Source organism: Coturnix japonica, chromosome 2 (assembly GCF_054131305.1).
Source record: "Coturnix japonica strain WE chromosome 2, WE-NBRP24, whole genome shotgun sequence".
Lineage (NCBI taxonomy): Eukaryota > Metazoa > Chordata > Aves > Galliformes > Phasianidae > Coturnix > Coturnix japonica.
The window spans coordinates 22,094,915-22,296,988 of record NC_140664.1 but is presented as its reverse complement, the minus strand read 5'-3'; the positions used below and the strand labels follow the sequence as shown (position 1 = coordinate 22,296,988).

The 202,074-nt window shown below is 39.2% G+C and overlaps 4 protein-coding genes and 1 long non-coding RNA gene across 17 annotated transcripts; 3 read left to right on the top strand and 2 right to left on the bottom strand.

Moving 5' to 3' along the window:
• Nucleotides 1-2,447: 2,447 nt before the first annotated feature.
• On the bottom strand, nt 2,448-8,955 carry C2H8orf88 (chromosome 2 C8orf88 homolog). 6 transcript variants are annotated; one of them, XM_015855957.3, is made up of 6 exons: nt 8,849-8,955; nt 7,841-7,933; nt 7,021-7,097; nt 4,516-4,597; nt 3,667-3,773; nt 2,448-2,719 (listed from the first exon to the last, which is right to left on the bottom strand). In XM_015855957.3, the coding sequence occupies exons 1-6, from the start codon at nt 8,937-8,939 to the stop codon at nt 2,681-2,683; spliced, it is 489 nt and encodes a 162-aa protein (XP_015711443.2). In that variant the 5' UTR covers nt 8,940-8,955; the 3' UTR covers nt 2,448-2,680. The 6 variants fall into 6 exon arrangements, with proteins under 6 accessions (XP_015711443.2, XP_015711446.1, XP_085393360.1 ...); XM_015855960.3 differs by lacking the exon at nt 8,849-8,955 and adding an exon at nt 8,566-8,828; XM_085537234.1 differs by lacking the exon at nt 8,849-8,955 and adding an exon at nt 8,566-8,828 and having other exon boundaries at nt 7,841-7,928.
• Nucleotides 8,956-20,813: 11,858 nt separating this feature from the next.
• PIP4P2 (phosphatidylinositol-4,5-bisphosphate 4-phosphatase 2) lies at nt 20,814-41,376 on the bottom strand. Of its 5 annotated transcripts, XM_085537232.1 has the most exons (8): nt 41,136-41,376; nt 35,151-35,299; nt 34,252-34,358; nt 32,712-32,835; nt 27,991-28,043; nt 24,611-24,639; nt 23,400-23,490; nt 20,814-22,394 (listed from the first exon to the last, which is right to left on the bottom strand). In XM_085537232.1, exons 1-7 carry the CDS (start codon nt 41,239-41,241, stop codon nt 23,429-23,431), a joined length of 630 nt encoding a protein of 209 aa, XP_085393358.1. In that variant the 5' UTR covers nt 41,242-41,376; the 3' UTR covers nt 20,814-22,394; nt 23,400-23,428. The 5 variants fall into 5 exon arrangements, with proteins under 5 accessions (XP_085393358.1, XP_015711437.1, XP_015711438.1 ...); XM_015855951.3 differs by lacking the exon at nt 24,611-24,639; XM_015855952.3 differs by lacking the exon at nt 24,611-24,639 and having other exon boundaries at nt 35,151-35,296.
• LOC146761729 (uncharacterized) lies at nt 40,439-49,404 on the top strand. The gene is made up of 3 exons (XR_014942489.1): nt 40,439-40,559; nt 42,660-42,781; nt 49,292-49,404. It is a non-coding gene; the product is annotated as an uncharacterized LOC146761729 (long non-coding RNA).
• Nucleotides 49,405-55,461: 6,057 nt separating this feature from the next.
• Nucleotides 55,462-64,261, top strand: OTUD6B (OTU deubiquitinase 6B). 2 transcript variants are annotated; one of them, XM_015855967.3, is made up of 7 exons: nt 55,462-55,608; nt 56,658-56,812; nt 58,877-58,972; nt 59,517-59,829; nt 60,547-60,605; nt 61,790-61,896; nt 62,149-64,261. In XM_015855967.3, the coding sequence occupies exons 1-7, from the start codon at nt 55,518-55,520 to the stop codon at nt 62,231-62,233; spliced, it is 906 nt and encodes a 301-aa protein (XP_015711453.2). In that variant the 5' UTR covers nt 55,462-55,517; the 3' UTR covers nt 62,234-64,261. The 2 variants fall into 2 exon arrangements, with proteins under 2 accessions (XP_015711453.2, XP_015711452.2); XM_015855966.3 differs by having other exon boundaries at nt 60,544-60,605.
• Nucleotides 64,262-66,104: 1,843 nt separating this feature from the next.
• SLC26A7 (solute carrier family 26 member 7) lies at nt 66,105-144,027 on the top strand. Of its 3 annotated transcripts, XM_085537228.1 has the most exons (21): nt 66,105-66,402; nt 84,646-84,721; nt 85,347-85,644; nt 96,695-96,805; nt 98,390-98,566; nt 102,236-102,396; nt 107,685-107,837; nt 108,968-109,050; nt 110,332-110,479; nt 112,398-112,511; nt 115,627-115,704; nt 116,569-116,664; nt 124,337-124,443; nt 127,017-127,083; nt 132,132-132,269; nt 134,002-134,050; nt 137,059-137,159; nt 138,449-138,503; nt 138,592-138,695; nt 138,825-138,936; nt 140,730-140,889. In XM_085537228.1, the coding sequence occupies exons 3-21, from the start codon at nt 85,455-85,457 to the stop codon at nt 140,756-140,758; spliced, it is 2,073 nt and encodes a 690-aa protein (XP_085393354.1). In that variant the 5' UTR covers nt 66,105-66,402; nt 84,646-84,721; nt 85,347-85,454; the 3' UTR covers nt 140,759-140,889. The 3 variants fall into 3 exon arrangements, with proteins under 3 accessions (XP_085393354.1, XP_085393353.1, XP_085393355.1); XM_085537227.1 differs by lacking the exons at nt 66,105-66,402; nt 84,646-84,721 and having other exon boundaries at nt 85,159-85,644; XM_085537229.1 differs by lacking the exons at nt 66,105-66,402; nt 84,646-84,721; nt 138,825-138,936 and having other exon boundaries at nt 85,159-85,644; nt 140,730-144,027.
• The last annotated feature ends 58,047 nt before the right edge of the window (nt 144,028-202,074 follow it).

Below are 202,074 nucleotides of genomic sequence, written 5' to 3'. Positions count from 1 at the left end.
GAGCAACTCCTAAAACTGGCTGTTCGCTGAGAAGTCATTAGAGAAACCACTGCTGGAGAATAAATAACCATAAACCTGGAAGCACAAATGCTTTCCTCCCTAATGAGACTTCCTGCTGTCCCTTTGGCATCTGAGGAGTACACGTCACCCAGCTGGGAAAGGAAATGACTAGAGTAACCTCACCCCTGACAAGCTCTACAAACCAAAATACCGCTATCTATCTTCACTCATGGAGCAGTTCCAAATTATAAACAGCTGCCAAAAATAACTTGAAAGTCACATTCAGTAGAGTATTCTCTTCCTGGTAGTGTTTTCTCAATTTTTATTTCACCTCAGCTGAAGTATCACCATGTATAAAAAGCAAGCAATCTTCCCTGCATTATGGTTCTGTAATCCAAAGGCTGTGGCTAAGACTAAGGCTGGAATTGTTAAAAGTGTCACATATAGGCACTTGTTGGGGATCAAAGCGTCTTAACTACTACAGTATCAGTCAAACTCTGAGGGTGAATTTAAACTTAACTTAAACAAAGGCACCTGTGAGGTAATCTAGGACACTCCAACTTGCCTCTAGCTCCCAGCTGAGGACCTATAGGTTGTATGTCACACATACCAGCCCCATGCAGCTGCTTCAACTATCCTATATTTCTCAAGTGACATCAGACATTAAACTCAGGTGTGCACAACAGATCCAGATTTCACCTCTAGATCTTTCAGTATCTCAGCACAATGAAATGTTTTAAATACTTTAATCCAAGGCTTTCCCATGCTGAATTATCATCAGCTGCAGCTTTTTTTTCCCTAGCTCCTTTATTGCTATTATTTAAGGAAAAAACACAATACATCTGTGCCTCCTTTAATGGCACAGATACTATTATGAACACAGAAATACGTGATCAAGCTACATATCTGCTTAAAGGGCATCCTAACATCCACATTACACTCTTGAGATGAGAGACAGTGAAAAACTTAAATCTCTCTTTAGCACAGTAGAAAACAAACCACTCATTTTCCCTTAGATCTAATTGACTTTTTTTACTCTGCCACAACATCCATCTGGTGTACTCTGTATTTTCTCGTCGCTACTGATCTAGCAATGAAAATAATGCACATGACACTGCTTCAAGCTGAACTGGTACTGAAAACTGACACTGTACAGTCAGGTTTATTATGTTTTTTTAGTTCTAAGAAATTATCTGCTTAAAGGTGCTGTTGCAGAGAAAGTCATTCTAATAGATGCCACCTATTCTCCTCATAGAAAATCACCACTTGTTTGCTAGTAAACAATCACTTGCATGAATCATAAAAAACGTTGTGTATCACTCAAGTTTTGAAATATGGAAATACAATGAAATTGTGTCCGACACATTATGGGGGAAAAAATTAACCAAACTCAAAAACTCCCAGATGTAGAACAAGCACATACACAAAGATTTTTTCAACATTGGTTACTGTGTGAGGTTTATGTGGCAAGATTTTAGTAGTACAGATGGCTTCTACGAGCAAACAGCTACCCCATGTCAGATAAGAGTCAGCTCCAGGTGGCTCTGAAAGGGATCTACTGATGGCCAAAGCTGAGCCATGCACAATAGCAGCTGGGAAATACGAGTGAGAAATGTGAGAAAAATAGGCCTGCAACCACTGTCATCAGTGCAGGAGGAGCTCCAGAGGCTGAGCAGGAGTTTCTTGAAGCCCAGAAGCTTTTGCCTATGGTGGAACTTCTGCAGCCCATGGTGCAACACAGAGCAGGTTTCCACATGCAGCCCACAGAGAACCCACAGCACAGCAGGGAGATGCAGTTTGAAGGAGGCTGCAGCCCACAGAGGGCCCCTGCAAGAGCAGGCTCCAGGGCCAGAGCTGCAGTCATGGAGCAGAGCCCATGGTGGAGCAGGAGGCCTGAGGGTGCTGCTGCCAGTGGGGCTTTGTGCTGGAACAGTCTGCTCCTGAACAATGGGCCCCATGGTACAGAGCCATATTTGAGCAGTACACGGAGAGCTGCAGCCTTTGGGAAACCACCCAAGAAGGATCTATTCAGAAAGGACAACAGCCGGTAGGCAGGATGCCACGCTGGAGCAGGGCAGTGTGACAAGGAAGGAACTGCAGTGACAAAGCATTATGGACTGACTGCAGCTCGCATTCCTCTGCGCTGCCCTGAGGAAGGTAGAAGAGAGTGGATGTAGGGGAGGGAAGGGTGTGCCTGCTTTTGTTTCTCACTTCTCTAGTCCGTTAGCAATAGGTAATAAATTAAATTAATCTCCCTGTGCTAAGTCTGCTTTGCCCACAGCAGTAATTTGGGAGTGATGTCTCTTGTCCCTTAACCCACCCCAATCTCACAGTATTCAAGAAAGGAACAAAGAACAGGCCTTAGTCAAGTACTGGTTTAAAGTTTATAGTCAAACAGCAATGCTATGTAACACAGCCTACTCAAAGAAAACAACAACCACCACCAGTCACACCAAACTAAAATGATTTATTTTCACTGCAATTGTACTACCATCTCAGGTACTACAAAGTAGTTTTGCCTTCTGAAGCATTCAGGAAATTACAGATAGAAATAGGTATTTCTACTGACTTCGTAAGCTCCTGTGTTCACGTGTAGGCACCCAAGTACCTTTAAAAATCTTGAATGTCTACATTATACATACTCCTTCACTGATGGATTTCTCATCTTCCAAGCTATCTTTCACTTCTTGCATATGTCAGCAAAAGGGTTGCTGTTTTCCTGTAAGACAAGCCCTCAAGTTACTTCAGTGACAAGAGATCGCTTAAACCAAGTTTCCACAGGTCTGCTTATAAGCCTTTCCTACCAACATGGAGCAAAGACTTTAAAAGCAGACACTATAATCAGTAACATAATCTTATATCTAAAAACAATATAATGCTGCACTTATGCCTTCCTGCATATACAGACTGCATTTTGCAGATGCATGGATGAGGAATAATGATAACACAAACTACATTAAGTTCATTAATACACTTTTTATAGTAAACACCTCTCCTATGAGGACAGGCTGAGGGAGCTGGGCTTGTTCAGCCTGGAGAAGAGAAGGTTGCGGGGTGACCTCATTGCAGCCTTTCAATACCTGAAGGGAACTTACACCCAGGAGGGGAGTAAACTCTTCAAAAGGGCTGACAATAGGAGGACTAGGGGAAATGGATCCAAGTTGAAGGAGGGAAGATTTAGGTTGGATGTTAGGGGGAAGTTCTTCACTAGGAGAGTGGTTAGGCCCTGGAACAGGCTGCCCAGGGAGGTTGTGGATGCCCCATCCTTGAAGGCATTCAAGGCCAGGTTGGACGGGGCCCTGGGCAACCTGATCTAGTAAATGTGTATGTTTGGTGGCCCTGCCAGGCAGGGGGGTTGGAGCTTCATGATCCTTGAGGTTCCTTCCAACCTGGTTCATTCTGTGATTCTGTGTGACACTGATGCACAAACACTGAAATCACAAACACTGTCCAAGCCAAACCCTTCAAGATTATTCTCTTTGATTTTGAATAGGCAAAGCAGGAATTACACTGCACTATGATTTCATGTAGACTCTACATTTGGAAAGCTTTCATTGCCTTAGCAGGCTAGTCTGAAGAAAAATGTTACTATCAAATGGCTAACATAAACCTCTGTGCTTTTTCCATTTTTTTTATAGCTTCCCTTGAAATTAAAAACACACTTACTGGCTTTTCAAGTACAATTGGATGATCAGGCAGAAACTCTGGCTTCTTTTGAGAGAGAGAAACGCTTGAAAGCTCCAAGAGGAAATCTCTGCTGTATTTGATCCTTTCTGTAAATACACACCATTAAGCTCAATGTTGATGTCTAATGCTCCCAAGCTGAGAATGCAGAGATCTGATGTGTCTTCTTATTAAAGAGGGACTTACTTAATTGTAGCAAGGGACATGGTTTAGTGGGGAAATATTGGTGGACTAGATGATCTTGGAGGTTTTTTCCAACCTCAGTAATTCAATGATTCTAGACAGATATTCAGCTTTTATATACAAATCAGTATTAAAAACCTTACTAATTTCAGTCTGATCTTGTGCACTTTTAGTAAATTACAGAGCAACTCACCTTAATTTTATCACATTGACTTAGTAAATACAGTAGACTATTCCAAGCTATTAAAGATTTGGTGTTTTTTTTTAATACAAAAGAATACAAAAAGTGAATCCAATTTTAATGCTATGGACTCCCTGTAATTTGTTCAACAAGGAAATGCCACTGATTGATCCTGGAACTAGTCTCTTAGTAACTCACACAAAAGTGGCAACTCTACAAGACAAATAAAACTTCTATCTCTTCAATCTACCACTGGAGGCTTCCCAGCTTATTTGTGACAAACATTTACACTTACATGGAATGTTATGTGAAAAACAGTAATGTTTCACTCTGCTCTGATGTGTTATAGGAAAGAAACAAAATCCTCAAATAACAATAATAATTAAAAAAAACCGATATGTAGCCCACACCCCTTCAAAATTCATTTGTCTTCTACCTAGAAAACACAAACCTGCTCACAGTGTTACCTTTTTTTGCATCCAGCTCCTGTTTGGGTTGAAGAGGCACTGTGTTTTGAGTTAAGATCTTCATTTCAGTCACTTCAGATAACTAAAATAGGGAGCAAAACTGTTAATAGGAATAGGGGTCAAGTAAAACGTCCAAGAGATTTCACTTTATTTTGTAAAACATTTGTTACTACTGGTTATGTATAATAAGGGAACAGTTCAACTACCTGTAGAGCAGTACAGGTAAGCATTAGAAGGAACATGCATATTTGAAACAGCAATCATTTAGTCAGGATTTCACAGTGCTACTGCTGGTTTTTAGAAACAACACAATTATCTCCTTCTCCTTTACCTAACCTAAACAATGCCAGAATCTGGAGAATAATATGAGGAGAACAAAAGACTTTCCTTAACATGGAATGAGAGACTTGGATTCCCACACTTTATGATTTAGTGGAGGGTTGTTAGGGTAGTATGGTCAGGTTGCAGTTGGTCTTGATGCTCTTTAAGGTCTTGTTCAACCTGAGCAATTCTATGATTCCATGATTCTATGAAATGTTTCATAAGCATCAAGACCCAAGATTTATACTGAGTTCCAACTGGCTAATAAAACACTGACATCAGTATTTTTGAAATTATGAAAGCAGTTCCCCCCCAAGATTTGTTTTGGTTCCTGAAAAGTTACACAGGGGTTTGGCCAAGGAATTTTAATCTTATTCTGAGGCAAATGGGGAAGGCAGGGGAGAACTGAGGAAGCAGGAAAGACTGGAGGTTTTGGAAAGCACTTCTTTTAAAACACGAGATAAAAGAACCCCCCCCAAAACCTTACTGAACATCATGTATACCACTACATCTTAAACTTCTCTCCATTGATTGTTCATTCTAAGATAGATCTACCAAGCCCCCTACAAACAGAAATATATATATATATATATATATAAAATTCTCTCACGTTCTCTCAAATAATTACATTTGTAAAAGCAGGAGAGATTTATTTTCTTGAAAGAGATAGCAGCCAGCACTTCATATTTTAACTGCACCACTAGCTTTCATGGGATGCTAAGCACGTTGCAGTGAGAGATAAGAATTATGAAATGGTAAAATACTTCCAGTGCTACCCTGCTCAGACTTCCACTTTCTGGGGCTGACAGTTACCTTGTCCTGATTTGTCTAAAATTTCCAGAAGGGGGGAAAAAAGATCTAGGGATTTAGGAGGATTAAATTAAGAGAGTCATGCGCTAATTCTAACTGCTTTCTGATGTCTGAACAGTCATGGCAAATCGTAGCTATTAAAAAGCTCCTCTCAAGTACAGCAAAGGAAGGTGTATTAGCACGTTTTCAAAGCCACCACAATTTACAGTGATGTGTGAGACTAGGAGAGTGGTTAGGCCCTGGAACAGGCTGCCCAGGGAGGTTGTGGATGCCCCGTCCTTGGAGGTGTTCAAGACCAGGTTGGACGGGGCCCTGGGCAACCTGATCTAGTAAATGTGTATGTTTGGTGGCCCTGACAGGCAGGGGGGTTGGAACTACATGATCCTTGAGGTCTCTTCCAACCCGGGTCATTCTGTGATTCTGTGAGACTCTGTGACCACAACATTTCTTCCTGCACCACTGGCATCACAGCACTATGCCAACTGCCTTCTAATCCAATTCACAGTTTGCATGGTTTTCAATTCAAAATCTAAATACTGGAGAATCACCACATGCAAAAACAGTCATTTACATGCTCGCATCTGAAATGTATTTAAGAGAACGGAATTAATATATAAAGAACAGTTCTAGAGCAGCACGTGTAGTTTTGAAACTCATTTTTACATTACACTTAAGCTATAAGTTAGAACTGACTGCTGGAGCCTTGACAAGCCTTTCCTTCTATATTATTTAGATGAGGAAGCAGACTCAGCACTCTCCAGATCTTTTCTTTCAAAAGTGTTTTGTATATCATGAAGGACTAAAAAGAATATTTCGCTTTAAATTATTCACTGTGCAAAATCCAGGAGAAGCTCTATCTGGACTCTCAGGCACTTATACTCCCTGAACATCATCCTGCCAGTAACAAAGGAAAAGGTAATTTCACAACTAGGACTTCTTGCCAGTAGCAGCTGTAGAGAAGGCTCGAGCTTCAGTACTACCTCGTGAACACCTGAACATTTTCCATTGGCTATGTGTCTCAACTAATGTTTTTAATCAGTTAATTTTTAATTTTTTTTAACAATCATTTAAATTTTAAATCGGGTTGTTCACATACAGCGTGGAACCAACCATAGTTTGGTTTTCTTCCTCTCTGCAAAATGGAAACACTGCTAATGTTGTCTTAACAAAATACCTCCATTATTATACATCCAATTGGAAACTCACACTTCTTTTTGACACTTCTAGTTAATAACACCCAGATTTAAGGACAGCGTTAGCTGGAAATACCACTTTTCATTGGGAAACACAAAGGTTCCACTAAACTTCATATCAAGGCATGCTGTAAAACATACCTTCATCAGGTTTGTCATCTCATATCTACTCAGTACTCACCCAGTCAACGTTACTCTGCAAACATACTTGAGCACTGTTAGGTAATTCAGTTTGAAAGTTGAAAGCAACTTCTGATGCTGGTGAAAATCAGAGAAAACATTAAAATAAAAGTACTGTAAATGTAATCTGCAGTTTTACTTTGTGGTGCTTATCTCCTGGGCACTGCTGAAATTCAACAGCAAAGAGATTATACGGGAATTTATTCGCACATAAACTCTAACTCACCATAGGACCAATTTTCCATTTCTTCCATGAATTTTAACACAATATGAAAAATTACGTAGTTTCTTTCTGCATTGGTGATGCTGGCACTGTTTCCCTGGCCAACGCAGATTTCCAACTTATGAACAGCTTCAGTAATGTAATAACCAGAATGCATAAACAGGTTGAAAAAACAAACAAACAATATGTACACCTGATATAAATGCTGCATTTGGTGGAATGGTTTGCTTTGTTTTTTCACTAACTTGTACAAAGGCTTGGTAACAACACAGTAAAACTGAACAGAAATCTGTTCAACAAATTATGCACTTTTAATGTTTTTAACAGAAGTAGTCAACTAACCCAAGAAGCCAAATTTAACAGAGAGTCCTGATCCTACAGGCCTGATTCCTACAGTTTGCCAGAATTACAGATACAAAACCAGAAAACCTGACATAGTTTAAATTTAGATTTCACCATAGAGACGATGTAGAAAGACCAGAGCACAGCTGAACATCTGTGTATTTTGAATAAATTAATTTTAAGACTCTAATAAACCTTACATACCCTTCTTATCTCCTTAAAAGAAACTATAGTTTTGGCTTAGCGAGCTACTCACCTTGCTTAGAAGACAAATGGGACACAGGCAGTGCGGGTTGGAGGGATTTGCCAACAAACTGCTGAGCTCCCTTCAGCATTTTGAAGTGCTGCTCTTTAAAAAAATAAGTAGCAGGATAAATAAGCAAATATATTCACAGGGAACTGTCAAGTCTATGGGTTGAAACTACAGATGCTAACAAAACTAGGAATTCCCCTGTGTTACAACCTTCTCAACTCAAGATATGAAAAGGCTGAAAAGGTATAGACAAAACCAGCAATGAAAACTCCTGCAGAATGAACTGAGGCTGCTGACTTGGTAGATAGATTTCATTTTATCCAGATTAGAAATGCTTACTTAAGGCTATATTCTGGATACTAAATAAGCACATGGAACAATGCAGGACTGACATCTGCTGCGTTAAAAGGTAGAAAAACACAAGCCTTCCCCTATATCCTGATCAAAAATGACATACAGGTAGTTTCTAGAATGAAGAAAACATTTTTAGAATGCATTCTCCTGTAGATCAAAACAAGATCACGCTTAGCAAGGACAAACATCCCATTCTCCTCCTCACCCCAAAGGTGCCCACAAAACCACAGTCACAAAGCAAACAAGAAAACTAAGAGAGGGCAGTCTGGGGAGAGATCAACTTTGGTGTTAAAATAGCTCAACTTTGTTCTTTTTAAGTATTGTAGGTACAACGATGAGGCTACATGAAATCTTCACATGACACACAGCCTAACCTTCTCCGTTCATCCAGTATTCTGTCTTTGCGATATCAAGAAAAGAACAAGTCCGGCCTTAGCAGCTGAGGGCACTGCGTTACCACAGGGCAGCCGTATAAGCCGAGGCTTTCTCCTCACACAGCCCACTGCACAGCCCGGCCCAGCTCCCCTTCTCTCCCCCATACCCCGCAGCTCACCACCTCCTCCCGGCCCCCTGTAGGACATCGGGATCCCGCTGCCCACCTCCAACCGCTTCCCTGATGGCCGCCCGAGCCCCGCCCGCCCTCAGCCGGGCCCTCACCACAGCCGTTGAACGGTCGGTGAGCGCCTGCCCGGTGGGACTGTGTCCCGAGGTACCTCGTAGAGATACCCGCCCTAAAAAGTGCAGCCATGTTTGTTTGGGGCCTTAAAGCAGAAATAAGGAGAAAGTGAGTGATTTTTGTACACACCCGTGAGGTCTCCCCAGGTACAGTTTTCTCAATGAAGGAGAAAACCAGGAAGGAACTGGAAAGCAGCCCTGCCACAACCACACCGTGTGTGGCACCAGGGAGCAGCCAGCAGCTGCTCACTCACATATGGCAGTGTCCTGCTTTGGAATCAAAACGTGTTTAGCTTACAGCATAGGATCAGCTCCACTAACTCCCAAAGAGGCAGATCAGAATTTGCTGATGTTAGTTTCTTAGATTCCAGGTCATCACCTGATATGTAAGTGCACGTAAATATTATATGTCTGCTGCTACTCCACATCAGTTCCTGACAGGAAAGTCGATGGGTCAACCAAGATAAAGCTGCAGTTTTATTATTAATTCACTCATTCTAGTGTTTTTGCAGGTTTAGATATGCTAAGGATGAATTAAACAGTAAAAGCCTTACTGGTATATTTCACAAAGTCTGTTGGTTGGGCTGCTGCTGTTAATACACAAAAGAAGGATAAGAAGGTAGGAGCAGAAATGGGGTATGAAGAGGAGAGAAATTCAGTGTGCCAGATAATTTGACAGCTTGTTGTGTTCGGTCCCGCTGGGAAGATGGAAATATTAGTGCTAGTAATGGCTGTTTTTTGAGGCGCTGATCATCCCAGCAGGAATAGTTATCACCTCACACACTGCCACCCTGACTTGGCAGTACCAATAGTAGCAGTGAGGCCAGCTTTCTAATATCCTGGCACAGGCAGAGGGAGCACTGGACCACAGCCATTTCACAGAGACCAGCAACCTGCTGGCTTAAGCCACCACTCACTTCGCTTACAGAGAATCCTGCTTCTGACTGCGTTAAGTGGAAATAAAAGTTGCTTTGTCCGCTTTATCAGCTGCTTCCCAGTTTCCCTGGTGCTAGTTCCACTCTTGCAGAAATTTCTGCTTCGTTGGATGTTATTTATGTTCTTGCATTATGTGTTGATAGGCCAGTGATCTCTCAAAAACCTGGTACAAATTATTTGAAGAACCAACCAATATATAATTCTTAGTTAAGGACTTCTCAGAGTTGCCCTTTTGATTTCAGGAAGCTCAGCTGTGTATCTGTTGAAGGAACCAGCACATGGAGGGCACATCTCAGGTGCAGAGCTGTATTTTGATAGAATCACATTGGATAATGTGGAAGCAGATGCCATGTAACAGTTGATCCTAGAGAAGCAAAACTGCTAGATTGCAGTTAATGGCTTAACAGCCTTTGTGTATGCAGGAAGATCTTGATATTTTCTTCTAGAATATGGATATCTCTCTTGTTTGCTAATTTTGTACTAACAAAAGCTTATGACATTTTCTATTTGTGGTCCTGCGAATCTTCAACTATGAATGAATGAATGGATTAAAATTCATCCACATCTGTTGTTTCCAGAACAAAGTTTTGTAGTCTTTTGTGGTCTAGTAGTAGAGAAATTATCAGAATATATTTAGATATAGATAGATTTTGTGTATTTTTATATATGCAGAGGAAAAGAGACATAAGCATTTCATAGTTCATAATATCCTGGAAGAGTTCTATTTGCTTTGGGAGAATGGAATTTTAGAAATTGTGGCTTAATTTAGTGAAAATATTGCACTTATTTTTTTTTCCCCCCTTAGGTTTGGGCCAGAATTTCATCTGTTATTTGTATAGATTCCCTTTGAGCTTTTCCTATCTGATATATCTATCACAGCTTAATTAGAAGACCTTTTTACTTACAGATCTTAGTATCATAGAATAGAATGGTTTGGGTTGGAAGGGACCTCAAGGATCATGAAGCTCCAACCCCCTTGCTGCAGGCAGGGCCACCAACCTTCACATCTAATACTAGACCAGGTTGCCCAGAGCCCCATCCAACCAGGCCTTGAACACCTCCAGGGATGGGGCATACACAACCTCTCTGCGCAGCCTGTTCCAGCACCTCACCACTCTCATAGTAAAGAACTTCCCCCTAACATTCAACCTAAATCTTCCCTCCTTCAACTTAAAACCATTTCCCTTTGTCCTGCTGTTATCTGCCCTTTCAAAGAGTTTACTCCCCTCCTGTTTATAGGCTCCCTTTAGGGACTGGAAGGCTACAAAGCCTTCTCCAGGCCCTGTTCCCTCAGCCTGTCTTCATAGGGAAAGTGGAGTTAGTCTCTGAATTTTAAAAGAAACTTCGAGAGAAATCTGCTTATGTTCCAATAGTATGTAAAATTTTGTGCTCCAGTATTTCACTGATGGAAATTAGTTTTAGTTCTTACACTGACTGAGATTGCAGTCATAGCTTTTAATACCAGGAATTCAAATAACATAACTAAGACAGTTACTTTAGATTGAGGCTGTATAACGTGATTCAACAATTGCCACCCAACCCTGCACTGATAAATTAACATACAGTAAAATGGAGACAAAAGAGTCAAGACCAAGAGAATTATATATATAAACATCTGGCTGTGATACAAGGAATCCCTTTTTCAGCAGTTGTGCAAAAGCTTAGTTAATGTAAAAATTACAGCCATCAGAACAGAGTGTTCATATTTCTCAGGACTGAGATTATCTACTTATGTTACAGCTGTGGGGAAAAATAGTTATTAAAATTGTTGACAGTTTTCTTTACAGGCCGAGTAGGAAATACAGTTCCAACATAATAAAACGGTTACGTGGGAAGAGTGGTCCTTGAGAGCAGCTCGGCAGAAAAGGACCTGGGGGCCCTGATGGACGAAAGACTCAACATGAGCCAGCAGTGCGCTCTGGCAGCCCGGAAAGCAAATGGGATCCTGGGCTCCATTAGGAGAGGGGTGGTCAGCAGGGATAGGGAGGTGATTGTCCCTCTCTACTCGGCTCTTGTGAGGCCCCATCTGGAGTACTGTGTCCAGGTGTGGAGACCTAAGTACAAGAAAGACATAGAGATTTTGGAAAGGGTCCAGAGGAGGGCCACGAAGAGGATCAGGGGGCTGGAGCACCTCCCCTATGAGGACAGGCTGAGGGAGTTGGGTTTGTTCAGCCTGGAGAAGAGAAGGCTGCGGGGTGACCCCATTGCAGCCTTTCAGTACCTGAAGGGAACTTACTCCCAGGAGGGGAGTAAACTCTTCGAAAGGGCCCTGGGCAACCTGATCTAGTAAAGGTGTATGTTTGGTGGCCCTGCCAGGCAGGGAGGTTGAAACTACATGATCCTTGAGGTCCCTTCCAACCCTGGTCATTCTGTGATTCTGTGTTCAGATGTGTGTATATACATATGAGGGTAAGGATGACATTAATGACAGTTCATCCACAGTCATACACCTTGGGAAATCACATTTGCTTTACCATCCTAAAAAATATTCTTGTAAAATGGCTAAATAGAAGTTACCAAGTATTGAAGGTAAAGAATCCTGACCTCATTTAGCTTTTCCCGCTTGTTAAGGTAGGGCTGGCTTATAAGCAATTAGAATAAAGTTTCTGACTTACTCAAATCTTCACATCAAAAGATGAATATTTCTATAGCTTTTAAGTGAATATCTATCTTAAATCACTCTGTTTTCTAGGTAGTGGTGTACATGTAATACACTGACAGTCTCTTAGTGTAACTTCAGCACGTGCTGATGTTTCATGTAAGATGTCATCTCTGGTGCTGTGTTCTTCTACGTGCATGTGTCTTAGGCTTTTAAAAGCACTGTACAGCAGAAGTGCTTTCCAGTCCTTTCTATCTGCACCTGTATTTATTTACACTCTAAGACAGGTAATGCATCGTGTCATACCCAGCAGATATGTTCTAATCTTGGAAAAGGACGGTGAGAACTACTGCAGCACCCTGCAGCTTCTTTCTAATTCACGCTTCCAGTTCCCTGTGGAAGCAGGGCAAGAAAGAAGTGGGGGATGAGCCTCAGCCTTGTCCTAAAATGGAATGTGGAGCACGTACCTACCAGTAACACAGATATAACCTGGCTGTCCTGTCTGCTGTCCAAGACAGCAAATGTAAAAACATCATTCTGTGCTTCACTGCCTGGAACTAAAAGCCCTTGCCAGGCAGACTATCTTGAGAGAACCAAGTTAGTACATTGGAGGGATCTGAGAAATAACAGCTAAGAGGAATAAAGTCTAACATTTTGCAGCCATTTTCTCTCTAGCAGAAACAGCAGTTTGATTGTCAGTGAAACAACTCCCTGCCAAGGCTGGGATGCCTTGCAACAGGAGATAATTGCCAGAAGTGGGAAGGCTCTGCAAATGTAGGGTACTTTGTAGAACTGGAGTGCAGTAAGGGAAAACTAATGCCTTGTGAGGCTTGGCATTCCCTGCTGGAGATTACCCAGCTAACAGAAGACAGCAACTGTACAGTTTATGCTCCAATACACTTAGCATTTACTTACTGCCAGTCACCTAATCTTGACACTTCATTGCAGCAATGGTCTGGTACACTTACTGCAGTGTTGAATGTATGCATATATATATATATATATATATATATATGTATATATATGAGCTATTCTGGACATAACAAGAATAAAAATTGTTCCATGGTAATATCTTTTGTTTCAGGGCTGCAGGCTCTTGTTCTTATCAGTGCACTGTAACTACTGTGACTTCTAGCCTGTCTCTTTCTCTGGCTCAGCAACGGGCAATGTCACACAATGCAGGGCTGTGCTGTCTGTGCGTGACTGAAGCATTGATTTTTCTGCATTCAGTGAAGCATAAGATAAGAGTTCTCCACACTTAACCTGCCCTGTCTTCTTAATGCTAAAAGCGTAGGAAAATCCAGTAGTTCATTTGACAGAGTCTGAATTTGATGAGGCAGCAGTATTCCTTCTCTAACTCACAATGGAGGACTATGAATTGGAAAGCTTTCACTTCCTCCTAAAATGAGATATATATGCCAAGCTTTCAATTTGCATTTCCAGTTACATTGAATTGTGGGAACTTTTGCTTTATCTCCAGACCCTTTCTAATCTTATTTGAAATGAAAAGGCTGCATGGTGTTTTTGGGTGGTTTAAAATGTTAAAATCACAATATATTTAATGGTTGCCTTTTCTGCATTTAACTTTAAAACAAAGAAGAAAGATTTATTCTCATTATTACCAGAACTATATTGTGGGATAATTAGGCCATTTCTGCCTTTGCAAAATAAATTAGGGGCTTGGTTTAGTTGGGAAATTCTGATGGTAGGTGGCCAGTTGGACTGTATGATCTTGGAGGTCTTTTCCAAGCTTGGTGATCCTGTGATGCTGTCTGTTTAGCTCAAAGGCCTTTTCACAAAAGCAGCCAACACTAAATGCCTACAGCTGAATGTAAAAGCAGAGAAAGTGATACAGGGATGCCTCCTCACAGAACTTTCCACTCAGCTTCCAGGGGAGCCTAGAAGATGAGCTGCTTAGCTCCTCAGGCTAACAAGTAGCTGCACTGTTCTAAAAGAAAAGCCTCTTTGTGATTAAAGCTTTAAGAAAGTGAATCTAGCTATCTTTCTCCTTGGCTCAGATGACCATAACAAAGTCTTGCAGATGACTCCAACTGGATTAAATTCCTCTTCTTCTTGACCTTCAGCCTTTTGTTCCTTCATCTCCAAGCAATCTGACAAACATCAACCGTACAGGCAAAATCACAGAAGGAAATCTGAACCGAGGAGACAGCCCTGAAGTTATTTTCTACCAGGCTTTCCCCCTGATATGCTTGCAGCACAGTCTCTCACACAGTGAACACTGCTGAAGTGTGGTGCAGTGACAGAAGCAAGTGGGAAGATGAACAAGTGGAACACTTGAAGCTGACATGGCTACTACAGCGAATGTATCCTTAACCTCACTAGAAAGAAAAGAATCACAGAATCACAGAATGACCCGGGTTGGAAGGGACCTCAAGGATCATGTAGTTCCAACCCCCCTGCCTGGCAGGGCCACCAAACATACACATTTACTAGATCAGGTTGCCCAGGGCCCCGTCCAACCTGGTCTTGAACACCTCCAAGGACGGGGCATCCACAACCTCCCTGGGCAGCCTGTTCCAGGGCCTAACCACTCTCCTAGTGAAGAACTTCCCCCTAACATCCAGCCTAAATGTTCCCTCTTTCAACTTAAAACCATTTCCCCATGTCCTGCTATTGTCAGCCCTTTCGAAGAGTGTCCTGCTATTGTCAGCCTTTTCAAAGAGAATCCTTGCTAATAAGAGAAACATGCATGATGTGAGCATCCAGCTTGCAGAAGTGTTAGGATTACAATTTCGTACTGCTAAGAGCTCAGCGATTTGAATTTCTGCAACACTGATCTGCATCTCCATGTTTTTGTTTTTGAAATGTGTGTGAAACACTCAAAGTCAACATATTCAGGTGGGGTGAGGATCTCGGTGATAGCACCAAAGTTTATTGGTTATTGCAATAACGGGCTCACACCCATTGTTGGTACGGGAGAAATTCTGCGCCGGTCAGCAAAATCCATCCCGTTATATACCCTAAACCCAACGCAGGTAATGCTGTCCTGGTGCTTGCTCATTGGTCGAGCGTCTCAGGCTTATAGTCTCCCTGATGCTGTAGCCCAGTATTGCAATAGTGGATAAACTTCACTGCTATCACCTACATCCTCACCTCACCCGAAAATTTTGAGCTTGAGCGTGTCTTACAAATTTGGTGCTGAAAACCAGGAGCCAGTGTCGCCTGTGGTGGACCTCCACCTCTGCAGGACAGGATGGTGCACCCTGCTATGATTTCTGTGGCCCAATGGGGTGGTGGTGGCGATTCATCATGGCGCCAACTGCAGACCCAAAGCTGTTTTCAAGAAGCAAGATCTGTGAACAGCTGTGCAAGAACAGGTAAGAACAGTCTTGTGTGATTAAGTATTGCCTTGGAGGTTGAAGTCAGGGACTCTTATGTTGTATGTGAGCATCTTGCCCAAGAATTGGGAGTGCGCGACGCTGCCGAAGAGCAGTTCCTGCAGTAGTACGAGCATAGGTTGCTGAGAGAAATGGGGAATAAAAGTTCCAAGGTGGGAGATGGAGAGAAGGCCCCTGAAGCAGTGATTGCTATAAGTCCTTTAGGAGATATGTTGAAAATTGGAAAAGAAACAGAGATAAAGATAAGCAGAAGATGATTAGCTATTGCATTCTTATGTGGCCTAAGGAGCCAATTGTAGGGGAATCAGTTTTTTGGCCAAAATGTGGATCTAAGGAAGACTGGATATGTCGGGTTCTGAGCATGAATGTGAATAGAAAAATGCCTTTTTCATCAGAAGAGTCTGAATATGCTGCTTGTTGGGTTCAGGGTGTACAGCAATTAATCACGGCTAGGCAGAATTCTATAGATACGGAAGAACAGAGAAATTCCAGATGGGATCCTTTAAACAGCCTCCCTCGTCTTGGAGCTGTCCCTACAGTGAAACAGAATATCCCCCCCCCCCCCTTACAATCTTGATCCTGAGCCAAGTCCTGTAATTGAAGGAAAGAAGCTGGAGACAGCTGACAAAGTGAAGGATGTTGACCTTGATCACCCCCCTAACAACCCACCTGAACAGAGCTCTGTGATTAGTGTTCAACCTAAGAAGGAAAAATTCTGCCAGCTTAGGAAAGAACTGGAGCAATGCAAAAGAGATATTCCCCTCAGGGAAGTTCCAGTGTTAACAGGAATAGGGTATGTGAACACCACACTTACTAGTGGAGAGGTGAGAAATTTTAAAAGGGAAATGAAACCTTTAATGGAGGATCCAATTGGATTAGCAGAACAGTTTGATTAATTTTGGGGGCCAAATTTTTACTCATGGGGTGAGATGATGTCTATCCTGAGTCTGCTGTTTAATGGGGAGGAAAGAGGAATGATTAGACAAGCTGCTATGCAGGAATGGGAGAAAATGCAGCCTCTGGGTGCAGAGGAGGTACCAGCTGAAGTGATATACCCATTAACAGACCCAGGATGGGATGGTAATAATGACGAAGAGAGGGCACATATGAGAGATCTGTGGGAAATAGTAATTTTAGAATGTGGATGTACTCCAGGTTGGATCCCCAGTATCAAGTTGCACAGGGAATACTGAGGGTCGATTTTGTCACTAAATCCTGGCCAGACATACAAAAGAGACTGCAGAAAATAGAAGGGTGGAATGAGCAGCCATTAGTGAATCTCTTGAGAGAGGCACAGAAGGTGTATGTTAGGAGGGAGGAAGAGAAGCAAAAAGAAAAGACAAAAATGGTGGTTGTTGCAGCAAATCAAGTGGTAAAACAGAAAACGGAGAATCAGCAGGAGAGGAATCAGCATTCAAAGGGCAGTTGGGATAAGAGGAATAAAAACAAAAATAGGGAAGTGAGGAGGTTGTTTCCTGTACCTCCAGAGCAGAAACCAGCAACAAGAAAATGCTTTTGCTGTGGAAAGGAAGGCCACCTTATAAGGAGGTGTCCTGAATTAGAAAAGGAAGAGCGATTAATTGCTGTTATGAATGAAGAATAGGGGTGTCAGGGACTTCCTGAAAGTTGGTCCCTCAAGGAGCCCTTGATAAATTTGAAAGTGGGACCTAATGAGGAAGAGATTGTATTTTTAGTGGATACAGGGGCAGCTAGGTCATCTTTAGCTTATAAAATATCGGGACTTGATTTAACTGGGAATACTTTACGAATAACTGGAGTTGAGGGGTCAGAAATGATAGTTCCCTTTTTTGATACTATAGAATTAAGATTGAAAGATAAAATAGTTATAGGGCAATTGCTATATGTGCCGGAAGCAGGGACCAATTTATTGGGGAGAGATTTAATAGCTAAATTAGGATTACAGTTGAAAACTTGTGAAATGGGAATAAAAGTGTCAATGAATGTGTTACCAGCTGCTGATGAAAAAGAAATAAATCCAAAGGTGTGGGCAGGGGAAGGAAACCAGGGTGGACTCGCAAATACTCCATTAAAAATAACTGTTCAAGAAGGGAGTGAATCTGAAACATCATCAATACCATATACCCTTAGAAGGGTGAATAGGTTTAAAGCCTGTAATATGGACATTGGTTTGTTAACCCCTTTAATTGGATACTGTAGAATATGGATGAGATGCTCAACCAATGAATGAGAGCCAGGAAAGCATTACTTGCATCGGGTTTAGGGGATATAATGGGATGGATTTTGCTGACCAGCGCGCATTTTCTCCCTTGCCAATAGGGGGCGTGCGCCTGTTATTGCAATAACGGGGGGGGGTGGAAGGGAGGAGCATGAAGAGTGAGAAAGTGCCAAAAGTAATAATAAAACCACCCATCCCCCAAAGCAGAAAAACAGGTTAATGGAAACCAAGCAAAATCATAGCTCATCATTCTGTTATTTGCGCTTTTTTCATGCAGAAATCACACTGAGTTCCTTGGTGACCTTCAGTATCTCTGGAAAAGATGGCTTATGAGCATTAGAATTCAGGCTTTATGGCTTGTGACATTATTAAAGGGGAAAATATTGTTTCAGTGTTAGAGCAATAATACAGGAAAGACCTTCACAGAGGAAAATAGTGTATACAGCAAGGAAGGCACCCCATCAGTCCTACCTTCTGGCATTTGATTCCAGATCCCTCTCCTGGTACATCCAAGTACATCTGTCCTATTCCTGAGAGATGTTCTGACTTCATGACTACATCAATACAGCCCTTTTACTTGTCCTTACTCTAAAGTTTTGGCTAAAATTCCCATCTAACCTAACACTCTGTTGCAATCTATGTCATGTCCTTTTGATACTTACCTCTTATTCTCTGGTTATTTTTTGCAGCCTTTTCTTTATTTAAATGTGTCCTTGTTAGCCTTCTCAGCCTGTTTTTGCAGGCCAAGCTTTGGACATCTCAAGTTACCCATTTCAGTTTTCATATGGAAGTAATCAGTCAGTACCTTACCTGAAATGCATCACCCAAAGCTGGACACAGACATTCAGTGAGGACTCTCCCAATACAGCAGAATAGCAAAGGCTGTTTCATCCTCTAGCCAACATCCCCATTCCACCAGCATATTAACTAGTACAGACGTTTTGGGATGCATTAGCATTTCTTCCTAGCTACAAGCTATGGAAGATAGCAATTGATTTTATTTCACTGCATTTTGCCCTCAGTTTAAGAATTTGACTTTGAATCCAGCCTTTCAGCTTGCTCTGAGTTTTTAAATAACCTTTTTTTTTTTAATCACTTAGACATGAAATACATTAAAAACACAAGTGGCAAACACAGCCCCCAGGTTTAACGATCTTTGAGTAATTTTACTGCTGTGTTTCACAAGCTTGCTTAGGAAAACATTTCAGAAGTGTTTTTGGAAACCTTGCTAACAATTAGAGGGCATGTTGCATTCTGTGCTTCATTTGTACCGTATCTTAATGGACATTTAGATTGAGCTAACGTGACAAGTCATTCTTGCTGCTGCTCACCTATTTATTTTTTGAGTCCACATTGTGAGTTACAGGGATTTTCTAACATTTGATTATAAGTTGCTGCCTTGGAAGACCAGGAAAAAAGCAAATATTGCTCATAATCTATTTTTCAACAGTAAACACAAATGGCTCCGAGGATATTTCATCACCTTCTCTAAGTACTTCACGACGAACTCCTTATCTGGCTGATTTGAAACCTATATCTCCTTTCAACACGTTGCTCATTGCAAAGATCTTCCGATAACCATGACCAGAGGACAGCATTTAAAATGAAACATATTGCCATCTATGAGGGATAAAGAATAAAGAAAAATATATATAAGACATTCATCAGTAGGTTCGTAATTAAAAAATAGAGTTAAAGTCTGAACGGTTTGTAGTCAGCAACACTCTGTCTACATAGATCTCTTCAGGGAGGAGATTTAGAAAGGGGAAAGATAAGGCCTGAAAGCACAGGAGTCCTCCATCCTGAGTTCAGACAGTTCCTTCCCCTACCCAATGCAGTGCATCAAGAAAAAGATCAGAAAAAGAAAGTGATCTAAAAAAAACTAATAAATAACACATCTTGAAATTCTAGTAGTCAGTAGGCACAGGACAGGTCTGTTTGTTTTATAATTTAAAGCTTTGTGAAAGGTTAACTTAAAGACTGGAATGTTGCCTGGCACAGAACGCAAAGACTCTGCAAATGAACCCACTTCACAAGTCACCAGATCTATGCCAGTTCTTCATATACTTCCTTCACATTCTGTATCAGCTTTCTCACATGTGTAAAATGCCATACTTTTTCTTAAGTTTTCATTACTTATTTCATTAGTCAGTCTTCACTTTTTTTCCTCTCTTAAGATACAAAAGCAGTGGATGATTTTCAGTGCAGCTCCAGCTGACTCTTTCAGGATGCTTAGTGCAGCCATTGTTTATATGCAAGACAACTAGGAAAAGTATTTGAAGGTTTAAGATGCACAGGACTACAACGATCACCTGCCATGAAGGGATATTAACAGCATTTAGGAAACATACCACATGATTGTATTCCTCTCAATCAGTCATTCACTCAAGAAGACACAATCCCAGCAGTGGTCCCATCCCATGTTTATTCTCTCTGCATTCTTCCAATAACGTCAGGAAAACAGCAATTTGTTCTTGTCTTTTTATGTTCCGGAATCTTCCATTCAGCAAAAGGGATTTTTGAGGGGAAATGGCCTCAAGTTGTGCCAGGGCAAGTTTAGGTTGGATATTAGGAAGAACTTCACAGAAAGGGTAGTTAGGTACTGGAACAGGCTCCCCAGGGAGGTGGTTGAATCGCCATCCCTGGATGTGTTTAAGAGCTGTTTGGATGTGGTACTGAGGGATATGATTTAGTGTAGGGTTTGGATTTGATGATCTCCAAGGTCTTTTCCAACCTGGGTAATTCTATGATTCTATGAAAAGGCAGAGCTCAGCTCAACTGTACAGCATCTATCACATTAATAAATTCCTCTTCCATTTCTGTATTCTTATTTGTATATAAGAGACAAAAAATATATTAAGTTTGAATAATAATCTTTATTTATTTATTAGTTTATTTGTAAAAGGTACATTGTAATCCTGAGCTACTGCTTTATACATTTAGCATCATACAAAGACAGATCATTTACAGTTTGATCATTTACATTTATTGTGCTCCAAAATCCTTATCTGAATATCATTTTGTCCTAGGAGGAACATAGATAATTTAAATTACGTGTATCCCTGAAACATCCACATTAACTTACCCATCCAACCCCATTACCTAAATCACTACAGTCTAAATCGCTCAGGACATTCCTTCTGAATTTAGCAAAAAATTTGTTTAAAACTATAAAGATGGGCAGTGCAAGAACTGGTCCCTCAATCCTTCGTGAATACATCACTAGGAAAAGCTTTCTGTTTCTGTATTCTATTATCACGTCAGTGCTCAATTGACTAGATGTACTCCGATGGAATGATCCAAGTTTACCCATTTTCTTACTACAGCAGTTAATATGAATGTACATGTGAATTTACAGTGTCTCCCTTTGCAACGACCAGTGCTCAACTTTCCCAAGCAGGAAAAATCTGACACGATCCAAAGAAAGTAGGAGGCAACCCATCACCACCTTACAGTCACCTACATGACAGTGAAGTATTTCTAAACAGGCCGTATGAAATGCTTCCCTTAGACCCTGTAAAGGAACTTGCACAAATAACCAGAGTTAAGTTCCATAATCCGAGCATGGCTTTTAGAATCTGCCAGGTAAAAACAAAACAAAAGAAGACCCGAATCCCAGGATCCATGAGAAGAAAGCATTTACCCTAACTGAAATCCAATCCTGACTAAGTGGAAATTTATTCAAACTATCAAAATAGCATCTCTTTACCTGAAAATCTCAAAGCATACAGTGTTTACAAATGTCTCTATCAACAGTGTCAGTCTTTTGAAGTACACTTGTAACTTTCGTTTCCCCAGTAAGGTCACTATGATCTTAGGCAAAAAGATACAGTAAGCAGTTCAAGCAAAATGCTTATTGCTTAGGTTTTAAAGCAAGCCACTTTGAACGTAACTGTAGTTAAAATGTTAAGTACAAATGTGAAGCTACTGTAGAAACACTTATAAACACTCTTGCTTTTGAATTCTTACTGATAATCTAGAAAAATGGCAAACGGGTTTTAACATAACGAAGGAAATGTAAAACTTAATACTGTCTGTTGAAATCAAATCCAACACCTATAAAGACAGAGTTATGAACATGTAAACACAGCTTTAGTATTCAGAGCTAGGGAATCTAGCAGCAAAACAAACTATTTGCATATTATGTAGTGCAATGAACGTTTGTTCTTAGAGACCTCCAGTCTTAGAACTACTTTGAACAGAATGGAATCCTTACAGGAAAGGTTTTAAAAGTGTCCAAGATGTAATATCCAGAATTAATAGATGAGCATCTGCTATAATCTAACAATTTCTCTATGCAAAACTGTGCTCTGGATAACTGACTTTTATAGCTCCCCAGTAGCAGGCTCGAATGAGGCAGATTAAACCTAAGAGATAAGCAATAGCCCAAGAAACATAGGTTGCATGAAATCGCCTGGCAAAATCTTGTGTTCCAACCTGAAAAAAAAAAAAGAGAAGTGTCAAACAAAGCAATATCTGCTCTTCAAGGCAGAATAAGCAGCTTCATTGAGTATTTCAGCACATTTTTCACTCTGATAAGGATCATCCAAATATTTTATTAGCTCAGTTGCACATAACCTTAAGATTGGAGCACAGTCATAACCTTAGGAAGTACATCAGGAGGTTTTCAGTCCAACTTTTTGACCAAAGATGAGAGCAAGTCCCTCAGTGTTTGAATTTAGTTGGGTTCCAAAAACCTCCAAGGATGTAGCCTGCTCAAGCTTCTCAGACATGCTTCATAATTAAACACGATCATCGTTTTCAAACTCAGTAAAAATTTAAGAAGATATAATCTCTTATTTCTGGTTGTCCCCACAGAAATGATTTGTGTTGCAACACAAGTTAAGGATACTGTGAGAATCACACAAACTCTATCACGTTTGTGAATGTGAGTTAAAACATTGGCAGTAGAAACCCCACCAGATAGTTTTCTGAGTAACACAACAGCAATGTGAGAAGTCTCAGTTAGTAAATAGCTTATTACTTGGTTTTACTGCATAGAAAGGTGTGCGTTCCTTTATCATTTGTACAAGTACCAACTCTTTTGAATCCCATTCCCCTCCACCACAGCGAGGATTACACTCCTGGCTATACAGCAATATGTATTTCTAGAAACCTGAAAGTATTGAGAGCCATAGCAAGAGCAACATGTCCCAGTAGTTCTAAATAAAGCCTTCCCCTCCCCCCCCACTGAAAGATAAAAGTCAAATATAACATCAGGAAAGGGAGAATCTCACAGTGCCAGAAGATCCTTTAGGAACATTTCATTTTACTAGCTAACTCAGATGATTGTGTCCATATTAATAGGAGGTGATAAAAATACACAAATGTAAGCAATTTTGCTCATATTCTGAGGGAGAAAAGAGCTGGTCAATGAAGGGGGCTCTTTGTACATGCACAGCCCCAAACACCATTCTAAGTACAAAACAGCACATCACTCACAGTTAATCCAACTCCAATGAAGATGCAAATCATTCCAATTGTAATATATGCACAGCAACGTCTCCGAGGCAATGCACTTCCAACAGAAGAGCTGTTAGAAAATAAATGGTGCTTTGAATTCAAAGAAGGAAATCACACAGAAAGCAGCAGGTCTGTCATAGTTAGGGGGAAAAATGGCAATACATACTATACATACACACCCACCTGAGTTTATAAAATTGAAGGGAAAGCCTACAGTAATGCTGTAGAGTGAAAGAGTCCATATCTGTTTAAAGGGGCACTATAGGTAGAAATAAGCACGCGCACACACACACACACACAGAGCAATAACCCAGCATCTCACAATGCTTGCAACAAAGAGAAGAGTAACACACTAGTAGCTTAGGTGTATCGATCCTATAATCACAATAGACCCAGATAAATATCTTCAGGAGCCTTTGGATTGCAAAAATCAAGCTTGCTTTAAAGCTTCAGTGTAGGCTGCAAGACACCCTTTAGACTCTTAATACATCAGTACATGTCTTTATTCACTACATCTAAGCAACTGAAAAGCAGTTCCGCTGCTCCTAAGCATCTTAACAGTAAAAGCAAGCATAACTTACGCAGTGGAATAGTTCACTCAGTATTGTCAGTTGGCAAAGCACTACCCCATTTCTTGAAGTTTAAAAGCAAAGAAAAACTGAAATTCTAGACATTTAAGTTAATATAACTAACTACAGAAACATATCAGTTTTGTGGTTTTTTTTTTGCTTTCCAATCTTCTTTCAGACCTCTAATGCAAGCCAAATTAGCTGCACAAATCACTGCTGGCAAGCAAAGCAAGTAAATCCCTTGGATGTTCTGTCACTCATCATCTAGACTACAAACTCCTAGACAGACAGCTTTGTCTGCCTGCTGCACTATGCAAACTACTAATGTGCTTCAGCAAAAAGGAACATAAAACGCTAATAAAACATTAGATTCTTCACTACAGGTTAGAATATTCTGGCTGGAAGCTCAGAATTATATGGCAAGTATATCTCAAGGTAAGAAATTCCAATCACACATAGCTACATTAAGGAGGAATGTTATTTGATTCTGTTGAACACAGAGAATTAAGAGCTCCCAAGTGGAAGATGTTATTTCATGACATCTTAGAGGTAGTTGTGAAGCATCCTGCAGCACACTACCATCATTAAAGTACTTCCTCTCACACTAAGAGATCAACATACCTTTGGAAACTCTTATGGCATGTTCAAAGCTAGAAGAGAAAGTAATTTTCATCTCATGATGGTTCCACATATTTGAGATAACCACACAACAGAATAAAGCACTCCTGAACCAAAGCAGTGCATCCATCATATGACTGACCGAATTTCTGGCTCCAGTTGCTTAGCCACGTAGCACGGTCTCATATGCTTTGCATGTGACTAAAATTCTTTATACATTCATCTTAGGAAGCCTTCAAATAGATTCCCTTAAGCAGCTTTACTCCAGCATTATTTCTTTACAAGGAATGTCTAAAAGGCTCTGTGTAGTCCTTGAGCTGGTATCCACAAACAGGGCTTCATCTTGCAAGGCAAGGGCTAAACATAGTGACCACCATTAACTAACTGACAAAGGTGAACACACACAAAACCAAAAAACATCCCTCCCAGAAGTCCTTAAATAAGTCTGCAGCCATTCTGAGTTGTCTCATCCCAAATCACTTGAGGAAAACAAAACAAACGTTGTGTAAATGGGGAAAGCATGAAGACAGACTCCAAATGCTGACACTCCAAAAGTAACATCAATGAGCACTAAGCTTGACCTTAGGTTTCTTCCTCTTGCAAAATTTCCCAGCTATATGCTAAGGATGTTAATACTAACATGGAGACAGATACCTTAAAATGAGCTCTAACTAGCTAACAAGCTGGTAAAAGTGTCATGTTTAAAGCACCTGAGACATGCATCATCTTTATTGCACCGCATATTTCACAAAGTTCATTTTGGACAAGAAATCTTTGCTTTGAAAGCCGCCTGACTTGCACCCTTGTTTTTGTAATCCTAATAGTGAAGATGCCATCTTTATTTTCCATCTGTATTTCTCTCAAGCTGTGTCTCCTCCAACCCATTTAGAAAGACTGGGGGAGATATCATCTTCTCAAGTGCTGTTTAGAAAAAAAAACTAGAAGTCTTCATTTAATTTTATCTGCCTTTTCCTTTCTACAGAAAGCAAAGCTGAAATAAAAGCATTAAGTTTCTGTGGTCACATAACAGCTCTGGGTATATTTAGCAATTGCAGTAGATCAGGTTTTACTTTTCTATTTCTCAGTTATATCGGTCACTGGGCCACTCAAATAGTAATCTGGACCCTCTACTCACCCTAAACCACACATACACCCCCTCATTTTAATAAAGAAAGCTGAAACCATATCCCCCAACCTATAATCTGCAAGGTTTGACAGTTTAATTCAGAGGTTATTAGAACTGGGGTCAAAATAACACTGTACAGTAGCAGAAGCAGCTGTCTCTATTGTGTGACTAATGAGGGTAAAGTCACTACAAAGCCATCCGGAAAGCAGTAAGTAGTCCAGCCTTTTTCTGAGTTACTACTAAGGAAGCAAAGGCACCTGCAGACCTTTAGGCACTGGTAGCAGATATAAGAGACACCAAAGCTAATTCAGCATCAGGTGCTAATAAAAGGAAACTGCAAGAGACAGAGGCTGTTAAAAGGAGTGGCACAGGAAAGAACACAGGGCCTGTCCTATGCCCCAAATAACAGGAATTATTACTATGATTTCAGATGTACTTTTAGCAGCTTTTTTTAAAAAGAAAAGTCAAAAAATCAGTATTTGTTTATTTCATTCCCACAACTTCAAGTTCTGCCTCACCTACATTGTGCCCTAAATGCATTCACTAGAAAGGCTTATACTGATGGAAGTGCAAAACTCCAGTCTGCTACATTGCAAACGCAGGAAAACACCAAGCAGCTCATTCAAAGTTCTCACATTTCACAATTGGAATCCTCAGAACAAGGGCAGAGAACAACTATTTGTTAAGAGTGTTTTGTATTGTGCAACTCAGTTGCTACTTAAGCTGTAACTTTCACAGATTACACTCCATTTCTATTACATACAGATAGCACGCTTTGCACTTTGAAGCCAAAGCACAGAGATCTTTGTCTACAGCATGTTTGTTAGAACACAAGCAACATGAATCTACAGAAGACAGAACAAAAGATAATATGATATAATTATAGGGCATAATTATTGCGCTGATGCTTTTGGGAAGTTTTCATTGTTGAATCCCAAGGGGGAAATAGCAAATCTTTCTGTACTTAAGGACAGTCAAGAAAGAAGGATGACTTGAGGTCAACTACTGAGGGTTAAGTGGTAAAAAATACCAAATATTAACTGCAAGGAGTTTAAAAACAAACAGCACAAAGCACCAACACTCCTATCAACAACCAGAAGGAAAAAGCTGAATGCAACTGCAGGCAGTAAAAGCAAACAAACAAACAAGCCACGCAAAGCAACAACTCATTAAGATCCTGATGTTATCTGACCTAAGTAAACCAGAACATATCCGCTATTCCATACACAACTATTTACAGTCCTGAGGACAGGACACACACCGCTAGACTGGCTTCTCGATCAAATACTCAGGCAAAAGGTTTCTGGCAATTTAGCCAATGGCTAAAGTACATTTATTCTAAGCCTTCTGGTTCCCAAAGGACCTGTTAGGTTTTCCCGTAACACGCAGTACAGCTGTGATTCTCTGTTCCCAGCAGTAAAAGCATATGCTCCTTTTGTAGCACTTGCCTACCCAAAGGAAGACAAGTTTGTTCTACCCATTTATTTACATGTTAAGTCTCTGAAGCAGTGTTTTTAAGTCAGATTTCACACCCTGTGATTGACATTCCATCCAAATCTGAAGTACGTTGGTCCTGTTACTTTTAAGTTATTCCAACAGAAATAAACCAATTCTCAGCTAAAAATAGACAAACAAATCTCAACCAAAAAACAAAATCACGTCAAACTTCTCATGGCTCTCACATCCTTATTTTTCCTCTGACAAGGAATATCTCCTCCTTACTGAAGTAACAGCCAATGAGTAGATAAGTTATCACTATTAAAGAAGCTAACGCACCAAAGACGCTTAACACAAATTAGTGGAGTTTATGAAATCAGCAAAACCTCTTTCAAATTAAGACAAGCTTACTTCCTTTCTTCTACTCACAATGAGACAATTCAAGTTCTACATTCAAACGTCACCTTGTTAACCGCACAAAGCAGTACAATTTCAATGGCATAAGAAACAGTCCTTGTTAATAGTCCTGTTAATTTTAGCAACCCATTTCTTTCTGTTGCTAGCAGCATAATTTTTGACTCTTGACAGCTTCACCTGAGCATTTTAGTATGTGAAGGTTGGATTTGCCAAAGTTGCTGTATTGTACACACAGAAGAAAACTCACATACACATAACATGCTCCTCAGCCTTGTTATTCAAAGGGAAATGGCAAAAATAGCCAGCACAGCAAACAGATTTTACTCCAGATAATGTTTGCAGCAGAAACAGGGAACTTCAACTTAAAAGTTAAGTTATACAGTCTTGCTTTCAGAGAACTTACATTTTTTTGCAGTGTGGGCATTTTGCTAGTGTGTTAAACCTCAGTTCCATCCACTGTAAAGAGAACAGAATAAATAAGGTTGAAAAACTGGCCTGAGAAAATGTTTGTTGTACTTCATGCTAAATGTCAATGTGAAAACATTTTGCTTCTCAGGCTTTCTTTGACTTGTTTCTTGCTTTCTTCCATAAATGGGATGATGCCCTTTTGTCAGTGGCAACACAGGATCAGGACTGCCATGTGAAAATTTCCCATGGCTTGTCCGAGTATTGCAAGACTTGCTTGACGTAATAGGGTTTCATCCACAGATGCAGTACAGGCAACATGATAATATTTGTTGTTTTCCCCCCCTCCCTCTTACTTCCAAGACTACAAACTTATCCTAATGAAAGCAAATTTTTTTTTTTTGGCATAATTATAGACAGATGCATTTTCCCATCTTTCCCCAACCCCAAACATCACTTGTGAAGAATGAGTTGAGCATTCAAAGAAACATTAATGAAAGAATAAAGCCATTTTCTGAAATACAAGTTTTACAGACATAAATTAGAGAATGTTACGTAACATCTTCAGGAGATTATATATAAAGTACAGTCACAAACCTCCACAAAGATTAAAATCTATCTGGGAAACATATTAGAAGTAACACCTGACACACCACCCGGGAAGGATCCACTCTTGTACTCCGTTATAAACAGCAAGTTTGTTGTTGTTTTGTTGGTCTTGGGTTTATTTTTTATGTTTGTTTTTTTAAACACAGCATTCTGTGGTAGCACAAAACAAACACTTCAAAGACATTTGCCTTGAAAAATGAGGGTTAGACCACAGCTGTTCATTCTGAAGGAGTTATACCATAATTGCAGCTCTTCTCTGCTGCCTTTCTCACCTGGAAGTAGCTTCCTTGTTAAACACATTCTTCTCTCTCAGTCTATGAGTCACACAGCAAATAACTAGCATGGGTAGAAGCTACAGTACAAGATCTTAATGCCTCCATTTTGAACCTCTTTATCTCTGTGAGAAATCAGAAGTCAGCCTACTGAACAAATCCTAACTGCTACACACAAACAAATCAATATCAAAGCCTCAACTTGCATGGAATACAGGACCTAGCTATATCATAGCACCATTTAAATGGTAAAAATTAATTTACAAACTTCTGTGCAAGCAAACAGAAGTGGCTTATAATGCTTAGGTAGTACTAGAAAGCTTTGTTGTAAGCAAGGATCCAATCTGTAATATTTACGATGTATTTATCCTAATTCCAACCTTCAGTTTTATTTACTTATAATGGAGATATAATCATCCACCAAAAACAAACAAACAAACAAAAAAAACCCAAACACTAAACTTTCTTTATTTGCTCTTCAGTTTTGAAGCATCCAAGTTACACAGTTGCTTCAGTGTATTTGTTTACAAGGACTCAGCCCAACTGATGTACCAGTTTGGTTGGTCCCCTGAAGTCTAATTTAAAAGCTACTGTCATACTTCCTTGACCTGAAGAAGACTTGTTTTGAGCCTTAATGCTATTTCCACATTCCTACCAGAGGAGTGAGTTCACTATTTGCATGCACACATGCCCAAAACTACTTTATCTCCATTGGTTGTACTGAGTAATTGTAGGATAAGGTTCATCTGTCAGTGCCAGAGACAGACACAGGCCTCTTTGGAGATGTTCTTTCAGCTTCTTACACCACAGCTCCAGAAACAGAAGCAAGTCTAAATCCAGGACTTACATTTTACATACCTGTAATTCAACATCTCTGCTTTTATCCCACAGTAGGCAACTCCATTTCTAAAGTTACTCATTAATGACCTTTCTATGGATTTATTAAAGATTCTTGATTAATTATTAACCATAGTCATTACTTGATACAAACTCAAATGCCTTTGAGTGTTGAGTTTGGATGGAAATAACAAAAACACTGATAATCTGTTTTCATTGAAAGTACCTGATGCTGTTTCACGTTCTTAATAAAATTTCAAGTTGTTTACATGGGAATTAGCCTTTCATAGATACTACAGGCTCTTCAACCTTGATGATCTCTGAAAGCAGGCCAGAGGGTAAAGGGATCCCATGACCCCTCCTGCCCACCACCATGTCACAGAATCATAAGGGTTGGAAGGAACCTCTGGAGATCACCGAGTCCAACCTCAACATGTTAAGCAGGATCCCTTCAGTAAGAGACAGAGGAAAGCATCCTGGTGAGTTCTGAATATCTCTGGAGTAGAAAGACTTCGCAACCTCCCCGTGCAGCCTGTTCCAGCACTTCACCATTCGCCTGGTAAAGAAATTCACCCCAATATCCAATCTAAATCTTCCCCCCCTCTACTTAAAACCATTTCCCCCAGTCCTACCATTATCTACCCTTGTTAAGAGTTGACTCCCCTCCTGTTTGTAGGCTCCCTTTAGTTACTGGAAGGCTGCAATGAGAACTCAGCCTGATCCAATAGACACAAACCAACAGCAGCACAGCCTCTGGCAGAGTGGTGCAGGAATGGCTTACTGCCAGCATGACTTTTAACTCAGCCAACAGCCCAAGTCCAGAATCTCTCAAACAAGGCCCAAAACAAGATTAGACTTCTCTAGCAGGCTGATTAAACTCTTGTTCTGCCCTCTCAATTTTACCACTTTTTCCATATTTGCCCAAATTTCAGATCCACCAGAAACAGTAGAAAACCTAATACAGAAATGGCTCCTAGTACCTTATCCATGGGGAAAAAGAAAATCTGTTGAACAAAATACAAGTACTGCAGTTCAACTACAGTAACAGCCAATGAGTTACTTTCCCAGCTGAGAAACTCAAGGGTGCTGCATAGCGTCAAGCGTGCTTCTAAGAAGTTAAAAGGATCACTTGACACACGTGGGTGGAACCACACCCCAAAATTATGCTTTCATATGGCAAAAATAAACTCTTTCAAAAGAAGTTGAAACTCTTAAGGATAATACAAAACATACAACTGACCATTTGACTTTTTCCACCCCAGGCGTTCTTGCTTTGCCTTTTCTTTGGTGGGGAGCCATCTAAGTGCCCAATGAAGCAAATAAGATACCTTACTGAGGTGTTACTAGATTTACATATTTGCTTCACAATGAGGAGGTACCAAAGTGCAGAAACACTGTCAGAATTAACTTGGCTTGCACCTATAGAAAAAAGAGGACTAGTGAATGCTGATGACAACACTCAAAGTTAGGCCAGCAATTTAGTAACAATTCTTATTTCATAACGTTGACTCTCCCTAACAATAATTAAATAAATAAATGATTGAATAACATAATAGAGATTTCTTTTATGTTAAGAAAACAAAACTTAGTAGCGTTAACTCTTTGACAGCATTACTTTCACCTGTAGGTTTTTAAATAGTAGTTCTAAACTACTTAACTGCACTACAAAAACGAAATCACAGCCCCGCATCAGACTGCAACATCCATGCAGGTATCTAAGTTTGTTAGCATACTACTATGCTAAAAACGTGACTAGAAGAAAAGGCATCCTTCAGTGAAATACTCCTAGTTTAAAATACATACTTGAAATGGCCTTTTCCTTCCACAGATCTGGTCATTCTCTGTTAGCAACATTATTTTATACTGCATAAGATCTTCATAGTAATTATGCTCACATTCAGACTTGCATTAAAAAATAAAACCGCTATCTCTAGTTACAGACTGCTGTTATTCATCAGGGTTTATAATAGTATTTAAAACATTTTTTCATACATGGGCAGAATCAACAAAAGGAATTTATCAGGAACCTAATGGTTTCTCATCTGTTCCATCACTTGCTAATTTACAATCAAATCCTTAATTCTCCTTTTAAAAGCAGAGGTTGGAAGAGATATCTTACTTCTTGCATTCTTTATCTACCGCTGTAGTTAAGACATTATTATACACTTAATTAACATAAATCAGGGAACAAGTTTATTCCACTGGAGATCCCATCACAAGCAAACGTTTCTCTCACTGCAGATAACAACCCACACAAACCACCATCTCCTGAGCTTCCTTTTTGCTTCCATGAAATGCAGTTGAGGATTCTCTGGCCCTTACATACCTTAGAGTCCTTTGTTTCAGGAGCATAATACTCCAGTGATGCTACAGGTCATTTGGCTTTATCACTGATCTTAGCTGGCTGCCATAATTAAGAAATCCAATAAACATTTTAGCACTGCTACATAACTTACAGCAGAAACTGTTCTCAAATCAAAATTCAAGTACACTAAACCCTTATTCATATAGAAGAAACCTTTTGCTGCCAAGGCATCTTTATTTAGTATCTTTTCATCGAGTGGGAGAAATTTTCAACATTGGATATAAACCAATCTCCAGATATTAATAATTGACAGATAACCTGATGGTAAAGTGCTACAGCATTCAGAGTCCCATGCAGCAACAACAGAAACTATTCACCTTAGCCATTGCAGAATGCACCCATCATTGCAAGTCTAAACAGAACAGATGTTTAACTTCCTTTTCCAGCTCTGTCTGCTCTCACACCGGAACAGTAACAGTGACTTTGGGCTTCATTCATGCATGCAGAGAAAGACCAATAAACATTTTATTAAAACACCTGTAGAAATAACCAAATACATCCATAGCAATATGAACACAGAAGCAGCTTTACTTCCTTCAAGATGACACAGAGCAAAGCAGAAGCCCTTAGAAATGGTTGCAATAGCCTGACCAATAGCACATGTTGGTGAGAAGGAGAATCTGGTGCTTTACTTACAAGGAAAGTATTTCCACAGTGCCCACACACCACTCTAGTTCCATCTGGTTGAACTGGCAAGGCAGGCTGAGCTGGCTGCTCTTCTGGGATCAGCATTACTGGACCAAGCGTAATGATGCGTCTACTGTATTAAGAACATTAGATGTATATGTAATTAAGCTCGCAAAAGAAAAGGGTGATGCACTGAAGCAATGAGTTCAATCAGTCACTACCAAAGCACTGCCCCTTCAAACTATGACCTTTGCAGGGGTTTTTTGGGGGTTTTAAAACAGGTGATTCACACAATTTTTGACTTTGGAAGTGCTGCCCCTCTCAATTTTGAAAACATCTGGCATGCAAGGCAGAACCCTGTAGAGATCAAAGACTTGCTATCATATGGTAGCAACACTCCTCAGGAAAAAGGAATCTTAATAACTGGGCTGAGCAAGCCTGTGAATTGGAATGTACACGTCTACGTGAAGCATGTTGAAAGGGTGTTTATTCTTTCATAATCTAATTCTTCTTTCCAAGTCAGATTCTGCTTCTTCCCATTACCAAAAAGCAAGTCAACATACGCAGCATTCTGTAGTAAAAATACTATTCAAATTGAGAGAGAATCAGATGAAACCACCCTAGCCTGACTAAACACCATCAATTTACCTTAAGCAAGAAGTCAGCATATGCTTTTACGTTCAGTGTATTTCCAATTTATTATACAATGTGTCCATCCAAAATGACAGTATCCAAATTAACTAACAAAAGGCTGAACAAGAATCAGACTTCCTAACATTAAAACAGAAAGGAAAGATGAAAGCATTATTTAACTTGTAACTCATGCCTTCACTTATGCAACCAATATTGCAGGCTGGATGGCCTCCCTGCAAACTGGAAGCCTTCCATTTAGGGCGTACTCAACTCCTTGCTTCAAATTACTCCAGTTTAGCTCATCTTCTAATAAGACAAGTACCCAGTCTGTCTAAGCAAAACTGCTGAGATATGCTTTCAGGAGGTAGTTTAGCAAGACTGCAGACCTTCTGATTAAGCCTGGTTACTAAACACATGATGTATTACAGTTGAAGTATTCCATGAACTCTACAAAAAGCTGCATGACTTCACTGAAATCTTCCCCAGTGCCATATCAGCTGGGAGGAAACAAAGCAAACTAACAAAAAATCAAGGTCAAAAACTATGATTCAAAACCAGAAGAGCCAACAGACTGGTAACTAGGGCACTCAGTGTGGTGGAGTCTGCACTCTAACATCTGCAGACCCAACTTTCATCTTAGTTTCTGCTTTATTAGGGCTGCAATACTTGAATTGAAACACTATGTGTGCACAGAAGAACGTTCATTGTGGCAGTCATATTTGTTTCCACTCTAAACAATGTGTAACTTAAAGTTGAAAGGTAAGAAATTGAAAACTCAGCAAACCAAAGAAGGCGGTACCAGACTGAGGCCAATCTACTGCTACCTCTGCTTCCTTTAGAACTTCCCACCCTCAATCAGGCAAAGTGAGCAACTCACACATTTAAGTTTCCAGTAGGTCATGGACGTTACTCTTACCAGTTTGGTCTTGGGCAGCCTATTTTCCGAGATGTATCCTTACAGATAAGCAGACAATTACACTGACATCTAACATACTTCTTCCCTGAAGGAGGGTTTTTGATTGGCTAAACAAAGGAAAAGAAAACACAGAACACACATCAGAAGTCATCACAACCAACTTTCTTCCTCATAGAAGCATGACAAAACAGTGCTGTATGACTGACAAGTTCTTAACAAAGAAATACAGAGTTCCTCTTATAGAAAGAAACTTGCAAGTCGGAAAAAAAAGTTTCCTCCCCCCTCAAAAAAAAAAAGAGGAAGTGAAAATTCTTCACAAGAACATTTTCAGTAACAAGAAATTCTGCAAACTAATGGGGAAAAAAATGCTTTTATATTTTAGTAATAAAGAACTCAAGTCTTCAGCTTAGTTTTGAGAATTTGTGCTTAATATATTGACTATATCCCACTCGTTAAGTCTCCTTGCCTGGTATGATGGCTTTATTCAGAAGCAAAAGAATCAAAGTCTGGCTCTCAGTCAGAAACAGAATATGCAGAACCATCAGCTTGCTTTAAAATGTATTGAAATCACCTTCCTTGAACCTGACAGGCAAGTTTCTGGGAGCCCTTTAATACAGACAGTCACAAGCCTCAGAAGCTGAACAGCACTGTGGCCTGCATTACTATCTATTAGATAACCCCACAGAGCTAACTAGACAGAACGGGAAGATTTGCATTGGATGCATAAGAACAGATTGATTGTGCCAGAAGCAAACCAGGTGCACCAGCAGCTTTGCAGCAACAGGCCCTCAATGGCGATGTCCATCAGCAGCTCACTCTGTAGGTGAGGACATAAATTCTATGTTCAACCTCCCACCACTTCCCCCCACGGAAAGAAAATGCTAAAACCCCATTTTTACCGTAGCTTCATTGCAAACTGTGCATTTAACAACATGCTGGTGTAGCTTGCCATCCAAATTGATTAGTGACTGGCACACACGGCAGTTTATGACAGGAACACCACTGGCATCTGGACTCGCAATGGCAGTATATGGAGGTGGGAGCTCTGCTGCAAGAGATCATGAAATCTCAGATGGAAAACCAAACACGGCATCCTAAAACAGTCAGCAACCATAGCCACCAACAGCCACAGCCTCAAAGAAAGAAAAGTAAAGGGGAAAAAATGTTGATGTTAACTACTGATATCCACATTAGATAAATCTAAGTTTACTTTGCATCCCCCCCCCCCCCCCAACCAACAATCTTCTGTGCAACATTATGTACATCAATCATAGTTCTACATAGAGCATATCAGCAACACAAAAACACCATAATTCATCCCAGAAAGGCAGGTCAGATGAAAGGCTCATCCATGCAACTCCATTTCATTTTCAAATCAGCCTTTTAGGAGTAAAGAAGGGGGCAAGGGAGAAACATGGATTAGCAGAATCCAAGGGTGGCTTCTGATGATAATCAGAAGAATAGACACAGCCTGGGTAGACAGAAGAGCTCATTCCAGGGTTGCCAACCACAAGAACAAGATGCCAGGGCCCCATCCAACCTGGCCTTGAAATGAATTAAACCTTCAGAGCATCTTCTTTGAAGAGTCCCAGATATTTCTGCCGACCACAAGCCAACACGAGGACACACAAGGTTTTCATTTATAGACCAGTACCAGCGAACATAACTGCCCTGTCCTCCTGTGGCAAGGCTAATTTCAGCACTGCCAGCCTCAAACACACAACAAAGAAAGGAGGAAACATTTCAGATCCTTCTCAGTTTAAGAATTCATGGAATGAAAACAATTCCACATAAACTCTCACAAGCTTATTACTGCAATTATTTGGCATGTATTACCAGTGGGTTTTATTTCATCATGTTCTTCAGGTAAGCAGATAAGGAATGGGCACATTTAAGTAGTTAACTTTTTCTGCTATTTTAAAATACTCTGTAGCCTTGAACATCAAGAAATTATATCATGATTATGCACAAATGGTCAACAAAGCCCTCAGAGAAGCAACAAGATATCAGCTTTCTTCCAGTTTACAAAGCATTATTATCTGCTGAGGTGGAGAGAAATATCTAGCTACTACCAAAAGCAACAAGCCCAAGCAGTACATTTAGGCCTGTGAGGATACGCAGATCATTTCTTCACTCGATTTTAATGTGAATGTTGTAAACCGGAGGGATTTAAGAGACCGTAAGATCCAAAATATCACAGAATCACAGAATGACCTGGGTTGGAAGGGACCTCAAGGCCCTGCCTAGCAGGGCCACCAAACATACACATTTACTAGATCAGGTTGCCCAGGGCCCCGTCCAACCTGGCCTTGAACACCTCCAAGGACGGGGCATCCACAACCTCCCTGGGCAGCCTGTTCCAGGGCCTAACCACTCTCCTAGTGAAGAACTTCCCCCTAACATCCAACCTAAATCTTCCCTCCTTCCACTTGGATCCATTTCCCCTAGTCCTGCTATTGTCAGCCCTTTCAAAGAGTCTACTCCCCTCCTGGGAGTAAGTTCCCTTCAGGTATTGAAAGGCTGCAATGAGGTCACCCCACAACCTTCTCTTCTCCAGGCTGAACAAACCCAACTCCCTCAGCCTGTCCTCATAGAGGAGGTGCCCCAGCCCCCTGATCATTTTCGTGATCCTCCTCTGGACCCTTTCCAAAATCTCCATATCTTTTTTGTACTGAGGGCTCCACACCTGGACACAGTACAACAGATGGGGCCTCACAAGCGCCGAGTAGAGAGGGACAATCACCTCCCTATCCCTGCTGACCACCCCTCTCCTGATGGAGCCCAGGATACCATCACAAAACTTCTAAGCTTCACCACTGCTTGGCTCTCTCATTCGGCTACTTGGTACCCAAACAATCCAGATCGATACCTGACTTAACTCACAGGCAGCAGAAGACCAGTGGATATCTTGAGAGCCTCTGAACAGACTTAAATTATTTCAGATGAGAGGCAAAATTCACTTATGTGCAGCAATGCTTCATAACTACAGAAAGAGAACCTCACACCTACAGCTTTGATGCTGTGGTTGCAGAAATCAACATCCTTAAGAAAAAAAAAAACAGTAGAACTTCCAGTTCTATGCTGATTTTTCTTCCCTGTTTCTGAGGACTGGTAGCACCCAGCTGAAAATGGTCAGGGATAGCTGTAGTTTGAAGTATCATCATACTGTGCTTTCAGTACAAGACTACCATACACAGCGGAAGAAATACAAATGACAAACAACAGCAGCAAAACACAGGAAAACAAATGGGAGCAAAACAAACACTCACCCACCCACAGCACACACAAAAAATCCCACACTTTGCCAACCACAAACAATCTCAAGCCCAGCAGATCACCACACTAGCAGAAAACAGTTTTGAAACGTGGACAACTTAAAGAGCAAGATCTTGGCTGCAAGAGTCCAAGCTAAGGTTGCTGCAGGGGGTTTCCTGGCTGTAAGCAGGCTGCTTAACTGCTTCTGCAGCCAGTAACTGATACACTCCCTGCTTACAAGAAAAAAAGAGCCACAGAACAGAATGCACACCCAGCATGCTAAAACCAAACTGCAGTTCAATTCCAGCTCTCAGGTTACTTCTGTAAAGCAACAACCAGATTGCAGATCTTCTTGGCTTGGCTCTTTCAATTTACAGTGAGACATAACTCCTATCAGCTTGGTACAGGGCAGCTGTATTAAAGGAAGGCAAACAAGGGCATTATGATTATTTCTGTTCACTAGTAAATACATATCCCCAAGCCTTTCAGCCTTCCACAATCCTGGAAGACTTTAAGACTGTGTCTTCTTTGTAAGAAACAACTCTAGATTTTGAAAGCTAATCAGGTAAGGTGTGCAAGTACACAGACAACCAATTTTCCAACATCACACTGGAGCTGCCTGGCTTCCAGGTAAGCTGCCTCTTCATTCCTGTGCTGCTGTCTCAGCAGATTTACAACAGCAGGCAATAATGGCTGCTTCTCAGAGTGGTGCTGCTACATTTGCTACAGAGCAGAAAGCCAGAAGTATCTTGGCACTGCAACATTTGTGTTTAAAGAAGAGCCTTCAGAACGGCTCCCATAAAAACAACTAGCAAGGCCCTCCAGAATTAAGTGTAAAGAGAAATAGAGGAAAGCTATAAAGGGAAATAAAAGAACCATCTCCAAGTTTGCTGCTCCATATCCCTTAATAAAAATGCTGGCCACTTCCAAAGCACATTAACATATGTACTTGATATGACCTTTTTGGTTTTTGTTGTTGGTTGTTGTTTCTTAACAGCTTGAATTTCAAGCTAATATCTTAAATAGCAGCTCATAAAGGTCCACGTGGTGGGCACCAATAGTTGGTAGACAAATTTCACACACACACACCCCAGAGGCTTCAGAATATATTTATACTGCATGTCAGTGATCTGCTACTGACATTTCAGTTAATAGTTTATCAGCTTTGCTAATAATAATAACCCAACGGTAATGAGGTCAACAGGGGAAGCAGTGCCCTGCCATGCAGCACATGACTAACCTACAGTGTATATCCCCAGCAACACTCACAGGAGGTGCAGCAGCAAAGAAAACACAACCTTAGAAAATTATTGTGCCTGTTCACTTCCTTCCTCAATATTCTAAAGTTCAGAAACCACAGGGAGATGCCTGCAGCTTGCCTTGGACAGAGAGAAATGAGTTTGTTGGGTATGGGGGGACATTTTGTAAACACAGGTTCTTTTTCCTAATCTGGGAAGGGAAAGGAAGAAAGTGAACGATGCAATGGACTGGTGGGCAAGCATGGAGAAAGCAGAATAACCCCTGTACAATAAGGAGCAGAGATGATGGTTCCAACCTTTGTGCATGTGAAGTTTCTTAACTGTGTCCTGAGCCCACATCTTAAAGACTCTCACTTGCTTCCCTCACAGGGAGCAAGGAATGCCAGGACCCAGTAGCACTCAGCTGCCCAGCAGCTTATGCTGAAAAGAGTCAGCTGGGGCTCAGCTTCAGCCCAACAAGGGAAGAGGAGGATAGTTCCAAACCACAGCCTCATTCTAAAGCTCAGAATTACATATGGGGCACAGCAATTATAAGTATGGGGATGAATCTGTAAGTGTAACACAGGTAGGGCTTCTCCTTCCTTCTTCTACCTCTCCAACCCCACCTTCAGGTAATGCCAAGCAAGGAAGCACAGCAGAAGGAGGGTTTACAAGTAAATTCTATTACCCCGAGAATGCCTCTTCCTTCTGTTTGTGCTAGAGAAAGAGATAAAGGCTGCCCGATAGCTTCAAAGGCCTTTTAGCTGCCACACGTGGGAGCAGCTTTCTCTAAGGACAGCTGAGACACACAGGTATGGAGCAAGGAAGCTGATCTAGGTGGCACCTTTGCAAAACTTTGTTTTGCAGACATTTTTTAGTTAACTTTTCTAAAGCAGTATATATGTACGTGAGGTGCTACTAGGTTCAGTTGCTCAGGGAGCCAATAAACAAGATACTCCACACTTCTTCATAGAGGTTCCTCTACATATCAAACGTATTTGATTCCACCCCACTTCTAAAAACAAGCAGCTTATCTCTGGTGCCACACCCTCCCACTGCTGCCAAACTGGTCAGCAGGCGCTACAGCAGCACACAGCTCCTGGGGCCCAGCTGGTGTCCATTCTAAGCAGGGACCAAACAGGAGTCCCTGACCTGATGCACTTTCCTTACCTGAGAAGTATGCAAAGACTTGCTGGCTTTTGGTTGTTTTTATGTGTGTTTCCAATAGAGCAGAATGTATTTCAAAGTAATAGATACAAAATAAGGACTCCACATAATAAAAACAGAGTAGAATTTAAAGCAAGGTGGATTTCTGGAATGCTCACACAGCAAAGCTTCAGGGCTGATGGCCATCCTATACAATTCAATTGCAAGAATACAGCCCATCTGTTTTTTGGTCTGCCAGTCAGTGCAAATGGGCACAACAGCAGCAAAAAGACCCTTTCATATCATGGCAAATAGACCCTGCTACCCACAGGTTGAAATACTATTCAGAGTACTCAGACATTCACTTCTAGCCTTCTTGTACATGCACGCTACATCTGCACAGTCCTATGGGAACCCCCAAGAGATGGGCAACGCAGCAGAGCCACTAAGAACCAACCTCCCATTTGAAAGGCTGCTGCTAGGAAAGCTGCGCTAATCTCATTTAGCCTTAAGTCTCAGCTTTTTTTTTTTTTCCCCTTTTTTTCCCCTCCCTCGATTTCTGCTGTGAACAACGTAACCGGATTAGAAAGAAGAAAACACCTACTAATGCACCTTTCTAAGCACTGCAAGTAAAAACGTTCACCCGGTGACTCGATATCGATCAACAAGGTAATTTCCGTAAGTCGGCAGAAGAAAGTTAACCCCATGTACCATTTTACAGCTCGGTGGCTGCGGTACGGGCCTCGCTTTAGGAACGCAGACAAGGCAGCCACGGCCTTGAGATGCTCCGGCAAGGGCAGCGCAGCAGCAGCCCCCTCCCCTTCTCTCCCTTCCCATCCCCTCCCACTCCCTCCAGGGATGGAGCAGGGATCCATGGAGCAGAGATCCGAGCGCTTCGGTTCTCCCTCCCGATGGATGCTGCGGATCCACGCAGCTCGCCTCACCGAATTTAGCTATTCGGCTCTAAGTATCTCCTGCTTAATCCCTCTCCTAATTAATGGCAGCGCTGATTTAAGCCCCGCAATTACCTCGCAGGTTCCAACCTGCGTACGAGTCACGCTGCAGACCGGCTCCGACCTGTTCTGCCTCTGCCAACCACTCTCCCCATTATTTCCGAGGCGGCCCATCGCTCACGGAGCCGATCACGGCCTGCCGGCTCCGCACCGCGCTGCTCCCCGACAAAGGCCTCGAGTCGGCTCCGCGGCTCGGTTCCCCCGGCCGCCTTCCCTCCCCGCCGGCCCTTACCTCGGGGGCTGCTGTCCGGCAGATAGGGCGGCGCGGTGGGGGTGACATTGCCGGAGCTGGGCGCGGAGAGCAGCGGGGAGCGCTCGTCGACCCCCTCGGCAGCCATGGCTGCGGCGGGAAGGGCCCTCCCCGCTGCCGGGCTGGCGGCGTAGAAGGCGGGAGGGGGGGGCGGACCGGGCCGAGCAGCGCCCGGGAAGGAGCGCAGAGGAAGGGGCTGGGATGAATGGGACGCGGCAAGGAGAGAGGGGCGGGGGCTGAGACGGCCGGGCCTGCCTCCGTCCGGCCCCTCGCGCGGGTTAATGAGGCGGGGCCCGCTGAGGTGCGAAAATGGTGGTAGGTTCCAAAGCTTCTTAAAACGTGAGGAGATAAATCTACGTGCTATAAAACCGGCTGCTCTGCTGAGAAGCATTTCCCTGTGTCACCCTGAGGGTATAAGGATTGGATTTCCATCCTCCCAAAAGCCCATTCTGGCACCATCTGGAAGACTCAGGCAGTGAAGAGGGAGTAGCTTTTCCTGATAGATTTTTCAGCCTATATTGAGACAGGACAGATGTTTGTCTCCCAGGCGTCGTGTTGATCTGCTGTCCAAAGGGCAGAGACTGCCAGGCTCTGATAACACAAGGAGATAAGCAATTACTTGGTACAAAATCAGGCTTTCGTTGTGGCCGCCAAGTGCCACCCCGTGTCCCAACCACGCGGGTACCCAAAACTAATGCACTTTATGAAGCGCATTACGTGGAAAAGCTTTTGGATGTTTTCATAAGAATTTGGTAACAAAACATAACTGAAAAAACTTCATCAGATGAGATTGTGGTCTGAGATTTCACCAGCTGGTCGTGTTTTTTGGTGTCATAATTGATAAGATTAAATAGTATTACATCATTTGAAAATTCTCCATGGAAGCAGCTTTACACACTAGAATTTAGGAACTGAAACTTATACAGAGACTGATGAAGTCAGGCAAATAATCACAACATAAAACAGAGACTGATGTATTTCTAGAAATTAAGTGCTTAATTTTTACCTTAATAAATAGAATACGGAAATAATGAGCTATGGTGATATTGCAATGGGAAAACAATGTTTTCAAAGCTGAATGGAAAAAAAGGTTTTGTTTTCTGGTAAATGTTTAAACACCGATCGTTCTTCTTTGTGACAAGATCTCCTTTTTAAATGTCATGGTTTCATGCAGGAATAAACTGAATCTGAGCTAGCTCTGATGTTAGCACGTAAGGAACAGCACACTACAAAGCAGCTGGTTGTTACACTGTCTGCATCGTGCAGGAAGGGCGGTCATGTCATGTTAACCTGATCTTATAAACATGGTTACTAACTTGGAAGATGCTTTTTTGGTACAAATTACGTTGAGCTTTCAGCTTTCAATCAGCTTACAAGGAACTCTTTATGAATCAAGTCAATATTTAAAGGCTCTTTTTGGTGAGGATTTTTAGAGATTTTTAGCATTTTGAGCCCCCAAATCTGTCGTCTTGGGCCCAACATAGATCTTTAATAAATGTACTTCAGGGTGTAACTTCAGTGCATTTTAAGCCCATGGACTTGCTGAAGAAGACTGAAAGCCCTAAAGCCACCCCCAGCTGCCCAGAGGGAGAGCTGTGTCGCGCCTCTGACTGACAGCTCACGCTCAGGTGAGAATTACTGTTATTAAGCATCTCGCCTTGCTGACCTGTTCTTTGAAATATAATTGCTGTCTAAATAACTACCTACTCTGCATTCAAAACAAAACAACCACAACAAAGTATTTCTCTAGCTCTTGTGCTTATCAAAGACCCTTCAACCTTTTAGTCACCTGAGCTGCTAAGCAGTCTGAATAGCAGAAATTAGATAATAGCTCTGGTTTTAATTATTTTAAGTCCGTGCAGCTAAGAATATGCAAGTGGAGTGTATGCAGATTTGCTAACAGCCCACAGTCTCCAAGAGAAGGTAGGTGGACCCGACTAGTAACAAGAGAAGGTACCAAATGCTGTACAGTCAAGCAATATGATATGGTTGGCTAGTAACAAGCATTCTGTGGATGTTGCTCTGTCTGTAACAAGAAGAATTCAAACACTGGATAAATGCTTAATTCTGTGTTTAATTACACCACTGTGCAACTTTTCTTCTATGAAAATCGTACCTTGTTTGATGAGTGGAGTGTGCTCCCCTGAGCAGCCTCATTCTTGGCTACCCAGAGGATGGGTCACCACTTAAGTTCAGTGCCAGAGCAACACAAGCATGAGCTCACAAGCATGTTTTTCTGCCCTGGGCCTCATTGCCCCTTGGCTCTTTTGACCTGCGCATTATGCTGCATCCATATCCATGTGTGCCTCAGGGCTGTAGTGTGTTCATGTTGCCAGTGAATCTTGAAGGTCCTCAGCAGTAAAGGCTGAATAATAGACTCTGTCTCCAAAAGATACTTAGTTTTGCAGGGGTTTATGGACTGTAACTACCATTTTGGAATAACTGCATATCTGGCAGCTAATAACAAAGGGAATTTATGCTGCCCGCCAGGTGACTATGTCTGTATTCAGGATTAATCTCAGTGAAGTATTTTAGATGTAAGATCTATAAGGTACATGCCTCCATAAGTACAGGTAAGCTGAAAAACGTACTGCTAGAGCTCTCACAGTTGTACAGGCAAATGAACCAATCTCTGAGAACAAACAAAATGTTTCTATATATATATTTAAGAAAGAAAATAGTGAACTTTTGTCTGTCTATTACTTCTATTTTCATCATAATGCTTAGAGACCACAAGCCAAAATCCGTTGTGACAGGAGCTGTTCAATGACCTCAGCTTAAATGGTCTTATTTAAAGGGAAAAAGAAGAAGAATTTATGTGTCATGCATATTTGCATATTTCACTGGTATTATAAGAAAAGGAATGCAGTGCTTCTTAAATCCACTCACAGGATCTGTTTGCTAGGCTGAAAGATGAGAAGGAAGACCTGGGATTGTTAGTTTCACACATGACCCATCTCTGTGCCCCTCCATGGTCTCAACTCAGTTTTCACAGATAATCAAATTAGGCAGAAACTAAAGTTGTTATTATACACCTTAACCTTTGTATGATAAAGCCGTACTTAAGGATGGCTGAAAACAATGACAAGCCTGTCCTGTGCTGGTTTTGAAGTAAGAAAGTCTGTATAGTACAGGAGTTAAATGTGAACCTCATATGCACAGAAGAATTGTATCTCTAGTCCCATCAACATGGCTGTGGGATAAATCACCCGCCCACTAGAAAACACAGACACAGAACATTATCTGGTGCAGTGATGACTCAAGAAGTTGGAGGCAGCTAATGGTGCAGAAAGTGGTTGTTGTTTTCAACCTGCTCCTTCACACCTACAAGTGCAGGACTAATGGCACACAGAGCAGCAGGAAGGCTCATACTGCAGTCAGAGCATTCTGCACGTCACTTCTGTTCCCAGAAATGATGGACAGCATTTAGCCACTGACTCTGAAAGCCTATTTTTGGTAACTTTTTATCCCATATGCTTTATTTCTGTCACTATAGACCACTCATGCAAATTTATGTGTGGAGGCTGCTGTTACAAAGCCACAATTTATTGTCCTGCATCATTTTACTACGGTAGATTGTGACAGACAGAAATTACAACAGTAAAGATGTCTTAATTTACACATAGGAGGCCTCTTCTTTTATTCCTAACTAGAACTGCAGTTTCTGTAGAGCTCATTATCTATTCCTGATTGCATACCTGTCATTTCTTTTTGTCTTGGCGCTATTTTAGCTAACCATATTTTTAGAAATGGAGGAATTTTCAGTCTCGATTCAGAAGTAGTTCACGTTGGAAAATATAATCTTGATTGGCAGGAAAATTGTTTATGTGATTAAAATTTTCTTCCAGCCCAGCTTCATTTCAGTACATTACTGTAACTGCTTAGCTCCTTCTTGGTCATCTTGAAGACAGAATCACAGAATTGTAGGGGTTGGAAGGGACCTCTAGAGATCATCGAGTCCAACCCCCCTGCCAAAGCAGGCTCCCTACACCACGTCACACAGGTAGGCGTCCAGGCGGGTCTTGAATATCTCCAGAGAAGGAGACTCCACCACCTCCCTGGGCAGCCTGTTCCAGTGCTCCGTCACCCTCACTGTAAAGAAGTTCTTCCGCACATTCGTGTGGAACTTCCTATGCTGTACTTTCATCCCATTACCCCTAGTCCTGTCCCCACGCACTACTGAAAAGAGACCAGCATTGCCACTATGGCCCCCACACCTCAGGTATTTATAAACCTGGATCAAGTCCCCTCTCAGCCTTCTTTTCTCAAGGCTAAACAGACCCAAAGACACTAGCTGCTTTCAAAGATCCGAATGTAATATATTCACTTCCCCCTAATCACAGTGCATATACTCAAGATTCCTTCCTTTATTATCTATCAAATGTTTCAACTCAGTCAACGCCAATAGATCCCTTCCTTCTGTTAGAAAACATTCAATTCATTTAGTAGCTTGTCAGATGTTACTCTACAGTTGCTTCTGGATAAACTTTTAATTCCCTTTTTCTACTTTCTTTTGTCTTCTTGAATGCATGGATATTACAGAGTGTGCTTTTTTATATACTTCTAGGTTTGAAGATTCGTCTACAGTTTAGTTTGCATATGATTTTCATTCTATCATTGATTTTTGGTTGAGTGGGTCTTGTGGGAGGGACAACAGAGAAGTAGATCACTTTTCTAGCCAGAAACTCCTCTTAGTCAATGGCTAGATGGGTGAAATACAATAAAAATCACTAAAGATCTAAAATGACTTCTGGTGTTTCAGTAGATGGCTCTAAGAAGCTCTAAGAAGAAATGGAGTTGCTGTTAATTTGTGGTGCTAGCTATAGATTAAGTATAAAGAGGTGAGCTTAGAATCACAGAATCACCAAGGTTGGAAAAGACCTAAAAGATCATCCAGCCCAACCGTTCACCTATTACCAACAGCTCCAAATTAGGTGAGCTTAAAAGTCAGGGTTATGATGACTTTAGATCATGAGGTATCCCATGACACATATCACAAGAATAACAGCATCTTCATGAAACTCCAGTTAATTATTCATCTGACTTGAATTTCCTCTGCCATTTCAGTCTCAAAGAGCTGCATTCTTCATTTTAAACCAGAACTTGGTTCACACAACATTTTAATTAAAGGCTTACTGCATATCAGGAGTGGATGGATTAACATAAATGAGTGTATGATTTGTCCAGGGCAAAAAAAGAAAAAAGAAAAAAAAAAAGTAACAAGGCCTGTTATTATGTGAGTATTGATATATATTCTAAGTACAGTCTCTCTGATGACTTAGTGCTTAACAGGTTCATGACAGCAGTTCAAGTTGTACTGCAAAGATTGCTGTGCGCACACATAGAATCATAGAATCCTTAGTGTTGGAAGGGACCTCTGAGGGCCATCTAGTCCAACTCCCCTGCAATGAACAATAACACCAGATCTACATCAGGTTGCCCAGAGCCTTATCCAGCCTCACCTTGAAAGTCTCAAGGGAGACTTTCATCACTTGCATCCAACTATATCCCTGGGCAACCTGTGCCTTACCAACCTCACTATATAAGATTTTTTTCCTTAGATCTAAGCTAAATCTACCCTCTCTGAGCTTGAAACCACCTCCCCTTATTCTGTTACCACAGACCCTGCTAAAGAGTCTGTCCCCTTCTTTCCTGTAGCTCTTCTTTAGATACTGAAAGGCTGCTATCAAGTCTCCTTGGAGCCTTTTTTTCTCCAGGCTGAGCAGCCCCAGCTATCTCAGCCTTTCCTCATAGGAAATGATGAAGATATTAAAGAGTATCAGCCCTAGCACCGACCCACCGACTTGTCATCAGTGTCCATCCAAATATGGAGCCACTGACCCCTACTCTCTGGACTTGATCATACATGGATTGTATGGATTGAAATGGCATGGTGCTGCCTTTCAAACTTAGTTGCAATTGTTAACATAATGCTCGTACATTAACATAATGCTCATATGTGATCAAGACTATTCATATTTAGCTGGCAGTCTTTGAATGTAAACATTTGAAATCAGGCCAGGGCAGTGAAAATGCTGGTGGCGGCCTTTCTTTGTTAGGGCTCCAGGTTCAGGGGGTTAGGAAACCTTCACATAACTTGATGTGTGTTTGCATGAAGTGGAAAGTGAGTTTTCTGTGAATACCCCAAAATTACACTGTTTGTACGTTTGCATCTAAATACTGGCTCTATCTATATAACTTCTCTAGTTGATTCTTTTCATAAGGAAATTATTTATTTATACAAATACAGAATCCTATTGTGTGTACCTCAGCATGTGATGCCAGGGTGGCACTAACTAGTCTAATCACACCCACCAATAAGAAGAAAGTTGTACTTAACTGCAAAACATAAAAGCAGTATGAAACCAGACAAATTAGAAGCCTGGAGGGACCCCAGCTGCTAGAAAGATGAATTTCCATCTCTAAGAATAATGAGTTATTTTTTTTATCTCTAACTAGATGTTATCAGTATAGGAAAAGTGAAAACATAGTTTATTAAGGGAAAAGATTTGAGAAGTGAGCGATTTACAAGGAGTTGTACCTGAACACTAGAGAAGCTGATAAAGGCTTGATGAGTTCAGTGCCATAGAATCATAGAATCACCAAGGTTGGAAAAGACCCTCAAGATCACCCAGTCCAACCATCCACCCATCACCAATAGTTCTCTTGAACAAAGCCAAGAGAGATGTGTCTTGAAGGAGCTGAGGTTTCCAGGGAATCGAAATCAGAATTGCTCAACATCTGAAGATAAGCAAGGGCATAGCCAAGGATAAAGGGATGTGTTAGGTAGAAGCATATCAGGAACATCAGTACATATATAGTTTTAGTACTTAGGAACCAGAGCAAAAACCATAAACGAAAAACACTTTCTTCATGTTCCAGAGGCACAATATTATATATTGATATACTGCCAGCACCTATGTATTACTGCCTAGCAGTGACCCATACAGTGGATGATACCTCTAGGCACACTGTAAATATGCAATTAGATCACAATTGAAGAAGTTTTTGCTGAGTAAATTCAATAATAGAGGATACTAATAAGAGAGTCAAGGACTATGCTGTAGATGCAGTGGTTGCTCAAGAATATCACTGCTAGAAGGTACAAAGAGCAAGAAAAACTTTCAAAATAGATTCACCAGAATGCTAATACTTTCACTTGTGATGTTTCAAACAAGCCAATAAAGCATGAATAAAGCAGTGTGCAATAGGCCATAAAAATTACTTCTAAAAATGGACAAATTTCAACTAGCAGATGCTAGAGGAGTCTGTAGTGAGTGATGACTAATGTGGGCAAGAAGCAATTTTGTTTAGAGTGGTCAATGAATATGTATGTAAAATTTAAGAGCTGACATCAGCTGTCACGGATAAAGTTGGTCTCTCATGTCTGAGAAGAAGCAGAGACCTCTGACTGTATGGATACTCACTTGACATGGAACAGTGTAAAGCATGCTGGTATTACCATGATCTTCAACATAAGGATAACATACAGATCTTTGATAGAAATCCCAGTATTATCCTTAGGAAGGTCAAAACAGAGGTGTGAGCTACTTATTCCTATCAACTGACCAGTGCTGAGATTGTTGGGAAAAGATACAACACATATAACAAGGAGAAAGAATGTGAAATGGTACAATTAGGATAACAACTGAATAGAAAAAAAATCCTTTCTACAAACAAGTTTCAAGATCCATACAATTGAAAACAGTGCAATAAAATGAGTGTAACTTCCATTGCAGCATCTTCAGAAGTAGTTTTCCTAATGGAGAGCTAATAGATACGGAGCCTTTGCATGTGGTTACTCAGCAGATAAAGCATGAAAAGATTCCCATAATCTCTTCATCTGGGGAAAAAAAAGAAAAAGAACAAGAAAAAGAAAGAAAAAGAAAGAAAAAAGAAAAAAAAAACCCACAAGAGAGTCATTCCAGTGTATCTCTGCAAAAGTTCTTTTGGTGTGCGACAGTGTTGGGACCCAATGGCCCAGTTTCCTTGTGATCTTGCCATCAGGTTACTCCCTTAAATTATAACATTTTCTTCTCTCCCTATGGAGCTGGAAGATGTTGCATTCTGCTCCTATTCGTTATGCATATAGTATTACAGCTATTAGAGAAAGTTTCAATTTCACTTTTTACCTGCAGGCAACTATCACAGTTCCAGCCAGCCTGCCTTCTTTCCATAATCCCTCCCAGATGACCTACCATATCCTTTGAGCTTTCTATTATGCTATCTATTATAGATCACAAAAAATGTTGCTTCTGTGTGAATTTTATAATATCTGTGTTCTCTGATACATCCTTGCAATATTAAAGTGCTATGGTATCATCTCCGAGCACGTTACTAGAACAGATGGCTAACCAAGAATGTAAACAACAGTGTGTCTGGAGATCACATTCTTGGAAGTTGAGGACCTCTGGAGTTCAAAGGCAGATGCTGATTCAGAGTTCAGCATTTCCAAGGAAGTGGAAAATGCAGTTCTGGGTCAGATTCAAGTCCTAAAAGCAACATACCTCAAAAATAAAATAAAAACAATTCCTCACCAGAACAACGACAACGAAGGAGTAATGGCAGTTTGTTTTTGTATGTATTGCTTTCTTTAGGTATGGAAAAGGATTTCTTTTTGTGAAATGCATAATAAGATGAATAGATGTAGGCATCAGCTTTGTTTACTTATTGATTTGGCTTTGAGGAAACTGCTGGATTTTCTTTTTTTCTTCCATAGGATTATACTGACAGACAGCAAAGGTACACAGAGTTTGACAGGTGCTTATTAATAGGTGCTATAAATGTAGAGACAAAACTTCACAAAGCAATTTGAGGGAAAGACTGAAAGATGGTTGACATTGTGCCAACATTAGTTTGAAACACTGGAAGTAGTACTTCCACTTTTGCAGCCCCACAGTCATTATACATACATACATACATATATATATATCCCTAAGATTCTTCTGACCTATTCTCCTTATTTACCAAGTGCTGTATCTTCCATATGCTCCACACCTTTTCAAATAATTAAACTGTCCTTATTGTTTAATCATATGTTGCTTTTTTCCATCTCATCAGTCTCCACAATTCAGTCATAACTCACTCCCTGTAGAGGCTGTTCCTTCTAACAGGCTGGAAGAGCAAACAAAAGTCTGTTGCCAAACTCATCAACTACTTAATCAGCTCTTTGTTTGTAAATGTTGAACATAGGGTGATAGTTTTCTTTGGAGTGAGCACAACAACGTCTCTGCATGTCAGTCAGTATTTGTGTATTTATGCAGCCTACTCTCCTTGGAATTGCACTGAAGAGTTTTGGAGTTCATCCATCTGCTTTGTAAATCTCTTTTAACTATTTCCTTGTCCCAGTACAGTTGTACACTTCAGGTCCTTATCCTGTTTTATCCCTTTGTCTTCCATGTACATGATTCCTTAATTCTTTGTTTGCTCATTCAGTTTATCTTTAACTTGCAGCCTCGCATCTTTGACAGAGTTATTTCCCTACTCCACCTACGAGATATAGGGATCAGAGATTCCCTGTCACCCTATCCTACTAACCTTAGTCCCACTGTTCATCCTATACTTTAAAATTTCCCTCTATCAAATGTGCCTTCTCCAGTTCCTCTCCCATTTTCTGTGCTAGCTTCCAGGCTTTCCATCCTCTTTGCACAGCTGCAATCCTGCTGTCCATCTACCTCCTCACTAGGCCAATGCTTCGTTCACAGAGTTTCCTTGTCTCTTCTCCTTGTCTGGGCCTCCATACTCCTTTTCTGACTTCTTTTATTCTTCCTTATGACACTTAAAGCTGGAAAGATGCATTTCTTCCCTGCTTCAGTACCTGGCACATGAGAGTATGAGAGGTAGGCTCCAGTACTTGGCCCCATAGAGGCTAACTGTAGCCAGGCCGTGCAGGTAGAGCTCACGTCTTGCCTGTGCTTCAGTTTTAGCTTCTCCAATCTGCAGGACACCTTTATGCTTTGCTAGAGCAGCATGAGAGGCTCTGACACAATCTGAGAATAAACATTTTCAGGCCAGCTTCCTACGAGCCACGTTCACAACAAAAAATGTTTCTGATAACATAGAATCATAGAATTACCCAGGTTGGAAAAGACCTTGAAGATCATCAAGTCTAACCGCAGCCTAACCAGTGCCCTAACTCTAAAAACCCTCCACTAAATCATATCCCCGAGTACCACATCCAAATGGCTCTTAAACACAACCAGGGATGGCGATTCAACCACCTCCCCGGGGGTGGTTGTAATTATAGCTAATTAAGAATCTGTTCTGGTAGTTACTTCATTCTTGGGCTCAAACATTTAAACTGAGCAAGCCAAACACTTACATAAGCATGCTATGTGCTCTTTTGTTGGTGAAGGTTCTACTTACAGATCTAAACACGTGAATTTCTTTATATATATCAGGTGACATTTGAAACTATTCACAGACCAGCAGCATTTAGGACTGTAACCTGGATGGTTTATTCTTGAGTCTCCTGTGTCCCCCTCATTACTGTTGATACATACAGCAGGGGTAGGTTCTCTGCTCAGCCTTCTCAGCTGTTTGACTGATGTGATTCATAGAATTTACAAGAAACCTGAGATTCTTTTTACACTTTCTAGTCCAACAGATAGAAAAGGTAAATAAATTTGTTTTTGTGAGCACCAAAATGTCAAACTCAGAAAGAATTTTGTTTAACCGATAATTGTGACTGATGATTGATAGGGTTAGTATTAGGTCTTGACACTTTGAATCACAGCGTCATTTAGGTCGGAAGAGACCTTCAAGATCATTGAGTTCAACCATCACGTAACACTATGAAGTTCACCATTAAGCCATGTACCTAAGTGCCATGTCCACACATCTCTTCAATATCTGCAGGGATGGCAATTCCACAACTTCCCTGGGCAGCCCATCCTACTGCCTAAGCACTCTTTCCATGAAGGAATTCTTCCTGATATCCCATGTAAACCTCTTACTGAAACCTCCTAAAGTTATAGAGGGTGATGAGGTCTCTCCTCAAACTCCTTTCCTCCAGATTTAACAATCCGAGTTTCCTCACATTCTACTCCTCATCTTTTATTTTCTAGTTCCTTCACCAGCTCTTCTTGTACATCCTTCCATGTGTTTCAACAATTTGGTGTCCCTCTGGTAGTGAGGGGCTCCAAACTGAACGCAGTATTTGAGGTGTGGTCTCAACAGTTCTGAGCACAGAGGGACGATCCCTTTCCTAATCCTGCTGCAACACTCCTATTCTTGCAGTTCATGATGCATTGGCCTTCTTGGCCACTTGGGCACACTGCTGGCTTATATTCAGCTGGCTGATGACCAGCACACTGTTATGACCCATGGCTGGAATTTTTAAGGTAGAAGGTTGACATATACAATCTGAACATCTTAATGTGCACATACGCCATGTTAGATTTTGGGAGCAAATAAGAATGTGTCTCATTCTGTGGAGGATTAAGTGCAATTTAATGCATGCTTAATTTACATAAAATAATTGCAAACCTTACTACAATCTGGTTTTATGGCACTGAAGGAAAATTTAACTATTTCTGATTCAGTATCTCAGATCTTGATTTACTGTTTACATACTGCATGAGTCAGAAAACTCAATAAAACCTCATTGAAACAATAAAGCCACTTTAAGAGTTCTGTGTATGGCTGCAACCAGTCTGTAATTTATTTTAATGCCCGATGAGCAAGGAACATCTTTGAGATAACAGAGGGAAATTAGATAATGTACCCAAAAGGAGTAATGCAGCTCCTTTGCTCAACCAGTTTTTTACACGACTTAGTTGGAGTAAGATTTGAAAGCTCTTTACTGCTGTCATGAAAACTGTCTGCTACACAGCATTAACTTACTGGTTTTGGCTCTGAAGAAACAACTGAGATTTTCCCAGTGCCAGAAATACCACACATCCCACTCTGATTTCTTCATAAAATACCAGTGAACAAAAGACCTTCCTAAATTTTACCATGCTTACTAAGGAATAGGAAATCACTGGGAGGAAGATACTCAAGAGGCTGCCAAAGTGTGACCCTGCAAATAGTTGTGCATGCTTTCCTTTTCAGAAAATAAATACGTAATAAAGAGAACATAACAGCTGATGAAGTCACTGTCCTAGTCAGATGTTATCCAAGGTAACCCTCAGTCACGGATTTCAGCAACTATCTTGTCAATACTGAGATACATTTCAAAACTGCCCCCTAATTCTGAAAATGTCTATTAAGACAATATGCTTAGTACAAATCATCTTATAACTACCAGCGGCTTGGATGGGAAAATTGAGTTTCTCTTTATGAAATAAAGTAGGTTTTTCTATTAGAAAGGGCCATTATGAAAATCCAGTCTGATTTCTTCTGAGAGAACTTAGGAAGCATTTCTTGCATGGAGCCCGTACTTTACAGTTGATCTAATCATATCTCTAAGGAAGCACCCACAAGTCCTGATTTAAAGACTTGTGTGACAGTGAACCTATCATACCCTAAAGTGCTCCACAATTAGCACAATTAGTTACCTCAGATTTTAGTTCTCTCCTTTTATTTTTATTTATTTATTTATTTTCATTTCAGCTTCTAGTCAATAGAATTTATTATGAGCTTATTGTTAAACTACTCTTTCTGCCCACAAATTGCAATTAGCCAAACTGAGCTTAGACACAGTAAGGCTTTATTTAAGCATTTGATTTATGTGTTAGAGAGGAAAAAGGCATAGATTTTTGTTTTGGAGGGTGGGGTGAAAATGCATGTACATAATCCTGATGTACATGGTCCTATAAACATCCTTGAGGAGCCAGGGATCCTGGAGCAAACAGGTAGGGAACATCAGGGCCCTTGGCACAGACAGGGAGAGCAGTGGCACATATACAGCCCTGGCAATCCCACAGAGACATCATGACTGCAGATCCCATGACGACAGTTTCCTCAAATTCAGAATTTAGTCCCTTTGAAACATGTTTTCTAGACAGATTGCAGACTTTGCCCTCTGCCCCCAAAGCTATAAGTATGCTTTGTGATCACAGAGAGCCTTACTTTCTCAGGTCTCAGCCTTCTGTTGTCTGGTTGTTTTTCTCTTGCTTAGCTACTGCAGCTGCTTTCCTTTGGCATGTTCTGAGGAGTCTTTCTCATAGCTTCTGATGTGTTTTTTCAATGATTCATTCACACTTTTGAATCTTCTATTTTCAACCTGTTCAGGTATTTTCAAGGTCTTTGTTGCTATCCCACATTACACTCCACAATAGTTGTCTGGTACCAACCACCAGTTCAAAGATCAGGTTATCACAACAGGTTGATAACCAACCTAACAGGTCAGGATTGAGGCCTTGAGAAGCTGGAATTAAGCCTGCTAGCCATGGCAATGATCTTAGTAATTCTCATTTATTCTGTTGCATGGCAGCAAAAGAATTTGTTCTCTCACAGAATCACAGATCACAGAATCACAGAATCACAGAATGTCCCGGGTTGGAAGGGACCTCAAGGATCATGTAGTTCCAACCCCCCTGCCTGGCAGGGCCACCAAACATACACATTTACTAGATCAGGTTGCCCAGGGCCCCGTCCAACCTGGCCTTGAACACCTCCAAGGACGGGGCATCCACAACCTCCTTGGGCAGCCTGTTCCAGGGCCTAACCACTCTCCTAGTGAAGAACTTTCCCCTAACATCCAACCTAAATCTTCCCTCTTTTAACTTAAAGCCATTTCCCCGTGTCCTGTTATTGTCAGCCCTTTCGAAGTGTTTACTCCCCTCCTGGGTGTAAGTTCCCTTCAGGTATTGAAAGGCTGCAATGAGGTCACCCCGCAACCTTCTCTTCTCCAGGCTGAACAAGCCCAACTCCCTCACCCTGTCCTCATAGGGGAGGTGCTCCAGCCCCTGATCATCTTCATGGCCCTCCTCTGGACCCTTTCCAAAATCTCTATGTCTTTTTTGTACTGAGGGCTCCACACCTATGCAAGAGTCTTGGATGAAAGACTCTCTCACGCTTAATGGAGGGTCTAATACCCTCCAATCCAACACTGACTTCAGTTCCTTTGAGGGGTGTTCAAATATGTGTGACCTGAGGATTACATTGGTATTCCACTGGAGCACATCTTAATGCAACAGCGTGCAGGCCGCTGTACTCTGCGGGTGAAAATGTACAGCTAATAGCGGCAGCTCTGCTGAAAAATACCATTTTGTGGCCGAGAGCTTGCTCTATCAAACAGCACTATTATCTGCTGTGCTCTATCTGCTGTAGTTCTCATGGACACAGATAGGAGGCATAACTCTCAGGCCCACAACCAGACGCGGGCAGAGGGCGGGGCCGGGCGGCGCTGCCGGAAGCACGCGGCTCCCGCCGGGGTCGGGCTGAGGGCGTCCGGTGGGCGCGGGCCTGCGGGAGCCCATGGAGGGCTCCGAGGACGAGGAGGCGGAGGCCGGCGGGCCGCTGCAGCAGCTCGTGAAGCGGCAGCGTAGGGAGAAGCGCGAGCTGCAAGGTGAGGCGGGCCGGGTTCGAGAGCAGGAGGGAACGGCCTGCCCGCTCGGGCGGCTTGTGGGGCGACCTGCAGCGAGAGAGGCCGAAGGGACTGCAGCGGTGGGGGCCTGGCGTTGTAAAGGGAGATGCTCTTTTCTGAGGCACTGCAGAAGCGTTTGCCGAAGGGACCCGGGTGCCCGCATGGCCGCGTCTCATCGCTCACGCCCGTCCGGCCGCGGTGACGGCGGTGACTGCAGTGTGCTATTGCAGCTCGGAAGGCCAATTGCATCCTGCGCTGCACCACAAGAGGGCTGGCCAGCAGGGATGGGGAGGGGATTGTCCCCCTCTGCTCTGCCCTTGTGGGGCCACATCTGGAGTACTGTGTCCAGGTCTGGAGATCCCAGCGCAGCAAGATGTGGAACTATTGGAGCAGGACCACAGGAGGGCCACTAAGATGATATAGGGCTGTTGCTCTTCTTCTGTGAGGAAAGGCTGAGGGAGCTGGGCTTGTTTACCTTGGAGAAAGCTCCAGAGAGATCTTGTAGCCTTCCAGTACTTGATGGGAGCTTATAAACAAGGGGGAGACTGACTTTTTATGCAGGTCGATACTGATAGAACAAAAAGTGCTTTTGAACTAAAAGAGGGGAGATTCAGATTGATTGTGAGGGGAAAGTTTGTCACTGAGAGGGTGGTGATGTTCTGCCACAGCTGCCCAAAGAAGCTGTGGGTGCCCCATCCCTGGACCACCAGGTTGGATGCGGCCCTGGGCACCCCGGTCTGCTGGGTGGCAGCCCTGCACACAACAGGGGAGCCTGCTTGAATTATTCCTTCTTGAGTACCCGTTCTTTTTTATATAAAAGTACCATAATACATTTCAGATGCCATGATTTCAACTGTTAAGAAATATATATGTAATTTAAAACGTGGAAAGTGTGATCTGCAACCTGATATCTGAACTGTTAAAGCATTCTGATATCTTGAGATATGTAATTTTTTTATTTATAGCTAGCAGTCCTTTAGGCCATGACTCTAGAGTTGCTGTAATGTTTTGTCACACTGCTTATTTAACAGCAAAAATTCAAGGCATGAAAAATGCTGTTCCCAAGAATGATAAAAAGAGGCGAAAACAGCTGGCTGAAGAAGTCGCCAAACTAGAGGCAGAACTTGAACAGAAGCACAAGGAGGAATTAAAGCAGCTGAAGGAAGCTATGCCTGAGCAGAATAAGGTATATTCCTTAACGTCAGCTGAAGTTGCATGCATGCAATTTGTGTTCAGACTTCTTTAACTTTTTAAAAGATTGACTAATGTGCAATAGTTTTTTAAAGCATTTCTCCTTTTCCTCGCAGTATTTCCTTGCAGTAGCTTCTGTAATCTTTGATGCTGATTGAGCAAACATTACTGGAAGAAGCACTTAGATGTGTTCTTACTGGTGAACAGTATTTGGTTTTGCTCTTAAGGCTGAGTTAATAGCTCAGTCTTATTAATAAATAACAAGGACTATAAAAGTACATATTATATTGTCATTCTGATTACCATAAGTAGTAGGCTACTTGAGTATTGGACTGGTGGACCTCAGTAGGCAATTGAAAAGTGTCTTTTGATTGGCCTTGCAATTCTGGCAACAGTGCAGGTGACATTCTTCTTTTGCAAATACATTTTCTGTAGTCATGAGAGTTCTGACTTTACTGGGATGTATTAAAAAGAGCGTGTCCAGCAGGTTGAAGGATGTGATCCTCCCCCTCTACTCTGCCCTGGTGAGGCCTCATCTGGAATATTGTGTCCAGTTCTGGGCTCCCCAGTACAAAAAAGACAGGGATCTCTTGGAAAGAGTCCAGCGGAGGGCCACTAAGATGGTGAAGGGCCTGGAGCATCTCCCCTATGAGGAGAGACTTAGGGTACTGGGTCTGTTTAGCCTTGAGAAAAGAAGGCTGAGAGGGGACTTGATCCAGGTTTATAAATACCTGAGGTGTGGGAGCCATAGTCGTGAGTCTGGTCTCTTTTCAGTAGTGCATGGGGATAAGACTAGGGGTAATGGGATGAAAGTACAGCATAGGAAATTCTGTATGAATGTGCGGAAGAACTTCCTTACAGTGAGGGTGACGGAGCACTGGAACAGGCTGCCCAGGGAGGTGGTGGAGTCTCCTTCTCTGGAGATATTCATGACCCGCCTGGATGCCTACCTAGTGTAGGGAGCCTGCTTTGGCAGGGGGGTTGGACTCGATGATCTCTAGAGGTCCCTTCCAACTCCTACAATTCTGTGATTCTGTGATTTAAGTGCTACTATTAGGCCATGTTGGCAGTGTACTTCAGTGTTTCCAGTGCATTGTTTGGTGGCAAACCACTTAATTTTTGACAGAGGCTTAGTATTATTCCGGTTTAACTGCAGGAAATACTGATGAGTAAACTACATACAAGCATTCAATTCAATAATTTATAAAAATTAACCTATGTTTTAGCAATCACTAAATAAAGTGACTGAAACTCCCATTGCAACCAATTCACATTCCACAGACTTAAATATCTAGTACTGAAACGAACCCTTAATTCTAGCATGCACTTGAGTTTAAATGCAGTTGGTACAAGCAGACCTGTTCATATACTTTCTTCTATCTAAATGGCAGTACAGCTCGCAGCTAAATTGGCACAACATTGGCACAACATGGTTATCTGTGACTGATGCTGTTCTCCTTGCTTATCTGTCTCCTTCAATGATTTCCTAACTCTGCATCTTTTTGCTATGTAATTCTTGTAAAACAAATAAAAACCTGTCCCTGCTGTGCCTTCTGGATCCAAATGTTTTCTGATTCTTAACTTAAGGAGGAAGTAAGACGTTCTGTCTTAGAAATGTCAGTTCTTTGTCTCTTCCCATTACTACTTAGTCTTTGTTAACAAGGGTGGAGCCTTCTGCTTTGACTAGCACAGAACTTGGTAACAGCTCTCTTGCTGCTTCAGCTTAACCTGTATCTGCAGGTAAGGTGAGGAAAACTCCCCTGCAGCCAGTGAGCTGTGTTCAAGCTTCAGTGTTGAAGCTTGTAAGAAAACATGTAGGGTTGTGCAATTCACAACCATTTTTATTTTGAGATCAAAGGAAGAAGGTAATCGGATGGGTTGGGATGTGAAATGCTGGACTGTGAGCTTTGAGAGGCTTTGTGCTATGCTGATCTTTGTGTAAAGACATTGTAAATATATACTGAGAGCACCTTGAAACAGCTTGAAGTTGTTTTAGGAGATGCTCATCTCAGTTATTTATACTAATAAGAACTTTTAACACTTCTTTTTCTCTTTTCAGATAGATTCTATAGCTGATGGGGTTGCAAATTTCGAGCTTGAGGGACGGGAGCAGCAGATTCAGCATCCTCGAATATCAAAAGCACAGAAGAGACGGGTATGATGTAACATCAGAACATTTTACAAATAATTAAGTTCCTTTCGTTTAAAATAAACTGTAGTAACTAGTAATGATTTTACAGGGGGCGTTACCTGGCTAATTCAGTATCGATTTTGCACCTACTGGGTGCCTTGAAAAATTGTGAAGTTGCTATGTAGACATATGTAAGCGTATTTAAAATAGCTGCACTTCTTTACATTCAGCTGGAAGTCTGAATAGATCAGGAGAGAGAAGACAGGGAAAAAAGAAAACAAATTATCAAAACCAAACCGTTTTGTAACAATTTCACTGCAAGCAGTAATAAAGAAATAAAGTAAAATAACACGGGGATATGTGGAAAGGATGAAAGTAATAGAACATCACAGATTCAACGAAAGAACCTTAATAATAAAGTTCTTGTAAATTCGTGAGTTTGGAGTTTCATAAACTTCAATGTACTGAGAAAACATTTCAATTAAAAGAGTTACAACTACTAAGTGAAGAGCTGTACAGACATATCCTGAAGTCTAATACTTGATACAATTTATGTTTACAATCAAAGGAAAAAAAAGCTGCCTTGGAGAAAGAAAGAGAAGAACGAATAGCTGAAGCTGAGATAGAAAATTTAACAGGAGCAAGGCATCTTGAAAGTCAGAAGCTTGCCTCCTTGTTGGCAGCAAGGCACTTGGAGATTAAACAGATTCCTTCAGATGGCCATTGCATGTACAGAGCTATTGAAGATCAGCTCAAAGATCACCACAATTCCTGGACTGTTGCAACTTTGAGAAATCAAACAGCGAAATATATTCAAAGTCACTTCGACGACTTCCTGCCGTTTCTTACAAACCCCAATACTGGAGACATGTATAGCAAAGGTAAGAGTTGTAGCATAAAAGACTTTAGAAAACATTATAGTTATTTCTGAGAATTCTTGCCGTCAGTTACAGCTGAGATGTGACTAACTTGTTATATATTTGTTCCTGAACTTCATTAGTTTATTGGTTCTTCTGTGTTCTAAGTGCTGTAGAAGTTAACAGCTGTTTGGCTAATCTGGAATTTAAAAAACAACAGCTGAACTACATGCAGTTACAAGATACTAAAACCTTATCAGACTCACATAAGAGTTAAGCATAATACCTGCTTTCATATTCTATTCTAGACTCTCACAACAAGAAGTTTTGAAACACATATGCAATTTCATGCTTTTTGTTACTAACAGTTCCTGGAATAAAAAGCTGAAAATGTAAACTTCTTTTTTCCCCCGCACCTTTCCTTATTCCTGTTTTCAGTCTTCATTTTTCTTTCCAAAACAAGTTACGCTTTTCCTTTTTTTTCTGTCCTCTGTTGCTTTTCTTTTTGTTTTACCTTCAGGGACTGTTTGGTGGCCCTGCCAGGCAGAGGGTTGGAACTTCATGATCCTTGAGTTCCCTTCCAACCCAGGTCATTCTGTGATTCTGTGACCGTATATATTTTCCTGTGTTTGGACTGTTTAGGTTCCAGTTGTTCACTGTACAACCATTATTTTTCCTCTATTGCTTGTTCTCAGAGGAGAGGACTACTAATAGTTGTCTTTTTTTCGTTCTCCACAGAAGAATTTGAAAAATACTGTGATGATATAGCAAATACGGCTGCATGGGGTGGCCAACTGGAAGTAAGTATTATATTCACTCAGTTCATAGTATCGAGGTATCTTCAAAAAAGGACTTCTTAGGTAGGAAACTGTGCCTGTAGGCACAGGGAAACAGATTCGTAATTTTCTTCTGTGGTTATAATTTTCCCCATGCCAGCATTTTTGTTGGTCTTCTGATGTTTGGTTTGACAATGTAACAGGTAAAGAATTCAGTAGCTTAAAATGTTGTTAGAAAGAATCACAGTAGGGTTAGGGGAAGACTAGGTCTTAAGGGGAAGAAAGCATTTTCTTGTGCAAGCTGGTGGTAAGTGTAGTGTGATCAGTTTTGGGCACCTCAGTACAGACAGAACATGGAGGTGCAGGAGCAGGTCCAAAGAAGGGCAACAAGGCTTGTGAAGGGCTTGGAGAATATGGTCTACGAGGAGAGACTGAAGGAACTGGGGCTGTTCAGTCTGGGGAAAAGGAAGCTGAGGGGAGACCTGATTGCTCTCTTCCAATACCTGAAAGGTGCTGACAACAAGAGCAAGGCTGGTCGCTTCTTATTGGTGACGGGTGACAGGACAAGGGGAAATGGCTTCAAGTTGTGTCAGGTTAACTTTAGGTTGGATATCAGGAAAAACTTCTTTACAGAAAGGATTGTAAGCACTGGAATAGGCTCCTTAGGGAGATGGTTGAGTCACCATCCCTGGATGTGTTTAAAAACAGTTTGCATGTGGTGCTCAGGGACATGATTTAGCGGAGGGTTGTTAGAGTTAGGGTAGGATGGTTAGGTTGTGGTTGGACTTGTTGATCTTAAGGTCTTTTTCAACCTAAGCAATTCAATGATTCTATAACAGCTGGACTAGATGATCTTGGAGGTCTTTTCCAACCTCAATGTTTCTATGATTCTATGGTAACAGAGCTAACTGTAATGAAGCTGTGTTGGATTTTTGTAATAAGCTTTGAGGTCTTAGTTTATGGCCTTTTTTTTTTTTTACTGCTTTCTGTAAGACTAGTTATTACTGTAGCTAGCACAGTGTTGTCTGTTTCTATTAAGACAATAAATAAGGCAATGTAGCTATTTTGCTTTTTAATAAAACTTAGTTTCTAACGAAGTCTGAAACATTATAATTAAACTCATGTTTGATAGAATGAAATAGCAAGCCTGTTTCCCACTTGGATTTAATTGTATTGCTGAATGGTGTGGGGTTTTTTTTGCCTTACAGCTAAGGGCTTTGTCACACATTCTGCAAACACCTATTGAGGTAGTGCAGATGGATTCCCCTTCTATTGTTGTTGGTGAAGAATATTCAGGCAAACCAATAATACTTGTGTAAGTATGTAATTTTATCCATTCTTAAAATTCTTACAAACATAATAAAACTTTATCATTCAGAGCTTATGTCAGTCTGTGTCTGTAAGTCACCAACATTAAAACCCGCCTTTATTAATACTCTGTTGCTGTTTTTTTAATGATCATTTATTTGTCTGTGCTAAAACATGAACTTATTCAGACTGTGCTGTTAGTGTTTGACATGCAGTATATTTTAGTTAAACTAAATATTTGTTTTCTAACTTTTTTCAGGTATATGAGACATGCTTATGGATTAGGAGAACATTACAATTCTGTAAAACTTCTAACAGATGCAACTACAGAAAATGGCAGCTAGTATTAAAAAATCCACATTGGTAACAGTGGCATCTTGATATGTTGGGCTCCAGACAATTCTTAGATGGACTAGAAAGTAAAACTACCTGGAATGGATAAAAATATGAAGATATATGAGGCTTTGCTGGGAATCATAAACACCTCGTGATTTGAAACAGAGCAACAAAAAATTCTGACCACCACAGTACTTGGGAACTTGTTGATATTAATCATTTTTGTGAAATCTCTAAAATGGTGACTGTGTAGGTCAGAACTCTTTTTCTGTCAGTTGGTTGGTTTGTTTTTCTTTTCATAGAACTTCATCTCATGCCACAGTGAAAACGCTCAGCAGCAAATGGTTAATCTGCAATATACTAAAGAATTAAGGTTACTAGAAAGGTTTCTGTTACATTATTTCTTGGACACATTCATGATCACGGAAGAGTTAAAGACTTCAAAATAATGGATTTGTTTAGATTGGTGGAGTATTCTTTGATGCATTTTAGTTCCATCAGAAACTGGCTTTAATACGATAGTAGGGATCCCCTTCATTTGGGCAGAGAAGAGCTTGACTGAAGAAGTCACAAAAAGTGTCTTAAACTTTTACAGACTTGATCAAGTTTTTTACCAGGATCTGAGGGCTTCACTTTTATTTTGCAGTAGGAATACTTGATGCTATTCCTAGTACTGAATCTCTTAGGTAGGGAATTGTTGGTGATGACTGCACACCGTAACATGGATGAGTCAGCTGTGCTGTTCATCTTTCATCTGTGTATTTGATGGTGCAGAAATCTTACAAGCAGTTCCTCAGTTTCCTTAGTTCAGGTAGTGAGACTTACCTGAACTCATCATGTATGGATCTGCTGATCTACGCGTGGCCTAAAATGCAGTATTTTATACAGTTTAAAACAGCTGGTTGCATACAAGTGCAAAAATCACCACCTTCTGTTTCATCAGTAACTTGAAGGGTGATATGCAAAATTTATATTTTCCTTATGCACAGGGAAGACTTGAAAGGTTTTTCTTTTTTTTTTAAATCATTTATCTTTTTACATTGGGAAGGTAGTTTTTTGTCCTGAGGTTGCTATAATTATGACTTCAAAACTGGCAGCAAACTGTTGCAATCAGTTGTTTTTTAACAATAGAAGCGTTGTTCTTTAAGCTGTAGCCAGTAACATCATAATTGTCTGCATTATTTTAGTGCTAGTAGATTGCTTTGAAGAAAAGCAGTTCTTGTCAGATCTAAACACAAATGCCCTCTATTGAAGGTTATGAGGTAACAGTGCACATATTGCAATCCTTTGGTGAATTTAGCAGGTGGATTGATGTTCCTAGGACTTAAGAATTGCAAAACTGCTCTTAATCAAATAGATCTACGTTCACTTGATGGATCAGGTTATGTCTGAATTAAAGCACTTTGAGAGAGAGAAAAGTACAAATAAAACAGCAGTCATAGCAGAGGTCTATGGGTGGCAGAGAGGTGCTGGTTGAACAACCTGAACGCATATTAAGAGTTGTTGAGAATGGTTTAGATAACCATGTATTATCAAGATCAAGAATTTGCTGCATCCTTATTTATCAGATACATATAGCAAATATCGCTCTGTTTACAGCAGCTCTTCTATTGCAGAATTTGATTTACTACTTTGCCTGTATGAAACCACGGTTTCAATTTCCAACAAAAAAAATCAGGTGTTATTATGAAAAAGACACCCCCTATTCATAACACCACTATCAATTTTGCTAAAAATATTAATAACGAATAGTGTTATCAATGCTGCTTAAAATCGGCATGATACAAAATGCATACGCTGCTTCTCATAGATACCTTGTGAAAGAAGTTCTTTGGTTTGTTGGGTTCCCGTTGTTGTTTTTATATTGACAGAGGAAAATGTCAGAATCCTGGAATGCCTGTACTAACAGTTTGTGCTGTTTATTATGTTTACAAATCTGTATAAAGAAAAAGAATGTTTTAATAGAGTGAGCAAAAGATCCTTGCTCGCGCTTTGTGGACTTTGCCAAAATGTAATAAATTGGTTTATATGTGGCAGTTTTTGTTGTGGTCGCTTCTAATTCTGTACGTGAATTTTACATAGTCAGGTATAGTAAGAACATAAGAGATAAATAACAAGTCCCTCAGAATGGAAAGGCACTGTGGCTTCAGAAACATGAAATCACCTTTCACCTGATTTTTACTACTTAGTTATCACCAGGAACACACAGGTCTCACAGTCTCGTGCGGGCTGGAAGGGACCTTAGAGAACATCGAGTCCAGTCCCCGGGATTCAAGCCTCGTGTGTAGCAGAGCAGTGCTTCTACCACTTGCGCCACAGGGGGGATTCAAACCCGGGCCTCCGGTGTTGCAAGCGGCACTTCTACCACTGCGCCACCGGAGGTCCCTTCCAAGTCAAATGAATCTATGATTTTGTGTATTGCTGTGCTGTGTAGAAGTGACATATTCAGGGCTGCAGCAGCCATCATACACAAGGCATGGATTCTAGGGGTAATGGGATGAAACTACAGCATAGGAAGTTCCGCACGAATGTGCGCAAGAACTTCTTTACAGTGAGGGTGACGGAGCACTGGAACAGGCTGCCCAGGGAGGTGGTGGAGTCTCCTTCTCTGGAGATATTCAAGACCTGTCTGGACGCCTACCTGTGTGACGTGGTGTAGGGAGCCTGCTTTGGCAGGGGGGTTGGACTTGATGATCTCTAGAGGTCCCTTCCAACCCCTACAATTCTGTGATTCTGTGATCCCAAATGCCCCAGAGCCACCTTGAAGGCTTTCGTGAGAGCGGGTGTGAGGATGTCCCACCTGCATCATCTGGTTAGTCCAAAAGGCAACATATCAGGTGGTATTTTTCTTGTAAGCCATGCAGTTGTTGTCTGTGCAACTTCTTATTTTTAGTTCTCAGACACAAGCTGCCCTTTATCTTCCAGCTGATCTCCTGTGATGCATTTATTGATGACAAGCAGCCTGTGTTGATTACTTAATCTATGTAAGCAGCTGAGCAGACTTAAAAATAGGACCTGAAATGTAAAAGGCATTTTCTCTGCTTTCTTTGGCTCTGGGAAGAGCACTAACCCACCAGTTCCTTTGTTTTGAGGAACTAATAAAAGCAGCAGATGGGTTATGATTAATCACAAGAGGCATATGGTATAGGTACTTTCAGATACAATTAAAATCTCAGCAACTGCCCCTGTATGTTATAAATAGGTGTATCATAAGAAGAACTGTTAATGGACCAAAGACTAGTAAAATCACAAATAAAACCAGGTAATCTCTGTGTTCCAAATTAAATACATTAGGTGTATTGACTGAAAAGCTGTAAAATTAGCCTAGAGGCAGCAAATGAAGCCAGAAGCGTGTTTTCCAGAAACAAAGCAATCACTGGTGGGTCATGTGCTTCCCCACAGGTTCTATTTTCCTGCTAAAATATGGTTCTAAAAAAGGGGAAAGAAACAGAGACAGGTGTTTGCCACAGTGACTGCTTTTACTGGCCCATAATTTCCTTAATAATATGAAAAATATTTATAGTCAGAAGTTGGAGAATGGAGTAAGAACATTTTAAACCCTACTTGCAGAATGGCACTGTTTGGAAAATGAAAAAGATCTTCAAGGAAAATTAAATACCTGTTATACTGAAAGTTTACTTTTTCTGCTTTAGTTGTGGCTATCACAGAACAAGTTTTGTTTGCTTTGTTTGTAAAAGAGAAGAAACTGGATGTCACGCTTCTGATAGTGCACTCCGTTCTTGCAGACTCTTATTTCTAAAGGAGTGATAACTTTCCCCTACATAACAGAGAGCCTCCCCCTCCAGTGCAAGGACATGTAACAAACACTGTGATAAAGGCATTTCTCTGCTTGGATGGCTTTTAGTTTCCATTGTCTTCAGTGACATAGCCTTGATGGCGTCAGTAGGAATAGTGCTGCAGTAGTTGTTGGGTGTTTTTTGTTTTGCTTTGTTATGGTTGTTTTTTAATTAAAAGGAGCCCTTAACAGGACAGTCCCTTCAGAAAACTGTCTTAGCTATTGATAATGGAAGCCTGCGGACCATTGCAGATCTAGGATGTTGTCATAAAGATGGACTAGCGTGTGTTGGGCACAGGCAGCTGAGAGGTGAGGAGGAGGAGAAGGACCAACCAGGAGAAGTTCCTTGGTCGCAGGCACTGCAGTCAGATTCCATCATTGGTAAGTTGATTGCATGCTTAGCTTCTCGAGGACTGCAGCACACCCATATGACCTATTTCTGTCCATCAGCATGTTGACGTTGGAATTCAAGGCATTAGAATTTTGATGATTGACAAGCAACATGAGCACCACCATTTTCCAGGATGCACTTTTTCCCCTACATTCTTAATGTAATATTTGAGAACTTCTCTAATTGTGCTTCCTACAGGCTTGACTAGATAATGTATTCAGTTATTAGCTCAGTTTCTGCCTAGACAAAAACACTTGAAAGTGCAGATAGCAAATGTGTGTTTAATAAAGACACGCTACAAAGATTAGCAAAACATGGCTGTATTTTTCAGACATAAAAAAATGTTTTTACAGGCAGGAGTTTAATAATTAAAAATGTATTGTTTAAACAAGGTCAAATGTAATTACTTCCAATGTCATTTTTCTCATGTAAACAATTCACAGTTGTTTTCCTGGCTTTTCCATATAACAGTTACATTTTTCCATTTACTTTGTGTGCCTTGACTCCCAGGAGAAACAAGCATATTGTAAATCACCATTCCTTTACAGAAGTTCCCTTGTTCACTTCATGCCTCCAGTACAAAATACAGGGCAAAATTAGGTCAACCTGAATGATCATTAGTTGCTACTGTTAGTCAGGAACATGTGATGACCCAACAGATTTTAGCAGGAAAACCTAAAATATGGATATGATTTTATCTAGTCAGCTACACTTTAATGCACTTTTAATGGGCTAAAAGCCTGTAATGGTTCATTTAAATTTAGAAACAAACAAGATTTAATTCCTTTTTATTTCCAATTACAGATGCTCTGAGAGAATAGTATCTATGGAGATGATTTGTCTGTACATACCTGTCTGGGTTTTAATTTTGTTTGCTTTCTAGAAAGTCATAATTTTCAGATGATGATGGATATGCTTTTTTAATTTGTTTGTTTTCAACATCCCACTTTATTTTTCCCCAAGCTCCCTGGGCTCTCCTCAGACGTCTCATTTTATTTTCTTAAAGGAAAGTATTTCAAGGCTTCTCTCCTCTTCCTCCTCGTGAATGTTGCCAAATACTTGAGCACTGATAGGAACCTCGTCCTCAAAAATCTGATCCTTTCAGAAGATAATCCTAAAATATAATAGTGACCAAAGAGGAAAGTACTATAAAGTACTATAAAGCGAGATCTACACTGGTGGGTCAAGTGCTTCTCCACAGGTTCTATTTTTCTGCTAAAATATGATTCTAAGAAGGGAAAGAAACCGAGACAAGCTCATGATTCATCTATATCCCGGTCTACTGTGGGATCATCACATATGAGCTGGATGTCACAGCAGACACCAAGTGGAATTTGAAGCAACAGTGCTTTCTCTCCATTAATAACACAAACAGCATTGTGGGCGACATTAGGAGTATAGCAAGCAGATCCTCTTCTGCTTGGCACTGGTGAGGCTGCAGCTGGAAGAGCAGTCCCAGTTTTGAGTTGATGGGCTCCAGAAGGTTCACCGTAGGGCCATGGAGTTGGCCTGTAAGATGAACACAGTGAGACTGAGGGAACTGAGTTTGCTGAGTACAGAGAAGAAGCTACAATCTAAAGAGGACAAACTTATTCATTCAGAATGATACTGATTGGCTGTTTCTAAGGCAGTGGGTTCCTATCATTCCCTTTTATTCCTTCTTTCAACAGAAAAAAAGTTTGCAACATCTAATATCAATAATTGAGCAGTTTGGCTGCTTCCATTTAAAAATTACATTAATTTTACACATTAAAAAGCAATTGAAGGAAGTAGGAGCATGAGGAACAGAACAGATGATCCACAAAATAAAAGCATAAATAATTAAGGGCAGAGGTTCTGTGCAGTATGCTAAGTTAGAGCTCCTCTTCCTTTGCAAAGATTTTAGGAGCTCAGAGTCCCCTAAAGCTTCTAATAAGTAGTTCACATATTTTAATCAGACAACCAATCCTCATTTGCTCTGCTAGATTAATCTTGTTGCTTGAGTGACAGCTTGCTGGAGAGTCAGTAATCACCAAAAGTAACCCATTGAAGATGCAAAGTAAGCTCAGAGTACCTGACATTAACTCATTAAAATGTCTTCTGCTTTAACTTATTTTTAGATGTACTTAAATTTTGGTATCTAGAACTGTTTCAGTGCATATAGCAGAGCAGTGGAATAGTATACTATCTTAGTATAGAAACACTTCTTGCTTCCAAATGAAACTTGATAGATTATTAATTAAAGCACCGTACAAATTAATTATGCATTGTCAAGAATGGAACTATCAGTAAACCTTGATGGAAGAGGCTTAAAAATTGTGGGAGCAACTGTAATTGTGATCCTGCATATAGTATCTTACAAACATTTGGTTTTGGAATACAGAAATTTAGGAATAGATAAGCCATAGCTATACATCTATGTTTCAATTCAGGAAACAGTAATTTGAAACAGATACCACTCATCTTCCCATGGGCATATAAGGAAATCTTCTACATTCTGTCTGTTTCTGCCTTCTTTTAAAGCAAAAGAGTAACACCCAAGCACAGCTCTGGAAACAATGCTGAGCACACAAGGTTAATGCACGTCATAACATTTTCTTCACTCAGTGGGTGTCCTCAAGGATACTTTACCAAATATTTGAAGGACTGTACACCAAGATAAGTGACATGTACTAATTCTCCTTTACTTTTTATCTCTAAAAAGTTGATAACCTGTTTAAAAAGAACAAAGAACAAAAAGCGAGGTGGAGTGGAGTAAGAATGTAGTTATTGAAAATGGGCAAAAAATTCTGTGTGTGAAAAATAAAGGGGAGGAAAGGATCCTGGCAACTTTCTAGGTCCAGACAGGGGAAACTTTCATTCTGTGTGTTTCTGATTGCAGTTGCCATATTCCTGTGGCCCAGCTGGTCAATGGGATGACACTTCTGAAGGATTCCTCAGTTTGTGTTGTTTTACTGCTTCTCTGGATTCCGTTTCCTGGGCCATAGTGAAGGAAGGGGTTAATTGGTGTTTTCTGCTTACTTACTGTCTTGAATTAATAGAGCCAACTGACAGACTGGAACAGCTTGGGAGATATTTCTGGCTTTTCAGGTTATTTCTGATGTTGGTGTGTTGTGCTCGATTGGACAAAATGGTCTGATGCGGATTTCTTTAGACAGGTCTTAAATTCAGTCCGTTCTTATCCCTAACCTTTCCTTTCTTTATTGAGCTCTCATACTTGGGTCTTTTCAGATAAATCACTTTACTGGAAAACTGTTAGGGATTATAGCACTGTCTTGTCGTCTCTTTTTAATGGGGCTGGGAACAGTTGAACTTGTTACCTAAGAAACCCCTCAGTCCTTACCTGAGTCTCCCAGAGCTCTCACCTGGGAGCATATCCCATGCAAAGAGGTGCACTTACCACGTCTGTGCAAATGGTGAGAATCTCACACTTCAGTTTCCACTTCAATTTCAGTTAGGTTTTTTTTTCCATCTGTATTCCCAAAGATCTCTGTATTACAGCAGCTCTCTCCAGTTTAGCTGCAGCTGTACATCTTATTAAAGCATCTCATTAATGAATGTTGCGTAAGGCAGGGCTGGACTGCAGTAATGTGCTTTGTCACACAGCATTAGCTGTCTCACTTAGATAATGCCTTGTCCTTCTGCAATTTGCCCCGAGTCTATTTATTTCATGGAGTTCCAGCCCCAACCATTATGGAGCACTTCTGGAAGATTTTGTTATGTGGTGCTGAATAAATCAGTGACTATTCAGAGCTAAACTATATCAATCATTATACATTCAACATGACTTGCATCTCTTTTGAAAGAACTTCCCTATCTTAGGGTAGATAACAACTCCTCCACACAGTCAGTGCTTAATGCTTCTGCTGCAGCTGCCAGTAAGGGCTCCCACCATGCAATGAACTTTTAAAAACCTGGGCTTCATCCATGAATATCTGGATTGAGACCAGGGAATGAATACCAATCAGTTTGTTTTTACAGCTCCCAATTATTACTCACTGAATATGTAATGAAAAGAGCAACTTGAAAGTGAAGGTGCTAAATTCCTTTGCCATCTCCTGCAACCATACAGTCCTCAAGATACACTTTTACACATATTTACTTTCTCCAGTGCTGATAATCCTAACTTTTCCCGAGATCCTCTTAAAGTCATAGAATTTAGGACTTGTGTGTTGGGTAATGAACTTTCAACTCTGTCTTAAATGATGTAATGCTGTTAATAACTGCTTTTGAAAGAGACTGAAGTGGATATTCCTCATCTCATATGAGAGTGACTTAAAGGATCACACAATGGAAAAATAAATGCAGTTTCATAGCCATAATTACTTTAGCTGACATGTTTAGCTGAGCAGCAATAAAACATATATCATCTTAATGTGTATCGTTGTTAATCTTGCCAATGATTTATAACATGCCAGGCAAAATTACCTCACCAGGTTGGACAGAATGAAGGCAGTGAAAAGCAGCTAAGCTTGGTACTTGTGCTAGACCCTGCTTAATATATGCATATTATCACCATATACTTAAGTTCTAAGAGACAAAATGAATTTCCTTATTTTTAGCTGTGATTGGTCCTGCTCTGAATATGTTCAAATAAAACAAATTTCATAATAGTAAAAACACAGTGTTTGGCTTTATTTTATTTCACGTAATCGTTTGAGTTGGAAGGAACCTTTAAAGGGTGTCTGGTCCAACTCTACTGCAATGAACAGGGGCATCTACAACTACATTAAATTGCTCAGAGCCCCTTCAGCCTGACCTTGAGCATCACCAGGGATGGAGTATCCACCACATCTCTGGACAGAAAGAGATTTGCAGAGATATATTGGAATTTGCTGATATTCACGTTCCCTAAGAATCTGGAGCAGTGTCTTAGCCTAAGATTTCCAACAGGACATGGCTGGCTTCTCAGTCACAGGCACACAGCCACTTAAGCGCACTAACACTTCTCTTCTGTATGCCAATGAATACAAGCAGATAAGTCACTTCAAAACAAAAGTCTGATTTGATATTTCCTGTTCCATCTCCTCTTAGTTTTTGTTCATCACTGAGTTGTAAAGGATGTGCTTTTACACAGACTTAATTTTTATGAGGAGTTGTGATTTATGGTTGCTCTTTCTGTGCTATCAGTTGAACACAGGTGCATCTTGGTGTTAGTTACACAGGCCACTGCTTTGCTATGGTAGATAAAGTCACAGGTTAAATGATTTGTCTGTAGTATGATGAATAGCATAACAGAAAATGCAGTCAGGTTAATTGTGTACGTCGGTTAGGAAACTGAGATGGAATTGTGTATACTCAGATCTTGTGAGGCCCATCTGGAGTACTGGGAGTATCTGCAGCACTGTGTCCAGGCCTGGAGCCCCCAGTACAAGGACATGTAGCTCTTAGAGCAGGTCCAGAGGAGGGCCACTAAGATGTTCAGAGGGCTGGAACACCTTTCCTATGAGGTTGAGGGAACTGGAATTGTTTAGCTTGGAGAAGAGAAGGCTATGGGGACACCTCATTGTGGCCTTCCAGTACTTGAAGGGAGCATATAAACAGGAAGGGAAAGGGCTGTTTACAAGGGCAGATAGTGATAGGAAAATGGGGGATGGTTTTAAACTGAGACAAGGGAGGTTTAGGTTAGAGATTAGGAGGAAGTTTTTCACACAGAGCATGGTGGAGCACTGGAACAGGTTGCCCAAGGAGGCTGTGGATGCCCCATCCCTGGAGGCATTCAAGGCCAGGCTGGATGTGGCTCTGGGCAGCCTGGTCTGGTGGTTGGTGACCCTGTACATAGCAGGGGGGTTGAAACTACATGATCATTGTGGTCCTTTTCAACCCAAGCCAGTCCATGATTCTATGATTCTATGAATTGTAAACCTGTAGGAAGCATTTTGTTGCATAGCACTGAGAAAAAGCACATCCTGTGCATAAGCCTGTGTTTCTTCTAAATTCTAAGAGGATTTAAAAGGAGTGGCACAAATTTCTGGATTTCAAGATCAATTGGAGGATTCTGGATTAATCAAAGAATCATAAATGTTGGAAAAGACCACTAAGATCACCTACTCCAACTGCCAATAAGTGGACTTAAATGCTTTTCATTGGAGGACTTTGGTTGGTTTCTTATACATCTGCCTAATCAAATGAGACCTTACAGTACATTCTATTCAATCGTTTATAAGCTTGCAAAGCATTTGAAGACATCAGATAATGAATACTTTGAGTCCCAAAGTGGGTGTTGGCAGGGAGTGCTGAAGATGGTCAGCACCTTAGAAAATCTATGTAGAGCCAGCTGAAGGTGACCTGTTTTATAGAAGGCATGTAAGTACATTAAAGTCCACAGCATGAGGATTTTTAGTGGTCTGTAGGGAAGCATAGACTTATAGGATATAGTACAGAAGCACTGGCTATGCTGAAGAACTGAAGTAGCCTTACCCTCCTCCTAATTTTACTCATGTACTTGGAGCAGTGCCAAAGTCTCAAGGGATGAGTTAAAAATGCCTCAGTATGGTCACTGAGGGCCCAAGGTGAAATGTCATTTTCGACCTTTAGACTATTGATTGGAGTAGATATTTTCCACAGACTCCCATCCAGCCAGGCCTGTCACACTGCCTTGCAATGATAGTTTAATTCCTGCTCCCTAAATTAAACAAAATCTAAGTTGCTTCTGTGGTCTCAGAAAACTTCTGTAGATTGCAGATACAAACTTATCAAATATGAAGAAGAGACACTATTTTTTTGAGGCAGAATTCCCACTTTAACTATAAAACTGTCTGAATTACAGTTGCCATCAGCAGCTGCATAATAAAATAAATGTTAAGAAGCTAATTGCAAATCACCCTGAACTAAGGCAGTGGTTACCTAGAAGCTTTGGACATGAAGTACAACCATTGGCTGCCACTACATTGCTGCTACTACAATATATTGTTCATTTAGATAGTTTAAAGAAGCAAATTCCTTAATATCTTGTAATACTCACTTCTGTTATAAGGTACTGAATTCTGAAGTGTATTAAAATATAACAGTTCTGAATATTTCCATTGTGTTGAGTATTACACAGAAGTTAGCATTGGTCTTTGTCCTAGTGATCTTTAAATGGCTTAAATGTCTTAAAGACAAAATCTGAGTTTAGATTTTGCTCTTGGAAACCTTTGTGCCTTGTAATCTGTTTTAAAAAGCTAACAGTATTTACAGAGTGTTTGAAAGAATAAGAATTCAGCAGCATCTATGGTAAAAATTAGTGGAAAGTGATTGCAAAATAATGATGCATTAAAAAAATCCTTTTTCATTTTTACTTTGAGAAGAAAATTAAAATAGTTGATCTTTGCTATGCTCCAGTCTGGCATGGTCTTTGCTGCTACTGCGGTGCAAAGAGAGGAAGGAATATGCTCAGTGTATCAATCAGATTGCTCTCTTTGGTATTCTTTACAATGATTGTTAATTAGTTTCCTAGCATAGTACCTAATTTGTGGTCAAAATAAGATGTACACCAGATGGAGAGAAAATTAATTCTGAAGTAGTAATCTATGCATATATATAATTATTCCTTGTAACTGTAATGGTGGTGGTTTTGGCTGTTGGAACTTTAGCAATGCATAGATCAAGTGGATGACATTTCTTAAGCATTACTCAGGGTTTTATTGGGTAAGCTGTAAACAACTGAAATATGATTGCTTTTTGATTGGCTTCTTCTTGTGATCCATGTACTTTAACGTGATATCCTGATTAATGGTTTTCTATTTACAGACTTTGGGTTCACTTGTTACTTGTAATATATTTTGCCATTTCCATTATAAATCCTGCTTTTCATACATTTATAAATTGCCTGTTAGATTTTGGTGCATAGATGTCTTGATAAAGAAGAAAATGAAGAAAGAAAGGGAAAAAAAATGAAGTAAATCGATCAGGTGTGAATTTTTTAAAGGTTTGGGGGTTTTATTTCTGCTTTTATTTACTCCCCCACTCCCCCCTGGGACTACTATATAGGACGTTTCTATCCCTTATAGTAAACACTGAAATAACATGAATTGTTTTATCTTCTGTACCTATACTCATTGTTTTAATTCCTGTGGGTCTTTTCATGTGGGAGAAAAAAAATATTCTCACTTTCTTTTTTGGTATAAATCAATTTATTTGTGTCATTTCTCCCTCCCTTAAATTACAACTATTTGTCATTTCACACCCTTTGGAAATAATCATGGTGGTACACTGATAGAGTCAATTCAATAATTTCAAGTACGTGACTTGTCAGTGGTGTCAGTAGGATTCTCCATGTGCCTGAACTCAGAGTTGTGCTTTTCAGTTTTCTTCAGCTGCTCCAAAGCTACTTTGAATTTACTTCACTAATGACTACTGTTGTTATAGATGTCTTAAAGCTTAAGAAGATCAGAGCCAGAATACCTTCATACCTGACTAGTCTTGGAGGTAACATCAGGCATGATGTAAAGATCAATTATTTCAAGAGTTTAAAGAGAACCTATGTCAGTTTTATATCTTGTGTGCACCTAATCTATATAGTTCACCCAATCTATATAGTGTCTTTCCTTCATGCAGGGCATAAGTCCAAATCCATTTGTGACAAGGAAAAAAAAAATTATTACTAACTTAACTTCTACACATGTGCTGTGCCAGAGTAAATGTCTGTGTGGACTGCTGCACCTATATGTATATATATATATATGTATATATATATATACATGTAGAATTCGTAGAACTTTAAAAATTCTCTATATTTTGGATTTAAAAAGAAATCCTGTCAGCTGCAGGCTTTGTTGTTGAATGTAGGTGCTGTAATTCATACTGTTTATCTCATTTTCATTGTCAGAAACAGCTTCATTCCAGCATCAGGTTTATAGGATCTTACATGACATTGATTTAAGCTGTTGTCTCTTTAAATAACACGCTTTAAAAACCACTGCACAAATGCAAATAAGGCAATATAAAGGTGGCAGATATTAATTATACATGCAAATAAAGTAAGTAATTGCTGGCAGAGAGGGCTCTCATTTATCAGACATTGGGGTCTGAGATGGCCTGAAACAGCAGGAGTTGAAAGAAAGGAAGAGCTGAAAATCACAGTTGTGGTCTAACAGCTGCCCAAATCTTTGGTCTATCAATACTGGTTCCCTTTACTTCACTTTTATTCTTTACTGACTGTGTAAATGAAAGGCTACAGAACATGCCACCGTTTTTCCTTGTCATCAACTTCTCTGTAACATTTGCTCCTTTAATGCAGAGGGCTCCTTCCCTTCAGCGTAACAGAAGATCATAACTTTGGCCCACAGAGACTAAAGTTTTAGCTGAAGACGACAAATTGATGCCACCTGACAAAGTTACCATATTGCTCATTGAAAATGTTTGAATATACACACCACGTATGGCAAAGCACTGAACTGAGTTATTCTCAGATACCAAGTTGTGCTATATATGCCCTCCCTGAGCCACTGTTCTGCCGAACTTCTTAGTTACGAACACTGTACATTGCTGTAGGGCAAGGAAAGACTTGCTGGAGGGAAATAAGTCCAAAGCTGGAAACTGAACAACTGACCTGTGGGAAGAAAAATCAGTAAATAATCAGTGAAAATCCCATCCCATCAGCACATTTGAGATCATGAGAGTGGCTTTAACAAGGTGGAGGGAAAATGTCTGTATGGAGTATGAGAGAAAGAGCATCCTCTTCCAGAAGAAGAAAATGAACTGCAAATCAAAATCAAGAAAGGATTTAAAAAATCAAAACTTCAAAAGTAGGAGGGGAAAGACAGAGGAAAGTGGTTTGTGTCGCTAAAGAAAATAAGGAACTAAACAGAAGCAACCACTGAGCACCTGAATCAGCAAACTATCCTGCCATATGCTCAAGTGCATTTTTTATTTAACAAAGCACTCCACAGTCAATTAAGCAATCACTGGGGTCTGCAGAAATCTTTCCATAACTGCTACAAGAATTAGTTTAGTCCCTCGGACGCCTTTTTCACTTCAGTAAGGATTAGGTTTTGTGTTCCCACTGTTTGTGGGATTACAGAAAATGAGGCTGAGAAGATGATTTAAAAGTTTTTTTATATATACATATATATATTTATTTTTTGATGCAAATACAGTAAAAAGCACAGTCTTCCTGATTACTTTGAAAAGTGCATTTGGAAAATGTATGTATAATCAGTTAGTGTATTTCTGTTTGGGTGCAAACTGTCTGTGCTCTCCTGCCATAACAAGAGAGGAACGACAACTTATTAGGAGCTGGGACTGGTACTGATTATTAGCAAAACCAACTGTAGTCCTGCAACAGTTGTGAAGCATGTGGTGGATTTCTCTTGCCCACTTCAAACATCTTAAAATCATGACTTAATTAAAATGCAGAAAATTTTGTCAGATAAAGATGAATTAACTGTCTCTTTTTAGTGGGCCATCGATGACCAAAGGTCCTTTTTCCCCACTCTTCCAAGTGAGGTTTAATATGTATGCCACATACGCACTAAGCATGCAACCAGTGGCAAATGATGATGAGGACCTGAAGCATCTCCCAGATATGAAAAGGCTGAGAGACCTGTGTGTGTTCAGCCTAGAAAAGAGAAGACTGAGAAGTGTTTGATCGATGTTTACAAAAATCTAAAAAGTGGGAGGCAATTGAATGAGGCTGGACTCTTTTCAGTAGTGTGTAATGATAGAACAAGGAGCAGCAGCCATTAAAAAATGGAAGTAGAAGTTCCACACAAATATGAGGAAGAACTTCTTTACAACGAGGGTGATGGAGCACTAGAACAGGATGCCCAGTGAGGCTGTGGAATCTCCTTCTCTGAAGATATTGAAGACCCATCTGGATGCCTACCTGTGTGACCTATTGTGGGGAACTGCTGTAACAGAGGGTTGGACTCAGTGATCTCCAGAGGTCCTTATGATTCTGTGATCCTTACCATCTGTTCTCCACTCTCTAATTGCTGCCATTTTCATATACCCAGGAGAAGCAATACGTATTATGTATGTGATGTTTGTTGTATTTTAAAGTTTGTTTATTTATTTTTAATTCCCGTCTCTGTCCTTTGCACCAAGAGTTTTGGCTCACCTCTTCTAGGACAGAGTCTAGAGTTATACCTACCTACTCAGGACACCATATTGCACCTAAGATTTAGCTGTAACAATTCAAGCCATAGATTACTGACTTGATTGCAAAATCATTCTGTCCTTTCTGGGAAAGAACTGTGTCTAATTTTAAATCATCTAATCTGAGAAACAGCAGAGACTTAAGAAAGCAGCAAAACAAGCATGTCTTCGTTCTCTAACTGAAACTATTCTATCATTTTATGACTCATAAATGCAGTCTTTGTATTCACATAATGAGTGAATAGAATTACATCTTACAGGTGAAGTGGAGGTACAAGGACAGTATGCATTGCTCAAGGTGATATACAATAGATTTTTCTGCTGTAAATATAGGGCACTGAAAACAGAAGCAAAAATGCTCAAATGATAGAGTCCAGGCCATGCAAGTTTTTCTCATATACTTGGTTGCATAAAAGGCACCCAGTGGCATAAAATGGGTAAGCAGCTGCATTTGGTTGTGTTCTTATCTCATTCTGTGTTTTGAAGGCAAATTTAAATTCTGGAATGAGGGAATATACACCTACATAGTGGAAGCTTCAAACAAAATATATAGAGTTGTCTGGATGTAGTCCGTGAATAAGTCATGGCTTGTTAAGGACCTGGCATGCAGAATCACTGTGTGCTGGGTGACTGCTCAGAGACTGCACTGGTTTTGTGCCCAGCACTTGGGAAGAAAGTGCCGGAGAGGTAGCAGCAAGGCTCCCAACTTCTCAGCAGTCAGCAGGTACACCTGGTGGCTTACTCTGACTTATTTCTTAACCATTAGCATTTGTAATTTGTTTTATAGCCGTAAACTCACCTATGGAGTAGTTTAAAGTACTTCATATCAAACCTAATGTGTGTAATTTACTAGGTCACAAGAAAGGCTGAGATGTTTTATTGAAGAAAGCAAGATATTCATAACAAGTCTTTGTTGTATGAATTTTCTGAGGTTGCTGTGCTCTTTAGTAGCTAAAATTTTTAGAAAAATAATATTCTTATGTATATATTTATATATATCTTTCCAGTTTGTATTTAGAATCAGTAAAACCTGATGTTACAGAATATTGTTAACACAGCAGTTTTCATCTTCTTTCTAACTTCTTGGCCCCTAGGATAGCATAGTACACAAAATGTACTATGTGTTTTCATATGTACCTGATGAACATTTTTAAGTCTAGTTAGCAAACAAGTTATGGAAGTGGAAGCATTCAAGTGTTTTTGGGCTCATGCTTGAAAATGAAACAGTTTTTTAAAACGTAATGTGAACTGTACATTTCTTCACGTGAAATGTTTTTGTAAAGTATGCAGATTACAAGATAGTAGCGTCATAAAATATGTTTTAAGACACTTTGAATTGCCGTGAGAAAACCAAGGATTGTATGAATGTGTTAATACTTTTAGATCTTTCTTTCTGGGGGGAATTGTTTTAGATGTTCCTTAGTTTCAGCAAATTCATCTGGTTGCCACTTTGGAATTCCACTGGCTTACTGTCTCAGAGGGCAGTAAGATATTAGCTGCTTAATTAATCTAAATTTTAATTGCTACCCTTTGTAGCCTTTCCTTTTTGAATGGCCATATTTTTGTCATTAGTTATAAAGTTTATTACAATTGTGATTTATGTAAGGACAACCTACCGCACCAGATTAATACATTGTTTTATATATAAACAGTTTCTTCAGTTAAGTGATTGAGTTTCTATTTCAGCTGGATAAAACTAATCCAAAGAATAAGATCCATGGACTGTAAAGCTGACAGTTTTTGTAACTAACTCTTAGAATGAATCATACCTCTGTAAAATATGTAGTAGTGCCATATTGTGTAATAAGGTGGATAGAAATGAGGCATTTAGAGGCTTTTACACAGGAAAAGGAGTGTGATACGATTATAATGGGGTGCAAAATAAGGGATTTCATATGCTGAAGCACTGGTGGTAAAGTATTGCTCATTGTTCAGTGAGCAGTAACTTATCTGTAACACTGTCAGAGCAAAAATTTACTTTTGGGATAATGTTCAATTTAATAGTCTATCCCTCTGTTATAAGACAATGTAGCACTCAGTACAGAGAGGTAAAGAGTGGTAAAACTTTCTGCATTGTTCATACTATTTAATTTAATGTGTCTTTTGGGGAAGACGTGGCAACCTTGAGGATTCAACAGAAAAGTGTATCCTTCTGCACTACTTTTTGAAGCAAAAGAGCAGTAATGTCACATTTCAGCATTCTTTTCCTCTTCTGTGAAATTCATTTTATTGATCTGTTTGTTCATGATCCTAATAGCAGTTAAGGTTTTCTGGGTTTTAACATGCCCACAGGCTCACAGTGGCTGTGGCACTGAGTGCGGCCCTTCTTAGTCACGCACTGCTGAGGATCCAAGACTGAAAGTGAAGTTTGTTCTGTTGTCCTTAAATAAACTCTTTGTGTCTGAAGGCTTGGAATCAACATGTGCGGTTGGTTGATATGAAAGTCAATGCCAAATGTGGTGGGAGTTTAAGCATTAGAAAACATCCATCCTTGGAGGTTTTCAAAACATTCCTTAACAAGGTCCTGAGCAACTTGATCTGATGTTGCAGTTATCCCATATATGAAGAAGTATTTTGATTAGCTGGCCTATGGAGGGCCTTCCTCCCCTAAATGAGTCTATGACACTAAGGATATCTGGAGATAAAATTCTTCAGGAATGCTTGTTTCATGATAGCTGTTCCCAGATAATTCTTTTCTAAATCATTGAACACAAATGTTTTGTAATTAATGAGAACCTTAGATTTACTCAGGTAGAAAGTAACTGGATGTACAAGTCCTTTGAAGGCTTGGGAACAGTGTGTCGTACCACATGAACAATTACATTTTAGGCCTATCTGCTGCTTATCTAACTGGCAAGGCTGCTGCACCCCAGGTTCCAGCAAGCTTTGTCACGGGAGGTTGGATTTGGTCTTCCCGATGCATCAGTGCCTTGATGTCCCAATGCCATGGGTAGGCCTGGACCCAGGACAAATCTCACTTCTGGATGGGTACTTCTTCAAGAAGCTTAACTGCTTAGCACCCAGTGATCTTAAGTGGAAGAAGATTTGTAGTGAGCAGAGGCTTTGAACCTCGTTCTTTGGAGATCAAGGCTAGAACTGAAGCCACTGAGCCTCTGCTCACAGCCAGCCAGAAAAGTTTGAAGTGAAAAGACGTTGCTTGAACTTGGGGATATTTGCATCCAAATCTGAAGTGTTCTCCATCTGTTGTGTGGCTTCACAGAACACAGAATTGTAGGGACTGGAAGGGACCTCTAGAGATCATCAAGTCCAAGCGCCCTGCAAAGCAGGCTTCCTAATCCAGGCTGCATTGGTAGGCATCCAGGTGGGTCTTGAATATCTCCAGTGAAGGAGACTTCACAACCTCCCTGGGCAGCCTGTTCCAGTGCTCCATCACCCATAATGGGAATACGTTCTTACATGTGTTTGTGCGGAACTTCCTATGCTTCAGTTTGTGGCCGTCTCCCTTTGTCCTGCCACCATGCACTGCTAAAAGTCATCTGGCCTTGTCAGGCTTAGAGGTTGGTTTGTGCAACCAGAGATCAGGAAATCTGGTTTATGCATTCTGTCTGAACATTTTGATAGGCAAAATAATAACAAAACTTTTGTGACTTAAGTGTTTTATCGATTTGATTTTTTATATATATATTTTTTTCTATTGTGTCCTACAGTGTCAAGGTTAGGGGTTACCACAAAATGCTTCTGTGTTTGATAGCACCGATACGATGCATATACATATTTGTGTATTTTGGCTATAAAGTCATGTTCTCAAATATGGGAGTTCACAAAACTCAATTCACAGCTTGTTCAGTGACCTTACCCTAGTTTAAAATAAAATAAAATAAAATAAAATATTAACCATTTTTTACTATTTTGAAGGATGGTTTACCTTCCAATGGCAGCTAAAAGCAATCTTAAGAAAGAAGGAAAAAATGAGATTTTCTTTATAGATGTTTTCCATAAGAGACAGGCACCGCTAAGTGTCTCATGTTCATTTTAGGTGTTCTAAAATAATTCATTATCACTTCACATTCATACTATTTTTTTTCTTCGTTAGCAGCTATAACAGAGCAGGAGTGGAATTTAAGAGAATGGTCACACTATAAAACTCTCTGCCTCTTCTGTGCTTGCATTTTTCATTTATTAGGCTCATTGAGAGCAGACTATACCTGAGCACTAGGAGCTCCTGTTTCAGTACTTGCTAATTTATCCCTGGTCTTCAATTTTTGGCAGGCAAATTCATTTTAAATGCAGCGGATAATACTTCTATTGCTGTGTTTTTACCATACTGCGTTATTAAGCTGTATGCTGAAAGTTACACAGCTCAAAACCCGTCACGTAGTGGAACAATTTGGTCTATCTAGTGCTCTCAAGCCTTGCAAAAATAGAAGAAAAATACCGAATGAAGACACTGGATGTCAGTGTTGCTTCACACAGCTTTGTAAAGCACGGTGTAATTAGAGAGTGCTGAAAATCCATTTCCAGGCAAGATCCTGAAGCTGAACCCAAGCCGTGTGGGTCGGGACCTGACTTCTATGCTGCCTGGAGGTTCACCTTTATCTTGTAATAACTCCGGATCCTCTCACTGTGGCAAGCCACAGTGTCTCCTAAGTGTGCTGCATGATGAAGGGATTAGGTTTTGGCTTAGTCTCTTGTGTGAAGGGCTAGGATCATTTTCAATCGATAACCACACTTAAGTATTCGAAATCAGGAGTATCCTTAAACTTAACTGCAAATGAAAGCATTTCTTCTGATTTTGAAAGATTCACTAGGAAGCTTTGGACTTTGGATCGCAGAACGGCCTGGGCTGGAAGGGACCTCAAGGATCATGTATCTCTAAGGTACAAAGAGCTTCATTTAACTTCTGAAGGACATATAAACATATTCATAGTTGAATTTTCCTTCTAGTTTGTGTGAAGACTAAAAACATTTCTTGAGCAAAAGTTAAGTGATTTCCTAGAAAGCTTGCTTCCATATGATGTGGGATGCCTGAATTTTTCTGTTTTTAGGCTAGATTTTTTTATTTTTTTTATATATTTTTTTTTCATCCTTTGAGGTCAGGGCCATAAAATCAAACCTCCTAACTTTATGTGTCAACCATGTATGTAAATATCCAATGAATGATGAAAATACAGTTTGCCCTTGCAGAATGTACCCCATTTCTCAGTGAAGCTATCTTAAACCAAGCATGAGAAGCCTACAAAATTTGTAGTGCAGCATCTTTTTTTCCTTTTATGTTATATCTGCATTCTAAATATCAGCTTATGTAGTTATCTTTTTAGCATTGTATGTATGTCCACTATTAGAATAGTGCTTTTATGTATCTTCCAGAAAAACAAGCATCTTGTCACTTGTTTTCAAGTGTTAGCTACTGAAGACCATCAATAAAGCTAATTGTAAGCAATCCAACCTTACAAATGTCTGCATGAACACACTGACTTAAATGCATAAAATGAAGGATTTCTTATGCTTATCCTTTAGTATTCCATGTTTTATGCACCTGTTTCAGGAAGGAGAGGCTCTCACAGCCCTGGTAGACATTGTAATGCAGTTTAAAGAATGACGTGTTTGTGTACTTTAGGGGCTTATTGATCACAGGTTTGTAGGCTAATGAAAGCCACCTGGTGTGAAAATGTTTGTTTGGTATGGTGCAGTATGTATTTCAGTTAGGGTATTGTGTCTTACAAAGGAACAGATGAATTTGTTGATGATTCCTTAAGGTTGCACTACTTAGTAGTAAAGAGCTTTTCTGTTTTGTGCACCTGTGCATCTGCCATCCCTTAAACAATTTGATTTCTGTGTCTGTGCTGTTGTAAATGATGTATTGCTTTGTGGTGTTGGTATGAACACTTAATTAATTTCAAAGTTACAGTGAGGAACAATGTTTTCCATGACTGGTGTTGATGCTGATCAACTTCAGATTTAATGATACCTCAATCTGTCTTTTACTCGTCGGAGCAATTGCTGGAGTAAAATCAAATTTCCACACAAATACCACACCAGCCTGGACATCCCAAGGTCTTTGCATGTGCAATTTTGTCTGTGTCCAACTAGCAGTGTTTATTTTCAAGCATTAGCGGTAAGCATTCACGCACACAGCCATAGAAAGAGAAACCATCCCTTGTTATTGGAGGTCTGTTGACAGAGCTAATCCTAGGAGTTCAGATATCAATCTGGGATTGACAAAACTGTCCAAATTTACTGACTCTGCAAATACCAGGTGGGAAAATCTTAATTACAGACTCTCAAACAGCTTCAGCATTTGCCACAAGAAACCCAGAAGTTGGGGGATTATATTCTTGTGTGTTTAATCCTGAATTATTGCTTTCATAATGTGATATTTTTCTGACTGTTTCATAATACTCATTCATAGCTCCTAGTGAACCAATATTTTTATTAAATTGGGACTAGTCCATCTTACATCAGTACTCACATTTTGTACATATATATATGTATGTGTAGAAATGTATTTACATGCATTTTTGTTTAGTAAATACCATTACAGTTAGAGATACTGAATGTTTAATCAAAAAACTTGATTGGCTGACAGAAGCTCTTGGCTCTGAAGCTAGGAGGAATCCTGCCTACTTCTGGTCATTTGAAAATATGCAAAGACCTATTATTACTATCTATTATCTAGTATCTGTACTGATTCAGTATAGGAGATGTAATAGCATTCAGAATAAGAAAAACTGAAGAGGAGCTTTTACGAGTTATTATAATATACATCATAAGAAACCATTTTGGTAATATTTGGGAGACTAAGTTATATTAAGCTCCAATTAAATCTGAAAAGTTAAGTGTGTAATTAAATATTTCCAAAATTGGAGCTTTGTTTCAGAATCATCAATGTCAGCAGTTAAAAAATTGACTCAGGCTTCAGAATATTGTAAGATTGAGTTAATAGACTAAAAATGAAATTTAAATATTTTTATTTGCTGTTTAAAATTTCTTGTAATGTTTTTTTCAATAATTTCAAGGACTGAAATAACTTTTATCTGAAATGAGAATTAAGATCTCATTTGAAATGAGTGTTTTGAGCAGAATATCAAAATCAGGAATGGATGATGCTTCAGCTTTGTTCATCTTAATCTAAACATTAAAATGTAAATTTATATGAGTACAAATAAAATACTTAACCTATTCTTTTTTTTTCTTGCTTACTGTATTTTCCAAAGGAATAGATGAATTTGTTGATGATTCCTTAAGGAATTTTTTCTTGCTTACTGTGTTTGGGAGGACACTTTCACACAGGTAATGGATTTTAATCTGAGGGGTTTTTTGGCATCTAGAGTTACAGACGCTCTGGCTCTCCTGTGCCCTTGTTCCCACATGGAGCAAAGCATTTAAGTGTGTTGACGCTTAGACTTCTGCACGCTAATCACTTTGTCTCTGTACACTCAGTGCAAGAGGTTATTTCTTGACTAAAAATTACTGGGTGAACTGAGCTCTGTTTTGCCCATAGAGGCAGCGGTGCTGATGGAGCTAAGCCCCATTCCTGACCTCAGCGCATCACTGGCTCTGCTGTGACCCTGAAGCTGCCCTGAGATGTCCCCAGGTCCGGCACCTCTCCCAGCACCACGCAGCCCCTGGCAAGCGCTCACCCCGCTGTGCCTCATGTTCCCACTGGACAGAGGCCAAAAGCACAGCACTGCCCAAATATAAAGCGGGAGGTGACGGGGGAGAGCCATGAACTGACAGGAGGGGAGATGAGCTGAAAATGTGAGCTTTGTTCTAAGTGCTTTACGTGGCTGTTTGTACAACTATTGCATTTAGTAAGTGTTTTTATTGAGCATAGTGAGAGCACAGCTGCAGAAAATGTGAGCGCTCCTGTGTTGTTTGGTGGTGTTTTTTTTCTGTAATTTTTTTTTTCCTGTAGTATTGGAACCACAAATTCTCAGAAGAAACCTGGAGAACAACCCAGATCGGGGAGGTTTCTCAGCCACCCGTTCTTCTGCACAAAGAACTTCTTTTGGGGGTTTTGGTGATGACGGGGGCAGAGAGGAGAAGGAGTGTGATGTGGGGGAAGATCCGGGCTGTTCGCTGTGAAGATATCAAGGAGTGGTGCGTGAGGCGGCTGCCCATCTTGGAGTGGGTGCCCATCTATGACTGGAAGGAAAATCTGGTTCCTGATGCGGTATCGGGGATGATGCTGGCCATCCAGCAGGTGACTCAAGGTACAGTTAAACTTCTGAGACTCATATCTTGAAATCTAATCCTGCTGGATTTGCCTGGTTTTCTTTTGCACCTTCCTCCTGTTCATATTATCTTAAAACCTTGTTTAAGGCATCTTATATTCTTATCTGTCAAAAGAAGATTTGATCTAAATAAAAATACAAAAAAAAAAAAAAAATCTTAACTCTTACGTATATACAAGTGCAGATGGAAATACATGGTGTTATTTGAATAGATTTCTGTGAGCCAAAACTTCCTCTATATTCCATCCCTTTGTCAATTTTTCACACTTAATACAAGAAATAAGGAAGCATTAACTCTATTCACACAGCATATGATTATATCCAAGTTTTTTTCAATTCCATGTCCACATTTTTCTATTTCATATGAAAAATAAAATGTATCTACATGGTAATTGCACTGTTATATATCTACATGTTGTCTGCATTTTAAGAAAATCTGCTCAGGAGTATTAATTGTGATTATAATATTAGCTGTGGAAGCCCAGTGCTCAGCAGGAAAAGATAACAGTATTCTGTACTAAAGGGCATTTCTGTCAGAGACATGAACCACGGAGAGAGTGTGTGCACACAGCTTGTGTATTTCTGCCTCTGTGTTGATTTAGTGCTGTATTACATTACCTATCACTTCTCTTGTCAAGCAGCAGTATAAAGTGAAGTGGAGCTAGATTCTGTTTTGGCTTCATAAACATAAAAATTAAAAATAAAATTTAAAAAAAAAAAAAAAAAAAAAAAAAAGGACAAACTCCTAGAAACAAAACTCTGCAGAATAACCTGCAGAAAACAAAAGTCCCAGCAGTCTGAGTCTCTGAGTGGTTTCAACTCTGAGTGGTTGCTACTGGGAAATAAATGTTTTGGTCTGTTTTCAACATGTCTTTTGAAGTGTCACTTCTTTAGGCAGTATTTTATACCTGTCTCAGATAATCCCAGCTGCTTATCTGCCTCACATACATTTCAATCCCTTCACTTATGTAAACTTTACATATATATGTTACTTCTTAAAAGTTCACCATACTGGCTATGCTTAACTATCATTTATGCTGTTAAATTATAAGCACTACTTTAACTGAACTGTGCTGCAGCTGAAAACAACTGGCTTGTGTAAGCATTTGTGCTTCCAAGGTAATTAGTAACATCTGCATTGGCATGATTGAACTTTAAGAACCTTAATGCTATAACACTGTAAAATATCCAATTTCACTAGTATGTGCCTTTACTATAATTGTAATTAAAACTTTAAAAACAGTTTGCTGAAATTCATAAAAAATAGCAATTCTATAAGGCTAGTAATTTTCAGTAGAACTTCCTTGTTTGAGTCTTGTACTAAAAAACAATTTAATGTGGCAGATATATTTGAGAAAGAAAAATCTGTATTACTTTTATGAAATCAAGAAATAATCTTTTTGAAAATGAGTGTATTGAAGCTCTTTCCTCTTACTGACCTTTTCCCTTACTTTCTCCTCACTGCTTCTTCAGGTTTCAGAAGGATTTTAGGTTATAGAAAAGGAGGAGAGCTAGATACCAGAATGCTTTATCATGTTTGTGGTGTAACTTAAGCACAACTTACTTCTCTAGAACTTGCTGCATTACTTCTTTTACTGGTGCTGTAAGCCTTACAATTACCATCATACAACATTTTCAGTGAGTGACATATATGGTAGTTCAGAATAGCTGTTCTTATGACTACTTTGGACAACATTTTGTAGAGCTACTGCCCATCATTCAGTGATTTTCATGGTCAGAAATCTTGGTATCTAAGTGTGACTTATGTCTTTAAACCCAGTAATTTAGCTTCACATCAGGTACTTGAAAATTAAATTACTTCAGCTCATATACTACTTAATTTAGGATTAAATATGTTCTATAGTGGCACACTAGAAACTAATCCTGTGCTGGAAACTGTGTCTTGTGGGGCAGAACCTTGGAACAGTGTATGAGAAAAGCATGCTACCTGAATATTTGGTTGTTGCTAGTTGTGCAGACCTTTAGAAGGTACAAGGTGTTATGAATACTCAGTCAAATTCTCTATCCAGTTAAAAATACAATCATTATCAAATAAATAGTCTCTGCAGAAAGTGGATCTTCTGAAACTGTCCTTATACCTCTACTGAAGTTTAATCAAAACACAACTAAATCACGTTCAACCATGTGGTCAGAATATACCGATCAACAACATCCCATGTAACCAACAGATCCAATTTCTAAGTATGGGAGGCAAGACAGAGGAAGGTAGAAAGATGGGAAGGAAAATACTAGGATTACCATGATGTACTGCTTGGCATTTCTGAAGAATGAGGGCTCACACCAACTCATGGCTGAAAACAAGCAGTCCTTCTCTTTGTGTTCCTGTTGTTGCCCACTAAAAATGCCAAGTTAATTAACGGAACACAGAATTCACTGCCAAACTCTTCTATTTACCTATTGAAACAATACTTCTACTGTCACTATGCATGTCCTTTAATGTTAAGAGTCTTTTTACTAATTCAACAGAAGAGAGAGGAAGAGGTATCCAATTTAATTATGTTTCTATAAATTATATAGACAGTGAAAATAGACTTTATGAATTTCAAAAAGTGATAATGGGAGCTTCAAATACTCTAATTGCTGAAAAGATTCAGTTGAAGTTTGCATTGTCTCAGACTGCAAAGCAGTCAACCTTAAGTCTAAACCAACAAAAGAAACTAGGCTTCATTAGTTCAAGAGCACAAAACTATAACTTAATAACACATTTCTAAACACCTCATTTTTCAAACATAGAATCATTATTCTTACTCTTAAGTACTTAAGGCTGAAAAATAACCTTAGAATCTATAATGAACATTGTCTCCCCATATTGATGCTTGTCACATACTTTAACAGGTAGTTAAGAAATCTGAGTTTTCATGTTTTAGTAATTACTGATTTGTCTGTGTTTCTGAAAAATGTATTTTTGATAGACTAGAGAAACAAGTCTGTAAATTAACAAATATATCCTCTATTTTCTTCTCAGACTAGCGCTTCATTTCCCTTTTAAAACTCATTAATACTCCATCAACATGAAGATGATTTTGAAATAGGAAGAGTTTTGTTTCTGATTTATTCATTGCTCCTCTCCAATACACACAAATGCAATTACTGTCTCCATGAAGATTATTTAGAAGTTCCTAATATGCTGTTTTATTTTTCCTTTCCAAAATGAAACTGTGTAAATATAACCAATATTCTTCCCTGTAGTTGTCAGGAAGCTGTTCTTGCATTACCTCAGAAGTCACTGGAGATCTAGTTGTAAGAGTTAGTGAAACTTAGGGTGTTTGATCTTTTGGGAGGCAGCAAACAATTGCCTTGACAGCACTTTGTATGTGTTTGCTTGGTTCTCTATTTTCTTCATTTATTAAACTGTTTTTATCTTGTCCTGAAAGCTTTCTCACTTTTGATTTTCTGATTCCTACCCCTGTACACCAGAGGAGCAAAGAGCAGGCTAGGGATATTTAGCTGCTGTCCAGAGCCAACCCAGCCCAGGTGTGATTCATATGAATCCAGGCATCTACTTTGTTGAGGTTAATTGATGTTACTGAGAAGATTATATTGATTAGATAGAGAAGCACAACAGGAGACTGGTTCAGGTGTTAAGCACAGACAACGTAGACTTCAGGTGATGTGTTTTCCTAGCCATTATAACTGTGGCATTGTGGGTAGTAAACTGTATAAAATAGTTTAAGATAGGTCTTATTTTTCTTTCCTTTATTTCCTTCATTAACCTGACACATTAACACCAGAATTTTGCTTGTGATTTTTTCACATAACCTGGATTTCATCTGCTTGGAGAAGAAGTGTAATTTGATCAAGCAGTACCTGAATTTTCCTGAGTTTTCTCACATGATAATGTTAAGATGCATTACGCTGTAGTCTTTTTCATGCAGCTAAATCTCATAAGCCCATCATCCTGCTTCCTGTAGCTTCCTGAACATGTACTGTAGCCCATACATATCAGTTCAGAATGTATCAGTTTAGCTCATTTTCACAGTCTGTGCCAACTTTTTATTGCACTAAGCAAGTAATTCATCTTTACTTTCAAGGCCTTTCATAGATGATCTTTGTTGGCATCATTTATTCATTACCAAGCTGTTGGTCTATCTCAGATTAATCAATTTTCCAATCCTTCATCTGGTCTTATGTTGTCGAGAAAATACCTTTGTGGCTTCTTTCAGTATTTGCATTATGCAATCACATACCCATCTCAGTTTGTGCCTTTGGATTGCTATTGTGTACTGTATCATATTGTATTTTTTATTGTTTCATATACTGTCTATGCAGGCTGTCATCTAGAAGCCATGTAGGTAATACTGCAACCCATCATTAAGCTTCTCTGACTGCTGTGGTCTGCAAAAATGTTGATCTGAGTTTGTCAGAAAAAGGCAATGCAAATTTACCCCTAGTCATGCAGCTGAGTTCATAGTTATATACATACTTGAATATGTATATTAGTTTATGTAACTTATTTAGGAATGCCAGTTCTCTATATAATTAGGGGACACAGATGTGTCTGAACTGTAAAGCAGTTAAAGTTTCCGATACACTTCATACAGAATTTGTATGTAGTGTTATACAGTAGCTGGCTTTCCTGTGACCCATCATAAGGAAGAAATGCTTTGGCTTAATTTGGATTTAGTGGGCTGTGTTTTTTTGGGGGGTGAGAGGGTGTGGAGGACCTTTGAGGAATGTTTCTTCTAAAAGTAAAATACATAAATGGCATCTGATGAAATCCGTAATGTTATTCCTGCCAACATTTTCATTCTCCATGTCCAATAATAACTCACTGAGGATTGGCGTGGTTTGTATTTTTTAATTAAAGTTAATTTAGTCTTGAGTTGGATTTATTGCTGAACGACTAATTCCTAAACACTGGTTGGAGACCTTGTTGTTTATATATATATATACAGCCTTCATGCATTTTAGAATTGTTGCCCAGTGTTTTGGAAGGTATGATGCCAATTTTTTTTTTCAGCTTTCCACAGAAGAACCTCAGCTGTATCTTCTCAAGGGTGACGGTTGCTGTTTTGTTTTGTTGTTGTTGTTTGATTTTTTGTTTGTCTGTTTGTTTTGTGGTCTTTTGTTTTGTTTTTGTGGAGGGTTTTTGTTGTTGTTTTTGTGTGCTTTTTTTCCCCAGGTTCAAACCATAAATGTAGATGTAAATACAATCTGAGCAGTCTAACTGGAGCTAATAATTTTATTAAGGAGCAGATCTGTCTTGCAAATATACATCTGGCATACAAATAGCATGTGTAGATGAATCTGAATAAGCATATTTGGCAACAGAACCAGAAAAGTTTCCCAGAGAATGCATTGGAGAATCCATGTAGTTTATAAATGATTTGTGTAAGAAAGTCTCCATCTGAGCTCTGTTATAGTTCTCCAATATAAAAAATAATGATGTAAGCTGATAATGGAATGTAATGTGTTAGTAAGTAAATGAGGGACAGTGTTTTATATTTATACAGCTTTCCAGCAAAAGATTAAGAAATTGATGTTGCTGTGCATGCAGTATTAATCATTTCTACTAAGACTCTTCAAATTACATGTGCTAATGTAGATCAGTCTGACAGAATGGTAGAAATGGAAATTTAGCTTCTGAATGACCTGTGAAACCTCTGGAGCCTACATAAAAGGTGGACCTGAGTTAGTGTGGCCAGATGATCTGTGCATATGTGCCATTCTGGTGCCTGAGAGGAGCCTGAGCACCATGGACAGAGACCGACAAAGCCAGGGAGTGTTGACTCCATGGAGAAAGTAATGACTCCACCTCTAAGCAGAGAGCTCAAGAAAACTGTTAGTGCTGAGGTCCTTGACCACTAGTTTTTCCAAATAGGCATCTTCTTTACAGATTTCATAACGTCTGATTCATCTCTGTTAAGGTTTGTCTCTTCAGTCATGATTGGGCTTTCTTTCTCCATAGTGCTGATGCATCTCAAAAGGCTATGTCCTAGTTTGGTTCTCAGTTTATACTTAGATGCAGAGCCTTCTCCCTGTGATAATGCTCTTTATAAATAAATAGAAAAAATACTGTTTAAGAATACTTATTTCATTTTATTTTGGAGATAGCCATGTTCTTCATGAATAATGGCAGACCAGTATGCAATATTTGTAGTATTCTCTATACAGTAATTTATAAAGTCTCTGTGACGTTCAGATATTGTGTCAAATTTATCCAAAATAAGTGTAAACCTTTAATCTCTGCTTATGTTAAAGCCCTTTTCTCTCTCTCTCTCTCTCTCTTTTTTTATTTTATTTTTTTTTTCCCCCTTTTCCCCCATTTCCTTCCCCCTTTTCTCCTCCCTTTTCTCTTTCTTTCTGTCTATTTTTGGGTATTTCAAAACTTTTTTGCATATAGAGGCATCAAAGTATCTTTAATAGAGAATTCATAACTTACACGGGTTACTTATTTCTACTACCATGATACTTGTATATCATATCTTTTGATCCAATTGAGACCTTTTTATCAGAAAGATACAAGTGTCCGTATCTGGAGATGTGCATAATAACATACTAGAACTGTGTTTTCTGAAATATACCTTCAATGAAATTTTCAGATGAGGAGAGCTCATTTGGGATACTGTATGATTAATACAACTAAGATGCTTAAATCCCAGTGGGTTGAAGGTCTATTGCTAGAGAATTCGCTGCATTGAAGCATCCCCTTAAAAAATGAATGGTCGCTAACTCAGTACTCTGTGGTCTCTGAAAGATTTGTGGTAGGCTTTGCAGAATCTGTCCTCACATTTTGCTTTTAAATTCTTCATTTTTCTCATGCTTTCAATGAAAGAAGAAATAAAGAATGACTTTTATCTCTTTGTCATTAAATAAGTCAAGCAGAAGTTACAATCCATTTGTGTAGCCACAGCAAATGATGCCAATAAAGAAACAGATCTTGCAAGCATAAGTTGTATTTATGCTCCATTGAGAGAACCAATACTGAGCTTCCAATTTTTTGGAGGAAAATATTATTTCTATTGGATCATTTTGGGCTGATGCATTTTAACAAGTCAGTGCCAAATAATCTTCCAGAACTGTAGGTTTGCATTAAGAAATGGTTATGAAATATAATATTTAAAATGTTTTATGTGATTTTTTTTTCTTAACTCAGTAAAAATTGCCTAAAGTGGAGTCATAAATTAAAAATTATGATATAAATTTGTCTGATTTGCTGGTTTTCCTAGGGGGTTTGATAGAATGCTCATTAAATGTGTGCTAATTCTACATTTCTCTCTCTCTCTTTTTTTTTTTTTTTTTTTTTTTTTTTTTTTAAGTGTAAGAGATAGTTCAAGATTGTATATTGCATTTTGGGTGGAAAATATGTACGAGTGTGGTTTTGGGTTCCTTAAACTTGAAGTTTAGCCATCTTAATAGAGTCACATTTAAGAAAAGTTTTCAGTTCCATAAGGTGTTTGAATGTATATGTGACAGAAAATCTATTAAATGTGAAGCTTTTCACTTTAATAGTAGATGATGAAAATTTTGAAAATCCACAGATAAACTGTAGACTTGCTACTTTTCCTGCTCCTTGATTAGTTTGGTTTGCAGACCTAATTTCCAAAAGACATAGTATAGTTTTCCTTTCATATGTTGATATTGTATCACAAGCCTTTTTTTTTTTTTTCTAGATGCAGATAATTGTTAACTCACTGGTCATATGTCAAATAATGTTGGTTTTTTTTTTAAATGGAAAATAGTTTTATTTGTTTTGAGACTGGATTTAGCAGTGTAGTTATCAGAAACTGTCAAATTAACAGAGAACTTTCTCCTGTGGTGGGATGTGAGCTTATTTCTATTTGCATCCATCTTGTTATTCTATGGTTAACTGCCTTTGATGGTTACCAGTAAAGGCACCACATCTCTTGCTTTCCAATATGGCAGATCATGATTGTTATTCTTCTGGTGCTAGGCAGACAGCATGACTTTCAATGAAAAAGCACCACACAAATGTTAAGAATTCTGTTAAAATAAAAAGATTCACAATATTAATGTGCTTTATTTGAACTTACTGTTCATTCTTTCTTTGCATATCTTCCCATTGGATTTGTATTCTGATGTGCAAACCTTCAGGTCACTGCCATCAAGGCTTCTCCATTTTACTAGTGAAGATTATGTGAGATCCTTGTTTATGATCTAAGTATTATTACTATTTGGAGTGAAAAAAGTTAAAAAGGTTCCATGTCTTTTGACTAGTTCTTGAGCATATGGAATGCATTGTAGCAAGTTTTAATATGAAAATTAATGAAGTGATCTGAAATATATGACTGCTTATATTTTGAAAATGTATTTGAAATTTTAGAACATTATATCTCTAATCAGAAAGCCTGAAGTCTTTATTAATTCTATTTTATAATGTTTCCTCTACTCTTACACACAAATGATGTGCTTCAGTAACAGCAAATAAAGCCAACAAGCAGAGCCAAGATTGAAATCAAAGCTGCAATTTTAGCTCTATCCTTATTGCAATGACCTCACCTTGAAGAGAATGAGCCACTACTTCTAGAAAATTCGTACAAAAATACTATGCTGGAAGAAAAATAGTGGCCAGATTTATATTCGGATTATCTTCCTGCAGACAAGCTGTATTTCCCAAAAGTTAGCCTGTGAGCAAAGCAGAATTCCTTTATGGATTCTGGTATTTGCTAGGCAGGGCAGCACATTTTGCAGTTTCCCAGAACATGGTGTTCGTGTTGTATGTCTCTCAGAATCATTTAGAGAGCCAAACGGAGATACTGGCAGTGTTTTTGTTTGTGATCAAGGACAGTGTGGCTTCTTGTGCTCTACCCACAACTTCTACAGTTTATGCTAGATCAGATGCATTCAGGATGTAGTTTTCAAATGTTTCTGTTTCAGACTGTTTTAGGAAACATAAAAATAAACACATTGGGGGGGAAAGAATTGACTTTTACTGCTAGATGGTGACAATATTTTGTGGTAGCTGAACCTTTGTTTTCCTTGTAAATACTGAGATTAAAAACCATGTCCTCTGTTCTTAAGCTTGTAAGAAATGGAAATATCAAATAGTAAAAGAGCTATGGTCCCACTTCTGGGAGTATTTTAGCTTAGCCAGCGGTATATTACTGTAACCAACAGTTTTATTTTGTACATCTTCAAAGCTAACCTTCTCCTGAATGTTTTTCTTAGAGTGAAAACCTGTTAAAAACAAACCATGTGGATTCATACAGAAAACTTCAAGGTCCAAAATAAACACAGTTTATTTGCAAAGTTAAAAATTATATGAATGTAATGTGACTTTGAAAAAAATTGCCAATATCTTAAATCATGTATTTCAAAGTTGTTACCACTTCCTATTGAAGAGGGAGTTCTTGTGCTTCCCTTATAATCTCTTGTGGAAGCCAAATGCTTAATAAATGTGAGGCAGAAAGCATATTAAAGAACTAGCAGAGGTGACTTCTCTAGGAATGATGCAACTGTTCCATAGTGTGTAATTTAGGAATTTTTGGATTTGAAAATGAAATGTTTTCCAATTGACTCAAACAGCATTTATTGACCTCTTCCCAATATGGCTGATAGATATGCAACTGGCTCAGCATTCCTTTGTGAATCTTGTAGATTTCTCTTATTTCTCACACAGAGATCACATTTCACTTCACTTATGTTGCTATAATAAAAATATGGCCTGAGTTATACAGGTTTTGCTTACTCTGTTCTTTTCTGGAGAGGAAAACAAATTAGTTTTGCATAATGCTCTTTTGCAAGAATACAATATTTCTGTGAGTACTGTGTAAATACTTACAAAGTTTTTGTTTGTTTTCATTTTTATTAGTAAAATATTAGCAATGGAAGAGGTATTCAGTGCTGAACAGGCCTTAAAAGTCTCAGTCTCTTTTTTCAACCTCTCTTATTTTTCCTATGCTCATTTTTGTTAGCACAGGGTCATACAATTCTCTTCTGTGCTGTCTTATTCTCCTTAGGCACACCCTTTTCTGTTGCTTTTGGGTCTTTTACATCTCTTGGTCAAGAACTGTAATTTCAGAGATCTACCTGGTTCATGGTAACAATGTGCTAAAGAAGAGAAAAAAGCAAAACTGATGAGTAGGTGTGTTAACTATAAGACAGAAGAGCAACAAGGTCAGTTTGCACTTGAATGAAGGCATCCAAATTTTGTGTTTTATAGTACTTCCTCCTCTCCCCTCCCCTTTCCTTTTCTTCTCATGATGTTTTACTGATGAGCTGCTGGGGCTGCTTCACAAATGCCTGGACAAGTCTGGGCTTTCAGCATTTTGTTGCTCCCCCCTCCATTGTTCTTTGTCACAGATTCAAATCCAAATTCAAGAAAGGTGCTCTTGAATTAAAGTGTTCTACACTGCCACTGAAAGCCTTTAAGCAAATATACTCTTTGACACCCTCCATGTTATTAAAATCTGGCTTAAAATACTATTAAAATACTTTCTACATTTCTGGACTCACAGCTTAAAATAGAGAAAAAAGCTGTTAACAACTGAAGGATTAAAAAAACCCCAGCCACCTATAGAGAATGAACTCTGGAATTCTTCTATTATTTTTTTTCTTCAAGAAACTAGAAAAAAGCAAACTGAAGGGTCTCCACCCAAACCAAAATTATAGGTTTTGAACTGTTTGTAAGAAATAACCATTTGTCTGCCTGCTCTGGCAGACTCAAAGCCTTGTTTGTTGGGGTGAGGTGGAATGGCACTGCCTCCTCCTGTGAGAGCTTTCTATTAAAGAAGGTTGAAATGGTTGATGGAGACAATCTGGAAATACAATAGCTGATGCCACAGATTCTATATGTGACCTGTTTGTTTCCACTCGTGACCAAGACTCAGCAGAAAGTGTGATGACTTTGATAGGCTGTAGATGGACAACCTTTATCAATTCTTTATGATCCTCTCAGTAAAGTAGTTGGCCTATCTCAAGATTTTTGAGAATGGAAGTGTTTTTTTTCCCCTGCCTTTATTAAAATCATGGGCATTCAAAAACTTGGAAGTAGAATCATTTTATTTTATCTTAATTCATGGAGGTAACCCCATTTAATTTTCCATAGGATTGGCCTTTGCTGCTCTCTCTTCAGTCCATCCTGTTTTTGGTTTATATGGATCTTTCTTCCCTGTCATTATATATTCCATATTTGGAATGGGACGTCATGTTGCAACAGGTGAGTGTTTTTTACCCTAAACATTTTCAAGTATATGAAACTGGAAAAAAAAGTTTTATCAATGGAAGGAATATTCTCTGAAGACTAAACAGACATTAAATGTTTTTGTGCTTCCTTTTACAACAATTTATTTTTTTTCCCCCCAGTTTAAGTACTTTAAAAGCCCATCAAGGATACACTGGATTTACTTCTGTCATTGTAGCTTTATATTGTACTTGCACTTCTTTTGTAAATGTCATTTGATAAGGCATTTTGGATTTTAACTACTAAAATTTTTTTTTCTTCCCAGATTTTTAACATTATTACTCTATGTTTTTATTACTCTATAATTTTTAAGATTTTAAAATCTTAATCAATTATAATCTGCTTCAAGATACCTGTAAATATCCTGAATTTTGCTTCAAAATGCAATTTTCAAAAATATTAGAAACCCAAGTAGTATATGTCACGTCATCGAAAAAAAGTGTGATCCTCCAAAAGTCCCTTCATGCCTCAACATGACAGGAAAATTAATATTTCCGTCATATGGAAAAGTTTAGTGCTTAAAAAATGGAAAATGTGACTAAATGAAGTGAGCAGGAAAGCCGTGAAAAGTGGTAGGTTAAACATGTGTAGGAAGATTAGAAGGCCAAAAAGAGGAATATGAAACATGCCACAGAGAGGAAGATCAATCAGATGTCTGAAAGTTCCCTAAATGCATCAAAATCAGGAGGTTAGGAGGGAAACTGGTGGGATAGCTCTCTGAGGAAAGCATAACCAGTGCATTCTGTGACAAGGCCACAAGATTTTTGAGTTACTGCTCTTATTTCACCAGGCTCTGGTTCCTGGTAACTGCAAACCTGAATTTCACCCTTATTTCTACAGATTACAGTAAAACTGTAAGATCACTGAAAGTTATGTGTAATCAGTGTCTGTATGAAAGGTGTTAGTGTGACTTTTGTACAGGAAAATCCCATCTCACTAAACTCTAAAGAAGTGCCAGAAAGCAACTGGTGGAAGGAAATATTTTGAATATAAGATATCAAAATGTTCAAACAGTTACTGATAAGGTTGCACAGCAAAGGTTATTAACAAAACTAAGTTGCCCTTGTGATAGAAGAAAGTTCTTTTATTAATGATTAGCTAGTTGTAGGAAGAATAAGACAGGACTCGGTGGTCATTTTTCAGTATAGAGGAGTCCCTTGTACGTGCCCTGAGATTTGTGCTGGGAAGTTTGCTAGATAGGGTAGAACTGTACTCACCATGTCTTGCTATAGTAGAAGTACAGATAGCTCAATGAAACTGGTGAGAGATCACTTCAGAAGTAAGTGTAGTCTAAAGGATATACCACGGTAGATGCTAAACTTCTAGAACCTGCTCCCAGAGGACATTGCAGAGGCAGAACAAGTTCAAACAGAGATTCAACAAATTCATGAATTCTAGTCCATAAACAAAATCTAAAAAACTTGCTAACATCCCTAGTGCAACTGCTACACTATGTTAGGAATTATGTAGGGAATGGCCTGCAGAAAGTGACCAGGCTTTTGTGCCTTGCCTGAGTAATGCCTCTGACTGTCCTTTTATATACTGAATCCTTCTTTACAGGAACTTTTGCCTTAACTTCCTTAATATCTGCCAATGCAGTTGAACGTCTTGTTCCTTCCGCTGGCAGTAATTTCACTGCAAACAACAATTCAGGAATCTTGGGCCTGTCAGAGTTTGAAATGCAGAGAATTGGAGTTGCTGCAGCAGTTTCATTTCTGGGAGGAATCATTCAGGTAGGTGGCGAACACATATTCTTGGTGTTGCTGGTGCTCAGCATTTGTGACAGCTATGGCATTTGTAATATATTTTTTTCACTTAGAAAAGCTGACCCTGGTCTGGCCTAGTATTCATAAATGATGAACTGTGTAAGAATCTGGTGTAAGAATCTGTTGCTCCTTGGTTGAGATGTAGTAATTGTCTCTGTACAAGCTCATAGAGTGTTGCAATATGAAATAAAACCACATTCAGTCAGTTCCAATATAATGTTCAGTCACTATTGGTGCTCCCTTTCCTTCTCCTTTGGAAACAAAACATGAATCAGCTCTCTGGTAAGCACTGACATATTCCTGAGGTTTTCTGTCGCTGTTGTCTTGAAGAGAAATACTATGCAGTATTCAGTAATCTTTAAATTCTCTTTTGAGTTCACAGACCCATTGTTAAAGCATAATAAATTAGTAAAACAGATGTCTTCAAATAATTTAGCAAAGCTTACACAAATGATCAGAGATCTTTTTAATTTTTTTTCTCTATACTATTCTGACCACAAACACTGAGTTCTTTTACCCAGTGCCGGTTGCTTAGGTCTTCAACGAAGGCTTCTACCTTCCCTTGTAAATATTTAAATGGAAGAAATGTTTTAGCTCTTGACATTGCAACACCTCCTGGTACCTATCCTGCTAAGAAAGATGGATCCCCATGCTTGGTGCTTTATGTCCACCCACCATATAAAGGATGAGGTATAGAACCCAGAACTGGCATGTCCAGTGTATTGGCACTGGGCTGTAACTGGGGCATGTACTGGGGCTAGTTGGTAGGAGGTATCAAGAAGTGTGTTCATTTCTGCTGTGCTGTTGCTGTTTTAATTCTTTTACTGCTTACTTAAATATGCCATATAAGAAGAAACCCAGAGGCGGCATACAGAGTAGACCTAGTTCTGATCACATCACACAGGTTACCAAGAAGCTGTGGGTTCTCCTTGGAGACCTTTAGAAGCCACCTGCCCATGGGCTTAGGCTCCCAATTTGGGTGTCCCTGATGAAACAGGGGTGGGCCAGATGGCCAAGAGGGCGCTGCCAGCCTCAGCCATCCTGGTGTTCTGGTGTTCTGTTTTTGTGCTTGGCTTCTGTATATGTCTGTTTGTGCCAGTGAGTGCATCACACCACTGCATCATGTGCAGAGCACTTGTAACAGAAAAAGGTCCTTTGAGCATTACATGCTTGGGAGTGCTGTGCTCGGAACCTGACAATCTCTTACATCATCTCTGCTCGTGTGTTAGAGGCCAAAATGCCTACAGCAGGAAGCTGGTGACTGCATTTGATCTAAGGTCAAAATCCAGTGCAGAAAATTGTTCTTAGCAGAATCCCATTAGGTGTGTAAATACGCTTCCATTTTCTCTTTCATTCTGAAAAGTACTGCCTTTTCATATGCCTTAAACTGTCCCAGATGACTTATCTCAGCCTCTGCCCTGTTCAAGCTGGAGTGCAACAAGAACTAGAAAATCCTCTGAATGGATCTTCAAAGTGTGTCTGGCAGGGAGCTGAGCCAAGTGCATGGGCTTCTCTCCGAGATCACTAAGGCTATGTTTATTACAGTCCTGCTAATAAAATTGGTGCTTGTGCTGCCACTAATGCTTCATGCAAGCAAAATGATCAGAGAATCAGCCTAGGACACAGAGAAAAGATCTTAATCCTTATTTCCTTATATCCCAGAGGATACTCAGAGATATTTGGGTGGAAGTCCAGATCAAGGTTGTGAATAAATTTTACCATCATCTTAGGTTCATTTTTGTCAGCTTGATTCCAGTCTTCTGGCTAGCAGTTGCTGCAATTACCAGATAAAGAGACTACAAATCTTTCTGTAATTGAGAACTGCGACAGTGACCTGCTTCTTCTCATCAGACTAAACTAGAAGTTAATGGATAGCTTGGAATAAGATATGGCATTATGGGGTGAGAATGTGGCGTATTTTGGGGAAACAGGTTTCCATTGAAGACATTCTGAATTGCAAAAATTAATCAAATTAATAGAATCACCAAAAGAAAAGGAAGAAAAAAAAGTAAGAAAAAGTAAGAAAAAAACAACCTGATGCTGTGACTGTTCCATAACTTGGGCATTTTCTTCTCATGGGATGAAGTGTCTCTCTCCAAAACAGCTGATTCCCTCTGAGAAAAAATAAGCTGAGACATGAATCCACTTGGCTAGAAAAGGAATTTGATACTGTTTTTCCAGTAGCCTGGCTAAGCACTCTAAGCACATTCCCTGTGGTTGACCTTATTTTCTTAGCCCAAGAACCAAATGATCTGAAAGAGTACCACCACATCTTATTCTGAGTAGAGCTCAAAGAAAAAACACCCAGCACCTTCCAGAACAGAGTTCTGAGGGTTTTAAAGTTTGTACTCCAAAAGTGAGTTCATGCAACAGGTAACACATTATCAGACTCAATTAATTTGGACAGAAATTTGGAGATTAGTCATTTCCAAAGAGCCTGTTATGTGATAAAATTTTTTTACTGTCCATAAAGTTAAATTGACTACACAATGAAAGTGGAATTTCAACAATAATAAACTGAGTTCGTTGTCATGGGAAGTAAGTATTGAAAGTGGATGAGAACTAAAAGGATTTGAATTAATGAACATAGAGGGGTTTGGTTTTCTGCGATTACTCATTTCTCTCTGGCTAACTCTCCATCCTCTTCTAGCTATCACGTTCAAATTATGGAACAGTAAAGATCACTGCAACAAAAAGTTCCGTTTGCATTATCTTTCTTCCAGTCCCACGTTCAGTTTTAATACTTTTCTAGAATTTCTTTTTTCATTTCAGGTTTGCTTTTTTGTTTGTTTGTTTGTTTGTTTGTTTTTCACAGTAATCCTGTCTTCCGCCACTTCTGTTGTTTACTTTTATTATAATTTTAAGAAGTTTGTTGAAACAGGATGCGTAACTGTACAAATATCTCTGATTTTCTGTAAACAAGGATGATGCCACATCTTCTGAAGAAAAATCAGTAGCTCCTTTTCTGAATACCTACAAAACTGGAAATCTCAACATATAAAGCTGTTGCAACTCAAAGTACTGGACTGACCATCCGTGTATTTGAATGTGTGTGGGGCCAGTGTGATATCAGGAAGCTTAGGATCTGCCCGAGCAGTGGAAAAGCTGTGGGATGAGGACACCAATGTTACAGTGGCTTGGGACAGAGTACATCTCTACAGAATTATGCAGAGTTCAGCTTAAGGTTCATATCTCTGTAGTTTCAGCACCTGATACATTTGGTAGCTTTGGTAATCATACTATGGACAAGCTAGTATCAACTAGGTAGACAGTCGAATATCAATGGAACAGGAATGAGTCTGAGCATCACTCTTACTGGAATGATCTTTAACAATGTTTGCTTTTTTCATATAGAATCATATATTTGACCAGGGTAGTAAGCAGTGTATGAAAACATTTTCTTCAACTCTGCTTTCATTACTAAGTTTAATGTTAGAGTCTGATAAAGCAGTGATGTGAATGAGATGGTGCAGGTGGTTCAGTGGTTCCACTGTAAGCTATATTCATCCTTCAAAAGACTTCTGCTTTCAAACTTCATTTACTTTATAGTTTACTAGAAGGAACCTATCTCACTGCACTGTCACCAGGATGCTGCACATTATCACCCTTGCTAATGCACATACCCTTGCTCTCCAGGTAGTGATGTTCACGCTGCAGCTGGGCCATGCCACCTTCTTGTTAACAGAACCAGTGATCAGTGCAATGACCACAGGAGCTGCGACACATGTTGTGACTTCACAAGTGAAATACCTGCTGGGACTGAAAATGCCATACATATCAGGACCACTAGGATTTTTTCAAGTGAGTCCAGTAAAAGAGACAAGTTATTTCATTAGCTAATGTTTTATTAAATTTAAATCTTAATTTTAATATATTTTTAGTATATATTTATGATGTATATTTGTGAAAGAACTGATGAAATACCAAAATCTTCATTTTGCTACTCCTTTTTTTGTAGAAACAGATTAGGAAAACTTGATGAAGAGGTAGAAAGGCTTATTTTAGAAGTATTCAGAAACCAAGTTTTCAGTATATGTGTATACAGCATCAGTAATTCTCTTCATTAGCCTTAGCAATGAAAGATTCACCATATACTAAATTATTTGTTAATTCTTTAAAAGCTTTTTCATAAATGCTTTTTAATATAGAATGCCAGCAGCCATTGTTGTTTTTTTATAATGTTTCCAAGGAGACTATACTTTACATATGGGCATATTAGCATCTTGTAGATTTGATAACATTAAGTACAACAGCCAGGAAATAATCAAAACACAGATTATGAGCAATAATAAAGAGCAGCAGTGATAGAAGGAAATATTTCCACATTGGTGTGATGATGATATCATAAATGAGGTAATTCAAATGCTTTGAAAGAAATCTATTCCCTTATCCCTTGTATATTTTAATGTATATGAAAAAATTTCTTTGCAAGTTCTTTGCCTTTCACTTCAGTTTTGAAATCAAACCACTCAGGGCATTTTCCAGATTAAAAAACTTGATATGTTTTTTGTAAGGTTTTCAATTTCTCTGTAGAATTGTGTAAAAACAAATGAATAAACAAAAACCCCTCAGTACAATTTAAAATAATAACAAATGAGAAAATCTCCACATTTAGAAGGAACAATTTTACCATGCATATGCTTTGGAACGTTTCTGGTGCCTGTTTAGACTTCTGGATTGCTTCAAGAAGCTCCAGTATTTCAGTCCCCAGCAGTGAATTTGTCAGTGTGTCTCTTGACATGTTCTTTACTCCAAATTCATGAAACCAGAGATTAGGTTTTTGCTTACTCTTTGTTTTCTTTCTTCAAACCACCTCCCACTCACATTGTTTTGTCTCAGACAGCCTTTGGGTTGAGAAAGCAAGAAAAAGGATGTTTAATAAAGTGTAACAGGAGGGTTGAAAGTAGAGCAAGCCATTGAAAAGTGTTCTTTTACAGCACGTGAGATCACAATTAAATATGTAAAAATGAGCTTTGTGTATGGGGAATGAATATATTACACCTGCATCAAGCCTCTGGGATTTTTGTGTTTACACATAGCTTATTTAGTTTATTACATTTCATTTTCCCTGTGTATGGTTACAATCCATACTGCAACTGAGCTGCATGTTGCAGAACCACTGGAGATTTTACAAATGGGAATGGCTGGATGAAGGTGAGAAAGAAAATGGCGAGGGAAGGCTGCATGTGAAATCAGGTTTTCACAAGGGATGAGAAAACTATCATTAAGTTTTACTTCATATCTGAAAACAGAAAGCCATATCTGTATTTGCTCTTCATCCTTCCACAAGTTTCTATGGAATACAGCACTACAAAGTGAACTCCTGCAATGTAAGGAGCCTGCTTGGCAAAATTGGGTCTTTTGTGGTTATGTTGCAAGTTGGTTGCAAAATCCTTGTGGTTGTGCTGCAAGTTGGCTGAGAAAGTCTTCATGTTCACAGTGTCCCACTACCAGTCTTTTTCCTTTCTTCTCTTATTTTCTTTTCTATTATTTCCATTCCCACTTCACAGTAGTTGCCTGCATGATTATTTTCCCATACAATGTGTTGTATTTCTTAAAAAAAATCAAATCAAATCAAATAAAAAAGAGACATATTTTGAACTGTAACAAGGTCGCCTACTCTCAAATAGAACCAGGCATTTTAACAAATGTGTTGCTTTTCTTTTTCTTATTTTATTTGCTTCAGTTTCCATACTCATTTTTAAAGCTAATCTTTTGGATCTATCAGAATGCACATTGCTTCCGGAGTGTAAACCATGACGGTGTGCATTATTACCATTTGAAATTATGTGAAAATTGGTTGGAATTCAAAGCAGTTAATTTCCCATGAGAACAGAGACATTTTGTGTGTACACATAAGTGAACAAAGTTAGAAAGTTGCTTTTTTTATACTTATTTTAAAATTTACATCATTACTCATATAACCGCATTGCTTCTATTAAAATTCTTTGCATGAGTGTAACAGTAAACATAAAGGCAAGAGACAATCAACTAAATATATATGAATATATATAAGTATATGTGTGTCATTAAAATGTGTGTCTGAATACGTAAAATACTGAATTCATAGTGATTTTTGTGATGAAAACATCTGCAAATATTTTTTCTGAATCAGATTACAATTGTAACTTGAGTTTTAGGTGCTTGTATTGTGGTGGTCATGCTTTTATGTTAGATGAGCACAGGAATCTAATGGACAGTATGAAATCTGAATGGAAGAGTGTAGATTGTTGGCTATAGTACACATTAACCACATGCAGGTTTTTCCTCTGAAGAAACAGTGAGTGGTCTGTGAAACGCTCTCCTTGCTTTGCTGATATCACCATGAAGTGTGTTTTTAGGGCTTCAGGGAATGATTACCAGGGAATAGTCAGCGGTAGCTCTGGAGTCTGATGTGGTAACTGATGTAATATTTATACATATTATTACCAGATTTGTTTCAGTTTCTCACAAACACTGATATTTCTGATATCTTTTTTAGAAATGCCATCCTTTGGGGGTACGGCTGTTTGTTGTTAGCACTGAAGTACTGATTTTTCATTTGCTGATGTATAGTACATATTGAAGGGTAGGGTTTAGAGAGAAACATCAAATAATACATCAGGCTGTTCAAGTAAAATGCTTGTGGCAGTCTGATAAAGGTATGATAAAACTTTTTATTAACTCAAGAGTGATGCATCCCAACAAAGGGGAGGTCAGGCAAAAATGCCAGAATGCTTGCATGGATGTACCAGAAGGTCCTGGCCACACTTAACACCAAAAGGAAGCATACAGAGGATAGAAGCAAGGACAGTTACCCTTGGCCAGGTACAGAGACATTGCATGAGCAGTCAGGGATCACATGGGAAAGGTTAAAGCCCAGATGGTATTGAATCTGGCTAGGGAAAGAGCGGCTGATACACAAATATATTGGTGACAAAAAGAAGACTAAGGGAAATGCGGTCCCTATGCTAAATGAAAAGGGAGACCTTGTTACTGTGGGCAGTGAAAAGGCCAAGCTACTGAATGCATTCATTGCCTCACTCTTTACCACTAACTCTGGCTTTCAGATATCCCATGTCCCTGAGGCCAGGTTGAATGACTGGAGCATGGAATATATAACCTCGGTAGAACAGAATTAGGTCAGGGATTATTTTAGAAAATTGGGCATTTGTAAGTCCATTGGCTCTCTTGGGAGATGAGATTGTGAGGCCACTGCATATAATTTTCACTTGATGAAGGCAAAGGGGAGAAGTGCCTGAAGGCTGAGGGAAAGCAAATAGACCCAGAGGCCCTTGTCAGCTGCAGCTGCCCTGGGATTCTGAGATGCTGTGAAAGTTCTGGAATCTTGGGCTAGATATTAAAAAAAAATAATAATAAAATAAATGGAATCTTCTTTTTTGTTCACTTGTCAGTAAAGATGTTCTAAAAGTTCGTGCATATTTCTTAGTGATCTTTCATTAAAATTGTATTTATTCACCCCGCATTAGATCTCACTTTGTCTAAGCAAATTAAATTAAATGCAAAATACATACATAGATAAAGCTGACAATACTCATTTGGAAAACAAAACCAAAAACCCACATCTCTTTGTCTTTGATGATTAAGAATCAATCTATTTTCTTACTGCTGTATCTTTGATATAGCTCAATCGTCCCTGTGTTTGTGGGTGCAGTTTACAATGCAGTTTTCTAGATTGCCTTCATTTGTCCTAACTAATCACAGTTTCTACTGGATACCAAGCCAAGGCATATTGAAAATGCATCCTTGGGAGATTATGGGTTTGCAGACTATTTGCAAGCCACATTAAGGTATAGTCCACATTGTCCGATGGCAGTGGGGAAATACATTATCAAAAATTGGTTTGATTACCATACTCATGACATAGGTACAGCATGTTATTTAGTAACTTTAGCAAGTTTTTTGGGAATAGGATAGATGTATGTGCTGGTTTATGCCATTCATCCTTAATCAAAAAACCATGGCCTATATTTCAATTGAGAGGGCTTCCCTTTATGAGAAGAATTACATTTCTTCTGTTTTTCTGTCACCATTTAGAGGTCCACCCTGGAATCTGGGATCATAGTTGTTGATAGGAAAAAAAATAACATTAACTTATATTTTATTTCAAACATCATTTGCCTGGTTTTATTATCCTCCATGTTGCGGTTTTGAGGGAAGTTACTTGTGAAGCAGCCTGAAACTACAGCCTAGATTTTAACTTTTGTTTTCTATACAGCTTACATTTTGGGCTACATAACAGCTCCTAAAATCTTAATGCAGAATTTAAGTGTTTAAGCCTACCTTACTTTTTCACCACCTTGCATCTTTATTAAGCGTGTGAATTACTTTCATTTTCATGCTTCTTTGTTCCTCTAAGTAGTGAACTTATTTTGCAGCTTTTAACTTAAAACTTTGTGCTAGAGACAGAAACAGAGCTGAGTAGACAGCATAAGTCATTTAAATAGCCAACAGTGCATACACACAAAGCATGTCAGGTAATTAGTGTGTGCAGCATCTGGACCTGATCAAAACATGCTTCATGAAGCACTGTTAGTGGAATCGCCATGAGCAGCCAACAGGGACATGGAATGTATCTTGCTCTGTACAAAATCTTTAGATGGACTCTCCTAAGTGCTGGAGGGAAGGTCCTGAAGAGAACAGTCATCTCTTGCTTTCCTTCACAGCCACTACTCCATCTTTCTTTCCTTTTTCTTTATTCCACTCTCTCTTCTCTTTCCTCTTCTTTCTGTTTTTTAATTCTTTCCTCAGACCTAACATTTGCTGTTAGAGTTGGTGGATGTCATGTGCTGTGGACACAGATAATGCATCTTTGTACATGTTTCAATGCTGTTATGCTATTCTCACTTAATTCACTGAAGTTAATGAAACTAGAAAAGGAAAGGAGATATATCAGATTTGCTGGGATTTTCTTGCTTCTACAATCAATAGGAATGTATAAATTATCGACGACACAGCTCTTGGATACTGATCCAACTCTCGCAGGTCATTCAGACATTTGAAGTGTAGAAAGTACCATTGCATGTGACCTGGAATTGCATATTCCATGATTTATGAATATAATCTGTTGTTCATCTCAATCACTGCAGATTTATGCCTACATATTTGAGAATATCAGATCGGTTCAACTAGAGGCTTTACTTCTCTCCTTGCTGAGCATTGTGGTGCTTGTTCTTGTTAAGGAATTGAATGAGAAATTTCAAAGAAACATTAAAATTGTTCTTCCTATCGATCTAATTTTGGTAAGTAGGAAGCCAAATATCAGACTTTTTGCTTTTAGAGTTTTCAACAGTTCAACTAATTCCCTGAAGTTTTCTGTTTTCTATAGTTGCTCACACCTGCCACTTATGAAATGAATAACTAACTTTCATGGCTGTATATTAAATGCAATAACAGGAAAGAGTTTGGCTAAATAATAAAGAAAGAAGTGACATATGTTCCCAATTTTTATAATATTTTTACTGCTTATTTGGATAATTACAAGTGCATGAAGTCTAGAATGTTAAACTATAAGAAGTTTAATGTAGAAAATGAAAAGTAACTGATATAACTCTGGGCAAGCATTGTGCTGAGTAGGTCTGACTTAGATACCTCATATTATTTATCTGCATCAAAGTTAGATACCTAAATTATTGCTTTCTGTAAGTTTTCCTTTCATATAGCATAGGCAAAATTGAAATTCTCTATTGTCTAGTAAAGCTCATTGTTAAGGATTAAACTATAGTAGAGTAGCCAGCTCTAGGGCAGAGGTTTCTGTTTTGCTCTAGACCAGTAGAAGAAAACTAATTTAAAAACAACAACAAAACCATAAAACAAACAAAGCAAAGCAAAACAAAACAACAACAACAAAATACAGGCTTAGTTCAAAGTGGATCATCACAATTACTTTGTTGTTGTTGTTCTTGTTGCTGGAAAAGCTGTTTACAAAAGAGCCCTTTCTCTTGCTCAGAGAGCATCAGCTGATTCACACACTCAGGTGCACCTCAGTTTTGAATTACTTTAAACTGCTGGTGTGAATGGCAGTGGTTTGAGGCTGCACAGGGGCAGCTTGATGATGACTGGCAAGAGGCTTTTCAGATTGATTTTATTAACACAGAGCATCTAAATTCCTCTGTCATAGTCTTTCCTCAGACATACTTTCTAAAACTGCAATTGTGTCCAGATCACTTCTTTTGCCTCACTTCCACATTTACTTATTTTACATTTACACATTTATTTATTTTAGTTATAATACTTCCCTGTCTTACTGGATTACTGTAAAGACACATGCATGAACACTGTCATATTCTCAGCTCTGGTAGTAACATGGACTATGTGAGAACCAGAAAGCAGTAGAAACATAATGTATTTTTTTCTGTATTGAACCCAATAGATAATTGCTACATCCATTGCCTGCTGCTATGCTGATATGGAATATGTCTACGGGCTAGATGTTGTGGGGCACATTCCTCAAGGGTAATATGATTTTTATTAGTTTGTGGCTTCTCAGTATGTTTAGATCTGTGAACATCTTGTGAGGAGGTTGGAGTACTTTCTTTGGAGTAAGAAATGGCAAAATCTATCATTTTCATTCCTGACCTTCTTGAATACTCTCTCACAATTCAGTCTCGCATTCACAAGGTGTATTGATATAGACATAAAAATGCAGACTTTTTTGTACATTTTCATAGCTATCTCATTACTTTATGCAGTAAAAAGTGGCTAATGTATACCTGATGATGGCTAATGGATGTATGACGTAGGCAGTCAACTGGATTACTGCTACTTGTGTTTTTTGTAACAGTGAACTACAGTGAGATAAGGCCTAAAGATTGCTACAATTAGTTCTTCTCTACTCATTTATATGATAATTTTAGAAAGTATGGCTTCTGAAGGAAAGGATTTAGCTATGTTTAATCTATGGAAGAACATTCTGACTATGGGTGATACGTTTTCCTCCATGAGTTTGAAAAGAAGGAAAGAGATATTCAGTATAATTAGCTGTGAAAACAATTAGATTAGGTGTTAGGGAGAATGTTCATACTCCAAGGGTTGGTAAGGAACAGCACAGCTGTTCTATAATCTCCCTCTTGGAGATCGTAGGGTTTCCCTAAGTTTCACAAGGCAAGCTCTGAGTGCATGTGTAGCAGCTGGCACTTATGTAAAATATGGGAAGTTGCTGAGAGAGAAAATCGTTAACTCTTTAGAGTATGCTGTTACAGGCTACGAGTTTCTGAGGCTGAAACAATGTCATATACTTCTTTTGATATGCATTATGGACAGTTAAATTGTACTGATACAGCTTGAATCAGAAGCTTATTTTCTGTCTAACCTCACATACCAAGGCTTTGTAGTGTTGAAAAACATAAGCAGAAAGTTGGATCCTTCCCACATATCTTTAGGTGCTTACCTGAAATATCTAACTGCCTCATCAGTGGAGGTCATTAGAAACCTCAGGTGTTCTGAGATCTGAGGTAACATAATTTGCTCTCTGGAGATCTGACATCTTTTTGTAGAGTAGAGATAGTTTGGTGTGATTTGATTCTTAACTGCAGGTTTTTATAGCATTAGTAAATCATCATTAGATGGAGTGAGTTTCCATACTGATGGAGGTGCTGAATACTAACGCTGTTCTGATTAATCTAAAATTTAATAAACGTCTTAAGTATTAAACAAAATTAACCATGCATGCAAAGACTGTTTCTCTTATATTGTCATGGGTCGAAGAAGTACTGAGGCTATCTTTATTTCTTACAGGCTGCCACCACCCAAACTGCCACCCATGAATATCCTACCTGAAGTAGTCACAGAAGCTTTTGGGGTAGCACTGGTTGGTTATGTAGCATCACTTGCTCTAGCCCAAAGCTCTGCTAAAAGGTTTAAGTATGCTGTGGATGATAACCAGGTAAAGTTCTTTCTCTTTACTTAAGGAGTCCAGAAGGTCAGTAAGCTTTGAAACTGATTTACCATTTTAGAGGAGTGTTATTGATGAAAGCCCAGTAAGGATAAATTCTGTATGACATCCTGAGGCCTTCCAGTGATTACTGTGGAACTCGAATCTAGTCCAAATTAACTCTGTAGAATATCCTATTCGGATGAACCACACTTTCTGAGGAAATGCATCCTTCAAGGATAATCTCATAATGCTGCTTTTCATGCAGACTGCAGCTAGTTTAGGTGTTAATCTGTTTTCCCAGTGTTTCAAGGTGAGACAGCTTCTATTCTGGCAGCTGAAATCTTTAAGCCCAGCTAAGATTTTAAACCAATGACTAATTAAAAGAAAGAAATAAATTAGGTACCTACAGCCGTAGGACTGTAACGTTATATCTGATGTTATAAAATAAGGATCATACAATGAAGAAGACTCATCTGAAATTAAGGTCTGTTATAATAAAAGGCGCAGGATGTTTTCAGAGAGCACTGCCAAATTTGCAGCCACAGGAGCTCTCTGCAGTGTGCTTACTAAAGTAGAAGTGGGATAATTTCTTCCTGCACTACCTCACTACTGGCCACGGTGAGTAGGCAACTCATGGAGTGGGGATCCATATAGTCAACCCTGATAAGAAACACTCCTAACTGGTAATTAATGCTGTGCGGTGAGAATTCTGCTCCCAACTTCCTGTTAAATGGTTTGGGATAGATGACATAATGTGTGAAGAGCAGTTGGTTTTGTAGCTGGAGACCGATCTGAACATCCCATCTAGACTGACTGGCCTTGCTACATCAGTGCGTATCTTTAGCAACTCCCGCTATCTCTGGAAAATAAGGCAGCAATATTCTTATCTACTCAGGTCTCTAAATTATTTCTTTTTAAATGTATGCATTATGCCCATATTTTCTGTGGTGCTGCAGAGCAGTGTTTTCTAGGGAGCAGAGTTTAGTATAAGTTATGCCTCATGGCTGGATATAACATCACATGTGTACCAAGCAGTTCTGACTTCAAGCACCAGGGTCTTTGATGAATTGCCATCAGGAGATGAATGTGCTCCTCCCAGTGTAGAGTAGGAGGCTAGTGCTGGGTATCCAAGCTGATCAACTCAGCTTTCAGATATGAGGGGGCCTCATCACAGAATCACAGAGTGGTAGGGGTTTGAAGGGACCTCCAGAGATCATCGAGACCAACCCCTCTGCCAAAGCAGGTTCCCTATACCAGGTCACACAGGTAGGCGTCCAGGCAGGTCTTGAATATCTCCAGAGAAGGAGACTCCACAGTCCCCCTGGGTATCCTGTTCCAGTGCTCCGTCACCCTCACCATAGAGAAGTTCTTGCGCACATTTGTGCAGAACTTCCTATGCATTCTTTCTTCATCTGTAATAGTTGTTTGTACATATCTGCATTTTGTATGAAAGAGAGCATGCAGATAATGTTGCTACCATACTTCACTTTCCCTAATGCATATGTGAAAAAAAAAATAATAAAATTGTTGACCATCTTCTTCCCGTAGAGTCATAAGCCAGAAAAAACCTGGTCAGTGTCCAGATTCTACTACTTGAGCCTCTGGCCTGTTATAAAGCAGATGAGGATCAAGGTGGAGATATTTTTACTGAATTCTGTGTTCAAAACTCAGCAATATCATTTATTCTGTGAAAAAAATAATATGTCTCCTTTTTTCGATGAATCTAGTTCAGCAGCTCTACCTTTCAAGTTACTTCTGAGTGGTGAGAAGATATGTTCATATGTTATGTTTTGCCCTAAAAATTAAGGCCATCCTCCATCAGGGCAAATATTTTCATTGAGGACTCCTTTGTTGTCAAGAAGCATTGAAATGATGGAGCAATAAGAAAAAAAATAAATAAATCTCATTCTCTTTAACAACTTTGCAGGAACTTTTGGCTCATGGCCTCAGCAACGTGATTCCTTCATTTTTCTTTTGCATACCAAGCGCGGCGGCAATGGGACGGACAGCACTATTATACAGTACGGGAGCCAGAACACAGGTAATGCAATAGAGTGCACTAAGTCAAAGGGCAGTGACCATGCTGCCTCACTGGAGCTTGCCCTGATTAATCCACTGCATTCCACCATTCCTATCAGTTTTAACCATCTGCATGGAATTACATGTTTGTCAGCAGTCTTAATAGAAAAACTAATGGCTCCACTTATGCATTTTTACCTTTTTAATTTGATACAGTCTTTGTAGTCTGGGATAGTATGGAGGTGAGGATGTTGTGTTTTCAGATTGCAGGAAACTATGGAGGAGCCCTTTCAGTTTTGTGCAAATTTGTCAGCACTGTAACAAAAGTGCCCTCTAATGGTATCTGGTGGATTTATTGGTATAGGCTGACCTAAAGTGTTGTGTGTGTGTGTTCGTTTGTTTCTTAAATAATAATTTCTGATCCTGTATGATTTTCAAAAGGAAATGAATGTAATTTTAATAGATGCTCCTAAAAGAAACAATGTCCTAACTTCTGTCCTATGTCTTGGTGTATTCCTTCTGACTCACACAATGCATTTATCCCACAAATATGGCATATAGTTTTTTTTCAGGATGGTTTGTTTTACTTTCTCTTTCTGTTTGGAATGAAACCCCAAAGTTCCCATGGCAGTACCTTGGGTAACAGGGAATTGTAACTGAAGAAAATGCTCACTGGGGTTCTGTATTGTTGTAACCTGTCCAATCTGTGCCTGGGAGCAAGAGAGGCAGCTAAATGCTATGAACTTGGTGTGATTTGGCACCATGTGGGTGAGCACTGAACACTGCCTCTCTGACATTATTCTGAAATTCAAGAGACCATCATGGCCATCCTGCCATATAAATGCTGTTTCCTCAAGAGTTTGCTGCCTTTGTCCTTTTATAACTCCCGCCCTTGCCTGTGTAAATGTCATTAATTATGAAAAGAAAGGTAATGAGATGTGACTGACAAGGCAAAGCACAGTCTGTAGGTGATGACTGTTCCTGTCTATATCCTGCAATTGTTTCTCTTGCAGACACCACAATACTAAGAAATGATACAGGGTTTTATTTCAAAACTATGCATGTTAATTACTTGCTAATTAGCCTACACACTTCTCTGAACTCTGTTAATTATAATGAATAATTTATCAAATAATCATCTTTAAAAGCATTCATATGCAAATAGTTTAGCTGCCATTTTGCTATTATCCACTTCAAATTTTTTGAGTTAGATTCAATGTTGTATCATGTGTCCTCACCATCACTGACATTCTCTTCTGTTACCTGTTCATATCTTTCCTTTCCAAATTAAAGTTTTACTGCATCATGGCTTTTCTGAGAAAGCTAATTAGCATGAAGGCGTATAGGGCATCTGAGCACTTTGATATGGAACATACAGACAAAGGCTCCATTAGAAAATTATTCAAAATATAAGATGGAAAAAGAAATCACCATGGCTTGAAGTCAAAGTGGGAAGTCTGTGGTAAAAACAGTGAATATCTGCTAGGTTTTATCCAGAAGTTTCATAGTACAGCAGAATCTGCATCCACAAATTAGAGTGTGGTTATGCATTAGCATTATGACAGTACTTCAAATTATAATATTTTCTCACCCGTCTTCTGTCTTCTTCTATGGCTTAGAAAGCAATATAACCACTCTTGCCCATTCTTTTGGAGCTGTCTAGGTAGAATGATCAACTAAAAATATCTATCATAGATGTTTGTCAGATCACATCAAAAAGAAAAGCAATGGCTTCCTTTGTATCCATAAAGAGACATGACAGAAATGTGCCCGGTCTGCTTTTCTCCAAAGACCAAACTTTGGATTCAGGGATGTAATTTATTCTTCAGTGATATTCTTTCTGAAAAAAGAACAGAAGTGAAGAACCATTTCATCGACTGAGAAATGTCCTTCCCATAGAATCAGCGCTTTGTTTTGTATGTTTTGAACAGGCAGAGAAAGGCAAAAGTTCCTTGTGACTCTACCAGCAGATTTTGTATCCCTTTTTCTGCAAACACCCCGTCTCTCTATTTTGAAGTGATTCTGGCTTTCATTTTCTACTCTTTTAACAATTTAGCTGTTTTTATTTTTAACAACTTGTCTCTTAAAATGAAACAATTATTTTAGTGGGGAAAAATTGTATCAATATAAAAATAAAGTGAGCATCTGTCTACTTACCATCAAAACCTTCTGTGAATCTGGACTGTATCTTAGCACTTATTCAAGTGTTCCTAGCTGGGATTTGTTGGGGAGTTGATGGTCAAGTTGATGAGGTGGTGATCAAGAAGTGTGGAGGTGTGGCATTGACCATCATGGTTTGCAGGCATGGTGTGGGGTGGGTTGATGGTTGGGCTGGATGATCATAGTGGTCTTTTCCAATCTTAATGATAGTATTGATTTACAATTTCTTTATTAGCAAGACCAGAAATGCCATATTTTGTGAACGGTCAGAGTGGAGTGGGAGACTACAATTTTAATTTTCTCTATCAGATTAATACAACGAGCACCGTGAAGTAACATATAATCTATAGACCACATGTTTGTCCAGATTCATGTTACTTTCATTAATTATCATTATATATATATATATAATATAATATTCTGCAATTTGCTGCTGCATTTTCTAAAGTAAAATACATAGCTTCTATAACACGCTCATCATTGGTGGTTTCTCACTGGACACAATATCTTCAAGTTCTGATCCCAGTGAAAGAAGTTAGAAAACTTTTCCAGTGCAAAACTCATGACACAGTTCTTCATATATAATTTTTGCTCAGTGCAATGCCAGATCTGTGCTGTGATGCAACACAGAGTGCAGTTTTGTAAACATGTTACAGGATGACTGTGTGTGCTGCAATAAGTCTAAAATGAGATGTTACACAACACACAGACCATTTAACAACTCTGTCAGTGGGGCTGTGGTTTCTGCCTGCTGACATCAGGGTCAAACACAGATACTGGCATCCTTACTGTATTTTCACTGTAGTTGGCTAAAGGTAATTACCTCAGATAAAAACCAAAATTACACAGTTAAGCAACCTATAAATACCTGGCATGTTCAACATCTTATTCTTTCCTTTGTCTACAATGTTTGGCTATAAAGCTTTTTACTTTTGTGTGTGATTGAGTGATTGGATTTTCATGTTTATTTGTTTTAGGTGGCTTGCCTTATCTCTTGTGCAATAGTTCTTGTGGTGATCTACACAGTTGGAGCAATGCTGTACTGGTTGCCCATGGTATGGTACCTATCTTTTTTTTTTTTTTTTTAAAGATCACTTCCAACGTTTTATAAAGACTGAATTTCTTTGTGGGAAAGATGGTACTATATCTGAAACGACCCTCTTTAATTTCAATGGAAGAGAGAATAGCAAGGGTAGAATTTGTTCCGAAATCGTAAAATATAGAGTTGACTGTATAATACATGTAGATTTTACATATATATAGCTCCATATATACACATAGCTATAAAATAAAACATTTATACTTACCTTTGGCGTGTAATATGTGAGAAATCTATGTCCAAATTGTTATGGATGCAAGTTGATGGAGCTGAATAGAAATTAATGAAGATCCACAATTTTACTCCAGTAATGTGTATGATGTATGATTTTGCTTTTCAAATAAATGAAACACATATGATTGAAGATAGCAATCTTAGCTTAATTAAAGTTCTTTTATCTCTGTCATAGAATGCACCCTTTACACTAAGACAGTAAAGCAGTATGGTCGGTTTCTTTCACCCCTTCCCACCTCCCTTTTGCAAGTCACTTTTTCCCCATCCTTCTGATGACTTCTTCATCCTTCTCCTCCTCTTCTGCAATCTGGAGAACAATGGAGAAACATGGATAATCTTGTGATGTCTTAAAGTTTCTGTCATTTTCTCATAGTCAGGAGCCTTCTAGAATGCCTTCAAGAATGAAAAAATGCTTTTGATACTATTATTGTTGCATCAGAAGGATGCTTGTTCTCTATACCATTTTTGAAACACTATCACCAGTTTTTCAATAACTTGCTTTTAATAATGATTACTGGGTTTGAGAAAGAACATTCATCTCCTCTACTAATTTCATAATGAACTTTTTCTTTTTTTCTTTTGCCAGTGTGTGCTAGCAAGCATTATTGTTGTGGGCTTGAAGGGGATGCTAATGCAGTTCCGTGACTTGAAAAAATATTGGAATGTGGATAAAATAGACTGGGTAAGTGAAACCTAATCTTAGGGGGTTTTCCTGAGTGCCATTAAAAATACTTGCTGGATAAACTATAATAGATGTGTGGCCCTAGAAGAGATAATTGCAAATCATTTTTATTATTATTTTTTGTGTATTATCAGCTTAATTTTTGTCTCATGATGGGAGCATCAGAAATATCAATTGTCTGCATAAGAAAAAGCAAAAAGAAATTTTGATAAAGATCACAGTTTAATGCTGAAGATGTATACACATACAGATCTGGGCAGATATGTATCAAATTTTGTATTCCTACTCTGGCCAGTTAGCATGCTTTCATTATTGTGTCATTATCTTTGTTCTCTGTGTATATGGAATGACTGTACAGGACAAACAAAACTGGAAACACTAAAGATGCAGAAAGATGTATGTCCTAGGATGATGTTAATAAACTCTTTGAGATTTTGCAAGCAGATACAAAAGTGTATTATTTTATTATATGAAAGATTCTGCAGTATGAGAGATGAAATAGAGCAGATAGAGAAGACAGAAAGAAACAGTGTGAAAAAACAATTTAATACAAGATCTCAGTAGTCTGACATGCATTTGCACAGAATTCCCAGCAAATATTAAAGATGAGTCATGTTTAGGAAGACATTTTGATTCTCTTCCATGGACATTTTGAATGCATTGGTCAGTTATCAGAACCCAAGCCTCTAACTGCTTTCTAGGTTATATAAACACATTAACATCCTGTAATGATTTTGTAAGTCCTGTTTATGCAATTTCAATTAACAAATACTCAGAAAGGTATCTTGGCCCTATTCCCCAGTTCTTTTGTGGGAGGTAAAGGATTCTGGAGATAATACCGGACTTTGTTGTACTCCAAAGTGACTTAGCATTCTCCCTCAGTAAAGGCCACTCCAGCTGATTAAAACATCTATTCTTTTATTTTATATTTTTGTTGAGTACTGAATTTCGCTCAACAGTGGAAAGCATAGTTGTGTGAACCTGCCCTGTTCAGGTTTGACTACCTGATTTTTCTCCCATTCCATGATAGAAGACTAGAGTTATGTGTTTCGTGTCATCCAGTAGAAAAGCTCTCACTTTCATGAAGTCTTACATTCCTCAAACAGTAAAATTCTGAATATATTTTCCTCTACTTGTGCTGTACTTCATTCTAACCCAGTGATAAAAACATTGGATGGTGTGGATCAAAAATTATTTTGGGGAAAGTGGGCCTCAGAAAATTGGTATGAGGGAGCTATAGCTCATCCAACTATGTAATGATTTCATAAGTGAAGATTTTCAGAAGAATATTCTGCTAGACTTGGTGCATTTTTATAGGTAGAGTAACCTGATTGATTTTTGCTCTTGTGATTTTGACAGAAAAGGATGAGTGAATAGTTATAATATCTCTGGCATCTGTTATGATTTTTAAGATAGGTTATAGGGAGGGAGAGCTTCCTGGGGTTTATCTTTTTGACTGAAAATGCTTGGAAAATGATTTATCTTCAATAATGTGCCATCGATCCTTAGCCTGACAGGATAAATCATTTTGCTTTAAACAGCATTAATCTAATGTAAAACTACGAACATTGATCTTACATTGCTGCCTAGGCTGAGGAACCCCACTATGTACAGTGATTTGAATAACTTCAGTGGTGTTGACTTTGGCCTGACAGACTCACCCCAGAACTGACAGCTTTTTGGAGACAAATCAGTTCCAATACCCAGGTTATCCAGAACACTTTGAAGAGAAAAACACTGACAAAACATTTGGAAATAATTAGCAGCTGTTCTGGAAATGATTCTCTATATGTATTATGTAACATAGTAGATAGGTTTGTTATGCTCATGTTTCTGGCAAATAGTGCATGGAAATGGATCATTACAGTTTTTGTTACTTTGTTCTTTCACACTTAAACTTCTTAATGAACATGAACAGGATGAGTAATACTTACTGTTTGATCAGTGATTTATACAACATAATTATTTGACATATAAAAGGTAGCTTGGAATCTCTCCATTCAGCCATGGATTGCATTTTCTTGCAGATTTAATGTTTAGAAGCAGCCAAGTTTGAAGGAGCAGGCTGATATAATATGTTAGCAGCTAAATATTACTCCACGTATTTCATTTTCCTTTCAATTTGGTTTGTTTCTTTTTATCAGCCCTCAAGAATATCCTGTTTTTACACCCCATCTCTCAAATTGCATTCAACTTCTTTCCAGCTAGAACTCCACGGTTCTTTCTCTAGAGTTCTTTCCTGTCACTCACAACTTTCACATGAAGGTCTCTTTTTTCAGTGAAGGTTTTCTGTCATTCACAGCATCTTCAAAGATGACTTCAATCATTTCAGATCTAAGCTTCCACTGATATTTATTGTAAAACAACTGTACGTATACATAACTGTTCACAATGCAGCACTTCTCCTCCCTCTGATGTCTTCGTATTTTGGATGTTTCCAAGGTGTTGTTCCCTGAATTATCCATGTTTTTGTACACTGATCTGTAAATGATTTTTCTTGAATTTTTCCTCTTTTTTGGTGGACTACCAATTTTTGGTGGACTACCAAAAAGTTTATCTGGACTTTTAAAATGTACCTCTCTTTTCATGTTATCATTTTGAGTTGATTTCCATATCCTTCCTGCAAGCCTAACTTCTTAAAGCTCCAGACCATGTCACTTTATTAGTGACCTTTTCTTGAAAACTTCACCACCTTCCTGGGCAACTTGTTCCAATGTCTAACCACTGTTTTGGAGAATAAATTTTACCCAGTATCCAAACTGAACCTCCCCTGGCTGAACCTGGGGACATTACCTCTCACCCTTTTGCTGCTACCTGGGAAAAGAGGCTGACCTCAGTCTCACCACAACATCCTTTCAGGTCATTGTAGGGAGTGATCAGGTCTCCCCTGAGCCTCCTCTTCAGACTAAGCAATCACAGCTCCTTCAGCCACTCCCCATAAGACCTGTGCTCCAGACCCCCACACAGCTTTGTTACCCTTTTCTGGACACACTCCAGGGTTTTGATGTCTTTCTTGTATTGAAGGACCCAAAACAGAACACAGTACTCAAGGTGCAATTTCACCAGTATTGAGTACAGGGGAATGATTACCTCCTTTGCTCCTGCTGGCAACCCTATTTCTGATACAAGCCAGGATGCTGTTGGCCTTCTTGGCCACTTGGGCACACTGCTAGCTCATGTTCTGCCAGCTACTAACACTCAAATCCCTTTCCTCCATGCAGCTTTCTAACTAGTCTGCCCCAAGCCTGCGGCAATGCATAAGCTTTTTTGAAACTGAAATATAGGACTCAGCTCTTGCTCTTGTTAAAGCTCATACTATCGTCCTCAGCCCAGCAGTGCAGCCTATCCAGGTCCCTCAAAACAGCCTTACTACCACCAGACAGATGGTTGCATCTGTTAGCTTAATGAGAATGCACTTGATGCCCTCATGCAGGCCACCAATAAAGATATTGAACAGGACAGTCCCCAGTACCATCCCCTGAGAAGCACAACTCACCAGCTGGTTTTAACTTCATTCACTGCTACTTTCTGGGCCCATCCATCCAGCCAGAAATTTTATACAGCAAAGAGTACAACTATTCAAGCCAGGAGTTGTCATCTTCTCCAGGATAATACTGGATATGTCATTGTCTGATAGCATCACTTTTCTCCATGAAAGCTCTATATGTTTCAACCTCCACTTTAAATTAACTATCACAGTTGTCTTCTATGCCATCTATAAATTTACTTAAAACACTTTCCTTATCTGTAATATGCAGAAAACTTAGACCATGTCCAGAAAGAAAAAAACCCAACAAGGTTTTCTAACAGCATGCTCACTGTATGAGTGACTTGGCCAGGAAATGACCAGAGCTGAGACAGCTAAGTTTTACTCTTGATTTGTAAAGGCAAAAAAAAAAAAAAAAAAAAAAAAAAATAGAGACAATTTATGGTAAAAATTATGCATTCCTTTTGTGATACCATGATGTGAGAGGTATTCATGGATGCATGAATTGAATATGTGTGCATATATATTGATTTGTAAGGGGCATAATGAATGATACTAACTCAACAATTTAAGGTAGTGACAAGATGGGGCTTACTTTTGACAATTGCCCTCCTGCATCTTTCCAGAGAGTTTTTTGAGACACAAAGCCACCATCAGTTTCGTCAAAATAGGTTGGAGTATGGGGATCAGGGAAGGTCCTTCATGGAATTTTGGAATTTTGGAGCCCACTGGTGTAATTTCATGTATTTTAGAATGTTTTAACATTTTATCCTCATGAGGGAGATAGCCTTTTAGGTTTGTTCATATATTCATTATGGTGGGACCCTCCTTCATGAGAGAGCTCAGAGGACGTTGCTGTATAAACAAATTTTTGAAGAGTAGAAAGCAAGCCAGCTCTTCTTTAATGAAAATTTTAGATGAATGTTTCTAACATGGCATAGTAGGAAGATTTTTGTTCCTCCTGCATTAGTGGACGTGCTACCCTGAGTTATATTACTTTTGCTGTAGCTAGTTTGAGTTGGGTGGGATGGGGTTTAAAAGTGCTTAATCCATTGAGAGTGTGATTGCCTTAAACACTTGTTTTAATTAACAATATTTATATCAGTCCATTTGTCTCCAGGGCAGTCAGTACAAACAAATACCCTCTCCAACTCTTGAGTATGGAATGCTTGTGAAAATTTTGCTAAAGCATGCTAAAGCTACTCTGCTATTAAGCATTTTCTATTGTATCACTGCAGTGGACTTCACTTGAGCACTTCAATACTGAATTTTGGTGCAGGGTACTCTGAGGAACATATGCATGCATCAGTAATTTTCTGCAGAAGGACTTTGGAGCATGGGTATGCTATACAGCCTCCTTGCAGTCTGTGCTTATTCCTAAACTCCAGCATCTCTGCCAAGGAAAATGCTGAATGAACAGGATTTTGACAGGATTCCCCTGGCTAAATCAGTGCTGGTGATTGTAGTGTTGGAGCAAGTCTTCACATCCTCACAGTACAAAGTACAGTAAAATGTTGGTCTGTGAAGCCATGTTAGGATATAATTCAACTCTTCCTAAACAAGGCACCAATGTAAGCAGCTAGGATTACTTTAATTCCCCTCCTTGATGAGCAAAAATCTATTGAGCATAGATACAGATCATTTAGACTGCTCACTCAGCTGTAGACATGCATCCTGTAGATAGCTAATGTTTAGTGAAATGAGTCATCCCTACATAGGCAATAGTCATTTAACTCTGTTGACAATAAGAAGTCCATTATCAGTTTTCAAAGTGGTACAGTAAAATTTACCGTCGCACTATTTTTGTATTAAATTGTTCAGTCATTGATTTAGAGAGTATTCTCCCGTTTCTCCTATTTATATTCTTTTTTCCCTCCAAGATCCTATTGCAGATTTCCCCCAATGATGGATTTGTACATCCTATGAATTTGAAAGGTCTAAGTAGAAACACACTGCATACAGAGTTTTAGAGAGCACTGCTACATGTATGCCGTGATAATATCTCCCAGTACTTCTGATGATTTCTGATATATGAAAGATTCAACATAAATCTGTATCTCTAGAATATTTTCAATTGATACAGTACAAGCATATTTTTAAGTTTGATTTTGTTTTGATTTTTGAGAATAACATGTACCTATAATATGCTATCCTCCAAGATTTGAGGAATGAAGTGGCTAAACTTCATCTGTTCTGAAGTATGTACTAACTAGATTGAAATAGGAAGTGTTCTATATGACTTCTTTTGTTGAACCTTATGATAACACATAAGGTTTTAAAAAAAAAAATGTCTAGAAGATCAACATTTGCTGCAAGTTTGATGACCTAAAAATACTCACTCTAGGCCAATATAAATCAGTGTAGTGTGACTGGCAAATGAGAATATGATTGTTTTGGCTCATATCATTTAAAATGGCAATCTCTGGTTACAGTTAAGTTGTACAATGCTAATGTCCATTAAGGGGGCTCTCATCTAGTTTTCTCAGCACTCAGCAGCACCTGAAAAATTCTGGCTTTGATTTTTCCTGTGTAGGCTTTCTATTTGGATTTCATCCTTCCTTTTTTTCTTAAGACACTAAGAACAATGTTGAAGGTCTTGTAGCTTAGATTTAATTAGATGTGATATCGAGAATAATGTGATGACAAGGCTCTGCAGTAGAAGCAGATTGCTTGGTGTCAGGCTTTGTCAAATGTTCATCCTAATCAGAACTCTTGATCCAAATGAATTTGAATTTCATAGTTCTTATGATAGCCCTTTTCTATTCAGAAAAGTTCCCTGTAACTGTGTAAATTGTAGAAATAATTTTTTGTTGATTAGTCAGAACTCAACATTTGTTACTCATGAAGGTATTCCTTGCAGATATTAAAACAATTTGTATAAGATCTCATTTTAAGATATTGCTGGAGACTGAGAACTGTTTCACTGAATGAGACACCTCTTTCCTCTGCACCTGGGTCATTGAAAAGTCTGCAAAACCTTTTGCAGCCATTAAGAATTTTGAAGATGAGAGAGGAAAAGGTTACTCAGCGAAGTCATGCAGCCCTCTGTGCATTGTAAAGTACAAACTAGTTAGTACAGTATGGCTTACGTTTTATAATTCATGAACATAACATAACAGTTCTTAAATCTGTTTGAGCAAAACTCCTGTGGTTAGGCTGAAAGCAGGCTGTTGTCTCTGGTTTTGCTAAGCTCAGTGAAAGATTCAGAAAGGATCATTTTAATAGCGATTATGCCATTGCAGTGCAATCTGTTGTTGTGCAAACGTTATCACAGGGTGCTGTAATGGTTGAAATGGACACCTGTGGAGAACAATGAATTCATAGAATTGAAAATACTTTCCATTCTTCTTTAACATTTTTTATTTGAAGATAAGGTGGTAGTCTTTGCCGAAGGATCCCTCAGGGAAGGAAATATGTACTGAATATCCCTGACATTAGGGCTATATAAGAAACCAAGTCAGTGATACTTTTCTCCTTTTAATGTAAAAATCTGGAATTTAAAGGAATCTAAAATTCCTTTCTGAAGTGAATTTGGTTCCTGGTATTCTTTGTATTTTTTTAAAAACTTAAATTTAAAATGAATCCAAAGTGTTGCTAATCAAACATTGAAAGATGGGGAAGCAGTCGGAAAACTTACCATTTTAATGTCAATGGATTCATTCTTCAATAATTTTTAATTGTTTTAGAGTTGGTTTAGTCAGCTGTATTCTGATAAATGCCACTTCTAATTAACTTCCTTGCAAATTATAATTCCCACTTAAGTAATTAGTGGGAGAAGAGCTCTCTCTGTGTGACCTTTAGAGTACTTCATTGTGTAAAAGGGAAGAAGGATTTTAGCTGTGTGCTGTAAAGAAAGTAGCAATAACTTGCAATGTGAATAATCAGTTATAGTTTCAACCAACCAACCAAGTTCATTCCAAATTAAGCTGCTAGTTCAACTACATGTACTATTTTAAGGACCTCCAGAATGATCTTCTGTGAGCACCAGGAAGATCAGGATCCTGTTGCATGTGTTCTGAAGCGGAGAGATGTTATTTTGATGATAACTCAGATACTCGCCAGTTCAAACACCTGAATGTTTACCTCTCAGAAACTATTGTGTTTGTGTTTTTTATTTCTAACTCATTAGATGTACATCGTTACAAAATGGAAGCTAATCATCTCTTTCTGTTTCCCTCCTTAAAGAGCATATGGGTTACTACCTACATGTTCACAATCTGCTTTGCTGCTAACGTGGGATTGTTGTATGGCGTTGTCTGCACAATAGTAATTGTGATTTTCCGCTTTCCCAGGTGAGGTGTAATTTACTGAAATGTTCTAGTACCACATAATTATGTCTTCTTTCTGGAACACTGCTTCACTGTTGGGATATTACCTACACTACACTAAATTTAACAGTAAAATCTCAGTTTTGAGTTGCACAGAATGGCCAAGGTTGGAAGAGATGTCTGGAGGCCATCTGGTCCAACTCTTGCCCAGGCAGGGCCACTTAGTAGTACAATATCTCATTCGGTTAGCAGGTGAAATTAGCATAAAGTCAATTGGGATAGCCAACAATACATTTTTCTTTCATTTCATATTCTTACTCGTGAAGAATATTTCTGGCAAGACTTAGTAACAAAGCTCCTTTATCAGCTCCTAGATACTGCACTGTGCAGGAGTTGCAAGCTGGTATTTGCCTTGCTAAAACACATTAATGAAAGATAATTGCATGACATTCTCTAATGCCTGACATGTGCTTTGTAGACACTAACTATGAATTAGAGAAGTCAGGATGAAGTATCTAGAGCTGAAACGAATTCAGATATTATTTTTTCATATATTCTTTTTTTTTTTTTTTTTTTTTTCCATATAATTTTTCATTTGCTAATTTTGATTAAGAGCAAAGGGGAAACACTGTTTGGGATTTATGGTCATTTCATACTACAGAATTAATCCATAGCTCACCAATCCTGTGAATGACTTGCTGCCTGCAGGCAGTTGTTTGCAAGAACAGTTAATTGCACAGGAATTAAATACAATATAGACAGCTCGATTAAATGCTTGTTAAAATTATGCAGAGCTCTGTTCTTACAGAATAATTTGCAGAATCAGCGTGAAAATAGCTCAAAATTGCAAATTATAGCAGATGATTTCTACTTGAAACAATCAGAACCTTTCTGGTAACCTCCTGGTTCTCAGAAAACTATTGGTAAATTCTTCTGGTAAAGGAAAAAGTAAGTTTCCATGCTATTTACACACTGTGTTTGGATGTCTGATGATCTGCAACAGAAAAGAGAGAGAGATTTGACACAAAAATTAGGATCCTCTGTTGTCAGAACAAAACCTCAGTCTGGACCTGCACTAGTTAGCTAAGTAACACTCTTTTCATTGCTTAGTGTGGTCTTCCATCAGGTTGTACAGGATTGTCCACGCAATCTAAGGGCAGCAAAAGAGCTAAGAACCTTAAAAATCATACTGCACAGGTGAGGTTATCATGAGAACATACAGTAGGTCAGCCAGTCATGGACAAACGTGTTCTCACTGATGACTGTTGCAAAAGAGTTAGAAGCTAAAGCATGAAAAAATAACGATGATTTATTGTGAAATCTCTGTTCAGACATCAGAGTATTGGACATGGTATGTTACATTATCAGGGTGCATTAAAAACAGCAGAGCTACAGTGAGATTTATGCAGACAGGAAAGAACAGCTGAGTTTTGCAAGCCTCATTTAGCCAACCCCAGTACCTGTGAATACTCCCTGTGCATTGCCTTGTCTAGTTCTGGGATTACTCCCATTGCCTAGCTTTAGGCACAGATCTCAGATGACAGATAGCTTTATAGACTTCTTGTTCTGCACCTTAATGCATTCTTGCAAAGGATGTATGGACATAGAAAGTCATATGCTGAATGGTCTGTTCAAAGCAACTTTCTGCTGATCACATAGAAAGCACATGGACACTGTTTTTCCTCCACTTTGGCAGCTAGAGTGCAGTGTTCTGCTTTATCATACAAACATGCATCAGTTTTAACTACAAATAAATTATTGTTAGTTAAAGAAAGAAAATGTTAATTAAATCTCTGAACTTTTAAAGTGGTAGTTTATGTATTATCTACCTTGATTTGAGACCAGCTCTCTGGCCAGATATAAAATGGTAATGAAAATTAAAATAAAATTTTATCATCTGCAGTTGAATAAAATAAAATTCTATTAAATTTTCAAAGTCATATGCTGTAATTCTGAAATTTGTCATTTACTCTTTTGACTGCACTATCATTATGATAAATAAATTTTATAAGTAGAAAAATATATATGCAGAAAATTACATATGGATTGCACTGTCATGGAATCATAGAATAGTTTCAGTTGGAAGGTATCTTAGAAATGATCTTGTTCCAACCATCCAGCCATGGGCAAGGACACCTCCCTCTAGACCAGGTTGTTCACAGGCCCATCCAGCCTGGCCTTGAACACCTCCAGGGAGGAAGCATCCACAGCCTCACTTAGCAACCTGTTCAGTGTCACAAAGCCCTCACAGTAAAGAATTTCTTCCTAGTATCTAGTCTAAACCTACCCTCTTCCAGTTTAAAGCCATTTCCCCTTGTCCTGTTGTTACCAGCCCTTATAAAATGTCCCTCCCTTGCTTTCCTGTGGGCCCCCTTCAAGTACTGGAAAGCTGCTGTAAGGTCCCCCCTGAGACTTCTCCAGGCTGAAGAGCCCCAGCTCTCTCAGCCTGTCCCATAGGGGAGGTGCTCCAGCCCTCTGATTATCAAATAATTGTCATACATTTAAACTTCTACATTATGGTTTTGGGGTATCTTGCTCTTTATGTTCAAGTCTACTAATGATTTGAGTCACGTATTTTCTGTATGTATTGATTACAGAGCAAAGACGTTGAATTTGAAAAATATGAAAGAAGTGGAATATAAATACAAAGCTGAAGATAATTGTGTAAGTTAAATTCCACCCTCTCCTCTCCTCTCCTCTCCTCTCCTCTCCTCTCCTCTCCTCTCCTCTCCTCTCCTCTCCTCTCCTCTCCTCTCCTCTCCTCTCCTCTCCTCTCCTCTCCTCTCCTCTCCTCTCCTCTCCTCTCCTCTCCTCTCCTCTCCTCTCCTCTCCTCTCCTCTCCTCTCCTCTCCTCTCCTCTCCTCTCCTCTCCTCTCCTCTCCTCTCCTCTCCTCTCCTCTCCTCTCCTCTCCTCTCCTCTCCTCTCTCTCCTCTCCTCTCCTCTCCTCTCCTCTCCTCTCCTCTCCTCTCCTCTCCTCTCCTCTCCTCTCCTCTCCTCTCCTCTCCTCTCCTCTCCTCTCCTCTCCTCTCCTCTCCTCTCCTCTCCTCTCCTCTCCTCTCCTCTCCTCTCCTCTCCTCTCCTCTCCTCTCCTCTCCTCTCCTCTCCTCTCCTCTCCTCTCCTCTCCTCTCCTCTCCTCTCCTCTCCTCTCTTCTCCTCTCCTCTCCTCTCCTCTCCTCTCCTCTCCTCCCCGTGCACCTCACTGCTCAGGCAAGCCTATTCTCATGTGATAAATGGATGGAAGCATTTCTCTTGAAGACTGTTGTTTGAATTTGCTTTGTACAACCTTGGACTTACCAGCCAGAAGTTCTAAATTCTTTTAGTCATTTTCATTACAATTACCATCCAAGCTGCTTGTTGTCAAGCCTGTGGTAAGAAGAGATGGGTAACAACCCACAGAGGTGACCTTCCTCCTCCAAAATGAAACTTTAGATCAGTAGCCAACAGCAGAGTGGAACCATGTGTTCTTCTAGCACAGCGTCCAATCACTGGGACATGCTGAACTCTCTATCATGGCAGGTTCTGTAGTGTCTGCCTTCCTTTCCTAATGACTGTGAAGGGTTAAATGTAATGTGTTCAGTGGTTATTACCTCATTATTAAGAATCTCTCTTCAATATATTCTTTTTCTGGCAAAAGTTTTCTCTCAGAGCTATCTTGGGCTTAACATCCAAGCTTCACTTGGGTGGTTTTACTGTTTTGGCATGCTGAACAGTGATGGAATGTGAGAGGGACATGAGAATGGAGAGTACTCTAAAACATTAATTCAAAACACTGTTATTGAGGCTGGCCCAATTGTCAATTATTATATCATTTTTCTTTCTTGTGGAAACTGTTAGAATAACTTTGTCAGAGATGGGCTACCAAAATTTGATTTGCCTGCTTTTATTTTGTATTTACTTTTGTATCAATTCACACAGTATTTGTATGAATCTCCATGCATCTTTTTACTTATTTATTTATTTATTTATTTAAGCTAACTACTCCGCAGCTTCTTAATCATTAAGATTAATGCCAGCCACCAATAATAACAAACTGATGTCTGCAGGCACTGGGGAAATAACATTTTGTTAAGAAAGCAAATTGCTCAAGAGCTTATTATACAAATAAAGGAAAATATTTTTAAGATTTATAAAAAAATGTTTTTAATTTAATTTATGGAGCCACTGGGTTGCAGTAGTCATTTAGGGTAATTTTTAATGTATGAATGTTAGAGTTATCCAAGTTTCTCTGGTAAATAACAGCTTAGACATAAGTAACAGTGCTTTTTAAACACAAAAATATGCAAGCTTAATGATCTACCCTGCCATTAAAGCCTTTGGATTTATAGGGATTATTTCATCAATAGGAGCAAAGGCACTTTAATGTGGAAAAGAATCAAGAGGGTGTTTAGATGCTTGTGTGAAACAAATTGCATCACAGGCATTCACTAAAATGAATTCTTACTCGAGCACAGAGAGAGCTTTGCAAAGTGTGAGGGGCAATTGTAAGCATCTTTCTGAGTGAGAGAGGGAAAAAGCCACCTATAATGACCATTTTCTTCCTTTCTGGGCAAGGACATGACAAAAAAGAAATGCATTTTTCTTAGAACTGTTCTTCTTAAGTCAAGAGCTAGAACTCAACCCAAGTCAAGAATAACTAAGCCAGATTTGGGTTTCCCATTCTAGACAAAAGGTTATACCTAAGTCTGCCCTCTGCTTGAATGTTTTTCAGTAGATATCCTTTCTCTTGCAAAGATATTTGATTCTATGATTCTATAGCTTCAGTCTTTCACATCTTTCACCTTTTTCATCACTAGAGGCTTTGATCTTTCCACATCTGTCTTTTTATTTTTCTTTTATTTTAATCTTCTACTTGGTCTACTTGATGGTGCCTAAGTTCTCACTTGTCTCCACACCAATCTCCATGTAGGATAGTTTTTAAGGGAATGCATGGGATTTCAGAGTATTTCTGCTTTCAGCCATGTATTGCTCTCTGTTTTGTCCCTCATTTAGAGCCTGGTTCATATAATTTTGACCATTTTAATTGCCAGTTAGGATTTACCACTTGACTGACTGAGGCATTTTGGTGTTGTGATGTTTACCATAATTAGATTCATAGGTTAATTGCACAAATCATTATATGTAGACTGGGCTTCACTGCCACAGTTTTGGATGTTTGGAATGTTTCAGTCTGTATGAAGGCTGCTGCGGTGGTGTCCAGGAGATTGCCTGGTTCCCAGAAGTCTGAATAATAGCTTGCAACAAAGAGATAGTTAGTGTGGTTTGTGGTAAAGATTTCCAGTCCTATTTTGCTTGAAGGTCTGTTGGGAAAATTATTTCTTCAGTGCAGTCCCATGCTTCTTTGAATGACTACAGAAGTGATCTCTGTGTCAAATGCATTTCTGTTTGAGTATGACCTAGTTAAGTAACTTTAAGCGTCTCTGACTTTTGTAAGGAAACTTTTGGAGCTTATATTCTCTTTCAAAATCTCTCTCTTTTTTTTTTTTTTTTACTTCAGATTACTCATTGTCACAAGTAGCTCATTTTTGGGATTTGACACCTGCATAAATAAGATTTATTTATTTATTTATTTATTTATTTATTTGTTGGTACTGAGAAATATTTCAGTAGTGAAAATAAACAGAATTACTGAATTTTTACTGAGAATTTTTACTGTTTTACTTTTAATGTTCAGTTGTGGATTCAAGGATCCTCTTGTTCCATCATCTTCTTGCAAAATGCTCTGAGCTTCCACAAATAATCTTGAGATCCCCTGCCTCCATGAAAGACATGCCTAAAAGGCAAATTAATTCTACTGTGTTTTTGCCAACTGGGCCATATTTGTACAGTTATTATGGCTGTTTAAAGATCTCTGGTTGTGTGCCAGTTGGCTAGAAAATGCTCCTGAAAATGCTGGTAAGTTTTACAGGCTGTACATGATCCTTCTTATTCCTCTTTTGCAGCATTAGATGCATAAAAACTTAATACAGTTATTTAATTGAATATAATCAAATAACATTGTAAGTGTATGTAGTATCTTTTACAAGATAAGATAATACACTTGGAAAAGCAGAAGACTGTAACAGCCAACATGCCTTTCTTCAGTCTGAAATACAAGCAGAAGACACCAAAGCAAGTGAGAGCTGCTGTACAATGAATTATGTCTGTCTCAAACAGTGATAGGGAACAAGTATTTGGTATCTATGATACAGAAATATGATTATTTCCCAAGGAACAGAGATTAGAATTAGGTCAATTCTGTCCACTTACAAAAGCTGCATGTCAATTGAGCTGGTGACGATAATACCCAATATAATATATTTGTATGAGGCCTGCTCTGAAAGTAATGCCTCCTCTTTTATTATGTTGGCCCACAGTGTCAGAGGCTGATGTTGGTGCTATGATAGTAGAGGCTTAAACTTCCCACCAGTATTCCATTACATTTTGTTGCAGTGTGACAGATGGCAGCAGAGGGGCAGTATGGCATCTGACATGGAAGTGCATATGAAGCAAAGTTGTGTCACTAAATTCCTCTATGCAGATAAACATGGCACCCATTGACATTCACTGATGCTTTCTCAACACTTATGGAGACCAAACAGTTAATGTTAGCACAATGACTGTGTGGGCAATGTTTTCCTAAGAATTACACTGTCATAGCATCTGTGAAATGATGGGTCACTTCTGCTGCTGCAGTTTTTTACAAGTACATCATGCAGGCTCTTGTTCATTACTGGTCCAAATGCATAGATAATTGTGGTGACTATATTGAAAAATAGATTTTGTTGTTTGTTTCTTTTATTTATTTATTTATTTACTTATAGCCAAGAATTTGATCTATTATATAGTATTGTTGTGCTCTTTGTTATAGATTACATGGAAATAAAGAGAAGGCATTACTTTCAGAGCAATCCACATATATACATATACATTCTTACTAGCTTTTGACCGCATTTTATAAATCCACCTCTTTGTGTGCTGCTGACTGTGTGTGCTAGATACGTTAACATGTGTCCCTCAGACTCAGTCTGCATCCACTGGGTACATGTGGGACCATCAAGAATTTACACTTGCTGAAGAGTTCAGTGAGGTGAGAGTGGCTCCAGGAAGATTTCCCAGACAGGAGCTTCAGCTATAAGATGTATCTGTTAATTGATTCTCAGCTCTAGCTCAGGGAGGTATGAGAACCAGGGTTGCAGGGCTGGTGGTTTTTCCCTCCAGTACTGAAGTCAGTACTGGCTTTTTTCATTTCTATGAATATCCCTGTTGTACTGTGATAGTCTTAAGGTGGCTGAGGTTAACACTGTGTTACCCAGACCAGACACAGTGTATAATCCCAAATTTAGTCTACTTTTACCAATACATATTTTTGCACAATTGAGGATGTTCCTAGTCTGTAACCCTCGTCTTGTCTGTGTCTAGAGATTATGGCAACCGAAACAGTGCTCCTCCTATTTGCCTGATGATAGTTCTTGGTATTGTGCTTTGTAATGAGTGTGATTTTGCTTTTGTGTTAACTTGAATTATGGATAATTGTAGATTACTTATTTCCTCCTTATGTCCAGTTGCATGGAAGCTGATCAAGGCGGCTATCTGTTAACATCCTCACAACACAAAGTTAATTCTGGGTTGATTTACAGGAATTGTCAGGATTTTTAAAGAAATCACTTTTATTTGTATAAATTTCCAAAACGAAGATAAATTTTGCAGCATTTTGTTTATTTCACTCCACAGGAATCATTAAAACAGGTGAAGATAGTTTCAGTCAGCAACCCATTAGTCTTTCTCAATGCCAGAAAGTTTCATGCAGACCTGATGAAGATAATCCAGAAGGATAGCACAAGCAGCCAGGCATGGGAAGATGTAAACAAGGTAGGATGTGCTAAATGCTTCAGTTATCATGGTGACAATGCTGAAGGTCATCATTACTGTCCCTGCATTTCGTAGAGAATGGCATCAGATACTGAAACAGATTATTTTAAAAAAGGTAATATTGCAAATGATTGATTTGGGATTAAATAAAGTTAATCTAATTTTAATCAGAGTAAATACAGTTATTTTTTTTTTTCTTATAATCACATGAAAATATTTTTTCTCTGTTATCTCTGTCCTGTAAAAGACATTAAAGGACTTACACCAAACTCTTCAGAATTAGTCAATCCTTACATAACTTGGCTAAGATAATGATGTGACTTCAAGAAAGTGATGAGTAACTAAAATTCTACTTGAATAAAATGCTTTTTATTAAAATTTATTTATTTATTTATTTATTTTTTAATGGAGATGAGTTCTACAGAGGTAGATGTTTCATTTCAGTTTCTACCTACAAATAATTCCAATACTAGTATATATATATATATAACTTGTGTTTTTTTTTTGAAAATGTCCCGGAAAAGATTGCATTTTTCAAGTTTATTTGCACTCAACTACTGCAAATTCCTACAATGTTCCCTAGAAGAGAAAAAAAATACATATCATTTTTTCTATCACTACGATGAAAGCATTTAAATACAATAAGCTAAAAGGCTAACTGTAGCCAAATTCATCCAGTTTGATGACTTGGACTGAGGAAATCACAGCCATTTCCTAAATGGTTTGTTAATAAAGAATTGAATAATCATAGAATCAATGAATGGCCTGGGTTGAAAAGGACCATAGTGGCCCACAACCTCTGCTGTTGCCTGCTGAAGAGCTGTGTTGCCCATACCTATTCTTCATTGTTCAAAAATTCAGCACTGAAATTTTGCTGCATTTCCCCTTGGTTCTGTTAGCTGAACTGATTAGTTTGATTAAAAAAACCCTCTAAATTGACAGGTGTTAATTAAGATTTGCATTGGATTAATTATTTTTTAATTTAATAAGATATAGTAAGCTAGTAAGTCAATTTATAAGTTCATTTATAAGTTACTATGGACGGAGATGTTATCCTTTGCTTATTCTAGAAGGTAATTGGCAGTGCAGCTACCTGAAGTACTGCGTATAGTGTTTGGTACCTTCGTGAAATGACTGTCTTTCTACATAACACAATGGAAGTGAAAAAAATGTGCTTTGAATTTTGTTTCTGTGCTGCATTTCTCTTTTAAACTTATATTGACAACACTGATGAGGAAATGATTACAAAAGCATTTATCTGGATAAAGGTAACTTGTTAATAAGTTTATGCGTCAGAATTGTTCACACAAAAATTTAAATGAGATTTTATCCAGTGGAAAGTGAGTCAGAAGATAATCTTGTAAAATTTCTATCATTGGTTTATCCTTTTAAGAGCATATTTCCCATCTTTCTATCACTCTTAAGCCCTCCTTCTCCACATAGGCTTTAAAGTGGATCCAGACATCATAGAGATTGAGTTGAGTTGTTTCGGGTAAAAAAAATGAATAAAAAAAAAGGGAGACACCTACTTGATATGGCTTTAGAAGAATAACAAAAGTCTTACTCAGCAAATATATCCAGAAGACTGTTGCATATGATATGACTTTGGAGAGAATGAGTTATACTTTATATAGAGAAACATAATTCTTTTGTGTAGCACTGATTTTCTTTGGTTACTCTGCATCGGATTTGTTTTCCTTGGTATTCTAATTGTTCATTGCTTTTATTTCAGTGTGAGCAGAACACTTTACTCTGCTCATTTTCCAATGGAAGTTGTCATGGTGAGTTTGTTATCTATACATTATGTTAAAATCAGGATGGATGTAAGTGTGCAAAATAGCTCCAGATTTTTCTATTTATTTCTAGGTGAATTCAAATAGTCTGGAAACTTATATTTTTTCAGATAGATCAAGCATTCAGTGATGCATGAGTGCTAACAATTGTTAAGCTCCATTAACCTTGACGTAATGGGTCCTGGTTTTATTCTGTTCTTGACTGACTTTTTAAGATTTCAAAAGCGAGGAACCAATGAAAATATATTTTCTATAGGAGTCTGCTTCTTTCACACGAACCACCATATACATACTGATATGGAATGGGAGAATCGCTAAGAACATCGCTACCTTCCTTGGTCTTCTGCCAAAGGCCTAATAAACTACTTTGTTGAGCTCTGCTCCTGAGTTGTTTTTTTTAGTTTGTGGTGAGACTTGAACATTAGTATGCAAAACAAAGATAGGACAGGATTAGAATCATGAGATGTCATTGTGGTCTTTGAAGGCACTGAAGAGAAAAACACAATAAATGTCAGCTGAACAATCGGTGACACTATGGCCACCAGTACAGTACAGAATTACACACTTTGCTTTCAATTAGGGATTATGCTGGATGATTCTACTCATCCCACAATTTATTGGGCTTAAATCAAACCAGAGCACGCACATTCCCCTGGGACAGCTGCAACAACCTTTTGCAGAAGATACTTTATACAGATGACTTCACTGTGGAGGGAATTCAAATGCTGTGTTTATTTAAAACACATACAAGCATTGAGACCTCAGTAGGGAATCTGATCTGGGGGCTGTTTTTTGACAGTTCACACTTATTAACTAGGCTCATGACATTTTTATGATATTGCAGTGTTTACTTTACTTGGGTGCGATAGAATGCTTTCTACAACACGCAGTAATGTAGTGATGATGGCTCTTGAGGACTGTGCAGTGCTGTACTGTAAAATAGTAAATAAGTGCACAGCATTGTATTTGTGAAAAGTCTATTGGAAGGTCTTGTCAGCATGAATTTCAATCTTCTTTTGGATAAGTTGGATAAGTTACAGAAATGACAGACAACACAAGACCTCATCTCTGGTTTCCATGAGAACAAATCGTTGTATCTTGTACTGAGCAGAGTAGGGTGACACTTCATGGGAACTTAAAAACTGGAGAGAAAAGAAGTAAAAGAAAAATCCATAGCAAAGGATAATAAAACAAGGGGCTTAAATTTTTAGGAATGAGTGGAAGGGAAGACATAATCCTTATTTGCACAGCAGTTTTTTTGGAAAGCATGGCAGCTTTCTCCAAATCTTTCTACCTCTAGGGAATACTGAATTGACATTGTCTATATCAGCACTGTGTTAAATAGCTTCTGCTGCCTTTTCCCAGTCGTTCAGAGAAGCAATAGGTTTCTACCTGCACACCCTCCACTGAAATGCAGGATGCCAGCTGGGTGGGAGAGTATTGTGAGATCAAGTCCAGTATTGCCAATGTTTGTGCATTTGTACATGTGTGAGCGTGGCTTGACCTTCACAAGGTTTGTCAGAGAAGAGATTTCTGAGTGTAATACTAGAAGTTTCTCATACTGTACCAGTCTAAAACCAGCTAAGTGCAGTTCATGTGTAAGGTGATCTCAGCCTCTATACTGGGATGCAACATTTCTAGGCTAAAGCAATCAGTATTGTTATCCTCTGTCCTTTCCTATTTATTTCCTTTTCTGTTTATTATTTTTCCTGCTATTCTGAAGTACGTTATGTACAATTACATTTAATTAAAATCTATTCTTGAATCATCAAACATTAACTTTTATCTAAGCAGTGTAACAACCAAAAAGGGAAAATCAACCCCAGGGCATTTTTTAAAGTAAAACTTTCAGAACCTGCAGATATAATTGTGTATGTGCTTTGTGAAGGAATGAGTAGCAGAGATAAAAGGTTCTTCTGTTTGGGAAACAAAGGAGGTGTGTAGGAAAAATGACAGCAAGCAACCCAGCAGATCCCATAAATCCCAGGTTTCCACTACAGTAATGGCAGGCTGCAGGTTTCCTTTGAAAATCCTTATTTTGTTTGCAGGGCATTTATTCATGTGTTTTGGACAGCACAGCTCTGGAGGTGTAAACCCAAAAAGCTCCGACTCTCAGACTCCTGTCAGAAAGGAATTAGCACCATTATAAATCTACTCACCAGGGAAATACTACACCTCTTTGTGGTTTTAAAGTCTTTTCCTCTGCTGTGTCAAAACCATGTCGATTAACCTATCTTTGCATTCAAACGAACTCTCCTTTTTTTGAATTTATGTTTTATGATAACTGATATTAAAGCTGCTATTTGTCCACAGAGCAGTGTAAATAAGATGTACGTTATTTTCTTATCTTCCTTTTATGAAAGCCAGGAATCATCTGTGTGGTAGTTCAGGACACACTTACTATAGTATATGTTTAGATTAAGCACGAGGTGGCCAGGGGTTGAAGAATGAATATAAGAGCTATACAAATCTTAACTTTTTTTTTTTCTAGTGTCAATATATAATAGTGCATATATGTGAAAAATAACCAGACAAAAAACAGGTAAAACGAAACACTCCACTTTACAGACTTTTCTTCCTTATAGGAGAATTTTAGTTAAAGCATCAGAAAGTGTTTAGGTGCTACAGAAATGAACGCAGAATCAGAATCTGCAAAAGATATTTGCTCTCTGAATCCCATGTGAACTTTCCCAAACAAGCCAGGCTCATTTAGATATTTAAATGTGAAGATGAACTTCTTTTTTTGTCGTTAAGAGACTGTTTCTATCTAATACATCTCGCTTATAATGTATTCTGCCTGTCATCACCTCATCCCAAATGATGGTACTTCATTTGTGCTTTTAAACAGTGCCGTTTGCTTAATGCATATCCCAATATGCAATTGACAAATTTCACTATGATATTTTGGGCTCATTTTGTTGAACTTTCATTATTCTTATTCACATTTCTTGACTTATCCCTTGTTATTAACATTTTCTCTTCCATCAAATGTGCAGGTGAGTCGCTGCAGCAATGTCAGGGTGAGCGATGTGTTTTGATATTGGACTGCAGTGGACTGAATTTCTTTGACTACACTGGAGTCTCCATGTTGCTTCAGGTATTAGTAATACCAGATGCATTCTGTACGTTGAAAATATATAAATACACACATAAATACACAGTTGTAAGGGACCTCAAGGATAATTGAGCTCCAGTCCTTCCTGCCACAGGCAGAGCTGCCAACCTCCACATTTAATACTGGACCAGGCAGCCCAGGGTGCCATCCAACCTGGCCAACACCTCCAGGGACGGGGCATGCACAGCCTCTCTGCTCAGCCTGTTCCAGCACCTCACCCCTCATAATAAAGATCTTCCCCCTGATATCCAACCTAAATCTCCCCTCCTTCAACTTAAAACCATTTTCCCCTGTCCTGCCATTTATCTACACTTGTAGGCAACCTTTGGTTACTAGAAGGCTGCAATGAGGTCATCCCACAGGTGGGACACAAATCCGACCTTGGCTATGGCATAAATGGAGGTGGCCGAATGACAAAACTGAGTTACCCATAGGAAGAACGCGCTCAACGTGTTACACTCCTTCCCTGAATATCATCACTGCTGCTGGAGTTAGAAGGATTTTTGGTGTGGAACAGGCTCCTGGGTCCTTTTAAAAATAGTTTATACTGATGTTGTTCTCACTGAATCAATAGGGACTGCTTTGGATGCTTCCTAATCTGTCAAAAAGAGGCCCTACTCTTCTTCTAGAGTTATTTTCATTTTTCATGCTTTCATGTAAGTTCTAGCTTACTGAATACCTAGTCTCTGAAACTGCACATTTTCAGAGAAAGAGTAAAGAACAAACTGCTGCAGAATGTGGCATGCTGGCTGTGGTACTTATTTGACAGAGTGTTGGAAATTGGACTAGATGACCTTTAAAAGGTCCCATCCAACTCTAAGGGTTCTATGAGTATATGAGTCTACGTGTTCCAAAGTTTCCTAGGTCTAATACTTGACTTTAGGGGCTGGTAGGTAATCTTACCGTGAAGAGATGGGGAAACTTGCAGAAAAAAAGGGCATACTGGAAAAAAAATCTTAGAAATGTTACTTTAAAGGGTACATTATTAATCAGATTCTTATCATATTGATTTTATTATAAGCAAAGATGTAGAGCACTTTGCGGACGGGGAGAAAATGATGCTTCCCTGCTCAGCATGGTTCGGTGGTGTTTGTATTATGGAGGGGCTCTCTCTGGTGGCTGTTGTCAGTATAGCCTGAGCAGCAGCACATCATACTCTGCCTATTTGAATATGTTCTTATTGTGTATGGTGTTGGTGCTTTAAACCCTTTTTCTTTCTTTCTTTCTTTCTTTTTTTTTTTCTTCTTAATTTCACATTTTTACACCTATAGATTTACATGGATTGTAAAAATAGACACATCGAAGTGTTGCTCGCATGCTGCAAAGGCAAGTATCAACTTACAGCAAAACTATTATTGTGACATTTATGTGTCCTTGCTACTTTATCAGTCCTCGTCTGTTTGTTTTGCTACAGCTTCCTTGATTAAAGCACTGCAGTATGGTGGAAATCTTGAATCTGAAAACTCCATCTTCTTTGAGTCTGTTTCCTCAGCAATCGATGCCAGTCAGATTCCCAGGGTGAGGCTTACAGCAGGGGTAGGGGAGGTCTTGGGTGCTCACTGAGCTTTGATAAAGCTTTCATGTGGGGAAATGTCACGTATTCAGTGAACCTGTTGTGCAGAAATATTGTATCTGTATTCTCTGCAGCCAGTCCTCAGTCTCTGGATTGCATTTACCACGTTTTTCCTGCTTGCACTTGCTTCCTGTCCTCTTCTCTCCTTTTGCAGTAACTTCTCCATCTTCTATGCTGGATCCACAGGTGTGTTGTTCTGTTCATTAATCTGGGTGCATGCTCCATTGGAAAGCGTAATGACATCTCAGAATAACCAATGCAGCCTTTGGTGAGGCAAATTATCTTCTACTCTGTCATACACTGCATATCAACACTCTGCTCCTCAGCCTACATTGCTTAAAGCAGCACATCTCTGTTAGCACAGTAAAATGGCCCTAGGTTGCACCTGTGCTAGGTAAGAGAGAAGTGAGATAAACTGAAGACGAGTACTGTGCTGACCAAAACACTTTTGGATCTTTGGCAGGTTTGTTTGGAGCTAACAACTTATGTCTGCCCTGCAGTGTAGAGTGCTCTGCTGGCTCACTAGTGGAAAGAGGAGAGAGGAAGCATATGTGGTGGAAGGGAGAGCTAGAGGGAAAATGAAGAAGAAAGTTTGTCTTGGAAACTGAGGCTTGAGGCCTGAAAGTGCATTTGCTCGTATATTTATTTGTTCAATAATAAGTCTTGCAGTCCTTGCTAAAAGACTACAAACCAGGGCATTTCTTATAATGGAGTCTTTTCTGTTGTAATGTTTAGTGCGAAATGTGGTAGGTGGACTGGATGATCTTAGAGGTCTTCTCCAACTTTGGTGATTCTACTGTTGTAATCCCAGTGCAATAACTGAGCGTGCATTATAAGCAGTGTGCTTTCCCATGGTTGTATTTATGATTCCAAACAAGAGTAAAGCTCCTCTTGGAACCCCATTCAAGGGACATTAAACTAATAATGGTCTGCAGTTTTTGTTTTCACTTTTTTCCCCTTTACCGTGATCTGGCACACGTTACTAATAAAATTAGAGTTGCCTTTAGACAAAAACAAAACAAAACAAAACAAAACAAAAACCACCAAAAACTAAAGGTCACTTTCCATTGATATATCCAGATAAGGTGATTTGGCTCTGTTGGTCTGGAGGATTAACTGGGAGAAGTATGTTCTCTTCAGTGCTTTACAACAGTTCTTTTTGTTGCTCTGCAAAATAATCTGCCTGATTAGGTGAATTAGAATGACTGTTGTGTTCTAAAAGGTCTGCATTCTTCATAGACACCAGGTAACCTTCCTAGCATTCCTGTGAGATAGCTGGTATTCCCGCTTTATGGGAGCCAGGCATGGAAAGAATAAGAGAAGTATTCAAAATAATAAGGAGCTCAAGTCCATTTTGCCATGACCTGAGAACATGCTTCTATCACCTCCTAAGCAAACCAGTGAAGTGGTGCAGTCTAAAAGGCTTGAATATAGTCTGAAATTCCAACTGTAATTAGTATAGGCATTAGCGTGCTGCTGTTTGAAATATGGTTTCTCAATGAGTTCCTCACTTTCACATCTGAAGATAAAAGAAGATGAGCCGAAGTAGAGTGGCAGGGTGATCTCACTAACAGCACCATGCTGTGACCAGGGTTAAGATCCTGAGGTAAGCAGGAACTTTGAGAAAAGAAGTGCCAGAACAGGGTACAAAAGAGCAGGAGGTGGAAATTTATGGAAAGTGCTTTGTCTGGGTTTCCATTTCTAACACCCCCACATCAGATTTTTAGTGGAAGAAAGCTAGAGGCAAGAGGACTTGGTGGTTCCATTGCATATCTGCTGCATTAAGGATGGTAAATTATGTACATCCAAGGTCAATGTCATGCCATGTTCATTTTTAAGTTGATAAGAGACATATTTATTGCTTTATGCCATTCATTCTCACCATAAATAACTTTTTTATAAGTCTTCTTAATGGTGGCAATTACATGGTATTCTAAGAAAACATTGTAATAATTTGTTTTCTGTTTCTCACAATTCAGAAATACAGCAAGTTCAGCGAACAGAGTGAAGTGTGATGCCAAGCCATCCAATGTGGACAGTTTAACCAGCTCATATGCAGAATGAACTACACCACGGTTTCTCCTTAACTTTTTTTGTTTTTTCCTCCAGGAGATATCATAGATGCTACTTTCTGTGCCATATGTTTAGTACACTCAGTAGTGACAGATCTGCCATTCAGAAGAAAAGATCTTTTGTTCCTATAGTTGATCTGCCGTGTTTTTTATAATATTCTTATACACTTTTATAGACAAGTTATTAGAAAGCAGATGTTGGATACTGACTGTGTTTAACAGATATATTCTTTTAGATATCTTCTATTGTAATTTTTAGTTGTAATACACATCCATAGTTTTGTGCATGGAATAATGAGACCATAGGATTTCTTAAAAGCAGTGTTATAATCGGTACATTATATTTGGGGAAGCCATATGCCAATGCATACTTTGTTTCTGATGGAGTTATTTACCCTTTTCGTTGTTCAAGACTGCCATTTACAGTAACAGCATCACAGCACAGATAACATATCCTTACATTTTTTGTACTTGGTTATTGTAGGATTTTTTTATGCCTTCCAAGGTCAGTGGAAGCACTATTTGTTCAAAGAAGGCATATGAATATTGGTTGGATTGTCTCCCTCTCTAGTAGATGTCAGGAGTTGTTATAATGGTTTGCTGTATTTTCAGTGCCACACATATTCTTTATCTTAGATTGAAGAGGAAAATCTGGTCATGTTTTTCCAAAACTTTTTGTTGTTTTCAGCACTGAGTAGTCTGCATTTCCAGCTTGAGCTGTAATTGGTCAGTGCTGGAATTTGATCGTGTAAGAAGTAAGTTTTGTTCGTTGTCCAAGTGTCCAAAGTGTTAAATGGATGTTTTGAGACAGGCATTAGATCAAGGACCTTCCTGTAGCACAGGATTGTTTAAGAATGTGTTTAATCAGTGTGAGACTATAATTCAAATTGTTTTTATGCTGTGATTACTGCTTGACTGTCTCTCGGGGTAGAATCAGGAATGAAATACATTTCTTACCTTTTAACTCTGAATTTGCTTATATTCCAACTCTGGCTTTTGGGATACTCATGATATTCCTGTAATATATTTTATTTTATACAATTAACTTATTTTTCATATTATTTTTGAGACTATAGATTGTCAATTAGCTTCTCTTTCTGGCAAGTGTCCACAACAATCGTATCTCAGCAGTACAGAGCATCACGGCATGTATGATGGCAGGTAGAAGATGGGCAGCAAAGGAAGCTGCACAATTGCTTCTAAAATATTAGTACTGAGTTTGAGCATTTTCAGACCAGAGCTGCTTGACAGAGCAACTGTTACTAGGTGAGGGATCATAATCTATTTTTTTACCAGTAATCTAGGAAGGCAAATTACTTCAGTGTTGATTTAGTTTCCCCCCCCACCCCCCCTTTTTTTTCCCCCTCAAATATCCCTCTCAGTTGTTAACATTTACAAAACTCCATGGCTGACTGTCACTCATCTTCAGCTGACTGCCAGGAAATCACTGATCTCTTTGCTTGTAGGCTGTGAGATACTGAGTGTCTCATCCATGTGACTTTCTGCAAATCTCTGCTGATAATATGTTTGCTCCACCAACTGACCAACAGCTGCCTGATTCTTTGTGAAGATTCAAGGAAGCACATAAAACATTTTAGTTTTGGAGTTTAGTATTAATTTCAGCCTGATAAGGAGTTTAGTAACAACTTCAATGCTTTTCTGTATAGACTGTCCACTGACTTCCCTCAAGCTCATTAAGAAGTATTAGACTGTAGATAGGTAGGAGTGTACCCCAAATCTCTAATTAGCTACACCATGTATGGCATCGATTTATGCCAGGGGAGGTTCAGGCTGGATGTTATGAAATACTTATTTTCCAAAAGAGTGATGAGGCAGTGGAATGGACTGCCCAGGGAGGTGGTGGAGTCACCAACCCTGGAGGTGTTCAAGGAACGTTTGGACGTTGTGTTGAGGGACATGGTCTAGGGAGAACTATTGATGATTGGTGGATGGTTGGACTGGATGATCTTGGAGGTCTTTTCCAATCTTGGTGTGTTTATGATTCTATCATTCTGTGTTTGTTCTGAGTCAGGAGGGGAAGTGAGCCAAACACATTCTGCAGCAAAGGGATTGCACAGAGCAGTTAGCATTAAATGCCCTAGTATTGCTCTAAAAACTGAGATAAAATACAGCCACTAAGAATAAGGGAGTGTTGTTATTCTGCTCTCTTGATACAGATATTCGTTTTTGTATATTCTAGATTTATTTACCTGGATAATCATAGGGACAATTCAGAGGAATGCAGAGTTTTTTAAATTGTGCTTGTATGCCTAAGGCTGAGCAGCATTACAAGATCCTGGTCCTGAGAAGTGCTGAGCTCCCTGGCTTCCTTCTGGTTTTGAAGGTTTGAGAGGCTTGAGGAAGTATCTCCTCTCCTAACGTGCTGATCTGCATGGTTTCAATTAACAAAGCCAACAAGGGCTCTGGGCACTAAGAAATTCTGAAAGTCTAGCTGTTCATTCTGCTTCCTGTATGTGTACTCCATGCTCACATTTTGTATTCCTTAAATCAAAACGTACAAATCATCTACATTATGAAAATCCATGTTTCAGTGTTGCACGTTTTGGTATATATTGCACTTTATAGGAAAACATTAAGATGTTATTTTCAAGAGATGCTCAATACCTTCACTGATTTCATTTGCTTGACGTGTTTAGGAATTTTCAGCTATTTTTAGAAATTAATCCTAAGTAAGTGTTAGATATTACATTATGCAAATGAAGAGTTTTCCCTCAAATTTAAGATGTATTAATTGCAATATGTTAAAATAGGGATCTGATCATATGCTTCCTGCAGAATTTGTGTTTCACACATTCCAAAACAAAGCAATCAATGAGGAAAAAAAACTGAGTGCAAACTGATGTAAAGAAATGAACATAGTGACAATTACAAATTAGGCATAAAATATGTAATAAGGAAAAGACTGTTAACATTATATTTATGCAAATTAAATGTTTCTAATTCTCATCATATGTCTTTCTTTTTAAAGGTTATTTGCCCTGATTCTATGATTCAAGTGTCACAAGGTCTGATTTTAGCTGCTTTGACATAATTTATTTGACAGCTCTGTGTGCCATAAATATATAATGTAACGAGGAAAGGTATCTGCACTGTTGAATGAAAACATTAATGCGTCAATACTGTGTGTGAATACTGTTTGACATTTACTGGTTACAATAATAAAATACACAGTATGCCTTGAAAATATGGCACTCCTATTTTTGGAAGAGATTTTCTTTGTCTACAGAAAGTAGCATCTCATAAATAAATGAATGAGTGCACTTCCAGAGTGGATTCTAAATGGTGCTTTCATCATGAAGATGGATTTTCAGTAAAGATCACATAATCTCCATGTTTCCATATGTTTTACAATGCATTTGATTATTATTTTGATTTTTTTTTTCATGTTTCAGCATTGAATATTAGCATACACAGCAATAAATTTCTGTGGAAACAAACTGCAGTAATTCACATGTGGAAGGAGGAAACCATCCTCATTACTACAATACTTAACAGCTTTTTTTTTTTTTTTTTTTTTAACTACACATTTTACTAACTGGTCTGTAATGAGATACCTTGCTTTCTTGAGACTTGCGCATTGGATCTTACGAATGAGATAAATTACATTATATTCAGAAGTTTGGCTTCCTCACATTTCTTATTATAGCATCTAGCAGTGACTCTTACCTCCATGAGGGGTACAGAAATCTCAGAGCAATATTCCCAATACTTCCTCTTTGTATATACTGCAATTTGAACATCTTTTGCATTTACAGACTGATGGTATATAAAAGTCGGTGGCCTTCCCCAGTGCTGGGGAAATTATAGGTAAATTCTTTCACATCCCTGATGACTGTGATAGCATTAATGAGAAAGAAATTGACATTCTCTTGTAACTTTGGCCTTGAAAGCAGCAGCTTAATTTTTCATGTCTGGAAATTTATAAAAGTATTTGCCTCTGCCAACATTAATGCACCATCCACATTTTTGACTTTACACTGGTGTGCAAAGCATAAATGACTTCCAATGTCACAAATTCATAGAGGCTATTTTCTAGACCTACACTACTTGATGACACCCACAAAATCGTGAAGAAACCACTCTGGAGTGAGACGTCTGAGAAGAACTGAGGGAGTGAATCATACTGCTGCACGGGTGGTTGTAAATGTCTGTGTTATCCCTCTGACAGACTCGGCGATTGTAAACGCTTTGTATCCCCACTGTGCTTTAAAAATGCAACCAGAACTTAAGAATCCCATAAAACTCCACAGTGCTGAATTAAACTGCACCCTTTACATTCACCCAAATCCCACTGTCTCCCAGTAACTATGTAGTCTTATATTCTGTGTGAGAAGGAGTTACTAGTAGTCGAGAGATTTTGGAGATCACTGTTTTTGCACATTTTTTGCTTTGTTGAGTAAATCAAAGACTATATAAACAAAACCATGAACAAATTAAGATGATGCCCACAGATCCTGTGATATGGTTAAAAATGTTTGTTGCTCATCAGTTCAGGACAAAAGGTCTCTGTTAGTCCGCAAAGTGCCAGGAGAGTCACAGAATGACTCCTAACAGCTCACATTTAGTTACAGATTTGGACAGCTTGTAGCTTCTGAGGAGACCGAACCAGCAAACTGGTTGAAAGAGCCAAAGGTTTTAGAAACATGAGGAGACAGGAAAGAACATGTTCCATCAAAGAGGTGCTTTTTGTGTGTGTGTGTATGTCATCTGGTAACCTTATTTTATAATCTCAGAGAATCATCTTTAAATCAAACCCATGACTTCTAGGGACTTGACTTGATTTCTCAAACATTCAAAGCCTGAACAGGCTATAGTAATTATAGCAACAGTTCATCTGTGGTAGACTAAGGATGGAGATAGTGTTGGGAAATGGGAAGCAGTATTACCTAAGCAGCAGCCATATGGATTCATGCTGGCAAACATCACACACCTCCTCTTGATATCACATGTCCTCTTGCTGATTTGGTCCTCCACAAGTACAGGCCTTCATGCAGACTTGCTCCTCAAGCCAACCCATCAGTAAACTGCTGGGCATCCTGTGTCATCCCTGTGGTAAAGGAAGAAGTACAATGTTTACTAATCCCATACTTTTGAGGAGGACTGTCTGCATACATCACATATCAGATGCCAAACATCATGCTTGCCTTAGGGCCCATCTCAACTGGATCATCAGTAGTCAGTACAGTAATTAGCTGTAATGTCTTTAGCTTTTTTTTCCATTCTGCTTCTGCGAACCTACTGATTCTACATCTCTATTACTAAAGGCCTCTTCTAATATATTTTGAAATGACATAATGACATTTCCTATCCAACAAAATTTGGCAGTCACAGTCCTGTACTCAATATATACTCCAGTGTAGTACTGAAGTACAAACTAATAATTTCAAACATGATTTCCATTTTCTTTCAGGTTCCTTCTTCAACTGTCTGCAACTCATTTTAAATTTTAGAATTTCACTCTGTTTTAGCTTGGTCCCTATAGCCAAATTCTTAATTTAGAGAACCTCCATAAGAGAAGACATGTTTTGATAGAATGAGAGCAATCCTAACTGATAAGAGAAAAAAATAAAGCTCTTTTTTTGATCTTGAAACATTTCCGGATTTCTAACAGGTTTTGGAATATTACATTTGCAATCTGCATTTTCATTTTATTTTCAGCAGTAAATCTGTGTTTAAATCTTCCAATCGTATTTCATGTTCATTGCTGGCCTGATTCTGTTGTTGCCTCCACTTCACATATCTCCAGTATGCCTAATGTCTTCAATTCCTAACCCCACGAAATGGAGATGATGGTGACTGTAAGGGACCCACGACACACTGCAGACCAGGAGATTGCAGTCTTTGCTTGTTCTCCTTTCTTTTGTCCTCTCTCCTACAGTCTCCTCTGCAGCTTGAGTAGCCCAAATGCTTTTGGGTGCAACAGTAGCTGCAGCACAACTGCAACAGTGCAGATGCAAAGCCAGAGACCAGGCTGAGATGCAGCTGGACTGTGGGATTGTGCAGGTCTTGGGACTAGGAGGAGGCAGTGGAGTGTGGGAAGAGACCAGATGGGAGAAGAAATATCAAAGGAATGGGAGCGTGTGATATTGTGCATAAGTGAAAAGACTGACAAGCATGTTGGGCAGCTGGGATGTCAGGCTGTATAGAGATACTGGGTGAGGGAGAGGTAGATGATAAAAATTTGAACCATTTGCTATTGTCAGACTCTTGGTCAGCAGGAAAGTTAATTTTCTGCAGAGAAGCCACTTGCCTCACAGAGGAATAGTTTCCTCACACTGCCATAGATCCTGCTAATGTAGTTTTTAAAACCTTTTAATTTCTTTGCAGTAATAAAAGAAGTTGGTGTGGTGTGTTATTGTGGTTTGTTTTTTGTGTTTGTTTTTTTTTTTTCTAGAGTAAGATTTCATAGAGTAAGACTAATTGCAGCTTTTAAAGGTGTTTCACCCATCACAGCATTAAGTACATATACAAGGATACTCACATCTGCCTCCTTCCAACCTCACAAGAGTACACCTTTTCAGACAGACAGGTGGTCCATAAGGAGGAACAGGTGTATCCTGAGCATTACCACCTCTGTATTGTGGACAGTCATTGCAAACACCATGCTCAAAGCACTTCAATCATTTCTCCATCAGTGTTGCTATTCAGGTACTTCATCAGGAACCAGCAGGGGTAATAGCAGGCACAGTTCATGGCATGTTTCCAAGAAAACTTTGGATAGAATTAGGAGTGTGCTGACTAAAGGAGAGAAAGGTAAAGGAGAAATATTTTCAGTAATGTGATTAATTCACAGCTAGGATAAGAGACCTAGACAGTCAGTCAGGGTCAGTCAGCAGTTAGCCACAAGCAATGTTGACAGTGTTTAGTGTGGACCTGTCACCCTGTGCCTTGGTTTGTGCTACCGAGCATGGAGCGCAACAACAGAGTGCTGCAGAGAGATGCCTTCAGCCCACCTGTGCAGATGCAGTCATGGTGCAGAGGACAGCATAACTAATTTAACACAGAGGAAACACAATGTATCTGGAGGCCTTTCAGCCTTACTGATAAGGGTAAAGACATCCATGTAGTTTGGATAACTGCCAAACCTACATTCTTCCTGATCCTCAGCTAATAAAGGTAACATCCTGCCCACCTGGGCTGTGTGTATGTAAGTGTGAGAGCTTAAACTAGGAGCTGACAGAACAGGAAAATCTGCCCCAAAACTACTGTACCCAGGTCTGGGCTTCCCAGTATTAGAGATATGGGTGTGTTCAAGGGAGTCTGTTGAATTCCATGAGTACATAAGAGGAGAGTCAGATGGAGTCGGGGCTGTTCAGTGTAAAGAAAACAAGGCTCAGGGGGATCGCATCCATGTATATATATATGCCTGATGTGTGGAGCAGAGAAGTAGGTGCCAGGTTCTTCTCAATGCTGCCCAGACACATAATAAGCTCAGGTGAAGTTCCTGGGTTCTGATCTTTGAAGTGGGGATTCAATGTTAAACATAAAAAATATCCTGGGAAGAGAGATTGGTGTCCCAGAACCTCCCATTCATATAACTTCTCCAGGCAATAAAACAGTCTTTCCTCCTTGTCCAAACTTCTCAAGTTACAAACAAGTCAAGTTTTCTGCCATAGCTTTAGTAGAAAGTATCCTCACCAAATATCAGACAGGGTATTCACCTGAAGGAAAAAGGTAAATTTGAATCATATAATCTCAAGAGGGAGCTAGTTTCTGGATTTCTCATGCCATTTGGTAACAACTAGGCTACTGTACTGAAGGAGCTGCCCTAGATTATGTCTGAAAATAAAACCACTTCTGTGTTTTGTTAGCTCTGCTGCCAAAATTGTGGAAACCATGAAAGACAGAGGGGGAACAACTTTAAACCTGTGTCAGGCATTAAAGATGTTCCTTGTTGCCTGGCTTGGGAAGCAGAGGGATAACTGGTGACACCAGAGCTGCCGGTTGGGCACCATGTGAAGCCATAGTATCCTAGTGCTGCTGTGCCCATCAAGGCCAGGAGCATCTGCCAAAACATTTACCAGGGACTGGAGATGCTGCTTCTCCCTGAGTAAGTATCAAAAAGGATATTCCAATGTAAATATTATTTCCTTTAGCAAGCACCAGCAAAAAAGAAGCGATGTTTGATTGTGTGCAGTGTAAAGTATGTCTGTACCAGTTGTTTCTTCCCCATGAAAAGGAGAGGATAAGTTTTGATGGTAGTCAAGCTCATGTTTTTTATTTTCTACAATTTCGCAGCAATGTAAATTCAAGATAGGCCCTTACCGCTATATTAACACAGATTTTTATGTGTCAATTAACAAATAAATTCATTATGAAAACTCATTTAGGAAAGGGATGACACCAGACAGAGCCTTGAGGAAGCTGAGCAGTGCCGGGATGCAACATCTGCTCCATCAAATTGCTCTCAGACACTGCTGTTCCTCGCCTGTTCACTGCTGCTCGGCAGCATCTCAAGCAGCCCTGTACCTCCCCAGGACATACAAGTTCGGACACAGACCCACAAAGGCCAAACATCTTCTTTTATTCTCCCAGGCTAAAGGATGTTGTCAAGAAACAACACAACACTTTGACATGGAGAAAAAACAATCTGAACAAACTACATGCCATGTTGATTTGCCAAGTGAGGTTTACTTTCATTGATTTATTTACTGTTAATCTGACATCCATCTCAAGTACTGAATCTACCTTTGCAGCTCCAATATTTGCTACATTATGAACCTCACTTTGCAACTTAGCTAATGCAAAAATGCCTCCCATTACTAGCGGTGGTGCTTCGCATGACATAACAGAAACCGACTCAGAAAGTAGCATATGCTGTTATCACCCATAATAGATCAGCCACATCTCAAAGACTGGAAGCCAAAATTGCCATTTGGCATGTCTGGAAATTCAAATATGCCGTCTGTCCCAAGTTGAAAATTAATGGAATTTTGTCTACTTTATATAGTTATATATCAAAGGCATTGCTTTCACTGTTGCCATAAATGATTTTTCATTTAGTATTTGTATTATAGTAACTCTCCATGGGTATTTAATGTTGTTGCTGAGCTCATCAGGCTGCAATTTGTAAAACAAATGCCCTTCTGCCTTTATGCAGCTTGTTTCCTCCACATCTAAATTCAGTGTTTCCAGAACACAGAACCGTGAGGTTGCAAGAACACCTTTCTGTCCCAAAGCAGGACACAATAATCCACCATCAACATTTATTTGCTAATAAAGTGTCAAGAAATGCCGACATATTAAATGCCCATATGCATATCTCAGTCTATATATTTGTATATGTACAAATATATATTTGTGTATTACAAAAAAAAAAATCCTCCATGTGGGCTGGTGTTGTTTAACTTTGGTTTTAAGGACTTACAATTCAGAAAAGGGCAATTACAGAGGAGGAACCTTATCTGCACACTTTCTGAAGAGAAATCTCCCAGAGAGCAGCCAGATTTCCATGCATACGCATGGCAGGATATCCTGCCATCCTGCCATATCCTTTCACAAATAGCTCATTTCCACACCTGTAGCTGTGGCACTTCTTCAGCCAGCATGAAAACTCCTTTTGAGGGTATGTTGTTTTGTTGTTTTTTTGCCCAGTGAGATTCATGGCCATTTTGTCAGTCTGCCTGTGCCACTCACGTGGTTTGATGAAAGCATCTTTTCGACAGCTACAGTTTCTAAAAGGGACAAATTATGCGTCCAGTCCTGCAAGCCTGCCTGCAATGAACGCCTTTAGAAATCAGTGGAGCTTTCACATGGCAGATGGCTCCCCAGGATTGAGCTCTACATAATTTTGCGATATTTTAGATGGGGATATTTTAGTGGCTTTTTCCCTATGCATGACAGCATGAGTTGCTGGCTGCTCGAAAATGTCATCAGACCCTTTCTCATTCCACAGTGAAACCTTTGGATTATTATTATTTTTCTTTTTTCTATTGAAAAAGAAAAAAAAAATGTTTGCTTTTTGTATTGTACAGGACGTTCCTATCTGATGAAAAACAGTCCTAGAGAAAAACTGTGACAGTAAAAGGGTGGAAGGACAAAATAATCACACTATATTTCAAAACAGTCCAAAAGATAAATGAAAGAATAGTTGTTTTTTTAAAAATAATATTAAAAAAATAGCTCCACTATTGAAAATATTTCTGTCCCTTAAAATGTTTGTGGACTCTCTTATGTATTTGATTTCATTTATGTTGTCATCTGAGTTCTTTTGAAATGCAGTAAAGGCAAGAACTCATTAGGTTGAGTCCTTTTGCACTGTCTCAAAACGGACAGTTGCTCAATAGTGAATCCAGTGGTCACTGCAGAATGAACTGCAGCCAACTTACCTCCTGTAAAAACACAGGAAGGTTAAAAATATCAGTGCAAACTTGGTTCCAGAGAGAATTAATTCATTTTCCCTGGCCAGGTCTAGGTTTGCATGCAACGAGTGCAGCAAGTTAACTTGAACCAGTTTTTGTGACAGTGTAGATCATTATCCTCAAAGCTGGTCACACTAAGGGGTTAACAAGACATATTCCCACCAGCTATCCTAGTGCTTGAAATGTCCTTGCATGCCCAACAGATGTTTAAGTTCAAGAGACCAGTTAGTGAGAAAAGCAAAGGCTGTCTGGCTCCTTGGGCAATCTATCAAATGACATGTGAGCCCTATTCAGACAGTTTACATTTCCCAGCATGTCATTTCCATTGCATCCGTATCTATGACTTACAGGCTCTGACTACTAAGTTGCCAACAATTTCCTGAATGTAGGTATAATTCTAAGCATCTATATCCATGTTATAGACGAATGTAAGTAGTCTTACTACATTTCAGTCCTCCCTAGACTTAGTAGTCTGTAATGTCATTAACAACAAACAGAACTACACACATCCCAAGTATTTTCTTCATTCTCATCTTGTGAATAATTACAATTATTCCTTTCCATTCTTTCTACTTGTTTTCATTAGGCATTCATTCTTTAACCCTTCTGTGCTGAATACTATGATGAGTATACAACAATTAATGCAACTTCCTCATTTCCTTCTTTATACCACTGCACAATCAATATCATCAGCTGATCCCTGGAGACAGGAACTGACAGTTTACTTTCCTTGCCACTCCTGGCTGAACAGTCATCTGGCTTTCCAGAACATAAGACACTGTAAATTACAGAAAAATTGCGTCTTTACTTAAAAATGTGGTCATAACAGCAATTTTAACAGCAGGTATCTTTGATTACAGCCCTTCATTGTTTGTATAATAAACACTTCAGGATTTGAATGCAGGCTATGGATGATTTTGTTGTTCGTTGTTGTTCAGTATGGTTTTTAACCACTGAACAAACAATACTCTGAGCCAAACTCTGCATTAGAAAAGTCTGAAGGTTTGGGGGAGCATTCAGAATCCCACCTCAGGCTTCATGGGAATCTCACATGCTGCCTAGCCTGAGTCTGGAAGTACAAACGAGTAAAAGCATCCTCCATGGTTGCATCTGTTGAAGATCCTTAATGCTAGAAGTCCTTTGGTGTAACTTACATCAAAATCCAGCCACAGAAAAGTGAAAACAGGGTAAATTCGTTATCAGACGTAAAATATTTTTTGAATTGCGAGAATTTTATAAAAATGATTTTGTGAGGCTACCTCTGGAATAATGGCAGTGAGGCTTGTCTTCAGGCCAGCAATTGAGAGGAGCCAGACCTTGCAATGACAGAAACAGCAGAGCATTCCCAAGAATCAATCTTTATCAACATGACAGAGATCAGATCTTTGGTTATCAAAAAACATCACTGAAGAACTGCTGGATTCATGCAATGACCCCTCCCCTGAAATTTTGTTGAGCCTGAGATATTCCCTGCCATGGCGAGGAGGTGAATTCTGATAGTACCCAGCAGCATAATAAAACAGAGATGGTTACAGAGGGGTTAAGTATGTCAGAAGAAATTAATCCTTACATTTTAATCTAGTTTCACACACTTGCAGGATGGATTTTGGGGGAAAAGCTGCTGTTTTTTCACAATAAGAACAAACACACAAAGAAAACCTTTCTCCACTAGTGAAATTGGTTCAGCAAATAACAGAAACATGCACATAAAATGGCTTTTGCTTACCATTAACAGAACATGTATTTGGATTTATTTTTTTTTTTAGATTTTCTGAGGTTTTTTTTTGGTTGGTTGGTTGCTTGTGTTTTTTGTTTGTTTATTTTGCTGGTTTTTGTTGCATCATTAATTAAAAGGCTCAACATGATTGAATTCTTTTAATAAATCTTACATGTTAATTGCAAAGTAATTTTCACTACAGAAAACATTTTGATAGCAAATTGTCAATTCCGTCTGTTGTAAATGAGAAAGAAACCCTTCCACATTGGTGAAGAATAACAATGATGCAAATGAAATTACAATGTCCTGGGGAAAAATGAGTTTAATTTATGGGAGGTAAGAACCACACTGCCTTTTCTGCTGAAATTCTGAGCTGCATCTGATATTTTGGATGTTTACAGGATCCAAATTTTAATTTATAGAATCATAGTATGGCCTGGGTTGAAAAGAACCATAATGATCATCTAGTTTCAACCCCTCTGCTATGTGCAGAGTTGCCAACCAGTAGACCAGATAGAATCATAAGAATTCGGAATTCAGAAGACAGAGCTGTAATGACCAGAATTTCTATGTTGTTTTGTTTTCAAGTTTTTTTTGCATTCCAGGATATGCCAACAAAGGTGGGCTTGTGAAGGGCTGGCGCCTCCCAGTACTTTAATGCTGATTCCTGAACATTAACTGAAGTGGGAAGATTGTGTTTCTTCATTTATTTTTCACATTTCAACCATGGTAAACAAGAAACCTAGCCAACTTAAATGCATATTTAAAGCACACTCAATATTTAAAAATAATTTTTCATAATCAATTTCTACGCTTAAATACTTCTAATATCTGAAGAATGGGTATTTACAGACACTATTCTTCATTGGTACCAAGTCTGAAGTACATGCAGCTGTGCTTGGAAACATTTCAAGAATAAATGAAAAATAAAAATACTCTCAATCTAAGAACAGCAACAAAGCAACCCGATTCCTTCAACCATTTACAGCAATGTTTTTAACAATAATGTTGAGTACACAGTTTATGCATTATATGCATTATTGTAGAATTGCAATTAGTATCACTGAGCTCATTAAATGAAGAGTATTAAGGAGATACTCGCTAAAAACTGCTTGCATTTTATTTGTGTTTGAAAACATTTGTAAAAAGCAGAATTGAAATTGAATAATGGACTGTATGCGAATGTCACCACCTGACCAGGCTCATGTTTTGCTGCTTGAAACCAATTTTATAGAAGAGCTCACAGTTTCATTATTCTCAAGATACTAAATATGTTTTTGAAAAAATGTATTTGAAAAAAGAAAGTCAAGATTTATTTTATTTTATCCTTATTTCTCCTATTCAAATCCTTTGTTAATTAAATTATATGTAACGCGTGTTTTGATATAACATAACATCCAAACACAGTATCTAGCATAATAACTGGATATACAGAATTTTTACAATCTTAAGTTGAAGATTTTTTATCTTTTCAGAATTATGATATTGAGATCAGAGTGAAAAAGAATGTTGTTGAAATAAGTTACTTTAATAAGCATGTTAACACTCTCTGGAATTTTTATTTTCTGGGAAATGTTGGAATTTTGGCTCACCATTTCAATTAATTCAGAGAAGGGAAAAAAACCAAAAACAAACAAACAAACAAAAAAACAGAAAATATTGCTCAAAATGGAGCAGAACTGCATAATAAATTGAGAAGTTGTGTTCCAAACAGTATGAAAAGGGAGGATGGAAAACCATGGTCTGTGAGGTCGTACTTCTATGCATGAGGACTGATATTACTTATAATATTAACAAATCTGCATATATTAAGTGAAAACAAGGATTTTGACATGACAGTTAAAATAGTTAGGGATTCATCCTCTGTACTGCTTTATCTTGCAGTATATACTTATCATTTTTATGAGGACACATAATTTACACCTAATCTTTACTTGACCCAATCCACTAAAGCTGAAGTGCTATCATCAATTCAAGTCAGTTTATACAAGGACTCTTTTCACCAACAATGTGCTGCTCCAACACAATAATTTAACAAAGGCCCAACATAAAAGATTTAGTAGTGTTTGTTTGTTGTTTTTATTTTATTTTTTTTAAGATAGTTATATATATATATATATAATTTCATACATTTATATAGTTTTATCTACTTCACTCTCCTTTGCATACCTTCATAGAATAATAATAGAATGGCTTGGGTCGGCAGTGACCTAAAGATCATTCAGTTCCAACTCCCCTGCCATGGGCATGGCTGCCACCCACTGGATTAGGCTGTCCAGGGCCCCATACAACCTGGCCATGAATGCCTCCAGGGATGTGGAATACACAACTTCTCTAGGCACCATATTCCAGCACCTCATCACTCAGAGTAAAAAATTCCTTCATAACATCTAACACAAATCTACCCTGTTTCAGTTTAAAGCCATTCCCCCTCATCCTATCACTAAATGACCATGTAAAATTTGTTTCCCCTCCTGCCTATGTGCTCCCTTCAAGTACTGGAAGGCCACAATGAGGTCTCCCCAGAGCTTTCTAATCGCCAAGCTAAAAAAGCCCAGTTCCCTCAGCCTTTCATTATAGGAGAGATATATCTTCGTGGTCCTCCTCAGGACCTCCTCCAACATCTCTTCTGTATCTTCAGAAGTATTTCTTCTGTACTTTGGTCCCCAGGCTTGGACACAATGCTTCAGATAGAGCCTCACAAGGGTGGATGAGCCCAGACAGCTCCTGGGCCAGAATTCTTTACCCCTTATGACCCACATGGACCCAATCAGCAGGCCATCAGGACAGTGCTGAGTAAACCACTCCATGGTCAAATAAGCTAAAATTCCTGTGGTGGCACCAGCTCTTCAGCCAAGTACTTATCAGATGTGTTTTCACAGTCCTCTCAGTATTCCTCACTGCCACTGAAGGGACAGAAGAAGACACCACTTGTACTCCCTCTCTGTTCACTAACCACTCCCATGCCCTGAGGTCCATTTTGATAGTCCTCAGTCTTCTCTCTGTGACTTCATGGCTGCTGGCTGGAACCATCAGTAGGTGATAATAATCAGAGGAGTGAACCAGACTACTGATTCTCTTGATAACGACCCTGATCCAGGCCCCAGGGAGGCAGCTTACTTTCCTATGGTTAAGGTCAGGCCAACCTATCGAGCTCTCCATTCTTCTCAGAAGGGAGATGCCTATGACAATTGCCCTTCTGCCACGATGCTGAACAGATCTTCCACCCACTCACAACTCATGCATGTGGCATTCCTACCACTGTGCGGGGGCAGCAACAGGCTCAAGCACTCCCTGCAGCAAGGGACCAAAACAGTCACATTTCTGGGCAAGCACTTGGTCTGGGTAACTGCACTCTTTTGGGCAAGATTTTTCTGCCTAGTGGAGACCATGGTTACATTTATTGTCTGGGAGGCAGCAAACAGGGGAGCCAGTTCTTCAAATGAGGAGGGCTGTTCTGCTCTCCCTGTTCAACCTGCCTGCACCAGCTGCAGCGCATACTGCTGTGTCATGCTATTACTGATGTACAACCTTCCATTTGCCCACTCTGCAGTGCTCTGGGGAGCTGTGCTCCTTGGGGCTGCCTTTATAATGGCATGGTGTAAAACCGCTGCTCCTGGCCCTGCCCTGTAACAGAATTGCTGCCACACCAAAATCAGCGGTACCCAACAGCTCTTTGCTAACTAGAATTCAATTGCCCTGTGTTAGTGATTCCTTGCTTCATTGCAGAATGTGACCATGCCAGAGCCATTCACTAAATAGATAGGGATAGTAACCTTCTTTGTATCAATATTATTTGAGTTCTAACTACAATGGACATCGTATAAAACAACAGAGGAATCAAAGAAGGAATTAAAAATAAAACTAAAAATGGTTTCTAGGCTTTTATTTGTGGTCAGTCACCACTGTGCTACCTCTCATTTCTTTTGAGATTTGTAGCCATGAGCAGACCTGTGGCCATCTGTTTTTAATCTGCTCTTCAGGATGATAGTCTGTGGATCAATGAACTCTAGCCATAGTCCATAAAGAAACTGCAAATCTTTTTGGGATAATTTCCAGAGGACAATAATATTCACAAGAGACTTCTTTTGCCTTTCTTATCTCAAACTACAGTTTTTCATAAAAGAATGGTATCATAGCTGCCTGTTCCAACAATTGCTTCTATCATGATGCATTATTGCCAGCGAGCTAAACAATTGAAGTCATAAATCTCTGGGCTTTTAGCTATGCTTCCACTGCCCATAGAAGATCCTGTGAGGCAGCAGCAAGCTACAGAGAGTCAAGCGACTAAATGGATGAAATGGGACAGACAGGCTTCCTCTAAGACATTGACTGGATTTTCTTGCAAGAAGACCATAGCATAAAAGAAAGTTACTTGGCAAGTTTGAAAGTATAGAGTGTGTGTTTGTCTCAGCTAATGCCCAGCAGACACTGAACTTACTGATATGAGTTGTTTCACTGACTGTATACTACCCTGAGGAAAAACACGTAAGCAGGAAATAAAAACTGCTTGCTTTCCTACTGCCCACTGACTTGGCCTTTGTTGAGAGGAAAACAGGGAGCACTACTGCACATTCCCCCTACATTCTCCTACATGCACACTGCTGTGCAGGACTTGCAGCCAGTCTTGACCTGCCAATCTTCAATCTGCCAAAGCCAAAAGATGCTGTGTGATTTAGCATCAAGAAGCCACTGCAGTGCTGCTGGTTCTCCCCTGACAAAAAAGCTGGGCCAGTAAGCTGAGCTGAAAGAGATGCAGGCCCAGCAGTCACACGCAGCATCTCCTCCAGTACAGCTGGACAGCACAGATATCTGCAGGGCTGGCTAGAAGCCCTTGGCCCTTAAGGATGCTCATTATTACACACACACTGCTGTACCTTGAACAGGGGCATGAAAGCACAACAAGGCAGCCTACAGAACTGTTCCAAATAAACAAAAATATACAGCACTCTTAGGCATTAACTCTCCCATTAGGCTTTGTTATTTCTTTCAGAAATCTGTTGGAAATGAAACCAGCACAAACTCAAGAACAGCTTCTGATGGAGCCCTGCTATCCAAAGTGCACCACTACTGAGAAATGTGTATACTCATCTTTTCAAATTATTGTTATATACTCCATGTCAGCTGCTGCATCCTCGGGCCTCTTGAGAAAAACTTAACCTGACCATTCTTTCAGATTCTTGTAACACTCTGTGTAGAGATTCTGCATTTTAATAGGAACAGTTGAAATCTCCCCTTAGAAACATAAATGCAATTCCCACTGAAATCAATTAGGGCTGTCTTGAAGTCTAACAGAGTACCATAAGCTTTATTTCCGTTTATATCTTGGATGCACTTAGAGATATATTATGTGAACTGTCTAATGGAATGATGAATGATGAACCACCCAGAGAGGTGGTTGAGGCACTGTCCCTGGAGGTGTTCAAGAAACATTGAGATGTTGCACTAAGGAACATGGTTTAGTGAGTAAATATTTTTGGTAGGTGGATGGTTGGACTGGATGAGGTTGGAGGTCTTTTCCTGGTGATTCTATGATTTTGTGAACCACCCCTATTTCACTATCAGGACATTTTAAGTTTAGATATTTGATCCACGGATTTTCACTTGATGTAAATTTACAGAATGGTAACATCTCTATACATCTCCATTTGTATAAATTACTTCAATTTCATGGCACTAATCCTCTGATTTTGTGAACCTTACATGGACTCTCTGCCAGAAAGGAAAGAACTATGGGGAAAAATCACATTTTAATTGAGAGAACTCTTACATAAAATATTTCTACTCTTACATAAAATACTACAGAGAGCATTTTATAGCAAAGCATATTTTCAATGAAATCAGAGAAGTTACTGCTTTTAGCTAGGAAATATTTGCCAGGGAAATTACTACAATGACAAAAATTCAAACTGTTGAAATTTCCATCTATGTCATCTTAGTTTTTGTCATTAATGTTCACACTGCGCAGGATTTCACCTGTGCAAGTGGTGGCATTTCAATGGCCAGTAGAATACTTATTTAGAGCATGTAAGAAAAGAATGGAATGGAAATTTCTTCCAAGATTCTCTTTCAAGAGCATCTAGAAATACTGATAAGCCTGACATTGAAATGAAAGTGACTTTTTATTTCCAAGGGATATTTATTTTCTACTAGAAATAGTAAGGATTCTTAGCTTAACACCAAAATGATGCCAAATTAATTGCAAAATATCTTGTCTGAAGCAATTTCTTGGTTTTCTTGGTTTTAATAATACTAATTTTGGACTGAAGTATAATTAGATTGGAGTGGAAAACACATATTTAAGGTATCTGGTTGGGAGATAGAAGCACCGATCAGAATCTGTCTGATTCTATCACTGATAACAGTGTTGATAACATCTATCTATCTCTGATAATAGTAGTATGAGGAGTCATATAAGTAGGAGGAAGTACTTCAAGCTATGAGCAGGAGAAAACATCTTTGTGTTCTTTTTTGTTTCTACCACAGAGTAAGTGTGGTGAGTTTGTAAAGCTTCAGCTTTACAAAAGAAATTGCCTTCCCAACTACACTCTTAATAAAATTGTCATAAATTTTAATTAAGAGATGCTTTGAATGAAACAGAATATTTTCATAGAATAATAGTTTCCTGCTGTCTGACAATTGAAATAAGATTTATCTTCAAAGCAGAAGATATTGATTGTGCACTATCACAATAAATGTATTATTTCTTTTATGAGGTGATTGATGATGCTGAAATGATTTTGTTTGATGGATGTCAGTGCACAGGAGAGACGGTGGTTTCATGCGATGTTACCAAATAGATTTCTGAATAGTTCAAATCATAATTGCCCCTTCTGGGGATCAGAAACATAGGGAAATTTTAGAAAATAATTTATGATTCTTTCACAGAATGGATTTTACATTGGAAATGCCATATAAATCAGATAACTTTTAATCAATGATTTTCTAACTACTTAATTACAATAATTTATGTTTTTATGTAAATGTTTCCTAGGAATAAAATAATTTGGCTAATAAATCACAATAAAGAATATGTTTGTCTTCAGAGTTTCATCCAACATTCATGCAGAGTTTCTATGAATGCAGAATGCACCTGCTGCTGCTATCCATGTGTGTGTTTTGGGGGTAAAGCTTCATTTGTCCATGAGTTTTGTGGTGCTGTTTCTGGTGTCCTTCTCCCAGGGCTGTGAGAACCTCATTTATGTCTCAGAAATGGCTAGGAAGTATGGGACAGAGTCTTAGTTTGATCCATTTCCTCTTTATAATCATCCACCACTAATTCATCCTTTCTCAGCATATGCAGAAAGTATTTGAAAGTATATTCCTTTAAAGAGGTGAATGAAGAAACTCATTTTTCCTATGGTGACCATTTCATGCTGAAAGCTGTAAGTGAAAAAACAAGAAGAATCCTAACATCAGTTTCACTTCATTTTTCAGTTTCTGTCTTATTCCTGAGGACTTGGTGTATCTTCACAAACCGCTGAATCCTGATTGGTTAGTTTTACTTAGGCCTATCTAATTTGAACAAAAATATGCAATCATATTGGGTAATAAATTCAGTAGTTTTGTCTTTATTTTTACTTCTCTAATTAATTTGTTGAGGTTTTAACAGCTGTGGAAAACATTTTTGTTTCCTGCATACTGTTATGTATTATGGAGGGTTGATAACCTTACAGAAACAAAATGAGAAATAATGGTAATATATAGGAGTTTTCAGACATTTATTTGATTGATTCCAAATTCTTTGAGTTTTCAAAGAAAGCTAGGTGTAGATATGAATATGAATAAAGTGTTCTTAAAAGACTGCAAACAATCTTGTGTAACATACAGAGCATAGCAGGTCATGGCATGGTCAACCAGATGTAGATCAGTGTTGTGGGTGCTCAGAAACACCATCCTGCTAAAGAAGTTAGTGCTTATGTGCCCCAGTGGGTGACCGGGGAGGTTCTAGAGGCAGATCATTTATGGCAAGAACCTAATGAAAGACAGTCCCCCATCATAAGAGTCTTAAAAACAACCTAAGGTTTCTTAGTGATTAAACACTGAGAGTAGAGATGGAGTCTTGGGCCTACCAGGGGTGACTCTTGACAAACTATTGCATCCCTCCTGCTCCTGATGCAAGGTCAGAAGGAAGGGACAGGGACAGGAATAGGGTGGTATGTCTGGTATTTCTACTTCCACCAAGCACCCTCTTGTATACATCTTGCTCTCCAAGTCTGTGCGGCACTGCTGTGTAATTGAACTGAATGGGTACAAAACTGTCTTGTCACCTGTACTATAGTAGAGTATATAGATGTACTGAAATTGGACCACAAAGTGAGGAGATGATAGTATATGAGGGAAGATGAATACAAGACTTCATTTCTGCTTTTAAACCCATCTCTGTTTCCTTGTTCCATGAGAAGGAGCAATCTTGGCTTTTCAGGGCCTCATGGCAATGCAAATTTCACCTCCTCCTTGCTCACACAACAGCAGCAGGGATGTCACCAGCCTTTGCTAGGGGCTCAGCCTACCCCTGAAATCTCCTACCCAGCAAACCCAGCTCCTTTCATCCACGGGGGAAAGGTAGAGCCGAGCCCCAGTGACTACGGAGACTCTCACTGGTCCCACCGCATCCTGTACTGCCGGGGGCCTGGCAGCCAGGCGGGCTCTGCGTGGGGCCACAACACTTCCTGGACCCCCGTCACGCTTGGCGCCTGCCCCCAGGGCTGCCGCCGCTGCTCCCCAGCCGCTGTACGCTGCAGGCACAGCTTGTTCCTCATTTGAATAAAACCATCATCAAAACCATTCGGTTGAGTCAGCTATTAAACCACTTAATTCCAAAATTCATACCATGGGTGATTTAGAAAGGACAATTAAAAAGCCAGGGAATGGTCTCTATGGCTTTTTTATTGTGAACTTCATCAGCTTGGAGTGCCGCTTGCCATCAGCTTTGCTAATAAAAGTCTTGATACACAAATTGAAATAGTGTTTTATAGGTGCCTGCTTTGCTTCCCCTCCTCTAGCCCAGTCTGTCAGAAAACACTTTCTTGGTTATAAATCATGCTTTTATTTTTTTTCTGACTGCAGATTTAGGACCAGATTACAAGCGGCCATGACAGAGCCAACAGGAAAGGAGTGATGATGCAGCTGCCCAATGGGATTCACGGGGCTCTTTACAGTGGGGTGTGAGGCTGCCTGAGCCATGTTGGGAGCTCACCATCAAAGTCATGGAATGACAGAGCTGGGGAATAAACCAGTTTTGTCACTGCACTGCTGCAATACCACCACTGAACATAAATCCTCCTTAAGATGGGAGCAAGGCTCACCCTTGCCAGTCAACAGCATAGATGGTGGGACCTACGTCTACAATTAAGTTGGGCAAAACCTTGATTTAGTATCTATTAATTCCAGATTAATTAAACTGAGAAGTGTGTGACTAAAACTATACAAAGCTCAGCACAGAATTAATCTGAAATTAGTTTTGTTCTCATGCCGTTCCCCTGGTTACATCACGTTTGTATCATGCTATGGTCTTCTTCCATAAGGAGCCTGCATGAACCTTGCATCTTGTATACTCTGGTATTTGGTTGAGTAGTGGGCCCAGATTGCTCCGTTTGTGCTCCCATCTGTACTTGGAGGCCAGACTGCCCTTGGAAGAGAGCTCCTTGAGAGGTCCTTGTGTTTGGCCTCAACCACTGAGATCATGCCATGTAGGGCACAACAACAGGTTGCCATCCCAGATAACCATAAGCCCATGCTCTACATTGGATAGCATTAGCAGAGGTGTGCTTCCTTGCAATTTCTACTCAAGTCTGGTTTTCCACTTCTCTCCCTTTTCCGTTTCCTGTTGGTGCAAAGTCCCAAGTTCCTAACCTCTTACACACAAGCACATTTCCCCCCCTCACTGGGAGGTGCTGCACAATGAAATCCATGTAGCAAGAGCTCAGTTGCTGTGTGCTGGAGCAGCACAGATGCTAGCCAGTTTTCTCACCCACACCCCTCTCCGTGGGATTTCTCAGCACACTTGCTTCCCAGCTCCTGCACTCAACATGTGGTGCAAAGTGTAGGGGAATATCCGGGTCTGAGGCCCCATAGAGTACATGAGGACTCCTCCTGCCTTGTATTAATATTACTGACAGTGAGATCTGTGGCATTTTGATTGCTTTGGAGCTCCAGTCCTGAAACGCCTTTCCCTCTGCTTGCTCATATGAGCCTCCTTTCAGCTTTTTGTCTTCACTTGAAAGAGAAGGCAGAAAAAAAAAATCTTTTGATGTTTTTGAGAACATTGCAAGATATTCTCAAGAAAACACCATTTCATTTGCTCAGGCTCTTGTTCATACAGGCTTTCATGACTTCCAGGATTGACTATTTTAATTTGTTCCTGGTGGTGTTCCAGATTGTTTGCTAAACTGGCTGCAGATGGTTGTGAATGCTGCTGCTGCCAGAATTGTTACTGGGACTTGATCTGCAGATCGTATTTCTCCAGTCTCACGTTCCCTCTACCCCAGTGCCTGTTAAGCAGCATATGGCTTTAAAATTCCTTTACTGACTTATAAAGCTTGCAGTGGCCCTGATTCTTTTTTACTTTCCTGACCTTGTAACTCCTTAGACTTTGGTTTGTGCTCACAGCTTGTCTGATGTAATGTCCACTGGCAGTTCAGAGCCAGAATTCAGAATCCAGCATTGAGCATGGCTTGGGGTTTTGCTCCTTGTCATGCTTTTCTGCAGTGAAGTGAAAGGAGTAGAAATTTTCTGTTTGAATTGCCTAATATTTAAACGATTATCCCAAGCTTTACACTAAGCTTTTCTACGTATAAGTATGCACAGTCACAGGTACTCACAAAGTCAACATACAGACCATACACTACTCCCTTAAACTTAAAAAATGCAAACAAAGATGATTTGATCCCTGGCTGACATATAAGAGAAGAGGTCTAATAAATCCTGGAGAGCCAGTTCCCAACTACTTTGTGCAAAGTGATCATTCCTTGCAGGTTCATGGCATGAAAAATCAAGGACTGCTTTTTGTTTGTGTGCCCTCCAAACATTGAGTGCTGAAAGCTTAGGAGTGTCACTCATAGTTAATTCTGAGTAATTGCTTTCTATCAGCCCTATGCTGTCTGAACTGAAATGCAGGTATTTGAAAATATGACCTTGCTTGGGTATGCTTAATCCCATAGCATTTGTTTCCCCTGTAGTCCTGCTGCTCGTTGCCATCTCTGCTGGATACAGAACCAAAGGCCACAGGAGAGAACTGGATTCTCTCTGGAAAGGGGTGTACTTGTAGAACTTCTGTTGACAATTGTGCTGAATAAATGCACTGTGGGTGAAATTTTCTATTTGTTGAAATCTGTGGGAAATCTGTGGGTAGCTTTGTAACAATTGATAATTTAAAGCGTGAGGTTTAGAAGCAACTTAGGTACCTAAGATTAGAAAGTGCATGGAAAGCATCCTTGTCATCGGTGACTCAGGCCAAGATTGTTCTGGGGGGCACAGAGATGTGATTGGGAGTGTCACTGTTTTAGGACCTCTGTCTCATCCAGCAATAAGCTGCCCTCCAAGCTGAAGCACTTATTTCTGTGACAATACACGAACGTATCTGTGATCTGCATAGCTCTGACTTTGCAGATCTCTTTTTCTTCACAGTCTCCTCAGTACAATTCTCTTGATGATCTCCTAAACATTTTGCACTTATTCCTTTTATTCCATCTTTCTATAAACTTTCTTCTGTTCTATTTTCTGGTCAGCCCTTTCCTGTGGAAAGGCATTTTACTGCTCATGGTTCTTCTTGAGTTACCATCATTATGGAGCTTATTATTGAGTTACTATCATTATTATTAATAATAATATATATTATTATACATACAAACACCTGTTTTTATATATTTATATTATGAAACCATGACTCTTGTAGAATTTCATTAATAAATAAATTATTAAAAAAAATGAACAGGAAAACAAGTGAAAGAAGAAAAAGGAAAAAAAAAATCTGAAATCTTATCTCCACTGCCCTTTTACTTGACTGTATTCTGGCTGTCTTGCTTTTGTATTGTTCTGTCAAAGAGATGGAGAAGAGAGGGAAGAATGAATGGACATACCAACACTTCTTCATAAAAATCCTTCTCTCAAGAGAATTGTCTATATTACATAAAAATAAGTCAAAGTTTGGATTACTTTTTGAAGCATAAAATATATTAAGTTTATGCCTGTATGGTAAATGTGCCAAGAGAAAATTGCAGTACTTTATAAAAAATTAGAATGCCCTATCAGAGTTTATGAAATATATGGAAGGGAGCTGAAGCCATAAGGCAAGGAACTTAAGATACGGGACAAGAAAATTCATTAAAGTTCATGACAATTTACTGCTGTGATGATGAGGCCAAGTGACTTATACAGTCCCCAAGGATAAAAGCAGGTCAGCTTGGAGAAACTTTTCAGCTTGGAGTTACTTTTCCTCAGAGTGTACACAGCTATAAGTAATGTAAGTATATGCGTCATACATTTACAACAGCTTTTTAAACAAAATGTTTCTCAAATGGAAAAAGGGAAAGGAAAATGACGTAAAAGATTAGATAAAATGATTTGATAGTTAGACAAGTTGCTTTGCATTCACAAAGTTGAATCTCAGTATGCTTGAGTGAAAAAACAAATGGATGTAGAAGTAATCTTTAATCCAATAGATAGGGCCACAACAAGTGTTACAGTTGGAAGTTCCGGCTGGATGAAGTAAGCAAGAAACAAGAAGTATACTCTGAGCAGAAAGGGGAAAAAAAACAACAATAGACCCCAGTGATATTGCCTAAACAATTCTGAATGGTTTTCTGGAAGACTTGCTTTTACTCAACATCAGTTTTACTTTAGTCACACATGTTACTAGACTCTCTCAGTATGTGAAGCTTGGACAAGATGCAGTACTCTGTGATGTGCAGGAGAACGCATTAAAAGAGGCTGTGGTCCATCCTGACCATAAATTTCAGCAATTTGGGAGATGGTTTGCTGTGTCCTGCCAGGTTTCTTCACACTTTCTTCACACATAAAGGTGGAACAACAACAACCCTGAAGGATTATTTTTATTTGCCTTTAAAAGGACAAAAGCAGTGAATGCCAGTATTTGTTTTACAGAACTAGTTAAAACACATTTCAGCAAATCTTTTCAATTGTCTTAATGGAAGTTAAATACCTTATCACTTCCAAATAAAAATGTCTAATTTTCGTGTCTTGACTTCTACTAAAATGTTGTCCCTATGAGCTTCTCTGGGGAATTGTGGCTTGGATGCAGTGTTTCCATTTTTCCAGTGTGGTTTAGGATCTCCAACTGAACTAGGTCTTTAATGATGTTTCAGCTTCAGGAATGTCTATGGTGTATAACAGAAAACTTCAGCAGCTGGGGCAAGTGTTATCTGAACTCTCATGAGGCACTGCTATGACTTCTGTGGCTGTGAAGCAAAGCTTAACTGATCTGACCTGAAATGCTTTAACTAAACAAAACATCTCCCTTGGAGTCAGTGTTGAGCAGTAAAGACTCAGAAACCTCTAGGAATATTAATATTTCCTCAAAGTAAAGTTCAGTTTTGCAGAAAATGCATTTTCTATGAGAAAGCATTCATGGAAATTTCCTGGCTAGTTTTATTTAAGAACAAGAGAAACAGCTCTTAATTGAAAGGGGGAGCATGCCAAATATTAACACCCCTAGGGACAGCAAAACTGATTAAATATGTTTCTAGGGCTCTGTTTTTGATCCAAGGGAAACTACATCAACGACATACATGTTGTTTTAAGCTTTTTTCTCATTTTTATGAAAAAGTGTCTGAGTAAAACAGCATGTTCTTTATACTGGGGTTCCATTCCCTCAGGTTACTCTGATCGTGCTCACAGCTGCTCTCTTCTCTGTGCAAGCAGACGTGCCAGCAACATGAAGGCTAGGAGAAGCAATGGGGAAGAAAACACTGCAGTGTTCCTTGTGTACACCTGACTAAATGCCAGGTCATGGTGATCTCGACAGCTGAGTTCCCTTGCACGGGCATGATGATGGTTACCTTTGACTCCCCATGTGGCTCTTACTTTTTACTGTTTTACAGTGCTGGCTGTGGCTCTGAAAGTATGAAGGCTTGTCAAGGCCACTATTGTCCTCACTGATGTGTGCCTTCTGGAAGCCACAGCTGAACCAAACTGCCCAGCTGGGTGGTCATAGTGGGTGATGTAGGATGTGTAGGTAGTGGCAAAGTCTTGCTGCTACTGATAGAAGTGGAAAATGCAGATTTTCATTGGAAGTCTTATTTTGGCCCCTATTCAGTCGCTCAAAGAAAGCTCAGCTACTTAAATATCTCTGGATCTAGATGCAGGGCGAACAGAAATTGTTTTCTTGCAGTGATGTAAATCAGATATAACTTCTTTTTTATGGTGTAAGTAAGCTTCAATGCAAAGATGCTTTTTCCTCTTAACTGCACACAGATTTGAATTATGTGAGGCAGTTTGCAGGATTCGCACATGGTTCAGAAAAGTATAGACTTAATGAATGCAAGACATGAGATTTCAAGGAGACATTGAACTCTGCATGTTGAGCCAATGCTAGTGCCTCTTATATTCCTGGTTTAATAAATTTCACCTCTTCAGATTTATTTTCCTCTATGTGTACATGTGAAGTTATCCAGAAGGAAGTATGACAAATATTAATTCTATTTTTAACATAAAAGTCTTCATTAAAGTCTATACCTGAATGTCTTAAAGACTTCCTACAGATAATAGTTGCTTCTAGGTAGACACAAATTACATTAAAATGCAGTAGCTAATATAAAGAAAATAATTCTGATCTTCTGTCAACTCTTACTGCTTGTATATCCACCAACTGCACTATCGGAGTCATTAAAACATCTTAGCTCTTGCTATACCAGGCCCACCTGCTCCAAAAAATGTGCACTATTGATCAATATAATCTAACAATGATAAAATGAGTGGATCTATTGAGACTGCTCTTGATACTGAAATACCATTAACCAAGGTTTTCAAGTCTCCACAACCAAGAGGAAAAAGCAAACATCTTGGGTTTTATCCCTTGACCTACTATCACTGGTGTACATGCTGAGAAGCATAATGTGGCATCTCTGAGAGCAAATCTGCATGTCTTTAATACAGACCTGTAGCTTTTGATAGCAATCAGATGGTCTACTGCAGCACAGTGAGGTGCTGTAAGGAGCCATAATCAGTGTCAAAATTGCTTGAGTTGTTCTAACTTACTGATTTTAAACCTGTAAGATGGGCTATAGCAATGCTATGGTAATAACTGTAATATCAGCTGTCTTTGTACTCAGTCAGTTGCACAAAACTGCATGATTTTTCTGGAAATATGTTAAGTATTCATATGTATATGTGTTCATATATTCTTTTTTGAAATGAAATTGCTATGATGTCCAACTGACATAAATGTGGGTATGGTGCCACGCTCTTTACTGGTACTTATTCCCCAGAAAGGCTGACGGATAATTGTAACTCTGGCAAATATATTTCTTTAGGTTACTTTAAGGCTGAAAGCTATAGGTATAAAGCACCTTTCAAGAAAACAAATGTCTCATCCAAAAGTCACATGTAAATGTAGTCAAAAGTCAAATCTGAACTTCATTTACAGTACAGAAAAGCAGAGCTGAGGTTGCACAGTCCTGTTCTGTAGACAGCGTCCTGAGAAAAAGCAGAAGTTTGGAGAATAAAAATCATTCATCCTCGAACAGCACGTTCTTCTCATCACTGAACATAAAACTGGAGAAGCAAAAAAGACCGGCAAAGTGTTTGTTTACTTTTACCACTAATTTGTGGGTGACTAATTGAGAGCACTGTGTGACAGTAAGGAACAAATGCGTCATGTTTATATCACATAACTCGATGAAATGATCAAAGACAAGCCAAATCATTTACAGGAGGTTTTTCGTGTGGCAAAGGGTTTCAGAGCAGCTTTGCCAAAATGCAGCTGATCTCTGTAAGAGGTGTCTTCAGCCGATCAGTGGCTGATCCTGGTCTCCTCATAGAAGACTCATGAGTGTGTCTTCTGCATAACAGGGCTCATTCCCTAAATCTGGCTGTTCTTGTCTTTCAGATGGTCAAGAACATGGCACCGGATAAGTCCCTTGGGATTTCCAGTAGTACCTAGCAATTAAATGCATTGTGCATTTCTTTTCATGAAAGCACTTTTAAAGAACGATACACAGTGAATTAATCTTGATGTCACTAATGTAGAGGTGGGAAAAGAAGGTACTATTGAATAGCACAGTTGGAAGAAATGTAGACACAACAGTTCTCAGCAGTGTGATGTGGACAAGAAGTACATCTCCAATCTGCAGTGTTGGAGACATGTCTAAGGGAGGGAATGGGAGAGTGGCAGTGATTGGCACTTGTTACCAGAGCTGCTCCTGGCTTATGTGAGGGCTGCCACATTTGTGACAAGGGTTTCCTGCCCAGAAATATGTGTGCAGGCGCCACCCAGATGGCCTACACATGCACTGGAAGTGCATCCCATCCTCAGCATGTCTGATGTGCTGTGCATGTGCTGTGCAGCTGTGCACACACAGTCAGTCAGATGGATCCAGTACTTATTGCGCTTATGCTGTCATCTGTACAGTCTATAAACTACCGGGAGAAGCGCATATGGCACATGTACACAATGCGAGATTTCTGGTTGCTTTTGGACTTCTTACATCCTAAGATTCAGCACGGCGGTAAAAAGAGGACATGCCTGGAACAATCCAGACAAATGGGGAATGTCCTCTCTTGCATATCTTTTCCCCCAGAAGGTGATTTTATAGAAGCTGGAAGATGTCTGTTGTGCATTTACAGACTGTGACACGGGCAGCATAGCAAAACCAACGCTTTGTTCATATAGCAAAAGGAAAAAAAAAAAAAGTGTTTAATACACTGCTCCTGGACCAAGCTGAGAATGAAATCATATCAAAGCAAAAATGCACTGTTCAAGAAATGCAACATAGCTCTCAGACGCATCAACCTTTGGAGTAAAATAAAAGCACATGATCCCCATTCATAAAAGCAGCCTTTGGTGGCATTTGCTCTGCCTTTGGCTTGCAAACATTTGAGTGTAAAAGCTTTTGTTCATGAGAATTTATGCAGGATTGTGAATATTTCTACACATACACTACTGGTAAAAAGTATACATGCATGCAAACCTCTATATACATAGGTATCTACGACAGTGAGCATCTTGAATGCCTCTCTTCATTTCAGGGGCCAGAAAGCAATCTGAATATGGTCTTAGTAACCAAATACAGAGTTTGTAGAACAGAGCTCTTCATAAACTGTTATTATTCAGAATTACGTGATGAAATCTGTGATAATCAGTACTGTGCTTTGAGAAACCAGTGTTTGGGAAAGATAATCTAATGGAGATGATACATTACTTACAGCGATGGGTGTGCACAGGTTTCAGTAGTGTGGGAATTAACATTTTGCAGTGCACAAGCAGAGACTGTCAAAAGATTTACAGGAAGTAAATTCACGATAAAAATGCAGTGAGCATTTTTGCCGATAACAGAACCTCTTGCAGAACGCATCTCTCCCTTGTCATTTCGATTCAAGTCCTAAATGTTATTCACTGACACGCAAACTAACAATGACATTTTAAAGCTTGCACAGTGCACATGCATCCAGCTCCCCTAGGAAAAGTCAGGCAAACACCTGACGCCTGCTGGGAATTTCGCTGAGGGTGCCAGACAGCTGCTGCCCATCAGTGTTTCCAGGTGTGCTTATTCGGCTGGGAGGTCGCTCCAGCTGTAAGCACAATCATAGCAGGGACCCAAGCAGGCTGGATAGACAGAGGACATGCTCAGATTTTGCTGCTTGGGCTGCCTTGATTTTGCCCTGATTTAGAGCACCTGGCTTGTTGCAGGATGCAGATGTTTGCTCTGTTGCCCAAGAACCAGCACTTCATTCCCTTTATAATGAGCACTGTGACCTGGGGGAGTTATTAAATCCCTGGTTCAAAAGAGTCTAGTTTTCCTCTCTTTTTGTTTCTCAGCTGACAGTCTAAAGTTCACAAACAGATTAGTGGAAGGAGTACTTAGAAATTAAAAACTTAATTTTCAAGCTCCTCTGAGTCAGATTTAATTGACAATTTGAATTATAACCTGCACTGTTCTTTCATTCATTTTTCTTTGGGGAAATCCCTGGTTATAGTTTTGCTTTGTCCTTTACTATAATTTTACAAGCCTATATTTAAAAATTATTCTGAAGCAACTTCTAGAGTCTGAAGCAATTTTAGGACTACTGCAGTGCTGGTGGGAGACCAAGCAATATTCAAAATTGAAGAGATTATACCTTACTCAGGAGAATAGGTACCTTTTTTAAGACCATCGATTTAATTAAAAAACACAGGCACTATATTAGCAGCAAGCTTATGGATCACCATATGCCAGTCAAACGTAATGAAATACATGTAAATGTTAAATGGCATATTCTTTTGTCTCTGAAATTAGCAGTCTCACTGAATACTCTCTATGCCATGTGGGGGGATTTACTTATTTATTTGGCTTTCCATATAGGAAAAAAAGTGCTTCTAAGTGTGTACCTTGTGAATGGTAAGAAAGGTTATAAGTAATCCATTGGCAATAATGCTCTCTTTACAGATCGTAGTTTGGCATTCCCACCTTCCATCAGAAATGTCTGCACTCTATGCAACATTTGCATTGAGTTGAGGTGCACCTTTCCTGTGTGCACACTTTTGCACTTGGAGGTTATTTGTATTGAAGAAAAGTCATGAAACTGAAACCCTGGAGAAAATCACTTATGCTCAAGAAACACGTTTCAGCCTTGTTGTTTGAACAGACTTTTTTCTTTTCCAACTTCATTCTGCATCATTATCATCCATCCATTCAGCCACTTGTGCTTAGGAAGTCAGGGGACAGGAGAACATTTGCTCTTCGTATTGCTGCCACCATAAAGGGCTATAGAGGAAACTGGGGTGCTGCTATATAACAGTACCTGTGACTCTTTGTACCTTGGATTTTTAACAGAAGCAAGTCAAATGCAAGGGACAACCTCATGACTGAGAAGCATGAGAGTGGCGCAAAATGTATTGTAGGAAAAATCCAGTGTGAATAAGATGTGAGGAAAACTGCAGAAGTAATTTTTCCCAAACATATGTCTAAAAAGAAAATAGTCTTCAGTTCTTAAGGATGTCATCAGTATATGAATGAAGTTCATGCCGGGGAGAAGAAATTCTGCAGTCCTTTTCTCCTATGGGAATGGGGTTTTGATACAATGATAGCATCAGAAAGGTCTTTGTGGAGTTCTGTTGGAATCATTTTGGGAAAATTATCTTGCAGCTCTGTCTGAAGGTTCTATTTATTTCTATCAATCAGTATAGGGTTGTCAGAAGTTTTATCACAACAAAAGAAATACAGCTTAAAAGAGTCTGATGTAAGGAAATTACCTTTTAAATCAACATATCAGAATGATTTCCTTTCTTCCCCCCTCTCCTTCCCCCCCCCCTCCCCCCCCCCATCAATATGACCATTCTTTGCTCAACTATTTCATCTGCTAGTGATTTTGTCTTACCCTGGATATCTGCCATCATATTCTGATTAAGGTCATTTCTTTCAAATACATTCTGGTAACAATGATAATCAAAGAATTTCCAAAGATGGTAAGTTCTAAAGGGCTAGATTCTAGTTCTCATTTGACTTTGTTTTTAAAGTCTGAAAAGGCCAGAGCATTCCACATGAAAGCGAGTTTTCACACAGGTTTTAAAACTATTACCTACATAATTTAAAATAATCCCATTGTATTTTGATTAGCATTCAGCTAAACATGAAATTTCACTGAATATCTTCATTATGCTGACACCAGTAAAATAACATAGATGGGCAGTTTATGGCATTTGTGTTGTTTGAGGCTATCTATTCAGTAAGGTGTTTTTTCTTCATGGTGAAAATTCACGTTCTTAGTAAGTGAAATAGAAAAAGAGAAATGACTTCTGGAGAGTAATAACAAAATACACACTTTTCCCTCAGCTGAACCACAGGGTGTCACTGTTTCTCTTTCCCAAGAAACAAGCTTCACGTGAAAGTGAACCACATTCCTCTTAGAATGACAGAAATACACAGAAATAACATGAAAAACACAGAAATTAAGTCAGGCATTTCCTTTTGTATGTGTGAGTCAACCTAGGCAATGTGTTGCCTATGTAGAATAACAATTTAATATTCAATTCAGTCTCATAATGTACCAAGATTGATATATTTTTGGTACATCCCTCCAGACAGAACTGACACATATCAATATGTCCCATATTGCATAAGGAGTCAGGCAGAGCTGAATAGAGTTCAAGAGAAAGTTAATATAAGACATTAAAACTTCTTGTAGCCTTCCCTATTTAGCACTGAATATTTTGAAATCTTAGCACCTTTCACTACCACAAAGATGGATCTTGACAAACACATGCTGTTTCTTGAGACTTAATATGATCTCTCAATATGATCCTTAGTTGCCTTCATAAGGATCGCCCCAACCAGATGCCCTGTTGGTTTAGAAAGGCTTCCAGACCTCAGCATGCTTCAGACATTGTATTTTAGGAGGCCTGAAATTATTGCAGAAAATGTCTTTTTTACATGGTCATTTGGATACTCCTTTAACACAAGTCACTCTTCATTGTGATGCATAAGGAAACTCTCTTCCTCCTTCCAAACCTTTCTAACTACCTTGTCCTGAACTCCAGTGAGGTCCATCTACCATCTCACACATATCAGTGATATTTATTATCATGCTGTTGGCTGCTTACTTTTAGCTTTCTTGTACTTTCTAGGGTAGGAATCTTGGTACTTCTGAATTTCTTTGTCCTGAACACTATTTGCAGGTGATAAATAATGAAAACATTGTGTTAGTGTCAGCATCATCTAGATTCTTCTCATACTCTATGGTCTAGTGGCACAGGTTTTAAGAAATATTGTGTGTAGGAGATGACTACTCTCTGTTTTTCTGGAGCGGACCTTGTGTAAAATGGAAGCATTCTGGCACATTTTACTCACTCCTCTGATTTCTGTCCCCTTCTTCTCACAGCTTCGGTAAAAGGGACTCTATTTTCATTCCTTTTGTGGGATGACATATGAAATATATTGAAAACGTGTAGGAAGGCTTTTCACAATTGCCAAATTCATCCCCACAGCCCACTGAGATCTCGAACTGATTCACACCCCATCTTCTACATGTCTGAAATAATTCCCAGCTATTCTTTAAAATGGCAGCCAGGAGTCAGTAGGAGGTGGGTGCAGTGACATGAAACAGAAGAGAGTGAAGTACCTGAGGAAAACATTATTTAAAAGTCAAGGACTGGATCATCTGACATCTCTCTCTGAAATCCGAAAATTCATACCACTGAGGAGCTCCTAAAAATAATTATGCTTTTAATCTTCATTATAAGCAATGAGGATACTTCGCATGAATCAGTCTCACTAGTTCTTCTTCCAAAAAAGAGAAGAGCTAGCAGTCTGGGGTGAGGGATTGTGTGGTGGTTAGCGAGACATATGGCGTGCAGCATAAGGACCATACTGGATGCAACTGAAGGCAGTAGCAGAAGTCCCACCCACATTAGTGAATCCAAAGCTGGCCCATAAACACTTTCTTTATTTGATAACCATAGTGTAAATAACTTTCCATTTTATACATGGACTTTAAAGAGAAATTAAGAATTCCTTGCATTTTCTCGTACCAGTGGCATCCTGGTTGCCATGGGAACTAATACACTTGAAAGGTGGAATAAATGTATGGAAATTAAGGAGAACTGGTAGGACAGGTACCTAAACCAAACACGTCATAACAAGCACTTCCTAGAAGAAATTCTACTCCTTTTTAAAGAATATTTAGCCAAACTAGCTGGAGCTTTCCATAGGCTGGAGGATGCAGTTGTGATGCTTAATCTACTGGTGTGAAATGTCCAGCTGACATGTTTGATCCCTGAGTTAAAATCAGTTACAAACTAAAGAGAGAACTATCTCCAAACAATAATTTTTGCTGTCCTCATAGGGCAACTGGAGGGCCAGACAGCCATGCAAACAAGCACATCTTCAATTGCATTGGTCAGTCAAGGACAAGAAGTGATAGAAAGGAAGGTGAAGCAGCATTGGCTGTCAGCTGAATGCTGTTCCTGTAAGAGAAAATGTAATTCTGGCGCTTCCTTGCAATGTTTCTGCAGCTACTTGCATCAAAACAAGTCACCTTTGCTGCAGATATACTTGTGGGTGCAGTTGTAAGTAGCTGTATAAAAGCAGTTTCGTTGGAGCTTCTCTATAGAGTGTATGGAGATACACTACTGGCAGAATATGCAAACAAACATACCAACATCCTTAATTCACATCAGACACTGAGTTATGGCAGTCATAATCTTTGCCTTTTTCCGACCATGTGTCAAATTTTACTGTGTTCTGAATGAAAGGATGGTTTTATTCAGAACAAATGATAGGGGAGATCCTATTAGATAGAGGACAGAATACCACAGGGAGTGTGAAGGGGGTACAAAGCTTTCCGGTGTCTTCTTTTTAGTTATATTGAGGCTTTTTTTTTCTAATTTCTATTTCATTTTAAATGAGTAAAAATAATTTGTAGGCCTTAGGACCCTCGGGGATACTGAAGCCTGCAGCAAATTTAAGCATACTTACCACTTCAAAGTGATCTGGGCTTTCTCTTACAGCAGACTAGTTAACATTACAGGGGGAAAAATTCCAGGATATTTCTCACAGGAGATGAGTGTAGAGGAAATGTACTTGGCTTCCAGCAGAAATAAGGTGCTTTTGAAATTGTATCTTTTATATATATATATATATATATATATATATATATATATATATATATATATATATATATATATAAGGTTGTTCCCTTTAATATATTCTCAATTATCTGTTGTCCAGACAGTCACAGTTTCAATGACTTCTGAGCCGCAACATTCAAAATCTCTCCAAATTTGGGTAGATAAATACTGCAAAGGCTTACAGATCCTATAAGCTGTTTTTAGTAATTTACAGGATTTATGGAAAGCTGTAAAATTCTGCTTTGAATGGAGAATTATCACAGGCAAGTTTTTAACAGGTCATGACTGCACTATCAGGTCCCATCAGGGATCTGAGCTCAACTGTGCTGTGTACTTCTCAGTGGGATCAGATGATGGTAGATGCAAGGTCTTCACCAGCAAAAGAGTTTGGATGAAAACCTGAATTTTAGCACATGGTCTAGATTATAATGAAGGTGGGAAGAAAACACTGGTTTAATTGGCAGAATTTGTAGGGCTGATCCCCCTTTTTAGCAAATGGAGCAGTTTCACTGTCCCTTGGCAGTGCTTTACTGCTATCTTGCTGGGGAGTTTTCCCAGAACTTCCAAGATTTAAATTTTATTTGGCATCATTGGCATGTTGGAAGTTCCCTGTGTCAGAGACTTAGTAGCCCACGTACCTCAAGCAGTTCCAGGTTAAAGCAGCAAGTGAGGAAGGCAAGTCTAAAGGAGTTAGAAGTATATGCCAAGTACCCTCCTGACTCTAGCTGTAAATGAAAATTTCATGAAGAATCTTTCCCAGTTTCTTTTTTTCTAATATGAAAAGTTTATTGGATAAAAGGAAAAATTAAAATGCAGTTTCCTCTTTAAATGTGTCCAGACTTCTAAAAAATGCCATTTATACTGCATTGAGTGCAGTCAGTTCTAAACATGGGAGAATTAGCAGTGAGAAAACAGAAAACACCTTGGTTCACTTCAAAACCAGTGGTGAAGCCACAGCAACAATTTCTCATATTTCTCAGAAGTACATAGGCTACATTTCTGGACAACAAAACTTCACAGGTTTACTGAAATAAACACAGTGCTGAGGAGAAGGAAGCAAAAGGCTGACTGGAGACTAATGTGCTTCTTGCTTAAATTAGCAGTTCTCATTATGATTTTGCATAACCTTCAGCTAACTGAATAAAGTCCGGCACTTGGTGATACTGTGCTAATTCATTTTATGTGCTAGATCTCCATGGGCTACTAAAACAAGGATAATGCTTGTTATTAGATACATTTTATTTCATTTTCAAATACAAATGTAGAAGAAAAAAAAAGCATCCAATACTACATGTTTCTTCACCATAAAAGTAAATTAGAATCAACCTAAAATCCAAATAGATTCAACCATCAGCAAACATATCTTTCAAGGCCTTCTCAGAAACAACTTCTCAAGTCTTTAAAGGCAAGCTGTGCACTGGGAAGATCATTAAAACCTCTTTTTCTTTTTTTTTTTTTTTGACCAGGCTGGGAAAGCAGGTTCAAAGGAGAAGGCTTCCCGCAGAGAACAAATTATTCAGTGAGCATCAGAACTACTGGAGTCTGAGTTTCTACTAAGCTATGCTTTGACATTTACGTTGGTGTCTGAGAAGATGTTATTTTGATGGATATTTAGGGTAAAACTGGTTTTGTTGGTTTGTTTATTAGTTTTCCTTTTCTCCTTGTGGTAGATTCTCTGGCTATTTTCATTTCAGTGTATCGCAGGATCTCTGCCTCCTTAACTAACTGGCCATAGTCTTTAAAGATGTTAGTTACCTTTGAAACCTCTAGTTCCATATCAAATCTGATTGCTTTGGATACATGTGGGAGACCTTATCGCCCTCTTCCAGTACCTGAAAGGTGCTTACAGTGAGAGTGGGGCAAGTCTCTTCTCACTGGTGACAAGTGACAGGATGAGGTGAAATGGCCTCAAGTTGCACCAAGGTAAGTTTAGGCTGGATGTTAGGAAACACTTCTTTACAGAAAGGGTAGTAAAGTACTGGAATAGACTCCCCAGGGAGGTGGTTGAATCACCGTCCCTGGATGTGTTTAAGAGCCGTTTGGATGTGGTGCTCAGGGATATGATTTAGCAGAGGGTTTTTAGAGTTAGGGTACTCTGGTTAGGCTGTGGTTGGACTTGATGATCTTCGAGGTCTTTTCCAATTTGGGTAATTCTATGTGGGAAGACAGACAGAAATACCTGCAGACTAATGCAGGAACCCCAATTCTTTGATCATCTTTTTCTAAGAGATAATGTCTTTCCAGTCTCTGCTGATCAGAGCAAAGGCAGTATCCCTTAGATGTGAGATTCTCATGTACAACAAGCCGAATCACTGTATCAGAGTATAATGAGCTATCCAGACACAAATAAGTGTAGCTTGAAGGTTCATTTTACACAGTAAGGCAAGTTTGCTGTCTCTCATACACTTCCTTTTCCTGGTTGTGATACTCAAGCTGACTTCAAAGCTAGCTTTGTCCAGGATGCTATCACCACAGCTTTCCTGGATTAAACGGTTTCCTAAACAGCTAAGTGGCTCAAAGACTGTGCAAGATCCTTCTTTGTCACCTGCAGTTACTGCCTTCCCTCTACACCTCCCACTACATCAGGCTACCCAGGGCTCCATAGAGCTTGATCTTGGATGCCTCCAAGGATCATCAGTTGCACCACTTAGATAGTTACCATCCTCTAACTTGCTGCTGGTGCACTCAGTCATACTTGTCCAAGTCTTTGACAAAGATATTAAATAATTCTGGTCCAAGTATGCACCTGAGGGACCTCACTTGTAGAGCTCAACTGAACTCTTGCTCTCATTTTGTAATGGTATTCATTTGAAATGTGTCAATTCTGACTTTATTCAGCCTTTAGAAGAATCTTGAGGTTTCAAGACCTTTGAAACATTCTCTGTTTTCCTCAGTGACTTCCAGCACCAGAACTACAGAATTGGACTTGAGGATAGACAACAAAAATGAAGATAAGTCTTTGATGAGCAAAAAGCATGCCTGCTGATCAAAGGATAAATAAAGAAAAGACAGCTCAAAAAGAAAGGAAGAAGTGTCCAAGAGATAATAAGCAAGTGGAACTCAGTTGGCCTAGAGATGGGTACCAGCTGCTGGCTTCTCCAACAGTGCTGCTTGGATTTATGACTGGTAGCTAGAATTAGAGACATTATGAGACACTGGCATTTGTTTTTGTTTGGAAAAATAGAAGCAGGAAATAAACCCATAGATTGGCAAACATAAGGAGGATATGAACTCCCAGAGGGATCACATCATGGCTGGGCATGGCAATTCCTTGTTCCTAAAGCTACATCCAGCCCACAGTGACTAGTTTTGAAGTGCTTAAGAATTCATCTGAGTGGAAACTGCTGAACAAAACATGCTATAATAAGAGCGGGTGTTTCACTGAAGTGAAAGAAGTATTACACTCTGTTTTGTCTACAGGCTAATGCCACAATCTAAGGGATAAACATCACATCAAGCAGATGAGAACAAGAAAATTCAGTGGCAACCCCAGCTGTGCTCTTTTGGCTCAGGTCTGAACGTGGTGATCATAGGCTGGCAGAGCTTTTGTAGAAAATAAGGTCTGGAACATTTAAAAACATTTTTTGAGTGAGTTCTGTTTATTAAACACCACTGAGACCTTTTATATTAATTTCCAATCCTTTCAATAACTTGTTTTCCAACAGCTCTAAATCACCCACCTCTTCTTCAGATCTTAATTAGGCCATCAATTAGGTAAATCACATCTGCTTGTCCTTTTCACCGCAGTTCCCCATGTACAGTAGACAGTAGCCCTGGATATTTTAGAGCATATATCCGCGTTGGCAAGACAAGATTGGCAGTGCTCCCGCTGCTGTTGCCACCCACTCTCTGTTTTCACAAGGGTGCACACAGATGCAGCAGAGTTGAGGATCACTTCTGCTGCAAATGAGTTGGGTTTGAACAAGGGAGTTACTCTTGGCTCGAAACCCCTTAGTATACGCAAGTATAAACAAAATCAGCAATAAATGTGATCAGTTTGAATGACTATGTACTTAGACTAACGATGAAATAGTTGCCTGGGCTTAAACAGCTGCCAACTGCTGTCACTCTGCATATTCCTTGTTGTACACAACTTTTCCACAGCATGGAGAAGTGGCTACTGTTTTAAGGAGGATGCAAGTGTGGACTCACACCTGGCCTCTTAGGATTTGCCTGCTTTATCCTGTAGCCCTACCATGATGCTGGCAGGTGAATGGAAGTGTCCTGACCTCCCTCTGGCTTCCTAGTCGCTTACACGGCATGCAGTGTTCTGGGGACATCCCTGCAGTGCAGGCACTGGGTCCTCTGTGCAGCCCTGCTGCTAATCATTCTGGCTGGCACTGCAGGCAGCTCACTGTGTCCCTACCCTGTGCACAGTGGGGCTGAGCCTACCCATGTCCCTTCATCAGCCTTTAATCTGCTCTAGCCTTGTATAGCATGTCTTAAACTCCTCTTGGTAGTGTCAAGAGATTCTGAATCCTCCCTGGCTGAAGCACTCTCACTCACCAGATGGTTTTCACTTCTGTATCTCACAGACTCAGGATTCTTAACACACTGGACACAGCTGAGGAAAGAACTTATAGATGAGTGAAGGTTTCAAAATCTGGCTTTCAGATTATAAGAAGTCTGGCTCTTCTGAGTTCCTTACAGCATTAATACTGCTAGGAAAATGTAAGGACAGAGTGGATGTGTGACACTGCTACTCTAAACACCCCTCTCAGAAGGAAATGTACTTATTACACTTTCCACAGTTGGAAATTGCTCGCCTAACATGAAAGGCAGTGCGTAATTGTTCTTTCATAGTTAATTTGCTTGTGGAACATAATAATAGCATGCATGTTGCTGAAGGAGGGAGATTTTAAGTGTACTCCTTTAACAACTTAAAAAAGTTGGATGAGACATTTTAATATTATTCTACATATTTTGAAAGCCAAAATGTAGGTTTCAAATTTCATCCTTCATACATTAAAGAAAAAAAATGACTGTATTTAAGACTACATATAAGATTTTTATTTTGCTGCTATGTGTGCACACTTCGAAGCAGACTGCTTACGTGAACTTCAAACTTCTTTTCTGTATTCATCGCATTTGATGAACAGAACAGAATGCTCTAGTGTGCAGTTATGATGGTGTACTGAAGTGGGTCTGTTAGCTGAAGGATCCATGCATAATTTTCCAAGAAGTTTGAGGTCTGATTCAAGGACCTGCAGGCAAGGAAATGATTTGATCATTAGTTTAGTCAAATGCAAGTTTAGAAAACCGAGTCCTAATTTAACATGGGTTTCCTTTGTGATACAAAGCAAGTCATGTCAAGTCTTATTTTCCTTTGAGGCTCACTGATCTGACTGCTCCTTGTTTTCTGAATTCCCGGTGCAGTTTTCTGAAAGCCAGGAGACCAGAGATGCCAAGTGCTCTGGAAGGTAGAGTTTGTTGACTGGAGCCATAAGACAACACGCTATGGACTAAAAGTTGCTGAATATTCAGGACTTTCTAATTTCCATTGGGCATCCAAAGGAGAGTACTTGGACATGTTCAAGATTTAGTTTCTCAGAGGTTACATAGTTGGGGTCATAGAAATGACATGTAACTAAATTCGGTCATGTCTGTGAAGGAACAAAAATGAAGAGATACGTGAGAATTAAAACTGTATTCAACATCTAATTTGAATGCTGTCTGTTAAAATACTCCAGGCAGTGCCTGTTATATTTTGAATGTAGAAAGTACTGAGTGGGATTCAGATCCTCCAGACTGGATCCCCTGTGTTTAACCAGAGTGCTACTCCGGTGTGGTGGGTGCATGGAGGTAAAAAGCATGCCTTCATGGGCAAGATTCACATCACCAGTGTTCCCCTGGCAGACAGTCACACCCAAAATTCATCAGGACCCAAGAAATGCAGAAGATGCTTAAGGCACTACAAGATTATACTTTCTGGGGTAAAATAACACAAACAATGTAGACCAATCACATTATTTCATCATCTTCTGCAAAGCAGCAGGAGATACTGCAATGTGGGAATGAGATTCACTGGGAGCTGTGCTATAGAGATGATTCCAGGGCTCATGACTGAATAATTTTGGAAAATAATCCCTTGCACAATTTGTTCCATGTTTTATTTCCTAATGATAGTCCTGTCTTCCATCCTTTTGAGATGGAAAGGATCACAGGAACAAGTCACATATGATGGGACAGTTACCATTAGGCTATATGACATCAGAAGGGTAGTACTTTCCTCTCTTTTTGCCAAAAGAAAGGCGTTCTCAGGAATTCTTACCTGTCTCATAAAAGGGGCAACAAAGGTCCCAAAGGCGTCCCCCCTCCAGGAGTGTGGCTGCTGGGCTCAGGGCTGGTTCAGAGATGTGGCAGCCAAGGGCTGTCCCTTCCTTGCATGATGTGGGAAGAGGCCCCAGACAGCCTTATCAGTCCTAGTCAGGCCTTGTCACATCCCTGGGGAAGGTCCTGAAACTGTTGTAAAATCAGCAAAGTGTCTTGAGGGGGTGCTAATAATCTACACTAATGTACTACTTGGAGTTAAAGAGAAGGTCATTTATAACAGCCTTGCCTAACCCTCATTTTCTGCACCTATATTTGAAAACCGTGCACGAACACTGACCTTTTCTGATAAAATTAAGTCTCTTTTCCCCTTTGAATCAATTCATCATGCTTTCCTGATGAAAACGTTGTTTGGATGAGATCCTATTTGTATGGCTGAAAACCTTAAGACCATCTATTCCTCTGATCAGAAGAGCATTCCCCAGACACAAAATCTCTCACTTATGCAATGAGTCTGTCCAAGTAAAGCTGCAGGGTACCACAGAAATCTCCTATCTCCAGATCAGGTCTCCCCCTATATCACTTAACATTGCACTTTTGGGGAATCAAAACCAGCCCACCAGCCTCTTATCCCCCATCTGTCTGCCACAGTTTCCTGCTGCCCTCCCCTCACTTTGGCTAATGCAATAGGCTGCAGAAGCACAACGACAAACTAATCAGTAGATGGACAAAACTCTCTCATACACTTTCCCTCCCAATTGTTGCTTTTTAGGCCTTAAATTATTTCTCTGAGCCCCAAACTGGAAGCACTGGATTCAAAATAACTGGTGTCACAACTAGAGATCTTGGCTGCTGTATAGCTATAAAGACTGCTCTCCTCAGCCATTGATTGCCTTTCTGCAGACATGTACCTGACAAAGTGACAAGTTCCTCCAAGAATCATCACTTTGATCTAGCAATCGAAAACTCTACAGCAATATGAGGGGAAAAAACAAACAAACAGTCATATATAACATGTAGCATCCTTCTTTCATTAACTATTTATATGCTCAAGTACTCTTCTTCCCATGCCTCGCTATTTACTGTACTTTTCAAACACTAAAAGTTATGAGTCACACAAAAATAAAATGTTTCTCCAGCCCAGCTTCTTGTATTCTCCAGAGGTTTCTTTCCTGGCCTCCCTCAGCTGCAGGAGGAAAGGCTGTCTCTTCTTTAAATTCCCAGATGAGTCATGATAAAAATAGTGTGGCACTTGCATTTGCACTGAGGCACCTGCAGCATCATCTGTCTCCCAGCTATGAGGCTGCAAATTTCTTATCTGCGCATGAGTTTAAATACAACTCTCTGTCACCATAAAGCATCTCTGCAACCCTGCAAGCTCTGTAGAAACTCAGCAAAGAGACAGCAGAAAGTGCATGTTCTGAATAGACTTTAATGACATACATATAACATTATACAAATCATCTAGATCCACGTTTAGATTTAGAATCACATGATTTGGAGCTTTTTTAGGCCAATCTCCAAAATATTGTACTGCTCACGCTATGTTAGTTCCATGGAAATTAATTTGTTTCAGTTCTTAATCTTTTTGTTTGTGTCTATTTTGTTGTGAATTTTATTTCATCTGTATTAAAAATACTGGTTTTGGAATGCTGTCCATTCTAGTTGTTATTTGTCAGTGCTAGATCTAATTCCATCTCCATTAAAATATTTACTCAGAATTTTTGTAACATTCTAATTGAATTTTCAGTTCACTGTGACACAGTAAGACATTAACCTTCAATGTGTTTATTTAAAGTTCATGCATAGAAAAATAGTGAATTTCATATTGATTTCATATTGCATTTTGTATTTCTATCACTGTCCAGTCAGTGTTGCCCCTCAGCATTGCTCTTGTTCTCCTTCCATCCCTACAGTGCTCAGTCTGCTGGCTCTGCTTCTGGTGTAGTTCAGAGCAGAGGAGCTGGGGGGAGGCCTGATGGTGGCTGCAGGGCCTGAGGGAATGGCATGGAGCTGTGTCAGGGGAGGGGCAGCTGGGGGTGAGGGATTGTCTGCACCAGAGGGAGGTGGGCACGGAACGGGCTTAATGGATGTGTGGACAGTGCTCAGACTTAGGTACTGAATTTGGTTGGTTCTGTGTGGACCCGGGAGTTGGACTTGATGATCCTTGTGGGTCCTTACTAACTCAGGATATCCTATGGTTCAGTAATTCAATGGACCAGTTCAGATAGTGCTGTGCAGCTCTCTCACTGAACACACTAGCAAACTGCACAGCTTTTATTTCTAACGCAAAGCTTTTGGTTCTACAGCTGTTATTTGCTAACTACTCCCTATTGGATCTGGGATGTATTCTGATGCCAGCTTGCTTTGGAAGTAAGCTGGAAGGTGAAGAAGAGTTGAAGAATTTTGAAAGCTCGTTTCCTCATTTATCTTCCAGGTAGTCTTGCTACCTGATTTGATGTCTCATGTTTGTGTATCAAGTCTTGACATATACAGCATAAGAGGATGTGGAGACACTGGACTGGTGGAAACAGTGACAGAAGATTCTGCCTATGTAAACAAAGACTTGGTGGGGGAAAGAAAACAAGAATGGCTTCATGGGTACTTTAAATGTGTGTCACGATCTCACAATCTCCTCCAGGTTAACAAATTGCATTTTAGAATTGTGTTTGGTAATTATTGCATTCATACCTCAGAAGTAAGACCCAGGCATTATGGTTGGTTGGAATTCATCTGAGTAAATAGCAGTTTGCCACATTCTTAACAAAAACATTATTCATTAGAACTACTACGTATTAGCAGCCCTGAATAACATTTGGCAATTGCTTTGGGTATACATTACTAAAACGTCCATAGATGCATACAAATTGCTTGGTGTGCTAATATGAAACAGGGGCAGTAATGAAACAGTAGAGTGAGTATTAAGCTCCAGGACTGCATTTATTCTGCAAAATGTTCCTCTTGCAATTTGTAAACATGTTAGAAACTCGAGTGTTTTTGTGCTATTTAATGGTTGTTAGTCGTAAGACCTGGTTTGTATTTGCTGCAGGACCTGCTTGCCCCTTTCCTTCTGCAAAGGGCATGAGTAGCATGCTGACTCGGTCAAATGTTTTTCAGGTATGACAGCAATAACCCCTAAGGTCTCCAGAGTCTTTTGAACACAGATTCCTGAAGGCAGCTCATAAAAAGATGCTATGAAGAAAGTAGCCATAGATGCTGGAGTTACCGGTAGGAGGGCAGTTGGAAGTGTGTCGGTGTGATTCCTTGCCTTGTCCTTAAAATTAAATGTTATCTCTTCAAATAATGTGTGACCTGCTTCTGCCCTTATTTGTGGCTTTTCACTGGAAAAAAAAAAAAAAAAAAGGAAAAAAAAAGGAATATATGTCTCTAATGAGACAGAAAATAACTGCTCTTAAAAGAAACTTAAACTTTTCTCTTTTTCAGAAGCAGTTTAGGCAGGGAGAAAGCATTATTTCTCTACATGAGTGGTTATCATTTTTGTTTTGTTTTTGCTTTTTAAATCATATGCAAATATAATATCCTGAAAAATAAAGAAGAGTCTAACAAGAGAATTTCTAGGATCTTATTATAATATATGGACACTTCTGAACATTTAAAGAATCTTTATGAATGATGCCTTGAGATGGATGTGCCATTCCTAACAACAGAAAAAATTTGACTCCTTGGGAACACTGAACTTTTAATAGCAGTCTGAATGATTTGCTCAAGGTCTTGCGAAAAGTTTGAACACGTAAGAATCTGAATTTCTTTACCTCAAACCCTGCATTTCATGGCTTACAACTCCAGTCCAGCCATTGAAATCTGCTTGTAATCTGTTAACCAAATAAACACTCCCTTCTTCATTGGAAACCTAATGGTTTCCAAAGCATCCACTTCCTCTTCAGACAGCAATTTGGAGGATACATTGCAGACACTTAAAAGGCAGAAATAGAGTTCAAGAGTCATAGCTTTGCAGACAAGTTACTCATCACCGCAACAAGTCTAGGAAATGAATCTGTGATGCAACCAACTTTAATGTTGGTTTATGTTCTATGAGGAGCAAGGATTAGAACTCTTCTTGTGGTCCATTTTAAAAGCATTTTATAGAAAGTTAAGACAATACTGATTCTTAACCTGATTTCTGACTCAGCAGTGAGAGAGGGTACTTTGAGTTGTGGAAAAGAGTAAAGGAAAGAATGTGGCAGGAAAGAGTAGCTACAGCCAGTTGTTTTTTGTGTTCTGAGCGATAGAGATCTGTGAGCAGGGACCTGTGATAATGCATTTGGAGAATAAAAATATCAGAAAGGATATCTGAACAGAGTTCTTTTTTTCTGTATTTTCTGCTGGTTTTTTTTTTTTTGTTTTTTTTTTTTTTGTTCTAATATCAATTATAATGTTCTCAGGACAGCCAGGATTCCTTCATTCTTAAAAGCAATAAGTCACTGGGACTTCAGTATCTCAAAACCCATTCAGAAGCAGCTAGGCATTAGAAAGATAACATTTGTCAGAAGTACTTCTCCCCTTGTATTGAAAGTAATTATTTACTTTAACATCAGTAGAATACATGGCAAATAAAAATGTGTAAATATAGACCACTGAAACCAGCTTCTTTGCTTGCCACTGCTCTTTTAGAATCTAGAAATCCACATTTCATAACCAACTGCTGATTTTTGTTCGGCTCATGAAAATTTTTGATAAGGTTGTGGTAACGAAAGATATTCGCTTAGCCTTGAGAGAAAACACATTAGTTCCATAGCAGAATAGTAATCATAAAAGGGGTGTGAGGTGTGATAGAGAGTTATAATTTATTGCCTTTGAGCTTCTACAGTGAACTGAAATTAGTACATTTTTATTATGGCTTCCAGTGATGAAGTATTTAATTACTGAGAATATCATCATCTAAGTGTATTTTAGAAATGGATTTAAACTTACCTACTACATTTAAATTACTTGAAAGACTTTTGGCTTTCTAGTAGCCAATTTAATTAGGTAGAAGAATCTACAGTTAAAGGCCAGTTCTTTGCAGAAAACATATGAGTTCATCTGAAGTTCTGCACTAACAGAATTCAGCTCTAATTCATACATGTAGCATTATTTACTCTTACACTGAGGCCATAGAATCAACAAAACAAATTTTAATGTGTCTGTGAAGAGAAACAGCTTCTTAAAAAGAGAGAAGGAAATTGTTTTATCAGACGACACTGCCCTTCACTTTGGAGTGTTCTTTGGAAAATGGGTACATAAGGCATGTATATTATTATTATATTATTATTCTCTAATTTTGGGTAATCAGGCTGGAAGAAGCTCTGGTCAGAGTTCCAACAGCAGCTAATGAAGTCACTGCTTACCTTTTTCCCTTGGGAGTGAGCAGGGTGCTCTGAGTAGGAACTTGTCTCTCTATCTCAGTTCATTGAGTAGTGTAACATGGTGAAAATGGGAGCCCTCACTTTCTTGACTAGGTTCCTCCTCTCCCAGGCAAGCGTAAATGTGCAGTGGGAAAGTGGTACTCTTGGGTTACACATGCAATAAAAATGGTGAAATAGTGCACAGATTTTGTGTTTGATGAAAACTTTTCCTTGAGGATCTATTTTTAATTTAAAGAACAACAACAACAACGACAAAATACCCGGGGGAACTGCTTTTAAAAAATGTTAGCTATTTTTTTATTATGTAACATTGTTAAAATGTTGGCATTGGAATTCATTTAACTGGAAGTGTGGGAATTTAGAAAATGTTGAGAATACTGAAGTTTTATGTAAATAGTGTTAATTATACACTGCATATGCAGTAAAGTTGCTGAGAGTCAAATTCATAGCATATATGGCACACCATCACTGAAAGATGCACAGCCATGTTGGAATAGTGTATTCTGTCATTTTACTGTGAAGCTGAACAAAGAGCATTGTGCTGCATTGACTTGAAAAGACTGCGTTATGTAATAAAAACTGTATTTACTGAATTTCAGGTTAACATAGGGCCCCTGAAGAAAAAGATGATCACAGGTTTGCCTGTCTTTAAGCTACAGGTAAGAGTGCTGTAATAAGAAGAAACTGTTCAGCTTTTAACTTGAGTATCAATGAATTTAATGAGAGATGAGTAGCTAAAACCTCACACAACGCTTTGAAGATACTGAGGTCAATGCCTGCTAGTGGGATGACTGATAAACCAGCCCGGAACTACACAGACTTAAGTAAATAAGTCATCACTGCAGTAACAGTGGTACGTTTGTCCAAATTAATAAATATATTAGGGAAAAATAGTTTTGCAAAACTAGGAAAGTTAGAACTGACTACATGACAGCCGAGTTGAGCTAATGTGGAACACTTTGGAAGATGTCTTCATCAATTCACAAGATGACAATAGATAAAATGGCATCATCTATCAGGACATCAGATTTGGCCTATAATTAATTTTCTTTAATATATTTGTTTAGGTGTAAATAATTGTTAAGAAAACAACCTTTGGAAATGCCATCTTATGTTAAAATCACAACAGAGAAATAAGCACAAAGCTGCAGTAGGGATACACATAGCTCTACTCAGTGACATGGTTGTCCTGACTGACAACTAATTGTAGAATAAAATTATCTGCCCATGCACAAAAGATAACCAGTTATCAAGGCTGGTTTTCACCTCCTGGCACCTTCTCAACTTCCCAACTCACATTCTTCAGATGACTATTTAGCCAGCTTGGCTTTGCTTGGAAGCATTCCTAGAGGCAAAGAGACTTAGGATACTAAGCGCATTGTAAACAAAGATACTGTTATCTGCTGCATTTAGGTGATTTTGCCTAGAGAATGTACTTGAGGCAGGAATGGTGAGTGCACAGACTTTAAACCCATGAAGATCATTATCTTCAGAGCACACAAGTAAATTAAATGAAGACTTGAGAAGTCTTTGCTTTTCCATTTTCTCCTAAGGATGTTGCTATATGTACTGTCATCACATAAGAGACTTACTCAGTCTTGAACTCCTTGCCTGTTGTCACAGTTCACTCTCCTTCACCCCAGTTCAGAGACTGTTACTCCCTTAGAGTTTATTAGAAGTTACTTCTCTAGATGAGTTCTTGAGGATTGGAAGTCTTGCTGCAGCCACTACAGTCTGAGAGATTATTCTTTAGCCAAGCCAGTAGAACTGGAAAGTTGAGGCAGCTTTGGTGCTCTGAACCTCTGCTCTGAACTGAACACATTTGGCCATTTGCGAGTATTGAGTTTTGCTGTTAACTACTATCCTGGTTATGCAGAAATAACCATCAGCATCTTAGTCCTGCATTAGTGTTCAGACAAGCATGCTCTTGACTATAAAAAAGGTGGTGAGGGATTCACATTTATTGTGCCTGAGTGACTTGAATGACATTTTCTCAGTTTAGAAGCATCTCTACTTGCAGACTCAGCTTGGGATCTGAAAGTCAAGCTGTGCATTTTCTGGCTCATACGGCTTTGCCATTAAAACTTCATTACATCAAATTCTGCTCACAATTAAACCTGTGCAAATAAATTGTCCTTTGAGTTTGCTAAGGAATAGTTGAGGAGGCAGCATTTGGTCCAAAATTGGAAAGCATTTAACAAATCATTTTGTGATACATGAGCCAGAACAGAAATCCACTTTTTCTCTCATACCTTTGCAAACACTGAGGTGAAAGTAAAAATGTCGTAAAAACATATTCTAGTACTAAATACATTGGATATAAATTCAGACGTGATATGAATCTATTGAGTGAGAGGATGAAATTTTTTGACAGCTGCTTTTCAGAATAAAGACACATTTTAAGAAAGACACAGGTGTGCGTTGGAAGAAAGAATTTTCTTTTATATATGAAGGTGAGTCAGACTGTCTTGGGACTTCATATGTTTAACTGACAGGCAGAAAATAGGATTCTGACTAGTTCTGCAGTTCCTCTAGCTTCATATGGGAGTTGAAATTGAAAGTAATAATAAACTGTAATGTTAATCACTCCTTTATTAGAGCAGGGACTGAAGATCTAGGAGCCTAAGTTCTTTCTTTGACTCTTTCATTGAATCCTTAGCTGATCTGAAGAATATTAAATATCAGTTTGAAGTTCATAGATTGCTGCTATTGAGCAGTAGCAGCCTTAGGGCCAGGTGGTGTCAGCTGGGAGAGCTGCCCAATACAGGCAGCAGACCTGGCACATATGGCTGTGTCCAAGCAGAGCACTTCTATGTATTATTTCTCACTAAAGTACAGTGCCAAGACAGGGTCTGCAAAACAGTCTTTCAAAGCACCTCTCAGTAACTAAGGAAAACAACAGGCTCGATCCTTCCAGATATGTTTTCCTATGGCAGCATCTCTGTTTCCTCACAATGTGTTTTCCAGATCAAACACAATAAACAGGACAAGTAGTTGTGCCACATGAGGCACATCTCGTCTGTTGCAAAGGATGTCTGACTTTGCTAGAAATGAGAGGGCAGTGAAGCCAATGGCATACTGGGGTGTATTAAAAAGAGCGTGTCCAGCAGGTCGAAGGAGGTGATCCTCCCCCTCTACTCTGCCCTGGTGAGGCCTCATCTGGAATACTGTGTCCAATTCTGGGCTCCCCAGTACAAAAAAGACAGGGATCTCTTGGAAAGAGTCCAGCGGAGGGCCACTAAGATGGTGAAGGGCCTGGAGCATCTCCCCTATGAGGAGAGACTTAGGGAACTGGGTCTGTTTAGCCTTGAGAAAAGAAGGCTGAGAGGGGACTTGATCCAGGTTTATAAATACCTGAGGTGTGGGAGCCATAGTGGTGAGGCTGGTCTCTTTTCAGTAGTGCGTGGGGATAGGACTAGGGGTAATGGGATGAAAGTACAGCATAGGAAGTTCCGCACGAATGTGCGGAAGAACTTCTTTACAGTGAGGGTGATGGAGCACTGGAACAGGCTGCCCAGGGAAGTGGTGGAGTCTCCTTCTCTGGAGATATTTAAGACCTGCCTGGACACCTACCTGTGTGACATGGTGTAGGGAGCCTGCTTTGGCAGGAGGGTTGGACTCGATGATCTCTAGAGGTCCCTTCCAACCCCTACAATTCTGTGATTCTGTTCTCCTGCGATCCTCGAGACCACAATATGACCCACATTGCTGCGGACAACAATCAGTACCAGCAAGATGGAAAAACATTTCTCTTCCCATCTCAGTTTTCTCAAGGCAACAGCAGCAGGCTCTGCAAATTGTGACTGCTTTCAGAATGAAACTTCTGCCCAAGCCAAGTCTGTGTGCCACTCATCCATCACAAAACTCTTTCCTAGTACTGAAAGCTAAGTCAAACATCCCAGGCCCAAGGAGTAGTTGGTCCCTTGGGTAATGCTGCGTTATGGCTCCTACGAAGCTGAGTCTGGTGTTTCCAACTGCAAAAGATGTCATCTCATGCATTTTTTTGAACTTGTACAATAGATAGGCTGACCCATATGATAACAAGATTTACAATGAAAAAAAAAAAAACCACAAACATTTCAGAGAAAGACGACATAACTCTTTGTACACTCAGCACTTGTAAGCAATCTTTTTACTTGTTCAACCCTTTAAATTGGACCTTAAAATGCTCTCCAGGCGTGATCTGAACAGAGACTTCAGAGGATGCTCATAGTTTGATCCCATTTAAGTTCACTTGTGATCACATGTCAGCCACCTGCCTTCCTTCAGTCTCTGTTAAACCAGATGGGTCTTTTGGTTTACTTTTCTTTCTTTTTTTTTTTTTTTTTTTTTTTTTCCTTCCCCCCTTCCTTTCTTTCTTCCTTTCTTTCTTCCTTTCTTTCTTTCTTTCTTTCTTTCTTTCTTTCTTTCTTTCTTTCTTTCTTTCTTTCTTTCTTTCTTTCTTTCTTTCTTTCTTTCTTTCTTTCTTTCTTTCTTTCTTTCTTTCTTTCTTTCTTTCTTTCTTTCTTTCTTTCTTTCTTTCTTCTTCCTTCCTTCCTTCCTTCCTTCCTTCCTTCCTTCCTTCCTTCCTTCCTTCCTTCCTTCCTTCCTTCCTTCCTTCCTTCCTTCCTTCCTTCCTTCCTTCCTTCCTTCCTTCCTTCCTTCCTTCCTTCCTTCCTTCCTTCCTTCCTTCCTTCCTTCCTTCCTTCCTTCCTTCCTTCCTTCCTTCCTTCCTTCCTTCCTTCCTTCCTTCCTTCCTTCCTTCCTTCCTTCCTTCCTTCCTTCCTTCCTTCCTTCCTTCCTTCCTTCCTTCCTTCCTTCCTTCCTTCCTTCCTTCCTTCCTTCCTTCCTTCCTTCCTTCCTTCCTTCCTTCCTTCCTTCCTTCCTTCCTTCCTTCCTTCCTTCCTTCCTTCCTTCCTTCCTTCCTTCTTTCTTTCTTTCTTTCTTTCTTTCTTTCTTTTTCTTTCTTTCCTTCTTTCTTTTCTTTCTTTCTTTCTTTCTTTCTTTCTTTCTTTCTTTCTTTCTTTCTTTCTTTCTTTCTTTCTTTCTTTCTTTCTTTCTTTCTTCTTTCTTTCTTTCTTTCTTTCTTTCTTTCTTTCTTTCTTTCTTTCTCTCTCTCTCTCTTTCTCTCTCTCTTTCTCTCTCTCTTTCTTCCTCTCTTTCTTCCTCTCTTTCTTCCTCTCTTTTTTTCTTTTTTTCTTTCTTTTTGTTTCCTGTAAAATAGAGGTTTTCAATGAAAACCAGATGTTCCATATGATTCAAACTTTCCTGGGTAAATAAACGCTCACTCTGTTCCGTCCACTTAGTTATAATATACCAAACCACCTCTAATGGAAATGCTTTCACAGGCCATTTAGTAAAAATAAAGTCACAGTTCTCCTACAGAGACATTGATCCTGTGCACTAACACAGGAAATAGTGGCAACAGTCACTCTGCCCTGGTGCCTCTCCTTCCTGTGTGCTGTGATGAGCAATTAGATGAGAAAATTGTTTATCAGAGCTCCTGCAAACTAGAGGAGAGCCTTGGGTAGGTTCTGCAGCCTGGTACCTGTGTTCACCTAGGGACATCCTGTGCCATAGCAGTAGGAGTTTGCTGAGATCTCATGGGCAACCATCAAATGAAACAGCAAATGCAGGATCCCCAGTATTCTGTTCACATAACAATCTTCTCATGCGAATCATCCTTGCCTTTTATTTCTCCATCTCTTTCAGCAGACTCAGGCAAGGGCTGGTGAACTGCTGATGGGTAGAAAGAAGAATCATAGAATAATAGAACCATTTGAGTTGGAAAGGACCCTTAAAGGTCATCTAGTCCAACTCCCCTGCAGTGAACAGGGACACCTACAGAGAAATCAGGGTGCTCAGAGCCCTGTCCAGCCTGACCTTGAATGTCTCCAGGGACATCCACCACATCTAGGAATGCAGGAATCTAACAAAACAGTACTGGAGTTAACGAGAGCTGTCTCCTAGGTCTTTCAGTAGAAGATGGTGTTTGGGATAGCTTCATCAACACCAAACCAAAATTGTTTGAATATGAATAAAAAAATTATTATATTAACAATAGTCCTTTGGGGGGGGGGGGGGGGGGGGGGGGGGGGGGAAATCTGGTTCTTCCCTGCTAAGGAGAGAATATGGCTTTCATGGCCAGCTCTATTCCAGTGCTTTTTAGCTTTGAGATGGTGTTAACCATGGCATTTATTATAGAGAACTTGTGAAAATATTTTTGTTCCTTTAGATTTCCAACATAAACAGTTTCTACCTAACTATGTTTGTACCACTACATACTACACAGAACTGAAAATCTTAGAAAAAGACAGCAAGATATTCCAGACATGAAATTAAAATCACTTTATATACTAAATAGAAAAAGGAGGAGTATACCTTTCACCATATTCCAAGTTTATATGATTATAGTCTACTTGCTCATGATGGCATTTCTCCTGTTTTCAGTATTATAAAGGTTTCTGAAGTGATTTTGAAGACTAATTCAGATAGTCTCCAGGAGGAGTCCCTGTAAGCTTGTCTTTAGCAGAGGCAGAGGCTCCTTGGTCACAGTTTCACTAAGCCCTGAGCTCATGGGAGCTGGTGAGAAAGTCCGGCTTACCTCACAGCTCCCATGGAGTCATTGTATCAATAGGAGTTGAGAAAGGGAGATGGAAATCTGTGCCCTGCACAGTGGTAAATGCTCCCCATCAGCTTCAGTGGCAAGGGTGGGATGAACTGGAGGAAATTTAGATTACCTTATTTTTCTTGTTTATTTCCTCCCTACACGTATGTATTACAGACCAATGTGTACCTAATATGTACCAGAGCTTGCTCTGGTCAGTCCGTATATGATCTGAGAAAAGGAGAGCAGGACAGTGCCATTAGCTAGGAATGCATAATTTTGGGCAGTAGTCAAGTGCTAAGCTGCCTATGGAAGATTGTGGGAAACTTTTACTGTGGTGAGTATCTTGGCAAGAACAAGGTGAGGGAACAAGGGAAAAATAAGCCAGGCTGTGTGTGAGCTCTCAGTCAAGAACACATGGAAGCACACAGGTGGCTGGAACCTCTTAGAAGAGTTACAAATAGAGAAGAAAGCAGAGTTCCTCAGTTCCTATCCCAAGGAGCTCAGGGACCAGCAGTATCTGCTCATCTCCCTGCAGATCTCAAGCTCTGCCAGCTGCAACCGGTTCCTGTGAACAGTTTGAACGTGCATCCTCCTGCTCTATCCTCACAACCATGACTTCTTCCTTAAAAAAAGAATTTGCTAAATGCTATCTGCTGATAGCATGTGAATTGATCTCTGCACAACATGCCTTAAGGACAGTAAAAATGAGTTTTCTGATTCTGCAATGAATGAAATGAAATGAAATGAAATGAAAATTGTTAAGTGATCTGATCAAAACCAAAGAGGGATCCCATACCAGAGCTTGGGCAAGACTTCAGAAATCACATGGTGCTTTTCCCAAGATAACTCCTTTCTGGAGGATCCTTGTTCGTGTTAGGCTTGTTCTGCTCCAGGAGGGCCAAGCACAGGTCTAGCAAAAGGGGCAGAAGAGTTCAGAGACATATATGTTGGTATCACAGTCTCAAAGCTCTTGAGAATTTTTGGACCTGACTGAAAAAGCAAAATAAGCTCTGCTTCTCACAGAACACAAAATTCAGCCCCAGAGAGGTCATGAACTAAATGCAGTCTGGAAGGGAAACTATGTCATATTTTGAATTTAAAGCTTTTCTTTTACCATATCCCAAAATGCTTGTTTATTCTTGATAAACTGGAGATAAGGACATATACGGAGTTCTCAACAAATTAGTGAGTCATGGCATATTGAAGGGTTTTTTAAAATAGAGAATTAAATGCATTTTTTGAAAATATGTAACGTCTTAGAGCCACTCCAAAGCTGGAACAAAACATGTTTTCTTTATTTAAAATGTAATTTTTATGGATGCATTAGACTAGGAGCCAGAGAAAACATATTTAACTGCTGAGGTTTTACAGCCACTCTAGGGTAAGGAAAGAAAGCTGAAAAAATATTCTCCCTGGCAGATTTTTAATGCTTCATTTAAGAGCAGAAAATAATAATAATTGTAACCCTTCCACCTGTGCTACAGTTCGTCCAAGTGAATAAGAAACCTTTCTTCTCAATCCTGCCTGCCATGATGAGCCCAGATTTGGGATAACTTTTCTTATGTGAAAAGGAGGAGTCACATTAGCACTATGCCTATTTGTTTAATTGCAAGCCTCAAATTTTTGTATTGAGAATGGAAAAAAAAAAAAAAGTCCTTCTTTCTCTGTATACCTATTTCATTTAGGTGGGTTGGAAAGCAATTTGTGCTATTATTGTATCTTGTTCACATAATGCCTTTTGTAGAGAACCCTTCAGAAATACTTGATTTTTGATGCCTGATCTGACTCAATCTGATAACAAAGAGCAGTTATTTAGAAGGAAAATATACACATTTTCCCTCTTTCAAGTACAGAACTAACTTTTGAGGGATGTTGGTGCCCATCAGCCCTCATGATTTGAGGGCCACAGCAGAACATGACTTATGCTTTCTATCACTGCATATTTCTGTCCTGCGCTTTCAGTGTACTGGATAGTGCTTCTCCTAGTATTCACATTTTCAGTCACATGCAGCCTATTCACAGAATTGCAGAAGCCCGGGATGGTTGAGAACATTGGTGCAGGCCCACCTCTGCTCCAGCAGGGACACCCATAGCAGGGGGCCTGGACCTATGGCCAGGTGGCTTCTGAAGGTCTCCAAAGAGGAGACCTCACAGTGTCTGGGCAACCTGTGCCAGTGCTTAGGCACCACACAGCACAGCAGTGCTGCCTGGGGTTCAGAGGGACCTCCTGTGCTCCCCTTTGCGCCCACTGCACAGAAAGGTTAGAAGAGTCTGATGGTCATTGTGGGAGCACCGGGGAAAAGGAGAGACAAGTTTCACTTACAATGTGCCTGTTGCCCTGAATGAAGATCTGCTGCAAAAGCTGAACACAGAACCTAGAGGAAACTGTGTCCTGGATCATGGAGAGAATAGAATATAATGGAATCATAGAGTCAAGGTTGGAAGAGACCTCCAAGATCTTCCAGTCCAACTGTCTACCTACCAGCAGTATTTCCCCACTAAATGCTCTGAGTAGTTCTTAGGGGAAAAATATATAAAAAATCTATAGACAGTAATATGGGAGGAAAGAAGGAAAACAGAGATTTTAAAGCAGCAGCAGTTGAAGGACAAAGGCAATATACTTCTGGGACTACATATGAATGTTGTCTTCTTCGCAGTTTAAGTGCCAGAACTGCTCAGCTTTGCTTCATGGTTCTCACACCTATTCTGCTCATGAGACAACACTTTAATATCACCAGATGTAACCCAGATGGTACATATTAATTTCTATATGGATGCTGGAAAATACATATATACTTTCCATTTGAAGTCTTTTAAGTATGATTTTTATATTCATTTGAAAATTGTTCATTTTTATTTGAGCCATAAGGCAGCCAAAATACAGCTCCCAGGTGAATGAACATTTATCTGTTCCATCCCGAGTGATTCCAGGTTTCTGTGAGACTACTTTTGAAGGTGTGCTCTCATTGCTCATTTCGTTTCAGAAATGATTCTCACTGGCTCAACAATAATGCATTACTGTCAAACGGCCATTATTATGCTGAATGAAAATGCTGGGGAGATAAATTTAGAACATCTTTCATCTCATTTTCAGTATTAACAACTGTTCCATAGACTTGCCAGCAGACCCAAGTGAGTGACAAAGTAGAATGCCTTGATTTAAGCATTTAATTATTTTTCTGTGTGACTTGATTTAATAAGTAATGATAATTGGAGTCGGACAAGATCTTTAGATAATCAAGCAATTGAGCTCATCCAGCAGAGCAGGAAAGAGGTGGTAGGGGTGTTTATCACAGTAATCTATGCAGTATAAACACCAGTATTTTTCCTGCATTTGAAAACACTGAGTAAAGGTGATGGAAAAAAAAAGAAAATACACAACAACTACATGTAAAATGTCAAACAACATTATGAATAAACTGCACTTTTCATTCAGTATCTCCTGGATTGCTTCTACCCCTTTGCTCCATTTCTTTCTTCTGATTCCACTCCAAATGGGATACATTATCTGTAAATGCAGATACTCAAACTGGAATCCTAAGTGGTACATTTATTCAAGAGGTGGACTGCTTGTTCTGGAGAGCAACAAGGAATAGGTGAGCACCTAAATATGTCAGTAAGTAAATAAATATGTGAGATTTCTAATCACTTCCTCACAGCATAATATATTATTATTTCTGCCACGTAATAGTGGTTACACAGAAAAGAGGACAAACCCAACTCCTGAGTTTAGTGCATTTAAGATCAACTGAAAATGGCATTTCCAGGCCATTCTGGCCATTTTTTATTTTATTTTATTTTTTAACATTAAATGTGCTATGCCATGGCAGTGAGTGAACCTTTCCTTGGGAGGACATTTCCAACAGCAGAGCAGGCAGTGGGGGTGGTGCAATTGTGTGAGTTAGTCCTCTGTCTGTGTGTCTGATATACCCAGTTTGGGATGCTCACCCCCCCTGCACCCAGTGCTTCTCTCCCAGAGTCCTTTCACCACCAGACCTACCTCCTTTCCTCCCTTCACTACATTCAGGGTTGATTCACTCCTACCATCTCCTCTCCCCGATCTCATCCATGCTTACCAGAACAGATTTCTCTTTTCATAGCTAGTAGGTGCAAATTTCCACTCTTATTTGAAGCAAGGCCAGACAAATGAATAGTATTCAAAAATCAATAAGCTCTGCATGTGGACAACAAAGGCTTCCATAATTGCACTGGAATAAACAATGAAATGATAAAGAATCCTTACTACTTTGGGACTGAAAAAACCACCGGTTTCAGATTCTAGGCTGTAATATATACAACAGGTATACTCTTATGTTGTTATCTGGTGTAATGATATTATGAGCCTTGAACTATTTGCTTTTGGCTTCTGTCAGAGAACAGTCACTGGATGAGATGGATTGTTGGTCTGATGAGACAAGACAGTGCCTTTGCTCCATCCTGCCTGTCCCCTAAGTCATCTCCTACTGAAATTATATTTAGCTGCTTCCCATAAGTACAGTGCTAATTCCAGTTGCTATTTCCTGAGTTCTTTCTGGTTTGTAACATTCAGTATTTACAGCATCCTTTTGTTAATGCAGAAGTATCTGGTAATGCAATATTTCAGGTATATTCATTAGATACAGTCAGATCCGAATGAAGTACAAAGAGACATTGCAGCAGTAGGCAATTAATGATTATAGCAAAGGACAGTGAGGCATGCTGCAGTAGCAGTGGCACACATTTTCCAGCAATCATTGCCCAGTGCTTTGGAAATAAACACTCTCATGTTATGCTGCTGCCTGTTAAGTATCTTGGCATTTATCTCACAGCAGAGACCATTCGCCTGTGCCAGGGTTCTGTTCCATTGACAATGTCTCTTAATTGCCTTGTTGTTTAAATAAGCAAGACAAGATAATTAAGAGATAATGACAAAGAAATGGGATGTTAGTTATAATGGGTGGTAGATCCCTCTTCCACTCTAACTTCCCTCACTAGAGCAGCCCAGTCCCTTTGTGCTTGCATTAAATCTCACAGAAACCCTTTGAGTTTCAAAAGGGACCTTTTGTCCTTGCTGTTTGCCTAAAAGCCAAAAAGTCTGGAGGAAGAGATCAGGACTGGGAATCTGAGTGGATCAGAGGTTGCAAAGGCTCTGGCAATGCAGAGAAAGCAATTTGGTGGTCCTGTTACCAGCAGACCTGAATGGTCTTGTTTCTGCACCTGATCAAGCCTGTCCAGTGTCTGTAAAGGGACATCCAGCAGGAATTCCTCCCTGTTGATGCCAGATGCCTGAACTGCTCTTGTACAGTTGCATTGTTGTGGCCTCTGCTCACACTTTTCCCTGCTACTTCCCTACACAGAGGGTTAATCAGAAGGACTATAGTCATCCTTTGAGCAGTCTGTTAGGCAAAAATTAACTGCAATGGGATATTCAGCTATTCAGAGCTAGGAACAAAACAATTTTAAGTCATATTCATACACTTGGGGCAGTAAAAGATAGACCAGTGGTCCTTTCCATTCATTAACTTATTCCCTCAACTGAGGCTAACAGATGAAGATGCAAATCCCAAAAGATTTGATATGTGAAACAAGTCTGGGAGTATTTTTCTGACTCAGGTTACTGAGAAGCCACGAAGAGTGTAGACTAATGGATTTTATTGCTCATCTGAGACATTTGATTTACTTTGGTACTTAATTTTGTGTATAGTTGACAGTGACCAGTCCTTCATACGACGTTGCCTCTGTATTTCACTGCTTGCATCACAGCAGATTATTCTGGCAGAAACACATTACTAAAAGCCAAGTGTGTGAATTTCTGATGAGCTAAGAGCAGTAGTAAGAGCAAAGAGAAGTTCCTTTGAAATTCTTTGAAGTCCTGTTCTCTCTCCTGGCTTCCAGCTTGGCTTCAAAGACTTTAGCAGTATCATAACAGATTTGCTTCCAATTGTCTCAGTCCAAACATCCTTCCAGCTGATTACTGATATTGATCTGACAAGCTCTATAGAGGATTTCAGGTCATTCTTAAAGCACTTGCATTGGCCTCAAACTGTTCAAACAAGTTGAACGTAAAAAACCACCTTGGAGTCATCAAGCCTGATTTTCTGATTACATCTCACCAATAAATTTTTAATAGTGGGACTAAAAAGTGAATTTTGAGACAGAAGCTCAGTGTTTTCTTCACAGTGCTTCTGCCTATATCCCAAGTCAGAATTCACAATGAAATAGAAGACCTGGCTATAGAAGATGATAATGGAAAAGTTCAGCAGTCTTGAAGAGTGATGGTTTCTTTATTTATTGAAAATCACTTTACAGCCAAAGGAGGAGTTAATTTTGGAATTGAACATATGAGAAAGACTGCTTCTCATGTGATGGTAGATCTCCTAAGATACACTCATCAACAGTTTTAAGTCTGATTTTGGCAACATTTCTGAGGCTGGCTTGGGGCAGGTTGAAGAATACATTAGTTTTAGTAAGATTGTAGTACACAAACAATGCTGTGAGGCATTAGGGAATTCTGTCTTATGGGCTTTGAATTTTTTTATTAGCTGTTGCTATCAAGGGTAGAGCTAAAATTGGTAGGGTGATGTACAGGTAGCTTTTATAAGGTCTGGTCTTGTGTAGAGAGGTAAATTACACTGCAGCTCAGGAAAGAACACATTGTATAGTATATTTTCATATACCAGACCAGGAGGGTGAATTAATAACATTAATGGTCTTAATCAGGTCTGCACAACAGTTCAGTAACAGAACCAAACCTGAAACCTGCATCCTCCAGCTCCCAGGGCCAACAAGCTGCTAGCATGGAGTGTTCTGTTTATAAAGGCTTATGATTAGTATAGCTATTTCAGCCACTTTGGTCAGAGTAAATGAGGACACATGGTACGTGGATAGCTGGTACATATGACACCTTGCATGAGCTGAAAATCACAGGCAAAGTAACAGCTTTTACAAAAATACTTTAATATAATGTGCTGTGATACTGCCCACATCAGCGCTGCTTTCATGCAGAAGACCCTGATAGAGATAAATGCTTCCCTCTGTGATTTTCTATAATAAGAAGAGTATTTTTGTCATTTCATATTCATATATTTTATTTTGGCTTCTGTCTTGCAGTTATTCACAGGCAAATACATTTTATTCATGGCAATGGGAACGTGCTATGCCTCTATCCCCTAGGAAATCTCCGGGAATAATAGAGGCAATGAGTTTTAAAATAGGAATTGAGCATCTGATCAATTAACTATGCCACTATTAGAAAGAAAAAAGAAGACAAATAAAATAGAAGCTTATTTGCATCTGATTTACATTATCCATGTGAGCATTGATTCCATTTTTATTTCGTTCCTCCTAATACAATTCAGATTGCAGACTGTAACCTTGCTGCACGTTTACAGCTGAGTTTCATTGTTTCTTTAATCATCTCAGGTGTTACTGAAATAGGGAACACTGCTGCTTGAAAGATTTCCCTTGGGGTTCATGGGGATGCTTGTATCCTGAGGCTGGAGAAGGAGGCCTGTGGTTACATTCTGGCACTGCACTTCTGAATTTTGATGATCATCTGTTGAAAAATCACATGGGCTATCCTGTGTCATCACTTCTGTCTCTTCCTTTTGGTCAGCAATTTGCATTCAAGCTTGCTGTTTAGGTTATATCTTTTTCTTCTCCCTCTGTAAGTCTTTGTTTCAGCTTAAATATTTGCTATAGCACACGTTCACCTCTCCCTCTTTCCTCTGGTAGGCAGGAACAAACACAAAGTGTCAACAGTGTACAGATATGCTTTAACCCAGCTGATTGTTTCAGTGAGTTTGATGGTGAGTTATGAATTATGTGTTAAGCTCACAACTCAAGATTCTTTGTTAAGTATTGGGAATTTAACCATAGGTATCTGCATCAAGGACGGTTCTTATTTCTATGTCTTAGACTACAGCTTTTTCCAGTTCAGAAGGTCAAAAAGTTGACAGCTTTGGGGTCTAGATAGCATCACCCATGATTCTAAATTCACTCTTAAAACATATTTTATGGCATTTGTTTAAAATCTGCTTGCAAGCATCCCCTCCTGTAAAATCATTTACCATTGACTGTTTGCTGAAAGCAAACACAGGAAGTATCACCATGTTCTAAATTAACTTGTTTAAAAATTAAAACAAATAGCAGTGGAAAAATGTTTAGAAA

What these genes read in the sequence shown, in the direction of transcription:
- C2H8orf88 (XM_015855957.3), bottom strand. Translation starts at nt 8,939, where the DNA reads ATGGCTGCACTTTTTAGGGCGGGTATCTCTACGAGGTACCTCGGGACA. An exon ending in CCGACCGTTCAACGGCTGTG is followed by an intron (nt 7,934 to 8,848) that starts GTGAGGGCCCGG and finishes ATTTTTTTAAAG; the next exon opens with AGCAGCACTTCAAAATGCTG. An exon ending in CAATTGTACTTGAAAAGCCA is followed by an intron (nt 2,720 to 3,666) that starts GTAAGTGTGTTT and finishes CTTGTCTTACAG; the next exon opens with GAAAACAGCAACCCTTTTGC.
- PIP4P2 (XM_085537230.1), bottom strand. Translation starts at nt 41,241, where the DNA reads ATGGCTGCCGAGGGGGTCGACGAGCGCTCCCCGCTGCTCTCCGCGCCC. An exon ending in CAGTTTGCAATGAAGCTACG is followed by an intron (nt 34,359 to 35,150) that starts GTAAAAATGGGG and finishes TCCTTTGTTTAG; the next exon opens with CCAATCAAAAACCCTCCTTC. An exon ending in TCATTGGAGTTGGATTAACT is followed by an intron (nt 22,395 to 23,399) that starts GTGAGTGATGTG and finishes TTTTTTTTTCAG; the next exon opens with GTTGGAACACAAGATTTTGC.
- OTUD6B (XM_015855966.3), top strand. Translation starts at nt 55,518, where the DNA reads ATGGAGGGCTCCGAGGACGAGGAGGCGGAGGCCGGCGGGCCGCTGCAG. An exon ending in TGGAGACATGTATAGCAAAG is followed by an intron (nt 59,830 to 60,543) that starts GTAAGAGTTGTA and finishes CGTTCTCCACAG; the next exon opens with AAGAATTTGAAAAATACTGT. An exon ending in GGCAAACCAATAATACTTGT is followed by an intron (nt 61,897 to 62,148) that starts GTAAGTATGTAA and finishes AACTTTTTTCAG; the next exon opens with GTATATGAGACATGCTTATG.
- SLC26A7 (XM_085537228.1), top strand. Translation starts at nt 85,455, where the DNA reads ATGACGGGGGCAGAGAGGAGAAGGAGTGTGATGTGGGGGAAGATCCGG. An exon ending in GGGAGGAATCATTCAGGTAG is followed by an intron (nt 98,567 to 102,235) that starts GTGGCGAACACA and finishes CTCTCCAGGTAG; the next exon opens with TGATGTTCACGCTGCAGCTG. An exon ending in TGCTGTACTGGTTGCCCATG is followed by an intron (nt 115,705 to 116,568) that starts GTATGGTACCTA and finishes TTCTTTTGCCAG; the next exon opens with TGTGTGCTAGCAAGCATTAT.